General features: G+C 43.4%; 3 protein-coding genes, 1 long non-coding RNA gene and 61 other non-coding genes across 70 annotated transcripts in view; 62 read left to right on the top strand and 3 right to left on the bottom strand.

The window, feature by feature from the left end:
• The first annotated feature begins 8,246 nt into the window (after nucleotides 1–8,246).
• trnae-uuc (transfer RNA glutamic acid (anticodon UUC)) lies at nucleotides 8,247–8,318 on the top strand. The gene has a single exon. It is a non-coding gene; the product is annotated as a tRNA-Glu (tRNA).
• A 14,176-nt stretch (nucleotides 8,319–22,494) lies between these two features.
• On the top strand, nucleotides 22,495–22,565 carry trnae-uuc (transfer RNA glutamic acid (anticodon UUC)). The gene has a single exon. It is a non-coding gene; the product is annotated as a tRNA-Glu (tRNA).
• Nucleotides 22,566–25,439: 2,874 nt separating this feature from the next.
• Nucleotides 25,440–25,510, top strand: trnae-uuc (transfer RNA glutamic acid (anticodon UUC)). Its single transcript has one exon. It is a non-coding gene; the product is annotated as a tRNA-Glu (tRNA).
• A 1,818-nt stretch (nucleotides 25,511–27,328) lies between these two features.
• On the top strand, nucleotides 27,329–27,401 carry trnar-acg (transfer RNA arginine (anticodon ACG)). Its single transcript has one exon. It is a non-coding gene; the product is annotated as a tRNA-Arg (tRNA).
• A 347-nt stretch (nucleotides 27,402–27,748) lies between these two features.
• trnae-uuc (transfer RNA glutamic acid (anticodon UUC)) lies at nucleotides 27,749–27,820 on the top strand. Its single transcript has one exon. It is a non-coding gene; the product is annotated as a tRNA-Glu (tRNA).
• Nucleotides 27,821–30,621: 2,801 nt separating this feature from the next.
• On the top strand, nucleotides 30,622–30,694 carry trnar-acg (transfer RNA arginine (anticodon ACG)). Its single transcript has one exon. It is a non-coding gene; the product is annotated as a tRNA-Arg (tRNA).
• Nucleotides 30,695–31,041: 347 nt separating this feature from the next.
• On the top strand, nucleotides 31,042–31,113 carry trnae-uuc (transfer RNA glutamic acid (anticodon UUC)). The gene has a single exon. It is a non-coding gene; the product is annotated as a tRNA-Glu (tRNA).
• Nucleotides 31,114–33,238: 2,125 nt separating this feature from the next.
• trnar-acg (transfer RNA arginine (anticodon ACG)) lies at nucleotides 33,239–33,311 on the top strand. The gene has a single exon. It is a non-coding gene; the product is annotated as a tRNA-Arg (tRNA).
• A 347-nt stretch (nucleotides 33,312–33,658) lies between these two features.
• On the top strand, nucleotides 33,659–33,729 carry trnae-uuc (transfer RNA glutamic acid (anticodon UUC)). The gene has a single exon. It is a non-coding gene; the product is annotated as a tRNA-Glu (tRNA).
• A 13,764-nt stretch (nucleotides 33,730–47,493) lies between these two features.
• trnae-uuc (transfer RNA glutamic acid (anticodon UUC)) lies at nucleotides 47,494–47,564 on the top strand. Its single transcript has one exon. It is a non-coding gene; the product is annotated as a tRNA-Glu (tRNA).
• Nucleotides 47,565–49,486: 1,922 nt separating this feature from the next.
• On the top strand, nucleotides 49,487–49,558 carry trnae-uuc (transfer RNA glutamic acid (anticodon UUC)). Its single transcript has one exon. It is a non-coding gene; the product is annotated as a tRNA-Glu (tRNA).
• A 2,714-nt stretch (nucleotides 49,559–52,272) lies between these two features.
• Nucleotides 52,273–52,345, top strand: trnar-acg (transfer RNA arginine (anticodon ACG)). Its single transcript has one exon. It is a non-coding gene; the product is annotated as a tRNA-Arg (tRNA).
• Nucleotides 52,346–57,159: 4,814 nt separating this feature from the next.
• Nucleotides 57,160–57,232, top strand: trnar-acg (transfer RNA arginine (anticodon ACG)). The gene has a single exon. It is a non-coding gene; the product is annotated as a tRNA-Arg (tRNA).
• A 347-nt stretch (nucleotides 57,233–57,579) lies between these two features.
• On the top strand, nucleotides 57,580–57,651 carry trnae-uuc (transfer RNA glutamic acid (anticodon UUC)). The gene has a single exon. It is a non-coding gene; the product is annotated as a tRNA-Glu (tRNA).
• A 1,022-nt stretch (nucleotides 57,652–58,673) lies between these two features.
• Nucleotides 58,674–58,745, top strand: trnah-gug (transfer RNA histidin (anticodon GUG)). Its single transcript has one exon. It is a non-coding gene; the product is annotated as a tRNA-His (tRNA).
• Nucleotides 58,746–59,252: 507 nt separating this feature from the next.
• On the top strand, nucleotides 59,253–59,323 carry trnae-uuc (transfer RNA glutamic acid (anticodon UUC)). The gene has a single exon. It is a non-coding gene; the product is annotated as a tRNA-Glu (tRNA).
• Nucleotides 59,324–84,093: 24,770 nt separating this feature from the next.
• On the top strand, nucleotides 84,094–84,165 carry trnae-uuc (transfer RNA glutamic acid (anticodon UUC)). Its single transcript has one exon. It is a non-coding gene; the product is annotated as a tRNA-Glu (tRNA).
• A 1,266-nt stretch (nucleotides 84,166–85,431) lies between these two features.
• trnae-uuc (transfer RNA glutamic acid (anticodon UUC)) lies at nucleotides 85,432–85,502 on the top strand. The gene has a single exon. It is a non-coding gene; the product is annotated as a tRNA-Glu (tRNA).
• Nucleotides 85,503–102,146: 16,644 nt separating this feature from the next.
• trnae-uuc (transfer RNA glutamic acid (anticodon UUC)) lies at nucleotides 102,147–102,218 on the top strand. The gene has a single exon. It is a non-coding gene; the product is annotated as a tRNA-Glu (tRNA).
• Nucleotides 102,219–103,484: 1,266 nt separating this feature from the next.
• Nucleotides 103,485–103,555, top strand: trnae-uuc (transfer RNA glutamic acid (anticodon UUC)). The gene has a single exon. It is a non-coding gene; the product is annotated as a tRNA-Glu (tRNA).
• Nucleotides 103,556–105,476: 1,921 nt separating this feature from the next.
• Nucleotides 105,477–105,548, top strand: trnae-uuc (transfer RNA glutamic acid (anticodon UUC)). The gene has a single exon. It is a non-coding gene; the product is annotated as a tRNA-Glu (tRNA).
• A 2,714-nt stretch (nucleotides 105,549–108,262) lies between these two features.
• trnar-acg (transfer RNA arginine (anticodon ACG)) lies at nucleotides 108,263–108,335 on the top strand. Its single transcript has one exon. It is a non-coding gene; the product is annotated as a tRNA-Arg (tRNA).
• A 347-nt stretch (nucleotides 108,336–108,682) lies between these two features.
• trnae-uuc (transfer RNA glutamic acid (anticodon UUC)) lies at nucleotides 108,683–108,754 on the top strand. The gene has a single exon. It is a non-coding gene; the product is annotated as a tRNA-Glu (tRNA).
• A 4,394-nt stretch (nucleotides 108,755–113,148) lies between these two features.
• On the top strand, nucleotides 113,149–113,221 carry trnar-acg (transfer RNA arginine (anticodon ACG)). Its single transcript has one exon. It is a non-coding gene; the product is annotated as a tRNA-Arg (tRNA).
• Nucleotides 113,222–113,568: 347 nt separating this feature from the next.
• On the top strand, nucleotides 113,569–113,640 carry trnae-uuc (transfer RNA glutamic acid (anticodon UUC)). The gene has a single exon. It is a non-coding gene; the product is annotated as a tRNA-Glu (tRNA).
• A 1,022-nt stretch (nucleotides 113,641–114,662) lies between these two features.
• Nucleotides 114,663–114,734, top strand: trnah-gug (transfer RNA histidin (anticodon GUG)). The gene has a single exon. It is a non-coding gene; the product is annotated as a tRNA-His (tRNA).
• Nucleotides 114,735–115,241: 507 nt separating this feature from the next.
• Nucleotides 115,242–115,312, top strand: trnae-uuc (transfer RNA glutamic acid (anticodon UUC)). The gene has a single exon. It is a non-coding gene; the product is annotated as a tRNA-Glu (tRNA).
• Nucleotides 115,313–141,250: 25,938 nt separating this feature from the next.
• Nucleotides 141,251–141,323, top strand: trnar-acg (transfer RNA arginine (anticodon ACG)). Its single transcript has one exon. It is a non-coding gene; the product is annotated as a tRNA-Arg (tRNA).
• Nucleotides 141,324–141,670: 347 nt separating this feature from the next.
• On the top strand, nucleotides 141,671–141,742 carry trnae-uuc (transfer RNA glutamic acid (anticodon UUC)). The gene has a single exon. It is a non-coding gene; the product is annotated as a tRNA-Glu (tRNA).
• A 1,022-nt stretch (nucleotides 141,743–142,764) lies between these two features.
• trnah-gug (transfer RNA histidin (anticodon GUG)) lies at nucleotides 142,765–142,836 on the top strand. Its single transcript has one exon. It is a non-coding gene; the product is annotated as a tRNA-His (tRNA).
• A 507-nt stretch (nucleotides 142,837–143,343) lies between these two features.
• Nucleotides 143,344–143,414, top strand: trnae-uuc (transfer RNA glutamic acid (anticodon UUC)). The gene has a single exon. It is a non-coding gene; the product is annotated as a tRNA-Glu (tRNA).
• Nucleotides 143,415–144,743: 1,329 nt separating this feature from the next.
• Nucleotides 144,744–144,815, top strand: trnah-gug (transfer RNA histidin (anticodon GUG)). Its single transcript has one exon. It is a non-coding gene; the product is annotated as a tRNA-His (tRNA).
• A 507-nt stretch (nucleotides 144,816–145,322) lies between these two features.
• On the top strand, nucleotides 145,323–145,394 carry trnae-uuc (transfer RNA glutamic acid (anticodon UUC)). Its single transcript has one exon. It is a non-coding gene; the product is annotated as a tRNA-Glu (tRNA).
• Nucleotides 145,395–146,416: 1,022 nt separating this feature from the next.
• trnah-gug (transfer RNA histidin (anticodon GUG)) lies at nucleotides 146,417–146,488 on the top strand. The gene has a single exon. It is a non-coding gene; the product is annotated as a tRNA-His (tRNA).
• A 507-nt stretch (nucleotides 146,489–146,995) lies between these two features.
• Nucleotides 146,996–147,066, top strand: trnae-uuc (transfer RNA glutamic acid (anticodon UUC)). Its single transcript has one exon. It is a non-coding gene; the product is annotated as a tRNA-Glu (tRNA).
• Nucleotides 147,067–148,395: 1,329 nt separating this feature from the next.
• trnah-gug (transfer RNA histidin (anticodon GUG)) lies at nucleotides 148,396–148,467 on the top strand. The gene has a single exon. It is a non-coding gene; the product is annotated as a tRNA-His (tRNA).
• Nucleotides 148,468–148,974: 507 nt separating this feature from the next.
• On the top strand, nucleotides 148,975–149,045 carry trnae-uuc (transfer RNA glutamic acid (anticodon UUC)). Its single transcript has one exon. It is a non-coding gene; the product is annotated as a tRNA-Glu (tRNA).
• Nucleotides 149,046–163,777: 14,732 nt separating this feature from the next.
• trnae-uuc (transfer RNA glutamic acid (anticodon UUC)) lies at nucleotides 163,778–163,849 on the top strand. The gene has a single exon. It is a non-coding gene; the product is annotated as a tRNA-Glu (tRNA).
• A 2,309-nt stretch (nucleotides 163,850–166,158) lies between these two features.
• Nucleotides 166,159–166,230, top strand: trnah-gug (transfer RNA histidin (anticodon GUG)). Its single transcript has one exon. It is a non-coding gene; the product is annotated as a tRNA-His (tRNA).
• An 87-nt stretch (nucleotides 166,231–166,317) lies between these two features.
• On the top strand, nucleotides 166,318–166,390 carry trnar-acg (transfer RNA arginine (anticodon ACG)). The gene has a single exon. It is a non-coding gene; the product is annotated as a tRNA-Arg (tRNA).
• Nucleotides 166,391–166,737: 347 nt separating this feature from the next.
• trnae-uuc (transfer RNA glutamic acid (anticodon UUC)) lies at nucleotides 166,738–166,808 on the top strand. The gene has a single exon. It is a non-coding gene; the product is annotated as a tRNA-Glu (tRNA).
• A 1,500-nt stretch (nucleotides 166,809–168,308) lies between these two features.
• trnar-gcg (transfer RNA arginine (anticodon GCG)) lies at nucleotides 168,309–168,381 on the top strand. The gene has a single exon. It is a non-coding gene; the product is annotated as a tRNA-Arg (tRNA).
• A 347-nt stretch (nucleotides 168,382–168,728) lies between these two features.
• trnae-uuc (transfer RNA glutamic acid (anticodon UUC)) lies at nucleotides 168,729–168,800 on the top strand. The gene has a single exon. It is a non-coding gene; the product is annotated as a tRNA-Glu (tRNA).
• Nucleotides 168,801–170,133: 1,333 nt separating this feature from the next.
• On the top strand, nucleotides 170,134–170,205 carry trnah-gug (transfer RNA histidin (anticodon GUG)). The gene has a single exon. It is a non-coding gene; the product is annotated as a tRNA-His (tRNA).
• An 87-nt stretch (nucleotides 170,206–170,292) lies between these two features.
• Nucleotides 170,293–170,365, top strand: trnar-acg (transfer RNA arginine (anticodon ACG)). The gene has a single exon. It is a non-coding gene; the product is annotated as a tRNA-Arg (tRNA).
• Nucleotides 170,366–171,664: 1,299 nt separating this feature from the next.
• trnah-gug (transfer RNA histidin (anticodon GUG)) lies at nucleotides 171,665–171,736 on the top strand. The gene has a single exon. It is a non-coding gene; the product is annotated as a tRNA-His (tRNA).
• An 87-nt stretch (nucleotides 171,737–171,823) lies between these two features.
• On the top strand, nucleotides 171,824–171,896 carry trnar-acg (transfer RNA arginine (anticodon ACG)). The gene has a single exon. It is a non-coding gene; the product is annotated as a tRNA-Arg (tRNA).
• Nucleotides 171,897–174,322: 2,426 nt separating this feature from the next.
• On the top strand, nucleotides 174,323–174,394 carry trnah-gug (transfer RNA histidin (anticodon GUG)). The gene has a single exon. It is a non-coding gene; the product is annotated as a tRNA-His (tRNA).
• An 87-nt stretch (nucleotides 174,395–174,481) lies between these two features.
• Nucleotides 174,482–174,554, top strand: trnar-acg (transfer RNA arginine (anticodon ACG)). Its single transcript has one exon. It is a non-coding gene; the product is annotated as a tRNA-Arg (tRNA).
• Nucleotides 174,555–175,994: 1,440 nt separating this feature from the next.
• Nucleotides 175,995–176,067, top strand: trnar-acg (transfer RNA arginine (anticodon ACG)). Its single transcript has one exon. It is a non-coding gene; the product is annotated as a tRNA-Arg (tRNA).
• Nucleotides 176,068–178,473: 2,406 nt separating this feature from the next.
• On the top strand, nucleotides 178,474–178,545 carry trnah-gug (transfer RNA histidin (anticodon GUG)). The gene has a single exon. It is a non-coding gene; the product is annotated as a tRNA-His (tRNA).
• An 87-nt stretch (nucleotides 178,546–178,632) lies between these two features.
• trnar-acg (transfer RNA arginine (anticodon ACG)) lies at nucleotides 178,633–178,705 on the top strand. Its single transcript has one exon. It is a non-coding gene; the product is annotated as a tRNA-Arg (tRNA).
• Nucleotides 178,706–179,052: 347 nt separating this feature from the next.
• trnae-uuc (transfer RNA glutamic acid (anticodon UUC)) lies at nucleotides 179,053–179,123 on the top strand. The gene has a single exon. It is a non-coding gene; the product is annotated as a tRNA-Glu (tRNA).
• A 1,500-nt stretch (nucleotides 179,124–180,623) lies between these two features.
• Nucleotides 180,624–180,696, top strand: trnar-acg (transfer RNA arginine (anticodon ACG)). Its single transcript has one exon. It is a non-coding gene; the product is annotated as a tRNA-Arg (tRNA).
• Nucleotides 180,697–181,043: 347 nt separating this feature from the next.
• trnae-uuc (transfer RNA glutamic acid (anticodon UUC)) lies at nucleotides 181,044–181,115 on the top strand. Its single transcript has one exon. It is a non-coding gene; the product is annotated as a tRNA-Glu (tRNA).
• Nucleotides 181,116–195,175: 14,060 nt separating this feature from the next.
• trnar-acg (transfer RNA arginine (anticodon ACG)) lies at nucleotides 195,176–195,248 on the top strand. Its single transcript has one exon. It is a non-coding gene; the product is annotated as a tRNA-Arg (tRNA).
• A 347-nt stretch (nucleotides 195,249–195,595) lies between these two features.
• On the top strand, nucleotides 195,596–195,666 carry trnae-uuc (transfer RNA glutamic acid (anticodon UUC)). Its single transcript has one exon. It is a non-coding gene; the product is annotated as a tRNA-Glu (tRNA).
• A 1,971-nt stretch (nucleotides 195,667–197,637) lies between these two features.
• trnah-gug (transfer RNA histidin (anticodon GUG)) lies at nucleotides 197,638–197,709 on the top strand. The gene has a single exon. It is a non-coding gene; the product is annotated as a tRNA-His (tRNA).
• Nucleotides 197,710–199,300: 1,591 nt separating this feature from the next.
• Nucleotides 199,301–199,373, top strand: trnar-acg (transfer RNA arginine (anticodon ACG)). Its single transcript has one exon. It is a non-coding gene; the product is annotated as a tRNA-Arg (tRNA).
• A 1,271-nt stretch (nucleotides 199,374–200,644) lies between these two features.
• Nucleotides 200,645–200,716, top strand: trnah-gug (transfer RNA histidin (anticodon GUG)). Its single transcript has one exon. It is a non-coding gene; the product is annotated as a tRNA-His (tRNA).
• Nucleotides 200,717–207,754: 7,038 nt separating this feature from the next.
• Nucleotides 207,755–207,827, top strand: trnah-aug (transfer RNA histidin (anticodon AUG)). The gene has a single exon. It is a non-coding gene; the product is annotated as a tRNA-His (tRNA).
• A 15,210-nt stretch (nucleotides 207,828–223,037) lies between these two features.
• Nucleotides 223,038–236,315, top strand: ndnfl (neuron-derived neurotrophic factor, like). Its single transcript, XM_017476596.3, has 4 exons — nucleotides 223,038–223,290; nucleotides 230,220–230,396; nucleotides 232,711–232,835; nucleotides 234,000–236,315. Exons 2-4 carry the CDS (start codon nucleotides 230,242–230,244, stop codon nucleotides 235,673–235,675), a joined length of 1,956 nt encoding a protein of 651 aa, XP_017332085.1. The 5' UTR covers nucleotides 223,038–223,290; nucleotides 230,220–230,241; the 3' UTR covers nucleotides 235,676–236,315.
• On the bottom strand, nucleotides 224,770–234,197 carry LOC108270186 (uncharacterized). 3 transcript variants are annotated; one of them, XR_006983038.2, is made up of 7 exons: nucleotides 234,071–234,197; nucleotides 233,141–233,226; nucleotides 232,999–233,058; nucleotides 231,654–231,762; nucleotides 230,309–230,373; nucleotides 227,996–228,123; nucleotides 224,770–227,585 (listed from the first exon to the last, which is right to left on the bottom strand). It is a non-coding gene; the product is annotated as an uncharacterized LOC108270186 (long non-coding RNA). The 3 variants fall into 3 exon arrangements; XR_006983037.2 differs by having other exon boundaries at nucleotides 224,770–228,123; XR_008396994.1 differs by lacking the exon at nucleotides 234,071–234,197 and adding an exon at nucleotides 233,803–233,985 and having other exon boundaries at nucleotides 224,770–228,123.
• A 375-nt stretch (nucleotides 236,316–236,690) lies between the features above and the next one.
• fam149b1 (family with sequence similarity 149 member B1) lies at nucleotides 236,691–248,514 on the bottom strand. Of its 4 annotated transcripts, none has more exons than XM_053682652.1 (16): nucleotides 248,000–248,514; nucleotides 247,481–247,591; nucleotides 247,201–247,318; nucleotides 246,903–247,033; nucleotides 244,621–244,728; nucleotides 242,922–243,071; nucleotides 242,414–242,583; nucleotides 240,983–241,122; nucleotides 239,983–240,045; nucleotides 238,824–238,942; nucleotides 238,555–238,740; nucleotides 238,236–238,359; nucleotides 238,038–238,136; nucleotides 237,739–237,820; nucleotides 237,504–237,641; nucleotides 236,691–237,384 (listed from the first exon to the last, which is right to left on the bottom strand). In XM_053682652.1, the coding sequence occupies exons 1-16, from the start codon at nucleotides 248,044–248,046 to the stop codon at nucleotides 237,308–237,310; spliced, it is 1,863 nt and encodes a 620-aa protein (XP_053538627.1). In that variant the 5' UTR covers nucleotides 248,047–248,514; the 3' UTR covers nucleotides 236,691–237,307. The 4 variants fall into 4 exon arrangements, with proteins under 4 accessions (XP_053538627.1, XP_017332086.2, XP_053538628.1 ...); XM_017476597.3 differs by having other exon boundaries at nucleotides 242,414–242,556; XM_053682653.1 differs by having other exon boundaries at nucleotides 247,481–247,588.
• A 3,076-nt stretch (nucleotides 248,515–251,590) lies between these two features.
• The window catches only part of efcab2 (EF-hand calcium binding domain 2), a 2,122-nt gene continuing 739 nt past the window's right edge, over nucleotides 251,591–252,973 (bottom strand). The window contains 6 exon segments of the mRNA NM_001200761.1: nucleotides 251,591–251,800; nucleotides 251,936–252,002; nucleotides 252,208–252,250; nucleotides 252,517–252,596; nucleotides 252,701–252,773; nucleotides 252,901–252,973. The exon segment at nucleotides 252,901–252,973 is cut by the window's right edge and continues 12 nt beyond it. Coding sequence (NP_001187690.1) covers nucleotides 251,682–251,800; nucleotides 251,936–252,002; nucleotides 252,208–252,250; nucleotides 252,517–252,596; nucleotides 252,701–252,773; nucleotides 252,901–252,973 — 455 coding nt within the window. The 3' untranslated portion in view covers nucleotides 251,591–251,681.

Here is a 252,973-nt window from a genome sequence, read left to right as displayed (position 1 = left end):
TTCCTATACGGGTATGTGTCTATACAATATCTTAAGCAGTGTAAGTGCGAATTCTTCTGGCGTGTGGTATTCATGTTGTATAATGCGGAATAATTTCTGCATGTTTTCTCTTTAAATGCTGTGTATATGTCCAATGATAAGTAATTAGTAAGATCAGATGGCAGTAGTAGTCTGCACATCTTAAATTATTTGTAATGTGTTGTACGCCTGTTACAGATGTGATATCTAAGTCCGTAACATTAGAATAAGGTGATGATTACTTAATGTGGAATTCGGGTTTTGCAGGGAGTACGAGTATCTGGATTAGACAGCCTTGCATAATGGTTCCTTTTGCCGACATGTTGTGCTGATATGAGTTTGGGAGGTAGTTTAATTACGGTCCCTTTACAACAGTGTAATTTGAAGTGATTTGTTTTTTCCTGAACCGTAGACTGGTGAATAGAATAGAGTAGTTATGCAAATATATGGGTGTGTGTATATATATATACATATACGGTGTGCTATGGATATGTCATACAAAATATACGAGTTACAATATTTAAATAATACAAAGCAGTGGTCACAAACTCGAGAAAGGGAGGATATACTGCACAACCTCTGAAGTGAATTGAATTGATAATACGTTATACAGCAGCTGAGAACTGATAAAAACTGAGAGCTAAGAACTAGATGCAGGTGTGTGTGATCTGGGAATTGCAGTTCATGGCAGCCAGCCATGTTTGTGGACCGCAGTGAAGGATGGGAAATGTGGTTTGTGATATGAGTAGATTTAACACTACCTTAATATGGTCAAATACAGTTTAAATGAAATGGATAAAATTATAGGGCGAATCTTATGCTTCTTACAATTGTGCGTTCAGCCAAGGTAACAACTTGGTGGTAAATTGAAACAAAGCTCACAGATGATAAATTTTATTTTAGACTAAGTTAAATACATATTCACATTCCTCCAAAGTGAGCAACATTTAAATGTCATGTATGAAGGATCTGAGTGATATTTTGAGTACAGTATTTTGGTACAGTTATAAGTTAATAAGAAACAAAATGCATGTACATGCATGTATACCATTTAGACTAAAGACTAGTGCTGTACACATAGAACCAAATTCACTAGGTTGTTTTGAATGAAAATTAGTGGGATAAAAGTGGCTAGAGGACTGTAAATGCATATCTAGATCTCAACCTCATTTACTCTATTTTAGTTCTATCTTATTGGGATTATCACTCGTTAGCACAGATGGAATGTTAATATGTTCGGGTAGTGTGCACCACAAATTTCCAGACTAAAGGAATTTTGGTTTCCTTTCTCAATATCTTTCTGGTAAATGAAAAACAGGAAGGGATAAGAATGTATCTTTGTCAATTGGGTTTGTACTTTTAAAAGTAAACGGACTAGAACTATTTTACAGGGATAACTATACATGAGAGTGGAAAACCCCTTTAAGAGAGGTGTTATTCGATTGATTAGAGCAGTGGAGATTACTTTAGTAATTTTTTTTTTAAATGATTTGATAGACCAACATTATTTAATCTCTGCAGCAATATTTCCTGATTCACTGTGTTGAGAGCCTCTTCTAAATCAACAGACAAGGAAGTGCAGAGGGTACCGTGACATTGTTTTAAGACTTTCAAAACAACAGTTGTGCTGATATGTTTATATGACCTTAGACTTCTTGCAGACTGATAACATGTGAACGGTTCACTGAAAAAGCTGTCTACAAGGGACAGGAGGCTTTAGGATTGGACTGTAATGATCTAATATAGTTGGATGTCCCTGATTTAATTTAATAAAATAAAATAAATAAAAAAGAAAGCTGATTTCCAAATTTCTGGTATAACCCCGTTGTCAATGAAAGATTAAAATGATAAGTTAAAAGAGATAAAATAATATCAACTGCTAAGTTTAGAAATACAGACTCCACACAATCAGGGCCTTGTGATGTGTTTATATCGAACTTGAGTGATCTGTAAACATTAGAAGTCTTAACACGTTAAAAACTGAACTCCTCGTGTCGAATTGTTTTTAATAGCTTACTGCTTTATTAAAATCAGGGTATAGTAAATCACGATGAATATTCACCGTTTTAAGACCGAGATCTGATGCATAAATTGAACATTTAATGATGGGTTTTGCAGTTGTGTGTTCCCAGTTGTCTGTCTCCAGTTTCCAGTACTATTGTCCTGTAAACAATATCTTCGATCCTCAGAAAAAGGATGAAAGGACATGCCCACTTAGTCTAGCATTATTACAGCAAGCTGTGATAACAAAAGCGATAAGTTTTGCGATACAACCAACCCACCCAGTAACCATTATTTATAGTATGATGGATATAGAATACATATATATATATATATATATATATATATATATATATATATATATATATATATATATATATATATATATATATATATATATATATATAAGATGTCCCAACTGTAACCTATAACTGTAATTCCATTCCACATGATATTATTATTGATCAGCGCTTTTTTCCAAGTGACTGCATGTGAGAGCTCAAGGCCGTGACTCCCCTTAACATGCCTAGATTAGTAGGACACCTGGAAGCGTCTCCTTCGGGGGCTGTGGGCTCCCCTGCGGTGTACTCCTCTGTGGTCATAGACTCCCTTGCACGCTCCCAAGGCCGTCAGGACATGATTGGGGTCATCCTCCGCCCCATAAAAGCACAACAAATGTTCCTGGACGTTATCAAGTATGGTCTGCAGTAGATCACTGATTGCTCACTAAAGGACAACATCCTGAGATCCGGGTGTTCTTTGGACAAGCCTGACATTGAATGGACCTATGCTTTGCACCTGAACTATGGCTGGCAAACTACAACAAAGACTGTGTCTTACGTGTGACTGAAAGGGGGGGTGCTGCTTGGGGGGGTCCCGGCTCAGGAGAATGGGGCGCTTACAGGGCTGAAGTTTATGTATTGAAAACATTGGATTTGGTGGCACAAGGATTGCCAGGCTGGAGAGGCTCTCTTAGTGTGGATCATTGGGAAAATTGCTCTCTCACACATCGATCTTACGTTCATCACACCAGGTCATTTCTATTTTGAAAGAACAGGATATAGGGATATGGGGTTAATCTATGTACCACCCGAACTAAAATTCTTAAACCTGTTAGTGTGCCTAACTCACCAACTGTGGTGTTGTAATGGTGTAATTAATTCTGTGGAGCCAGTCACTGAGAACACTCACGATTGCCCAGCCGAAATTCGTATTTCGTTGAGCTTAAAAGTTTTGGGTCCGAAATTTCACAAACATTATGAACACCCTGTTCTGCCCAATTGGCTGAATTGAAGTCTATCACTAAAGAATGCAACCTGGTTAAGGGTAGAATTGTTAAAAAAAAATAAAAAATAAATAAAAAATAATATAAATACTGACGTTTAGGCCCATGGATTGTGTCGTCTGTTTGGAGTTGTTTGAATGCAATGAGGTTCTATGAAAAAATTGGAACGCCACTTATCGAACAGATAGTTTAATTGAATTCTGACTGCACTTCTTGCTGTATGTATTACAGCTGCCCATGATCTTAGTTAGTGTGCGAGGGGGAAGGTAGAGGAATGATCTCTGTACTTGCAGGCAACGGTGGAGGATCACCTGAAGTGTGCTCAAAATTATTTATTTTTTCCTTGACCTTGGATAGGTCTGGCATACCCTGATTTGTGTTTGATGTAATTTGTGCTGATACTAAACGTATTTTGGTAGATGCTCTACCTCTTGCACTAATGACCTATCACATGCAGACTAACAGCAATATGTATCTAACACCGCATGAAATGCTTACGGGTCGACCCATGTCTGTGTCTGTTCCTTATGATGGACGGCCGCTGGAGTAATTGCAGATGAATCAAAAACATATATAAGACCACTAACTATTATGTATGGAGCTATATATTCACAGGAACACAGCTGAGTGCAGTGTTATGTGTGAGGCGTCACCGCCTCAACGGGGGGAGGAGGTGTTCACCGGAGGTGTTCACCCGGAGGTGTTCACCCGGAGCCGCGAGAGAATGCTGACTATGAGAATGCCTCAATCCTCCAATGACGAGATGGTGGGGAACACGTGAAGGTCCGGTACGAAGCTTCAACGGGGGGTCTGCTCAGTCAGTGGCAGACAGGATGAGAAGATGTGCAGATCCATGCCCTGGGTGTACGTGCTAGCCTAACCTCTCCCCAAAGGGTGGCTCTCTACAGTACGTAAAGTGCTTGAGCTGAAGACAACCAGCATACAGAGAGATATTGCATACAACAGACTGTCAAGTATTGTTATAAAATGCTATAAAATGTTTGTGATATGACGCACTCAGGCATGAGAAAAGTATAATGGTGCTGCCGAGCACATAGTGCTGGCAGGGTGGGAATTTTTCCTCGTAGGAGGTTTTTTCACCCACCCCTGACTGCAAAAGACTGGGGTTTGGTTTTTGAGGGGAAGCAAAAATCTGCAGGTCCCGACAAATGCAAAACTGTGGGCTGACAGGCCTAGTTGAGAAAGATAGGGACGTGTAGATCCAATCAAGTAGTTAGTTATTGTAGTGGCCACTCATACGTACGGCAGTAGTAGTAGTAATGAATGATTAGGGGAACTCAGTTAATCACACTTATAATCGATGTAGGCAAACAAAGTATAATCAAGGTAGTTAGATTCGAAATGAGATATATATATACATAGTTAAAAGGAGAAGTTAAGGGTTAAGAGTTATGGCTAGGTACATCTACACATGTCTCCCACCAGGTCTAAAAAACCTCCTCAGCTCTATTCGGATCAGTGTTGCGTAGAAGTGGTTATTGTAAGGGACCCATTGGATTACGGGGACGGGCGCAGGAATTAGCGTGGGACGGCCAGGGGGTGCGGCAGAACCAGTTTTTCCACAGATACCCGCTTAATTAAGGTATTGTATGAGGCTTCATAGCCTCAGAGGGGGGAAATGTTGTGGATAAAAATGACATGAAATAAACACGAGGGAGACTGAGTATGAGTAAATATGTAATTTTATTGGTAATTCACAGGACGGGTGGGTGCGTAGTCTGGAGGAGAGTAAGAGGGGGAAGAAAATGGGGTGCGTCCTGGGGACATGGGGAAATCAGGGTGGGTGAAGTGAACGGACCACTGAGAGTCGGGCGGACTGGTGGGTGAGAAGAGGGACGAATGGTCGGGGCCCGGATCAGAGAAGACAACATCATCCTCGGATTGGAAGCTAGAGGGGGGTTCTGGTTCTGACTGTGTAGAGGCGTCAACACGCACGTTCGTGGGGCAGATTCTGTACCGAAGAAGAGGGGGGAACCCCGGGTCTCTATTCTTAGGGGGGGTGCTGCGAAGATAGTTAAGTAGCATCATGATATCAGCTGTGAGATGCACAAGCTGGTAATGAGTGTCCAGATCCAGATCCAGGTCCAGTAACGGAGAGAGAGGGGACTGACGACGGGCACTGGCACCTAGACATACAGAAGCGGTTTTAGTCAGAGGTGGATAAATTGGTAAAACACTTTAAAGATCTTTATGGGTTATTAGTCGAAATAGTCGAAAGAAGTGTACGAGCTGAGGAGTGCTAAAACACACACACACACACGCTCGTACAGTCAAGGGCGGGCAAGTAGACACAACATACACACACACACTCTCTCTTTCTCATACACACACACGAATAACTTTAATAATATCTTATAGTAATAGAGAAACTCTATAAAAAACAGAATAGTAGGATATGCAGGACAGTAGAACTGCAATGATATTAAGAAGTTGGAAGTACAGTAAACCGCTTTTCAAGTAGTATAAATATATATAAAATAAGAAATATAGTGCAAATATGAAAATAAATTATAAACGAGAAATACAGGAAAAATAGAAAAATATGACTTACTCATGATTCAGATGGTGAAGATTCTCGTCTCGCAAGGAAAGCCTTAATTTTTAGAGAACCATGAAGAGAGCCAGTTATAAGGGTGGCTGGGTCAAACTGCCCCCCTCTCGATAACGATAAGACCAAGGTCCCTCCCGGTTGTTTAGTCGTCTTGTCTACGTCATTTTATTTCCCTAGGTAATTGAGAATCCTGGTTTCTGACCACCTAGGTAATTGAGAATCCTGGTTTCTGACCACCTAGGTAAATGAGAATCCTGGTTTCTGATTCTCTATGTAATTCAAAATGCTGGGTTTTTATTTTCTGGGTTATTAGAAATGCCTGGGTTCTGATTCTATGTGTAAGTGAAATAGGCCTTTTCTGGAAACAAATGGGTTATCTAGTGTGTAAATACAGTATAAATACTGGAGCTTAAGCTCAGGGTATTGGGATCACTTCTGAGAATTCTCATCGGTGTGGATCTCGTGTGGTGGAATGGAACAATAAAGCTGGACCCTTGCTTCTTCTCACTCACGGCTGGTGTATTTTTTCTATCTCCAACTGGGCTCAGAGGTAGATGTGAGTATTGGCTTCTAAGTTGAGTTTTAAATGTTTTTGGGTAATAGGCTAAATTTGAGCCAACACTTGCTTTGAGTATAGCACACGCAATCAACATTTCTCACTGTACCACGCTTTACAGGGGTGAGGTTGGTCTCAATGTCCCTGGACCAAACCTGTGCAAAGTGAAATGAGGCTGGTTTTCACTACAGCAGGCAAAAGGTGTGCCTCTTCATCCAGCATATGGTTTTCTGTCACAAAAAAAAAAAAAAAAAAAAAAACTGATCAGGCTACGGGAGGTTGATGTGCCTGAGGTTCATTTTCTCACACAACACAACGGCCTGCATGTTTCCAATAAAGGTCAAAATCAGATTGCAAGATTTTGTTAGAAGTTAGGTGGGAATTTGCAGTTACCTAGGACAGGTTGCCTTGCTATGAGTATAGCACACGCAATCAACATTTAGCCCACGCAATCAACATTTCTCACTGTACCACGCTTTTCAGGGGTGAGGTTGGTCTCAAAGTCCCTGGATCAAACCTGTGAAATGAGGCTGGTTTTCACTACAGCAGGTAAAAGGTGTGCCTCTTCATCCAGCATATGGTTTTCTGTCACAAAAAAAAAAAAAAAAAAAAAACTCATCAGGCTACGGGAGGTTGATGTGCCTGAGGTTCATTTTCTCACACAACACAACGGCCTGCATGTTTCCAATAAAGGTCAAAATCAGATTGCAAGATTTTGTTAGAAGTTAGGTGGGAATTTGCATTTACCTAGTACAAGTTGCCTTGCTATGAATAAAGCATACGCAATCAACATTTCTCACTGTACCACGCTTTTCAGAGGTGAGGTTGGTCTCAACGTCCCTGGATAAAACCTGTGCAAAGTGAAATGAGGCTGGTTTTCACTACATCCAGCATATGGTTTTCTGTCAAAAATAAATAAATAAATAAATAAAAAACTTATCAGGCTACGGGAGGTTGATTTGCCTGAGGTTCATTTTCTCACACAACACCACGGCCTGCATGTTTCCAATAAAGGTCAAAATCAGATTGCAAGATTTTGTTAGAAGTAAGGTGGGAATTTGCATTTACTTAGTACAGGTTGCCTTGCTATGAGTATAGCACACGCAATCAACATTTCTCACTGTACCAGGCCAAAGAAGTGCCAGAATGTCCCACGCCGCATCTAGCAGTTGATTTTCTGGCCGAGTGGCAGCCTTCCTCATTCCAGAAGTGTGGAGTGCCGTGATCGTATAGTGGTTAGTACTCTGCGTTGTGGTCGCAGCAACCCCGGTTCGAATCCGGGTCACGGTTTGTAGTCTTCTACCTCACCCCTGAATCCTAAGGTTGAGTATGTCTTTGTGACCTCTATCCCTTTTCCTCTGGAAAAGCACAAGTAGATCGAACAATGGGTCCATGGGCCAGTGGCGCAATGGATAACGCGTCTGAATACGGATCAGAAGATTCTAGGTTCAACTCCTGGTTGGCTCAGTTCCCTTTTACCTCACTCCAAAGGTGTGCCTTTGCAACCCACTCTGGCAGCTGAGTTTCCGGCAGACCACTCATAATCTCTGGAATGCTGCGAGTCATGATCCTACTCAAGTCAGCACGCTGGCTTACTATAGCTGGCTTCCAAGTTTGCCATGTGGAAAGCAAAACGAGGCAGGCCGAAAGTGTGCCGGCGGCTCCCGCTCGTGGTCCAGCAGCTGATTTTCTGGCAGTGTAACAGGTCTGTGACGGTCATAACGTAGTGGTTAGTACTACGTGGCCCCGGAAACCCCGGTTGGGACGCGATTAACAGCGCTGCATTTTCTCATTTTCCCGAGCAGTCGCGGATGTCCCATATGGTCTAGCGGTCAGGATTCTTGGTTTTCACCCAGGCGGCCCGGGTTCGACTCCCGGTATGGGAACGGTGCTTTAGTGTATGGCCCAAGTTGAACTTAGTTTAGCTTCTCCAGCTGAACGCTTGACTTAGTAGAAATGACAGCATAAGTAGTTAGGTTCTCATTTCCACAAGCTTTCTGTGGGCCAGTGGTGCAATGGATGAATCAGAAGATTCCAGAATCAACACCTGGAGGATTTGCTTTAGCTCTCTCTTACCCCGTCCAACATCCTGGCCCCGTCTGATCGCTAACTCTAATAGACTAGTAAAGCTGCCGCTCTGAATCTGGCTATAGTAGCCCCTTTTCAGGGGTGAGGTTGGTCTCAATGTCCCTGGATCAAACCTGTGCAAAGTGAAATGAGGCTGGTTTTCACTACATCCAGCATATGGTTTTCTGTCAAAAATAAATAAATAACTTATCAGGCTACGGGAGGTTGATGTGCCTGAGGTTCATTTTCTCACACAACACAACGGCCTGCATGTTTCTAATAAAGGTCAAAATCAGATTGCAAGATTTTGTTAGAAGTTAGGTGGGAATTTGCATTTACCTAGGACAGGTTGCCTTGCTATGAATATAGCACACGCAATCAACATTTCTCACTGTACTACGCTTTTCAGGGATGAGGTTGGTCTCAACGTCCCTGGATCAAACCTGTGCAAAGTGAAATGAGGCTGGTTTTCACTACAGCAGGCAAAAGGTGTGCCTCTTCATCCAGCATATGGTTTTCTGTCACAAAAAAAAAAAAAAAAAAAACTGATCAGGCTACGGGAGGTTGATGTGCCTGAGGTTCATTTTCTCACACAACACAACGGCCTGCATGTTTCCAATAAAGGTCAAAATCAGATTGCAAGATTTTGTTAGACGTTATGTGGGAATTTGCATTTACCTAGTATAGGTTGCCTTGCTATGAGTATAGCACACGCAATCAACATTTCTCACTGTACCACGCTTTTCAGGGGTGAGGTTGGTCTCAACGTCCCTGGATCAAACCTGTGCAAAGTGAAATGAGGCTGGTTTTCACTACATCCAGCATATGGCTTTCTGTCAAAAAGAAATAAATAAAAAAAAAACTCATCAGGCTACGGGAGGTTGATGTGCCTGAGGTTCATTTTCTCACACAACACCATGGCCTGCATGTTTCCAATAAAGGTCAAAATCAGATTGCAAGATTTTGTTAGAAGTTAGGTGAGAATTTGCATTTACCTAGGACAGGTTGCCTTGTGTTGTGCATAAAAATGACATGAAATAAACACGAGGGAGACTGAGTATGAGTAAATATGTAATTTTATTGGTAATTCACAGGACGGGTGGGTGCGTAGTCTGGAGGAGAGTAAGAGGGGGAAGAAAATGGGGTGCGTCCTGGGGACATGGGGAAATCAGGGTGGGTGAAGTGAACGGACCACTGAGAGTCGGGCGGACTGGTGGGTGAGAAGAGGGACGAATGGTCGGGGCCCGGATCAGAGAAGACAACATCATCCTCGGATTGGAAGCTAGAGGGGGGTTCTGGTTCTGACTGTGTAGAGGCGTCAACACGCACGTTCGTGGGGCAGATTCTGTACCGAAGAAGAGCGGGGAACCCCGGGTCTCTATTCTTAGGGGGGGTGCTGCGAAGATAGTTAAGTAGCATCATGATATCAGCCGTGAGATGCACAAGCTGGTAATGAGTGTCCAGATCCAGGTCCAGTAACGGAGAGAGAGGGGACTGACGACGGGCACCGGCACCTAGACATACAGAAGCGGTTTTAGTCAGAGGTGGATAAATTGGTAAAACACTTTAAAGATCTTTATGGGTTATTAGTCGAAATAGTCGAAAGAAGTGTACGAGCTGAGGAGTGCTAAAATACACACACACACACGCTCGTACAGTCAAGGGCGGGCAAGTAGACACAACATACACACACACACTCTCTCTTTCTCATACACACACACGAATAACTTTAATAATATCTTATAGTAATAGAGAAACTCTATAAAAAACAGAATAGTAGGATATGCAGGACAGTAGAACTGTAATGATATTAAGAAGTTGGAAGTACAGTAAACCGCTTTTCAAGTAGTATAAATATATATAAAATAAGAAATATAGTGCAAATATGAAAATAAATTATAAACGAGAAATACAGGAAAAATAGAAAAATATAACTTACTCATGATTCAGATGGTGAAGATTCTCGTCTCGCAAGGAAAGCCTTAATTTTTAGAGAACCATGAAGAGAGCCAGTTATAAGGGTGGCTGGGTCAAACTGCCCCCCCCCCCCCCCTCGAGATAACGATAAGACCAAGGTCCCTCCCGGTTGTTTAGTCGTCTTGTCTACGTCATTTTATTTCCCTAGGTAATTGAGAATCCTGGTTTCTGACCACCTAGGTAATTGAGAATCCTGGTTTCTGACCACCTAGGTAAATGAGAATCCTGGTTTCTGATTCTCTATGTAATTCAAAACGCTGGGTTTTTATTTTCTGGGTTATTAGAAATGCCTGGGTTCTGATTCTATGTGTAAGTGAAATAGGCCTTTTCTGGAAACATATGGGTTATCTAGTGTGTAAATACAGTATAAATACTGGAGCTTAAGCTCAGGGTATTGGGATCACTTCTGAGAATTCTCATCGGTGTGGATCTCGTGTGGTGGAATGGAACAATAAAGCTGGACCCTTGCTTCTTCTCACTCACGGCTGGTGTATTTTTTCTATCTCCAACTGGGCTCAGAGGTAGATGTGAGTATTGGCTTCTAAGTTGAGTTTTAAATGTTTTTGGGTAATAGGCTAAATTTGAGCCAACATTTGGCACCCCAGATGGGACTGGGCTAAGATCTATATGTCTGGAATCTCTCCTGTGGTACTTCGCTCTCTAAGCAACAGACAGGCCGTATAGGAAAAGGCATTGCAGACGCCTGTTATTTCAAAGCTCTGTTTTAGTGGTCTGTTGCTACGACTGAGAAGCCCCGGGGTGGGAAGAAAGACTAAGTGGGTCTCCAAAAGAACCTGGAGTGAGTGAGAAGAGGTAAGAGAAGTGTGGATTGTAGAAGATTGTACTTATTGTAATTGTATAAGGTTCATAAGACTGTGTAAGGATATGGCATATGTGTTGTGTGAGTGAAAGTCCTGCAATACCGCTGGAGGAAGGGAAAAAAGGTAGAAAAAAGAGAAGAGAAATAGAGAAATACTCCAGGGCGGGGATAGAAAGCAGGTGGAAAATGAGGCCTCAGACCCCAGATACCGGCTACTAGACTAGACTAGCAGACTAGTGGCGGCTGCATTGGTGGGGACCCCTAATACCGCTGGAAAAAGATTAGATAAAAGATAGATAGCTTAGATTCCAGGGCTGGATAGAGAGGGGAATAAATCCTGGGCCCAGGTCCGGGTCGTGCAATACAGCATGCCCAGTGTATGAATGGAATATGTACTAACAAATGTGTGTGCTTAAAATATATGTGCTTATAATATGTATAATATGAGTGTGGTGTGAGAGCGTGTAAGTTTTTGAGACAGGGAAAATGTATTTATTAGTGCTCTGAACATGAGCTCCATACCTAAAGTATTGGATAAGTGGGATAAGATTCAGAGAAAAGAATTCTTTTGGAGAAAGTTGGATTTAATTTGTATGACTGTAAGCTTCATGCATACGGAGCTGGTATGTAGGTGCTTTATACTTTGAAAACTTCATGTAGTAACATAAATAAGCGTAATAATGTGGAATACAATGTGTGTATGGGAGCTTGCCTGCGTTGTTGATAGAACGGAGGGGTGTATGTGTGTGTTCTTGTCTGTCCTTATCTGTGCGTCTGTGTGGAAATAGGGAGGAAGGACAAGGGGAAAAAAAACAAAAAAAAAAGGAAAAAAAAACAAAACAAAAAAAAAAAAAGGGAAAAAGATTGTGTGATCCGGGAACAGGAAAACTGAAGGTGGGAGAAAAGTATATTGTCGGGGCCATTATTGAGAAATGACTGCCACAAGGCCCACACGGGTGAGGTTTCCAACTCAGGACGGGGAAAGTAGGCGGCTGCAGCATCCACAGGGACACAATGGAGCCCGCGTGAAAGAAATACAAAACGATGCAGGAGTAAGTGAAATTTTGTCCTGGTTAAAACGGGGGGCTCAAAAAGACGGTGCGGGAATATGGCGCAGTGTAGAAGGGTTGTGTATAGCCCCAGTCAGCCGCCTCCCACGCTTGATCAAAGACACCCATGGCGTGGATCATGTCAATAAGACTGAAATGATCCGGAAAATCCGTCAGGAATGGTGGTCCCCTCAGCTGGCCTCACAGGTGGACCAAATGGTGAACGCATGTGCTGTGTGCATCAACCACAACGTGCGAAAGAACCTCACCACCCCCTTAGGACATATTCCCCCGCCGACGGGACCGTTTCGGCATCTAATGATGAATCATATAGACATGGGAGCGGAGTTCCAGGTAGATGGGAAACGCTTCCTTCTGGTCATAGTGGACCGCTTTAGCCAGTGGGTGGAGGCGACTGCTACTTCTGAGGAAGATGTGGAGTCCGCCGCTAAATTTTTATGTTGTGAGGTCATACCTCGATTCGGGATCCCTGATTTTTTGAGTTCAGACAATGGCATCCACTTCGTAAATAACGTCCTTAAGTATGTTGCATCGGCCTTGAAGGTTGATCATAAGCTAGGATGTGTATATCTTCCTGAGTCCCAAAGCACGATGGACCCAGGGTACCGCACCCTAACTAATAAATTGGCAAAAATATGCGATGACTCACACCTAAACTCAAATCCACCGACAGTTATATTCACAGGTTAGAGAAGCAATCCATGGTGGGGACGGGGTACGGGAGGATGTACGTTTAGTGGCCCCCGGGGATAGAGTACACATTCGTATGTTTCAGAGAAATAGCCCCCTCGGGGCACGTCGGGAAGGACCCTTCACTGTGGTCGCTGCAACCGCCTCGGCTGTGAGAGTTGAAGAGAGAGATCATTGGTACCACTTAAACCAGTGCGTCCGTGCCGGAGCAGATACGGGACGGCGAGGACCAACAACCCCAGGCCCTGCCACTACAGGGCAGCCCATGGGGACGGAGGTGTTAACCGACAGCGACTCGGATACCTCACTTATGGGTCCGGCCTACGGCACTCGAGCCCAGGCTAAACGACGGGCTGTGGAAAGGCTAGATAGACCGGCCCAGTCGGATGCCGGTAGCTCAACAGGCTCTTCGTTCCTCTCCTCTCCATACGATGATATTGACCCTGTTACCTCCCCCCGAGCTGAAGCGGGAGACGTAGCTGCCGTCCCGCTAGTAACCCCACCAGAGGCAGAATTGTTATCAACACTCGCCACTCTCTGGCAATCTGATAACCTTGATGACCCCATGCCTATGAGCACTATTGATTTGGATATGCTGCAGGCCCTTGAGGTACAGTTAAGCACACCTCCCCCCGTGCCCCCTGAGCTCCAGTCTCCGCAGGGATCTTTACACACTCCCCTACCATTGAGTCGAGAGAACACTGGTTCAGCAGAGTAGCTGGGGTGGGGGCGCCTTATACCACAGGGCTAAGAGTTCCTGTTCAGACCAGAGGGTGATGTTCGGAAGAACACACCTTCATTGTATAATTTACTGATCATGATCTAGACTGCGTACAGTCCTATATATAGATTGTGACAGGTCAATAGCTTGCGTGCCTTTAACTGTAATTGGAAGTCGGTATGATTCCCTGTTTGTAAACTGAATGAGGACGGTTATCTAAACCACCGAGCGCGCGAGAGAGGGAGAGAGCGCGTGCGAGAGATTTCTGTTTTTTCCCCTTTTTCCAATCCTTTAGTTATCTCACGCTCTACATTAAAGTCAAAGTGATTCAATGTATATATATATATATATATATATATATATATATATATATATATATATATATATATATATATATATATATATATATATATATATATATATACGTGGATATATTCCTGTAAAAATTAAAATCAATCAGCATGTCTTGATGTTATCAGTCCGGAGAGAACTTTAATAATAGTTTATGTGGTGTGCATTGTGCCACTTAGTTTCCTCTGCACAGACATCTTTGCCTGACTAATGATAAAATTAACATGTGAACCTGTTCGTTTTGAGTGATATTAATAAAAAACCCTGAAAAGTAAAACCGACCCGAGGTAACAGCCTCTGGCTGATCGCAATGTGGTCTGTATCAGGCTAGGTCACATCCTCCCTGTTGAGATAATGTTGAGCCTAAACATTTGGTTTTAGAGAGCAGTCTACCTTCATGAACTGACTCGCTAACAAGAGCTGGAGTAACCATAACTAATTTGTGTAGGTGATTCCTATACGGGTATGTGTCTATACAATATCTTAAGCAGTGTAAGTGCGAATTCTTCTGGCGTGTGGTATTCATGTTGTATAATGCGGAATAATTTCTGCATGTTTTCTCTTTAAATGCTGTGTATATGTCCAATGATAAGTAATTAGTAAGATCAGATGGCAGTAGTAGTCTGCACATCTTAAATTATTTGTAATGTGTTGTACGCCTGTTACAGATGTGATATCTAAGTCCGTAACATTAGAATAAGGTGATGATTACTTAATGTGGAATTCGGGTTTTGCAGGGAGTACGAGTATCTGGATTAGACAGCCTTGCATAATGGTTCCTTTTGCCGACATGTTGTGCTGATATGAGTTTGGGAGGTAGTTTAATTACGGTCCCTTTACAACAGTGTAATTTGAAGTGATTTGTTTTTTCCTGAACCGTAGACTGGTGAATAGAATAGAGTAGTTATGCAAATATATGGGTGTGTGTATATATATATACATATACGGTGTGCTATGGATATGTCATACAAAATATACGAGTTACAATATTTAAATAATACAAAGCAGTGGTCACAAACTCGAGAAAGGGAGGATATACTGCACAACCTCTGAAGTGAATTGAATTGATAATACGTTATACAGCAGCTGAGAACTGATAAAAACTGAGAGCTAAGAACTAGATGCAGGTGTGTGTGATCTGGGAATTGCAGTTCATGGCAGCCAGCCATGTTTGTGGACCGCAGTGAAGGATGGGAAATGTGGTTTGTGATATGAGTAGATTTAACACTACCTTAATATGGTCAAATACAGTTTAAATGAAATGGATAAAATTATAGGGCGAATCTTATGCTTCTTACAATTGTGCGTTCAGCCAAGGTAACAACTTGGTGGTAAATTGAAACAAAGCTCACAGATGATAAATTTTATTTTAGACTAAGTTAAATACATATTCACATTCCTCCAAAGTGAGCAACATTTAAATGTCATGTATGAAGGATCTGAGTGATATTTTGAGTACAGTATTTTGGTACAGTTATAAGTTAATAAGAAACAAAATGCATGTACATGCATGTATACCATTTAGACTAAAGACTAGTGCTGTACACATAGAACCAAATTCACTAGGTTGTTTTGAATGAAAATTAGTGGGATAAAAGTGGCTAGAGGACTGTAAATGCATATCTAGATCTCAACCTCATTTACTCTATTTTAGTTCTATCTTATTGGGATTATCACTCGTTAGCACAGATGGAATGTTAATATGTTCGGGTAGTGTGCACCACAAATTTCCAGACTAAAGGAATTTTGGTTTCCTTTCTCAATATCTTTCTGGTAAATGAAAAACAGGAAGGGATAAGAATGTATCTTTGTCAATTGGGTTTGTACTTTTAAAAGTAAACGGACTAGAACTATTTTACAGGGATAACTATACATGAGAGTGGAAAACCCCTTTAAGAGAGGTGTTATTCGATTGATTAGAGCAGTGGAGATTACTTTAGTAATTTTTTTTTTAAATGATTTGATAGACCAACATTATTTAATCTCTGCAGCAATATTTCCTGATTCACTGTGTTGAGAGCCTCTTCTAAATCAACAGACAAGGAAGTGCAGAGGGTACCGTGACATTGTTTTAAGACTTTCAAAACAACAGTTGTGCTGATATGTTTATATGACCTTAGACTTCTTGCAGACTGATAACATGTGAACGGTTCACTGAAAAAGCTGTCTACAAGGGACAGGAGGCTTTAGGATTGGACTGTAATGATCTAATATAGTTGGATGTCCCTGATTTAATTTAATAAAATAAAATAAATAAAAAAGAAAGCTGATTTCCAAATTTCTGGTATAACCCCGTTGTCAATGAAGGATTAAAATGATAAGTTAAAAGAGATAAAATAATATCAACTGCTAAGTTTAGAAATACAGACTCCACACAATCAGGGCCTTGTGATGTGTTTATATCGAACTTGAGTGATCTGTAAACATTAGAAGTCTTAACACGTTAAAAACTGAACTCCTCGTGTCGAATTGTTTTTAATAGCTTACTGCTTTATTAAAATCAGGGTATAGTAAATCACGATGAATATTCACCGTTTTAAGACCGAGATCTGATGCATAAATTGAACATTTAATGATGGGTTTTGCAGTTGTGTGTTCCCAGTTGTCTGTCTCCAGTTTCCAGTACTATTGTCCTGTAAACAATATCTTCGATCCTCAGAAAAAGGATGAAAGGACATGCCCACTTAGTCTAGCATTATTACAGCAAGCTGTGATAACAAAAGCGATAAGTTTTGCGATACAACCAACCCACCCAGTAACCATTATTTATAGTATGATGGATATAGAATACATATATAGATATATATATATATATATATATATATATATATATATATATATATATATATATATAAGATGTCCCAACTGTAACCTATAACTGTAATTCCATTCCACATGATATTATTATTGATCAGCGCTTTTTTCCAAGTGACTGCATGTGAGAGCTCAAGGCCGTGACTCCCCTTAACATGCCTAGATTAGTAGGACACCTGGAAGCGTCTCCTTCGGGGGCTGTGGGCTCCCCTGCGGTGTACTCCTCTGTGGTCATAGACTCCCTTGCACGCTCCCAAGGCCGTCAGGACATGATTGGGGTCATCCTCCGCCCCATAAAAGCACAACAAATGTTCCTGGACGTTATCAAGTATGGTCTGCAGTAGATCACTGATTGCTCACTAAAGGACAACATCCTGAGATCCGGGTGTTCTTTGGACAAGCCTGACATTGAATGGACCTATGCTTTGCACCTGAACTATGGCTGGCAAACTACAACAAAGACTGTGTCTTACGTGTGACTGAAAGGGGGGGTGCTGCTTGGGGGGGTCCCGGCTCAGGAGAATGGGGCGCTTACAGGGCTGAAGTTTATGTATTGAAAACATTGGATTTGGTGGCACAAGGATTGCCAGGCTGGAGAGGCTCTCTTAGTGTGGATCATTGGGAAAATTGCTCTCTCACACATCGATCTTACGTTCATCACACCAGGTCATTTCTATTTTGAAAGAACAGGATATAGGGATATGGGGTTAATCTATGTACCACCCGAACTAAAATTCTTAAACCTGTTAGTGTGCCTAACTCACCAACTGTGGTGTTGTAATGGTGTAATTAATTCTGTGGAGCCAGTCACTGAGAACACTCACGATTGCCCAGCCGAAATTCGTATTTCGTTGAGCTTAAAAGTTTTGGGTCCGAAATTTCACAAACATTATGAACACCCTGTTCTGCCCAATTGGCTGAATTGAAGTCTATCACTAAAGAATGCAACCTGGTTAAGGGTAGAATTGTTAAAAAAAAATAAAAAATAAATAAAAAATAATATAAATACTGACGTTTAGGCCCATGGATTGTGTCGTCTGTTTGGAGTTGTTTGAATGCAATGAGGTTCTATGAAAAAATTGGAACGCCACTTATCGAACAGATAGTTTAATTGAATTCTGACTGCACTTCTTGCTGTATGTATTACAGCTGCCCATGATCTTAGTTAGTGTGCGAGGGGGAAGGTAGAGGAATGATCTCTGTACTTGCAGGCAACGGTGGAGGATCACCTGAAGTGTGCTCAAAATTATTTATTTTTTCCTTGACCTTGGATAGGTCTGGCATACCCTGATTTGTGTTTGATGTAATTTGTGCTGATACTAAACGTATTTTGGTAGATGCTCTACCTCTTGCACTAATGACCTATCACATGCAGACTAACAGCAATATGTATCTAACACCGCATGAAATGCTTACGGGTCGACCCATGTCTGTGTCTGTTCCTTATGATGGACGGCCGCTGGAGTAATTGCAGATGAATCAAAAACATATATAAGACCACTAACTATTATGTATGGAGCTATATATTCACAGGAACACAGCTGAGTGCAGTGTTATGTGTGAGGCGTCACCGCCTCAACGGGGGGAGGAGGTGTTCACCGGAGGTGTTCACCCGGAGGTGTTCACCCGGAGCCGCGAGAGAATGCTGACTATGAGAATGCCTCAATCCTCCAATGACGAGATGGTGGGGAACACGTGAAGGTCCGGTACGAAGCTTCAACGGGGGGTCTGCTCAGTCAGTGGCAGACAGGATGAGAAGATGTGCAGATCCATGCCCTGGGTGTACGTGCTAGCCTAACCTCTCCCCAAAGGGTGGCTCTCTACAGTACGTAAAGTGCTTGAGCTGAAGACAACCAGCATACAGAGAGATATTGCATACAACAGACTGTCAAGTATTGTTATAAAATGTTATAAAATGTTTGTGATATGACGCACTCAGGCATGAGAAAAGTATAATGGTGCTGCCGAGCACATAGTGCTGGCAGGGTGGGAATTTTTCCTCGTAGGAGGTTTTTTCACCCACCCCTGACTGCAAAAGACTGGGGTTTGGTTTTTGAGGGGAAGCAAAAATCTGCAGGTCCCGACAAATGCAAAACTGTGGGCTGACAGGCCTAGTTGAGAAAGATAGGGACGTGTAGATCCAATCAAGTAGTTAGTTATTGTAGTGGCCACTCATACGTACGGCAGTAGTAGTAGTAATGAATGATTAGGGGAACTCAGTTAATCACACTTATAATCGATGTAGGCAAACAAAGTATAATCAAGGTAGTTAGATTCGAAATGAGATATATATATACATAGTTAAAAGGAGAAGTTAAGGGTTAAGAGTTATGGCTAGGTACATCTACACATGTCTCCCACCAGGTCTAAAAAACCTCCTCAGCTCTATTCGGATCAGTGTTGCGTAGAAGTGGTTATTGTAAGGGACCCATTGGATTACGGGGACGGGCGCAGGAATTAGCGTGGGACGGCCAGGGGGTGCGGCAGAACCAGTTTTTCCACAGATACCCGCTTAATTAAGGTATTGTATGAGGCTTCATAGCCTCAGAGGGGGGAAATGTTGTGGATAAAAATGACATGAAATAAACACGAGGGAGACTGAGTATGAGTAAATATGTAATTTTATTGGTAATTCACAGGACGGGTGGGTGCGTAGTCTGGAGGAGAGTAAGAGGGGGAAGAAAATGGGGTGCGTCCTGGGGACATGGGGAAATCAGGGTGGGTGAAGTGAACGGACCACTGAGAGTCGGGCGGACTGGTGGGTGAGAAGAGGGACGAATGGTCGGGGCCCGGATCAGAGAAGACAACATCATCCTCGGATTGGAAGCTAGAGGGGGGTTCTGGTTCTGACTGTGTAGAGGCGTCAACACGCACGTTCGTGGGGCAGATTCTGTACCGAAGAAGAGGGGGGAACCCCGGGTCTCTATTCTTAGGGGGGGTGCTGCGAAGATAGTTAAGTAGCATCATGATATCAGCCATGAGATGCACAAGCTGGTAATGAGTGTCCAGATCCAGATCCAGGTCCAGTAACGGAGAGAGAGGGGACTGACGACGGGCACCGGCACCTAGACATACAGAAGCGGTTTTAGTCAGAGGTGGATAAATTGGTAAAACACTTTAAAGATCTTTATGGGTTATTAGTCGAAATAGTCGAAAGAAGTGTACGAGCTGAGGAGTGCTAAAACACACACACACACACGCTCGTACAGTCAAGGGCGGGCAAGTAGACACAACATACACACACACACTCTCTCTTTCTCATACACACACACGAATAACTTTAATAATATCTTATAGTAATAGAGAAACTCTATAAAAAACAGAATAGTAGGATATGCAGGACAGTAGAACTGCAATGATATTAAGAAGTTGGAAGTACAGTAAACCGCTTTTCAAGTAGTATAAATATATATAAAATAAGAAATATAGTGCAAATATGAAAATAAATTATAAACGAGAAATACAGGAAAAATAGAAAAATATGACTTACTCATGATTCAGATGGTGAAGATTCTCGTCTCGCAAGGAAAGCCTTAATTTTTAGAGAACCATGAAGAGAGCCAGTTATAAGGGTGGCTGGGTCAAACTGCCCCCCCCCCCCCCCCCCCCCCCCCGAGATAACGATAAGACCAAGGTCCCTCCCGGTTGTTTAGTCGTCTTGTCTACGTCATTTTATTTCCCTAGGTAATTGAGAATCCTGGTTTCTGACCACCTAGGTAATTGAGAATCCTGGTTTCTGACCACCTAGGTAAATGAGAATCCTGGTTTCTGATTCTCTATGTAATTCAAAACGCTGGGTTTTTATTTTCTGGGTTATTAGAAATGCCTGGGTTCTGATTCTATGTGTAAGTGAAATAGGCCTTTTCTGGAAACAAATGGGTTATCTAGTGTGTAAATACAGTATAAATACTGGAGCTTAAGCTCAGGGTATTGGGATCACTTCTGAGAATTCTCATCGGTGTGGATCTCGTGTGGTGGAATGGAACAATAAAGCTGGACCCTTGCTTCTTCTCACTCACGGCTGGTGTATTTTTTCTATCTCCAACTGGGCTCAGAGGTAGATGTGAGTATTGGCTTCTAAGTTGAGTTTTAAATGTTTTTGGGTAATAGGCTAAATTTGAGCCAACACTTGCTTTGAGTATAGCACACGCAATCAACATTTCTCACTGTACCACGCTTTACAGGGGTGAGGTTGGTCTCAATGTCCCTGGACCAAACCTGTGCAAAGTGAAATGAGGCTGGTTTTCACTACAGCAGGCAAAAGGTGTGCCTCTTCATCCAGCATATGGTTTTCTGTCACAAAAAAAAAAAAAAAAAAACTGATCAGGCTACGGGAGGTTGATGTGCCGGAGGTTCATTTTCTCACACAACACAACGGCCTGCATGTTTCCAATAAAGGTCAAAATCAGATTGCAAGATTTTGTTAGAAGTTAGGTGGGAATTTGCATTTACCTAGGACAGGTTGCCTTGCTATGAGTATAGCACACGCAATCAACATTTAGCACACGCAATCAACATTTCTCACTGTACCACGCATTTCAGGGGTGAGGTTGGTCTCAAAGTCCCTGGATCAAACCTGTGAAATGAGGCTGATTTTCACTACAGCAGGTAAAAGGTGTGCCTCTTCATCCAGCATATGGTTTTCTATCACAAAAAAAACAAACAAAAAAAAAACTGATCAGGCTACGGGAGGTTGATGTGCCTGAGGTTCATTTTCTCACACAACACAACGGCCTGCATGTTTCCAATAAAGGTCAAAATCAGATTGCAAGATTTTGTTAGATGTAAGGTGGGAATTTGCATTTACTTAGTACAGGTTGCCTTGCTATGAGTATAGCACACGCAATCAACATTTCTCACTGTACCAGGCCAAAGAAGTGCCAGAATGTCCCACGCCGCATCTAGCAGTTGATTTTCTGGCCGAGTGGCAACCCTCCTCAGTCCTGAAGTGCGGAGTGCAGTGACCGTATAGTGGTTAGTACTCTGCGTTGTGGTCGCAGTAACCCCGGTTGGAATCCGGGTCACGGCATGGAGTTTTCTACCTCACCCCTGAATCCTAAGGTTGGGCATGTCTTTGTGACCTCTAGCCCTTTTCCGCTGGAAAAGCACAAATAGATCGGGCATTGGCTCCATGGGCAGTGGCGCAATGGATAACGCGTCTGACTACGGATCAGAAGATTCTAGGTTCAACTCCTGGTTGGCTCAGTTCCCTTTTACCTCACTCCAAAGGTGTGCCTTTGCAACCCACTCTGGCAGCTGAGTTTCCGGCAGACCACTCATAATCTCTGGAATGCTGCGAGTCATGATCCTACTCAAGTCAGCACGCTGGCTTACTATAGCTGGCTTCCAAGTTTGCCATGTGGAAAGCAAAACGAGGCAGGCCGACAGTGTGCCGGTGCCTCCCGCTCGTGGTCCAGCAGCTGATTTTCTGGCAGTATAACAGGTCTGTGACGATCATAACGTAGTGGTTAGTACTACGTGGCCCCGGAAACCCCGGTTGGGACGCGATTGACAGCGCTGCATTTTCTCATTTTCCTGAGCAGGCGCGGATGTCCCATATGGTCTAGCGGTCAGGATTCTTGGTTTTCACCCAGGCGCCCGGGTTCCACTCCCGGTATGGGAACGGTGCTTTAGTGTATGGCCCAAGTTGAAGTTAGTTTAGCTTCTCCAGCTGAACGCTTGACTTAGTAGAAATGACAGCATAAGTAGTTAGGTTCTCATTTCCACAAGCTTTCTGTGGGCCAGTGGTGCAATGGATGAATCAGAAGATTCCAGAATCAACACCTGGAGGATTTGCTTTAGCTCTCTCTTACCCCGTCCAACATCCTGGCCCCGTCTGATCGCTAACTCTAATAGACTAGTAAAGCTGCCGCTCTGAATCTGGCAGTAGTAGCCCCTTTTCAGGGGTGAGGTTGGTCTCAATGTCCCTGGATCAAACCTGTGCAAAGTGAAATGAGGCTGGTTTTCACTACAGCAGGCAAAAGGTGTGCCTCTTCATCCAGCATATGGTTTTCTGTCACAAAAAAAAAAAAAAAAAAAAAAAAACTGATCAGGCTACGGGAGGTTGATGTGCCTGAGGTTCATTTTCTCACACAACACAACGGCCTGCATGTTTCCAATAAAGGTCAAAATCAGATTGCAAGATTTTGTTAGAAGTTAGGTGGGAATTTGCATTTACCTAGTACAGGTTGCCTTGCTATGAGTATAGCATACGCAATCAACATTTCTCACTGTACCACGCTTTTCAGGGGTGAGGTTGGTCTCAACGTCCCTGTGCAAAGTGAAATGAGGCTGGTTTTCACTACATCCAGCATATGGTTTTCTGTCAAAAATAAATAAACTTATCAGGCTACGGGAGGTTGATGTGTCTGAGGTTCATTTTCTCACACAACACCACTGCCTGCATGTTTCCAATAAAGGTCAAAATCAGATTGCAAGATTTTGTTAGAAGTTAGGTGGGAATTTGCATTTACCTAGCAACAAAGCAACATCCTGGCGCGGTCTGATCGCTAACTCTAATAAACTAGTAAAGCTGCTGCTCTGAATCTGGCTGTAGTAGCCCCTTTTCAGGGGTGAGGTTGGTCTCAACGTCCCTGGATCAAACCTGTGCAAAGTGAAATGAGGCTGGTTTTCACTACAGCAGGCATATGGTTTTCAGTCAAAAAAAAAATAAAAATTTATCAGGCTACAGGAGGTTGATGTGCCTGAGGTTCATTTTCTCACACAACACAACGGCCTGCATGTTTCCAATAAAGGTCAAAATCAGATTGCAAGATTTTGTTAGAAGTTAGGTGGGAATTTGCATTTACCTAGTACAGGTTGCCTTGCTATGAGTATAGCATACGCAATGAACATTTCTCACTGTACCACGCTTTTCAGGGGTGAGGTTGGTCTCAACGTCCCTGTGCAAAGTGAAATGAGGCTGGTTTTCACTACATCCAGCATATGGTTTTCTGTCAAAAATAAATAAATAAATAAATAAACTTATCAGGCTACGGGAGGTTGATGTGCCTGAGGTTCATTTTCTCACACAACACCACGGCCTGCATGTTTCCAATAAAGGTCAAAATCAGATTGCAAGATTTTGTTAGAAGTTAGGTGGGAATTTGCATTTACCTAGCAACAAAGCAACATCCTGGCCCCGTCTGATCGCTAACTCTAATAAACTAGTAAAGCTGCCGCTCTGAGTCTGGCTGTAGTAGCCCCTTCTCAGGGGTGAGGTTGGTCTCAACGTCCCTGGATAAAACCTGTGCAAAGTGAAATGAGGCTAGTTTTCACTACAGCAGGCATATGGTTTTCAGTCAAAAAAAAAAATAAAATTATCAGGCTACTGGAGGTTGATGTGCCTGAGGTTCATTTTCTCACACAACACAACGGCCTGCATGTTTCCAATAAAGGTCAAAATCAGATTGCAAGATTTTGTTAGAAGTTAGGTGGGAATTTGCATTTACCTAGTACAGGTTGCCTAGCTATGAGTATAGCACTCGCAATCAACATTTCTCACTGTACCACGCTTTTCAGGGGTGAGGTTGGTCTCAACGTCCCTGGATAAAACCTGTGCAAAGTGAAATGAGGCTGGTTTTCACTACATCCAGCATATGGTTTTCTGTCAAAAATAAATAAATAAATAAATAACTTATCAGGCTACGGGAGGTTGATGTGCCTGAGGTTCATTTTCTCACACAACACCATGGCCTGCATGTTTCCAATAAAGGTCAAAATCAGATTGCAAGATTTTGTTAGAAGTTAGGTGGGAATTTGCATTTACCTAGTACAGGTTGCCTTGCTATGAGTATAGCACACGCAATCAACATTTCTCACTGTACCAGGCCAAAGAAGTGCCAGAATGTCCCACGCCGCATCTAGCAGTTGATTTTCTGGCCGAGTGGCACCCCTCCTCATTCCAGAAGTGTGGAGTGCTGTGATCGTATAGTGGTTAGTATTCTGCGTTGTGGTCGCAGCAACCCCGGTTCGAATCTGGGTCACGGCATGGAGTTTTCTACCTCACCCCTGAATCCTAAGGTTGAGCATGTCTTTTCCGCTGGAAAAGCACAAGTAGATCGGACAACTGCTCCATGGGCCAGTGGCGCAATGGATAACGCGTCTGACTACGGATCAGAAGATTCTATGTTCAACTCCTGGTTGGCTCAGTTCCCTTTTACCTCACTCCAAAGGTGTGCCTTTGCAACCCACTCTGGCAGCTGAGTTTCCGGCAGACCACTCATAATCTCTGGAATGCTGCGAGTCATGATCCTACTCAAGTCAGCACGCTGGCTTACTATAGCTGGCTTCCAAGTTTGCCATGTGGAAAGCAAAACGAGGCAGGCCGACAGTGTGCCGGTGCCTCCCGCTCGTGGTCCAGCAGCTGATTTTCTGGCAGTATAACAGGTCTGTGACGATCATAACGTAGTGGTTAGTACTACGTGGCCCCGGAAACCCCGGTTGGGACGCGATTGACAGCGCTGCATTTTCTCATTTTCCTGAGCAGGCGCGGATGTCCCATATGGTCTAGCGGTCAGGATTCTTGGTTTTCACCCAGGCGCCCGGGTTCCACTCCCGGTATGGGAACGGTGCTTTAGTGTATGGCCCAAGTTGAACTTAGTTTAGCTTCTCCAGCTGAACGCTTGACTTAGTAGAAATGACAGCATAAGTAGTTAGGTTCTCATTTCCACAAGCTTTCTGTGGGCCAGTGGTGCAATGGATGAATCATAAGATTCCAGAATCAACACCTGGAGGATTTGCTTTAGCTCTCTCTTACCCCGTCCAACATCCTGGCCCCGTCTGATGGCTAACTCTAATAGACTAGTAAAGCTGCCGCTCTGAATCTGGCTGTAGTAGCCCCTTTTCAGGGGTGAGGTTGGTCTCAATGTTCCTGGATCAAACCTGTGCAAAGTGAAATGAGGCTGGTTTTCACTACATCCAGCATATGGTTTTCTGTCAAAAATAAATAAATAACTTATCAGGCTACGGGAGGTTGATGTGCCTGAGGTTCATTTTCTCACACAACACAACGGCCTGCATGTTTCTAATAAAGGTCAAAATCAGATTGCAAGATTTTGTTAGAAGTTAGGTGGGAATTTGCATTTACCTAGGAGAGGTTGCCTTGCTATGAATATAGCACACGCAATCAACATTTCTCACTGTACTACGCTTTTCAGGGATGAGGTTGGTCTCAACGTCCCTGGATCAAACCTGTGCAAAGTGAAATGAGGCTGGTTTTCACTACAGCAGGCAAAAGGTGTGCCTCTTCATCCAGCATATGGTTTTCTGTCACAAAAAAACAAAACAAAAACTGATCAGGCTACGGGAGGTTGATGTGCCTGAGGTTCATTTTCTCACACAACACCACGGCCTGCATGTTTCCAATAAAGGTCAAAATCAGATTGCAAGATTTTGTTAGAAGTTAGGTGGGAATTTGCATTTACCTAGTACAGGTTGCCTTGCTATGAGTATAGCACACGCAATCAACATTTCTCACTGTACCACGCTTTTCAGGGGTGAGGTTGGTCTCAACGTCCCTGGATAAAACCTGTGCAAAGTGAAATGAGGCTGGTTTTCACTACATCCAGCATATGGTTTTCAGTCAAAAATAAACAAATAAATAAATAACTTATCAGGCTACGGGAGGTTGATGTGCCTGAGGTTCATTTTCTCACACAACACAACGGGCTGCATGTTTCCAATAAAGGTCCAAATCAGATTGCAAGATTTTGTTAGAAGGTAGGTGGGAATTTGCATTTACGTAGTACAGGTTGCCTTGCTATGAGTATAGCACACGCAATCAACATTTTTCGCTGTACCACGCTTTTCAGGGGTGAGGTTGGTCTCAACGTCCCTGGATCAAACCTGTGCAAAGTGAAATGAGGCTGGTTTTCACTACATCCAGCATATGGCTTTCTGTCAAAAAGAAATAGATAAAAAAAAAAACTCATCAGGCTACGGGAGGTTGATGTGCCTGAGGTTCATTTTCTCACACAACACCATGGCCTGCATGTTTCCAATAAAGGTCAAAATCAGATTGCAAGATTTTGTTAGAAGTTAGGTGGGAATTTGCATTTACCTAGTACAGGTTGCCTTGCTATGAGTATAGCACACGCAATCAACATTTCTCACTGTACCAGGCCAAAGAAGTGCCAGAATGTCCCACGCCACATCTAGCAGTTGATTTTCTGGCCGAGTGGCACCCCTCCTCTATCCAGAAGTGCGGAGTGCCATGATCGTGTAGTGGTTAGTACTCTGCGTTGTGGTCGCAGTAACCCCGGTTGGAATCCGGGTCACGGCATGGAGTTTTCTGCCTCACCCCTGAATCCTAAGGTTGGGCATGTCTTTGTGACCTCTAGCCCTTTTCCGCTGGAAAAGCACAAGTAGATCGAACAATGGCTCCATGGGCCAGTGGCGCAATGGACAACGCGTCTGACTACGGATCAGAAGATTCAAGGTTCAACTCCTGGTTGGCTCAGTTCCCTTTTACCTCACTCCAAAGGTGTGCCTTTGCAACCCACTCTGGCAGCTGAGTTTCCGGCAGACCACTCATAATCTCTGGAATGCTGCGAGTCATGATCCTACTCAAGTCAGCACGCTGGCTTACTATAGCTGGCTTCCAAGTTTGCCATGTGGAAAGCAAAACGAGGCAGGCCGAAAGTGTGCCGGCGCCTCCCGCTCGTGGTCCAGCAGCTGATTTTCTGGCAGTGTAACAGGTCTGTGACGATCATAACGTAGTGGTTAGTATTACGTGGCCCCGGAAATCCCGGTTGGGACGCGATTGACAGCGCTGCATTTTCTCATTTTCCTGAGCAGGCACGGATGTCCCATATGGTCTAGCGGTCAGGATTCTTGGTTTTCACCCAGGCGGCCCGGGTTCGACTCCCGGTATGGGAACAGTGCTTTAGTGTATGGCCCAAGTTGAAGTTAGTTTAGCTTCTCCAGCTGAACGCTTGACTTAGTAGAAATGAAAGCAAGAGTAGTTAGGTTCTCATTTCCACAAGCTTTCTGTGGGCCAGTGGTGCAAAGGATGAATCAGAAGATTCCAGAATCAACACATGGAGGATTTGCTTTAGCTCTCTCTTACCCCGTCCAACATCCTGGCCCCGTCTGATGGCTAACTCTAATAAACTAGTAAAGCTGCCTCTCTGAATCTGGCTGTAATAGCCCATATTCAGGGGTGAGGTTGGTCTCAACATCGCTGGATTAAACCTGTGCAAAGTGAAATGAGGCTAGTTTTCACTACAGCAGGCATATGGTTTTCTGTCAAAAATAAATAAATAACTTATCAGGTTAATGGAGGTTGATGTGCCTGAGGTTCATTTTCTCACACAACACAACGGCCTGCATGTTTCTAATAAAGGTCAAAATCAGATTGCAAGATTTTGTTAGAAGTTAGGTGGGAATTTGCATTTACCTAGGACAGGTTGCCTTGCTATGAATATAGCACACGCAATCAACATTTCTCACTGTACTACGCTTTTCAGGGATGAGGTTGGTCTCAACGTCCCTGGATCAAACCTGTGCAAAGTGAAATGAGGCTGGTTTTCACTACAGCAGGCAAAAGGTGTGCCTCTTCATCCAGCATATGGTTTTCTGTCACAAAAAAAAAAAAAAAAAAACTGATCAGGCTACGGGAGGTTGATGTGCCTGAGGTTCATTTTCTCACACAACACAACGGCCTGCATGTTTCCAATAAAGGTCAAAATCAGATTGCAAGATTTTGTTAGGTAGTTAGGTGGGAATTTGCATTTACCTAGTACAGGTTGCCTTGCTATGAGTATAGCATACGCAATCAACATTTCTCACTGTACCACGCTTTTCAGGGGTGAGGTTGGTCTCAACGTCCCTGGATAAAACCTGTGCAAAGTGAAATGAGGCTGGTTTTCACTACATCCAGCATATGGTTTTCTGTCAAAAATAAATAAATAAATAAAAAAACTTATCAGGCTACGGGAGGTTGATGTGCCTGAGGTTCATTTTCTCACACAACACAACGGCCTGCATGTTTCCAATAAAGGTCAAAATCAGATTGCAAGATTTTGTTAGAAGTTAGGTGGGAATTTGCATTTACCTAGCAACAAAGCAACATCCTGGCCCCGTCTGATCGCTAACTCTAATAAACTAGTAAAGCTGCCGCTCTGAGTCTGGCTGTAGTAGCCCCTTCTCAGGGGTGAGGTTGGTCTCAACGTCCCTGGATAAAACCTGTGCAAAGTGAAATGAGGCTAGTTTTCACTACAGCAGGCATATGGTTTTCAGTCAAAAAAAAAAAAAAAATTTATCAGGCTACAGGAGGTTGATGTGCCTGAGGTTCATTTTCTCACACAACACAACGGCCTGCATGTTTCCAATAAAGGTCAAAATCAGATTGCAAGATTTTGTTAGGTAGTTAGGTGGGAATTTGCATTTACCTAGTACAGGTTGCCTTGCTATGAGTATAGCATACGCAATCAACATTTCTCACTGTACCACGCTTTTCAGGGGTGAGGTTGGTCTCAACGTCCCTGGATAAAACCTGTGCAAAGTGAAATGAGGCTGGTTTTCACTACATCCAGCATATGGTTTTCTGTCAAAAATAAATAAATAAATAAAAAAACTTATCAGGCTACGGGAGGTTGATGTGCCTGAGGTTCATTTTCTCACACAACACCACGGCCTGCATGTTTCCAATAAAGGTCAAAATCAGATTGCAAGATTTTGTTAGAAGTTAGGTGGGAATTTGTATTTACCTAGCAACAAAGCAACATCCTGGCCCCGTCTGATCGCTAACTCTAATAAACTAGTAAAGCTGCCGCTCTGAGTCTGGCTGTAGTAGCCCCTTCTCAGGGGTGAGGTTGGTCTCAACGTCCCTGGATAAAACCTGTGCAAAGTGAAATGAGGCTAGTTTTCACTACAGCAGGCATATGGTTTTCAGTCAAAAAAAAAAAAAAAATTTATCAGGCTACAGGAGGTTGATGTGCCTGAGGTTCATTTTCTCACACAACACAACGGCCTGCATGTTTCCAATAATGCTCAAAATCAGATTGCAAGATTTTGTTAGAAGTTAGGTTGGAATTTGCATTTACCTAGTACAGGTTGCCTAGCTATGAGTATAGCACACGCAATCAACATTTCTCACTGTACCACGATTTTCAGGGGTGAGGTTGGTCTCAACGTCCCTGTGCAAAGTGAAATGAGGCTGGTTTTCGCTACATCCAGCATATGGTTTTCTGTCAAAAATAAATAAATAAATAAATAAACTTATCAGGCTACGGGAGGTTGATGTGCCTGAGGTTCATTTTCTCACACAACACAACGGCCTGCATGTTTCCAATAAAGGTCAAAATCAGATTGCAAGATTTTGTTAGAAGTTAGGTGGGAATTTGCATTTACCTAGTACAGGTTGCCTTGCTATGAGTATAGCACACGCAATCTACATTTCTCACTGTACCAGGCCAAAGAAGTGCCAGAATGTCCCACGCCGCATCTAGCAGTTGATTTTCTGGCCGAGTGGCACCCCTCCTCTGTTCAGAAGTGCGGAGTGCCGTGATCGTGTAGTGGTTAGTACTCTGAGTTGTGATTGCAGTAACCCCGGTTCGAATCCGGGTCGCGGCATGGAGTTTTCTACCTCACCCCTGAATCCTAAGGTTGAGCATGTCTTTGTGACCTCTAGCCCTTTTCCGCTGGAAAAGCACAAGTAGATCGAACAATGGCTCCATGGGCCAGTGGCGCAATGGATAATGCGTCTGACTACGGATCAGAAGATTCTAGGTTCAACTCCTGGTTGGCTCAGTTCCCTTTTACCTCACTCCAAAGGTGTGCCTTTGCAACCCACTCTGGCAGCTGAGTTTCCAGCAGACCACTCATAATCTCTGGAATGCTGCGAGTCATGATCCTACTCAAGTCAGCACGCTGGCTTACTATAGCTGGCTTCCAAGTTTGCCATGTGGAAAGCAAAACGAGGCAGGCCGAAAGTGTGCCGGCGCCTCCCGCTCGTGGTCCAGCAGCTGATTTTCTGGCAGTGTAACAGGTCTGTGACGATCATAACGTAGTGGTTAGTATTACGTGGCCCCGGAAATCCCGGTTGGGACGCGATTGACAGCGCTGCATTTTCTCATTTTCCTGAGCAGGCGCGGATGTCCCATATGGTCTAGCGGTCAGGATTCTTGGTTTTCACCCAGGCGGCCCGGGTTCGACTCCCGGTATGGGAACAGTGCTTTAGTGTATGGCCCAAGTTGAAGTTAGTTTAGCTTCTCCAGCTGAACGCTTGACTTAGTAGAAATGAAAGCAAGAGTAGTTAGGTTCTCATTTCCACAAGCTTTCTGTGGGCCAGTGGTGCAATGGATGAATCAGAAGATTCCAGAATCAACACATGGAGGATTTGCTTTAGCTCTCTCTTACCCCGTCCAACATCCTGGCCCCGTCTGATGGCTAACTCTAATAAACTAGTAAAGCTGCCTCTCTGAATCTGGCTGTAATAGCCCATATTCAGGGGTGAGGTTGGTCTCAACATCACTGGATCAAACCTGTGCAAAGTGAAATGAGGCTAGTTTTCACTACAGCAGGCATATGGTTTTCTGTCAAAAAAAAAAAACTAATCAGGCTACGGGAGGTTGATGTGCCTGAGGTTCATTTTCTCACACAACACAACGGCCTGCATGTTTCTAATAAAGGTCCAAATCAGATTGCAAGATTTTGTTAGAAGTTAGGTGGGAATTTGCATTTACCTAGTACAGGTTGCCTTGCTATGAGTATAGCACACGCAATCTACATTTCTCATTGTACCATGCTTTTAAGGGGTGAGGTTGGTCTCAACGTCCCTGGATCAAACGTGTGCAAAGTGAAATGAGGCTGGTTTTCACTACATCCAGCATATGGTTTTCTGTCAAAAATGAATAAATAACTTATCAGGCTATGGGAGGTTGATGTCCCTGAGGTTCATTTTCTCACACAACACAACGGCCTGCATGTTTCCAATAAAGGTCAAAATCAGATTGCAAGATTTTGTTAGAAGTTAGGTGGGAATTTGCATTTACCTAGGACAGGTTGCCTTGCTATGAGTATAGCACACGCAATCAACATTTCTCACTGTACTACGCTTTTCAGGGATGAGGTTGGTCTCAACGTCCCTGGATCAAACCTGTGCAAAGTGAAATGAGGCTGGTTTTCACTACAGCAGGCAAAAGGTGTGCCTCTTCATCCAGCATATGGTTTTCTGTCACAAAAAAAAAAAAAAAAAAACTTATCAGGCTACGGGAGGTTGATGTGCCTGAGGTTCATTTTCTCACACAACACAACGGCCTGCATGTTTCCAATAAAGGTCAAAATCAGATTGCAAGATTTTGTTAGAAGTTAGGTGGGAATTTGCATTTACCTAGTACAGGTTGCCTTGCTATGAGTATAGCACACGCAATCAACATTTCTCACTGTACCACGCTTTTCAGGGGTGAGGTTGGTCTCAACGTCCCTGGATAAAACCTGTGCAAAGTGAAATGAGGCTGGTTTTCACTACATCCAGCATATGGTTTTCAGTCAAAAATAAACAAATAAATAAATAACTTATCAGGCTACGGGAGGTTGATGTGCCTGAGGTTCATTTTCTCACACAACACAACGGGCTGCATGTTTCCAATAAAGGTCAAAATCAGATTGCAAGATTTTGTTAGAAGTTAGGTGGGAATTTGCATTTACCGTAGTACAGGTTGCCTTGCTATGAGTATAGCACACGCAATCAACATTTTTCGCTGTACCACGCTTTTCAGGGGTGAGGTTGGTCTCAACGTCCCTGGATCAAACCTGTGCAAAGTGAAATGAGGCTGGTTTTCACTACATCCAGCATATGGCTTTCTGTCAAAAAGAAATAAATAAATAAAAAAACTCATCAGGCTACGGGAGGTTGATGTGCCTGAGGTTCATTTTCTCACACAACACCATGGCCTGCATGTTTCCAATAAAGGTCAAAATCAGATTGCAAGATTTTGTTAGAAGTTAGGTGGGAATTTGCATTTACCTAGTACAGGTTGCCTTGCTATGAGTATAGCACACGCAATCAACATTTCTCACTGTACCAGGCCAAAGAAGTGCCAGAATGTCCCACGCCACATCTAGCAGTTGATTTTCTGGCCGAGTGGCACCCCTCCTCTATCCAGAAGTGCGGAGTGCCATGATCGTATAGTGGTTAGTACTCTGCGTTGTGGTCGCAGTAACCCCGGTTGGAATCCGGGTCACGGCATGGAGTTTTCTGCCTCACCCCTGAATCCTAAGGTTGGGCATGTCTTTGTGACCTCTAGCCCTTTTCCGCTGGAAAAGCACAAGTAGATCGAACAATGGCTCCATGGGCCAGTGGCGCAATGGACAACGCGTCTGACTACGGATCAGAAGATTCTAGGTTCAACTCCTGGTTGGCTCAGTTCCCTTTTACCTCACTCCAAAGGTGTGCCTTTGCAACCCACTCTGGCAGCTGAGTTTCCAGCAGACCACTCATAATCTCTGGAATGCTGCGAGTCATGATCCTACTCAAGTCAGCACGCTGGCTTACTATAGCTGGCTTCCAAGTTTGCCATGTGGAAAGCAAAACGAGGCAGGCCGAAAGTGTGCCGGCGCCTCCCGCTCGTGGTCCAGCAGCTGATTTTCTGGCAGTATAACAGGTCTGTGACGATCATAACGTAGTGGTTAGTACTACGTGGCCCCGGAAACCCCGGTTGGGACGCGATTGACCGCGCTGCATTTTCTCATTTTCCTGAGCAGGCGCGGATGTCCCATATGGTCTAGCGGTCAGGATTCTTGGTTTTCACCCAGGCGCCCGGGTTCCACTCCCGGTATGGGAACGGTGCTTTAGTGTATGGCCCAAGTTGAACTTAGTTTAGCTTCTCCAGCTGAACGCTTGACTTAGTAGAAATGACAGCATAAGTAGTTAGGTTCTCATTTCCACAAGCTTTCTGTGGGCCAGTGGTGCAATGGATGAATCATAAGATTCCAGAATCAACACCTGGAGGATTTGCTTTAGCTCTCTCTTACCCCGTCCAACATCCTGGCCCCGTCTGATCGCTAACTCTAATAGACTAGTAAAGCTGCCGCTCTGAATCTGGCTGTAGTAGCCCCTTTTCAGGGGTGAGGTTGGTCTCAATGTTCCTGGATCAAACCTGTGCAAAGTGAAATGAGGCTGGTTTTCACTACATCCAGCATATGGTTTTCTGTCAAAAAGAAATAAATAAAAAAAAAACTCATCAGGCTACGGGAGGTTGATGTGCCTGAGGTTCATTTTCTCACACAACACCATGGCCTGCATGTTTCCAATAAAGGTCAAAATCAGATTGCAAGATTTTGTTAGAAGTTAGGTGGGAATTTGCATTTACCTAGGACAGGTTGCCTTGTGTTGTGCATAAAAATGACATGAAATAAACACGAGGGAGACTGAGTATGAGTAAATATGTAATTTTATTGGTAATTCACAGGACGGGTGGGTGCGTAGTCTGGAGGAGAGTAAGAGGGGGAAGAAAATGGGGTGCGTCCTGGGGACATGGGGAAATCAGGGTGGGTGAAGTGAACGGACCACTGAGAGTCGGGCGGACTGGTGGGTGAGAAGAGGGACGAATGGTCGGGGCCCGGATCAGAGAAGACAACATCATCCTCGGATTGGAAGCTAGAGGGGGGTTCTGGTTCTGACTGTGTAGAGGCGTCAACACGCACGTTCGTGGGGCAGATTCTGTACCGAAGAAGAGCGGGGAACCCCGGGTCTCTATTCTTAGGGGGGGTGCTGCGAAGATAGTTAAGTAGCATCATGATATCAGCCGTGAGATGCACAAGCTGGTAATGAGTGTCCAGATCCAGATCCAGGTCCAGTAACGGAGAGAGAGGGGACTGACGACGGGCACCGGCACCTAGACATACAGAAGCGGTTTTAGTCAGAGGTGGATAAATTGGTAAAACACTTTAAAGATCTTTATGGGTTATTAGTCGAAATAGTCGAAAGAAGTGTACGAGCTGAGGAGTGCTAAAATACACACACACACACGCTCGTACAGTCAAGGGCGGGCAAGTAGACACAACATACACACACACACTCTCTCTTTCTCATACACACACACGAATAACTTTAATAATATCTTATAGTAATAGAGAAACTCTATAAAAAACAGAATAGTAGGATATGCAGGACAGTAGAACTGTAATGATATTAAGAAGTTGGAAGTACAGTAAACCGCTTTTCAAGTAGTATAAATATATATAAAATAAGAAATATAGTGCAAATATGAAAATAAATTATAAACGAGAAATACAGGAAAAATAGAAAAATATAACTTACTCATGATTCAGATGGTGAAGATTCTCGTCTCGCAAGGAAAGCCTTAATTTTTAGAGAACCATGAAGAGAGCCAGTTATAAGGGTGGCTAGGTCAAACTGCCCCCCCCCTCGAGATAACGATAAGACCAAGGTCCCTCCCGGTTGTTTAGTCGTCTTGTCTACGTCATTTTATTTCCCTAGGTAATTGAGAATCCTGGTTTCTGACCACCTAGGTAATTGAGAATCCTGGTTTCTGACCACCTAGGTAAATGAGAATCCTGGTTTCTGATTCTCTATGTAATTCAAAACGCTGGGTTTTTATTTTCTGGGTTATTAGAAATGCCTGGGTTCTGATTCTATGTGTAAGTGAAATAGGCCTTTTCTGGAAACATATGGGTTATCTAGTGTGTAAATACAGTATAAATACTGGAGCTTAAGCTCAGGGAATTGGGATCACTTCTGAGAATTCTCATCGGTGTGGATCTCGTGTGGTGGAATGGAACAATAAAGCTGGACCCTTGCTTCTTCTCACTCACGGCTGGTGTATTTTTTCTATCTCCAACTGGGCTCAGAGGTAGATGTGAGTATTGGCTTCTAAGTTGAGTTTTAAATGTTTTTGGGTAATAGGCTAAATTTGAGCCAACATTTGGCACCCCAGATGGGACTGGGCTAAGATCTATATGTCTGGAATCTCTCCTGTGGTACTTCGCTCTCTAAGCAACAGACAGGCCGTATAGGAAAAGGCATTGCAGACGCCTGTTATTTCAAAGCTCTGTTTTAGTGGTCTGTTGCTACGACTGAGAAGCCCCGGGGTGGGAAGAAAGACTAAGTGGGTCTCCAAAAGAACCTGGAGTGAGTGAGAAGAGGTAAGAGAAGTGTGGATTGTAGAAGATTGTACTTATTGTAATTGTATAAGGTTCATAAGACTGTGTAAGGATATGGCATATGTGTTGTGTGAGTGAAAGTCCTGCAATACCGCTGGAGGAAGGGAAAAAAGGTAGAAAAAAGAGAAGAGAAATAGAGAAATACTCCAGGGTGGGGATAGAAAGCAGGTGGAAAATGAGGCCTCAGACCCCAGATACCGGCTACTAGACTAGACTAGCAGACTAGTGGCGGCTGCATTGGTGGGGACCCCTAATACCGCTGGAAAAAGATTAGATAAAAGATAGATAGATTAGATTCCAGGGCTGGATAGAGAGGGGAATAAATCCTGGGCCCAGGTCCGGGTCGTGCAATACAGCATGCCCAGTGTATGAATGGAATATGTACTAACAAATGTGTGTGCTTAAAATATATGTGCTTATAATATGTATAATATGAGTGTGGTGTGAGAGCGTGTAAGTTTTGGAGACAGGGAAAATGTATTTATTAGTGCTCTGAACATGAGCTCCATACCTAAAGTATTGGATAAGTGGGATAAGATTCAGAGAAAAGAATTCTTTTGGAGAAAGTTGGATTTAATTTGTATGACTGTAAGCTTCATGCATACGGAGCTGGTATGTAGGTGCTTTATACTTTGAAAACTTCATGTAGTAACATAAATAAGCGTAATAATGTGGAATACAATGTGTGTATGGGAGCTTGCCTGCGTTGTTGATAGAACGGAGGGGTGTATGTGTGTGTTCTTGTCTGTCCTTATCTGTGCGTCTGTGTGGAAATAGGGAGGAAGGACAAGGGGAAAAAAAACAAAAAAAAAAAGGAAAAAAAAACAAAACAAAAAAAAAAAAAGGGAAAAAGATTGTGTGATCCGGGAACAGGAAAACTGAAGGTGGGAGAAAAGTATATTGTCGGGGCCATTATTGAGAAATGACTGCCACAAGGCCCACACGGGTGAGGTTTCCAACTCAGGACGGGGAAAGTAGGCGGCTGCAGCATCCACAGGGACACAATGGAGCCCGCGTGAAAGAAATACAAAACGATGCAGGAGTAAGTGAAATTTTGTCCTGGTTAAAACGGGGGGCTCAAAAAGACGGTGCGGGAATATGGCGCAGTGTAGAAGGGTTGTGTATAGCCCCAGTCAGCCGCCTCCCACGCTTGATCAAAGACACCCATGGCGTGGATCATGTCAATAAGACTGAAATGATCCGGAAAATCCGTCAGGAATGGTGGTCCCCTCAGCTGGCCTCACAGGTGGACCAAATGGTGAACGCATGTGCTGTGTGCATCAACCACAACGTGCGAAAGAACCTCACCACCCCCTTAGGACATATTCCCCCGCCGACGGGACCGTTTCGGCATCTTATGATGAATCATATAGACATGGGAGCGGAGTTCCAGGTAGATGGGAAACGCTTCCTTCTGGTCATAGTGGACCGCTTTAGCCAGTGGGTGGAGGCGACTGCTACTTCTGAGGAAGATGTGGAGTCCGCCGCTAAATTTTTATGTTGTGAGGTCATACCTCGATTCGGGATCCCTGATTTTTTGAGTTCAGACAATGGCATCCACTTCGTAAATAACGTCCTTAAGTATGTTGCATCGGCCTTGAAGGTTGATCATAAGCTAGGATGTGTATATCTTCCTGAGTCCCAAAGCACGATGGACCCAGGGTACCGCACCCTAACTAATAAATTGGCAAAAATATGCGATGACTCACACCTAAACTCAAATCCACCGACAGTTATATTCACAGGTTAGAGAAGCAATCCATGGTGGGGACGGGGTACGGGAGGATGTACGTTTAGTGGCCCCCGGGGATAGAGTACACATTCGTATGTTTCAGAGAAATAGCCCCCTCGGGGCACGTCGGGAAGGACCCTTCACTGTGGTCGCTGCAACCGCCTCGGCTGTGAGAGTTGAAGAGAGAGATCATTGGTACCACTTAAACCAGTGCGTCCGTGCCGGAGCAGATACGGGACGGCGAGGACCAACAACCCCAGGCCCTGCCACTACAGGGCAGCCCATGGGGACGGAGGTGTTAACCGACAGCGACTCGGATACCTCACTTATGGGTCCGGCCTACGGCACTCGAGCCCAGGCTAAACGACGGGCTGTGGAAAGGCTAGATAGACCGGCCCAGTCGGATGCCGGTAGCTCAACAGGCTCTTCGTTCCTCTCCTCTCCATACGATGATATTGACCCTGTTACCTCCCCCCGAGCTGAAGCGGGAGACGTAGCTGCCGTCCCGCTAGTAACCCCACCAGAGGCAGAATTGTTATCAACACTCGCCACTCTCTGGCAATCTGATAACCTTGATGACCCCATGCCTATGAGCACTATTGATTTGGATATGCTGCAGGCCCTTGAGGTACAGTTAAGCACACCTCCCCCCGTGCCCCCTGAGCTCCAGTCTCCGCAGGGATCTTTACACACTCCCCTACCATTGAGTCGAGAGAACACTGGTTCAGCAGAGTAGCTGGGGTGGGGGCGCCTTATACCACAGGGCTAAGAGTTCCTGTTCAGACCAGAGGGTGATGTTCGGAAGAACACACCTTCATTGTATAATTTACTGATCATGATCTAGACTGCGTACAGTCCTATATATAGATTGTGACAGGTCAATAGCTTGCGTGCCTTTAACTGTAATTGGAAGTCGGTATGATTCCCTGTTTGTAAACTGAATGAGGACGGTTATCTAAACCACCGAGCGGGCGAGAGAGGGAGAGAGCGCGTGCGAGAGATTTCTGTTTTTTCCCCTTTTTCCAATCCTTTAGTTATCTCACGCTCTACATTAAAGTCAAAGTGATTCAATGTATATATATATATATATATATATATATATATATATATACGTGGATATATTCCTGTAAAAATTAAAATCAATCAGCATGTCTTGATGTTATCAGTCCGGAGAGAACTTTAATAATAGTTTATGTGGTGTGCATTGTGCCACTTAGTTTCCTCTGCACAGACATCTTTGCCTGACTAATGATAAAATTAACATGTGAACCTGTTCGTTTTGAGTGATATTAATAAAAAACCCTGAAAAGTAAAACCGACCCGAGGTAACAGCCTCTGGCTGATCGCAATGTGGTCTGTATCAGGCTAGGTCACATCCTCCCTGTTGAGATAATGTTGAGCCTAAACATTTGGTTTTAGAGAGCAGTCTACCTTCATGAACTGACTCGCTAACAAGAGCTGGAGTAACCATAACTAATTTGTGTAGGTGATTCCTATACGGGTATGTGTCTATACAATATCTTAAGCAGTGTAAGTGCGAATTCTTCTGGCGTGTGGTATTCATGTTGTATAATGCGGAATAATTTCTGCATGTTTTCTCTTTAAATGCTGTGTATATGTCCAATGATAAGTAATTAGTAAGATCAGATGGCAGTAGTAGTCTGCACATCTTAAATTATTTGTAATGTGTTGTACGCCTGTTACAGATGTGATATCTAAGTCCGTAACATTAGAATAAGGTGATGATTACTTAATGTGGAATTCGGGTTTTGCAGGGAGTACGAGTATCTGGATTAGACAGCCTTGCATAATGGTTCCTTTTGCCGACATGTTGTGCTGATATGAGTTTGGGAGGTAGTTTAATTACGGTCCCTTTACAACAGTGTAATTTGAAGTGATTTGTTTTTTCCTGAACCGTAGACTGGTGAATAGAATAGAGTAGTTATGCAAATATATGGGTGTGTGTATATATATATACATATACGGTGTGCTATGGATATGTCATACAAAATATACGAGTTACAATATTTAAATAATACAAAGCAGTGGTCACAAACTCGAGAAAGGGAGGATATACTGCACAACCTCTGAAGTGAATTGAATTGATAATACGTTATACAGCAGCTGAGAACTGATAAAAACTGAGAGCTAAGAACTAGATGCAGGTGTGTGTGATCTGGGAATTGCAGTTCATGGCAGCCAGCCATGTTTGTGGACCGCAGTGAAGGATGGGAAATGTGGTTTGTGATATGAGTAGATTTAACACTACCTTAATATGGTCAAATACAGTTTAAATGAAATGGATAAAATTATAGGGCGAATCTTATGCTTCTTACAATTGTGCGTTCAGCCAAGGTAACAACTTGGTGGTAAATTGAAACAAAGCTCACAGATGATAAATTTTATTTTAGACTAAGTTAAATACATATTCACATTCCTCCAAAGTGAGCAACATTTAAATGTCATGTATGAAGGATCTGAGTGATATTTTGAGTACAGTATTTTGGTACAGTTATAAGTTAATAAGAAACAAAATGCATGTACATGCATGTATACCATTTAGACTAAAGACTAGTGCTGTACACATAGAACCAAATTCACTAGGTTGTTTTGAATGAAAATTAGTGGGATAAAAGTGGCTAGAGGACTGTAAATGCATATCTAGATCTCAACCTCATTTACTCTATTTTAGTTCTATCTTATTGGGATTATCACTCGTTAGCACAGATGGAATGTTAATATGTTCGGGTAGTGTGCACCACAAATTTCCAGACTAAAGGAATTTTGGTTTCCTTTCTCAATATCTTTCTGGTAAATGAAAAACAGGAAGGGATAAGAATGTATCTTTGTCAATTGGGTTTGTACTTTTAAAAGTAAACGGACTAGAACTATTTTACAGGGATAACTATACATGAGAGTGGAAAACCCCTTTAAGAGAGGTGTTATTCGATTGATTAGAGCAGTGGAGATTACTTTAGTAATTTTTTTTTTAAATGATTTGATAGACCAACATTATTTAATCTCTGCAGCAATATTTCCTGATTCACTGTGTTGAGAGCCTCTTCTAAATCAACAGACAAGGAAGTGCAGAGGGTACCGTGACATTGTTTTAAGACTTTCAAAACAACAGTTGTGCTGATATGTTTATATGACCTTAGACTTCTTGCAGACTGATAACATGTGAACGGTTCACTGAAAAAGCTGTCTACAAGGGACAGGAGGCTTTAGGATTGGACTGTAATGATCTAATATAGTTGGATGTCCCTGATTTAATTTAATAAAATAAAATAAATAAAAAAGAAAGCTGATTTCCAAATTTCTGGTATAACCCCGTTGTCAATGAAGGATTAAAATGATAAGTTAAAAGAGATAAAATAATATCAACTGCTAAGTTTAGAAATACAGACTCCACACAATCAGGGCCTTGTGATGTGTTTATATCGAACTTGAGTGATCTGTAAACATTAGAAGTCTTAACACGTTAAAAACTGAACTCCTCGTGTCGAATTGTTTTTAATAGCTTACTGCTTTATTAAAATCAGGGTATAGTAAATCACGATGAATATTCACCGTTTTAAGACCGAGATCTGATGCATAAATTGAACATTTAATGATGGGTTTTGCAGTTGTGTGTTCCCAGTTGTCTGTCTCCAGTTTCCAGTACTATTGTCCTGTAAACAATATCTTCGATCCTCAGAAAAAGGATGAAAGGACATGCCCACTTAGTCTAGCATTATTACAGCAAGCTGTGATAACAAAAGCGATAAGTTTTGCGATACAACCAACCCACCCAGTAACCATTATTTATAGTATGATGGATATAGAATACATATATAGATATATATATATATATATATATATATATATATATATATATATATATATATATATATAAGATGTCCCAACTGTAACCTATAACTGTAATTCCATTCCACATGATATTATTATTGATCAGCGCTTTTTTCCAAGTGACTGCATGTGAGAGCTCAAGGCCGTGACTCCCCTTAACATGCCTAGATTAGTAGGACACCTGGAAGCGTCTCCTTCGGGGGCTGTGGGCTCCCCTGCGGTGTACTCCTCTGTGGTCATAGACTCCCTTGCACGCTCCCAAGGCCGTCAGGACATGATTGGGGTCATCCTCCGCCCCATAAAAGCACAACAAATGTTCCTGGACGTTATCAAGTATGGTCTGCAGTAGATCACTGATTGCTCACTAAAGGACAACATCCTGAGATCCGGGTGTTCTTTGGACAAGCCTGACATTGAATGGACCTATGCTTTGCACCTGAACTATGGCTGGCAAACTACAACAAAGACTGTGTCTTACGTGTGACTGAAAGGGGGGGTGCTGCTTGGGGGGGTCCCGGCTCAGGAGAATGGGGCGCTTACAGGGCTGAAGTTTATGTATTGAAAACATTGGATTTGGTGGCACAAGGATTGCCAGGCTGGAGAGGCTCTCTTAGTGTGGATCATTGGGAAAATTGCTCTCTCACACATCGATCTTACGTTCATCACACCAGGTCATTTCTATTTTGAAAGAACAGGATATAGGGATATGGGGTTAATCTATGTACCACCCGAACTAAAATTCTTAAACCTGTTAGTGTGCCTAACTCACCAACTGTGGTGTTGTAATGGTGTAATTAATTCTGTGGAGCCAGTCACTGAGAACACTCACGATTGCCCAGCCGAAATTCGTATTTCGTTGAGCTTAAAAGTTTTGGGTCCGAAATTTCACAAACATTATGAACACCCTGTTCTGCCCAATTGGCTGAATTGAAGTCTATCACTAAAGAATGCAACCTGGTTAAGGGTAGAATTGTTAAAAAAAAATAAAAAATAAATAAAAAATAATATAAATACTGACGTTTAGGCCCATGGATTGTGTCGTCTGTTTGGAGTTGTTTGAATGCAATGAGGTTCTATGAAAAAATTGGAACGCCACTTATCGAACAGATAGTTTAATTGAATTCTGACTGCACTTCTTGCTGTATGTATTACAGCTGCCCATGATCTTAGTTAGTGTGCGAGGGGGAAGGTAGAGGAATGATCTCTGTACTTGCAGGCAACGGTGGAGGATCACCTGAAGTGTGCTCAAAATTATTTATTTTTTCCTTGACCTTGGATAGGTCTGGCATACCCTGATTTGTGTTTGATGTAATTTGTGCTGATACTAAACGTATTTTGGTAGATGCTCTACCTCTTGCACTAATGACCTATCACATGCAGACTAACAGCAATATGTATCTAACACCGCATGAAATGCTTACGGGTCGACCCATGTCTGTGTCTGTTCCTTATGATGGACGGCCGCTGGAGTAATTGCAGATGAATCAAAAACATATATAAGACCACTAACTATTATGTATGGAGCTATATATTCACAGGAACACAGCTGAGTGCAGTGTTATGTGTGAGGCGTCACCGCCTCAACGGGGGGAGGAGGTGTTCACCGGAGGTGTTCACCCGGAGCCGCGAGAGAATGCTGACTATGAGAATGCCTCAATCCTCCAATGACGAGATGGTGGGGAACACGTGAAGGTCCGGTACGAAGCTTCAACGGGGGGTCTGCTCAGTCAGTGGCAGACAGGATGAGAAGATGTGCAGATCCATGCCCTGGGTGTACGTGCTAGCCTAACCTCTCCCCAAAGGGTGGCTCTCTACAGTACGTAAAGTGCTTGAGCTGAAGACAACCAGCATACAGAGAGATATTGCATACAACAGACTGTCAAGTATTGTTATAAAATGTTATAAAATGTTTGTGATATGACGCACTCAGGCATGAGAAAAGTATAATGGTGCTGCCGAGCACATAGTGCTGGCAGGGTGGGAATTTTTCCTCGTAGGAGGTTTTTTCACCCACCCCTGACTGCAAAAGACTGGGGTTTGGTTTTTGAGGGGAAGCAAAAATCTGCAGGTCCCGACAAATGCAAAACTGTGGGCTGACAGGCCTAGTTGAGAAAGATAGGGACGTGTAGATCCAATCAAGTAGTTAGTTATTGTAGTGGCCACTCATACGTACGGCAGTAGTAGTAGTAATGAATGATTAGGGGAACTCAGTTAATCACACTTATAATCGATGTAGGCAAACAAAGTATAATCAAGGTAGTTAGATTCGAAATGAGATATATATATATACATAGTTAAAAGGAGAAGTTAAGGGTTAAGAGTTATGGCTAGGTACATCTACACATGTCTCCCACCAGGTCTAAAAAACCTCCTCAGCTCTATTCGGATCAGTGTTGCGTAGAAGTGGTTATTGTAAGGGACCCATTGGATTACGGGGACGGGCGCAGGAATTAGCGTGGGACGGCCAGGGGGTGCGGCAGAACCAGTTTTTCCACAGATACCCGCTTAATTAAGGTATTGTATGAGGCTTCATAGCCTCAGAGGGGGGAAATGTTGTGGATAAAAATGACATGAAATAAACACGAGGGAGACTGAGTATGAGTAAATATGTAATTTTATTGGTAATTCACAGGACGGGTGGGTGCGTAGTCTGGAGGAGAGTAAGAGGGGGAAGAAAATGGGGTGCGTCCTGGGGACATGGGGAAATCAGGGTGGGTGAAGTGAACGGACCACTGAGAGTCGGGCGGACTGGTGGGTGAGAAGAGGGACGAATGGTCGGGGCCCGGATCAGAGAAGACAACATCATCCTCGGATTGGAAGCTAGAGGGGGGTTCTGGTTCTGACTGTGTAGAGGCGTCAACACGCACGTTCGTGGGGCAGATTCTGTACCGAAGAAGAGGGGGGAACCCCGGGTCTCTATTCTTAGGGGGGGTGCTGCGAAGATAGTTAAGTAGCATCATGATATCAGCCGTGAGATGCACAAGCTGGTAATGAGTGTCCAGATCCAGATCCAGGTCCAGTAACGGAGAGAGAGGGGACTGACGACGGGCACCGGCACCTAGACATACAGAAGCGGTTTTAGTCAGAGGTGGATAAATTGGTAAAACACTTTAAAGATCTTTATGGGTTATTAGTCGAAATAGTCGAAAGAAGTGTACGAGCTGAGGAGTGCTAAAACACACACACACACACGCTCGTACAGTCAAGGGCGGGCAAGTAGACACAACATACACACACACACTCTCTCTTTCTCATACACACACACGAATAACTTTAATAATATCTTATAGTAATAGAGAAACTCTATAAAAAACAGAATAGTAGGATATGCAGGACAGTAGAACTGCAATGATATTAAGAAGTTGGAAGTACAGTAAACCGCTTTTCAAGTAGTATAAATATATATAAAATAAGAAATATAGTGCAAATATGAAAATAAATTATAAACGAGAAATACAGGAAAAATAGAAAAATATGACTTACTCATGATTCAGATGGTGAAGATTCTCGTCTCGCAAGGAAAGCCTTAATTTTTAGAGAACCATGAAGAGAGCCAGTTATAAGGGTGGCTGGGTCAAACTGCCCCCCCCCCGAGATAACGATAAGACCAAGGTCCCTCCCGGTTGTTTAGTCGTCTTGTCTACGTCATTTTATTTCCCTAGGTAATTGAGAATCCTGGTTTCTGACCACCTAGGTAATTGAGAATCCTGGTTTCTGACCACCTAGGTAAATGAGAATCCTGGTTTCTGATTCTCTATGTAATTCAAAACGCTGGGTTTTTATTTTCTGGGTTATTAGAAATGCCTGGGTTCTGATTCTATGTGTAAGTGAAATAGGCCTTTTCTGGAAACAAATGGGTTATCTAGTGTGTAAATACAGTATAAATACTGGAGCTTAAGCTCAGGGTATTGGGATCACTTCTGAGAATTCTCATCGGTGTGGATCTCGTGTGGTGGAATGGAACAATAAAGCTGGACCCTTGCTTCTTCTCACTCACGGCTGGTGTATTTTTTCTATCTCCAACTGGGCTCAGAGGTAGATGTGAGTATTGGCTTCTAAGTTGAGTTTTAAATGTTTTTGGGTAATAGGCTAAATTTGAGCCAACACTTGCTTTGAGTATAGCACACGCAATCAACATTTCTCACTGTACCACGCTTTACAGGGGTGAGGTTGGTCTCAATGTCCCTGGACCAAACCTGTGCAAAGTGAAATGAGGGTGGTTTTCACTACAGCAGGCAAAAGGTGTGCCTCTTCATCCAGCATATGGTTTTCTGTCACAAAAAAAAAAAAAAAAAAAAAACTGATCAGGCTACGGGAGGTTGATGTGCCTGAGGTTCATTTTCTCACACAACACAACGGCCTGCATGTTTCCAATAAAGGTCAAAATCAGATTGCAAGATTTTGTTAGAAGTTAGGTGGGAATTTGCAGTTACCTAGGACAGGTTGCCTTGCTATGAGTATAGCACACGCAATCAACATTTAGCCCACGCAATCAACATTTCTCACTGTACCACGCTTTTCAGGGGTGAGGTTGGTCTCAAAGTCCCTGGATCAAACCTGTGAAATGAGGCTGGTTTTCACTACAGCAGGTAAAAGGTGTGCCTCTTCATCCAGCATATGGTTTTCTGTCACAAAAAAAACAAAAAAAAAAAAACTCATCAGGCTACGGGAGGTTGATCTGCCTGAGGTTCATTTTCTCACACAACACAACGGCCTGCATGTTTCCAATAAAGGTCAAAATCAGATTGCAAGATTTTGTTAGAAGTTAGGTGGGAATTTGCATTTACCTAGTACAAGTTGCCTTGCTATGAATAAAGCATACGCAATCAACATTTCTCACTGTACCATGCTTTTCAGAGGTGAGGTTGGTCTCAACGTCCCTGGATAAAACCTGTGCAAAGTGAAATGAGGCTGGTTTTCACTACATCCAGCATATGGTTTTCTGTCAAAAATAAATAAATAACTTATCAGGCTACGGGAGGTTGATGTGCCTGAGGTTCATTTTCTCACACAACACAACGGCCTGCATGTTTCCAATAAAGGTCAAAATCAGATTGCAAGATTTTGTTAGAAGTAAGGTGGGAATTTGCATTTACTTAGTACAGGTTGCCTTGCTATGAGTATAGCACACGCAATCAACATTTCTCACTGTACCAGGCCAAAGAAGTGCCAGAATGTCCCACGCCGCATCTAGCAGTTGATTTTCTGGCCAAGTGGCACCCCTCCTCATTCCAGAAGTGCGGAGTGCCGTGATCGTATAGTGGTTAGTACTCTGCGTTGTGGTCGCAGCAACCCCGGTTCGAATCCGGGCCGCGGCATGGAGTTTTCTACCTCACCCCTGAATCCTAAGGTTGAGCATGTCTTTGTGACCTCTAGCCCTTTTCCTCTGGAAAAGCACAAGTAGATCGAACAATGGGTCCATGGGCCAGTGGCGCAATGGATAACGTGTCTGAATACGGATCAGAAGATTCTAGGTTCAACTCCTGGTTGGCTCAGTTCCCTTTTACCTCACTCCAAAGGTGTGCCTTTGCAACCCACTCTGGCAGCTGAGTTTCCAGCAGACCACTCATAATCTCTGGAATGCTGCGAGTCATGATCCTACTCAAGTCAGCACGCTGGCTTACTATAGCTGGCTTCCAAGTTTGCCATGTGGAAAGCAAAACGAGGCAGGCCGACAGTGTGCCGGTGCCTCCCGCTCGTGGTCCAGCAGCTGATTTTCTGGCAGTATAACAGGTCTGTGACGATCATAACGTAGTGGTTAGTACTACGTGGCCCCGGAAACCCCGGTTGGGACGCGATTGACAGCGCTGCATTTTCTCATTTTCCTGAGCAGGCGCGGATGTCCCATATGGTCTAGTGGTCAGGATTCTTGGTTTTCACCCAGGCGCCCGGGTTCCACTCCCGGTATGGGAACGGTGCTTTAGTGTATGGCCCAAGTTGAACTTAGTTTAGCTTCTCCAGCTGAACGCTTGACTTAGTAGAAATGACAGCATAAGTAGTTAGGTTCTCATTTCCACAAGCTTTCTGTGGGCCAGTGGTGCAATGGATGAATCATAAGATTCCAGAATCAACACCTGGAGGATTTGCTTTAGCTCTCTCTTACCCCGTCCAACATCCTGGCCCCGTCTGATCGCTAACTCTAATAGACTAGTAAAGCTGCCGCTCTGAATCTGGCTGTAGTAGCCCCTTTTCAGGGGTGAGGTTGGTCTCAATGTTCCTGGATCAAACCTGTGCAAAGTGAAATGAGGCTGGTTTTCACTACATCCAGCATATGGTTTTCTGTCAAAAATAAATAAATAACTTATCAGGCTACGGGAGGTTGATGTGCCTGAGGTTCATTTTCTCACACAACACAACGGCCTGCATGTTTCTAATAAAGGTCAAAATCAGATTGCAAGATTTTGTTAGAAGTTAGGTGGGAATTTGCATTTACCTAGGACAGGTTGCCTTGCTATGAATATAGCACACGCAATCAACATTTCTCACTGTACTACGCTTTTCAGGGATGAGGTTGGTCTCAACGTCCCTGGATCAAACCTGTGCAAAGTGAAATGAAGCTGGTTTTCACTACAGCAGGCAAAAGGTGTGCCTCTTCATCCAGCATATGGTTTTCTGTCACAAAAAAAAAAAAAAAAAAAACTGATCAGGCTACGGGAGGTTGATGTGCCTGAGGTTCATTTTCTCACACAACACAACGGCCTGCATGTTTCCAATAAAAGTCAAAATCAGATTGCAAGATTTTGTTAGAAGTTAGGTGGGAATTTGCATTTACCTAGTACAGGTTGCCTTGCTATGAGTATAGCACACGCAATAAACATTTCTCACTGTACCACGCTTTTCAGGGGTGAGGTTGGTCTCAACGTCCCTGGATAAAACCTGTGCAAAGTGAAATGAGGCTGGTTTTCACTACATCCAGCATATGGATTTCAGTCAAAAATAAACAAATGAATAAATAACTTATCAGGCTACGGGAGGTTGATGTGCCTGAGGTTCATTTTCTCACACAACACAACGGGCTGCATGTTTCCAATAAAGGTCAAAATCAGATTGCAAGATTTTGTTAGAAGTTAGGTGGGAATTTGCATTTACCTAGTACAGGTTGCCTTGCTATGAGTATAGCACACGCAATCAACATTTCTCACTGTACCAGGCCAAAGAAGTGCCAGAATGTCCCACGCCACATCTAGCAGTTGATTATCTGGCCGAGTGGCACCCCTCCTCTATCCAGAAGTGCGGAGTGCCATGATCGTATAGTGGTTAGTACTCTGCGTTGTGGTCGCAGTAACCCCGGTTGGAATCCGGGTCACGGCATGGAGTTTTCTACCTCACCCCTGAATCCTAAGGTTGGGCATGTCTTTGTGACCTCTAGCCCTTTTCCGCTGGAAAAGCACAAGTAGATCGAACAATGGCTCCATGGGCAAGTGGCGCAATGGACAACGCGTCTGACTACGGATCAGAAGATTCAAGGTTCAACTCCTGGTTGGCTCAGTTCCCTTTTACCTCACTCCAAAGGTGTGCCTTTGCAACCCACTCTGGCAGCTGAGTTTCCGGCAGACCACTCATAATCTCTGGAATGCTGCGAGTCATGATCCTACTCAAGTCAGCACGCTGGCTTACTATAGCTGGCTTCCAAGTTTGCCATGTGGAAAGCAAAACGAGGCAATCCGAAAGTGTGCCGGCGCCTCCCGCTCGTGGTCCAGCAGCTGATTTTCTGGCAGTGTAAAAGGTCTGTGACGATCATAACGTAGTGGTTAGTACTACGTGGCCCCGGAAACCCCGGTTGGGACGCGATTGACAGCGCTGCATTTTCTCATTTTCCCGAGCAGTCGCGGATGTCCCATATGGTCTAGCGGTCAGGATTCTTGGTTTTCACCCAGGCGGCCCGGGTTAGACTCCCGGTATGGGAACGGTGCTTTAGTGTATGGCCCAAGTTGAAGTTAGTTTAGCTTCTCCAGCTGAACGCTTGACTTAGTAGAAATGACAGCATAAGTAGTTAGGTTCTCATTTCCACAAGCTTTCTGTGGGCCAGTGGTGCAATGGATGAATCATAAGATTCCAGAATCAACACCTGGAGGATTTGCTTTAGCTCTCTCTTACCCCGTCCAACATCCTGGCCCAGTCTGATCGCTAACTCTAATAGACTAGTAAAGCTGCCGCTCTGAATCTGGCTGTAGTAGCCCCTTTTCAGGGGTGAGGTTGGTCTCAATGTCCCTGGATCAAACCTGTGCAAAGTGAAATGAGGCTGGTTTTCACTACATCCAGCATATGGTTTTCTGTCAAAAATAAATAAATAACTTATCAGGCTACGGGAGGTTGATGTGCCTGAGGTTCATTTTCTCACACAACACAACGGCCTGCATGTTTCCAATAAAGGTCAAAATCAGATTGCAAGATGTTGTTAGAAGTAAGGTGGGAATTTGCATTTACTTAGTACAGGTTGCCTTGCTATGAGTATAGCACACGCAATCAACATTTCTCACTGTACCAGGCCAAAGAAGTGCCAGAATGTCCCACGCCGCATCTAGCAGTTGATTTTCTGGCCAAGTGGCACCCCGCTCATTCCAGAAGTGCGGAGTGCCATGATCGTATAGCGGTTAGTACGCTGCGTTGTGGTCGCAGCAACCCTGGTTCGAATCCGGGCCGCGGCATGGAGTTTTCTACCTCACCCCTGAATCCTAAGGTTGAGCATGTCTTTGTGACCTCTAGCCCTTTTCCTCTGGAAAAGCACAAGTAGATCGAGCAATGGGTCCATGGGCCAGTGGCGCAATGGATAACGCGTCTGAATACGGATCAGAAGATTCTAGGTTCAACTCCTGGTTGGCTCAGTTCCCTTTTACCTCACTCCAAAGGTGTGCCTTTGCAACCCACTCTGGCAGCTGAGTTTCCGGCAGACCACTCATAATCTCTGGAATGCTGCGAGTCATGATCCTACTCAAGTCAGCACGCTGGCTTACTATAGCTGGCTTCCAAGTTTGCCATGTGGAAAGCAAAACGAGGCAGGCCGACAGTGTGCCGGTGCCTCCCGCTCGTGGTCCAGCAGCTGATTTTCTGGCAGTGGAACAGGTCTGTGACGATGCTTTAGTGTATGGCCCAAGTTGAAGTTAGTTTAGCTTCTCCAGCTGAACGCTTGACTTAGTAGAAATGACAGCATAAGTAGTTAGGTTCTCATTTCCACAAGCTTTCTGTGGGCCAGTGGTGCAATGGATGAATCAGAAGATTCCAGAATCAACACCTGGAGGATTTGCTTTAGCTCTCTCTTACCTCGTCCAACATCCTGGCCCCGTCTGATCGCTAACTCTAATAAACTAGTAAAGCTATCTCTCTGAATCTGGCTGTAGTAGCCCCTTTTCAGGGGTGAGGTTGGTCTCAACGTCCCTTGATCAAACCTGTGCAAAGTGAAATGAGGCTGGTTTTCACTACAGCAGGCAAAAGGTGTGCCTCTTCATCCAGCATATGGTTTTCTGTCACAAAAAAAAAAAAAAAAAAAAAAACTGATCAGGCTACGGGAGGTTGATGTGCCTGAGGTTCATTTTCTCACACAACACAACGGCCTGCATGTTTCCAATAAAGGTCAAAATCAGATTGCAAGATTTTGTTAGAAGTTAGGTGGGAATTTGCAGTTACCTAGGACAGGTTGCCTTGCTATGAGTATAGCACACGCAATCAACATTTAGCAGATGCAATCAACATTTCTCACTGTACCATGCTTTTTCAGGGGTGAGGTTGGTCTCAAAGTCCCTGGATCAAACCTGTGAAATGAGGCTGGTTTTCACTACAGCAGGTAAAAGGTGTGCCTCTTCATCCAGCATATGGTTTTCTGTCACCAAAAAAAAAAAAAAAACTCATCAGGCTACGGGAGGTTGATCTGCCTGAGGTTCATTTTCTCACACAACACAACGGCCTGCATGTTTCCAATAAAGGTCAAAATCAGATTGCAAGATTTTGTTAGAAGTTAGGTGGGAATTTGCATTTACCTAGTACAAGTTGCCTTGCTATGAGTAAAGCATACGCAATCAACATTTCTCACTGTACCACGCTTTTCAGAGGTGAGGTTGGTCTCAACGTCCCTGGATAAAACCTGTGCAAAGTGAAATGAGGCTGGTTTTCACTACATCCAGCATATGGTTTTCTGTCAAAAATAAATAAATAAATGAATAAAAAACTTATCAGACTACGGGAGGTTGATTTGCCTGAGGTTCATTTTCTCACACAACACCATGGCCTGCATGTTTCCAATAAAGGTCAAAATCAGATTGCAAGATTTTGTTAGAAGTTAGGTGGGAATTTGCATTTACCTAGTACAGGTTGCCTTGCTATGAGTATAGCACACGCAATCAACATTTCTCACTGTAAAAGGCCAAAGAAGTGCCAGAATGTCCCACGCCACATCTAGCAGTTGATTTTCTGGCCGAGTGGCACCCCTCCTCTATCCAGAAGTGCGGAGTGCCATGATCGTATAGTGGTTAGTACTCTGCGTTGTGGTCGCAGTAACCCCGGTTGGAATCTGGGTCACGGCATGGAGTTTTCTACCTCACCCCTGAATCCTAAGGTTGGGCATGTCTTTGTGACCTCTAGCCCTTTTCCGCTGGAAAAGCACAAGTAGATCGAACAATGGCTCCATGGGCCAGTGGCGCAATGGACAACGCGTCTGACTACGGATCAGAAGATTCTAGGTTCAACTCCTGGTTGGCTCAGTTCCCTTTTACCTCACTCCAAAGGTGTGCCTTTGCAACCCACTCTGGCAGCTGAGTTTCCGGCAGACCACTCATAATCTCTGGAATGCTGCGAGTCATGATCCTACTCAAGTCAGCACGCTGGCTTACTATAGCTGGCTTCCAAGTTTGCCATGTGGAAAGCAAAACGAGGCAATCCGAAAGTGTGCCGGCGCCTCCCGCTCGTGGTCCAGCAGCTGATTTTCTGGCAGTGTAAAAGGTCTGTGACGATCATAACGTAGTGGTTAGTACTACGTGGCCCCGGAAACCCCGGTTGGGACGCGATTGACAGCGCTGCATTTTCTCATTTTCCCGAGCAGTCGCGGATGTTCCATATGGTCTAGCGGTCAGGATTCTTGGTTTTCACCCAGGCGGCCCGGGTTTGACTCCTGGTATGGGAACGGTGCTTTAGTGTATGGCCCAAGTTGAACTTAGTTTAGCTTCTCCAGCTGAACGCTTGACTTAGTAGAAATGACAGCATAAGTAGTTAGGTTCTCATTTCCACAAGCTTTCTGTGGGCCAGTGGTGCAATGGATGAATCATAAGATTCCAGAATCAACACCTGGAGGATTTGCTTTAGCTCTCTCTTACCCCGTCCAACATCCTGGCGCGGTCTGATCGCTAACTCTAATAAACTAGTAAAGCTGCCGCTCTGAATCTGGCTGTAGTAGCCCCTTTTCAGGGGTGAGGTTGGTCTCAACGTCCCTGGATCAAACCTGTGCAAAGTGAAATGAGGCTGGTTTTCACTACAGCAGGCATATGGTTTTCAGTCAAAAAAAAAAAAAAATTTTATCAGGCTACAGGAGGTTGATGTGCCTGAGGTTCATTTTCTCACACAACACAACGGCCTGCATGTTTCCAATAAAGGTCAAAATCAGATTGCAAGATTTTGTTAGAAGTTAGGTGTGAATTTGCATTTACCTAGTACAGGTTGCCTTGCTATGAGTATAGCATACGCAATGAACATTTCTCACTGTACGACGCTTTTCAGGGGTGAGGTTGGTCTCAACGTCCCTGTGCAAAGTGAAATGAGGCTGGTTTTCACTACATCCAGCATATGGTTTTCTGTCAAAAATAAATAAATAAACTTATCAGGCTACGGGAGGTTGATGTGCCTGAGGTTCATTTTCTCACACAACACCACGGCCTGCATGTTTCCAATAAAGGTCAAAATCAGATTGCAAGATTTTGTTAGAAGTTAGGTGGGAATTTGCATTTACCTAGCAACAAAGCAACATCCTGGCTCCGTCTGATCGCTAACTCTAATAAACTAGTAAAGCTGCCGCTCTGAGTCTGGCTGTAGTAGCCCCTTCTCAGGGGTGAGGTTGGTCTCAACGTCCCTGGATAAAACCTGTGCAAAGTGAAATGAGGCTAGTTTTCACTACAGCAGGCATATGGTTTTCAGTCAAAAAAAAAAAAAAAATTATCAGGCTACAGGAGGTTGATGTGCCTGAGGTTCATTTTCTCACACAACACAACGGCCTGCATGTTTCCAATAAAGGTCAAAATCAGATTGCAAGATTTTGTTAGAAGTTAGGTGGGAATTTGCATTTACCTAGTACAGGTTGCCTAGCTATGAGTATAGCACTCGCAATCAACATTTCTCACTGTACCACGCTTTTCAGGGGTGAGGTTGGTCTCAACGTCCCTGGATAAAACCTGTGCAAAGTGAAATGAGGCTGGTTTTCACTACATCCAGCATATGGTTTTCTGTCAAAAATAAATAAATAAATAAATAACTTATCAGGCTACGGGAGGTTGATGTGCCTGAGGTTCATTTTCTCACACAACACCATGGCCTGCATGTTTCCAATAAAGGTCAAAATCAGATTGCAAGATTTTGTTAGAAGTTAGGTGGGAATTTGCATTTACCTAGTAGAGGTTGCCTTGCTATGAGTATAGCACACGCAATCAACATTTCTCACTGTACTACGCTTTTCAGGGATGAGGTTGGTCTCAACGTCCCTGGATCAAACCTGTGAAATGAGGCTGGTTTTCACTACAGCAGGCAAAAGGTGTGCCTCTTCATCCAGCATATGGTTTTCTGTCACAAAAAAAAACAAAAAAAAAACTGATCAGGCTACGGGAGGTTGATGTGCCTGAGGTTCATTTTCTCACACAACACAACGGCCTGCATGTTTCCAATAAAGGTCAAAATCAGATTGCAAGATTTTGTTAGGTAGTTAGGTGGGAATTTGCATTTACCTAGTACAGGTTGCCTTGCTATGAGTATAGCATACGCAATCAACATTTCTCACTGTACCACGCTTTTCAGGGGTGAGGTTGGTCTCAACGTCCCTGGATAAAACCTGTGCAAAGTGAAATGAGGCTGGTTTTCACTACATCCAGCATATGGTTTTCTGTCAAAAATAAATAAATAAATAAAAAAACTTATCAGGCTACGGGAGGTTGATGTGCCTGAGGTTCATTTTCTCACACAACACCACGGCCTGCATGTTTCCAATAAAGGTCAAAATCAGATTGCAAGATTTTGTTAGAAGTTAGGTGGGAATTTGCATTTACCTAGCAACAAAGCAACATCCTGGCCCCGTCTGATCGCTAACTCTAATAAACTAGTAAAGCTGCCGCTCTGAGTCTGGCTGTAGTAGCCCCTTCTCAGGGGTGAGGTTGGTCTCAACGTCCCTGGATAAAACCTGTGCAAAGTGAAATGAGGCTAGTTTTCACTACAGCAGGCATATGGTTTTCAGTCAAAAAAAAAAAAAAAATTATCAGGCTACAGGAGGTTGATGTGCCTGAGGTTCATTTTCTCACACAACACAACGGCCTGCATGTTTCCAATAAAGGTCAAAATCAGATTGCAAGATTTTGTTAGAAGTTAGGTGGGAATTTGGATTTACCTAGTACAGGTTGCCTAGCTATGAGTATAGCACTCGCAATCAACATTTCTCACTGTACCACGCTTTTCAGGGGTGAGGTTGGTCTCAACGTCCCTGGATAAAACCTGTGCAAAGTGAAATGAGGCTGGTTTTCACTACATCCAGCATATGGTTTTCTGTCAAAAATAAATAAATAAATAAATAACTTATCAGGCTACGGGAGGTTGATGTGCCTGAGGTTCATTTTCTCACACAACACCATGGCCTGCATGTTTCCAATAAAGGTCAAAATCAGATTGCAAGATTTTGTTAGAAGTTAGGTGGGAATTTGCATTTACCTAGTACAGGTTGCCTTGCTATGAGTATAGCACACGCAATCAACATTTCTCACTGTACTACGCTTTTCAGGGATGAGGTTGGTCTCAACGTCCCTGGATCAAACCTGTGAAATGAGGCTGGTTTTCACTACAGCAGGCAAAAGGTGTGCCTCTTCATCCAGCATATGGTTTTCTGTCACAAAAAAAAAAAAAAAAAAAAACTGATCAGGCTACGGGAGGTTGATGTGCCTGAGGTTCATTTTCTCACACAACACAACGGCCTGCATGTTTCCAATAAAGGTCAAAATCAGATTGCAAGATTTTGTTAGGTAGTTAGGTGGGAATTTGCATTTACCTAGTACAGGTTGCCTTGCTATGAGTATAGCATACGCAATCAACATTTCTCACTGTACCACGCTTTTCAGGGGTGAGGTTGGTCTCAACGTCCCTGGATAAAACCTGTGCAAAGTGAAATGAGGCTGGTTTTCACTACATCCAGCATATGGTTTTCTGTCAAAAATAAATAAATAAATAAAAAAACTTATCAGGCTACGGGAGGTTGATGTGCCTGAGGTTCATTTTCTCACACAACACCACGGCCTGCATGTTTCCAATAAAGGTCAAAATCAGATTGCAAGATTTTGTTAGAAGTTAGGTGGGAATTTGCATTTACCTAGCAACAAAGCAACATCCTGGCCCCGTCTGATCGCTAACTCTAATAAACTAGTAAAGCTGCCGCTCTGAGTCTGGCTGTAGTAGCCCCTTCTCAGGGGTGAGGTTGGTCTCAACGTCCCTGGATAAAACCTGTGCAAAGTGAAATGAGGCTAGTTTTCACTACAGCAGGCATATGGTTTTCAGTCAAAAAAAAAATAAAAATTTATCAGGCTACGGGAGGTTGATGTGCCTGAGGTTCATTTTCTCACACAACACAACGGCCTGCATGTTTCCAATAATGGTCAAAATCAGATTGCAAGATTTTGTTAGAAGTTAGGTGGGAATTTGCATTTACCTAGTACAGGTTGCCTAGCTATGAGTATAGCACACGCAATGAACATTTCTCACTGTACCACGATTTTCAGGGGTGAGGTTGGTCTCAACGTCCCTGTGCAAAGTGAAATGAGGCTGGTTTTCGCTACATCCAGCATATGGTTTTCTGTCAAAAATAAATAAATAAATAAATAAACTTATCAGGCTACGGGAGGTTGATGTGCCTGAGGTTCATTTTCTCACACAACACAACGGCCTGCATGTTTCCAATAAAGGTCAAAATCAGATTGCAAGATTTTGTTAGAAGTTAGGTGGGAATTTGCATTTACCTAGTACAGGTTGCCTTGCTATGAGTATAGCACACGCAATCTACATTTCTCACTGTACCAGGCCAAAGAAGTGCCAGAATGTCCCACGCCGCATCTAGCAGTTGATTTTCTGGCCGAGTGGCACCCCTCCTCTGTTCAGAAGTGCGGAGTGCCGTGATCGTGTAGTGATTAGTACTCTGAGTTGTGATTGCAGTAACCCCGGTTCGAATCCGGGTCGCGGCATGGAGTTTTCTACCTCACCCCTGAATCCTAAGGTTGAGCATGTCTTTGTGACCTCTAGCCCTTTTCCGCTGGAAAAGCACAAGTAGATCGAACAATGGCTCCATGGGCCAGTGGCGCAATGGATAACGCGTCTGACTACGGATCAGAAGATTCTAGGTTCAACTCCTGGTTGGCTCAGTTCCCTTTTACCTCACTCCAAAGGTGTGCCTTTGCAACCCACTTTGGCAGCTGAGTTTCCGGCAGACCACTCATAATCTCTGGAATGCTGCGAGTCATGATCCTACTCAAGTCAGCACGCTGGCTTACTATAGCTGGCTTCCAAGTTTGCCATGTGGAAAGCAAAACGAGGCAGGCCGAAAGTGTGCCGGCGCCTCCCGCTCGTGGTCCAGCAGCTGATTTTCTGGCAGTGTAACAGGTCTGTGACGATCATAACGTAGTGGTTAGTATTACGTGGCCCCGGAAATCCCGGTTGGGACGCAATTGACAGCGCTGCATTTTCTCATTTTCCTGAGCAGGCGCGGATGTCCCATATGGTCTAGCGGTCAGGATTCTTGGTTTTCACCCAGGCGGCCCGGGTTCGACTCCCGGTATGGGAACAGTGCTTTAGTGTATGGCCCAAGTTGAAGTTAGTTTAGCTTCTCCAGCTGAACGCTTGACTTAGTAGAAATGAAAGCAAGAGTAGTTAGGTTCTCATTTCCACAAGCTTTCTGTGGGCCAGTGGTGCAATGGATGAATCAGAAGATTCCAGAATCAACACACGGAGGATTTGCTTTAGCTCTCTCTTACCCAGTCCATCATAATGGTCCCGTCTGATGGCTAACTCTAATAAACTAGTAAAGCTGCCTCTCTGAATCTGGCTGTAATAGCCCATATTCAGGGGTGAGGTTGGTCTCAACATCCCTGGATCAAACCTGTGCAAAGTGAAATGAGGCTAGTTTTCACTACAGCAGGCACATGGTTTTCTGTCAAAAAAAAAAAACTAATCAGGCTAATGGAGGTTGATGTCCCTGAGGTTCATTTTCTCACACTACACAACGGCCTGCATGTTTCCAATAAAGGTCCAAATCAGATTGCAAGATTTTGTTAGAAGTAAGGTGGGAATTTGCATTTACTTAGTACAGGTTGCCTTGCTATGAGTATAGCACACGCAATCAACATTTAGCACACGCAATCAACATTTCTCACTGTACCACGCTTTTCAGGGGTGAGGTTGGTCTCAAAGTCCCTGGATCAAACCTGTGAAATGAGGCTGGTTTTCACTACAGCAGGTAAAAGGTGTGCCTCTTCATCCAGCATATGGTTTTCTGTCACAAAAAAAACAAAAAAACAAAAAAACTGATCAGGCTACGGGAGGTTGATGTGCCTGAGGTTCATTTTCTCACACAACACAACGGCCTGCATGTTTCCAATAAAGGTCAAAATCAGATTGCAAGATTTTGTTAGAAGTAAGGTGGGAATTTGCATTTACTTAGTACAGGTTGCCTTGCTATGAGTATAGCACACGCAATCAACATTTCTCACTGTACCAGGCCAAAGAAGTGCCAGAATGTCCCACGCCGCATCTAGCAGTTGATTTTCTGGCCGAGTGGCACCCCTCCTCATTCCAGAAGTGTGGAGTGCCGTGATCGTATAGTGGTTAGTACTCTGCGTTGTGGTCGCAGCAACCCTGGTTCGAATCCGGGTCACGGCATGGAGTTTTCTACCTCACCCCTGAATCCTAAGGTTGAGCATGTCTTTTCCACTCGAAAAGCACAAGTAGATCGGACGACAGCTCCATGGGCCAGTGGCGCAATGGATAACGCGTCTGAATACGGATCAGAAGATTCTAGGTTCAACTCCTGGTTGGCTCAGTTCCCTTTTACCTCACTCCAAAGGTGTGCCTTTGCAACCCACTCTGGCAGCTGAGTTTCCGGCAGACCACTCATAATCTCTGGAATGCTGCGAGTCATGATCCTACTCAAGTCAGCACGCTGGCTTACTATAGCTGGCTTCCAAGTTTGCCATGTGGAAAGCAAAACGAGGCAGGCCGACAGTGTGCCGGTGCCTCCCGCTCGTGGTCCAGCAGCTGATTTTCTGGCAGTATAACAGGTCTGTGACGATCAGAACGTAGTGGTTAGTACTACGTGGCCCCGGAAACCCCGGTTGGGACGCGATTGACCGCGCTGCATTTTCTCATTTTCCTGAGCAGGCGCGGATGTCCCATATGGTCTAGCGGTCAGGATTCTTGGTTTTCACCCAGGCGCCCGGGTTCCACTCCCGGTATGGGAACGGTGCTTTAGTGTATGGCCCAAGTTGAACTTAGTTTAGCTTCTCCAGCTGAACGCTTGACTTAGTAGAAATGACAGCATAAGTAGTTAGGTTCTCATTTCCACAAGCTTTCTGTGGGCCAGTGGTGCAATGGATGAATCATAAGATTCCAGAATCAACACCTGGAGGATTTGCTTTAGCTCTCTCTTACCCCGTCCAACATCCTGGCCCCGTCTGATCGCTAACTCTAATAGAGTAGTAAAGCTGCCGCTCTGAATCTGGCTGTAGTAGCCCCTTTTCAGGGGTGAGGTTGGTCTCAATGTCCCTGGATCAAACCTGTGCAAAGTGAAATGAGGCTGGTTTTCACTACATCCAGCATATGGTTTTCTGTCAAAAATAAATAAATAACTTATCAGGCTACGGGAGGTTGATGTGCCTGAGGTTCATTTTCTCACACAACACAACGGCCTGCATGTTTCTAATAAAGGTCAAAATCAGATTGCAAGATTTTGTTAGAAGTTAGGTGGGAATTTGCATTTACCTAGGACAGGTTGCCTTGCTATGAATATAGCACACGCAATCAACATTTCTCACTGTACTACGCTTTTCAGGGATGAGGTTGGTCTCAACGTCCCTGGATCAAACCTGTGCAAAGTGAAATGAGGCTGGTTTTCACTACAGCAGGCAAAAGGTGTGCCTCTTCATCCAGCATATGGTTTTCTGTCACAAAAAAAAAAAAAAAAAAAACTGATCAGGCTACGGGAGGTTGATGTGCCTGAGGTTCATTTTCTCACACAACACAACGGCCTGCATGTTTCCAATAAAGGTCAAAATCAGATTGCAAGATTTTGTTAGAAGTTAGGTGGGAATTTGCATTTACCTAGTACAGGTTGCCTTGCTATGAGTAAAGCATACGCAATCAACATTTCTCACTGTACCACGCTTTTCAGGGGTGAGGTTGGTCTCAACGTCCCTGGATAAAACCTGTGCAAAGTGAAATGAGGCTGGTTTTCACTACATCCAGCATATGGTTTTCTGTCACAAAAAAAAAAAAAAAAAAAAAAAAAACTTATCAGGCTACAGGAGGTTGATGTGCCTGAGGTTCATTTTCTCACACAACACAACGGCCTGCATGTTTCCAATAAAGGTCAAAATCAGATTGCAAGATTTTGTTAGAAGTTATGTGGGAATTTGCATTTACCTAGTATAGGTTGCCTTGCTATGAGTATAGCACACGCAATCAACATTTCTCACTGTACCACGCTTTTCAAGGGTGAGGTTGGTCTCAACGTCCCTGGATCAAACCTGTGCAAAGTGAAATGAGGCTGGTTTTCACTACATCCAGCATATGGCTTTCTGTCAAAAAGAAAGAAATAAAAAAAAAACTCATCAGGCTACGGGAGGTTGATGTGCCTGAGGTTCATTTTCTCACACAACACCATGGCCTGCATGTTTCCAATAAAGGTCAAAATCAGATTGCAAGATTTTGTTAGAAGTTAGGTGGGAATTTGCATTTACCTAGGACAGGTTGCCTTGTGTTGTGCATAAAAATGACATGAAATAAACACGAGGGAGACTGAGTATGAGTAAATATGTAATTTTATTGGTAATTCACAGGACGGGTGGGTGCGTAGTCTGGAGGAGAGTAAGAGGGGGAAGAAAATGGGGTGCGTCCTGGGGACATGGGGAAATCAGGGTGGGTGAAGTGAACGGACCACTGAGAGTCGGGCGGACTGGTGGGTGAGAAGAGGGACGAATGGTCGGGGCCCGGATCAGAGAAGACAACATCATCCTCGGATTGGAAGCTAGAGGGGGGTTCTGGTTCTGACTGTGTAGAGGCGTCAACACGCACGTTCGTGGGGCAGATTCTGTACCGAAGAAGAGGGGGGAACCCCGGGTCTCTATTCTTAGGGGGGGTGCTGCGAAGATAGTTAAGTAGCATCATGATATCAGCCGTGAGATGCACAAGCTGGTAATGAGTGTCCAGATCCAGATCCAGGTCCAGTAACGGAGAGAGAGGGGACTGACGACGGGCACCGGCACCTAGACATACAGAAGCGGTTTTAGTCAGAGGTGGATAAATTGGTAAAACACTTTAAAGATCTTTATGGGTTATTAGTCGAAATAGTCAAAAGAAGTGTACGAGCTGAGGAGTGCTAAAATACACACACACACACGCTCGTACAGTCAAGGGCGGGCAAGTAGACACAACATACACACACACACTCTCTCTTTCTCATACACACACACGAATAACTTTAATAATATCTTATAGTAATAGAGAAACTCTATAAAAAACAGAATAGTAGGATATGCAGGACAGTAGAACTGTAATGATATTAAGAAGTTGGAAGTACAGTAAACCGCTTTTCAAGTAGTATAAATATATATAAAATAAGAAATATAGTGCAAATATGAAAATAAATTATAAACGAGAAATACAGGAAAAATAGAAAAATATAACTTACTCATGATTCAGATGGTGAAGATTCTCGTCTCGCAAGGAAAGCCTTAATTTTTAGAGAACCATGAAGAGAGCCAGTTATAAGGGTGGCTGGGTCAAACTGCCCCCCCCCCTCGAGATAACGATAAGACCAAGGTCCCTCCCGGTTGTTTAGTCATCTTGTCTACGTCATTTTATTTCCCTAGGTAATTGAGAATCCTGGTTTCTGACCACCTAGGTAATTGAGAATCCTGGTTTCTGACCACCTAGGTAAATGAGAATCCTGGTTTCTGATTCTCTATGTAATTCAAAACGCTGGGTTTTTATTTTCTGGGTTATTAGAAATGCCTGGGTTCTGATTCTATGTGTAAGTGAAATAGGCCTTTTCTGGAAACATATGGGTTATCTAGTGTGTAAATACAGTATAAATACTGGAGCTTAAGCTCAGGGTATTGGGATCACTTCTGAGAATTCTCATCGGTGTGGATCTCGTGTGGTGGAATGGAACAATAAAGCTGGACCCTTGCTTCTTCTCACTCACGGCTGGTGTATTTTTTCTATCTCCAACTGGGCTCAGAGGTAGATGTGAGTATTGGCTTCTAAGTTGAGTTTTAAATGTTTTTGGGTAATAGGCTAAATTTGAGCCAACATTTGGCACCCCAGATGGGACTGGGCTAAGATCTATATGTCTGGAATCTCTCCTGTGGTACTTCGCTCTCTAAGCAACAGACAGGCCGTATAGGAAAAGGCATTGCAGACGCCTGTTATTTCAAAGCTCTGTTTTAGTGGTCTGTTGCTACGACTGAGAAGCCCCGGGGTGGGAAGAAAGACTAAGTGGGTCTCCAAAAGAACCTGGAGTGAGTGAGAAGAGGTAAGAGAAGTGTGGATTGTAGAAGATTGTACTTATTGTAATTGTATAAGGTTCATAAGACTGTGTAAGGATATGGCATATGTGTTGTGTGAGTGAAAGTCCTGCAATACCGCTGGAGGAAGGGAAAAAAGGTAGAAAAAAGAGAAGAGAAATAGAGAAATACTCCAGGGCGGGGATAGAAAGCAGGTGGAAAATGAGGCCTCAGACCCCAGATACCGGCTACTAGACTAGACTAGCAGACTAGTGGCGGCTGCATTGGTGGGGACCCCTAATACCGCTGGAAAAAGATTAGATAAAAGATAGATAGATTAGATTCCAGGGCTGGATAGAGAGGGGAATAAATCCTGGGCCCAGGTCCGGGTCGTGCAATACAGCATGCCCAGTGTATGAATGGAATATGTACTAACAAATGTGTGTGCTTAAAATATATGTGCTTATAATATGTATAATATGAGTGTGGTGTGAGAGCGTGTAAGTTTTGGAGACAGGGAAAATGTATTTATTAGTGCTCTGAACATGAGCTCCATACCTAAAGTATTGGATAAGTGGGATAAGATTCAGAGAAAAGAATTCTTTTGGAGAAAGTTGGATTTAATTTGTATGACTGTAAGCTTCATGCATACGGAGCTGGTATGTAGGTGCTTTATACTTTGAAAACTTCATGTAGTAACATAAATAAGCGTAATAATGTGGAATACAATGTGTGTATGGGAGCTTGCCTGCGTTGTTGATAGAACGGAGGGGTGTATGTGTGTGTTCTTGTCTGTCCTTATCTGTGCGTCTGTGTGGAAATAGGGAGGAAGGACAAGGGGAAAAAAAACAAAAAAAAAAGGAAAAAAAAACAAAACAAAAAAAAAAAAAGGGAAAAAGATTGTGTGATCCGGGAACAGGAAAACTGAAGGTGGGAGAAAAGTATATTGTCGGGGCCATTATTGAGAAATGACTGCCACAAGGCCCACACGGGTGAGGTTTCCAACTCAGGACGGGGAAAGTAGGCGGCTGCAGCATCCACAGGGACACAATGGAGCCCGCGTGAAAGAAATACAAAACGATGCAGGAGTAAGTGAAATTTTGTCCTGGTTAAAACGGGGGGCTCAAAAAGACGGTGCGGGAATATGGCGCAGTGTAGAAGGGTTGTGTATAGCCCCAGTCAGCCGCCTCCCACGCTTGATCAAAGACACCCATGGCGTGGATCATGTCAATAAGACTGAAATGATCCGGAAAATCCGTCAGGAATGGTGGTCCCCTCAGCTGGCCTCACAGGTGGACCAAATGGTGAACGCATGTGCTGTGTGCATCAACCACAACGTGCGAAAGAACCTCACCACCCCCTTAGGACATATTCCCCCGCCGACGGGACCGTTTCGGCATCTAATGATGAATCATATAGACATGGGAGCGGAGTTCCAGGTAGATGGGAAACGCTTCCTTCTGGTCATAGTGGACCGCTTTAGCCAGTGGGTGGAGGCGACTGCTACTTCTGAGGAAGATGTGGAGTCCGCCGCTAAATTTTTATGTTGTGAGGTCATACCTCGATTCGGGATCCCTGATTTTTTGAGTTCAGACAATGGCATCCACTTCGTAAATAACGTCCTTAAGTATGTTGCATCGGCCTTGAAGGTTGATCATAAGCTAGGATGTGTATATCTTCCTGAGTCCCAAAGCACGATGGACCCAGGGTACCGCACCCTAACTAATAAATTGGCAAAAATATGCGATGACTCACACCTAAACTCAAATCCACCGACAGTTATATTCACAGGTTAGAGAAGCAATCCATGGTGGGGACGGGGTACGGGAGGATGTACGTTTAGTGGCCCCCGGGGATAGAGTACACATTCGTATGTTTCAGAGAAATAGCCCCCTCGGGGCACGTCGGGAAGGACCCTTCACTGTGGTCGCTGCAACCGCCTCGGCTGTGAGAGTTGAAGAGAGAGATCACTGGTACCACTTAAACCAGTGCGTCCGTGCCGGAGCAGATACGGGACGGCGAGGACCAACAACCCCAGGCCCTGCCACTACAGGGCAGCCCATGGGGACGGAGGTGTTAACCGACAGCGACTCGGATACCTCACTTATGGGTCCGGCCTACGGCACTCGAGCCCAGGCTAAACGACGGGCTGTGGAAAGGCTAGATAGACCGGCCCAGTCGGATGCTGGTAGCTCAACAGGCTCTTCGTTCCTCTCCTCTCCATACGATGATATTGACCCTGTTACCTCCCCCCGAGCTGAAGCGGGAGACGTAGCTGCCGTCCCGCTAGTAACCCCACCAGAGGCAGAATTGTTATCAACACTCGCCACTCTCTGGCAATCTGATAACCTTGATGACCCCATGCCTATGAGCACTATTGATTTGGATATGCTGCAGGCCCTTGAGGTACAGTTAAGCACACCTCCCCCCGTGCCCCCTGAGCTCCAGTCTCCGCAGGGATCTTTACACACTCCCCTACCATTGAGTCGAGAGAACACTGGTTCAGCAGAGTAGCTGGGGTGGGGGCGCCTTATACCACAGGGCTAAGAGTTCCTGTTCAGACCAGAGGGTGATGTTCGGAAGAACACACCTTCATTGTATAATTTACTGATCATGATCTAGACTGCGTACAGTCCTATATATAGATTGTGACAGGTCAATAGCTTGCGTGCCTTTAACTGTAATTGGAAGTCGGTATGATTCCCTGTTTGTAAACTGAATGAGGACGGTTATCTAAACCACCGAGCGCGCGAGAGAGGGAGAGAGCGCGTGCGAGAGATTTCTGTTTTTTCCCCTTTTTCCAATCCTTTAGTTATCTCACGCTCTACATTAAAGTCAAAGTGATTCAATGTATATATATATATATATATATATACGTGGATATATTCCTGTAAAAATTAAAATCAATCAGCATGTCTTGATGTTATCAGTCCGGAGAGAACTTTAATAATAGTTTATGTGGTGTGCATTGTGCCACTTAGTTTCCTCTGCACAGACATCTTTGCCTGACTAATGATAAAATTAACATGTGAACCTGTTCGTTTTGAGTGATATTAATAAAAAACCCTGAAAAGTAAAACCGACCCGAGGTAACAGCCTCTGGCTGATCGCAATGTGGTCTGTATCAGGCTAGGTCACATCCTCCCTGTTGAGATAATGTTGAGCCTAAACATTTGGTTTTAGAGAGCAGTCTACCTTCATGAACTGACTCGCTAACAAGAGCTGGAGTAACCATAACTAATTTGTGTAGGTGATTCCTATACGGGTATGTGTCTATACAATATCTTAAGCAGTGTAAGTGCGAATTCTTCTGGCGTGTGGTATTCATGTTGTATAATGCGGAATAATTTCTGCATGTTTTCTCTTTAAATGCTGTGTATATGTCCAATGATAAGTAATTAGTAAGATCAGATGGCAGTAGTAGTCTGCACATCTTAAATTATTTGTAATGTGTTGTACGCCTGTTACAGATGTGATATCTAAGTCCGTAACATTAGAATAAGGTGATGATTACTTAATGTGGAATTCGGGTTTTGCAGGGAGTACGAGTATCTGGATTAGACAGCCTTGCATAATGGTTCCTTTTGCCGACATGTTGTGCTGATATGAGTTTGGGAGGTAGTTTAATTACGGTCCCTTTACAACAGTGTAATTTGAAGTGATTTGTTTTTTCCTGAACCGTAGACTGGTGAATAGAATAGAGTAGTTATGCAAATATATGGGTGTGTGTATATATATATACATATACGGTGTGCTATGGATATGTCATACAAAATATACGAGTTACAATATTTAAATAATACAAAGCAGTGGTCACAAACTCGAGAAAGGGAGGATATACTGCACAACCTCTGAAGTGAATTGAATTGATAATACGTTATACAGCAGCTGAGAACTGATAAAAACTGAGAGCTAAGAACTAGATGCAGGTGTGTGTGATCTGGGAATTGCAGTTCATGGCAGCCAGCCATGTTTGTGGACCGCAGTGAAGGATGGGAAATGTGGTTTGTGATATGAGTAGATTTAACACTACCTTAATATGGTCAAATACAGTTTAAATGAAATGGATAAAATTATAGGGCGAATCTTATGCTTCTTACAATTGTGCGTTCAGCCAAGGTAACAACTTGGTGGTAAATTGAAACAAAGCTCACAGATGATAAATTTTATTTTAGACTAAGTTAAATACATATTCACATTCCTCCAAAGTGAGCAACATTTAAATGTCATGTATGAAGGATCTGAGTGATATTTTGAGTACAGTATTTTGGTACAGTTATAAGTTAATAAGAAACAAAATGCATGTACATGCATGTATACCATTTAGACTAAAGACTAGTGCTGTACACATAGAACCAAATTCACTAGGTTGTTTTGAATGAAAATTAGTGGGATAAAAGTGGCTAGAGGACTGTAAATGCATATCTAGATCTCAACCTCATTTACTCTATTTTAGTTCTATCTTATTGGGATTATCACTCGTTAGCACAGATGGAATGTTAATATGTTCGGGTAGTGTGCACCACAAATTTCCAGACTAAAGGAATTTTGGTTTCCTTTCTCAATATCTTTCTGGTAAATGAAAAACAGGAAGGGATAAGAATGTATCTTTGTCAATTGGGTTTGTACTTTTAAAAGTAAACGGACTAGAACTATTTTACAGGGATAACTATACATGAGAGTGGAAAACCCCTTTAAGAGAGGTGTTATTCGATTGATTAGAGCAGTGGAGATTACTTTAGTAATTTTTTTTTTAAATGATTTGATAGACCAACATTATTTAATCTCTGCAGCAATATTTCCTGATTCACTGTGTTGAGAGCCTCTTCTAAATCAACAGACAAGGAAGTGCAGAGGGTACCGTGACATTGTTTTAAGACTTTCAAAACAACAGTTGTGCTGATATGTTTATATGACCTTAGACTTCTTGCAGACTGATAACATGTGAACGGTTCACTGAAAAAGCTGTCTACAAGGGACAGGAGGCTTTAGGATTGGACTGTAATGATCTAATATAGTTGGATGTCCCTGATTTAATTTAATAAAATAAAATAAATAAAAAAGAAAGCTGATTTCCAAATTTCTGGTATAACCCCGTTGTCAATGAAGGATTAAAATGATAAGTTAAAAGAGATAAAATAATATCAACTGCTAAGTTTAGAAATACAGACTCCACACAATCAGGGCCTTGTGATGTGTTTATATCGAACTTGAGTGATCTGTAAACATTAGAAGTCTTAACACGTTAAAAACTGAACTCCTCGTGTCGAATTGTTTTTAATAGCTTACTGCTTTATTAAAATCAGGGTATAGTAAATCACGATGAATATTCACCGTTTTAAGACCGAGATCTGATGCATAAATTGAACATTTAATGATGGGTTTTGCAGTTGTGTGTTCCCAGTTGTCTGTCTCCAGTTTCCAGTACTATTGTCCTGTAAACAATATCTTCGATCCTCAGAAAAAGGATGAAAGGACATGCCCACTTAGTCTAGCATTATTACAGCAAGCTGTGATAACAAAAGCGATAAGTTTTGCGATACAACCAACCCACCCAGTAACCATTATTTATAGTATGATGGATATAGAATACATATATATATATATATATATATATATATATATATATATATATATATATATATATATATATATATATATATATATATAAGATGTCCCAACTGTAACCTATAACTGTAATTCCATTCCACATGATATTATTATTGATCAGCGCTTTTTTCCAAGTGACTGCATGTGAGAGCTCAAGGCCGTGACTCCCCTTAACATGCCTAGATTAGTAGGACACCTGGAAGCGTCTCCTTCGGGGGCTGTGGGCTCCCCTGCGGTGTACTCCTCTGTGGTCATAGACTCCCTTGCACGCTCCCAAGGCCGTCAGGACATGATTGGGGTCATCCTCCGCCCCATAAAAGCACAACAAATGTTCCTGGACGTTATCAAGTATGGTCTGCAGTAGATCACTGATTGCTCACTAAAGGACAACATCCTGAGATCCGGGTGTTCTTTGGACAAGCCTGACATTGAATGGACCTATGCTTTGCACCTGAACTATGGCTGGCAAACTACAACAAAGACTGTGTCTTACGTGTGACTGAAAGGGGGGGTGCTGCTTGGGGGGGTCCCGGCTCAGGAGAATGGGGCGCTTACAGGGCTGAAGTTTATGTATTGAAAACATTGGATTTGGTGGCACAAGGATTGCCAGGCTGGAGAGGCTCTCTTAGTGTGGATCATTGGGAAAATTGCTCTCTCACACATCGATCTTACGTTCATCACACCAGGTCATTTCTATTTTGAAAGAACAGGATATAGGGATATGGGGTTAATCTATGTACCACCCGAACTAAAATTCTTAAACCTGTTAGTGTGCCTAACTCACCAACTGTGGTGTTGTAATGGTGTAATTAATTCTGTGGAGCCAGTCACTGAGAACACTCACGATTGCCCAGCCGAAATTCGTATTTCGTTGAGCTTAAAAGTTTTGGGTCCGAAATTTCACAAACATTATGAACACCCTGTTCTGCCCAATTGGCTGAATTGAAGTCTATCACTAAAGAATGCAACCTGGTTAAGGGTAGAATTGTTAAAAAAAAATAAAAAATAAATAAAAAATAATATAAATACTGACGTTTAGGCCCATGGATTGTGTCGTCTGTTTGGAGTTGTTTGAATGCAATGAGGTTCTATGAAAAAATTGGAACGCCACTTATCGAACAGATAGTTTAATTGAATTCTGACTGCACTTCTTGCTGTATGTATTACAGCTGCCCATGATCTTAGTTAGTGTGCGAGGGGGAAGGTAGAGGAATGATCTCTGTACTTGCAGGCAACGGTGGAGGATCACCTGAAGTGTGCTCAAAATTATTTATTTTTTCCTTGACCTTGGATAGGTCTGGCATACCCTGATTTGTGTTTGATGTAATTTGTGCTGATACTAAACGTATTTTGGTAGATGCTCTACCTCTTGCACTAATGACCTATCACATGCAGACTAACAGCAATATGTATCTAACACCGCATGAAATGCTTACGGGTCGACCCATGTCTGTGTCTGTTCCTTATGATGGACGGCCGCTGGAGTAATTGCAGATGAATCAAAAACATATATAAGACCACTAACTATTATGTATGGAGCTATATATTCACAGGAACACAGCTGAGTGCAGTGTTATGTGTGAGGCGTCACCGCCTCAACGGGGGGAGGAGGTGTTCACCGGAGGTGTTCACCCGGAGGTGTTCACCCGGAGCCGCGAGAGAATGCTGACTATGAGAATGCCTCAATCCTCCAATGACGAGATGGTGGGGAACACGTGAAGGTCCGGTACGAAGCTTCAACGGGGGGTCTGCTCAGTCAGTGGCAGACAGGATGAGAAGATGTGCAGATCCATGCCCTGGGTGTACGTGCTAGCCTAACCTCTCCCCAAAGGGTGGCTCTCTACAGTACGTAAAGTGCTTGAGCTGAAGACAACCAGCATACAGAGAGATATTGCATACAACAGACTGTCAAGTATTGTTATAAAATGTTATAAAATGTTTGTGATATGACGCACTCAGGCATGAGAAAAGTATAATGGTGCTGCCGAGCACATAGTGCTGGCAGGGTGGGAATTTTTCCTCGTAGGAGGTTTTTTCACCCACCCCTGACTGCAAAAGACTGGGGTTTGGTTTTTGAGGGGAAGCAAAAATCTGCAGGTCCCGACAAATGCAAAACTGTGGGCTGACAGGCCTAGTTGAGAAAGATAGGGACGTGTAGATCCAATCAAGTAGTTAGTTATTGTAGTGGCCACTCATACGTACGGCAGTAGTAGTAGTAATGAATGATTAGGGGAACTCAGTTAATCACACTTATAATCGATGTAGGCAAACAAAGTATAATCAAGGTAGTTAGATTCGAAATGAGATATATATATACATAGTTAAAAGGAGAAGTTAAGGGTTAAGAGTTATGGCTAGGTACATCTACACATGTCTCCCACCAGGTCTAAAAAACCTCCTCAGCTCTATTCGGATCAGTGTTGCGTAGAAGTGGTTATTGTAAGGGACCCATTGGATTACGGGGACGGGCGCAGGAATTAGCGTGGGACGGCCAGGGGGTGCGGCAGAACCAGTTTTTCCACAGATACCCGCTTAATTAAGGTATTGTATGAGGCTTCATAGCCTCAGAGGGGGGAAATGTTGTGGATAAAAATGACATGAAATAAACACGAGGGAGACTGAGTATGAGTAAATATGTAATTTTATTGGTAATTCACAGGACGGGTGGGTGCGTAGTCTGGAGGAGAGTAAGAGGGGGAAGAAAATGGGGTGCGTCCTGGGGACATGGGGAAATCAGGGTGGGTGAAGTGAACGGACCACTGAGAGTCGGGCGGACTGGTGGGTGAGAAGAGGGACGAATGGTCGGGGCCCGGATCAGAGAAGACAACATCATCCTCGGATTGGAAGCTAGAGGGGGGTTCTGGTTCTGACTGTGTAGAGGCGTCAACACGCACGTTCGTGGGGCAGATTCTGTACCGAAGAAGAGCGGGGAACCCCGGGTCTCTATTCTTAGGGGGGGTGCTGCGAAGATAGTTAAGTAGCATCATGATATCAGCCGTGAGATGCACAAGCTGGTAATGAGTGTCCAGATCCAGGTCCAGTAACGGAGAGAGAGGGGACTGACGACGGGCACCGGCACCTAGACATACAGAAGCGGTTTTAGTCAGAGGTGGATAAATTGGTAAAACACTTTAAAGATCTTTATGGGTTATTAGTCGAAATAGTCGAAAGAAGTGTACGAGCTGAGGAGTGCTAAAATACACACACACACACGCTCGTACAGTCAAGGGCGGGCAAGTAGACACAACATACACACACACACTCTCTCTTTCTCATACACACACACGAATAACTTTAATAATATCTTATAGTAATAGAGAAACTCTATAAAAAACAGAATAGTAGGATATGCAGGACAGTAGAACTGTAATGATATTAAGAAGTTGGAAGTACAGTAAACCGCTTTTCAAGTAGTATAAATATATATAAAATAAGAAATATAGTGCAAATATGAAAATAAATTATAAACGAGAAATACAGGAAAAATAGAAAAATATAACTTACTCATGATTCAGATGGTGAAGATTCTCGTCTCGCAAGGAAAGCCTTAATTTTTAGAGAACCATGAAGAGAGCCAGTTATAAGGGTGGCTGGGTCAAACTGCCCCCCCCCCCCTCGAGATAACGATAAGACCAAGGTCCCTCCCGGTTGTTTAGTCGTCTTGTCTACGTCATTTTATTTCCCTAGGTAATTGAGAATCCTGGTTTCTGACCACCTAGGTAATTGAGAATCCTGGTTTCTGACCACCTAGGTAAATGAGAATCCTGGTTTCTGATTCTCTATGTAATTCAAAACGCTGGGTTTTTATTTTCTGGGTTATTAGAAATGCCTGGGTTCTGATTCTATGTGTAAGTGAAATAGGCCTTTTCTGGAAACATATGGGTTATCTAGTGTGTAAATACAGTATAAATACTGGAGCTTAAGCTCAGGGTATTGGGATCACTTCTGAGAATTCTCATCGGTGTGGATCTCGTGTGGTGGAATGGAACAATAAAGCTGGACCCTTGCTTCTTCTCACTCACGGCTGGTGTATTTTTTCTATCTCCAACTGGGCTCAGAGGTAGATGTGAGTATTGGCTTCTAAGTTGAGTTTTAAATGTTTTTGGGTAATAGGCTAAATTTGAGCCAACATTTGGCACCCCAGATGGGACTGGGCTAAGATCTATATGTCTGGAATCTCTCCTGTGGTACTTCGCTCTCTAAGCAACAGACAGGCCGTATAGGAAAAGGCATTGCAGACGCCTGTTATTTCAAAGCTCTGTTTTAGTGGTCTGTTGCTACGACTGAGAAGCCCCGGGGTGGGAAGAAAGACTAAGTGGGTCTCCAAAAGAACCTGGAGTGAGTGAGAAGAGGTAAGAGAAGTGTGGATTGTAGAAGATTGTACTTATTGTAATTGTATAAGGTTCATAAGACTGTGTAAGGATATGGCATATGTGTTGTGTGAGTGAAAGTCCTGCAATACCGCTGGAGGAAGGGAAAAAAGGTAGAAAAAAGAGAAGAGAAATAGAGAAATACTCCAGGGCGGGGATAGAAAGCAGGTGGAAAATGAGGCCTCAGACCCCAGATACCGGCTACTAGACTAGACTAGCAGACTAGTGGCGGCTGCATTGGTGGGGACCCCTAATACCGCTGGAAAAAGATTAGATAAAAGATAGATAGATTAGATTCCAGGGCTGGATAGAGAGGGGAATAAATCCTGGGCCCAGGTCCGGGTCGTGCAATACAGCATGCCCAGTGTATGAATGGAATATGTACTAACAAATGTGTGTGCTTAAAATATATGTGCTTATAATATGTATAATATGAGTGTGGTGTGAGAGCGTGTAAGTTTTGGAGACAGGGAAAATGTATTTATTAGTGCTCTGAACATGAGCTCCATACCTAAAGTATTGGATAAGTGGGATAAGATTCAGAGAAAAGAATTCTTTTGGAGAAAGTTGGATTTAATTTGTATGACTGTAAGCTTCATGCATACGGAGCTGGTATGTAGGTGCTTTATACTTTGAAAACTTCATGTAGTAACATAAATAAGCGTAATAATGTGGAATACAATGTGTGTATGGGAGCTTGCCTGCGTTGTTGATAGAACGGAGGGGTGTATGTGTGTGTTCTTGTCTGTCCTTATCTGTGCGTCTGTGTGGAAATAGGGAGGAAGGACAAGGGGAAAAAAAACAAAAAAAAAAGGAAAAAAAAACAAAACAAAAAAAAAAAAAGGGAAAAAGATTGTGTGATCCGGGAACAGGAAAACTGAAGGTGGGAGAAAAGTATATTGTCGGGGCCATTATTGAGAAATGACTGCCACAAGGCCCACACGGGTGAGGTTTCCAACTCAGGACGGGGAAAGTAGGCGGCTGCAGCATCCACAGGGACACAATGGAGCCCGCGTGAAAGAAATACAAAACGATGCAGGAGTAAGTGAAATTTTGTCCTGGTTAAAACGGGGGGCTCAAAAAGACGGTGCGGGAATATGGCGCAGTGTAGAAGGGTTGTGTATAGCCCCAGTCAGCCGCCTCCCACGCTTGATCAAAGACACCCATGGCGTGGATCATGTCAATAAGACTGAAATGATCCGGAAAATCCGTCAGGAATGGTGGTCCCCTCAGCTGGCCTCACAGGTGGACCAAATGGTGAACGCATGTGCTGTGTGCATCAACCACAACGTGCGAAAGAACCTCACCACCCCCTTAGGACATATTCCCCCGCCGACGGGACCGTTTCGGCATCTAATGATGAATCATATAGACATGGGAGCGGAGTTCCAGGTAGATGGGAAACGCTTCCTTCTGGTCATAGTGGACCGCTTTAGCCAGTGGGTGGAGGCGACTGCTACTTCTGAGGAAGATGTGGAGTCCGCCGCTAAATTTTTATGTTGTGAGGTCATACCTCGATTCGGGATCCCTGATTTTTTGAGTTCAGACAATGGCATCCACTTCGTAAATAACGTCCTTAAGTATGTTGCATCGGCCTTGAAGGTTGATCATAAGCTAGGATGTGTATATCTTCCTGAGTCCCAAAGCACGATGGACCCAGGGTACCGCACCCTAACTAATAAATTGGCAAAAATATGCGATGACTCACACCTAAACTCAAATCCACCGACAGTTATATTCACAGGTTAGAGAAGCAATCCATGGTGGGGACGGGGTACGGGAGGATGTACGTTTAGTGGCCCCCGGGGATAGAGTACACATTCGTATGTTTCAGAGAAATAGCCCCCTCGGGGCACGTCGGGAAGGACCCTTCACTGTGGTCGCTGCAACCGCCTCGGCTGTGAGAGTTGAAGAGAGAGATCACTGGTACCACTTAAACCAGTGCGTCCGTGCCGGAGCAGATACGGGACGGCGAGGACCAACAACCCCAGGCCCTGCCACTACAGGGCAGCCCATGGGGACGGAGGTGTTAACCGACAGCGACTCGGATACCTCACTTATGGGTCCGGCCTACGGCACTCGAGCCCAGGCTAAACGACGGGCTGTGGAAAGGCTAGATAGACCGGCCCAGTCGGATGCCGGTAGCTCAACAGGCTCTTCGTTCCTCTCCTCTCCATACGATGATATTGACCCTGTTACCTCCCCCCGAGCTGAAGCGGGAGACGTAGCTGCCGTCCCGCTAGTAACCCCACCAGAGGCAGAATTGTTATCAACACTCGCCACTCTCTGGCAATCTGATAACCTTGATGACCCCATGCCTATGAGCACTATTGATTTGGATATGCTGCAGGCCCTTGAGGTACAGTTAAGCACACCTCCCCCCGTGCCCCCTGAGCTCCAGTCTCCGCAGGGATCTTTACACACTCCCCTACCATTGAGTCGAGAGAACACTGGTTCAGCAGAGTAGCTGGGGTGGGGGCGCCTTATACCACAGGGCTAAGAGTTCCTGTTCAGACCAGAGGGTGATGTTCGGAAGAACACACCTTCATTGTATAATTTACTGATCATGATCTAGACTGCGTACAGTCCTATATATAGATTGTGACAGGTCAATAGCTTGCGTGCCTTTAACTGTAATTGGAAGTCGGTATGATTCCCTGTTTGTAAACTGAATGAGGACGGTTATCTAAACCACCGAGCGGGCGAGAGAGGGAGAGAGCGCGTGCGAGAGATTTCTGTTTTTTCCCCTTTTTCCAATCCTTTAGTTATCTCACGCTCTACATTAAAGTCAAAGTGATTCAATGTATATATATATATATATATATATATATATATATATATATATATATATATATATATATATATATATATATATATATATATATATATATATATATATATATACGTGGATATATTCCTGTAAAAATTAAAATCAATCAGCATGTCTTGATGTTATCAGTCCGGAGAGAACTTTAATAATAGTTTATGTGGTGTGCATTGTGCCACTTAGTTTCCTCTGCACAGACATCTTTGCCTGACTAATGATAAAATTAACATGTGAACCTGTTCGTTTTGAGTGATATTAATAAAAAACCCTGAAAAGTAAAACCGACCCGAGGTAACAGCCTCTGGCTGATCGCAATGTGGTCTGTATCAGGCTAGGTCACATCCTCCCTGTTGAGATAATGTTGAGCCTAAACATTTGGTTTTAGAGAGCAGTCTACCTTCATGAACTGACTCGCTAACAAGAGCTGGAGTAACCATAACTAATTTGTGTAGGTGATTCCTATACGGGTATGTGTCTATACAATATCTTAAGCAGTGTAAGTGCGAATTCTTCTGGCGTGTGGTATTCATGTTGTATAATGCGGAATAATTTCTGCATGTTTTCTCTTTAAATGCTGTGTATATGTCCAATGATAAGTAATTAGTAAGATCAGATGGCAGTAGTAGTCTGCACATCTTAAATTATTTGTAATGTGTTGTACGCCTGTTACAGATGTGATATCTAAGTCCGTAACATTAGAATAAGGTGATGATTACTTAATGTGGAATTCGGGTTTTGCAGGGAGTACGAGTATCTGGATTAGACAGCCTTGCATAATGGTTCCTTTTGCCGACATGTTGTGCTGATATGAGTTTGGGAGGTAGTTTAATTACGGTCCCTTTACAACAGTGTAATTTGAAGTGATTTGTTTTTTCCTGAACCGTAGACTGGTGAATAGAATAGAGTAGTTATGCAAATATATGGGTGTGTGTATATATATATACATATACGGTGTGCTATGGATATGTCATACAAAATATACGAGTTACAATATTTAAATAATACAAAGCAGTGGTCACAAACTCGAGAAAGGGAGGATATACTGCACAACCTCTGAAGTGAATTGAATTGATAATACGTTATACAGCAGCTGAGAACTGATAAAAACTGAGAGCTAAGAACTAGATGCAGGTGTGTGTGATCTGGGAATTGCAGTTCATGGCAGCCAGCCATGTTTGTGGACCGCAGTGAAGGATGGGAAATGTGGTTTGTGATATGAGTAGATTTAACACTACCTTAATATGGTCAAATACAGTTTAAATGAAATGGATAAAATTATAGGGCGAATCTTATGCTTCTTACAATTGTGCGTTCAGCCAAGGTAACAACTTGGTGGTAAATTGAAACAAAGCTCACAGATGATAAATTTTATTTTAGACTAAGTTAAATACATATTCACATTCCTCCAAAGTGAGCAACATTTAAATGTCATGTATGAAGGATCTGAGTGATATTTTGAGTACAGTATTTTGGTACAGTTATAAGTTAATAAGAAACAAAATGCATGTACATGCATGTATACCATTTAGACTAAAGACTAGTGCTGTACACATAGAACCAAATTCACTAGGTTGTTTTGAATGAAAATTAGTGGGATAAAAGTGGCTAGAGGACTGTAAATGCATATCTAGATCTCAACCTCATTTACTCTATTTTAGTTCTATCTTATTGGGATTATCACTCGTTAGCACAGATGGAATGTTAATATGTTCGGGTAGTGTGCACCACAAATTTCCAGACTAAAGGAATTTTGGTTTCCTTTCTCAATATCTTTCTGGTAAATGAAAAACAGGAAGGGATAAGAATGTATCTTTGTCAATTGGGTTTGTACTTTTAAAAGTAAACGGACTAGAACTATTTTACAGGGATAACTATACATGAGAGTGGAAAACCCCTTTAAGAGAGGTGTTATTCGATTGATTAGAGCAGTGGAGATTACTTTAGTAATTTTTTTTTTAAATGATTTGATAGACCAACATTATTTAATCTCTGCAGCAATATTTCCTGATTCACTGTGTTGAGAGCCTCTTCTAAATCAACAGACAAGGAAGTGCAGAGGGTACCGTGACATTGTTTTAAGACTTTCAAAACAACAGTTGTGCTGATATGTTTATATGACCTTAGACTTCTTGCAGACTGATAACATGTGAACGGTTCACTGAAAAAGCTGTCTACAAGGGACAGGAGGCTTTAGGATTGGACTGTAATGATCTAATATAGTTGGATGTCCCTGATTTAATTTAATAAAATAAAATAAATAAAAAAGAAAGCTGATTTCCAAATTTCTGGTATAACCCCGTTGTCAATGAAAGATTAAAATGATAAGTTAAAAGAGATAAAATAATATCAACTGCTAAGTTTAGAAATACAGACTCCACACAATCAGGGCCTTGTGATGTGTTTATATCGAACTTGAGTGATCTGTAAACATTAGAAGTCTTAACACGTTAAAAACTGAACTCCTCGTGTCGAATTGTTTTTAATAGCTTACTGCTTTATTAAAATCAGGGTATAGTAAATCACGATGAATATTCACCGTTTTAAGACCGAGATCTGATGCATAAATTGAACATTTAATGATGGGTTTTGCAGTTGTGTGTTCCCAGTTGTCTGTCTCCAGTTTCCAGTACTATTGTCCTGTAAACAATATCTTCGATCCTCAGAAAAAGGATGAAAGGACATGCCCACTTAGTCTAGCATTATTACAGCAAGCTGTGATAACAAAAGCGATAAGTTTTGCGATACAACCAACCCACCCAGTAACCATTATTTATAGTATGATGGATATAGAATACATATATAGATATATATATATATATATATATATATATATATATATATATATATATATATATATATATATATATATATATATATATATAAGATGTCCCAACTGTAACCTATAACTGTAATTCCATTCCACATGATATTATTATTGATCAGCGCTTTTTTCCAAGTGACTGCATGTGAGAGCTCAAGGCCGTGACTCCCCTTAACATGCCTAGATTAGTAGGACACCTGGAAGCGTCTCCTTCGGGGGCTGTGGGCTCCCCTGCGGTGTACTCCTCTGTGGTCATAGACTCCCTTGCACGCTCCCAAGGCCGTCAGGACATGATTGGGGTCATCCTCCGCCCCATAAAAGCACAACAAATGTTCCTGGACGTTATCAAGTATGGTCTGCAGTAGATCACTGATTGCTCACTAAAGGACAACATCCTGAGATCCGGGTGTTCTTTGGACAAGCCTGACATTGAATGGACCTATGCTTTGCACCTGAACTATGGCTGGCAAACTACAACAAAGACTGTGTCTTACGTGTGACTGAAAGGGGGGGTGCTGCTTGGGGGGGTCCCGGCTCAGGAGAATGGGGCGCTTACAGGGCTGAAGTTTATGTATTGAAAACATTGGATTTGGTGGCACAAGGATTGCCAGGCTGGAGAGGCTCTCTTAGTGTGGATCATTGGGAAAATTGCTCTCTCACACATCGATCTTACGTTCATCACACCAGGTCATTTCTATTTTGAAAGAACAGGATATAGGGATATGGGGTTAATCTATGTACCACCCGAACTAAAATTCTTAAACCTGTTAGTGTGCCTAACTCACCAACTGTGGTGTTGTAATGGTGTAATTAATTCTGTGGAGCCAGTCACTGAGAACACTCACGATTGCCCAGCCGAAATTCGTATTTCGTTGAGCTTAAAAGTTTTGGGTCCGAAATTTCACAAACATTATGAACACCCTGTTCTGCCCAATTGGCTGAATTGAAGTCTATCACTAAAGAATGCAACCTGGTTAAGGGTAGAATTGTTAAAAAAAAATAAAAAATAAATAAAAAATAATATAAATACTGACGTTTAGGCCCATGGATTGTGTCGTCTGTTTGGAGTTGTTTGAATGCAATGAGGTTCTATGAAAAAATTGGAACGCCACTTATCGAACAGATAGTTTAATTGAATTCTGACTGCACTTCTTGCTGTATGTATTACAGCTGCCCATGATCTTAGTTAGTGTGCGAGGGGGAAGGTAGAGGAATGATCTCTGTACTTGCAGGCAACGGTGGAGGATCACCTGAAGTGTGCTCAAAATTATTTATTTTTTCCTTGACCTTGGATAGGTCTGGCATACCCTGATTTGTGTTTGATGTAATTTGTGCTGATACTAAACGTATTTTGGTAGATGCTCTACCTCTTGCACTAATGACCTATCACATGCAGACTAACAGCAATATGTATCTAACACCGCATGAAATGCTTACGGGTCGACCCATGTCTGTGTCTGTTCCTTATGATGGACGGCCGCTGGAGTAATTGCAGATGAATCAAAAACATATATAAGACCACTAACTATTATGTATGGAGCTATATATTCACAGGAACACAGCTGAGTGCAGTGTTATGTGTGAGGCGTCACCGCCTCAACGGGGGGAGGAGGTGTTCACCGGAGGTGTTCACCCGGAGGTGTTCACCCGGAGCCGCGAGAGAATGCTGACTATGAGAATGCCTCAATCCTCCAATGACGAGATGGTGGGGAACACGTGAAGGTCCGGTACGAAGCTTCAACGGGGGGTCTGCTCAGTCAGTGGCAGACAGGATGAGAAGATGTGCAGATCCATGCCCTGGGTGTACGTGCTAGCCTAACCTCTCCCCAAAGGGTGGCTCTCTACAGTACGTAAAGTGCTTGAGCTGAAGACAACCAGCATACAGAGAGATATTGCATACAACAGACTGTCAAGTATTGTTATAAAATGTTATAAAATGTTTGTGATATGACGCACTCAGGCATGAGAAAAGTATAATGGTGCTGCCGAGCACATAGTGCTGGCAGGGTGGGAATTTTTCCTCGTAGGAGGTTTTTTCACCCACCCCTGACTGCAAAAGACTGGGGTTTGGTTTTTGAGGGGAAGCAAAAATCTGCAGGTCCCGACAAATGCAAAACTGTGGGCTGACAGGCCTAGTTGAGAAAGATAGGGACGTGTAGATCCAATCAAGTAGTTAGTTATTGTAGTGGCCACTCATACGTACGGCAGTAGTAGTAGTAATGAATGATTAGGGGAACTCAGTTAATCACACTTATAATCGATGTAGGCAAACAAAGTATAATCAAGGTAGTTAGATTCGAAATGAGATATATATATACATAGTTAAAAGGAGAAGTTAAGGGTTAAGAGTTATGGCTAGGTACATCTACACATGTCTCCCACCAGGTCTAAAAAACCTCCTCAGCTCTATTCGGATCAGTGTTGCGTAGAAGTGGTTATTGTAAGGGACCCATTGGATTACGGGGACGGGCGCAGGAATTAGCGTGGGACGGCCAGGGGGTGCGGCAGAACCAGTTTTTCCACAGATACCCGCTTAATTAAGGTATTGTATGAGGCTTCATAGCCTCAGAGGGGGGAAATGTTGTGGATAAAAATGACATGAAATAAACACGAGGGAGACTGAGTATGAGTAAATATGTAATTTTATTGGTAATTCACAGGACGGGTGGGTGCGTAGTCTGGAGGAGAGTAAGAGGGGGAAGAAAATGGGGTGCGTCCTGGGGACATGGGGAAATCAGGGTGGGTGAAGTGAACGGACCACTGAGAGTCGGGCGGACTGGTGGGTGAGAAGAGGGACGAATGGTCGGGGCCCGGATCAGAGAAGACAACATCATCCTCGGATTGGAAGCTAGAGGGGGGTTCTGGTTCTGACTGTGTAGAGGCGTCAACACGCACGTTCGTGGGGCAGATTCTGTACCGAAGAAGAGGGGGGAACCCCGGGTCTCTATTCTTAGGGGGGGTGCTGCGAAGATAGTTAAGTAGCATCATGATATCAGCCGTGAGATGCACAAGCTGGTAATGAGTGTCCAGATCCAGATCCAGGTCCAGTAACGGAGAGAGAGGGGACTGACGACGGGCACCGGCACCTAGACATACAGAAGCGGTTTTAGTCAGAGGTGGATAAATTGGTAAAACACTTTAAAGATCTTTATGGGTTATTAGTCGAAATAGTCGAAAGAAGTGTACGAGCTGAGGAGTGCTAAAACACACACACACACACGCTCGTACAGTCAAGGGCGGGCAAGTAGACACAACATACACACACACACTCTCTCTTTCTCATACACACACACGAATAACTTTAATAATATCTTATAGTAATAGAGAAACTCTATAAAAAACAGAATAGTAGGATATGCAGGACAGTAGAACTGCAATGATATTAAGAAGTTGGAAGTACAGTAAACCGCTTTTCAAGTAGTATAAATATATATAAAATAAGAAATATAGTGCAAATATGAAAATAAATTATAAACGAGAAATACAGGAAAAATAGAAAAATATGACTTACTCATGATTCAGATGGTGAAGATTCTCGTCTCGCAAGGAAAGCCTTAATTTTTAGAGAACCATGAAGAGAGCCAGTTATAAGGGTGGCTGGGTCAAACTGCCCCCCCCCCCGAGATAACGATAAGACCAAGGTCCCTCCCGGTTGTTTAGTCGTCTTGTCTACGTCATTTTATTTCCCTAGGTAATTGAGAATCCTGGTTTCTGACCACCTAGGTAATTGAGAATCCTGGTTTCTGACCACCTAGGTAAATGAGAATCCTGGTTTCTGATTCTCTATGTAATTCAAAACGCTGGGTTTTTATTTTCTGGGTTATTAGAAATGCCTGGGTTCTGATTCTATGTGTAAGTGAAATAGGCCTTTTCTGGAAACAAATGGGTTATCTAGTGTGTAAATACAGTATAAATACTGGAGCTTAAGCTCAGGGTATTGGGATCACTTCTGAGAATTCTCATCGGTGTGGATCTCGTGTGGTGGAATGGAACAATAAAGCTGGACCCTTGCTTCTTCTCACTCACGGCTGGTGTATTTTTTCTATCTCCAACTGGGCTCAGAGGTAGATGTGAGTATTGGCTTCTAAGTTGAGTTTTAAATGTTTTTGGGTAATAGGCTAAATTTGAGCCAACACTTGCTTTGAGTATAGCACACGCAATCAACATTTCTCACTGTACCACGCTTTACAGGGGTGAGGTTGGTCTCAATGTCCCTGGACCAAACCTGTGCAAAGTGAAATGAGGCTGGTTTTCACTACAGCAGGCAAAAGGTGTGCCTCTTCATCCAGCATATGGTTTTCTGTCACAAAAAAAAAAAAAAAAAAAAACTGATCAGGCTACGGGAGGTTGATGTGCCTGAGGTTCATTTTCTCACACAACACAACGGCCTGCATGTTTCCAATAAAGGTCAAAATCAGATTGCAAGATTTTGTTAGAAGTTAGGTGGGAATTTGCAGTTACCTAGGACAGGTTGCCTTGCTATGAGTATAGCACACGCAATCAACATTTAGCCCACGCAATCAACATTTCTCACTGTACCACGCTTTTCAGGGGTGAGGTTGGTCTCAAAGTCCCTGGATCAAACCTGTGAAATGAGGCTGGTTTTCACTACAGCAGGTAAAAGGTGTGCCTCTTCATCCAGCATATGGTTTTCTGTCACAAAAAAAACAAAAAAAAAAAAACTCATCAGGCTACGGGAGGTTGATCTGCCTGAGGTTCATTTTCTCACACAACACAACGGCCTGCATGTTTACAATAAAGGTCAAAATCAGATTGCAAGATTTTGTTAGAAGTTAGGTGGGAATTTGCATTTACCTAGTACAAGTTGCCTTGCTATGAATAAAGCATACGCAATCAACATTTCTCACTGTACCACGCTTTTCAGAGGTGAGGTTGGTCTCAACGTCCCTGGATAAAACCTGTGCAAAGTGAAATGAGGCTGGTTTTCACTACATCCAGCATATGGTTTTCTGTCAAAAATAAATAAATAAATAAATAACTTATCAGGCTACGGGAGGTTGATTTGCCTGAGGTTCATTTTCTCACACAACACCACGGCCTGCATGTTTCCAATAAAGGTCAAAATCAGATTGCAAGATTTTGTTAGAAGTTAGGTGGGAATTTGCATTTACCTAGTACAGGTTGCCTTGCTATGAGTATAGCACACGCAATCAACATTTCTCACTGTACCAGGCCAAAGACGTGCCAGAATGTCCCACGCCGAATCTAGCAGTTGATTTTCTGGCCGAGTGGCACCCCTCCTCAGTCCAGAAGTGTGGAGTGCCGTGATCGTATAGTGGTTAGTACTCTGCATTGTGGTCGCAGCAACCCCGGTTCGAAGACGGGTCGCGGCATGTAGTGTTCTACCTCACCCCTGAATCCTAAGGTTGAGCATGTCTTTGTGACCTCTATCCCTTTTCCTCTGGAAAAGCACAAGTAGATCGAACAATGGGTCCATGGGCCAGTTGCGCAATGGATAACGCGTCTGAATACGGATCAGAAGATTCTAGGTTCAACTCCTGGTTGGCTCAGTTCCCTTTTACCTCACTCCAAAGGTGTGCCTTTGCAACCCACTCTGGCAGCTGAGTTTCCGGCAGACCACTCATAATCTCTGGAATGCTGCGAGTCATGATCCTACTCAAGTCAGCACGCTGGCTTACTATAGCTGGCTTCCAAGTTTGCCATGTGGAAAGCAAAACGAGGCAGGCCGAAAGTGTGCCGGCGGCTCCCGCTCGTGGTCCAGCAGCTGATTTTCTGGCAGTGTAACAGGTCTGTGACGGTCATAACGTAGTGGTTAGTACTACGTGGCCCCGGAAACCCCGGTTGGGACGCGATTGACAGCGCTGCATTTTCTCATTTTCCCGAGCAGTCGCGGATGTCCCATATGGTCTAGCGGTCAGGATTCTTGGTTTTCACCCAGGCGGCCCGAGTTCGACTCCCGGTATGGGAACGGTGCTTTAGTGTATGGCCCAAGTTGAAGTTAGTTTAGCTTCTCCAGCTGAACGCTTGACTTAGTAGAAATGACAGCATAAGTAGTTAGGTTCTCATTTCCACAAGCTTTCTGTGGGCCAGTGGTGCAATGGATGAATCAGAAGATTCCAGAATCAACACCTGGAGGATTTGCTTTAGCTCTCTCTTACCCCGTCCAACATCCTGGCCCCGTCTGATCGCTAACTCTAATAGACTAGTAAAGCTGCCGCTCTGAATCTGGCTGTAGTAGCCCCTTTTCAGGGGTGAGGTTGGTCTCAATGTCCCTGGATCAAACCTGTGCAAAGTGAAATGAGGCTGGTTTTCACTACATCCAGCATATGGTTTTCTGTCAAAAATAAATAAATAACTTATCAGGCTACGGGAGGTTGATGTGCCTGAGGTTCATTTTCTCACACAACACAACGGCCTGCATGTTTCCAATAAAGGTCAAAATCAGATTGCAAGATTTTGTTAGAAGTAAGGTGGGAATTTGCATTTACTTAGTACAGGTTGCCTTGCTATGAGTATAGCACACGCAATCAACATTTCTCACTGTACCAGGCCAAAGAAGTGCCAGAATGTCCCACGCCGCATCTAGCAGTTGATTTTCTGGCCAAGTGGCACCCCTCCTCATTCCAGAAGTGCGGAGTGCCGTGATCGTATAGTGGTTAGTACTCTGCGTTGTGGTCGCAGCAACCCCGGATCGAATCCGGGCCGCGGCATGGAGTTTTCTACCTCACCCCTGAATCCTAAGGTTGAGCATGTCTTTGTGACCTCTAGCCCTTTTCCTCTGGAAAAGCACAAGTAGATCGAACAATGGGTCCATGGGCCAGTGGCGCAATGGATAACGCGTCTGAATACGGATCAGAAGATTCTAGGTTCAACTCCTGGTTGGCTCAGTTCCCTTTTACCTCACTCCAAAGGTGTGCCTTTGCAACCCACTCTGGCAGCTGAGTTTCCGGCAGACCACTCATAATCTCTGGAATGCTGCGAGTCATGATCCTACTCAAGTCAGCACGCTGGCTTACTATAGCTGGCTTCCAAGTTTGCCATGTGGAAAGCAAAACGAGGCAGGCCGACAGTGTGCCGGTGCCTCCCGCTCGTGGTCCAGCAGCTGATTTTCTGGCAGTATAACAGGTCTGTGACGATCATAACGTAGTGGTTAGTACTACGTGGCCCCGGAAACCCCGGTTGGGACGCGATTGACAGCGCTGCATTTTCTCATTTTCCTGAGCAGGCGCGGATGTCCCATATGGTCTAGTGGTCAGGATTCTTGGTTTTCACCCAGGCGCCCGGGTTCCACTCCCGGTATGGGAACGGTGCTTTAGTGTATGGCCCAAGTTGAACTTAGTTTAGCTTCTCCAGCTGAACGCTTGACTTAGTAGAAATGACAGCATAAGTAGTTAGGTTCTCATTTCCACAAGCTTTCTGTGGGCCAGTGGTGCAATGGATGAATCAGAAGATTCCAGAATCAACACCTGGAGGATTTGCTTTAGCTCTCTCTTACCCCGTCCAACATCCTGGCCCCGTCTGATCGCTAACTCTAATAGACTAGTAAAGCTGCCGCTCTGAATCTGGCTGTAGTAGCCCCTTTTCAGGGGTGAGGTTGGTCTCAATGTTCCTGGATCAAACCTGTGCAAAGTGAAATGAGGCTGGTTTTCACTACATCCAGCATATGGTTTTCTGTCAAAAATAAATAAATAACTTATCAGGCTACGGGAGGTTGATGTGCCTGAGGTTCATTTTCTCACACAACACAACGGCCTGCATGTTTCTAATAAAGGTCAAAATCAGATTGCAAGATTTTGTTAGAAGTTAGGTGGGAATTTGCATTTACCTAGGACAGGTTGCCTTGCTATGAATATAGCACACGCAATCAACATTTCTCACTGTACTACGCTTTTCAGGGATGAGGTTGGTCTCAACGTCCCTGGATCAAACCTGTGCAAAGTGAAATGAAGCTGGTTTTCACTACAGCAGGCAAAAGGTGTGCCTCTTCATCCAGCATATGGTTTTCTGTCACAAAAAAAAAAAAAAAAAAACTGATCAGGCTACGGGAGGTTGATGTGCCTGAGGTTCATTTTCTCACACAACACAACGGCCTGCATGTTTCCAATAAAAGTCAAAATCAGATTGCAAGATTTTGTTAGAAGTTAGGTGGGAATTTGCATTTACCTAGTACAGGTTGCCTTGCTATGAGTATAGCACACGCAATAAACATTTCTCACTGTACCACGCTTTTCAGGGGTGAGGTTGGTCTCAACGTCCCTGGATAAAACCTGTGCAAAGTGAAATGAGGCTGGTTTTCACTACATCCAGCATATGGTTTTCAGTCAAAAATAAACAAATGAATAAATAACTTATCAGGCTACGGGAGGTTGATGTGCCTGAGGTTCATTTTCTCACACAACACAACGGGCTGCATGTTTCCAATAAAGGTCAAAATCAGATTGCAAGATTTTGTTAGAAGTTAGGTGGGAATTTGCATTTACGTAGTACAGGTTGCCTTGCTATGAGTATAGCACACGCAATCAACATTTTTCGCTGTACCACGCATTTCAGGGGTGAGGTTGGTCTCAACGTCCCTGGATCAAACCTGTGCAAAGTGAAATGAGGCTGGTTTTCACTACATCCAGCATATGGTTTTCAGTCAAAAATAAACAAATGAATAAATAACTTATCAGGCTACGGGAGGTTGATGTGCCTGAGGTTCATTTTCTCACACAACACCATGGCCTGAATGTTTCCAATAAAGGTCAAAATCAGATTGCAAGATTTTGTTAGAAGTTAGGTGGGAATTTGCATTTACCTAGTACAGGTTGCCTTGCTATGAGTATAGCACACGCAATCAACATTTCTCACTGTACCAGGCCAAAGAAGTGCCAGAATGTCCCACGCCACATCTAGCAGTTGATTATCTGGCCGAGTGGCACCCCTCCTCTATCCAGAAGTGCGGAGTGCCATGATCGTATAGTGGTTAGTACTCTGCGTTGTGGTCGCAGTAACCCCGGTTGGAATCCGGGTCACGGCATGGAGTTTTCTACCTCACCCCTGAATCCTAAGGTTGGGCATGTCTTTGTGACCTCTAGCCCTTTTCCGCTGGAAAAGCACAAGTAGATCGAACAATGGCTCCATGGGCAAGTGGCGCAATGGACAACGTGTCTGACTACGGATCAGAAGATTCAAGGTTCAACTCCTGGTTGGCTCAGTTCCCTTTTACCTCACTCCAAAGGTGTGCCTTTGCAACCCACTCTGGCAGCTGAGTTTCCGGCAGACCACTCATAATCTCTGGAATGCTGCGAGTCATGATCCTACTCAAGTCAGCACGCTGGCTTACTATAGCTGGCTTCCAAGTTTGCCATGTCGAAAGCAAAACGAGGCAATCCGAAAGTGTGCCGGCGCCTCCCGCTCGTGGTCCAGCAGCTGATTTTCTGGCAGTGTAAAAGGTCTGTGACGATGCTTTAGTGTATGGCCCAAGTTGAAGTTAGTTTAGCTTCTCCAGCTGAACGCTTGACTTAGTAGAAATGACAGCATAAGTAGTTAGGTTCTCATTTCCACAAGCTTTCTGTGGGCCAGTGGTGCAATGGATGAATCAGAAGATTCCAGAATCAACACCTGGAGGATTTGCTTTAGCTCTCTCTTACCTCGTCCAACATCCTGGCCCCGTCTGATCGCTAACTCTAATAAACTAGTAAAGCTGCCTCTCTGAATCTGGCTGTAGTAGCCCCTTTTCAGGGGTGAGGTTGGTCTCAACGTCCCTTGATCAAACCTGTGCAAAGTGAAATGAGGCTGGTTTTCAGTACAGCAGGCAAAAGGTGTGCCTCTTCATCCAGCATATGGTTTTCTGTCACAAAAAAAAAAAAAAAAAAAAAAAACTGATCAGGCTACGGGAGGTTGATGTGCCTGAGGTTCATTTTCTCACACAACACAACGGCCTGCATGTTTCCAATAAAGGTCAAAATCAGATTGCAAGATTTTGTTAGAAGTTAGGTGGGAATTTGCAGTTACCTAGGACAGGTTGCCTTGCTATGAGTATAGCACACGCAATCAACATTTAGCACATGCAATCAACATTTCTCACTGTACCATGCTTTTTCAGGGGTGAGGTTGGTCTCAAAGTCCCTGGATCAAACCTGTGAAATGAGGCTGGTTTTCACTACAGCAGGTAAAAGGTGTGCCTCTTCATCCAGCATATGGTTTTCTGTCACCAAAAAAAAAAAAAAAACTCATCAAGCTACGGGAGGTTGATCTGCCTGAGGTTCATTTTCTCACACAACACAACGGCCTGCATGTTTCCAATAAAGGTCAAAATCAGATTGCAAGATTTTGTTAGAAGTTAGGTGGGAATTTGCATTTACCTAGTATAGGTTGCCTTGCTATGAGTATAGCACACGCAATCAACATTTCTCACTGTACCACGCTTTTCAGGGGTGAGGTTGGTCTCAACGTCCCTGGATCAAACCTGTGCAAAGTGAAATGAGGCTGGTTTTCACTACATCCAGCATATGGCTTTCTGTCAAAAAGAAATAAATAAAAAAAAAACTCATCAGGCTATGGGAGGTTGATGTGCCTGAGGTTCATTTTCTCACACAACACCATGGCCTGCATGTTTCCAATAAAGGTCAAAATCAGATTGCAAGATTTTGTTAGAAGTTAGGTGGGAATTTGCATTTACCTAGGACAGGTTGCCTTGTGTTGTGCATAAAAATGACATGAAATAAACACGAGGGAGACTGAGTATGAGTAAATATGTAATTTTATTGGTAATTCACAGGACGGGTGGGTGCGTAGTCTGGAGGAGAGTAAGAGGGGGAAGAAAATGGGGTGCGTCCTGGGGACATGGGGAAATCAGGGTGGGTGAAGTGAACGGACCACTGAGAGTCGGGCGGACTGGTGGGTGAGAAGAGGGACGAATGGTCGGGGCCCGGATCAGAGAAGACAACATCATCCTCGGATTGGAAGCTAGAGGGGGGTTCTGGTTCTGACTGTGTAGAGGCGTCAACACGCACGTTCGTGGGGCAGATTCTGTACCGAAGAAGAGCGGGGAACCCCGGGTCTCTATTCTTAGGGGGGGTGCTGCGAAGATAGTTAAGTAGCATCATGATATCAGCCGTGAGATGCACAAGCTGGTAATGAGTGTCCAGATCCAGATCCAGGTCCAGTAACGGAGAGAGAGGGGACTGACGACGGGCACCGGCACCTAGACATACAGAAGCGGTTTTAGTCAGAGGTGGATAAATTGGTAAAACACTTTAAAGATCTTTATGGGTTATTAGTCGAAATAGTCGAAAGAAGTGTACGAGCTGAGGAGTGCTAAAATACACACACACACACGCTCGTACAGTCAAGGGCAGGCAAGTAGACACAACATACACACACACACTCTCTCTTTCTCATACACACACACGAATAACTTTAATAATATCTTATAGTAATAGAGAAACTCTATAAAAAACAGAATAGTAGGATATGCAGGACAGTAGAACTGCAATGATATTAAGAAGTTGGAAGTACAGTAAACCGCTTTTCAAGTAGTATAAATATATATAAAATAAGAAATATAGTGCAAATATGAAAATAAATTATAAACGAGAAATACAGGAAAAATAGAAAAATATGACTTACTCATGATTCAGATGGTGAAGATTCTCGTCTCGCAAGGAAAGCCTTAATTTTTAGAGAACCATGAAGAGAGCCAGTTATAAGGGTGGCTGGGTCAAACTGCCCCCCCCCCGAGATAACGATAAGACCAAGGTCCCTCCCGGTTGTTTAGTCGTCTTGTCTACGTCATTTTATTTCCCTAGGTAATTGAGAATCCTGGTTTCTGACCACCTAGGTAATTGAGAATCCTGGTTTCTGACCACCTAGGTAAATGAGAATCCTGGTTTCTGATTCTCTATGTAATTCAAAACGCTGGGTTTTTATTTTCTGGGTTATTAGAAATGCCTGGGTTCTGATTCTATGTGTAAGTGAAATAGGCCTTTTCTGGAAACAAATGGGTTATCTAGTGTGTAAATACAGTATAAATACTGGAGCTTAAGCTCAGGGTATTGGGATCACTTCTGAGAATTCTCATCGGTGTGGATCTCGTGTGGTGGAATGGAACAATAAAGCTGGACCCTTGCTTCTTCTCACTCACGGCTGGTGTATTTTTTCTATCTCCAACTGGGCTCAGAGGTAGATGTGAGTATTGGCTTCTAAGTTGAGTTTTAAATGTTTTTGGGTAATAGGCTAAATTTGAGCCAACATTTGGCACCCCAGATGGGACTGGGCTAAGATCTATATGTCTGGAATCTCTCCTGTGGTACTTCGCTCTCTAAGCAACAGACAGGCCGTATAGGAAAAGGCATTGCAGACGCCTGTTATTTCAAAGCTCTGTTTTAGTGGTCTGTTGCTACGACTGAGAAGCCCCGGGGTGGGAAGAAAGACTAAGTGGGTCTCCAAAAGAACCTGGAGTGAGTGAGAAGAGGTAAGAGAAGTGTGGATTGTAGAAGATTGTACTTATTGTAATTGTATAAGGTTCATAAGACTGTGTAAGGATATGGCATATGTGTTGTGTGAGTGAAAGTCCTGCAATACCGCTGGAGGAAGGGAAAAAAGGTAGAAAAAAGAGAAGAGAAATAGAGAAATACTCCAGGGCGGGGATAGAAAGCAGGTGGAAAATGAGGCCTCAGACCCCAGATACCGGCTACTAGACTAGACTAGCAGACTAGTGGCGGCTGCATTGGTGGGGACCCCTAATACCGCTGGAAAAAGATTAGATAAAAGATAGATAGCTTAGATTCCAGGGCTGGATAGAGAGGGGAATAAATCCTGGGCCCAGGTCCGGGTCGTGCAATACAGCATGCCCAGTGTATGAATGGAATATGTACTAACAAATGTGTGTGCTTAAAATATATGTGCTTATAATATGTATAATATGAGTGTGGTGTGAGAGCGTGTAAGTTTTTGAGACAGGGAAAATGTATTTATTAGTGCTCTGAACATGAGCTCCATACCTAAAGTATTGGATAAGTGGGATAAGATTCAGAGAAAAGAATTCTTTTGGAGAAAGTTGGATTTAATTTGTATGACTGTAAGCTTCATGCATACGGAGCTGGTATGTAGGTGCTTTATACTTTGAAAACTTCATGTAGTAACATAAATAAGCGTAATAATGTGGAATACAATGTGTGTATGGGAGCTTGCCTGCGTTGTTGATAGAACGGAGGGGTGTATGTGTGTGTTCTTGTCTGTCCTTATCTGTGCGTCTGTGTGGAAATAGGGAGGAAGGACAAGGGGAAAAAAAACAAAAAAAAAAGGAAAAAAAAACAAAACAAAAAAAAAAAAAGGGAAAAAGATTGTGTGATCCGGGAACAGGAAAACTGAAGGTGGGAGAAAAGTATATTGTCGGGGCCATTATTGAGAAATGACTGCCACAAGGCCCACACGGGTGAGGTTTCCAACTCAGGACGGGGAAAGTAGGCGGCTGCAGCATCCACAGGGACACAATGGAGCCCGCGTGAAAGAAATACAAAACGATGCAGGAGTAAGTGAAATTTTGTCCTGGTTAAAACGGGGGGCTCAAAAAGACGGTGCGGGAATATGGCGCAGTGTAGAAGGGTTGTGTATAGCCCCAGTCAGCCGCCTCCCACGCTTGATCAAAGACACCCATGGCGTGGATCATGTCAATAAGACTGAAATGATCCGGAAAATCCGTCAGGAATGGTGGTCCCCTCAGCTGGCCTCACAGGTGGACCAAATGGTGAACGCATGTGCTGTGTGCATCAACCACAACGTGCGAAAGAACCTCACCACCCCCTTAGGACATATTCCCCCGCCGACGGGACCGTTTCGGCATCTAATGATGAATCATATAGACATGGGAGCGGAGTTCCAGGTAGATGGGAAACGCTTCCTTCTGGTCATAGTGGACCGCTTTAGCCAGTGGGTGGAGGCGACTGCTACTTCTGAGGAAGATGTGGAGTCCGCCGCTAAATTTTTATGTTGTGAGGTCATACCTCGATTCGGGATCCCTGATTTTTTGAGTTCAGACAATGGCATCCACTTCGTAAATAACGTCCTTAAGTATGTTGCATCGGCCTTGAAGGTTGATCATAAGCTAGGATGTGTATATCTTCCTGAGTCCCAAAGCACGATGGACCCAGGGTACCGCACCCTAACTAATAAATTGGCAAAAATATGCGATGACTCACACCTAAACTCAAATCCACCGACAGTTATATTCACAGGTTAGAGAAGCAATCCATGGTGGGGACGGGGTACGGGAGGATGTACGTTTAGTGGCCCCCGGGGATAGAGTACACATTCGTATGTTTCAGAGAAATAGCCCCCTCGGGGCACGTCGGGAAGGACCCTTCACTGTGGTCGCTGCAACCGCCTCGGCTGTGAGAGTTGAAGAGAGAGATCATTGGTACCACTTAAACCAGTGCGTCCGTGCCGGAGCAGATACGGGACGGCGAGGACCAACAACCCCAGGCCCTGCCACTACAGGGCAGCCCATGGGGACGGAGGTGTTAACCGACAGCGACTCGGATACCTCACTTATGGGTCCGGCCTACGGCACTCGAGCCCAGGCTAAACGACGGGCTGTGGAAAGGCTAGATAGACCGGCCCAGTCGGATGCCGGTAGCTCAACAGGCTCTTCGTTCCTCTCCTCTCCATACGATGATATTGACCCTGTTACCTCCCCCCGAGCTGAAGCGGGAGACGTAGCTGCCGTCCCGCTAGTAACCCCACCAGAGGCAGAATTGTTATCAACACTCGCCACTCTCTGGCAATCTGATAACCTTGATGACCCCATGCCTATGAGCACTATTGATTTGGATATGCTGCAGGCCCTTGAGGTACAGTTAAGCACACCTCCCCCCGTGCCCCCTGAGCTCCAGTCTCCGCAGGGATCTTTACACACTCCCCTACCATTGAGTCGAGAGAACACTGGTTCAGCAGAGTAGCTGGGGTGGGGGCGCCTTATACCACAGGGCTAAGAGTTCCTGTTCAGACCAGAGGGTGATGTTCGGAAGAACACACCTTCATTGTATAATTTACTGATCATGATCTAGACTGCGTACAGTCCTATATATAGATTGTGACAGGTCAATAGCTTGCGTGCCTTTAACTGTAATTGGAAGTCGGTATGATTCCCTGTTTGTAAACTGAATGAGGACGGTTATCTAAACCACCGAGCGCGCGAGAGAGGGAGAGAGCGCGTGCGAGAGATTTCTGTTTTTTCCCCTTTTTCCAATCCTTTAGTTATCTCACGCTCTACATTAAAGTCAAAGTGATTCAATGTATATATATATATATATATATATATATATATATATATATATATATATATATATATATATATATACGTGGATATATTCCTGTAAAAATTAAAATCAATCAGCATGTCTTGATGTTATCAGTCCGGAGAGAACTTTAATAATAGTTTATGTGGTGTGCATTGTGCCACTTAGTTTCCTCTGCACAGACATCTTTGCCTGACTAATGATAAAATTAACATGTGAACCTGTTCGTTTTGAGTGATATTAATAAAAAACCCTGAAAAGTAAAACCGACCCGAGGTAACAGCCTCTGGCTGATCGCAATGTGGTCTGTATCAGGCTAGGTCACATCCTCCCTGTTGAGATAATGTTGAGCCTAAACATTTGGTTTTAGAGAGCAGTCTACCTTCATGAACTGACTCGCTAACAAGAGCTGGAGTAACCATAACTAATTTGTGTAGGTGATTCCTATACGGGTATGTGTCTATACAATATCTTAAGCAGTGTAAGTGCGAATTCTTCTGGCGTGTGGTATTCATGTTGTATAATGCGGAATAATTTCTGCATGTTTTCTCTTTAAATGCTGTGTATATGTCCAATGATAAGTAATTAGTAAGATCAGATGGCAGTAGTAGTCTGCACATCTTAAATTATTTGTAATGTGTTGTACGCCTGTTACAGATGTGATATCTAAGTCCGTAACATTAGAATAAGGTGATGATTACTTAATGTGGAATTCGGGTTTTGCAGGGAGTACGAGTATCTGGATTAGACAGCCTTGCATAATGGTTCCTTTTGCCGACATGTTGTGCTGATATGAGTTTGGGAGGTAGTTTAATTACGGTCCCTTTACAACAGTGTAATTTGAAGTGATTTGTTTTTTCCTGAACCGTAGACTGGTGAATAGAATAGAGTAGTTATGCAAATATATGGGTGTGTGTATATATATATATACATATACGGTGTGCTATGGATATGTCATACAAAATATACGAGTTACAATATTTAAATAATACAAAGCAGTGGTCACAAACTCGAGAAAGGGAGGATATACTGCACAACCTCTGAAGTGAATTGAATTGATAATACGTTATACAGCAGCTGAGAACTGATAAAAACTGAGAGCTAAGAACTAGATGCAGGTGTGTGTGATCTGGGAATTGCAGTTCATGGCAGCCAGCCATGTTTGTGGACCGCAGTGAAGGATGGGAAATGTGGTTTGTGATATGAGTAGATTTAACACTACCTTAATATGGTCAAATACAGTTTAAATGAAATGGATAAAATTATAGGGCGAATCTTATGCTTCTTACAATTGTGCGTTCAGCCAAGGTAACAACTTGGTGGTAAATTGAAACAAAGCTCACAGATGATAAATTTTATTTTAGACTAAGTTAAATACATATTCACATTCCTCCAAAGTGAGCAACATTTAAATGTCATGTATGAAGGATCTGAGTGATATTTTGAGTACAGTATTTTGGTACAGTTATAAGTTAATAAGAAACAAAATGCATGTACATGCATGTATACCATTTAGACTAAAGACTAGTGCTGTACACATAGAACCAAATTCACTAGGTTGTTTTGAATGAAAATTAGTGGGATAAAAGTGGCTAGAGGACTGTAAATGCATATCTAGATCTCAACCTCATTTACTCTATTTTAGTTCTATCTTATTGGGATTATCACTCGTTAGCACAGATGGAATGTTAATATGTTCGGGTAGTGTGCACCACAAATTTCCAGACTAAAGGAATTTTGGTTTCCTTTCTCAATATCTTTCTGGTAAATGAAAAACAGGAAGGGATAAGAATGTATCTTTGTCAATTGGGTTTGTACTTTTAAAAGTAAACGGACTAGAACTATTTTACAGGGATAACTATACATGAGAGTGGAAAACCCCTTTAAGAGAGGTGTTATTCGATTGATTAGAGCAGTGGAGATTACTTTAGTAATTTTTTTTTTAAATGATTTGATAGACCAACATTATTTAATCTCTGCAGCAATATTTCCTGATTCACTGTGTTGAGAGCCTCTTCTAAATCAACAGACAAGGAAGTGCAGAGGGTACCGTGACATTGTTTTAAGACTTTCAAAACAACAGTTGTGCTGATATGTTTATATGACCTTAGACTTCTTGCAGACTGATAACATGTGAACGGTTCACTGAAAAAGCTGTCTACAAGGGACAGGAGGCTTTAGGATTGGACTGTAATGATCTAATATAGTTGGATGTCCCTGATTTAATTTAATAAAATAAAATAAATAAAAAAGAAAGCTGATTTCCAAATTTCTGGTATAACCCCGTTGTCAATGAAGGATTAAAATGATAAGTTAAAAGAGATAAAATAATATCAACTGCTAAGTTTAGAAATACAGACTCCACACAATCAGGGCCTTGTGATGTGTTTATATCGAACTTGAGTGATCTGTAAACATTAGAAGTCTTAACACGTTAAAAACTGAACTCCTCGTGTCGAATTGTTTTTAATAGCTTACTGCTTTATTAAAATCAGGGTATAGTAAATCACGATGAATATTCACCGTTTTAAGACCGAGATCTGATGCATAAATTGAACATTTAATGATGGGTTTTGCAGTTGTGTGTTCCCAGTTGTCTGTCTCCAGTTTCCAGTACTATTGTCCTGTAAACAATATCTTCGATCCTCAGAAAAAGGATGAAAGGACATGCCCACTTAGTCTAGCATTATTACAGCAAGCTGTGATAACAAAAGCGATAAGTTTTGCGATACAACCAACCCACCCAGTAACCATTATTTATAGTATGATGGATATAGAATACATATATAGATATATATATATATATATATATATATATATATATATATATATATATATATATATATATATATAAGATGTCCCAACTGTAACCTATAACTGTAATTCCATTCCACATGATATTATTATTGATCAGCGCTTTTTTCCAAGTGACTGCATGTGAGAGCTCAAGGCCGTGACTCCCCTTAACATGCCTAGATTAGTAGGACACCTGGAAGCGTCTCCTTCGGGGGCTGTGGGCTCCCCTGCGGTGTACTCCTCTGTGGTCATAGACTCCCTTGCACGCTCCCAAGGCCGTCAGGACATGATTGGGGTCATCCTCCGCCCCATAAAAGCACAACAAATGTTCCTGGACGTTATCAAGTATGGTCTGCAGTAGATCACTGATTGCTCACTAAAGGACAACATCCTGAGATCCGGGTGTTCTTTGGACAAGCCTGACATTGAATGGACCTATGCTTTGCACCTGAACTATGGCTGGCAAACTACAACAAAGACTGTGTCTTACGTGTGACTGAAAGGGGGGGTGCTGCTTGGGGGGGTCCCGGCTCAGGAGAATGGGGCGCTTACAGGGCTGAAGTTTATGTATTGAAAACATTGGATTTGGTGGCACAAGGATTGCCAGGCTGGAGAGGCTCTCTTAGTGTGGATCATTGGGAAAATTGCTCTCTCACACATCGATCTTACGTTCATCACACCAGGTCATTTCTATTTTGAAAGAACAGGATATAGGGATATGGGGTTAATCTATGTACCACCCGAACTAAAATTCTTAAACCTGTTAGTGTGCCTAACTCACCAACTGTGGTGTTGTAATGGTGTAATTAATTCTGTGGAGCCAGTCACTGAGAACACTCACGATTGCCCAGCCGAAATTCGTATTTCGTTGAGCTTAAAAGTTTTGGGTCCGAAATTTCACAAACATTATGAACACCCTGTTCTGCCCAATTGGCTGAATTGAAGTCTATCACTAAAGAATGCAACCTGGTTAAGGGTAGAATTGTTAAAAAAAAATAAAAAATAAATAAAAAATAATATAAATACTGACGTTTAGGCCCATGGATTGTGTCGTCTGTTTGGAGTTGTTTGAATGCAATGAGGTTCTATGAAAAAATTGGAACGCCACTTATCGAACAGATAGTTTAATTGAATTCTGACTGCACTTCTTGCTGTATGTATTACAGCTGCCCATGATCTTAGTTAGTGTGCGAGGGGGAAGGTAGAGGAATGATCTCTGTACTTGCAGGCAACGGTGGAGGATCACCTGAAGTGTGCTCAAAATTATTTATTTTTTCCTTGACCTTGGATAGGTCTGGCATACCCTGATTTGTGTTTGATGTAATTTGTGCTGATACTAAACGTATTTTGGTAGATGCTCTACCTCTTGCACTAATGACCTATCACATGCAGACTAACAGCAATATGTATCTAACACCGCATGAAATGCTTACGGGTCGACCCATGTCTGTGTCTGTTCCTTATGATGGACGGCCGCTGGAGTAATTGCAGATGAATCAAAAACATATATAAGACCACTAACTATTATGTATGGAGCTATATATTCACAGGAACACAGCTGAGTGCAGTGTTATGTGTGAGGCGTCACCGCCTCAACGGGGGGAGGAGGTGTTCACCGGAGGTGTTCACCCGGAGGTGTTCACCCGGAGCCGCGAGAGAATGCTGACTATGAGAATGCCTCAATCCTCCAATGACGAGATGGTGGGGAACACGTGAAGGTCCGGTACGAAGCTTCAACGGGGGGTCTGCTCAGTCAGTGGCAGACAGGATGAGAAGATGTGCAGATCCATGCCCTGGGTGTACGTGCTAGCCTAACCTCTCCCCAAAGGGTGGCTCTCTACAGTACGTAAAGTGCTTGAGCTGAAGACAACCAGCATACAGAGAGATATTGCATACAACAGACTGTCAAGTATTGTTATAAAATGTTATAAAATGTTTGTGATATGACGCACTCAGGCATGAGAAAAGTATAATGGTGCTGCCGAGCACATAGTGCTGGCAGGGTGGGAATTTTTCCTCGTAGGAGGTTTTTTCACCCACCCCTGACTGCAAAAGACTGGGGTTTGGTTTTTGAGGGGAAGCAAAAATCTGCAGGTCCCGACAAATGCAAAACTGTGGGCTGACAGGCCTAGTTGAGAAAGATAGGGACGTGTAGATCCAATCAAGTAGTTAGTTATTGTAGTGGCCACTCATACGTACGGCAGTAGTAGTAGTAATGAATGATTAGGGGAACTCAGTTAATCACACTTATAATCGATGTAGGCAAACAAAGTATAATCAAGGTAGTTAGATTCGAAATGAGATATATATATACATAGTTAAAAGGAGAAGTTAAGGGTTAAGAGTTATGGCTAGGTACATCTACACATGTCTCCCACCAGGTCTAAAAAACCTCCTCAGCTCTATTCGGATCAGTGTTGCGTAGAAGTGGTTATTGTAAGGGACCCATTGGATTACGGGGACGGGCGCAGGAATTAGCGTGGGACGGCCAGGGGGTGCGGCAGAACCAGTTTTTCCACAGATACCCGCTTAATTAAGGTATTGTATGAGGCTTCATAGCCTCAGAGGGGGGAAATGTTGTGGATAAAAATGACATGAAATAAACACGAGGGAGACTGAGTATGAGTAAATATGTAATTTTATTGGTAATTCACAGGACGGGTGGGTGCGTAGTCTGGAGGAGAGTAAGAGGGGGAAGAAAATGGGGTGCGTCCTGGGGACATGGGGAAATCAGGGTGGGTGAAGTGAACGGACCACTGAGAGTCGGGCGGACTGGTGGGTGAGAAGAGGGACGAATGGTCGGGGCCCGGATCAGAGAAGACAACATCATCCTCGGATTGGAAGCTAGAGGGGGGTTCTGGTTCTGACTGTGTAGAGGCGTCAACACGCACGTTCGTGGGGCAGATTCTGTACCGAAGAAGAGGGGGGAACCCCGGGTCTCTATTCTTAGGGGGGGTGCTGCGAAGATAGTTAAGTAGCATCATGATATCAGCCGTGAGATGCACAAGCTGGTAATGAGTGTCCAGATCCAGATCCAGGTCCAGTAACGGAGAGAGAGGGGACTGATGACGGGCACCGGCACCTAGACATACAGAAGCGGTTTTAGTCAGAGGTGGATAAATTGGTAAAACACTTTAAAGATCTTTATGGGTTATTAGTCGAAATAGTCGAAAGAAGTGTACGAGCTGAGGAGTGCTAAAACACACACACACACACGCTCGTACAGTCAAGGGCGGGCAAGTAGACACAACATACACACACACACTCTCTCTTTCTCATACACACACACGAATAACTTTAATAATATCTTATAGTAATAGAGAAACTCTATAAAAAACAGAATAGTAGGATATGCAGGACAGTAGAACTGCAATGATATTAAGAAGTTGGAAGTACAGTAAACCGCTTTTCAAGTAGTATAAATATATATAAAATAAGAAATATAATGCAAATATGAAAATAAATTATAAACGAGAAATACAGGAAAAATAGAAAAATATGACTTACTCATGATTCAGATGGTGAAGATTCTCGTCTCGCAAGGAAAGCCTTAATTTTTAGAGAACCATGAAGAGAGCCAGTTATAAGGGTGGCTGGGTCAAACTGCCCCCCCCCGAGATAACGATAAGACCAAGGTCCCTCCCGGTTGTTTAGTCGTCTTGTCTACGTCATTTTATTTCCCTAGGTAATTGAGAATCCTGGTTTCTGACCACCTAGGTAATTGAGAATCCTGGTTTCTGACCACCTAGGTAAATGAGAATCCTGGTTTCTGATTCTCTATGTAATTCAAAACGCTGGGTTTTTATTTTCTGGGTTATTAGAAATGCCTGGGTTCTGATTCTATGTGTAAGTGAAATAGGCCTTTTCTGGAAACAAATGGGTTATCTAGTGTGTAAATACAGTATAAATACTGGAGCTTAAGCTCAGGGTATTGGGATCACTTCTGAGAATTCTCATCGGTGTGGATCTCGTGTGGTGGAATGGAACAATAAAGCTGGACCCTTGCTTCTTCTCACTCACGGCTGGTGTATTTTTTCTATCTCCAACTGGGCTCAGAGGTAGATGTGAGTATTGGCTTCTAAGTTGAGTTTTAAATGTTTTTGGGTAATAGGCTAAATTTGAGCCAACACTTGCTTTGAGTATAGCACACGCAATCAACATTTCTCACTGTACCACGCTTTACAGGGGTGAGGTTGGTCTCAATGTCCCTGGACCAAACCTGTGCAAAGTGAAATGAGGCTGGTTTTCACTACAGCAGGCAAAAGGTGTGCCTCTTCATCCAGCATATGGTTTTCTGTCACAAAAAAAAAAAAAAAAAAAAACTGATCAGGCTACGGGAGGTTGATGTGCCTGAGGTTCATTTTCTCACACAACACAACGGCCTGCATGTTTCCAATAAAGGTCAAAATCAGATTGCAAGATTTTGTTAGAAGTTAGGTGGGAATTTGCAGTTACCTAGGACAGGTTGCCTTGCTATGAGTATAGCACACGCAATCAACATTTAGCCCACGCAATCAACATTTCTCACTGTACCACGCTTTTCAGGGGTGAGGTTGGTCTCAAAGTCCCTGGATCAAACCTGTGAAATGAGGCTGGTTTTCACTACAGCAGGTAAAAGGTGTGCCTCTTCATCCAGCATATGGTTTTCTGTCACAAAAAAAACAAAACAAAAAAAACTCATCAGGCTACGGGAGGTTGATCTGCCTGAGGTTCATTTTCTCACACAACACAACGGCCTGCATGTTTACAATAAAGGTCAAAATCAGATTGCAAGATTTTGTTAGAAGTTAGGTGGGAATTTGCATTTACCTAGTACAAGTTGCCTTGCTATGAATAAAGCATACGCAATCAACATTTCTCACTGTACCACGCTTTTCAGAGGTGAGGTTGGTCTCAACGTCCCTGGATAAAACCTGTGCAAAATGAAATGAGGCTGGTTTTCACTACATCCAGCATATGGTTTTCTGTCAAAAATAAATAAATAAATAAATAACTTATCAGGCTACGGGAGGTTGATTTGCCTGAGGTTCATTTTCTCACACAACACCACGGCCTGCATGTTTCCAATAAAGGTCAAAATCAGATTGCAAGATTTTGTTAGAAGTTAGGTGGGAATTTGCATTTACCTAGTACAGGTTGCCTTGCTATGAGTATAGCACACGCAATCAACATTTCTCACTGTACCAGGCCAAAGACGTGCCAGAATGTCCCACGCCGAATCTAGCAGTTGATTTTCTGGCCGAGTGGCACCCCTCCTCAGTCCAGAAGTGTGGAGTGCCGTGATCGTATAGTGGTTAGTACTCTGCGTTGTGGTCGCAGCAACCCCGGTTCGAAGACGGGTCGCGGCATGTAGTGTTCTACCTCACCCCTGAATCCTAAGGTTGAGCATGTCTTTGTGACCTCCATCCCTTTTCCTCTGGAAAAGCACAAGTAGATCGAACAATGGGTCCATGGGCCAGTTGCGCAATGGATAACGCGTCTGAATACGGATCAGAAGATTCTAGGTTCAACTCCTGGTTGGCTCAGTTCCCTTTTACCTCACTCCAAAGGTGTGCCTTTGCAACCCACTCTGGCAGCTGAGTTTCCGGCAGACCACTCATAATCTCTGGAATGCTGCGAGTCATGATCCTACTCAAGTCAGCACGCTGGCTTACTATAGCTGGCTTCCAAGTTTGCCATGTGGAAAGCAAAACGAAGCAGGCCGAAAGTGTGCCGGCGGCTCCCGCTCGTGGTCCAGCAGCTGATTTTCTGGCAGTGTAACAGGTCTGTGACGGTCATAACGTAGTGGTTAGTACTACGTGGCCCCGGAAACCCCGGTTGGGACGCGATTGACAGCGCTGCATTTTCTCATTTTCCCGAGCAGTCGCGGATGTCCCATATGGTCTAGCGGTCAGGATTCTTGGTTTTCACCCAGGCGGCCCGGGTTCGACTCCCGGTATGGGAACGGTGCTTTAGTGTATGGCCCAAGTTGAAGTTAGTTTAGCTTCTCCAGCTGAACGCTTGACTTAGTAGAAATGACAGCATAAGTAGTTAGGTTCTCATTTCCACAAGCTTTCTGTGGGCCAGTGGTGCAATGGATGAATCAGAAGATTCCAGAATCAACACCTGGAGGATTTGCTTTAGCTCTCTCTTACCCCGTCCAACATCCTGGCCCCGTCTGATCGCTAACTCTAATAGACTAGTAAAGCTGCCGCTCTGAATCTGGCTGTAGTAGCCCCTTTTCAGGGGTGAGGTTGGTCTCAATGTCCCTGGATCAAACCTGTGCAAAGTGAAATGAGGCTGGTTTTCACTACATCCAGCATATGGTTTTCTGTCAAAAATAAATAAATAACTTATCAGGCTACGGGAGGTTGATGTGCCTGAGGTTCATTTTCTCACACAACACAACGGCCTGCATGTTTCCAATAAAGGTCAAAATCAGATTGCAAGATTTTGTTAGAAGTAAGGTGGGAATTTGCATTTACTTAGTACAGGTTGCCTTGCTATGAGTATAGCACACGCAATCAACATTTCTCACTGTACCAGGCCAAAGAAGTGCCAGAATGTCCCACGCCGCATCTAGCAGTTGATTTTCTGGCCAAGTGGCACCCCTCCTCATTCCAGAAGTGCGGAGTGCCGTGATCGTATAGTGGTTAGTACTCTGCGTTGTGGTCGCAGCAACCCCGGTTCGAATCCGGGCCGCGGCATGGAGTTTTCTACCTCACCCCTGAATCCTAAGGTTGAGCATGTCTTTGTGACCTCTAGCCCTTTTCCTCTGGAAAAGCACAAGTAGATCGAACAATGGGTCCATGGGCCAGTGGCGCAATGGATAACGTGTCTGAATACGGATCAGAAGATTCTAGGTTCAACTCCTGGTTGGCTCAGTTCCCTTTTACCTCACTCCAAAGGTGTGCCTTTGCAACCCACTCTGGCAGCTGAGTTTCCAGCAGACCACTCATAATCTCTGGAATGCTGCGAGTCATGATCCTACTCAAGTCAGCACGCTGGCTTACTATAGCTGGCTTCCAAGTTTGCCATGTGGAAAGCAAAACGAGGCAGGCCGACAGTGTGCCGGTGCCTCCCGCTCGTGGTCCAGCAGCTGATTTTCTGGCAGTATAACAGGTCTGTGACGATCATAACGTAGTGGTTAGTACTACGTGGCCCCGGAAACCCCGGTTGGGACGCGATTGACAGCGCTGCATTTTCTCATTTTCCTGAGCAGGCGCGGATGTCCCATATGGTCTAGTGGTCAGGATTCTTGGTTTTCACCCAGGCGCCCGGGTTCCACTCCCGGTATGGGAACGGTGCTTTAGTGTATGGCCCAAGTTGAACTTAGTTTAGCTTCTCCAGCTGAACGCTTGACTTAGTAGAAATGACAGCATAAGTAGTTAGGTTCTCATTTCCACAAGCTTTCTGTGGGCCAGTGGTGCAATGGATGAATCATAAGATTCCAGAATCAACACCTGGAGGATTTGCTTTAGCTCTCTCTTACCCCGTCCAACATCCTGGCCCCGTCTGATCGCTAACTCTAATAGACTAGTAAAGCTGCCGCTCTGAATCTGGCTGTAGTAGCCCCTTTTCAGGGGTGAGGTTGGTCTCAATGTTCCTGGATCAAACCTGTGCAAAGTGAAATGAGGCTGGTTTTCACTACATCCAGCATATGGTTTTCTGTCAAAAATAAATAAATAACTTATCAGGCTACGGGAGGTTGATGTGCCTGAGGTTCATTTTCTCACACAACACAACGGCCTGCATGTTTCTAATAAAGGTCAAAATCAGATTGCAAGATTTTGTTAGAAGTTAGGTGGGAATTTGCATTTACCTAGGACAGGTTGCCTTGCTATGAATATAGCACACGCAATCAACATTTCTCACTGTACTACGCTTTTCAGGGATGAGGTTGGTCTCAACGTCCCTGGATCAAACCTGTGCAAAGTGAAATGAAGCTGGTTTTCACTACAGCAGGCAAAAGGTGTGCCTCTTCATCCAGCATATGGTTTTCTGTCACAAAAAAAAAAAAAAAAAAACTGATCAGGCTACGGGAGGTTGATGTGCCTGAGGTTCATTTTCTCACACAACACAACGGCCTGCATGTTTCCAATAAAAGTCAAAATCAGATTGCAAGATTTTGTTAGAAGTTAGGTGGGAATTTGCATTTACCTAGTACAGGTTGCCTTGCTATGAGTATAGCACACGCAATAAACATTTCTCACTGTACCACGCTTTTCAGGGGTGAGGTTGGTCTCAACGTCCCTGGATAAAACCTGTGCAAAGTGAAATGAGGCTGGTTTTCACTACATCCAGCATATGGATTTCAGTCAAAAATAAACAAATGAATAAATAACTTATCAGGCTACGGGAGGTTGATGTGCCTGAGGTTCATTTTCTCACACAACACAACGGGCTGCATGTTTCCAATAAAGGTCAAAATCAGATTGCAAGATTTTGTTAGAAGTTAGGTGGGAATTTGCATTTACCTAGTACAGGTTGCCTTGCTATGAGTATAGCACACGCAATCAACATTTCTCACTGTACCAGGCCAAAGAAGTGCCAGAATGTCCCACGCCACATCTAGCAGTTGATTATCTGGCCGAGTGGCACCCCTCCTCTATCCAGAAGTGCGGAGTGCCATGATCGTATAGTGGTTAGTACTCTGCGTTGTGGTCGCAGTAACCCCGGTTGGAATCCGGGTCACGGCATGGAGTTTTCTACCTCACCCCTGAATCCTAAGGTTGGGCATGTCTTTGTGACCTCTAGCCCTTTTCCGCTGGAAAAGCACAAGTAGATCGAACAATGGCTCCATGGGCAAGTGGCGCAATGGACAACGCGTCTGACTACGGATCAGAAGATTCAAGGTTCAACTCCTGGTTGGCTCAGTTCCCTTTTACCTCACTCCAAAGGTGTGCCTTTGCAACCCACTCTGGCAGCTGAGTTTCCGGCAGACCACTCATAATCTCTGGAATGCTGCGAGTCATGATCCTACTCAAGTCAGCACGCTGGCTTACTATAGCTGGCTTCCAAGTTTGCCATGTGGAAAGCAAAACGAGGCAATCCGAAAGTGTGCCGGCGCCTCCCGCTCGTGGTCCAGCAGCTGATTTTCTGGCAGTGTAAAAGGTCTGTGACGATCATAACGTAGTGGTTAGTACTACGTGGCCCCGGAAACCCCGGTTGGGACGCGATTGACAGCGCTGCATTTTCTCATTTTCCCGAGCAGTCGCGGATGTCCCATATGGTCTAGCGGTCAGGATTCTTGGTTTTCACCCAGGCGGCCCGGGTTAGACTCCCGGTATGGGAACGGTGCTTTAGTGTATGGCCCAAGTTGAAGTTAGTTTAGCTTCTCCAGCTGAACGCTTGACTTAGTAGAAATGACAGCATAAGTAGTTAGGTTCTCATTTCCACAAGCTTTCTGTGGGCCAGTGGTGCAATGGATGAATCATAAGATTCCAGAATCAACACCTGGAGGATTTGCTTTAGCTCTCTCTTACCCCGTCCAACATCCTGGCCCAGTCTGATCGCTAACTCTAATAGACTAGTAAAGCTGCCGCTCTGAATCTGGCTGTAGTAGCCCCTTTTCAGGGGTGAGGTTGGTCTCAATGTCCCTGGATCAAACCTGTGCAAAGTGAAATGAGGCTGGTTTTCACTACATCCAGCATATGGTTTTCTGTCAAAAATAAATAAATAACTTATCAGGCTACGGGAGGTTGATGTGCCTGAGGTTCATTTTCTCACACAACACAACGGCCTGCATGTTTCCAATAAAGGTCAAAATCAGATTGCAAGATGTTGTTAGAAGTAAGGTGGGAATTTGCATTTACTTAGTACAGGTTGCCTTGCTATGAGTATAGCACACGCAATCAACATTTCTCACTGTACCAGGCCAAAGAAGTGCCAGAATGTCCCACGCCGCATCTAGCAGTTGATTTTCTGGCCAAGTGGCACCCCGCTCATTCCAGAAGTGCGGAGTGCCATGATCGTATAGCGGTTAGTACGCTGCGTTGTGGTCGCAGCAACCCTGGTTCGAATCCGGGCCGCGGCATGGAGTTTTCTACCTCACCCCTGAATCCTAAGGTTGAGCATGTCTTTGTGACCTCTAGCCCTTTTCCTCTGGAAAAGCACAAGTAGATCGAGCAATGGGTCCATGGGCCAGTGGCGCAATGGATAACGCGTCTGAATACGGATCAGAAGATTCTAGGTTCAACTCCTGGTTGGCTCAGTTCCCTTTTACCTCACTCCAAAGGTGTGCCTTTGCAACCCACTCTGGCAGCTGAGTTTCCGGCAGACCACTCATAATCTCTGGAATGCTGCGAGTCATGATCCTACTCAAGTCAGCACGCTGGCTTACTATAGCTGGCTTCCAAGTTTGCCATGTGGAAAGCAAAACGAGGCAGGCCGACAGTGTGCCGGTGCCTCCCGCTCGTGGTCCAGCAGCTGATTTTCTGGCAGTGGAACAGGTCTGTGACGATGCTTTAGTGTATGGCCCAAGTTGAAGTTAGTTTAGCTTCTCCAGCTGAACGCTTGACTTAGTAGAAATGACAGCATAAGTAGTTAGGTTCTCATTTCCACAAGCTTTCTGTGGGCCAGTGGTGCAATGGATGAATCAGAAGATTCCAGAATCAACACCTGGAGGATTTGCTTTAGCTCTCTCTTACCTCGTCCAACATCCTGGCCCCGTCTGATCGCTAACTCTAATAAACTAGTAAAGCTATCTCTCTGAATCTGGCTGTAGTAGCCCCTTTTCAGGGGTGAGGTTGGTCTCAACGTCCCTTGATCAAACCTGTGCAAAGTGAAATGAGGCTGGTTTTCACTACAGCAGGCAAAAGGTGTGCCTCTTCATCCAGCATATGGTTTTCTGTCACAAAAAAAAAAAAAAAAAAAAAAACTGATCAGGCTACGGGAGGTTGATGTGCCTGAGGTTCATTTTCTCACACAACACAACGGCCTGCATGTTTCCAATAAAGGTCAAAATCAGATTGCAAGATTTTGTTAGAAGTTAGGTGGGAATTTGCAGTTACCTAGGACAGGTTGCCTTGCTATGAGTATAGCACACGCAATCAACATTTAGCAGATGCAATCAACATTTCTCACTGTACCATGCTTTTTCAGGGGTGAGGTTGGTCTCAAAGTCCCTGGATCAAACCTGTGAAATGAGGCTGGTTTTCACTACAGCAGGTAAAAGGTGTGCCTCTTCATCCAGCATATGGTTTTCTGTCACCAAAAAAAAAAAAAAAACTCATCAGGCTACGGGAGGTTGATCTGCCTGAGGTTCATTTTCTCACACAACACAACGGCCTGCATGTTTCCAATAAAGGTCAAAATCAGATTGCAAGATTTTGTTAGAAGTTAGGTGGGAATTTGCATTTACCTAGTACAAGTTGCCTTGCTATGAGTAAAGCATACGCAATCAACATTTCTCACTGTACCACGCTTTTCAGAGGTGAGGTTGGTCTCAACGTCCCTGGATAAAACCTGTGCAAAGTGAAATGAGGCTGGTTTTCACTACATCCAGCATATGGTTTTCTGTCAAAAATAAATAAATAAATGAATAAAAAACTTATCAGACTACGGGAGGTTGATTTGCCTGAGGTTCATTTTCTCACACAACACCATGGCCTGCATGTTTCCAATAAAGGTCAAAATCAGATTGCAAGATTTTGTTAGAAGTTAGGTGGGAATTTGCATTTACCTAGTACAGGTTGCCTTGCTATGAGTATAGCACACGCAATCAACATTTCTCACTGTAAAAGGCCAAAGAAGTGCCAGAATGTCCCACGCCACATCTAGCAGTTGATTTTCTGGCCGAGTGGCACCCCTCCTCTATCCAGAAGTGCGGAGTGCCATGATCGTATAGTGGTTAGTACTCTGCGTTGTGGTCGCAGTAACCCCGGTTGGAATCTGGGTCACGGCATGGAGTTTTCTACCTCACCCCTGAATCCTAAGGTTGGGCATGTCTTTGTGACCTCTAGCCCTTTTCCGCTGGAAAAGCACAAGTAGATCGAACAATGGCTCCATGGGCCAGTGGCGCAATGGACAACGCGTCTGACTACGGATCAGAAGATTCTAGGTTCAACTCCTGGTTGGCTCAGTTCCCTTTTACCTCACTCCAAAGGTGTGCCTTTGCAACCCACTCTGGCAGCTGAGTTTCCGGCAGACCACTCATAATCTCTGGAATGCTGCGAGTCATGATCCTACTCAAGTCAGCACGCTGGCTTACTATAGCTGGCTTCCAAGTTTGCCATGTGGAAAGCAAAACGAGGCAATCCGAAAGTGTGCCGGCGCCTCCCGCTCGTGGTCCAGCAGCTGATTTTCTGGCAGTGTAAAAGGTCTGTGACGATCATAACGTAGTGGTTAGTACTACGTGGCCCCGGAAACCCCGGTTGGGACGCGATTGACAGCGCTGCATTTTCTCATTTTCCCGAGCAGTCGCGGATGTTCCATATGGTCTAGCGGTCAGGATTCTTGGTTTTCACCCAGGCGGCCCGGGTTCGACTCCCGGTATGGGAACGGTGCTTTAGTGTATGGCCCAAGTTGAACTTAGTTTAGCTTCTCCAGCTGAACGCTTGACTTAGTAGAAATGACAGCATAAGTAGTTAGGTTCTCATTTCCACAAGCTTTCTGTGGGCCAGTGGTGCAATGGATGAATCATAAGATTCCAGAATCAACACCTGGAGGATTTGCTTTAGCTCTCTCTTACCCCGTCCAACATCCTGGCGCGGTCTGATCGCTAACTCTAATAAACTAGTAAAGCTGCCGCTCTGAATCTGGCTGTAGTAGCCCCTTTTCAGGGGTGAGGTTGGTCTCAACGTCCCTGGATCAAACCTGTGCAAAGTGAAATGAGGCTGGTTTTCACTACAGCAGGCATATGGTTTTCAGTCAAAAAAAAAAAAAAATTTTATCAGGCTACAGGAGGTTGATGTGCCTGAGGTTCATTTTCTCACACAACACAACGGCCTGCATGTTTCCAATAAAGGTCAAAATCAGATTGCAAGATTTTGTTAGAAGTTAGGTGTGAATTTGCATTTACCTAGTACAGGTTGCCTTGCTATGAGTATAGCATACGCAATGAACATTTCTCACTGTACGACGCTTTTCAGGGGTGAGGTTGGTCTCAACGTCCCTGTGCAAAGTGAAATGAGGCTGGTTTTCACTACATCCAGCATATGGTTTTCTGTCAAAAATAAATAAATAAACTTATCAGGCTACGGGAGGTTGATGTGCCTGAGGTTCATTTTCTCACACAACACCACGGCCTGCATGTTTCCAATAAAGGTCAAAATCAGATTGCAAGATTTTGTTAGAAGTTAGGTGGGAATTTGCATTTACCTAGCAACAAAGCAACATCCTGGCTCCGTCTGATCGCTAACTCTAATAAACTAGTAAAGCTGCCGCTCTGAGTCTGGCTGTAGTAGCCCCTTCTCAGGGGTGAGGTTGGTCTCAACGTCCCTGGATAAAACCTGTGCAAAGTGAAATGAGGCTAGTTTTCACTACAGCAGGCATATGGTTTTCAGTCAAAAAAAAAAAAAAAATTATCAGGCTACAGGAGGTTGATGTGCCTGAGGTTCATTTTCTCACACAACACAACGGCCTGCATGTTTCCAATAAAGGTCAAAATCAGATTGCAAGATTTTGTTAGAAGTTAGGTGGGAATTTGCATTTACCTAGTATAGGTTGCCTAGCTATGAGTATAGCACTCGCAATCAACATTTCTCACTGTACCACGCTTTTCAGGGGTGAGGTTGGTCTCAACGTCCCTGGATAAAACCTGTGCAAAGTGAAATGAGGCTGGTTTTCACTACATCCAGCATATGGTTTTCTGTCAAAAATAAATAAATAAATAAATAACTTATCAGGCTACGGGAGGTTGATGTGCCTGAGGTTCATTTTCTCACACAACACCATGGCCTGCATGTTTCCAATAAAGGTCAAAATCAGATTGCAAGATTTTGTTAGAAGTTAGGTGGGAATTTGCATTTACCTAGTACAGGTTGCCTTGCTATGAGTATAGCACACGCAATCAACATTTCTCACTGTACTACGCTTTTCAGGGATGAGGTTGGTCTCAACGTCCCTGGATCAAACCTGTGAAATGAGGCTGGTTTTCACTACAGCAGGCAAAAGGTGTGCCTCTTCATCCAGCATATGGTTTTCTGTCACAAAAAAAAAAAAAAAAAAAACTGATCAGGCTACGGGAGGTTGATGTGCCTGAGGTTCATTTTCTCACACAACACAACGGCCTGCATGTTTCCAATAAAGGTCAAAATCAGATTGCAAGATTTTGTTAGGTAGTTAGGTGGGAATTTGCATTTACCTAGTACAGGTTGCCTTGCTATGAGTATAGCATACGCAATCAACATTTCTCACTGTACCACGCTTTTCAGGGGTGAGGTTGGTCTCAACGTCCCTGGATAAAACCTGTGCAAAGTGAAATGAGGCTGGTTTTCACTACATCCAGCATATGGTTTTCTGTCAAAAATAAATAAATAAATAAAAAAACTTATCAGGCTACGGGAGGTTGATGTGCCTGAGGTTCATTTTCTCACACAACACCACGGCCTGCATGTTTCCAATAAAGGTCAAAATCAGATTGCAAGATTTTGTTAGAAGTTAGGTGGGAATTTGCATTTACCTAGCAACAAAGCAACATCCTGGCCCCGTCTGATCGCTAACTCTAATAAACTAGTAAAGCTGCCGCTCTGAGTCTGGCTGTAGTAGCCCCTTCTCAGGGGTGAGGTTGGTCTCAACGTCCCTGGATAAAACCTGTGCAAAGTGAAATGAGGCTAGTTTTCACTACAGCAGGCATATGGTTTTCAGTCAAAAAAAAAAAAAAAATTATCAGGCTACAGGAGGTTGATGTGCCTGAGGTTCATTTTCTCACACAACACAACGGCCTGCATGTTTCCAATAAAGGTCAAAATCAGATTGCAAGATTTTGTTAGAAGTTAGGTGGGAATTTGGATTTACCTAGTACAGGTTGCCTAGCTATGAGTATAGCACTCGCAATCAACATTTCTCACTGTACCACGCTTTTCAGGGGTGAGGTTGGTCTCAACGTCCCTGGATAAAACCTGTGCAAAGTGAAATGAGGCTGGTTTTCACTACATCCAGCATATGGTTTTCTGTCAAAAATAAATAAATAAATAAATAACTTATCAGGCTACGGGAGGTTGATGTGCCTGAGGTTCATTTTCTCACACAACACCATGGCCTGCATGTTTCCAATAAAGGTCAAAATCAGATTGCAAGATTTTGTTAGAAGTTAGGTGGGAATTTGCATTTACCTAGTACAGGTTGCCTTGCTATGAGTATAGCACACGCAATCAACATTTCTCACTGTACTACGCTTTTCAGGGATGAGGTTGGTCTCAACGTCCCTGGATCAAACCTGTGAAATGAGGCTGGTTTTCACTACAGCAGGCAAAAGGTGTGCCTCTTCATCCAGCATATGGTTTTCTGTCACAAAAAAAAAAAAAAAAAAAACTGATCAGGCTACGGGAGGTTGATGTGCCTGAGGTTCATTTTCTCACACAACACAACGGCCTGCATGTTTCCAATAAAGGTCAAAATCAGATTGCAAGATTTTGTTAGGTAGTTAGGTGGGAATTTGCATTTACCTAGTACAGGTTGCCTTGCTATGAGTATAGCATACGCAATCAACATTTCTCACTGTACCACGCTTTTCAGGGGTGAGGTTGGTCTCAACGTCCCTGGATAAAACCTGTGCAAAGTGAAATGAGGCTGGTTTTCACTACATCCAGCATATGGTTTTCTGTCAAAAATAAATAAATAAATAAAAAAACTTATCAGGCTACGGGAGGTTGATGTGCCTGAGGTTCATTTTCTCACACAACACCACGGCCTGCATGTTTCCAATAAAGGTCAAAATCAGATTGCAAGATTTTGTTAGAAGTTAGGTGGGAATTTGCATTTACCTAGCAACAAAGCAACATCCTGGCCCCGTCTGATCGCTAACTCTAATAAACTAGTAAAGCTGCCGCTCTGAGTCTGGCTGTAGTAGCCCCTTCTCAGGGGTGAGGTTGGTCTCAACGTCCCTGGATAAAACCTGTGCAAAGTGAAATGAGGCTAGTTTTCACTACAGCAGGCATATGGTTTTCAGTCAAAAAAAAAAAAAAAATTTATCAGGCTACGGGAGGTTGATGTGCCTGAGGTTCATTTTCTCACACAACACAACGGCCTGCATGTTTCCAATAAAGGTCAAAATCAGATTGCAAGATTTTGTTAGAAGTTAGGTGGGAATTTGCATTTACCTAGTACAGGTTGCCTAGCTATGAGTATAGCACACGCAATGAACATTTCTCACTGTACCACGATTTTCAGGGGTGAGGTTGGTCTCAACGTCCCTGTGCAAAGTGAAATGAGGCTGGTTTTCGCTACATCCAGCATATGGTTTTCTGTCAAAAATAAATAAATAAATAAATAAACTTATCAGGCTACGGGAGGTTGATGTGCCTGAGGTTCATTTTCTCACACAACACAACGGCCTGCATGTTTCCAATAAAGGTCAAAATCAGATTGCAAGATTTTGTTAGAAGTTAGGTGGGAATTTGCATTTACCTAGTACAGGTTGCCTTGCTATGAGTATAGCACACGCAATCTACATTTCTCACTGTACCAGGCCAAAGAAGTGCCAGAATGTCCCACGCCGCATCTAGCAGTTGATTTTCTGGCCGAGTGGCACCCCTCCTCTGTTCAGAAGTGCGGAGTGCCGTGATCGTGTAGTGATTAGTACTCTGAGTTGTGATTGCAGTAACCCCGGTTCGAATCCGGGTCCCGGCATGGAGTTTTCTACCTCACCCCTGAATCCTAAGGTTGAGCATGTCTTTGTGACCTCTAGCCCTTTTCCGCTGGAAAAGCACAAGTAGATCGAACAATGGCTCCATGGGCCAGTGGCGCAATGGATAACGCGTCTGACTACGGATCAGAAGATTCTAGGTTCAACTCCTGGTTGGCTCAGTTCCCTTTTACCTCACTCCAAAGGTGTGCCTTTGCAACCCACTTTGGCAGCTGAGTTTCCGGCAGACCACTCATAATCTCTGGAATGCTGCGAGTCATGATCCTACTCAAGTCAGCACGCTGGCTTACTATAGCTGGCTTCCAAGTTTGCCATGTGGAAAGCAAAACGAGGCAGGCCGAAAGTGTGCCGGCGCCTCCCGCTCGTGGTCCAGCAGCTGATTTTCTGGCAGTGTAACAGGTCTGTGACGATCATAACGTAGTGGTTAGTATTACGTGGCCCCGGAAATCCCGGTTGGGACGCAATTGACAGCGCTGCATTTTCTCATTTTCCTGAGCAGGCGCGGATGTCCCATATGGTCTAGCGGTCAGGATTCTTGGTTTTCACCCAGGCGGCCCGGGTTCGACTCCCGGTATGGGAACAGTGCTTTAGTGTATGGCCCAAGTTGAAGTTAGTTTAGCTTCTCCAGCTGAACGCTTGACTTAGTAGAAATGACAGCATAAGTAGTTAGGTTCTCATTTCCACAAGCTTTCTGTGGGCCAGTGGTGCAATGGATGAATCAGAAGATTCCAGAATCAACACACGGAGGATTTGCTTTAGCTCTCTCTTACCCAGTCCATCATAATGGTCCCGTCTGATGGCTAACTCTAATAAACTAGTAAAGCTGCCTCTCTGAATCTGGCTGTAATAGCCCATATTCAGGGGTGAGGTTGGTCTCAACATCCCTGGATCAAACCTGTGCAAAGTGAAATGAGGCTAGTTTTCACTACAGCAGGCACATGGTTTTCTGTCAAAAAAAAAAAACTAATCAGGCTAATGGAGGTTGATGTCCCTGAGGTTCATTTTCTCACACTACACAACGGCCTGCATGTTTCCAATAAAGGTCCAAATCAGATTGCAAGATTTTGTTAGAAGTAAGGTGGGAATTTGCATTTACTTAGTACAGGTTGCCTTGCTATGAGTATAGCACACGCAATCAACATTTAGCACACGCAATCAACATTTCTCACTGTACCACGCTTTTCAGGGGTGAGGTTGGTCTCAAAGTCCCTGGATCAAACCTGTGAAATGAGGCTGGTTTTCACTACAGCAGGTAAAAGGTGTGCCTCTTCATCCAGCATATGGTTTTCTGTCACAAAAAAAACAAAAAAACAAAAAAACTGATCAGGCTACGGGAGGTTGATGTGCCTGAGGTTCATTTTCTCACACAACACAACGGCCTGCATGTTTCCAATAAAGGTCAAAATCAGATTGCAAGATTTTGTTAGAAGTAAGGTGGGAATTTGCATTTACTTAGTACAGGTTGCCTTGCTATGAGTATAGCACACGCAATCAACATTTCTCACTGTACCAGGCCAAAGAAGTGCCAGAATGTCCCACGCCGCATCTAGCAGTTGATTTTCTGGCCGAGTGGCACCCCTCCTCATTCCAGAAGTGTGGAGTGCCGTGATCGTATAGTGGTTAGTACTCTGCGTTGTGGTCGCAGCAACCCTGGTTCGAATCCGGGTCACGGCATGGAGTTTTCTACCTCACCCCTGAATCCTAAGGTTGAGCATGTCTTTTCCACTCGAAAAGCACAAGTAGATCGGACGACGGCTCCATGGGCCAGTGGCGCAATGGATAACGCGTCTGAATACGGATCAGAAGATTCTAGGTTCAACTCCTGGTTGGCTCAGTTCCCTTTTACCTCACTCCAAAGGTGTGCCTTTGCAACCCACTCTGGCAGCTGAGTTTCCGGCAGACCACTCATAATCTCTGGAATGCTGCGAGTCATGATCCTACTCAAGTCAGCACGCTGGCTTACTATAGCTGGCTTCCAAGTTTGCCATGTGGAAAGCAAAACGAGGCAGGCCGACAGTGTGCCGGTGCCTCCCGCTCGTGGTCCAGCAGCTGATTTTCTGGCAGTATAACAGGTCTGTGACGATCAGAACGTAGTGGTTAGTACTACGTGGCCCCGGAAACCCCGGTTGGGACGCGATTGACCGCGCTGCATTTTCTCATTTTCCTGAGCAGGCGCGGATGTCCCATATGGTCTAGCGGTCAGGATTCTTGGTTTTCACCCAGGCGCCCGGGTTCCACTCCCGGTATGGGAACGGTGCTTTAGTGTATGGCCCAAGTTGAACTTAGTTTAGCTTCTCCAGCTGAACGCTTGACTTAGTAGAAATGACAGCATAAGTAGTTAGGTTCTCATTTCCACAAGCTTTCTGTGGGCCAGTGGTGCAATGGATGAATCATAAGATTCCAGAATCAACACCTGGAGGATTTGCTTTAGCTCTCTCTTACCCCGTCCAACATCCTGGCCCCGTCTGATCGCTAACTCTAATAGACTAGTAAAGCTGCCGCTCTGAATCTGGCTGTAGTAGCCCCTTTTCAGGGGTGAGGTTGGTCTCAATGTTCCTGGATCAAACCTGTGCAAAGTGAAATGAGGCTGGTTTTCACTACATCCAGCATATGGTTTTCTGTCAAAAATAAATAAATAACTTATCAGGCTACGGGAGGTTGATGTGCCTGAGGTTCATTTTCTCACACAACACAACGGCCTGCATGTTTCTAATAAAGGTCAAAATCAGATTGCAAGATTTTGTTAGAAGTTAGGTGGGAATTTGCATTTACCTAGGACAGGTTGCCTTGCTATGAATATAGCACACGCAATCAACATTTCTCACTGTACTACGCTTTTCAGGGATGAGGTTGGTCTCAACGTCCCTGGATCAAACCTGTGCAAAGTGAAATGAGGCTGGTTTTCACTACAGCAGGCAAAAGGTGTGCCTCTTCATCCAGCATATGGTTTTCTGTCACAAAAAAAAAAAAAAAAAAACTGATCAGGCTACGGGAGGTTGATGTGCCTGAGGTTCATTTTCTCACACAACACAACGGCCTGCATGTTTCCAATAAAGGTCAAAATCAGATTGCAAGATTTTGTTAGAAGTTAGGTGGGAATTTGCATTTACCTAGTACAGGTTGCCTTGCTATGAGTAAAGCATACGCAATCAACATTTCTCACTGTACCACGCTTTTCAGGGGTGAGGTTGGTCTCAACGTCCCTGGATAAAACCTGTGCAAAGTGAAATGAGGCTGGTTTTCACTACATCCAGCATATGGTTTTCTGTCACAAAAAAAAAAAAAAAAAAAAAAAAAACTTATCAGGCTACAGGAGGTTGATGTGCCTGAGGTTCATTTTCTCACACAACACAACGGCCTGCATGTTTCCAATAAAGGTCAAAATCAGATTGCAAGATTTTGTTAGAAGTTATGTGGGAATTTGCATTTACCTAGTATAGGTTGCCTTGCTATGAGTATAGCACACGCAATCAACATTTCTCACTGTACCACGCTTTTCAGGGGTGAGGTTGGTCTCAACGTCCCTGGATCAAACCTGTGCAAAGTGAAATGAGGCTGGTTTTCACTACATCCAGCATATGGCTTTCTGTCAAAAAGAAATAAATAAAAAAAAAACTCATCAGGCTACGGGAGGTTGATGTGCCTGAGGTTCATTTTCTCACACAACACCATGGCCTGCATGTTTCCAATAAAGGTCAAAATCAGATTGCAAGATTTTGTTAGAAGTTAGGTGGGAATTTGCATTTACCTAGGACAGGTTGCCTTGTGTTGTGCATAAAAATGACATGAAATAAACACGAGGGAGACTGAGTATGAGTAAATATGTAATTTTATTGGTAATTCACAGGACGGGTGGGTGCGTAGTCTGGAGGAGAGTAAGAGGGGGAAGAAAATGGGGTGCGTCCTGGGGACATGGGGAAATCAGGGTGGGTGAAGTGAACGGACCACTGAGAGTCGGGCGGACTGGTGGGTGAGAAGAGGGACGAATGGTCGGGGCCCGGATCAGAGAAGACAACATCATCCTCGGATTGGAAGCTAGAGGGGGGTTCTGGTTCTGACTGTGTAGAGGCGTCAACACGCACGTTCGTGGGGCAGATTCTGTACCGAAGAAGAGGGGGGAACCCCGGGTCTCTATTCTTAGGGGGGGTGCTGCGAAGATAGTTAAGTAGCATCATGATATCAGCCGTGAGATGCACAAGCTGGTAATGAGTGTCCAGATCCAGATCCAGGTCCAGTAACGGAGAGAGAGGGGACTGACGACGGGCACCGGCACCTAGACATACAGAAGCGGTTTTAGTCAGAGGTGGATAAATTGGTAAAACACTTTAAAGATCTTTATGGGTTATTAGTCGAAATAGTCAAAAGAAGTGTACGAGCTGAGGAGTGCTAAAATACACACACACACACGCTCGTACAGTCAAGGGCGGGCAAGTAGACACAACATACACACACACACTCTCTCTTTCTCATACACACACACGAATAACTTTAATAATATCTTATAGTAATAGAGAAACTCTATAAAAAACAGAATAGTAGGATATGCAGGACAGTAGAACTGTAATGATATTAAGAAGTTGGAAGTACAGTAAACCGCTTTTCAAGTAGTATAAATATATATAAAATAAGAAATATAGTGCAAATATGAAAATAAATTATAAACGAGAAATACAGGAAAAATAGAAAAATATAACTTACTCATGATTCAGATGGTGAAGATTCTCGTCTCGCAAGGAAAGCCTTAATTTTTAGAGAACCATGAAGAGAGCCAGTTATAAGGGTGGCTGGGTCAAACTGCCCCCCCCCCTCGAGATAACGATAAGACCAAGGTCCCTCCCGGTTGTTTAGTCATCTTGTCTACGTCATTTTATTTCCCTAGGTAATTGAGAATCCTGGTTTCTGACCACCTAGGTAATTGAGAATCCTGGTTTCTGACCACCTAGGTAAATGAGAATCCTGGTTTCTGATTCTCTATGTAATTCAAAACGCTGGGTTTTTATTTTCTGGGTTATTAGAAATGCCTGGGTTCTGATTCTATGTGTAAGTGAAATAGGCCTTTTCTGGAAACATATGGGTTATCTAGTGTGTAAATACAGTATAAATACTGGAGCTTAAGCTCAGGGTATTGGGATCACTTCTGAGAATTCTCATCGGTGTGGATCTCGTGTGGTGGAATGGAACAATAAAGCTGGACCCTTGCTTCTTCTCACTCACGGCTGGTGTATTTTTTCTATCTCCAACTGGGCTCAGAGGTAGATGTGAGTATTGGCTTCTAAGTTGAGTTTTAAATGTTTTTGGGTAATAGGCTAAATTTGAGCCAACATTTGGCACCCCAGATGGGACTGGGCTAAGATCTATATGTCTGGAATCTCTCCTGTGGTACTTCGCTCTCTAAGCAACAGACAGGCCGTATAGGAAAAGGCATTGCAGACGCCTGTTATTTCAAAGCTCTGTTTTAGTGGTCTGTTGCTACGACTGAGAAGCCCCGGGGTGGGAAGAAAGACTAAGTGGGTCTCCAAAAGAACCTGGAGTGAGTGAGAAGAGGTAAGAGAAGTGTGGATTGTAGAAGATTGTACTTATTGTAATTGTATAAGGTTCATAAGACTGTGTAAGGATATGGCATATGTGTTGTGTGAGTGAAAGTCCTGCAATACCGCTGGAGGAAGGGAAAAAAGGTAGAAAAAAGAGAAGAGAAATAGAGAAATACTCCAGGGCGGGGATAGAAAGCAGGTGGAAAATGAGGCCTCAGACCCCAGATACCGGCTACTAGACTAGACTAGCAGACTAGTGGCGGCTGCATTGGTGGGGACCCCTAATACCGCTGGAAAAAGATTAGATAAAAGATAGATAGATTAGATTCCAGGGCTGGATAGAGAGGGGAATAAATCCTGGGCCCAGGTCCGGGTCGTGCAATACAGCATGCCCAGTGTATGAATGGAATATGTACTAACAAATGTGTGTGCTTAAAATATATGTGCTTATAATATGTATAATATGAGTGTGGTGTGAGAGCGTGTAAGTTTTGGAGACAGGGAAAATGTATTTATTAGTGCTCTGAACATGAGCTCCATACCTAAAGTATTGGATAAGTGGGATAAGATTCAGAGAAAAGAATTCTTTTGGAGAAAGTTGGATTTAATTTGTATGACTGTAAGCTTCATGCATACGGAGCTGGTATGTAGGTGCTTTATACTTTGAAAACTTCATGTAGTAACATAAATAAGCGTAATAATGTGGAATACAATGTGTGTATGGGAGCTTGCCTGCGTTGTTGATAGAACGGAGGGGTGTATGTGTGTGTTCTTGTCTGTCCTTATCTGTGCGTCTGTGTGGAAATAGGGAGGAAGGACAAGGGGAAAAAAAACAAAAAAAAAAGGAAAAAAAAACAAAACAAAAAAAAAAAAAGGGAAAAAGATTGTGTGATCCGGGAACAGGAAAACTGAAGGTGGGAGAAAAGTATATTGTCGGGGCCATTATTGAGAAATGACTGCCACAAGGCCCACACGGGTGAGGTTTCCAACTCAGGACGGGGAAAGTAGGCGGCTGCAGCATCCACAGGGACACAATGGAGCCCGCGTGAAAGAAATACAAAACGATGCAGGAGTAAGTGAAATTTTGTCCTGGTTAAAACGGGGGGCTCAAAAAGACGGTGCGGGAATATGGCGCAGTGTAGAAGGGTTGTGTATAGCCCCAGTCAGCCGCCTCCCACGCTTGATCAAAGACACCCATGGCGTGGATCATGTCAATAAGACTGAAATGATCCGGAAAATCCGTCAGGAATGGTGGTCCCCTCAGCTGGCCTCACAGGTGGACCAAATGGTGAACGCATGTGCTGTGTGCATCAACCACAACGTGCGAAAGAACCTCACCACCCCCTTAGGACATATTCCCCCGCCGACGGGACCGTTTCGGCATCTAATGATGAATCATATAGACATGGGAGCGGAGTTCCAGGTAGATGGGAAACGCTTCCTTCTGGTCATAGTGGACCGCTTTAGCCAGTGGGTGGAGGCGACTGCTACTTCTGAGGAAGATGTGGAGTCCGCCGCTAAATTTTTATGTTGTGAGGTCATACCTCGATTCGGGATCCCTGATTTTTTGAGTTCAGACAATGGCATCCACTTCGTAAATAACGTCCTTAAGTATGTTGCATCGGCCTTGAAGGTTGATCATAAGCTAGGATGTGTATATCTTCCTGAGTCCCAAAGCACGATGGACCCAGGGTACCGCACCCTAACTAATAAATTGGCAAAAATATGCGATGACTCACACCTAAACTCAAATCCACCGACAGTTATATTCACAGGTTAGAGAAGCAATCCATGGTGGGGACGGGGTACGGGAGGATGTACGTTTAGTGGCCCCCGGGGATAGAGTACACATTCGTATGTTTCAGAGAAATAGCCCCCTCGGGGCACGTCGGGAAGGACCCTTCACTGTGGTCGCTGCAACCGCCTCGGCTGTGAGAGTTGAAGAGAGAGATCACTGGTACCACTTAAACCAGTGCGTCCGTGCCGGAGCAGATACGGGACGGCGAGGACCAACAACCCCAGGCCCTGCCACTACAGGGCAGCCCATGGGGACGGAGGTGTTAACCGACAGCGACTCGGATACCTCACTTATGGGTCCGGCCTACGGCACTCGAGCCCAGGCTAAACGACGGGCTGTGGAAAGGCTAGATAGACCGGCCCAGTCGGATGCTGGTAGCTCAACAGGCTCTTCGTTCCTCTCCTCTCCATACGATGATATTGACCCTGTTACCTCCCCCCGAGCTGAAGCGGGAGACGTAGCTGCCGTCCCGCTAGTAACCCCACCAGAGGCAGAATTGTTATCAACACTCGCCACTCTCTGGCAATCTGATAACCTTGATGACCCCATGCCTATGAGCACTATTGATTTGGATATGCTGCAGGCCCTTGAGGTACAGTTAAGCACACCTCCCCCCGTGCCCCCTGAGCTCCAGTCTCCGCAGGGATCTTTACACACTCCCCTACCATTGAGTCGAGAGAACACTGGTTCAGCAGAGTAGCTGGGGTGGGGGCGCCTTATACCACAGGGCTAAGAGTTCCTGTTCAGACCAGAGGGTGATGTTCGGAAGAACACACCTTCATTGTATAATTTACTGATCATGATCTAGACTGCGTACAGTCCTATATATAGATTGTGACAGGTCAATAGCTTGCGTGCCTTTAACTGTAATTGGAAGTCGGTATGATTCCCTGTTTGTAAACTGAATGAGGACGGTTATCTAAACCACCGAGCGCGCGAGAGAGGGAGAGAGCGCGTGCGAGAGATTTCTGTTTTTTCCCCTTTTTCCAATCCTTTAGTTATCTCACGCTCTACATTAAAGTCAAAGTGATTCAATGTATATATATATATATATATATATACGTGGATATATTCCTGTAAAAATTAAAATCAATCAGCATGTCTTGATGTTATCAGTCCGGAGAGAACTTTAATAATAGTTTATGTGGTGTGCATTGTGCCACTTAGTTTCCTCTGCACAGACATCTTTGCCTGACTAATGATAAAATTAACATGTGAACCTGTTCGTTTTGAGTGATATTAATAAAAAACCCTGAAAAGTAAAACCGACCCGAGGTAACAGCCTCTGGCTGATCGCAATGTGGTCTGTATCAGGCTAGGTCACATCCTCCCTGTTGAGATAATGTTGAGCCTAAACATTTGGTTTTAGAGAGCAGTCTACCTTCATGAACTGACTCGCTAACAAGAGCTGGAGTAACCATAACTAATTTGTGTAGGTGATTCCTATACGGGTATGTGTCTATACAATATCTTAAGCAGTGTAAGTGCGAATTCTTCTGGCGTGTGGTATTCATGTTGTATAATGCGGAATAATTTCTGCATGTTTTCTCTTTAAATGCTGTGTATATGTCCAATGATAAGTAATTAGTAAGATCAGATGGCAGTAGTAGTCTGCACATCTTAAATTATTTGTAATGTGTTGTACGCCTGTTACAGATGTGATATCTAAGTCCGTAACATTAGAATAAGGTGATGATTACTTAATGTGGAATTCGGGTTTTGCAGGGAGTACGAGTATCTGGATTAGACAGCCTTGCATAATGGTTCCTTTTGCCGACATGTTGTGCTGATATGAGTTTGGGAGGTAGTTTAATTACGGTCCCTTTACAACAGTGTAATTTGAAGTGATTTGTTTTTTCCTGAACCGTAGACTGGTGAATAGAATAGAGTAGTTATGCAAATATATGGGTGTGTGTATATATATATACATATACGGTGTGCTATGGATATGTCATACAAAATATACGAGTTACAATATTTAAATAATACAAAGCAGTGGTCACAAACTCGAGAAAGGGAGGATATACTGCACAACCTCTGAAGTGAATTGAATTGATAATACGTTATACAGCAGCTGAGAACTGATAAAAACTGAGAGCTAAGAACTAGATGCAGGTGTGTGTGATCTGGGAATTGCAGTTCATGGCAGCCAGCCATGTTTGTGGACCGCAGTGAAGGATGGGAAATGTGGTTTGTGATATGAGTAGATTTAACACTACCTTAATATGGTCAAATACAGTTTAAATGAAATGGATAAAATTATAGGGCGAATCTTATGCTTCTTACAATTGTGCGTTCAGCCAAGGTAACAACTTGGTGGTAAATTGAAACAAAGCTCACAGATGATAAATTTTATTTTAGACTAAGTTAAATACATATTCACATTCCTCCAAAGTGAGCAACATTTAAATGTCATGTATGAAGGATCTGAGTGATATTTTGAGTACAGTATTTTGGTACAGTTATAAGTTAATAAGAAACAAAATGCATGTACATGCATGTATACCATTTAGACTAAAGACTAGTGCTGTACACATAGAACCAAATTCACTAGGTTGTTTTGAATGAAAATTAGTGGGATAAAAGTGGCTAGAGGACTGTAAATGCATATCTAGATCTCAACCTCATTTACTCTATTTTAGTTCTATCTTATTGGGATTATCACTCGTTAGCACAGATGGAATGTTAATATGTTCGGGTAGTGTGCACCACAAATTTCCAGACTAAAGGAATTTTGGTTTCCTTTCTCAATATCTTTCTGGTAAATGAAAAACAGGAAGGGATAAGAATGTATCTTTGTCAATTGGGTTTGTACTTTTAAAAGTAAACGGACTAGAACTATTTTACAGGGATAACTATACATGAGAGTGGAAAACCCCTTTAAGAGAGGTGTTATTCGATTGATTAGAGCAGTGGAGATTACTTTAGTAATTTTTTTTTTAAATGATTTGATAGACCAACATTATTTAATCTCTGCAGCAATATTTCCTGATTCACTGTGTTGAGAGCCTCTTCTAAATCAACAGACAAGGAAGTGCAGAGGGTACCGTGACATTGTTTTAAGACTTTCAAAACAACAGTTGTGCTGATATGTTTATATGACCTTAGACTTCTTGCAGACTGATAACATGTGAACGGTTCACTGAAAAAGCTGTCTACAAGGGACAGGAGGCTTTAGGATTGGACTGTAATGATCTAATATAGTTGGATGTCCCTGATTTAATTTAATAAAATAAAATAAATAAAAAAGAAAGCTGATTTCCAAATTTCTGGTATAACCCCGTTGTCAATGAAGGATTAAAATGATAAGTTAAAAGAGATAAAATAATATCAACTGCTAAGTTTAGAAATACAGACTCCACACAATCAGGGCCTTGTGATGTGTTTATATCGAACTTGAGTGATCTGTAAACATTAGAAGTCTTAACACGTTAAAAACTGAACTCCTCGTGTCGAATTGTTTTTAATAGCTTACTGCTTTATTAAAATCAGGGTATAGTAAATCACGATGAATATTCACCGTTTTAAGACCGAGATCTGATGCATAAATTGAACATTTAATGATGGGTTTTGCAGTTGTGTGTTCCCAGTTGTCTGTCTCCAGTTTCCAGTACTATTGTCCTGTAAACAATATCTTCGATCCTCAGAAAAAGGATGAAAGGACATGCCCACTTAGTCTAGCATTATTACAGCAAGCTGTGATAACAAAAGCGATAAGTTTTGCGATACAACCAACCCACCCAGTAACCATTATTTATAGTATGATGGATATAGAATACATATATATATATATATATATATATATATATATATATATATATATATATATATATATATATATATATATATAAGATGTCCCAACTGTAACCTATAACTGTAATTCCATTCCACATGATATTATTATTGATCAGCGCTTTTTTCCAAGTGACTGCATGTGAGAGCTCAAGGCCGTGACTCCCCTTAACATGCCTAGATTAGTAGGACACCTGGAAGCGTCTCCTTCGGGGGCTGTGGGCTCCCCTGCGGTGTACTCCTCTGTGGTCATAGACTCCCTTGCACGCTCCCAAGGCCGTCAGGACATGATTGGGGTCATCCTCCGCCCCATAAAAGCACAACAAATGTTCCTGGACGTTATCAAGTATGGTCTGCAGTAGATCACTGATTGCTCACTAAAGGACAACATCCTGAGATCCGGGTGTTCTTTGGACAAGCCTGACATTGAATGGACCTATGCTTTGCACCTGAACTATGGCTGGCAAACTACAACAAAGACTGTGTCTTACGTGTGACTGAAAGGGGGGGTGCTGCTTGGGGGGGTCCCGGCTCAGGAGAATGGGGCGCTTACAGGGCTGAAGTTTATGTATTGAAAACATTGGATTTGGTGGCACAAGGATTGCCAGGCTGGAGAGGCTCTCTTAGTGTGGATCATTGGGAAAATTGCTCTCTCACACATCGATCTTACGTTCATCACACCAGGTCATTTCTATTTTGAAAGAACAGGATATAGGGATATGGGGTTAATCTATGTACCACCCGAACTAAAATTCTTAAACCTGTTAGTGTGCCTAACTCACCAACTGTGGTGTTGTAATGGTGTAATTAATTCTGTGGAGCCAGTCACTGAGAACACTCACGATTGCCCAGCCGAAATTCGTATTTCGTTGAGCTTAAAAGTTTTGGGTCCGAAATTTCACAAACATTATGAACACCCTGTTCTGCCCAATTGGCTGAATTGAAGTCTATCACTAAAGAATGCAACCTGGTTAAGGGTAGAATTGTTAAAAAAAATTAAAAAATAAATAAAAAATAATATAAATACTGACGTTTAGGCCCATGGATTGTGTCGTCTGTTTGGAGTTGTTTGAATGCAATGAGGTTCTATGAAAAAATTGGAACGCCACTTATCGAACAGATAGTTTAATTGAATTCTGACTGCACTTCTTGCTGTATGTATTACAGCTGCCCATGATCTTAGTTAGTGTGCGAGGGGGAAGGTAGAGGAATGATCTCTGTACTTGCAGGCAACGGTGGAGGATCACCTGAAGTGTGCTCAAAATTATTTATTTTTTCCTTGACCTTGGATAGGTCTGGCATACCCTGATTTGTGTTTGATGTAATTTGTGCTGATACTAAACGTATTTTGGTAGATGCTCTACCTCTTGCACTAATGACCTATCACATGCAGACTAACAGCAATATGTATCTAACACCGCATGAAATGCTTACGGGTCGACCCATGTCTGTGTCTGTTCCTTATGATGGACGGCCGCTGGAGTAATTGCAGATGAATCAAAAACATATATAAGACCACTAACTATTATGTATGGAGCTATATATTCACAGGAACACAGCTGAGTGCAGTGTTATGTGTGAGGCGTCACCGACTCAACGGGGGGAGGAGGTGTTCACCGGAGGTGTTCACCCGGAGGTGTTCACCCGGAGCCGCGAGAGAATGCTGACTATGAGAATGCCTCAATCCTCCAATGACGAGATGGTGGGGAACACGTGAAGGTCCGGTACGAAGCTTCAACGGGGGGTCTGCTCAGTCAGTGGCAGACAGGATGAGAAGATGTGCAGATCCATGCCCTGGGTGTACGTGCTAGCCTAACCTCTCCCCAAAGGGTGGCTCTCTACAGTACGTAAAGTGCTTGAGCTGAAGACAACCAGCATACAGAGAGATATTGCATACAACAGACTGTCAAGTATTGTTATAAAATGTTATAAAATGTTTGTGATATGACGCACTCAGGCATGAGAAAAGTATAATGGTGCTGCCGAGCACATAGTGCTGGCAGGGTGGGAATTTTTCCTCGTAGGAGGTTTTTTCACCCACCCCTGACTGCAAAAGACTGGGGTTTGGTTTTTGAGGGGAAGCAAAAATCTGCAGGTCCCGACAAATGCAAAACTGTGGGCTGACAGGCCTAGTTGAGAAAGATAGGGACGTGTAGATCCAATCAAGTAGTTAGTTATTGTAGTGGCCACTCATACGTACGGCAGTAGTAGTAGTAATGAATGATTAGGGGAACTCAGTTAATCACACTTATAATCGATGTAGGCAAACAAAGTATAATCAAGGTAGTTAGATTCGAAATGAGATATATATATACATAGTTAAAAGGAGAAGTTAAGGGTTAAGAGTTATGGCTAGGTACATCTACACATGTCTCCCACCAGGTCTAAAAAACCTCCTCAGCTCTATTCGGATCAGTGTTGCGTAGAAGTGGTTATTGTAAGGGACCCATTGGATTACGGGGACGGGCGCAGGAATTAGCGTGGGACGGCCAGGGGGTGCGGCAGAACCAGTTTTTCCACAGATACCCGCTTAATTAAGGTATTGTATGAGGCTTCATAGCCTCAGAGGGGGGAAATGTTGTGGATAAAAATGACATGAAATAAACACGAGGGAGACTGAGTATGAGTAAATATGTAATTTTATTGGTAATTCACAGGACGGGTGGGTGCGTAGTCTGGAGGAGAGTAAGAGGGGGAAGAAAATGGGGTGCGTCCTGGGGACATGGGGAAATCAGGGTGGGTGAAGTGAACGGACCACTGAGAGTCGGGCGGACTGGTGGGTGAGAAGAGGGACGAATGGTCGGGGCCCGGATCAGAGAAGACAACATCATCCTCGGATTGGAAGCTAGAGGGGGGTTCTGGTTCTGACTGTGTAGAGGCGTCAACACGCACGTTCGTGGGGCAGATTCTGTACCGAAGAAGAGCGGGGAACCCCGGGTCTCTATTCTTAGGGGGGGTGCTGCGAAGATAGTTAAGTAGCATCATGATATCAGCCGTGAGATGCACAAGCTGGTAATGAGTGTCCAGATCCAGGTCCAGTAACGGAGAGAGAGGGGACTGACGACGGGCACCGGCACCTAGACATACAGAAGCGGTTTTAGTCAGAGGTGGATAAATTGGTAAAACACTTTAAAGATCTTTATGGGTTATTAGTCGAAATAGTCGAAAGAAGTGTACGAGCTGAGGAGTGCTAAAATACACACACACACACGCTCGTACAGTCAAGGGCGGGCAAGTAGACACAACATACACACACACACTCTCTCTTTCTCATACACACACACGAATAACTTTAATAATATCTTATAGTAATAGAGAAACTCTATAAAAAACAGAATAGTAGGATATGCAGGACAGTAGAACTGTAATGATATTAAGAAGTTGGAAGTACAGTAAACCGCTTTTCAAGTAGTATAAATATATATAAAATAAGAAATATAGTGCAAATATGAAAATAAATTATAAACGAGAAATACAGGAAAAATAGAAAAATATAACTTACTCATGATTCAGATGGTGAAGATTCTCGTCTCGCAAGGAAAGCCTTAATTTTTAGAGAACCATGAAGAGAGCCAGTTATAAGGGTGGCTGGGTCAAACTGCCCCCCCCCCCTCGAGATAACGATAAGACCAAGGTCCCTCCCGGTTGTTTAGTCGTCTTGTCTACGTCATTTTATTTCCCTAGGTAATTGAGAATCCTGGTTTCTGACCACCTAGGTAATTGAGAATCCTGGTTTCTGACCACCTAGGTAAATGAGAATCCTGGTTTCTGATTCTCTATGTAATTCAAAACGCTGGGTTTTTATTTTCTGGGTTATTAGAAATGCCTGGGTTCTGATTCTATGTGTAAGTGAAATAGGCCTTTTCTGGAAACATATGGGTTATCTAGTGTGTAAATACAGTATAAATACTGGAGCTTAAGCTCAGGGTATTGGGATCACTTCTGAGAATTCTCATCGGTGTGGATCTCGTGTGGTGGAATGGAACAATAAAGCTGGACCCTTGCTTCTTCTCACTCACGGCTGGTGTATTTTTTCTATCTCCAACTGGGCTCAGAGGTAGATGTGAGTATTGGCTTCTAAGTTGAGTTTTAAATGTTTTTGGGTAATAGGCTAAATTTGAGCCAACATTTGGCACCCCAGATGGGACTGGGCTAAGATCTATATGTCTGGAATCTCTCCTGTGGTACTTCGCTCTCTAAGCAACAGACAGGCCGTATAGGAAAAGGCATTGCAGACGCCTGTTATTTCAAAGCTCTGTTTTAGTGGTCTGTTGCTACGACTGAGAAGCCCCGGGGTGGGAAGAAAGACTAAGTGGGTCTCCAAAAGAACCTGGAGTGAGTGAGAAGAGGTAAGAGAAGTGTGGATTGTAGAAGATTGTACTTATTGTAATTGTATAAGGTTCATAAGACTGTGTAAGGATATGGCATATGTGTTGTGTGAGTGAAAGTCCTGCAATACCGCTGGAGGAAGGGAAAAAAGGTAGAAAAAAGAGAAGAGAAATAGAGAAATACTCCAGGGCGGGGATAGAAAGCAGGTGGAAAATGAGGCCTCAGACCCCAGATACCGGCTACTAGACTAGACTAGCAGACTAGTGGCGGCTGCATTGGTGGGGACCCCTAATACCGCTGGAAAAAGATTAGATAAAAGATAGATAGATTAGATTCCAGGGCTGGATAGAGAGGGGAATAAATCCTGGGCCCAGGTCCGGGTCGTGCAATACAGCATGCCCAGTGTATGAATGGAATATGTACTAACAAATGTGTGTGCTTAAAATATATGTGCTTATAATATGTATAATATGAGTGTGGTGTGAGAGCGTGTAAGTTTTGGAGACAGGGAAAATGTATTTATTAGTGCTCTGAACATGAGCTCCATACCTAAAGTATTGGATAAGTGGGATAAGATTCAGAGAAAAGAATTCTTTTGGAGAAAGTTGGATTTAATTTGTATGACTGTAAGCTTCATGCATACGGAGCTGGTATGTAGGTGCTTTATACTTTGAAAACTTCATGTAGTAACATAAATAAGCGTAATAATGTGGAATACAATGTGTGTATGGGAGCTTGCCTGCGTTGTTGATAGAACGGAGGGGTGTATGTGTGTGTTCTTGTCTGTCCTTATCTGTGCGTCTGTGTGGAAATAGGGAGGAAGGACAAGGGGAAAAAAAACAAAAAAAAAAGGAAAAAAAAACAAAACAAAAAAAAAAAAAGGGAAAAAGATTGTGTGATCCGGGAACAGGAAAACTGAAGGTGGGAGAAAAGTATATTGTCGGGGCCATTATTGAGAAATGACTGCCACAAGGCCCACACGGGTGAGGTTTCCAACTCAGGACGGGGAAAGTAGGCGGCTGCAGCATCCACAGGGACACAATGGAGCCCGCGTGAAAGAAATACAAAACGATGCAGGAGTAAGTGAAATTTTGTCCTGGTTAAAACGGGGGGCTCAAAAAGACGGTGCGGGAATATGGCGCAGTGTAGAAGGGTTGTGTATAGCCCCAGTCAGCCGCCTCCCACGCTTGATCAAAGACACCCATGGCGTGGATCATGTCAATAAGACTGAAATGATCCGGAAAATCCGTCAGGAATGGTGGTCCCCTCAGCTGGCCTCACAGGTGGACCAAATGGTGAACGCATGTGCTGTGTGCATCAACCACAACGTGCGAAAGAACCTCACCACCCCCTTAGGACATATTCCCCCGCCGACGGGACCGTTTCGGCATCTAATGATGAATCATATAGACATGGGAGCGGAGTTCCAGGTAGATGGGAAACGCTTCCTTCTGGTCATAGTGGACCGCTTTAGCCAGTGGGTGGAGGCGACTGCTACTTCTGAGGAAGATGTGGAGTCCGCCGCTAAATTTTTATGTTGTGAGGTCATACCTCGATTCGGGATCCCTGATTTTTTGAGTTCAGACAATGGCATCCACTTCGTAAATAACGTCCTTAAGTATGTTGCATCGGCCTTGAAGGTTGATCATAAGCTAGGATGTGTATATCTTCCTGAGTCCCAAAGCACGATGGACCCAGGGTACCGCACCCTAACTAATAAATTGGCAAAAATATGCGATGACTCACACCTAAACTCAAATCCACCGACAGTTATATTCACAGGTTAGAGAAGCAATCCATGGTGGGGACGGGGTACGGGAGGATGTACGTTTAGTGGCCCCCGGGGATAGAGTACACATTCGTATGTTTCAGAGAAATAGCCCCCTCGGGGCACGTCGGGAAGGACCCTTCACTGTGGTCGCTGCAACCGCCTCGGCTGTGAGAGTTGAAGAGAGAGATCACTGGTACCACTTAAACCAGTGCGTCCGTGCCGGAGCAGATACGGGACGGCGAGGACCAACAACCCCAGGCCCTGCCACTACAGGGCAGCCCATGGGGACGGAGGTGTTAACCGACAGCGACTCGGATACCTCACTTATGGGTCCGGCCTACGGCACTCGAGCCCAGGCTAAACGACGGGCTGTGGAAAGGCTAGATAGACCGGCCCAGTCGGATGCCGGTAGCTCAACAGGCTCTTCGTTCCTCTCCTCTCCATACGATGATATTGACCCTGTTACCTCCCCCCGAGCTGAAGCGGGAGACGTAGCTGCCGTCCCGCTAGTAACCCCACCAGAGGCAGAATTGTTATCAACACTCGCCACTCTCTGGCAATCTGATAACCTTGATGATCCCATGCCTATGAGCACTATTGATTTGGATATGCTGCAGGCCCTTGAGGTACAGTTAAGCACACCTCCCCCCGTGCCCCCTGAGCTCCAGTCTCCGCAGGGATCTTTACACACTCCCCTACCATTGAGTCGAGAGAACACTGGTTCAGCAGAGTAGCTGGGGTGGGGGCGCCTTATACCACAGGGCTAAGAGTTCCTGTTCAGACCAGAGGGTGATGTTCGGAAGAACACACCTTCATTGTATAATTTACTGATCATGATCTAGACTGCGTACAGTCCTATATATAGATTGTGACAGGTCAATAGCTTGCGTGCCTTTAACTGTAATTGGAAGTCGGTATGATTCCCTGTTTGTAAACTGAATGAGGACGGTTATCTAAACCACCGAGCGGGCGAGAGAGGGAGAGAGCGCGTGCGAGAGATTTCTGTTTTTTCCCCTTTTTCCAATCCTTTAGTTATCTCACGCTCTACATTAAAGTCAAAGTGATTCAATGTATATATATATATATATATATATATATATATATATATATATATATATATATATATATATATATATATATATATATATATATATATATATATATATATATATATATATACGTGGATATATTCCTGTAAAAATTAAAATCAATCAGCATGTCTTGATGTTATCAGTCCGGAGAGAACTTTAATAATAGTTTATGTGGTGTGCATTGTGCCACTTAGTTTCCTCTGCACAGACATCTTTGCCTGACTAATGATAAAATTAACATGTGAACCTGTTCGTTTTGAGTGATATTAATAAAAAACCCTGAAAAGTAAAACCGACCCGAGGTAACAGCCTCTGGCTGATCGCAATGTGGTCTGTATCAGGCTAGGTCACATCCTCCCTGTTGAGATAATGTTGAGCCTAAACATTTGGTTTTAGAGAGCAGTCTACCTTCATGAACTGACTCGCTAACAAGAGCTGGAGTAACCATAACTAATTTGTGTAGGTGATTCCTATACGGGTATGTGTCTATACAATATCTTAAGCAGTGTAAGTGCGAATTCTTCTGGCGTGTGGTATTCATGTTGTATAATGCGGAATAATTTCTGCATGTTTTCTCTTTAAATGCTGTGTATATGTCCAATGATAAGTAATTAGTAAGATCAGATGGCAGTAGTAGTCTGCACATCTTAAATTATTTGTAATGTGTTGTACGCCTGTTACAGATGTGATATCTAAGTCCGTAACATTAGAATAAGGTGATGATTACTTAATGTGGAATTCGGGTTTTGCAGGGAGTACGAGTATCTGGATTAGACAGCCTTGCATAATGGTTCCTTTTGCCGACATGTTGTGCTGATATGAGTTTGGGAGGTAGTTTAATTACGGTCCCTTTACAACAGTGTAATTTGAAGTGATTTGTTTTTTCCTGAACCGTAGACTGGTGAATAGAATAGAGTAGTTATGCAAATATATGGGTGTGTGTATATATATATACATATACGGTGTGCTATGGATATGTCATACAAAATATACGAGTTACAATATTTAAATAATACAAAGCAGTGGTCACAAACTCGAGAAAGGGAGGATATACTGCACAACCTCTGAAGTGAATTGAATTGATAATACGTTATACAGCAGCTGAGAACTGATAAAAACTGAGAGCTAAGAACTAGATGCAGGTGTGTGTGATCTGGGAATTGCAGTTCATGGCAGCCAGCCATGTTTGTGGACCGCAGTGAAGGATGGGAAATGTGGTTTGTGATATGAGTAGATTTAACACTACCTTAATATGGTCAAATACAGTTTAAATGAAATGGATAAAATTATAGGGCGAATCTTATGCTTCTTACAATTGTGCGTTCAGCCAAGGTAACAACTTGGTGGTAAATTGAAACAAAGCTCACAGATGATAAATTTTATTTTAGACTAAGTTAAATACATATTCACATTCCTCCAAAGTGAGCAACATTTAAATGTCATGTATGAAGGATCTGAGTGATATTTTGAGTACAGTATTTTGGTACAGTTATAAGTTAATAAGAAACAAAATGCATGTACATGCATGTATACCATTTAGACTAAAGACTAGTGCTGTACACATAGAACCAAATTCACTAGGTTGTTTTGAATGAAAATTAGTGGGATAAAAGTGGCTAGAGGACTGTAAATGCATATCTAGATCTCAACCTCATTTACTCTATTTTAGTTCTATCTTATTGGGATTATCACTCGTTAGCACAGATGGAATGTTAATATGTTCGGGTAGTGTGCACCACAAATTTCCAGACTAAAGGAATTTTGGTTTCCTTTCTCAATATCTTTCTGGTAAATGAAAAACAGGAAGGGATAAGAATGTATCTTTGTCAATTGGGTTTGTACTTTTAAAAGTAAACGGACTAGAACTATTTTACAGGGATAACTATACATGAGAGTGGAAAACCCCTTTAAGAGAGGTGTTATTCGATTGATTAGAGCAGTGGAGATTACTTTAGTAATTTTTTTTTTAAATGATTTGATAGACCAACATTATTTAATCTCTGCAGCAATATTTCCTGATTCACTGTGTTGAGAGCCTCTTCTAAATCAACAGACAAGGAAGTGCAGAGGGTACCGTGACATTGTTTTAAGACTTTCAAAACAACAGTTGTGCTGATATGTTTATATGACCTTAGACTTCTTGCAGACTGATAACATGTGAACGGTTCACTGAAAAAGCTGTCTACAAGGGACAGGAGGCTTTAGGATTGGACTGTAATGATCTAATATAGTTGGATGTCCCTGATTTAATTTAATAAAATAAAATAAATAAAAAAGAAAGCTGATTTCCAAATTTCTGGTATAACCCCGTTGTCAATGAAAGATTAAAATGATAAGTTAAAAGAGATAAAATAATATCAACTGCTAAGTTTAGAAATACAGACTCCACACAATCAGGGCCTTGTGATGTGTTTATATCGAACTTGAGTGATCTGTAAACATTAGAAGTCTTAACACGTTAAAAACTGAACTCCTCGTGTCGAATTGTTTTTAATAGCTTACTGCTTTATTAAAATCAGGGTATAGTAAATCACGATGAATATTCACCGTTTTAAGACCGAGATCTGATGCATAAATTGAACATTTAATGATGGGTTTTGCAGTTGTGTGTTCCCAGTTGTCTGTCTCCAGTTTCCAGTACTATTGTCCTGTAAACAATATCTTCGATCCTCAGAAAAAGGATGAAAGGACATGCCCACTTAGTCTAGCATTATTACAGCAAGCTGTGATAACAAAAGCGATAAGTTTTGCGATACAACCAACCCACCCAGTAACCATTATTTATAGTATGATGGATATAGAATACATATATATATATATATATATATATATATATATATATATATATATATATATATATATATATATATATATATATATATATATATATAAGATGTCCCAACTGTAACCTATAACTGTAATTCCATTCCACATGATATTATTATTGATCAGCGCTTTTTTCCAAGTGACTGCATGTGAGAGCTCAAGGCCGTGACTCCCCTTAACATGCCTAGATTAGTAGGACACCTGGAAGCGTCTCCTTCGGGGGCTGTGGGCTCCCCTGCGGTGTACTCCTCTGTGGTCATAGACTCCCTTGCACGCTCCCAAGGCCGTCAGGACATGATTGGGGTCATCCTCCGCCCCATAAAAGCACAACAAATGTTCCTGGACGTTATCAAGTATGGTCTGCAGTAGATCACTGATTGCTCACTAAAGGACAACATCCTGAGATCCGGGTGTTCTTTGGACAAGCCTGACATTGAATGGACCTATGCTTTGCACCTGAACTATGGCTGGCAAACTACAACAAAGACTGTGTCTTACGTGTGACTGAAAGGGGGGGTGCTGCTTGGGGGGGTCCCGGCTCAGGAGAATGGGGCGCTTACAGGGCTGAAGTTTATGTATTGAAAACATTGGATTTGGTGGCACAAGGATTGCCAGGCTGGAGAGGCTCTCTTAGTGTGGATCATTGGGAAAATTGCTCTCTCACACATCGATCTTACGTTCATCACACCAGGTCATTTCTATTTTGAAAGAACAGGATATAGGGATATGGGGTTAATCTATGTACCACCCGAACTAAAATTCTTAAACCTGTTAGTGTGCCTAACTCACCAACTGTGGTGTTGTAATGGTGTAATTAATTCTGTGGAGCCAGTCACTGAGAACACTCACGATTGCCCAGCCGAAATTCGTATTTCGTTGAGCTTAAAAGTTTTGGGTCCGAAATTTCACAAACATTATGAACACCCTGTTCTGCCCAATTGGCTGAATTGAAGTCTATCACTAAAGAATGCAACCTGGTTAAGGGTAGAATTGTTAAAAAAAAATAAAAAATAAATAAAAAATAATATAAATACTGACGTTTAGGCCCATGGATTGTGTCGTCTGTTTGGAGTTGTTTGAATGCAATGAGGTTCTATGAAAAAATTGGAACGCCACTTATCGAACAGATAGTTTAATTGAATTCTGACTGCACTTCTTGCTGTATGTATTACAGCTGCCCATGATCTTAGTTAGTGTGCGAGGGGGAAGGTAGAGGAATGATCTCTGTACTTGCAGGCAACGGTGGAGGATCACCTGAAGTGTGCTCAAAATTATTTATTTTTTCCTTGACCTTGGATAGGTCTGGCATACCCTGATTTGTGTTTGATGTAATTTGTGCTGATACTAAACGTATTTTGGTAGATGCTCTACCTCTTGCACTAATGACCTATCACATGCAGACTAACAGCAATATGTATCTAACACCGCATGAAATGCTTACGGGTCGACCCATGTCTGTGTCTGTTCCTTATGATGGACGGCCGCTGGAGTAATTGCAGATGAATCAAAAACATATATAAGACCACTAACTATTATGTATGGAGCTATATATTCACAGGAACACAGCTGAGTGCAGTGTTATGTGTGAGGCGTCACCGCCTCAACGGGGGGAGGAGGTGTTCACCGGAGGTGTTCACCCGGAGGTGTTCACCCGGAGCCGCGAGAGAATGCTGACTATGAGAATGCCTCAATCCTCCAATGACGAGATGGTGGGGAACACGTGAAGGTCCGGTACGAAGCTTCAACGGGGGGTCTGCTCAGTCAGTGGCAGACAGGATGAGAAGATGTGCAGATCCATGCCCTGGGTGTACGTGCTAGCCTAACCTCTCCCCAAAGGGTGGCTCTCTACAGTACGTAAAGTGCTTGAGCTGAAGACAACCAGCATACAGAGAGATATTGCATACAACAGACTGTCAAGTATTGTTATAAAATGTTATAAAATGTTTGTGATATGACGCACTCAGGCATGAGAAAAGTATAATGGTGCTGCCGAGCACATAGTGCTGGCAGGGTGGGAATTTTTCCTCGTAGGAGGTTTTTTCACCCACCCCTGACTGCAAAAGACTGGGGTTTGGTTTTTGAGGGGAAGCAAAAATCTGCAGGTCCCGACAAATGCAAAACTGTGGGCTGACAGGCCTAGTTGAGAAAGATAGGGACGTGTAGATCCAATCAAGTAGTTAGTTATTGTAGTGGCCACTCATACGTACGGCAGTAGTAGTAGTAATGAATGATTAGGGGAACTCAGTTAATCACACTTATAATCGATGTAGGCAAACAAAGTATAATCAAGGTAGTTAGATTCGAAATGAGATATATATATACATAGTTAAAAGGAGAAGTTAAGGGTTAAGAGTTATGGCTAGGTACATCTACACATGTCTCCCACCAGGTCTAAAAAACCTCCTCAGCTCTATTCGGATCAGTGTTGCGTAGAAGTGGTTATTGTAAGGGACCCATTGGATTACGGGGACGGGCGCAGGAATTAGCGTGGGACGGCCAGGGGGTGCGGCAGAACCAGTTTTTCCACAGATACCCGCTTAATTAAGGTATTGTATGAGGCTTCATAGCCTCAGAGGGGGGAAATGTTGTGGATAAAAATGACATGAAATAAACACGAGGGAGACTGAGTATGAGTAAATATGTAATTTTATTGGTAATTCACAGGACGGGTGGGTGCGTAGTCTGGAGGAGAGTAAGAGGGGGAAGAAAATGGGGTGCGTCCTGGGGACATGGGGAAATCAGGGTGGGTGAAGTGAACGGACCACTGAGAGTCGGGCGGACTGGTGGGTGAGAAGAGGGACGAATGGTCGGGGCCCGGATCAGAGAAGACAACATCATCCTCGGATTGGAAGCTAGAGGGGGGTTCTGGTTCTGACTGTGTAGAGGCGTCAACACGCACGTTCGTGGGGCAGATTCTGTACCGAAGAAGAGGGGGGAACCCCGGGTCTCTATTCTTAGGGGGGGTGCTGCGAAGATAGTTAAGTAGCATCATGATATCAGCCGTGAGATGCACAAGCTGGTAATGAGTGTCCAGATCCAGATCCAGGTCCAGTAACGGAGAGAGAGGGGACTGACGACGGGCACCGGCACCTAGACATACAGAAGCGGTTTTAGTCAGAGGTGGATAAATTGGTAAAACACTTTAAAGATCTTTATGGGTTATTAGTCGAAATAGTCGAAAGAAGTGTACGAGCTGAGGAGTGCTAAAACACACACACACACACGCTCGTACAGTCAAGGGCGGGCAAGTAGACACAACATACACACACACACTCTCTCTTTCTCATACACACACACGAATAACTTTAATAATATCTTATAGTAATAGAGAAACTCTATAAAAAACAGAATAGTAGGATATGCAGGACAGTAGAACTGCAATGATATTAAGAAGTTGGAAGTACAGTAAACCGCTTTTCAAGTAGTATAAATATATATAAAATAAGAAATATAATGCAAATATGAAAATAAATTATAAACGAGAAATACAGGAAAAATAGAAAAATATGACTTACTCATGATTCAGATGGTGAAGATTCTCGTCTCGCAAGGAAAGCCTTAATTTTTAGAGAACCATGAAGAGAGCCAGTTATAAGGGTGGCTGGGTCAAACTGCCCCCCCCCGAGATAACGATAAGACCAAGGTCCCTCCCGGTTGTTTAGTCGTCTTGTCTACGTCATTTTATTTCCCTAGGTAATTGAGAATCCTGGTTTCTGACCACCTAGGTAATTGAGAATCCTGGTTTCTGACCACCTAGGTAAATGAGAATCCTGGTTTCTGATTCTCTATGTAATTCAAAACGCTGGGTTTTTATTTTCTGGGTTATTAGAAATGCCTGGGTTCTGATTCTATGTGTAAGTGAAATAGGCCTTTTCTGGAAACAAATGGGTTATCTAGTGTGTAAATACAGTATAAATACTGGAGCTTAAGCTCAGGGTATTGGGATCACTTCTGAGAATTCTCATCGGTGTGGATCTCGTGTGGTGGAATGGAACAATAAAGCTGGACCCTTGCTTCTTCTCACTCACGGCTGGTGTATTTTTTCTATCTCCAACTGGGCTCAGAGGTAGATGTGAGTATTGGCTTCTAAGTTGAGTTTTAAATGTTTTTGGGTAATAGGCTAAATTTGAGCCAACACTTGCTTTGAGTATAGCACACGCAATCAACATTTCTCACTGTACCACGCTTTACAGGGGTGAGGTTGGTCTCAATGTCCCTGGACCAAACCTGTGCAAAGTGAAATGAGGCTGGTTTTCACTACAGCAGGCAAAAGGTGTGCCTCTTCATCCAGCATATGGTTTTCTGTCACAAAAAAAAAAAAAAAAAAAAATGATCAGGCTACGGGAGGTTGATGTGCCTGAGGTTCATTTTCTCACACAACACAACGGCCTGCATGTTTCCAATAAAGGTCAAAATCAGATTGCAAGATTTTGTTAGAAGTAAGGTGGGAATTTGCATTTACTTAGTACAGGTTGCCTTGCTATGAGTATAGCACACGCAATCAACATTTCTCACTGTACCACGCTTTTCAGGGGTGAGGTTGGTCTCAACGTCCCTGGATAAAACCTGTGCAAAGTGAAATGAGGCTGGTTTTCACTACATCCAGCATATGGTTTTCTGTCAAAAATAAATAAATAAATAAAAAAACTTATCAGGCTACGGGAGGTTGATGTGCCTGAGGTTCATTTTCTCACACAACACCACGGCCTGCATGTTTCCAATAAAGGTCAAAATCAGATTGCAAGATTTTGTTAGAAGTTAGGTGGGAATTTGCATTTACCTAGCAACAAAGCAACATCCTGGCCCCGTCTGATCGCTAACTCTAATAAACTAGTAAAGCTGCCGCTCTGAGTCTGGCTGTAGTAGCCCCTTCTCAGGGGTGAGGTTGGTCTCAACGTCCCTGGATAAAACCTGTGCAAAGTGAAATGAGGCTAGTTTTCACTACAGCAGGCATATGGTTTTCAGTCAAAAAAAAAAAAAAAATTATCAGGCTACAGGAGGTTGATGTGCCTGAGGTTCATTTTCTCACACAACACAACGGCCTGCATGTTTCCAATAAAGGTCAAAATCAGATTGCAAGATTTTGTTAGAAGTTAGGTGGGAATTTGCATTTACCTAGTACAGGTTGCCTAGCTATGAGTATAGCACTCGCAATCAACATTTCTCACTGTACCACGCTTTTCAGGGGTGAGGTTGGTCTCAACGTCCCTGGATAAAACCTGTGCAAAGTGAAATGAGGCTGGTTTTCACTACATCCAGCATATGGTTTTCTGTCAAAAATAAATAAATAAATAAATAACTTATCAGGCTACGGGAGGTTGATGTGCCTGAGGTTCATTTTCTCACACAACACCATGGCCTGCATGTTTCCAATAAAGGTCAAAATCAGATTGCAAGATTTTGTTAGAAGTTAGGTGGGAATTTGCATTTACCTAGTACAGGTTGCCTTGCTATGAGTATAGCACACGCAATCAACATTTCTCACTGTACTACGCTTTTCAGGGATGAGGTTGGTCTCAACGTCCCTGGATCAAACCTGTGAAATGAGGCTGGTTTTCACTACAGCAGGCAAAAGGTGTGCCTCTTCATCCAGCATATGGTTTTCTGTCACAAAAAAAAAAAAAAAAAAACTGATCAGGCTACGGGAGGTTGATGTGCCTGAGGTTCATTTTCTCACACAACACAACGGCCTGCATGTTTCCAATAAAGGTCAAAATCAGATTGCAAGATTTTGTTAGGTAGTTAGGTGGGAATTTGCATTTACCTAGTACAGGTTGCCTTGCTATGAGTATAGCATACGCAATCAACATTTCTCACTGTACCACGCTTTTCAGGGGTGAGGTTGGTCTCAACGTCCCTGGATAAAACCTGTGCAAAGTGAAATGAGGCTGGTTTTCACTACATCCAGCATATGGTTTTCTGTCAAAAATAAATAAATAAATAAAAAAACTTATCAGGCTACGGGAGGTTGATGTGCCTGAGGTTCATTTTCTCACACAACACCACGGCCTGCATGTTTCCAATAAAGGTCAAAATCAGATTGCAAGATTTTGTTAGAAGTTAGGTGGGAATTTGCATTTACCTAGCAACAAAGCAACATCCTGGCCCCGTCTGATCGCTAACTCTAATAAACTAGTAAAGCTGCCGCTCTGAGTCTGGCTGTAGTAGCCCCTTCTCAGGGGTGAGGTTGGTCTCAACGTCCCTGGATAAAACCTGTGCAAAGTGAAATGAGGCTAGTTTTCACTACAGCAGGCATATGGTTTTCAGTCAAAAAAAAAAAAAAAAATTTATCAGGCTACGGGAGGTTGATGTGCCTGAGGTTCATTTTCTCACACAACACAACGGCCTGCATGTTTCCAATAATGGTCAAAATCAGATTGCAAGATTTTGTTAGAAGTTAGGTGGGAATTTGCATTTACCTAGTACAGGTTGCCTAGCTATGAGTATAGCACACGCAATCAACATTTCTCACTGTACCACGATTTTCAGGGGTGAGGTTGGTCTCAACGTCCCTGTGCAAAGTGAAATGAGGCTGGTTTTCGCTACATCCAGCATATGGTTTTCTGTCAAAAATAAATAAATAAATAAATAAACTTATCAGGCTACGGGAGGTTGATGTGCCTGAGGTTCATTTTCTCACACAACACAACAGCCTGCATGTTTCCAATAAAGGTCAAAATCAGATTGCAAGATTTTGTTAGAAGTTAGGTGGGAATTTGCATTTACCTAGTACAGGTTGCCTTGCTATGAGTATAGCACACGCAATCTACATTTCTCACTGTACCAGGCCAAAGAAGTGCCAGAATGTCCCACGCCGCATCTAGCAGTTGATTTTCTGGCCGAGTGGCACCCCTCCTCTGTTCAGAAGTGCGGAGTGCCGTGATCGTGTAGTGATTAGTACTCTGAGTTGTGATTGCAGTAACCCCGGTTCGAATCCGGGTCGCGGCATGGAGTTTTCTACCTCACCCCTGAATCCTAAGGTTGAGCATGTCTTTGTGACCTCTAGCCCTTTTCCGCTGGAAAAGCACAAGTAGATCGAACAATGGCTCCATGGGCCAGTGGCGCAATGGATAACGCATCTGACTACGGATCAGAAGATTCTAGGTTCAACTCCTGGTTGGCTCAGTTCCCTTTTACCTCACTCCAAAGGTGTGCCTTTGCAACCCACTTTGGCAGCTGAGTTTCCGGCAGACCACTCATAATCTCTGGAATGCTGCGAGTCATGATCCTACTCAAGTCAGCACGCTGGCTTACTATAGCTGGCTTCCAAGTTTGCCATGTGGAAAGCAAAACGAGGCAGGCCGAAAGTGTGCCGGCGCCTCCCGCTCGTGGTCCAGCAGCTGATTTTCTGGCAGTGTAACAGGTCTGTGACGATCATAACGTAGTGGTTAGTATTACGTGGCCCCGGAAATCCCGGTTGGGACGCAATTGACAGCGCTGCATTTTCTCATTTTCCTGAGCAGGCGCGGGTGTCCCATATGGTCTAGCGGTCAGGATTCTTGGTTTTCACCCAGGCGGCCCGGGTTCGACTCCCGGTATGGGAACAGTGCTTTAGTGTATGGCCCAAGTTGAAGTTAGTTTAGCTTCTCCAGCTGAACGCTTGACTTAGTAGAAATGAAAGCAAGAGTAGTTAGGTTCTCATTTCCACAAGCTTTCTGTGGGCCAGTGGTGCAATGGATGAATCAGAAGATTCCAGAATCAACACACGGAGGATTTGCTTTAGCTCTCTCTTACCCAGTCCATCATAATGGTCCTTTCTGATGGCTAACTCTAATAAACTAGTAAAGCTGCCTCTCTGAATCTGGCTGTAATAGCCCATATTCAGGGGTGAGGTTGGTCTCAACATCCCTGGATCAAACCTGTGCAAAGTGAAATGAGGCTAGTTTTCACTACAGCAGGCACATGGTTTTCTGTCAAAAAAAACAAACTAATCAGGCTAATGGAGGTTGATGTCCCTGAGGTTCATTTTCTCACACTACACAACGGCCTGCATGTTTCCAATAAAGGTCCAAATCAGATTGCAAGATTTTGTTAGAAGTAAGGTGGGAATTTGCATTTACTTAGTACAGGTTGCCTTGCTATGAGTATAGCACACGCAATCAACATTTAGCACACGCAATCAACATTTCTCACTGTACCACGCTTTTCAGGGGTGAGGTTGGTCTCAAAGTCCCTGGATCAAACCTGTGAAATGAGACTGGTTTTCACTACAGCAGGTAAAAGGTGTGCCTCTTCATCCAGCATATGGTTTTCTGTCACAAAAAAAACAAAAAAACAAAAAAACTGATCAGGCTACGGGAGGTTGATGTGCCTGAGGTTCATTTTCTCACACAACACAACGGCCTGCATGTTTCCAATAAAGGTCAAAATCAGATTGCAAGATTTTGTTAGAAGTAAGGTGGGAATTTGCATTTACTTAGTACAGGTTGCCTTGCTATGAGTATAGCACACGCAATCAACATTTCTCACTGTACCAGGCCAAAGAAGTGCCAGAATGTCCCACGCCGCATCTAGCAGTTGATTTTCTGGCCGAGTGGCACCCCTCCTCATTCCAGAAGTGTGGAGTGCCGTGATCGTATAGTGGTTAGTACTCTGCGTTGTGGTCGCAGCAACCCTGGTTCGAATCCGGGTCACGGCATGGAGTTTTCTACCTCACCCCTGAATCCTAAGGTTGAGCATGTCTTTTCCACTCGAAAAGCACAAGTAGATCGGACGACGGCTCCATGGGCCAGTGGCGCAATGGATAACGCGTCTGAATACGGATCAGAAGATTCTAGGTTCAACTCCTGGTTGGCTCAGTTCCCTTTTACCTCACTCCAAAGGTGTGCCTTTGCAACCCACTCTGGCAGCTGAGTTTCCGGCAGACCACTCATAATCTCTGGAATGCTGCGAGTCATGATCCTACTCAAGTCAGCACGCTGGCTTACTATAGCTGGCTTCCAAGTTTGCCATGTGGAAAGCAAAACGAGGCAGGCCGACAGTGTGCCGGTGCCTCCCGCTCGTGGTCCAGCAGCTGATTTTCTGGCAGTATAACAGGTCTGTGACGATCAGAACGTAGTGGTTAGTACTACGTGGCCCCGGAAACCCCGGTTGGGACGCGATTGACCGCGCTGCATTTTCTCATTTTCCTGAGCAGGCGCGGATGTCCCATATGGTCTAGCGGTCAGGATTCTTGGTTTTCACCCAGGCGCCCGGGTTCCACTCCCGGTATGGGAACGGTGCTTTAGTGTATGGCCCAAGTTGAACTTAGTTTAGCTTCTCCAGCTGAACGCTTGACTTAGTAGAAATGACAGCATAAGTAGTTAGGTTCTCATTTCCACAAGCTTTCTGTGGGCCAGTGGTGCAATGGATGAATCATAAGATTCCAGAATCAACACCTGGAGGATTTGCTTTAGCTCTCTCTTACCCCGTCCAACATCCTGGCCCCGTCTGATCGCTAACTCTAATAGACTAGTAAAGCTGCCGCTCTGAATCTGGCTGTAGTAGCCCCTTTTCAGGGGTGAGGTTGGTCTCAATGTTCCTGGATCAAACCTGTGCAAAGTGAAATGAGGCTGGTTTTCACTACATCCAGCATATGGTTTTCTGTCAAAAATAAATAAATAACTTATCAGGCTACGGGAGGTTGATGTGCCTGAGGTTCATTTTCTCACACAACACAACGGCCTGCATGTTTCTAATAAAGGTCAAAATCAGATTGCAAGATTTTGTTAGAAGTTAGGTGGGAATTTGCATTTACCTAGGACAGGTTGCCTTGCTATGAATATAGCACACGCAATCAACATTTCTCACTGTACTACGCTTTTCAGGGATGAGGTTGGTCTCAACGTCCCTGGATCAAACCTGTGCAAAGTGAAATGAGGCTGGTTTTCACTACAGCAGGCAAAAGGTGTGCCTCTTCATCCAGCATATGGTTTTCTGTCACAAAAAAAAAAAAAAAAAAACTGATCAGGCTACGGGAGGTTGATGTGCCTGAGGTTCATTTTCTCACACAACACAACGGCCTGCATGTTTCCAATAAAGGTCAAAATCAGATTGCAAGATTTTGTTAGAAGTTAGGTGGGAATTTGCATTTACCTAGTACAGGTTGCCTTGCTATGAGTAAAGCATACGCAATCAACATTTCTCACTGTACCACGCTTTTCAGGGGTGAGGTTGGTCTCAACGTCCCTGGATAAAACCTGTGCAAAGTGAAATGAGGCTGGTTTTCACTACATCCAGCATATGGTTTTCTGTCACAAAAAAAAAAAAAAAAAAAAAAAAAACTTATCAGGCTACAGGAGGTTGATGTGCCTGAGGTTCATTTTCTCACACAACACCATGGCCTGCATGTTTCCAATAAAGGTCAAAATCAGATTGCAAGATTTTGTTAGAAGTTAGGTGGGAATTTGCATTTACCTAGTACAGGTTGCCTTGCTATGAGTATAGCACACGCAATCAACATTTCTCACTGTACCAGGCCAAAGAAGTGCCAGAATGTCCCACGCCGCATCTAGCAGTTGATTTTCTGGCCGAGTGGCACCCCTCCTCATTCCAGAAGTGTGGAGTGCCGTGATCGTATAGTGGTTAGTACTCTGCGTTGTGGTCGCAGCAACCCTGGTTCGAATCCGGGTCACGGCATGGAGTTTTCTACCTCACCCCTGAATCCTAAGGTTGAGCATGTCTTTTCCACTCGAAAAGCACAAGTAGATCGGACGACGGCTCCATGGGCCAGTGGCGCAATGGATAACGCGTCTGAATACGGATCAGAAGATTCTAGGTTCAACTCCTGGTTGGCTCAGTTCCCTTTTACCTCACTCCAAAGGTGTGCCTTTGCAACCCACTCTGGCAGCTGAGTTTCCGGCAGACCACTCATAATCTCTGGAATGCTGCGAGTCATGATCCTACTCAAGTCAGCACGCTGGCTTACTATAGCTGGCTTCCAAGTTTGCCATGTGGAAAGCAAAACGAGGCAGGCCGACAGTGTGCCGGTGCCTCCCGCTCGTGGTCCAGCAGCTGATTTTCTGGCAGTATAACAGGTCTGTGACGATCATAACGTAGTGGTTAGTACTACGTGGCCCCGGAAACCCCGGTTGGGACGCGATTGACAGCGCTGCATTTTCTCATTTTCCTGAGCAGGCGCGGATGTCCCATATGGTCTAGCGGTCAGGATTCTTGGTTTTCACCCAGGCGGCCCGGGTTCGACTCCCGGTATGGGAACAGTGCTTTAGTGTATGGCCCAAGTTGAAGTTAGTTTAGCTTCTCCAGCTGAACGCTTGACTTAGTAGAAATGAAAGCAAGAGTAGTTAGGTTCTCATTTCCACAAGCTTTCTGTGGGCCAGTGGTGCAATGGATGAATCAGAAGATTCCAGAATCAACACACGGAGGATTTGCTTTAGCTCTCTCTTACCCAGTCCATCATAATGGTCCTTTCTGATGGCTAACTCTAATAAACTAGTAAAGCTGCCTCTCTGAATCTGGCTGTAATAGCCCATATTCAGGGGTGAGGTTGGTCTCAACATCCCTGGATCAAACCTGTGCAAAGTGAAATGAGGCTAGTTTTCACTACAGCAGGCACATGGTTTTCTGTCAAAAAAAACAAACTAATCAGGCTAATGGAGGTTGATGTCCCTGAGGTTCATTTTCTCACACTACACAACGGCCTGCATGTTTCCAATAAAGGTCCAAATCAGATTGCAAGATTTTGTTAGAAGTAAGGTGGGAATTTGCATTTACTTAGTACAGGTTGCCTTGCTATGAGTATAGCACACGCAATCAACATTTAGCACACGCAATCAACATTTCTCACTGTACCACGCTTTTCAGGGGTGAGGTTGGTCTCAAAGTCCCTGGATCAAACCTGTGAAATGAGACTGGTTTTCACTACAGCAGGTAAAAGGTGTGCCTCTTCATCCAGCATATGGTTTTCTGTCACAAAAAAAACAAAAAAACAAAAAAACTGATCAGGCTACGGGAGGTTGATGTGCCTGAGGTTCATTTTCTCACACAACACAACGGCCTGCATGTTTCCAATAAAGGTCAAAATCAGATTGCAAGATTTTGTTAGAAGTAAGGTGGGAATTTGCATTTACTTAGTACAGGTTGCCTTGCTATGAGTATAGCACACGCAATCAACATTTCTCACTGTACCAGGCCAAAGAAGTGCCAGAATGTCCCACGCCGCATCTAGCAGTTGATTTTCTGGCCGAGTGGCACCCCTCCTCATTCCAGAAGTGTGGAGTGCCGTGATCGTATAGTGGTTAGTACTCTGCGTTGTGGTCGCAGCAACCCTGGTTCGAATCCGGGTCACGGCATGGAGTTTTCTACCTCACCCCTGAATCCTAAGGTTGAGCATGTCTTTTCCACTCGAAAAGCACAAGTAGATCGGACGACGGCTCCATGGGCCAGTGGCGCAATGGATAACGCGTCTGAATACGGATCAGAAGATTCTAGGTTCAACTCCTGGTTGGCTCAGTTCCCTTTTACCTCACTCCAAAGGTGTGCCTTTGCAACCCACTCTGGCAGCTGAGTTTCCGGCAGACCACTCATAATCTCTGGAATGCTGCGAGTCATGATCCTACTCAAGTCAGCACGCTGGCTTACTATAGCTGGCTTCCAAGTTTGCCATGTGGAAAGCAAAACGAGGCAGGCCGACAGTGTGCCGGTGCCTCCCGCTCGTGGTCCAGCAGCTGATTTTCTGGCAGTATAACAGGTCTGTGACGATCAGAACGTAGTGGTTAGTACTACGTGGCCCCGGAAACCCCGGTTGGGACGCGATTGACCGCGCTGCATTTTCTCATTTTCCTGAGCAGGCGCGGATGTCCCATATGGTCTAGCGGTCAGGATTCTTGGTTTTCACCCAGGCGCCCGGGTTCCACTCCCGGTATGGGAACGGTGCTTTAGTGTATGGCCCAAGTTGAACTTAGTTTAGCTTCTCCAGCTGAACGCTTGACTTAGTAGAAATGACAGCATAAGTAGTTAGGTTCTCATTTCCACAAGCTTTCTGTGGGCCAGTGGTGCAATGGATGAATCATAAGATTCCAGAATCAACACCTGGAGGATTTGCTTTAGCTCTCTCTTACCCCGTCCAACATCCTGGCCCCGTCTGATCGCTAACTCTAATAGACTAGTAAAGCTGCCGCTCTGAATCTGGCTGTAGTAGCCCCTTTTCAGGGGTGAGGTTGGTCTCAATGTTCCTGGATCAAACCTGTGCAAAGTGAAATGAGGCTGGTTTTCACTACATCCAGCATATGGTTTTCTGTCAAAAATAAATAAATAACTTATCAGGCTACGGGAGGTTGATGTGCCTGAGGTTCATTTTCTCACACAACACAACGGCCTGCATGTTTCTAATAAAGGTCAAAATCAGATTGCAAGATTTTGTTAGAAGTTAGGTGGGAATTTGCATTTACCTAGGACAGGTTGCCTTGCTATGAATATAGCACACGCAATCAACATTTCTCACTGTACTACGCTTTTCAGGGATGAGGTTGGTCTCAACGTCCCTGGATCAAACCTGTGCAAAGTGAAATGAGGCTGGTTTTCACTACAGCAGGCAAAAGGTGTGCCTCTTCATCCAGCATATGGTTTTCTGTCACAAAAAAAAAAAAAAAAAAACTGATCAGGCTACGGGAGGTTGATGTGCCTGAGGTTCATTTTCTCACACAACACAACGGCCTGCATGTTTCCAATAAAGGTCAAAATCAGATTGCAAGATTTTGTTAGAAGTTAGGTGGGAATTTGCATTTACCTAGTACAGGTTGCCTTGCTATGAGTAAAGCATACGCAATCAACATTTCTCACTGTACCACGCTTTTCAGGGGTGAGGTTGGTCTCAACGTCCCTGGATAAAACCTGTGCAAAGTGAAATGAGGCTGGTTTTCACTACATCCAGCATATGGTTTTCTGTCACAAAAAAAAAAAAAAAAAAAAAAAAAACTTATCAGGCTACAGGAGGTTGATGTGCCTGAGGTTCATTTTCTCACACAACACCATGGCCTGCATGTTTCCAATAAAGGTCAAAATCAGATTGCAAGATTTTGTTAGAAGTTAGGTGGGAATTTGCATTTACCTAGTACAGGTTGCCTTGCTATGAGTATAGCACACGCAATCAACATTTCTCACTGTACCAGGCCAAAGAAGTGCCAGAATGTCCCACGCCGCATCTAGCAGTTGATTTTCTGGCCGAGTGGCACCCCTCCTCATTCCAGAAGTGTGGAGTGCCGTGATCGTATAGTGGTTAGTACTCTGCGTTGTGGTCGCAGCAACCCTGGTTCGAATCCGGGTCACGGCATGGAGTTTTCTACCTCACCCCTGAATCCTAAGGTTGAGCATGTCTTTTCCACTCGAAAAGCACAAGTAGATCGGACGACGGCTCCATGGGCCAGTGGCGCAATGGATAACGCGTCTGAATACGGATCAGAAGATTCTAGGTTCAACTCCTGGTTGGCTCAGTTCCCTTTTACCTCACTCCAAAGGTGTGCCTTTGCAACCCACTCTGGCAGCTGAGTTTCCGGCAGACCACTCATAATCTCTGGAATGCTGCGAGTCATGATCCTACTCAAGTCAGCACGCTGGCTTACTATAGCTGGCTTCCAAGTTTGCCATGTGGAAAGCAAAACGAGGCAGGCCGACAGTGTGCCGGTGCCTCCCGCTCGTGGTCCAGCAGCTGATTTTCTGGCAGTATAACAGGTCTGTGACGATCAGAACGTAGTGGTTAGTACTACGTGGCCCCGGAAACCCCGGTTGGGACGCGATTGACCGCGCTGCATTTTCTCATTTTCCTGAGCAGGCGCGGATGTCCCATATGGTCTAGCGGTCAGGATTCTTGGTTTTCACCCAGGCGCCCGGGTTCCACTCCCGGTATGGGAACGGTGCTTTAGTGTATGGCCCAAGTTGAACTTAGTTTAGCTTCTCCAGCTGAACGCTTGACTTAGTAGAAATGACAGCATAAGTAGTTAGGTTCTCATTTCCACAAGCTTTCTGTGGGCCAGTGGTGCAATGGATGAATCATAAGATTCCAGAATCAACACCTGGAGGATTTGCTTTAGCTCTCTCTTACCCCGTCCAACATCCTGGCCCCGTCTGATCGCTAACTCTAATAGACTAGTAAAGCTGCCGCTCTGAATCTGGCTGTAGTAGCCCCTTTTCAGGGGTGAGGTTGGTCTCAATGTTCCTGGATCAAACCTGTGCAAAGTGAAATGAGGCTGGTTTTCACTACATCCAGCATATGGTTTTCTGTCAAAAATAAATAAATAACTTATCAGGCTACGGGAGGTTGATGTGCCTGAGGTTCATTTTCTCACACAACACAACGGCCTGCATGTTTCTAATAAAGGTCAAAATCAGATTGCAAGATTTTGTTAGAAGTTAGGTGGGAATTTGCATTTACCTAGGACAGGTTGCCTTGCTATGAATATAGCACACGCAATCAACATTTCTCACTGTACTACGCTTTTCAGGGATGAGGTTGGTCTCAACGTCCCTGGATCAAACCTGTGCAAAGTGAAATGAGGCTGGTTTTCACTACAGCAGGCAAAAGGTGTGCCTCTTCATCCAGCATATGGTTTTCTGTCACAAAAAAAAAAAAAAAAAAACTGATCAGGCTACGGGAGGTTGATGTGCCTGAGGTTCATTTTCTCACACAACACAACGGCCTGCATGTTTCCAATAAAGGTCAAAATCAGATTGCAAGATTTTGTTAGAAGTTAGGTGGGAATTTGCATTTACCTAGTACAGGTTGCCTTGCTATGAGTAAAGCATACGCAATCAACATTTCTCACTGTACCACGCTTTTCAGGGGTGAGGTTGGTCTCAACGTCCCTGGATAAAACCTGTGCAAAGTGAAATGAGGCTGGTTTTCACTACATCCAGCATATGGTTTTCTGTCACAAAAAAAAAAAAAAAAAAAAAAAAAACTTATCAGGCTACAGGAGGTTGATGTGCCTGAGGTTCATTTTCTCACACAACACAACGGCCTGCATGTTTCCAATAAAGGTCAAAATCAGATTGCAAGATTTTGTTAGAAGTTATGTGGGAATTTGCATTTACCTAGTATAGGTTGCCTTGCTATGAGTATAGCACACGCAATCAACATTTCTCACTGTACCACGCTTTTCAGGGGTGAGGTTGGTCTCAACGTCCCTGGATCAAACCTGTGCAAAGTGAAATGAGGCTGGTTTTCACTACATCCAGCATATGGCTTTCTGTCAAAAAGAAATAAATAAAAAAAAAACTCATCAGGCTACGGGAGGTTGATGTGCCTGAGGTTCATTTTCTCACACAACACCATGGCCTGCATGTTTCCAATAAAGGTCAAAATCAGATTGCAAGATTTTGTTAGAAGTTAGGTGGGAATTTGCATTTACCTAGGACAGGTTGCCTTGTGTTGTGCATAAAAATGACATGAAATAAACACGAGGGAGACTGAGTATGAGTAAATATGTAATTTTATTGGTAATTCACAGGACGGGTGGGTGCGTAGTCTGGAGGAGAGTAAGAGGGGGAAGAAAATGGGGTGCGTCCTGGGGACATGGGGAAATCAGGGTGGGTGAAGTGAACGGACCACTGAGAGTCGGGCGGACTGGTGGGTGAGAAGAGGGACGAATGGTCGGGGCACGGATCAGAGAAGACAACATCATCCTCGGATTGGAAGCTAGAGGGGGGTTCTGGTTCTGACTGTGTAGAGGCGTCAACACGCACGTTCGTGGGGCAGATTCTGTACCGAAGAAGAGGGGGGAACCCCGGGTCTCTATTCTTAGGGGGGGTGCTGCGAAGATAGTTAAGTAGCATCATGATATCAGCCGTGAGATGCACAAGCTGGTAATGAGTGTCCAGATCCAGATCCAGGTCCAGTAACGGAGAGAGAGGGGACTGACGACGGGCACCGGCACCTAGACATACAGAAGCGGTTTTAGTCAGAGGTGGATAAATTGGTAAAACACTTTAAAGATCTTTATGGGTTATTAGTCGAAATAGTCAAAAGAAGTGTACGAGCTGAGGAGTGCTAAAATACACACACACACACGCTCGTACAGTCAAGGGCGGGCAAGTAGACACAACATACACACACACACTCTCTCTTTCTCATACACACACACGAATAACTTTAATAATATCTTATAGTAATAGAGAAACTCTATAAAAAACAGAATAGTAGGATATGCAGGACAGTAGAACTGTAATGATATTAAGAAGTTGGAAGTACAGTAAACCGCTTTTCAAGTAGTATAAATATATATAAAATAAGAAATATAGTGCAAATATGAAAATAAATTATAAACGAGAAATACAGGAAAAATAGAAAAATATAACTTACTCATGATTCAGATGGTGAAGATTCTCGTCTCGCAAGGAAAGCCTTAATTTTTAGAGAACCATGAAGAGAGCCAGTTATAAGGGTGGCTGGGTCAAACTGCCCCCCCCCCTCGAGATAACGATAAGACCAAGGTCCCTCCCGGTTGTTTAGTCATCTTGTCTACGTCATTTTATTTCCCTAGGTAATTGAGAATCCTGGTTTCTGACCACCTAGGTAATTGAGAATCCTGGTTTCTGACCACCTAGGTAAATGAGAATCCTGGTTTCTGATTCTCTATGTAATTCAAAACGCTGGGTTTTTATTTTCTGGGTTATTAGAAATGCCTGGGTTCTGATTCTATGTGTAAGTGAAATAGGCCTTTTCGGGAAACATATGGGTTATCTAGTGTGTAAATACAGTATAAATACTGGAGCTTAAGCTCAGGGTATTGGGATCACTTCTGAGAATTCTCATCGGTGTGGATCTCGTGTGGTGGAATGGAACAATAAAGCTGGACCCTTGCTTCTTCTCACTCACGGCTGGTGTATTTTTTCTATCTCCAACTGGGCTCAGAGGTAGATGTGAGTATTGGCTTCTAAGTTGAGTTTTAAATGTTTTTGGGTAATAGGCTAAATTTGAGCCAACATTTGGCACCCCAGATGGGACTGGGCTAAGATCTATATGTCTGGAATCTCTCCTGTGGTACTTCGCTCTCTAAGCAACAGACAGGCCGTATAGGAAAAGGCATTGCAGACGCCTGTTATTTCAAAGCTCTGTTTTAGTGGTCTGTTGCTACGACTGAGAAGCCCCGGGGTGGGAAGAAAGACTAAGTGGGTCTCCAAAAGAACCTGGAGTGAGTGAGAAGAGGTAAGAGAAGTGTGGATTGTAGAAGATTGTACTTATTGTAATTGTATAAGGTTCATAAGACTGTGTAAGGATATGGCATATGTGTTGTGTGAGTGAAAGTCCTGCAATACCGCTGGAGGAAGGGAAAAAAGGTAGAAAAAAGAGAAGAGAAATAGAGAAATACTCCAGGGCGGGGATAGAAAGCAGGTGGAAAATGAGGCCTCAGACCCCAGATACCGGCTACTAGACTAGACTAGCAGACTAGTGGCGGCTGCATTGGTGGGGACCCCTAATACCGCTGGAAAAAGATTAGATAAAAGATAGATAGATTAGATTCCAGGGCTGGATAGAGAGGGGAATAAATCCTGGGCCCAGGTCCGGGTCGTGCAATACAGCATGCCCAGTGTATGAATGGAATATGTACTAACAAATGTGTGTGCTTAAAATATATGTGCTTATAATATGTATAATATGAGTGTGGTGTGAGAGCGTGTAAGTTTTGGAGACAGGGAAAATGTATTTATTAGTGCTCTGAACATGAGCTCCATACCTAAAGTATTGGATAAGTGGGATAAGATTCAGAGAAAAGAATTCTTTTGGAGAAAGTTGGATTTAATTTGTATGACTGTAAGCTTCATGCATACGGAGCTGGTATGTAGGTGCTTTATACTTTGAAAACTTCATGTAGTAACATAAATAAGCGTAATAATGTGGAATACAATGTGTGTATGGGAGCTTGCCTGCGTTGTTGATAGAACGGAGGGGTGTATGTGTGTGTTCTTGTCTGTCCTTATCTGTGCGTCTGTGTGGAAATAGGGAGGAAGGACAAGGGGAAAAAAAACAAAAAAAAAAGGAAAAAAAAACAAAACAAAAAAAAAAAAAGGGAAAAAGATTGTGTGATCCGGGAACAGGAAAACTGAAGGTGGGAGAAAAGTATATTGTCGGGGCCATTATTGAGAAATGACTGCCACAAGGCCCACACGGGTGAGGTTTCCAACTCAGGACGGGGAAAGTAGGCGGCTGCAGCATCCACAGGGACACAATGGAGCCCGCGTGAAAGAAATACAAAACGATGCAGGAGTAAGTGAAATTTTGTCCTGGTTAAAACGGGGGGCTCAAAAAGACGGTGCGGGAATATGGCGCAGTGTAGAAGGGTTGTGTATAGCCCCAGTCAGCCGCCTCCCACGCTTGATCAAAGACACCCATGGCGTGGATCATGTCAATAAGACTGAAATGATCCGGAAAATCCGTCAGGAATGGTGGTCCCCTCAGCTGGCCTCACAGGTGGACCAAATGGTGAACGCATGTGCTGTGTGCATCAACCACAACGTGCGAAAGAACCTCACCACCCCCTTAGGACATATTCCCCCGCCGACGGGACCGTTTCGGCATCTAATGATGAATCATATAGACATGGGAGCGGAGTTCCAGGTAGATGGGAAACGCTTCCTTCTGGTCATAGTGGACCGCTTTAGCCAGTGGGTGGAGGCGACTGCTACTTCTGAGGAAGATGTGGAGTCCGCCGCTAAATTTTTATGTTGTGAGGTCATACCTCGATTCGGGATCCCTGATTTTTTGAGTTCAGACAATGGCATCCACTTCGTAAATAACGTCCTTAAGTATGTTGCATCGGCCTTGAAGGTTGATCATAAGCTAGGATGTGTATATCTTCCTGAGTCCCAAAGCACGATGGACCCAGGGTACCGCACCCTAACTAATAAATTGGCAAAAATATGCGATGACTCACACCTAAACTCAAATCCACCGACAGTTATATTCACAGGTTAGAGAAGCAATCCATGGTGGGGACGGGGTATGGGAGGATGTACGTTTAGTGGCCCCCGGGGATAGAGTACACATTCGTATGTTTCAGAGAAATAGCCCCCTCGGGGCACGTCGGGAAGGACCCTTCACTGTGGTCGCTGCAACCGCCTCGGCTGTGAGAGTTGAAGAGAGAGATCATTGGTACCACTTAAACCAGTGCGTCCGTGCCGGAGCAGATACGGGACGGCGAGGACCAACAACCCCAGGCCCTGCCACTACAGGGCAGCCCATGGGGACGGAGGTGTTAACCGACAGCGACTCGGATACCTCACTTATGGGTCCGGCCTACGGCACTCGAGCCCAGGCTAAACGACGGGCTGTGGAAAGGCTAGATAGACCGGCCCAGTCGGATGCCGGTAGCTCAACAGGCTCTTCGTTCCTCTCCTCTCCATACGATGATATTGACCCTGTTACCTCCCCCCGAGCTGAAGCGGGAGACGTAGCTGCCGTCCCGCTAGTAACCCCACCAGAGGCAGAATTGTTATCAACACTCGCCACTCTCTGGCAATCTGATAACCTTGATGACCCCATGCCTATGAGCACTATTGATTTGGATATGCTGCAGGCCCTTGAGGTACAGTTAAGCACACCTCCCCCCGTGCCCCCTGAGCTCCAGTCTCCGCAGGGATCTTTACACACTCCCCTACCATTGAGTCGAGAGAACACTGGTTCAGCAGAGTAGCTGGGGTGGGGGCGCCTTATACCACAGGGCTAAGAGTTCCTGTTCAGACCAGAGGGTGATGTTCGGAAGAACACACCTTCATTGTATAATTTACTGATCATGATCTAGACTGCGTACAGTCCTATATATAGATTGTGACAGGTCAATAGCTTGCGTGCCTTTAACTGTAATTGGAAGTCGGTATGATTCCCTGTTTGTAAACTGAATGAGGACGGTTATCTAAACCACCGAGCGCGCGAGAGAGGGAGAGAGCGCGTGCGAGAGATTTCTGTTTTTTCCCCTTTTTCCAATCCTTTAGTTATCTCACGCTCTACATTAAAGTCAAAGTGATTCAATGTATATATATATATATATATATATACGTGGATATATTCCTGTAAAAATTAAAATCAATCAGCATGTCTTGATGTTATCAGTCCGGAGAGAACTTTAATAATAGTTTATGTGGTGTGCATTGTGCCACTTAGTTTCCTCTGCACAGACATCTTTGCCTGACTAATGATAAAATTAACATGTGAACCTGTTCGTTTTGAGTGATATTAATAAAAAACCCTGAAAAGTAAAACCGACCCGAGGTAACAGCCTCTGGCTGATCGCAATGTGGTCTGTATCAGGCTAGGTCACATCCTCCCTGTTGAGATAATGTTGAGCCTAAACATTTGGTTTTAGAGAGCAGTCTACCTTCATGAACTGACTCGCTAACAAGAGCTGGAGTAACCATAACTAATTTGTGTAGGTGATTCCTATACGGGTATGTGTCTATACAATATCTTAAGCAGTGTAAGTGCGAATTCTTCTGGCGTGTGGTATTCATGTTGTATAATGCGGAATAATTTCTGCATGTTTTCTCTTTAAATGCTGTGTATATGTCCAATGATAAGTAATTAGTAAGATCAGATGGCAGTAGTAGTCTGCACATCTTAAATTATTTGTAATGTGTTGTACGCCTGTTACAGATGTGATATCTAAGTCCGTAACATTAGAATAAGGTGATGATTACTTAATGTGGAATTCGGGTTTTGCAGGGAGTACGAGTATCTGGATTAGACAGCCTTGCATAATGGTTCCTTTTGCCGACATGTTGTGCTGATATGAGTTTGGGAGGTAGTTTAATTACGGTCCCTTTACAACAGTGTAATTTGAAGTGATTTGTTTTTTCCTGAACCGTAGACTGGTGAATAGAATAGAGTAGTTATGCAAATATATGGGTGTGTGTATATATATATACATATACGGTGTGCTATGGATATGTCATACAAAATATACGAGTTACAATATTTAAATAATACAAAGCAGTGGTCACAAACTCGAGAAAGGGAGGATATACTGCACAACCTCTGAAGTGAATTGAATTGATAATACGTTATACAGCAGCTGAGAACTGATAAAAACTGAGAGCTAAGAACTAGATGCAGGTGTGTGTGATCTGGGAATTGCAGTTCATGGCAGCCAGCCATGTTTGTGGACCGCAGTGAAGGATGGGAAATGTGGTTTGTGATATGAGTAGATTTAACACTACCTTAATATGGTCAAATACAGTTTAAATGAAATGGATAAAATTATAGGGCGAATCTTATGCTTCTTACAATTGTGCGTTCAGCCAAGGTAACAACTTGGTGGTAAATTGAAACAAAGCTCACAGATGATAAATTTTATTTTAGACTAAGTTAAATACATATTCACATTCCTCCAAAGTGAGCAACATTTAAATGTCATGTATGAAGGATCTGAGTGATATTTTGAGTACAGTATTTTGGTACAGTTATAAGTTAATAAGAAACAAAATGCATGTACATGCATGTATACCATTTAGACTAAAGACTAGTGCTGTACACATAGAACCAAATTCACTAGGTTGTTTTGAATGAAAATTAGTGGGATAAAAGTGGCTAGAGGACTGTAAATGCATATCTAGATCTCAACCTCATTTACTCTATTTTAGTTCTATCTTATTGGGATTATCACTCGTTAGCACAGATGGAATGTTAATATGTTCGGGTAGTGTGCACCACAAATTTCCAGACTAAAGGAATTTTGGTTTCCTTTCTCAATATCTTTCTGGTAAATGAAAAACAGGAAGGGATAAGAATGTATCTTTGTCAATTGGGTTTGTACTTTTAAAAGTAAACGGACTAGAACTATTTTACAGGGATAACTATACATGAGAGTGGAAAACCCCTTTAAGAGAGGTGTTATTCGATTGATTAGAGCAGTGGAGATTACTTTAGTAATTTTTTTTTTAAATGATTTGATAGACCAACATTATTTAATCTCTGCAGCAATATTTCCTGATTCACTGTGTTGAGAGCCTCTTCTAAATCAACAGACAAGGAAGTGCAGAGGGTACCGTGACATTGTTTTAAGACTTTCAAAACAACAGTTGTGCTGATATGTTTATATGACCTTAGACTTCTTGCAGACTGATAACATGTGAACGGTTCACTGAAAAAGCTGTCTACAAGGGACAGGAGGCTTTAGGATTGGACTGTAATGATCTAATATAGTTGGATGTCCCTGATTTAATTTAATAAAATAAAATAAATAAAAAAGAAAGCTGATTTCCAAATTTCTGGTATAACCCCGTTGTCAATGAAGGATTAAAATGATAAGTTAAAAGAGATAAAATAATATCAACTGCTAAGTTTAGAAATACAGACTCCACACAATCAGGGCCTTGTGATGTGTTTATATCGAACTTGAGTGATCTGTAAACATTAGAAGTCTTAACACGTTAAAAACTGAACTCTCGTGTCGAATTGTTTTTAATAGCTTACTGCTTTATTAAAATCAGGGTATAGTAAATCACGATGAATATTCACCGTTTTAAGACCGAGATCTGATGCATAAATTGAACATTTAATGATGGGTTTTGCAGTTGTGTGTTCCCAGTTGTCTGTCTCCAGTTTCCAGTACTATTGTCCTGTAAACAATATCTTCGATCCTCAGAAAAAGGATGAAAGGACATGCCCACTTAGTCTAGCATTATTACAGCAAGCTGTGATAACAAAAGCGATAAGTTTTGCGATACAACCAACCCACCCAGTAACCATTATTTATAGTATGATGGATATAGAATACATATATAGATATATATATATATATATATATATATAGATATATATATATATATATATATATATATATATATAAGATGTCCCAACTGTAACCTATAACTGTAATTCCATTCCACATGATATTATTATTGATCAGCGCTTTTTTCCAAGTGACTGCATGTGAGAGCTCAAGGCCGTGACTCCCCTTAACATGCCTAGATTAGTAGGACACCTGGAAGCGTCTCCTTCGGGGGCTGTGGGCTCCCCTGCGGTGTACTCCTCTGTGGTCATAGACTCCCTTGCACGCTCCCAAGGCCGTCAGGACATGATTGGGGTCATCCTCCGCCCCATAAAAGCACAACAAATGTTCCTGGACGTTATCAAGTATGGTCTGCAGTAGATCACTGATTGCTCACTAAAGGACAACATCCTGAGATCCGGGTGTTCTTTGGACAAGCCTGACATTGAATGGACCTATGCTTTGCACCTGAACTATGGCTGGCAAACTACAACAAAGACTGTGTCTTACGTGTGACTGAAAGGGGGGGTGCTGCTTGGGGGGGTCCCGGCTCAGGAGAATGCGGCGCTTACAGGGCTGAAGTTTATGTATTGAAAACATTGGATTTGGTGGCACAAGGATTGCCAGGCTGGAGAGGCTCTCTTAGTGTGGATCATTGGGAAAATTGCTCTCTCACACATCGATCTTACGTTCATCACACCAGGTCATTTCTATTTTGAAAGAACAGGATATAGGGATATGGGGTTAATCTATGTACCACCCGAACTAAAATTCTTAAACCTGTTAGTGTGCCTAACTCACCAACTGTGGTGTTGTAATGGTGTAATTAATTCTGTGGAGCCAGTCACTGAGAACACTCACGATTGCCCAGCCGAAATTCGTATTTCGTTGAGCTTAAAAGTTTTGGGTCCGAAATTTCACAAACATTATGAACACCCTGTTCTGCCCAATTGGCTGAATTGAAGTCTATCACTAAAGAATGCAACCTGGTTAAGGGTAGAATTGTTAAAAAAAAATAAAAAATAAATAAAAAATAATATAAATACTGACGTTTAGGCCCATGGATTGTGTCGTCTGTTTGGAGTTGTTTGAATGCAATGAGGTTCTATGAAAAAATTGGAACGCCACTTATCGAACAGATAGTTTAATTGAATTCTGACTGCACTTCTTGCTGTATGTATTACAGCTGCCCATGATCTTAGTTAGTGTGCGAGGGGGAAGGTAGAGGAATGATCTCTGTACTTGCAGGCAACGGTGGAGGATCACCTGAAGTGTGCTCAAAATTATTTATTTTTTCCTTGACCTTGGATAGGTCTGGCATACCCTGATTTGTGTTTGATGTAATTTGTGCTGATACTAAACGTATTTTGGTAGATGCTCTACCTCTTGCACTAATGACCTATCACATGCAGACTAACAGCAATATGTATCTAACACCGCATGAAATGCTTACGGGTCGACCCATGTCTGTGTCTGTTCCTTATGATGGACGGCCGCTGGAGTAATTGCAGATGAATCAAAAACATATATAAGACCACTAACTATTATGTATGGAGCTATATATTCACAGGAACACAGCTGAGTGCAGTGTTATGTGTGAGGCGTCACCGCCTCAACGGGGGGAGGAGGTGTTCACCGGAGGTGTTCACCCGGAGGTGTTCACCCGGAGCCGCGAGAGAATGCTGACTATGAGAATGCCTCAATCCTCCAATGACGAGATGGTGGGGAACACGTGAAGGTCCGGTACGAAGCTTCAACGGGGGGTCTGCTCAGTCAGTGGCAGACAGGATGAGAAGATGTGCAGATCCATGCCCTGGTTGTACGTGCTAGCCTAACCTCTCCCCAAAGGGTGGCTCTCTACAGTACGTAAAGTGCTTGAGCTGAAGACAACCAGCATACAGAGAGATATTGCATACAACAGACTGTCAAGTATTGTTATAAAATGTTATAAAATGTTTGTGATATGACGCACTCAGGCATGAGAAAAGTATAATGGTGCTGCCGAGCACATAGTGCTGGCAGGGTGGGAATTTTTCCTCGTAGGAGGTTTTTTCACCCACCCCTGACTGCAAAAGACTGGGGTTTGGTTTTTGAGGGGAAGCAAAAATCTGCAGGTCCCGACAAATGCAAAACTGTGGGCTGACAGGCCTAGTTGAGAAAGATAGGGACGTGTAGATCCAATCAAGTAGTTAGTTATTGTAGTGGCCACTCATACGTACGGCAGTAGTAGTAGTAATGAATGATTAGGGGAACTCAGTTAATCACACTTATAATCGATGTAGGCAAACAAAGTATAATCAAGGTAGTTAGATTCGAAATGAGATATATATATACATAGTTAAAAGGAGAAGTTAAGGGTTAAGAGTTATGGCTAGGTACATCTACACATGTCTCCCACCAGGTCTAAAAAACCTCCTCAGCTCTATTCGGATCAGTGTTGCGTAGAAGTGGTTATTGTAAGGGACCCATTGGATTACGGGGACGGGCGCAGGAATTAGCGTGGGACGGCCAGGGGGTGCGGCAGAACCAGTTTTTCCACAGATACCCGCTTAATTAAGGTATTGTATGAGGCTTCATAGCCTCAGAGGGGGGAAATGTTGTGGATAAAAATGACATGAAATAAACACGAGGGAGACTGAGTATGAGTAAATATGTAATTTTATTGGTAATTCACAGGACGGGTGGGTGCGTAGTCTGGAGGAGAGTAAGAGGGGGAAGAAAATGGGGTGCGTCCTGGGGACATGGGGAAATCAGGGTGGGTGAAGTGAACGGACCACTGAGAGTCGGGCGGACTGGTGGGTGAGAAGAGGGACGAATGGTCGGGGCCCGGATCAGAGAAGACAACATCATCCTCGGATTGGAAGCTAGAGGGGGGTTCTGGTTCTGACTGTGTAGAGGCGTCAACACGCACGTTCGTGGGGCAGATTCTGTACCGAAGAAGAGGGGGGAACCCCGGGTCTCTATTCTTAGGGGGGGTGCTGCGAAGATAGTTAAGTAGCATCATGATATCAGCCGTGAGATGCACAAGCTGGTAATGAGTGTCCAGATCCAGATCCAGGTCCAGTAACGGAGAGAGAGGGGACTGACGACGGGCACCGGCACCTAGACATACAGAAGCGGTTTTAGTCAGAGGTGGATAAATTGGTAAAACACTTTAAAGATCTTTATGGGTTATTAGTCGAAATAGTCGAAAGAAGTGTACGAGCTGAGGAGTGCTAAAACACACACACACACACGCTCGTACAGTCAAGGGCGGGCAAGTAGACACAACATACACACACACACTCTCTCTTTCTCATACACACACACGAATAACTTTAATAATATCTTATAGTAATAGAGAAACTCTATAAAAAACAGAATAGTAGGATATGCAGGACAGTAGAACTGCAATGATATTAAGAAGTTGGAAGTACAGTAAACCGCTTTTCAAGTAGTATAAATATATATAAAATAAGAAATATAGTGCAAATATGAAAATAAATTATAAACGAGAAATACAGGAAAAATAGAAAAATATGACTTACTCATGATTCAGATGGTGAAGATTCTCGTCTCGCAAGGAAAGCCTTAATTTTTAGAGAACCATGAAGAGAGCCAGTTATAAGGGTGGCTGGGTCAAACTGCCCCCCCCCCCCGAGATAACGATAAGACCAAGGTCCCTCCCGGTTGTTTAGTCGTCTTGTCTACGTCATTTTATTTCCCTAGGTAATTGAGAATCCTGGTTTCTGACCACCTAGGTAATTGAGAATCCTGGTTTCTGACCACCTAGGTAAATGAGAATCCTGGTTTCTGATTCTCTATGTAATTCAAAACGCTGGGTTTTTATTTTCTGGGTTATTAGAAATGCCTGGGTTCTGATTCTATGTGTAAGTGAAATAGGCCTTTTCTGGAAACAAATGGGTTATCTAGTGTGTAAATACAGTATAAATACTGGAGCTTAAGCTCAGGGTATTGGGATCACTTCTGAGAATTCTCATCAGTGTGGATCTCGTGTGGTGGAATGGAACAATAAAGCTGGACCCTTGCTTCTTCTCACTCACGGCTGGTGTATTTTTTCTATCTCCAACTGGGCTCAGAGGTAGATGTGAGTATTGGCTTCTAAGTTGAGTTTTAAATGTTTTTGGGTAATAGGCTAAATTTGAGCCAACACTTGCTTTGAGTATAGCACACGCAATCAACATTTCTCACTGTACCACGCTTTACAGGGGTGAGGTTGGTCTCAATGTCCCTGGACCAAACCTGTGCAAAGTGAAATGAGGCTGGTTTTCACTACAGCAGGCAAAAGGTGTGCCTCTTCATCCAGCATATGGTTTTCTGTCACAAAAAAAAAAAAAAAAAACAACTGATCAGGCTACGGGAGGTTGATGTGCCTGAGGTTCATTTTCTCACACAACACAACGGCCTGCATGTTTCCAATAAAGGTCAAAATCAGATTGCAAGATTTTGTTAGAAGTTAGGTGGGAATTTGCAGTTACCTAGGACAGGTTGCCTTGCTATGAGTATAGCACACGCAATCAACATTTAGCCCACGCAATCAACATTTCTCACTGTACCACGCTTTTCAGGGGTGAGGTTGGTCTCAAAGTCCCTGGATCAAACCTGTGAAATGAGGCTGGTTTTCACTACAGCAGGTAAAAGGTGTGCCTCTTCATCCAGCATATGGTTTTCTGTCACAAAAAAAACAAAAAAAAAAAAACTCATCAGGCTACGGGAGGTTGATCTGCCTGAGGTTCATTTTCTCACACAACACAACGGCCTGCATGTTTCCAATAAAGGTCAAAATCAGATTGCAAGATTTTGTTAGAAGTTAGGTGGGAATTTGCATTTACCTAGTACAAGTTGCCTTGCTATGAATAAAGCATACGCAATCAACATTTCTCACTGTACCACGCTTTTCAGAGGTGAGGTTGGTCTCAACGTCCCTGGATAAAACCTGTGCAAAGTGAAATGAGGCTGGTTTTCACTACATCCAGCATATGGTTTTCTGTCAAAAATAAATAAATAAATAAATAACTTATCAGGCTACGGGAGGTTGATTTGCCTGAGGTTCATTTTCTCACACAACACCACGGCCTGCATGTTTCCAATAAAGGTCAAAATCAGATTGCAAGATTTTGTTAAAAGTTAGGTGGGAATTTGCATTTACCTAGTACAGGTTGCCTTGCTATGAGTATAGCACACGCAATCAACATTTCTCACTGTACCAGGCCAAAGACGTGCCAGAATGTCCCACGCCGAATCTAGCAGTTGATTTTCTGGCCGAGTGGCACCCCTCCTCAGTCCAGAAGTGTGGAGTGCCGTGATCGTATAGTGGTTAGTACTCTGCGTTGTGGTCGCAGCAACCCCGGTTCGAAGACGGGTCGCGGCATGTAGTGTTCTACCTCACCCCTGAATCCTAAGGTTGAGCATGTCTTTGTGACCTCTATCCCGTTTCCTCTGGAAAAGCACAAGTAGATCGAACAATGGGTCCATGGGCCAGTTGCGCAATGGATAACGCGTCTGAATACGGATCAGAAGATTCTAGGTTCAACTCCTGGTTGGCTCAGTTCCCTTTTACCTCACTCCAAAGGTGTGCCTTTGCAACCCACTCTGGCAGCTGAGTTTCCGGCAGACCACTCATAATCTCTGGAATGCTGCGAGTCATGATCCTACTCAAGTCAGCACGCTGGCTTACTATAGCTGGCTTCCAAGTTTGCCATGTGGAAAGCAAAACGAGGCAGGCCGAAAGTGTGCCGGCGGCTCCCGCTCGTGGTCCAGCAGCTGATTTTCTGGCAGTGTAACAGGTCTGTGACGGTCATAACGTAGTGGTTAGTACTACGTGGCCCCGGAAACCCCGGTTGGGACGCGATTGACAGCGCTGCATTTTCTCATTCGCGGATGTCCCATATGGTCTAGCGGTCAGGATTCTTGGTTTTCACCCAGGCGGCCCGGGTTCGACTCCCGGTATGGGAACGGTGCTTTAGTGTATGGCCCAAGTTGAAGTTAGTTTAGCTTCTCCAGCTGAACGCTTGACTTAGTAGAAATGACAGCATAAGTAGTTAGGTTCTCATTTCCACAAGCTTTCTGTGGGCCAGTGGTGCAATGGATGAATCAGAAGATTCCAGAATCAACACCTGGAGGATTTGCTTTAGCTCTCTCTTACCCCGTCCAACATCCTGGCCCCGTCTGATCGCTAACTCTAATAGACTAGTAAAGCTGCCGCTCTGAATCTGGCAGTAGTAGCCCCTTTTCAGGGGTGAGGTTGGTCTCAATGTCCCTGGATAAAACCTGTGCAAAGTGAAATGAGGCTAGTTTTCACTACAGCAGGCATATGGTTTTCAGTCAAAAAAAAAAAACTTATCAGGCTACCGGAGGTTGATGTGCCTGAGGTTCATTTTCTCACACAACACAACGGCCTGCATGTTTCTAATAAAGGTCAAAATCAGATTGCAAGATTTTGTTAGAAGTTAGGTGGGAATTTGCATTTACCTAGGACAGGTTGCCTTGCTATGAGTATAGCACACGCAATCAACATTTCTCACTATACCAGGCCAAAGAAATGCCAGAATGTCCCACGCCAATCAACATTTCTCACTGTACCACGCTTTTCAGGGGTGAGGTTGGTCTCAACGTCCCTGTGCAAAGTGAAATGAGGCTGGTTTTCACTACATCCAGCATATGGTTTTCTGTCAAAAATAAATAAACTTATCAGGCTACGGGAGGTTGATGTGTCTGAGGTTCATTTTCTCACACAACACCACTGCCTGCATGTTTCCAATAAAGGTCAAAATCAGATTGCAAGATTTTGTTAGAAGTTAGGTGGGAATTTGCATTTACCTAGCAACAAAGCAACATCCTGGCGCGGTCTGATCGCTAACTCTAATAAACTAGTAAAGCTGCCGCTCTGAATCTGGCTGTAGTAGCCCCTTTTCAGGCGTGAGGTTGGTCTCAACGTCCCTGGATCAAACCTGTGCAAAGTGAAATGAGGCTGGTTTTCACTACAGCAGGCATATGGTTTTCAGTCAAAATAAAAATAAAAATTTATCAGGCTACAGGAGGTTGATGTGCCTGAGGTTCATTTTCTCACACAACACAACGGCCTGCATGTTTCCAATAAAGGTCAAAATCAGATTGCAAGATTTTGTTAGAAGTTAGGTGGGAATTTGCATTTACCTAGTACAGGTTGCCTTGCTATGAGTATAGCATACGCAATGAACATTTCTCACTGTACCACGCTTTTCAGGGGTGAGGTTGGTCTCAACGTCCCTGTGCAAAGTGAAATGAGGCTGGTTTTCACTACATCCAGCATATGGTTTTCTGTCAAAAATAAATAAATAAATAAATAAACTTATCAGGCTACGGGAGGTTGATGTGCCTGAGGTTCATTTTCTCACACAACACCACGGCCTGCATGTTTCCAATAAAGGTCAAAATCAGATTGCAAGATTTTGTTAGAAGTTAGGTGGGAATTTGCATTTACCTAGCAACAAAGCAACATCCTGGCCCCGTCTGATCGCTAACTCTAATAAACTAGTAAAGCTGCCGCTCTGAGTCTGGCTGTAGTAGCCCCTTCTCAGGGGTGAGGTTGGTCTCAACGTCCCTGGATAAAACCTGTGCAAAGTGAAATGAGGCTAGTTTTCACTACAGCAGGCATATGGTTTTCAGTCAAAAAAAAAAAAAAAATTATCAGGCTACAGGAGGTTGATGTGCCTGAGGTTCATTTTCTCACACAACACAACGGCCTGCATGTTTCCAATAAAGGTCAAAATCAGATTGCAAGATTTTGTTAGAAGTTAGGTGGGAATTTGCATTTACCTAGTACAGGTTGCCTAGCTATGAGTATAGCACTCGCAATCAACATTTCTCACTGTACCACGCTTTTCAGGGGTGAGGTTGGTCTCAACGTCCCTGGATAAAACCTGTGCAAAGTGAAATGAGGCTGGTTTTCACTACATCCAGCATATGGTTTTCTGTCAAAAATAAATAAATAAATAAATAACTTATCAGGCTACGGGAGGTTGATGTGCCTGAGGTTCATTTTCTCACACAACACCATGGCCTGCATGTTTCCAATAAAGGTCAAAATCAGATTGCAAGATTTTGTTAGAAGTTAGGTGGGAATTTGCATTTACCTAGTACAGGTTGCCTTGCTATGAGTATAGCACACGCAATCAACATTTCTCACTGTACCAGGCCAAAGAAGTGCCAGAATGTCCCACGCCGCATCTAGCAGTTGATTTTCTGGCCGAGTGGCACCCCTCCTCATTCCAGAAGTGTGGAGTGCCGTGATCGTATAGTGGTTAGTACTCTGCGTTGTGGTCGCAGCAACCCCGGTTCGAATCCGGGTCACGGCATGGAGTTTTCTACCTCACCCCTGAATCCTAAGGTTGAGCATGTCTTTTCCGCTGGAAAAGCACAAGTAGATCGGACGACGGCTCCATGGGCCAGTGGCGCAATGGATAACGCGTCTGACTACGGATCAGAAGATTCTAGGTTCAACTCCTGGTTGGCTCAGTTCCCTTTTACCTCACTCCAAAGGTGTGCCTTTGCAACCCACTCTGGCAGCTGAGTTTCCGGCAGACCACTCATAATCTCTGGAATGCTGCGAGTCATGATCCTACTCAAGTCAGCACGCTGGCTTACTATAGCTGGCTTCCAAGTTTGCCATGTGGAAAGCAAAACGAGGCAGGCCGACAGTGTGCCGGTGCCTCCCGCTCGTGGTCCAGCAGCTGATTTTCTGGCAGTATAACAGGTCTGTGACTATCATAACGTAGTGGTTAGTACTACGTGGCCCCGGAAACCCCGGTTGGGACGCGATTGACAGCGCTGCATTTTCTCATTTTCCTGAGCAGGCGCGGATGTCCCATATGGTCTAGCGGTCAGGATTCTTGGTTTTCACCCAGGCGCCCGGGTTCCACTCCCGGTATGGGAACGGTGCTTTAGTGTATGGCCCAAGTTGAACTTAGTTTAGCTTCTCCAGCTGAACGCTTGACTTAGTAGAAATGACAGCATAAGTAGTTAGGTTCTCATTTCCACAAGCTTTCTGTGGGCCAGTGGTGCAATGGATGAATCAGAAGATTCCAGAATCAACACCTGGAGGATTTGCTTTAGCTCTCTCTTACCCCGTCCAACATCCTGGCCCCGTCTGATCGCTAACTCTAATAGACTAGTAAAGCTGCCGCTCTGAATCTGGCTGTAGTAGCCCCTTTTCAGGGGTGAGGTTGGTCTCAATGTTCCTGGATCAAACCTGTGCAAAGTGAAATGAGGCTGGTTTTCACTACATCCAGCATATGGTTTTCTGTCAAAAATAAATAAATAACTTATCAGGCTACGGGAGGTTGATGTGCCTGAGGTTCATTTTCTCACACAACACAACGGCCTGCATGTTTCTAATAAAGGTCAAAATCAGATTGCAAGATTTTGTTAGAAGTTAGGTGGGAATTTGCATTTACCTAGGACAGGTTGCCTTGCTATGAATATAGCACACGCAATCAACATTTCTCACTGTACTACGCTTTTCAGGGATGAGGTTGGTCTCAATGTCCCTGAATCAAACCTGTGCAAAGTGAAATGAGGCTGGTTTTCACTACAGCAGGCAAAAGGTGTGCCTCTTCATCCAGCATATGGTTTTCTGTCACAAAAAAAAAAAAAAAAAACTGATCAGGCTACGGGAGGTTGATGTGCCTGAGGTTCATTTTCTCACACAACACAACGGCCTGCATGTTTCCAATAAAGGTCAAAATCAGATTGCAAGATTTTGTTAGAAGTTAGGTGGGAATTTGCATTTACCTAGTACAGGTTGCCTTGCTATGAGTATAGCACACGCAATCAACATTTCTCACTGTACCACGCTTTTCAGGGGTGAGGTTGGTCTCAACGTCCCTGGATCAAACCTGTGCAAAGTGAAATGAGGCTGGTTTTCACTACATCCAGCATATGGCTTTCTGTCAAAAAGAAATAAATAAAAAAAAAACTCATCAGGCTACGGGAGGTTGATGTGCCTGAGGTTCATTTTCTCACACAACACCATGGCCTGCATGTTTCCAATAAAGGTCAAAATCAGATTGCAAGATTTTGTTAGAAGTTAGGTGGGAATTTGCATTTACCTAGTACAGGTTGCCTTGCTATGAGTATAGCACACGCAATCAACATTTCTCACTGTACCAGGCCAAAGAAGTGCCAGAATGTCCCACGCCACATCTAGCAGTTGATTTTCTGGCCGAGTGGCACCCCTCCTCTATCCAGAAGTGCGGAGTGCCATGATCGTATAGTGGTTAGTACTCTGCGTTGTGGTCACAGTAACCCCGGTTGGAATCCGGGTCACGGCATGGAGTTTTCTACCTCACCCCTGAATCCTAAGGTTGGGCATGTCTTTGTGACCTCTAGCCCTTTTCCGCTGGAAAAGCACAAGTAGATCGAACAATGGCTCCATGGGCCAGTGGCGCAATGGACAACGCGTCTGACTGCGGATCAGAAGATTCAAGGTTCAACTCCTGGTTGGCTCAGTTCCCTTTTACCTCACTCCAAAGGTGTGCCTTTGCAACCCACTCTGGCAGCTGAGTTTCCGGCAGACCACTCATAATCTCTGGAATGCTGCGAGTCATGATCCTACTCAAGTCAGCACGCTGGCTTACTATAGCTGGCTTCCAAGTTTGCCATGTGGAAAGCAAAATGAGGCAGGCCGAAAGTGTGCCGGCGCCTCCCGCTCGTGGTCCAGCAGCTGATTTTCTGGCAGTGTAACAGGTCTGTGACGATCATAACGTAGTGGTTAGTACTACGTGGCCCCGGAAACCCCGGTTGGGACGCGATTGACAGCGCTGCATTTTCTCATTTTCCCGAGCAGTCTTGGATGTCCCATATGGTCTAGCGGTCAGGATTCTTGGTTTTCACCCACGCGGCCCGGGTTCGACTCCTGGTATGGGAACGGTGCTTTAGTGTATGGCCCAAGTTGAAGTTAGTTTAGCTTCTCCAGCTGAACGCTTGACTTAGTAGAAATGACAGCATAAGTAGTTAGGTTCTCATTTCCACAAGGTTTCTGTGGGCCAGTGGTGCAATGGATGAATCAGAAAATTCCAGAGTCAACACCTGGAGGATTTGCTTTAGCTCTCTCTTACCCCGTCCAACATCCTGGCCCCGTCTGATCGCTAACTCTAATAGACTAGTAAAGCTGCCGCTCTGAATCTGGCTGTAGTAGCCCCTTTTCAGGGGTGAGGTTGGTCTCAATGTCCCTGGATCAAACCTGTGCAAAGTGAAATGAGGCTGGTTTTCACTACATCCAGCATATGGTTTTCTGTCAAAAATAAATAAATAACTTATCAGGCTACGGGAGGTTGATGTGCCTGAGGTTCATTTTCTCACACAACACAACGGCCTGCATGTTTCCAATAAAGGTCAAAATCAGATTGCAAGATTTTGTTAGAAGTTATGTGGAAATTTGCATTTACCTAGTACAGGTTGCCTTGCTATGAGTAAAGCATACGCAATCAACATTTCTCACTGTACCACGCTTTTCAGGGGTGAGGTTGGTGTCAACGTCCCTGGATGAAACCTGTGCAAAGTGAAATGAGGCTGGTTTTCACTACATCCAGCAAAAGGTGTGCCTCTTAATCCAGCATATGGTTTTCTGTCACAAAAAAAAAAAAAAAAAAAAAAACTTATCAGGCTATGGGAGGTTGATGTGCCTGAGGTTCATTTTCTCACACAACACAACGGCCTGCATGTTTCCAATAAAGGTCAAAATCAGATTGCAAGATTTTGTTAGAAGTTATGTGGAAATTTGCATTTACCTAGTACAGGTTGCCTTGCTATGAGTAAAGCATACGCAATCAACATTTCTCACTGTACCACGCTTTTCAGGGGTGAGGTTGATCTCAACGTCCCTGGATAAAACCTGTGCAAAGTGAAATGAGGCTGGTTTTCACTACATCCAGCATATGGTTTTCTGTCAAAAATAAATAAATAAATAAATAAAAAACTTATCAGGCTACGGGAGGTTGATGTGCCTGAGGTTCATTTTCTCACACAACACCACGGCCTGCATGTTTCCAATAAAGGTCAAAATCAGATTGCAAGATTTTGTTAGAAGTTAGGTGGGAATTTGCATTTACCTAGTACAGGTTGCCTTGCTATGAGTATAGCACACGCAATCAACATTTCTCACTGTACCAGGCCAAAGAAGTGCCAGAATGTCCCACGTCGAATCTAGCAGTTGATTTTCTGACCGAGTGGCACCCCTCCTCATTCGAGATGTGCAGAGTGCCGTGATAGTATAGTGGTTAGTACTCTGCGTTGTGGTCGCAGCAACCCCGGTTGGAATCCGGGTCACGGCATGGAGTTTTCTACCTCACCCCTGAATCCTAAGGTTGAGCATGTCTTTTCCACTGGAAAAGCACAAGTAGATCGGACTACGGCGCCGTGGGCCAGTGGCGCAATGGATAACGCGTCTGACTACGGATCAGAAGATTCTAGGTTCAACTCCTGGTTGGCTCAGTTCCCTTTTACCTCACTCCAAAGGTGTGCCTTTGCAACCCACTCTGGCAGCTGAGTTTCCGGCAGACCACTCATAATCTCTGGAATGCTGCGAGTCATGATCCTACTCAAGTCAGCACGCTGGCTTACTATAGCTGGCTTCCAAGTTTGCCATGTGGGAAGCAAAACGAGGCACGCCGACAGTGTGCCGGTGCCTCCCGCTCGTGGTCCAGCAGCTGATTTTCTGGCAGTGGAACAGGTCTGTGACGATGCTTTAGTGTATGGCCCAAGTTGAAGTTAGTTTAGCTTCTCCAGCTGAACGCTTGACTTAGTAGAAATGACAGCATAAGTAGTTAGGTTCTCATTTCCACAAGCTTTCTGAGGGCCAGTGGTGCAATGGATGAATCAGAAGATTCCAGAATCAACACCTGGAGGATTTGCTTTAGCTCTCTCTTACCCCGTCCAACATCCTGGCCCCGTCTGATCGCTAACGCTAATAAACTAGTAAAGCTGCCTCTCTGAATCTGGCTGTAGTAGCCCCTTTTCAGGGGTGAGATTGGTCTTAACGTCCCTGGATCAAACCTGTGCAAAGTGAAATGAGGCTGGTTTTCACTACAGCAGGAAAAAGGTGTGCCTCTTCTTCCAGCATATGGTTTTCTGTCACAAAAAAAAAAAAAAAAACTGATCAGGCTACGGGAGGTTGATGTGCCTGAGGTTCATTTTCTCACACAACACAACGGCCTGCATGTTTCCAATAAAGGTCAAAATCAGATTGCAAGATTTTGTTAGAAGTTAGGTGGGAATTTGCAGTTACCTAGGACAGGTTGCCTTGCTATGAGTATAGCACATGCAATCAACATTTAGCACATGCAATCAACATTTCTCACTGTACCACGCTTTTCAGGGGTGAGGTTGGTCTCAAAGTCCCTGGATCAAACCTGTGAAATGAGGCTGGTTTTCACTACAGCAGGCAAAAGGTGTGCTTCTTCATCCAGCATATGGTTTTCTGTCACAAAAAAAAAAAAAAAAAAAAAAAACTTATCAGGCTACGGGAGGTTGATGTGCCTGAGGTTCATTTTCTCACACAACACAACGGCCTGCATGTTTCCAATAAAGGTCAAAATCAGATTGCAAGATTTTGTTAGAAGTTAGGTGGGAATTTGCATTTACCTAGTACAGGTTGCCTTGCTATGAGTATAGCACACGCAATCAACATTTCTCACTGTACCAGGCCAAAGAAGTGCCAGAATGTCCCACGCCGAATCTAGCAGTTGATTTTCTGGCCGAGTGGCACCCCTCCTCATTCGAGATGTGCATAGTGCCGTGATAGTATAGTGGTTAGTACTCTGCGTTGTGGTCGCAGCAACCCCGGTTGGAATCCGGGTCACGGCGTGGAGTTTTCTACCTCTCCCCTGAATCCTAAGGTTGAGCATGTCTTTTCCACTGGAAAAGCACAAGTAGATCGGACGACAGTTCCATGGGCCAGTGGCGCAATGGATAACGCGTCTGACTACGGATCAGAAGATTCTAGGTTCAACTCCTGGTTGGCTCAGTTCCCTTTTACCTCACTCCAAAGGTGTGCCTTTGCAACCCACTCTGGCAGCTGAGTTTCCGGCAGACCACTCATAATCTCTGGAATGCTGCGAGTCATGATCCTACTCAAGTCAGCACGCTGGCTTACTATAGCTGGCTTCCAAGTTTGCCATGTGGAAAGCAAAACGAGGCAGGCCGACAGTGTGCCGGTGCCTCCCGCTCGTGGTCCAGCAGCTGATTTTCTGGCAGTATAACAGGTCTGTGACGATCATAACGTAGTGGTTAGTACTACGTGGCCCCGGAAACCCCGGTTGGGACGCGATTGACAGCGCTGCATTTTCTCATTTTCCTGAGCAGGCGCGGATGTCCCATATGGTCTAGCGGTCAGGATTCTTGGTTTTCACCCAGGCGGCCGGGTTCCACTCCCGGTATGGGAACGGTGCTTTAGTGTATGGCCCAAGTTGAACTTAGTTTAGCTTCTCCAGCTGAACGCTTGACTTAGTAGAAATGACAGCATAAGTAGTTAGGTTCTCATTTCCACAAGCTTTCTGTGGGCCAGTGGTGCAATGGATGAATCATAAGATTCCAGAATCAACACCTGGAGGATTTGCTTTAGCTCTCTCTTACCCCGTCCAACATCCTGGCCCCGTCTGATCGCTAACTGTAATAGACTAGTAAAGCTGCCGCTCTGAATCTGGCTGTAGTAGCCCCTTTTCAGGGGTGAGGTTGGTCTCAATGTTCCTGGATCAAACCTGTGCAAAGTGAAATGAGGCTGGTTTTCACTACATCCAGCATATGGTTTTCTGTCAAAAATAAATAAATAACTTATCAGGCTACGGGAGGTTGATGTGCCTGAGGTTCATTTTCTCACACAACACAACGGCCTGCATGTTTCTAATAAAGGTCAAAATCAGATTGCAAGATTTTGTTAGAAGTTAGGTGGGAATTTGCATTTACCTAGGACAGGTTGCCTTGCTATGAGTATAGCACATGCAATCAACATTTAGCACACGCAATCAACATTTCTCACTGTATTACGCTTTTCAGGGATGAGGTTGGTCTCAACGTCCCTGGATCAAACCTGTGCAAAGTGAAATGAGGCTGGTTTTCACTACAGCAGGCAAAAGGTGTGCCTCTTCATCCAGCATATGGTTTTCTGTCACAAAAAAAAAAAAAAAAAAACTGATCAGGCTACGGGAGGTTGATGTGCCTGAGGTTCATTTTCTCACACAACACAACGGCCTGCATGTTTCCAATAAAGGTCAAAATCAGATTGCAAGATTTTTTTAGAAGTTAGGTGGGAATTTGCATTTACCTAGTACAGGTTGCCCTGCTATGAGTATAGCACACGCAATCAACATTTATCACTGTACCACGCTTTTCAGGGGTGAGGTTGGTCTCAACGTCCCTGGATAAAACCTGTGCAAAGTGAAATGAGGCTGGTTTTCACTACATCCAGCATATGGTTTTCAGTCAAAAATAAACAAATAAATAAATAACTTATCAGGCTACGGGAGGTTGATGTGCCTGAGGTTCATTTTCTCACACAACACAACGGCCTGCATGTTTCCAATAAAGGTCAAAATCAGATTGCAAGATTTTGTTAGAAGTTATGTGGAAATTTGCATTTACCTAGTACAGGTTGCCTTGCTATGAGTAAAGCATACGCAATCAACATTTCTCACTGTACCACGCTTTTCAGGGGTGAGGTTGGTCTCAACGTCCCTGGATGAAACCTGTGCAAAGTGAAATGAGGCTGGTTTTCACTACAGCAGGCAAAAGGTGTGCCTCTTAATCCAGCATATGGTTTTCTGTCACAAAAAAAAAAAAAAAAAAAAAAACTTATCAGGCTATGGGAGGTTGATGTGCCTGAGGTTCATTTTCTCACACAACACAACGGCCTGCATGTTTCCAATAAAGGTCAAAATCAGATTGCAAGATTTTGTTAGAAGTTATGTGGAAATTTGCATTTACCTAGTACAGGTTGCCTTGCTATGAGTAAAGCATACGCAATCAACATTTCTCACTGTACCACGCTTTTCAGGGGTGAGGTTGATCTCAACGTCCCTGGATAAAACCTGTGCAAAGTGAAATGAGGCTGGTTTTCACTACATCCAGCATATGGTTTTCTGTCAAAAATAAATAAATAAATAAATAAAAAACTTATCAGGCTACGGGAGGTTGATGTGCCTGAGGTTCATTTTCTCACACAACACCACGGCCTGCATGTTTCCAATAAAGGTCAAAATCAGATTGCAAGATTTTGTTAGAAGTTAGGTGGGAATTTGCATTTACCTAGTACAGGTTGCCTTGCTATGAGTATAGCACACGCAATCAACATTTCTCACTGTACCAGGCCAAAGAAGTGCCAGAATGTCCCACGCCGAATCTAGCAGTTGATTTTCTGGCCGAGTGGCACCCCTCCTCATTCGAGATGTGCATAGTGCCGTGATAGTATAGTGGTTAGTACTCTGCGTTGTGGTCGCAGCAACCCCGGTTGGAATCCGGGTCACGGCATGGAGTTTTCTACCTCACCCCTGAATCCTAAGGTTGAGCATGTCTTTTCCACTGGAAAAGCACAAGTAGATCGGACGACGGCGCCGTGGGCCAGTGGCGCAATGGATAACGCGTCTGACTACGGATCAGAAGATTCTAGGTTCAACTCCTGGTTGGCTCAGTTCCCTTTTACCTCACTCCAAAGGTGTGCCTTTGCAACCCACTCTGGCAGCTGAGTTTCCGGCAGACCACTCATAATCTCTGGAATGCTGCGAGTCATGATCCTACTCAAGTCAGCACGCTGGCTTACTATAGCTGGCTTCCAAGTTTGCCATGTGGGAAGCAAAACGAGGCACGCCGACAGTGTGCCGGTGCCTCCCGCTCGTGGTCCAGCAGCTGATTTTCTGGCAGTGTAACAGGTCTGTGACGATGCTTTAGTGTATGGCCCAAGTTGAAGTTAGTTTAGCTTCTCCAGCTGAACGCTTGACTTAGTAGAAATGACAGCATAAGTAGTTAGGTTCTCATTTCCACAAGCTTTCTGAGGGCCAGTGGTGCAATGGATGAATCAGAAGATTCCAGAATCAACACCTGGAGGATTTGCTTTAGCTCTCTCTTACCCCGTCCAACATCCTGGCCCCGTCTGATCGCTAACTCTAATAAACTAGTAAAGCTGCCTCTCTGAATCTGGCTGTAGTAGCCCCTTTTCAGGGGTGAGGTTGGTCTTAACGTCCCTGGATCAAACCTGTGCAAAGTGAAATGAGGCTGGTTTTCACTACAGCAGGCAAAAGGTGTGCCTCTTCTTCCAGCATATGGTTTTCTGTCACAAAAAAAAAAAAAAAAACTGATCAGGCTACGGGAGGTTGATGTGCCTGAGGTTCATTTTCTCACACAACACAACGGCCTGCATGTTTCCAATAAAGGTCAAAATCAGATTGCAAGATTTTGTTAGAAGTTAGGTGGGAATTTGCATTTACCTAGTACAGGTTGCCTTGCTATGAGTAAAGCATACGCAATCGACATTTCTCACTGTACCACGCTTTTCAGGGGTGAGGTTGGTCTCAACGTCCCTGGATAAAACCTGTGCAAAGTGAAATGAGGCTAGTTTTCACTACATCCAGCATATGGTTTTCTGTCAAAAATAAATAAATAAATAAATAAAAAACTTATCAGGCTACGGGAGGTTGATGTGCCTGAGGTTCATTTTCTCACACAACACAACGGCCTGCATGTTTCCAATAAAGGTCAAAATCAGATTGCAAGATTTTGTTAGAAGTTAGGTGGGAATTTGCATTTACCTAGTACAGGTTGCCTTGCTATGAGTATAGCACACGCAATCAACATTTCTCACTGTACCAGGCCAAAGAAGTGCCAGAATGTCCCACGCCACATCTAGCAGTTGATTTTCTGGCCGAGTGGCACCCCTCCTCAGTCCAGAAGTGCGGAGTGCCGTGATCGTATAGTGGTTAGTACTCTGCATTGTGGTCGCAGTAACCCCTGTTCGAATCCGGGTCACGGCATGAAGTTTTCTACCTCACCCCTGAATCCTAAGGTTGAGCATGTCTTTGTGACCTCTAGCCCTTTTCCGCTGGAAAAGCACAAGTAGATCGGACGACGGCTCCTTGGGCCAGTGGCGCAATGGATAACGCGTCTGACTACGGATCAGAAGATTCTAGGTTCAACTCCTGGTTGGCTCAGTTCCCTTTTACCTCACTCCAAAGGTGTGCCTTTGCAACCCACTCTGGCAGCTGAGTTTCCGGCAGACCACTCATAATCTCTGGAATGCTGCGAGTCATGATCCTACTCAAGTCAGCACGCTGGCTTACTATAGCTGGCTTCCAAGTTTGCCATGTGGAAAGCAAAACGAGGCAGGCCGACAGTGTGCCGGTGCCTCCCGCTCGTGGTCCAGCAGCTGATTTTCTGGCAGTATAACAGGTCTGTGACGATCATAACGTAGTGGTTAGTACTACGTGGCCCCGGAAACCCCGGTTGGGACGCGATTGACAGCGCTGCATTTTCTCATTTTCCTGAGCAGGCGCGGATGTCCCATATGGTCTAGCGGTCAGGATTCTTGGTTTTCACCCAGGCGGCCGGGTTCCACTCCCGGTATGGGAACGGTGCTTTAGTGTATGGCCCAAGTTGAACTTAGTTTAGCTTCTCCAGCTGAACGCTTGACTTAGTAGAAATGACAGCATAAGTAGTTAGGTTCTCATTTCCACAAGCTTTCTGTGGGCCAGTGGTGCAATGGATGAATCATAAGATTCCAGAATCAACACCTGGAGGATTTGCTTTAGCTCTCTCTTACCCCGTCCAACATCCTGGCCCCGTCTGATCGCTAACTGTAATAGACTAGTAAAGCTGCCGCTCTGAATCTGGCTGTAGTAGTCCCTTTTCAGGGGTGAGGTTGGTCTCAATGTTCCTGGATCAAACCTGTGCAAAGTGAAATGAGGCTGGTTTTCACTACATCCAGCATATGGTTTTCTGTCAAAAATAAATAAATAACTTATCAGGCTACGGGAGGTTGATGTGCCTGAGGTTCATTTTCTCACACAACACAACGGCCTGCATGTTTCTAATAAAGGTCAAAATCAGATTGCAAGATTTTGTTAGAAGTTAGGTGGGAATTTGCATTTACCTAGGACAGGTTGCCTTGCTATGAATATAGCACACGCAATCAACATTTCTCACTGTATTACGCTTTTCAGGGATGAGGTTGGTCTCAACGTCCCTGGATCAAACCTGTGCAAAGTGAAATGAGGCTGGTTTTCACTACAGCAGGCAAAAGGTGTGCCTCTTCATCCAGCATATGGTTTTCTGTCACAAAAAAAAAAAAAAAAAAACTGATCAGGCTACGGGAGGTTGATGTGCCTGAGGTTCATTTTCTCACACAACACAACGGCCTGCATGTTTCCAATAAAGGTCAAAATCAGATTGCAAGATTTTTTTAGAAGTTAGGTGGGAATTTGCATTTACCTAGTACAGGTTGCCCTGCTATGAGTATAGCACACGCAATCAACATTTATCACTGTACCACGCTTTTCAGGGGTGAGGTTGGTCTCAACGTCCCTGGATAAAACCTGTGCAAAGTGAAATGAGGCTGGTTTTCACTACATCCAGCATATGGTTTTCAGTCAAAAATAAACAAATAAATAAATAACTTATCAGGCTACGGGAGGTTGATGTGCCTGAGGTTCATTTTCTAACACAACACAACGGCCTGCATGTTTCCAATAAAGGTCAAAATCAGATTGCAAGATTTTGTTAGAAGTTATGTGGAAATTTGCATTTACCTAGTACAGGTTGCCTTGCTATGAGTAAAGCATACGCAATCAACATTTCTCACTGTACCACGCTTTTCAGGGGTGAGGTTGGTCTCAACGTCCCTGGATGAAACCTGTGCAAAGTGAAATGAGGCTGGTTTTCACTACAGCAGGCAAAAGGTGTGCCTCTTAATCCAGCATATGGTTTTCTGTCACAAAAAAAAAAAAAAAAAAAAAAACTTATCAGGCTATGGGAGGTTGATGTGCCTGAGGTTCATTTTCTCACACAACACAACGGCCTGCATGTTTCCAATAAAGGTCAAAATCAGATTGCAAGATTTTGTTAGAAGTTATGTGGAAATTTGCATTTACCTAGTACAGGTTGCCTTGCTATGAGTAAAGCATACGCAATCAACATTTCTCACTGTACCACGCTTTTCAGGGGTGAGGTTGATCTCAACGTCCCTGGATAAAACCTGTGCAAAGTGAAATGAGGCTGGTTTTCACTACATCCAGCATATGGTTTTCTGTCAAAAATAAATAAATAAATAAATAAAAAACTTATCAGGCTACGGGAGGTTGATGTGCCTGAGGTTCATTTTCTCACACAACACCACGGCCTGCATGTTTCCAATAAAGGTCAAAATCAGATTGCAAGATTTTGTTAGAAGTTAGGTGGGAATTTGCATTTACCTAGTACAGGTTGCCTTGCTATGAGTATAGCACACGCAATCAACATTTCTCACTGTACCAGGCCAAAGAAGTGCCAGAATGTCCCACGCCGAATCTAGCAGTTGATTTTCTGGCCGAGTGGCACCCCTCCTCATTCGAGATGTGCATAGTGCCGTGATAGTATAGTGGTTAGTACTCTGCGTTGTGGTCGCAGCACCCCCGGTTGGAATCCGGGTCACGGCGTGGAGTTTTCTACCTCTCCCCTGAATCCTAAGGTTGAGCATGTCTTTTCCACTGGAAAAGCACAAGTAGATCGGACGACAGTTCCATGGGCCAGTGGCGCAATGGATAACGCGTCTGACTACGGATCAGAAGATTCTAGGTTCAACTCCTGGTTGGCTCAGTTCCCTTTTACCTCACTCCAAAGGTGTGCCTTTGCAACCCACTCTGGCAGCTGAGTTTCCGGCAGACCACTCATAATCTCTGGAATGCTGCGAGTCATGATCCTACTCAAGTCAGCACGCTGGCTTACTATAGCTGGCTTCCAAGTTTGCCATGTGGAAAGCAAAACGAGGCAGGCCGACAGTGTGCCGGTGCCTCCCGCTCGTGGTCCAGCAGCTGATTTTCTGGCAGTATAACAGGTCTGTGACGATCATAACGTAGTGGTTAGTACTACGTGGCCCCGGAAACCCCGGTTGGGACGCGATTGACAGCGCTGCATTTTCTCATTTTCCTGAGCAGGCGCGGATGTCCCATATGGTCTAGCGGTCAGGATTCTTGGTTTTCACCCAGGCGCCCGGGTTCCACTCCCGGTATGGGAACGGTGCTTTAGTGTATGGCCCAAGTTGAACTTAGTTTAGCTTCTCCAGCTGAACGCTTGACTTAGTAGAAATGACAGCATAAGTAGTTAGGTTCTCATTTCCACAAGCTTTCTGTGGGCCAGTGGTGCAATGGATGAATCATAAGATTCCAGAATCAACACCTGGAGGATTTGCTTTAGCTCTCTCTTACCCCGTCCAACATCCTGGCCCCGTCTGATCGCTAACTCTAATAGACTAGTAAAGCTGCCGCTCTGAATCTGGCTGTAGTAGCCCCTTTTCAGGGGTGAGGTTGGTCTCAATGTTCCTGGATCAAACCTGTGCAAAGTGAAATGAGGCTGGTTTTCACTACATCCAGCATATGGTTTTCTGTCAAAAATAAATAAATAACTTATCAGGCTACGGGAGGTTGATGTGCCTGAGGTTCATTTTCTCACACAACACAACGGCCTGCATGTTTCTAATAAAGGTCAAAATCAGATTGCAAGATTTTGTTAGAAGTTAGGTGGGAATTTGCATTTACCTAGGACAGGTTGCCTTGCTATGAATATAGCACACGCAATCAACATTTCTCACTGTACTACGCTTTTCAGGGATGAGGTTGGTCTCAATGTCCCTGAATCAAACCTGTGCAAAGTGAAATGAGGCTGGTTTTCACTACAGCAGGCAAAAGGTGTGCCTCTTCATCCAGCATATGGTTTTCTGTCACAAAAAAAAAAAAAAAAAACTGATCAGGCTACGGGAGGTTGATGTGCCTGAGGTTCATTTTCTCACACAACACAACGGCCTGCATGTTTCCAATAAAGGTCAAAATCAGATTGCAAGATTTTGTTAGAAGTTAGGTGGGAATTTGCATTTACCTAGTACAGGTTGCCTTGCTATGAGTATAGCACACGCAATCAACATTTCTCACTGTACCACGCTTTTCAGGGGTGAGGTTGGTCTCAACGTCCCTGGATCAAACCTGTGCAAAGTGAAATGAGGCTGGTTTTCACTACATCCAGCATATGGCTTTCTGTCAAAAAGAAATAAATAAAAAAAAAACTCATCAGGCTACGGGAGGTTGATGTGCCTGAGGTTCATTTTCTCACACAACACCATGGCCTGCATGTTTCCAATAAAGGTCAAAATCAGATTGCAAGATTTTGTTAGAAGTTAGGTGGGAATTTGCATTTACCTAGTACAGGTTGCCTTGCTATGAGTATAGCACACGCAATCAACATTTCTCACTGTACCAGGCCAAAGAAGTGCCAGAATGTCCCACGCCACATCTAGCAGTTGATTTTCTGGCCGAGTGGCACCCCTCCTCTATCCAGAAGTGCGGAGTGCCATGATCGTATAGTGGTTAGTACTCTGCGTTGTGGTCGCAGTAACCCCGGTTGGAATCCGGGTCACGGCATGGAGTTTTCTACCTCACCCCTGAATCCTAAGGTTGGGCATGTCTTTGTGACCTCTAGCCCTTTTCCGCTGGACAAGCACAAGTAGATCGAACAATGGCTCCATGGGCCAGTGGCGCAATGGACAACGCGTCTGACTGCGGATCAGAAGATTCAAGGTTCAACTCCTGGTTGGCTCAGTTCCCTTTTACCTCACTCCAAAGGTGTGCCTTTGCAACCCACTCTGGCAGCTGAGTTTCCAGCAGACCACTCATAATCTCTGGAATGCTGCGAGTCATGATCCTACTCAAGTCAGCACGCTGGCTTACTATAGCTGGCTTCCAAGTTTGCCATGTGGAAAGCAAAATGAGGCAGGCCGAAAGTGTGCCGGCGCCTCCCGCTCGTGGTCCAGCAGCTGATTTTCTGGCAGTGTAACAGGTCTGTGACGATCATAACGTAGTGGTTAGTACTACGTGGCCCCGGAAACCCCGGTTGGGACGCGATTGACAGCGCTGCATTTTCTCATTTTCCCGAGCAGTCATGGATGTCCCATATGGTCTAGCGGTCAGGATTCTTGGTTTTCACCCACGCGGCCCGGGTTCGACTCCTGGTATGGGAACGGTGCTTTAGTGTATGGCCCAAGTTGAAGTTAGTTTAGCTTCTCCAGCTGAACGCTTGACTTAGTAGAAATGACAGCATAAGTAGTTAGGTTCTCATTTCCACAAGGTTTCTGTGGGCCAGTGGTGCAATGGATGAATCAGAAGATTCCAGAGTCAACACCTGGAGGATTTGCTTTAGCTCTCTCTTACCCCGTCCAACATCCTGGCCCCGTCTGATCGCTAACTCTAATAGACTAGTAAAGCTGCCGCTCTGAATCTGGCTGTAGTAGCCCCTTTTCAGGGGTGAGGTTGGTCTCAATGTCCCTGGATCAAACCTGTGCAAAGTGAAATGAGGCTGGTTTTCACTACATCCAGCATATGGTTTTCTGTCAAAAATAAATAAATAACTTATCAGGCTACGGGAGGTTGATGTCCCTGAGGTTCATTTTCTCACACAACACAACGGCCTGCATGTTTCTAATAAAGGTCAAAATCAGATTGCAAGATTTTTTTAGAAGTTAGGTGGGAATTTGCATTTACCTAGGACAGGTTGCCTTGCTATGAGTATAGCACACGCAATCAACATTTCTCACTGTACTACGCTTTTCAGGGATGAGGTTGGTCTCAACGTCCCTGGATCAAACCTGTGCAAAGTGAAATGAGGCTGGTTTTCACTACAGCAGGCAAAAGGTGTGCCTCTTCTTCCAGCATATGGTTTTCTGTCACACAAAAAAAAAAAAAAACTGATCAGGCTACGGGAGGTTGATGTGCCTGAGGTTCATTTTCTCACACAACACAACGGCCTGCATGTTTCCAATAAAGGTCAAAATCAGATTGCAAGATTTTGTTAGAAGTTAGGTGGGAATTTGCAGTTACCTAGGACAGGTTGCCTTGCTATGAGTATAGCACACGCAATCAACATTTAGCACATGCAATCAACATTTCTCACTGTACCACGCTTTTCAGGGGTGAGGTTGGTCTCAAAGTCCCTGGATCAAACCTGTGAAATGAGGCTGGTTTTCACTACAGCAGGCAAAAGGTGTGCTTCTTCATCCAGCATATGGTTTTCTGTCACAAAAAAAAAAAATAAATAAAAAACTTATCAGGCTACGGGAGGTTGATGTGCCTGAGGTTCATTTTCTCACACAACACAACGGCCTGCATGTTTCCAATAAAGGTCAAAATCAGATTGCAAGATTTTGTTAGAAGTTAGGTGGGAATTTGCATTTACCTAGGACAGGTTGCCTTGTGTTGTGCATAAAAATGACATGAAATAAACACGAGGGAGACTGAGTATGAGTAAATATGTAATTTTATTGGTAATTCACAGGACGGGTGGGTGCGTAGTCTGGAGGAGAGTAAGAGGGGGAAGAAAATGGGGTGCGTCCTGGGGACATGGGGAAATCAGGGTGGGTGAAGTGAACGGACCACTGAGAGTCGGGCGGACTGGTGGGTGAGAAGAGGGACGAATGGTCGAGGCCCGGATCAGAGAAGACAACATCATCCTCGGATTGGAAGCTAGAGGGGGGTTCTGGTTCTGACTGTGTAGAGGCGTCAACACGCACGTTCGTGGGGCAGATTCTGTACCGAAGAAGAGGGGGGAACCCCGGGTCTCTATTCTTAGGGGGGGTGCTGCGAAGATAGTTAAGTAGCATCATGATATCAGCCGTGAGATGCACAAGCTGGTAATGAGTGTCCAGATCCAGGTCCAGTAACGGAGAGAGAGGGGACTGACGACGGGCACCGGCACCTAGACATACAGAAGCGGTTTTAGTCAGAGGTGGATAAATTGGTAAAACACTTTAAAGATCTTTATGGGTTATTAGTCGAAATAGTCGAAAGAAGTGTACGAGCTGAGGAGTGCTAAAATACACACACACACACGCTCGTACAGTCAAGGGCGTGCAAGTAGACACAACATACACACACACACTCTCTCTTTCTCATACACACACATGAATAACTTTAATAATATCTTATAGTAATAGAGAAACTCTATAAAAAACAGAATAGTAGGATATGCAGGACAGTAGAACTGTAATGATATTAAGAAGTTGGAAGTACAGTAAACCGCTTTTCAAGTAGTATAAATATATATAAAATAAGAAATATAGTGCAAATATGAAAATAAATTATAAACGAGAAATACAGGAAAAATAGAAAAATATAACTTACTCATGATTCAGATGGTGAAGATTCTCGTCTCGCAAGGAAAGCCTTAATTTTTAGAGAACCATGATGAGAGCCAGTTATAAGGGTGGCTGGGTCAAACTGCCCCCCCCCCTCGAGATAACGATAAGACCAAGGTCCCTCCCGGTTGTTTAGTCGTCTTGTCTACGTCATTTTATTTCCCTAGGTAATTGAGAATCCTGGTTTCTGACCACCTAGGTAATTGAGAATCCTGGTTTCTGACCACCTAGGTAAATGAGAATCCTGGTTTCTGATTCTCTATGTAATTCAAAACGCTGGGTTTTTATTTTCTGGGTTATTAGAAATGCCTGGGTTCTGATTCTATGTGTAAGTGAAATAGGCCTTTTCTGGAAACATATGGGTTATCTAGTGTGTAAATACAGTATAAATACTGGAGCTTAAGCTCAGGGTATTGGGATCACTTCTGAGAATTCTCATCGGTGTGGATCTCGTGTGGTGGAATGGAACAATAAAGCTGGACCCTTGCTTCTTCTCACTCACGGCTGGTGTATTTTTTCTATCTCCAACTGGGCTCAGAGGTAGATGTGAGTATTGGCTTCTAAGTTGAGTTTTAAATGTTTTTGGGTAATAGGCTAAATTTGAGCCAACATTTGGCACCCCAGATGGGACTGGGCTAAGATCTATATGTCTGGAATCTCTCCTGTGGTACTTCGCTCTCTAAGCAACAGACAGGCCGTATAGGAAAAGGCATTGCAGACGCCTGTTATTTCAAAGCTCTGTTTTAGTGGTCTGTTGCTACGACTGAGAAGCCCCGGGGTGGGAAGAAAGACTAAGTGGGTCTCCAAAAGAACCTGGAGTGAGTGAGAAGAGGTAAGAGAAGTGTGGATTGTAGAAGATTGTACTTATTGTAATTGTATAAGGTTCATAAGACTGTGTAAGGATATGGCATATGTGTTGTGTGAGTGAAAGTCCTGCAATACCGCTGGAGGAAGGGAAAAAAGGTAGAAAAAAGAGAAGAGAAATAGAGAAATACTCCAGGGCGGGGATAGAAAGCAGGTGGAAAATGAGGCCTCAGACCCCAGATACCGGCTACTAGACTAGACTAGCAGACTAGTGGCGGCTGCATTGGTGGGGACCCCTAATACCGCTGGAAAAAGATTAGATAAAAGATAGATAGATTAGATTCCAGGGCTGGATAGAGAGGGGAATAAATCCTGGGCCCAGGTCCGGATCGTGCAATACAGCATGCCCAGTGTATGAATGGAATATGTACTAACAAATGTGTGTGCTTAAAATATATGTGCTTATAATATGTATAATATGAGTGTGGTGTGAGAGCGTGTAAGTTTTGGAGACAGGGAAAATGTATTTATTAGTGCTCTGAACATGAGCTCCATACCTAAAGTATTGGATAAGTGGGATAAGATTCAGAGAAAAGAATTCTTTTGGAGAAAGTTGGATTTAATTTGTATGACTGTAAGCTTCATGCATACGGAGCTGGTATGTAGGTGCTTTATACTTTGAAAACTTCATGTAGTAACATAAATAAGCGTAATAATGTGGAATACAATGTGTGTATGGGAGCTTGCCTGCGTTGTTGATAGAACGGAGGGGTGTATGTGTGTGTTCTTGTCTGTCCTTATCTGTGCGTCTGTGTGGAAATAGGGAGGAAGGACAAGGGGAAAAAAAACAAAAAAAAAAGGAAAAAAAAACAAAACAAAAAAAAAAAAAGGGAAAAAGATTGTGTGATCCGGGAACAGGAAAACTGAAGGTGGGAGAAAAGTATATTGTCGGGGCCATTATTGAGAAATGACTGCCACAAGGCCCACACGGGTGAGGTTTCCAACTCAGGACGGGGAAAGTAGGCGGCTGCAGCATCCACAGGGACACAATGGAGCCCGCGTGAAAGAAATACAAAACGATGCAGGAGTAAGTGAAATTTTGTCCTGGTTAAAACGGGGGGCTCAAAAAGACGGTGCGGGAATATGGCGCAGTGTAGAAGGGTTGTGTATAGCCCCAGTCAGCCGCCTCCCACGCTTGATCAAAGACACCCATGGCGTGGATCATGTCAATAAGACTGAAATGATCCGGAAAATCCGTCAGGAATGGTGGTCCCCTCAGCTGGCCTCACAGGTGGACCAAATGGTGAACGCATGTGCTGTGTGCATCAACCACAACGTGCGAAAGAACCTCACCACCCCCTTAGGACATATTCCCCCGCCGACGGGACCGTTTCGGCATCTAATGATGAATCATATAGACATGGGAGCGGAGTTCCAGGTAGATGGGAAACGCTTCCTTCTGGTCATAGTGGACCGCTTTAGCCAGTGGGTGGAGGCGACTGCTACTTCTGAGGAAGATGTGGAGTCCGCCGCTAAATTTTTATGTTGTGAGGTCATACCTCGATTCGGGATCCCTGATTTTTTGAGTTCAGACAATGGCATCCACTTCGTAAATAACGTCCTTAAGTATGTTGCATCGGCCTTGAAGGTTGATCATAAGCTAGGATGTGTATATCTTCCTGAGTCCCAAAGCACGATGGACCCAGGGTACCGCACCCTAACTAATAAATTGGCAAAAATATGCGATGACTCACACCTAAACTCAAATCCACCGACAGTTATATTCACAGGTTAGAGAAGCAATCCATGGTGGGGACGGGGTACGGGAGGATGTACGTTTAGTGGCCCCCGGGGATAGAGTACACATTCGTATGTTTCAGAGAAATAGCCCCCTCGGGGCACGTCGGGAAGGACCCTTCACTGTGGTCGCTGCAACCGCCTCGGCTGTGAGAGTTGAAGAGAGAGATCATTGGTACCACTTAAACCAGTGCGTCCGTGCCGGAGCAGATACGGGACGGCGAGGACCAACAACCCCAGGCCCTGCCACTACAGGGCAGCCCATGGGGACGGAGGTGTTAACCGACAGCGACTCGGATACCTCACTTATGGGTCCGGCCTACGGCACTCGAGCCCAGGCTAAACGACGGGCTGTGGAAAGGCTAGATAGACCGGCCCAGTCGGATGCCGGTAGCTCAACAGGCTCTTCGTTCCTCTCCTCTCCATACGATGATATTGACCCTGTTACCTCCCCCCGAGCTGAAGCGGGAGACGTAGCTGCCGTCCCGCTAGTAACCCCACCAGAGGCAGAATTGTTATCAACACTCGCCACTCTCTGGCAATCTGATAACCTTGATGACCCCATGCCTATGAGCACTATTGATTTGGATATGCTGCAGGCCCTGGAGGTACAGTTAAGCACACCTCCCCCCGTGCCCCCTGAGCTCCAGTCTCCGCAGGGATCTTTACACACTCCCCTACCATTGAGTCGAGAGAACACTGGTTCAGCAGAGTAGCTGGGGTGGGGGCGCCTTATACCACAGGGCTAAGAGTTCCTGTTCAGACCAGAGGGTGATGTTCGGAAGAACACACCTTCATTGTATAATTTACTGATCATGATCTAGACTGCGTACAGTCCTATATATAGATTGTGACAGGTCAATAGCTTGCGTGCCTTTAACTGTAATTGGAAGTCGGTATGATTCCCTGTTTGTAAACTGAATGAGGACGGTTATCTAAACCACCGAGCGCGCGAGAGAGGGAGAGAGCGCGTGCGAGAGATTTCTGTTTTTTCCTCTTTTTCCAATCCTTTAGTTATCTCACGCTCTACATTAAAGTCAAAGTGATTCAATGTATATATATATATATATATACGTGGATATATTCCTGTAAAAATTAAAATCAATCAGCATGTCTTGATGTTATCAGTCCGGAGAGAACTTTAATAATAGTTTATGTGGTGTGCATTGTGCCACTTAGTTTCCTCTGCACAGACATCTTTGCCTGACTAATGATAAAATTAACATGTGAACCTGTTCGTTTTGAGTGATATTAATAAAAAACCCTGAAAAGTAAAACCGACCCGAGGTAACAGCCTCTGGCTGATCGCAATGTGGTCTGTATCAGGCTAGGTCACATCCTCCCTGTTGAGATAATGTTGAGCCTAAACATTTGGTTTTAGAGAGCAGTCTACCTTCATGAACTGACTCGCTAACAAGAGCTGGAGTAACCATAACTAATTTGTGTAGGTGATTCCTATACGGGTATGTGTCTATACAATATCTTAAGCAGTGTAAGTGCGAATTCTTCTGGCGTGTGGTATTCATGTTGTATAATGCGGAATAATTTCTGCATGTTTTCTCTTTAAATGCTGTGTATATGTCCAATGATAAGTAATTAGTAAGATCAGATGGCAGTAGTAGTCTGCACATCTTAAATTATTTGTAATGTGTTGTACGCCTGTTACAGATGTGATATCTAAGTCCGTAACATTAGAATAAGGTGATGATTACTTAATGTGGAATTCGGGTTTTGCAGGGAGTACGAGTATCTGGATTAGACAGCCTTGCATAATGGTTCCTTTTGCCGACATGTTGTGCTGATATGAGTTTGGGAGGTAGTTTAATTACGGTCCCTTTACAACAGTGTAATTTGAAGTGATTTGTTTTTTCCTGAACCGTAGACTGGTGAATAGAATAGAGTAGTTATGCAAATATATGGGTGTGTGTATATATATATACATATACGGTGTGCTATGGATATGTCATACAAAATATACGAGTTACAATATTTAAATAATACAAAGCAGTGGTCACAAACTCGAGAAAGGGAGGATATACTGCACAACCTCTGAAGTGAATTGAATTGATAATACGTTATACAGCAGCTGAGAACTGATAAAAACTGAGAGCTAAGAACTAGATGCAGGTGTGTGTGATCTGGGAATTGCAGTTCATGGCAGCCAGCCATGTTTGTGGACCGCAGTGAAGGATGGGAAATGTGGTTTGTGATATGAGTAGATTTAACACTACCTTAATATGGTCAAATACAGTTTAAATGAAATGGATAAAATTATAGGGCGAATCTTATGCTTCTTACAATTGTGCGTTCAGCCAAGGTAACAACTTGGTGGTAAATTGAAACAAAGCTCACAGATGATAAATTTTATTTTAGACTAAGTTAAATACATATTCACATTCCTCCAAAGTGAGCAACATTTAAATGTCATGTATGAAGGATCTGAGTGATATTTTGAGTACAGTATTTTGGTACAGTTATAAGTTAATAAGAAACAAAATGCATGTACATGCATGTATACCATTTAGACTAAAGACTAGTGCTGTACACATAGAACCAAATTCACTAGGTTGTTTTGAATGAAAATTAGTGGGATAAAAGTGGCTAGAGGACTGTAAATGCATATCTAGATCTCAACCTCATTTACTCTATTTTAGTTCTATCTTATTGGGATTATCACTCGTTAGCACAGATGGAATGTTAATATGTTCGGGTAGTGTGCACCACAAATTTCCAGACTAAAGGAATTTTGGTTTCCTTTCTCAATATCTTTCTGGTAAATGAAAAACAGGAAGGGATAAGAATGTATCTTTGTCAATTGGGTTTGTACTTTTAAAAGTAAACGGACTAGAACTATTTTACAGGGATAACTATACATGAGAGTGGAAAACCCCTTTAAGAGAGGTGTTATTCGATTGATTAGAGCAGTGGAGATTACTTTAGTAATTTTTTTTTTAAATGATTTGATAGACCAACATTATTTAATCTCTGCAGCAATATTTCCTGATTCACTGTGTTGAGAGCCTCTTCTAAATCAACAGACAAGGAAGTGCAGAGGGTACCGTGACATTGTTTTAAGACTTTCAAAACAACAGTTGTGCTGATATGTTTATATGACCTTAGACTTCTTGCAGACTGATAACATGTGAACGGTTCACTGAAAAAGCTGTCTACAAGGGACAGGAGGCTTTAGGATTGGACTGTAATGATCTAATATAGTTGGATGTCCCTGATTTAATTTAATAAAATAAAATAAATAAAAAAGAAAGCTGATTTCCAAATTTCTGGTATAACCCCGTTGTCAATGAAGGATTAAAATGATAAGTTAAAAGAGATAAAATAATATCAACTGCTAAGTTTAGAAATACAGACTCCACACAATCAGGGCCTTGTGATGTGTTTATATCGAACTTGAGTGATCTGTAAACATTAGAAGTCTTAACACGTTAAAAACTGAACTCCTCGTGTCGAATTGTTTTTAATAGCTTACTGCTTTATTAAAATCAGGGTATAGTAAATCACGATGAATATTCACCGTTTTAAGACCGAGATCTGATGCATAAATTGAACATTTAATGATGGGTTTTGCAGTTGTGTGTTCCCAGTTGTCTGTCTCCAGTTTCCAGTACTATTGTCCTGTAAACAATATCTTCGATCCTCAGAAAAAGGATGAAAGGACATGCCCACTTAGTCTAGCATTATTACAGCAAGCTGTGATAACAAAAGCGATAAGTTTTGCGATACAACCAACCCACCCAGTAACCATTATTTATAGTATGATGGATATAGAATACATATATATATATATATATATATATATATATATATATATATATATATATATATATATATATATATATATATATATATATATATATATATATATATATATATATAAGATGTCCCAACTGTAACCTATAACTGTAATTCCATTCCACATGATATTATTATTGATCAGCGCTTTTTTCCAAGTGACTGCATGTGAGAGCTCAAGGCCGTGACTCCCCTTAACATGCCTAGATTAGTAGGACACCTGGAAGCGTCTCCTTCGGGGGCTGTGGGCTCCCCTGCGGTGTACTCCTCTGTGGTCATAGACTCCCTTGCACGCTCCCAAGGCCGTCAGGACATGATTGGGGTCATCCTCCGCCCCATAAAAGCACAACAAATGTTCCTGGACGTTATCAAGTATGGTCTGCAGTAGATCACTGATTGCTCACTAAAGGACAACATCCTGAGATCCGGGTGTTCTTTGGACAAGCCTGACATTGAATGGACCTATGCTTTGCACCTGAACTATGGCTGGCAAACTACAACAAAGACTGTGTCTTACGTGTGACTGAAAGGGGGGGTGCTGCTTGGGGGGGTCCCGGCTCAGGAGAATGGGGCGCTTACAGGGCTGAAGTTTATGTATTGAAAACATTGGATTTGGTGGCACAAGGATTGCCAGGCTGGAGAGGCTCTCTTAGTGTGGATCATTGGGAAAATTGCTCTCTCACACATCGATCTTACGTTCATCACACCAGGTCATTTCTATTTTGAAAGAACAGGATATAGGGATATGGGGTTAATCTATGTACCACCCGAACTAAAATTCTTAAACCTGTTAGTGTGCCTAACTCACCAACTGTGGTGTTGTAATGGTGTAATTAATTCTGTGGAGCCAGTCACTGAGAACACTCACGATTGCCCAGCCGAAATTCGTATTTCGTTGAGCTTAAAAGTTTTGGGTCCGAAATTTCACAAACATTATGAACACCCTGTTCTGCCCAATTGGCTGAATTGAAGTCTATCACTAAAGAATGCAACCTGGTTAAGGGTAGAATTGTTAAAAAAAATTAAAAAATAAATAAAAAATAATATAAATACTGACGTTTAGGCCCATGGATTGTGTCGTCTGTTTGGAGTTGTTTGAATGCAATGAGGTTCTATGAAAAAATTGGAACGCCACTTATCGAACAGATAGTTTAATTGAATTCTGACTGCACTTCTTGCTGTATGTATTACAGCTGCCCATGATCTTAGTTAGTGTGCGAGGGGGAAGGTAGAGGAATGATCTCTGTACTTGCAGGCAACGGTGGAGGATCACCTGAAGTGTGCTCAAAATTATTTATTTTTTCCTTGACCTTGGATAGGTCTGGCATACCCTGATTTGTGTTTGATGTAATTTGTGCTGATACTAAACGTATTTTGGTAGATGCTCTACCTCTTGCACTAATGACCTATCACATGCAGACTAACAGCAATATGTATCTAACACCGCATGAAATGCTTACGGGTCGACCCATGTCTGTGTCTGTTCCTTATGATGGACGGCCGCTGGAGTAATTGCAGATGAATCAAAAACATATATAAGACCACTAACTATTATGTATGGAGCTATATATTCACAGGAACACAGCTGAGTGCAGTGTTATGTGTGAGGCGTCACCGCCTCAACGGGGGGAGGAGGTGTTCACCGGAGGTGTTCACCCGGAGGTGTTCACCCGGAGCCGCGAGAGAATGCTGACTATGAGAATGCCTCAATCCTCCAATGACGAGATGGTGGGGAACACGTGAAGGTCCGGTACGAAGCTTCAACGGGGGGTCTGCTCAGTCAGTGGCAGACAGGATGAGAAGATGTGCAGATCCATGCCCTGGGTGTACGTGCTAGCCTAACCTCTCCCCAAAGGGTGGCTCTCTACAGTACGTAAAGTGCTTGAGCTGAAGACAACCAGCATACAGAGAGATATTGCATACAACAGACTGTCAAGTATTGTTATAAAATGTTATAAAATGTTTGTGATATGACGCACTCAGGCATGAGAAAAGTATAATGGTGCTGCCGAGCACATAGTGCTGGCAGGGTGGGAATTTTTCCTCGTAGGAGGTTTTTTCACCCACCCCTGACTGCAAAAGACTGGGGTTTGGTTTTTGAGGGGAAGCAAAAATCTGCAGGTCCCGACAAATGCAAAACTGTGGGCTGACAGGCCTAGTTGAGAAAGATAGGGACGTGTAGATCCAATCAAGTAGTTAGTTATTGTAGTGGCCACTCATACGTACGGCAGTAGTAGTAGTAATGAATGATTAGGGGAACTCAGTTAATCACACTTATAATCGATGTAGGCAAACAAAGTATAATCAAGGTAGTTAGATTCGAAATGAGATATATATATACATAGTTAAAAGGAGAAGTTAAGGGTTAAGAGTTATGGCTAGGTACATCTACACATGTCTCCCACCAGGTCTAAAAAACCTCCTCAGCTCTATTCGGATCAGTGTTGCGTAGAAGTGGTTATTGTAAGGGACCCATTGGATTACGGGGACGGGCGCAGGAATTAGCGTGGGACGGCCAGGGGGTGCGGCAGAACCAGTTTTTCCACAGATACCCGCTTAATTAAGGTATTGTATGAGGCTTCATAGCCTCAGAGGGGGGAAATGTTGTGGATAAAAATGACATGAAATAAACACGAGGGAGACTGAGTATGAGTAAATATGTAATTTTATTGGTAATTCACAGGACGGGTGGGTGCGTAGTCTGGAGGAGAGTAAGAGGGGGAAGAAAATGGGGTGCGTCCTGGGGACATGGGGAAATCAGGGTGGGTGAAGTGAACGGACCACTGAGAGTCGGGCGGACTGGTGGGTGAGAAGAGGGACGAATGGTCGGGGCCCGGATCAGAGAAGACAACATCATCCTCGGATTGGAAGCTAGAGGGGGGTTCTGGTTCTGACTGTGTAGAGGCGTCAACACGCACGTTCGTGGGGCAGATTCTGTACCGAAGAAGAGGGGGGAACCCCGGGTCTCTATTCTTAGGGGGGGTGCTGCGAAGATAGTTAAGTAGCATCATGATATCAGCCGTGAGATGCACAAGCTGGTAATGAGTGTCCAGATCCAGATCCAGGTCCAGTAACGGAGAGAGAGGGGACTGACGACGGGCACCGGCACCTAGACATACAGAAGCGGTTTTAGTCAGAGGTGGATAAATTGGTAAAACACTTTAAAGATCTTTATGGGTTATTAGTCGAAATAGTCGAAAGAAGTGTACGAGCTGAGGAGTGCTAAAACACACACACACACACGCTCGTACAGTCAAGGGCGGGCAAGTAGACACAACATACACACACACACTCTCTCTTTCTCATACACACACACGAATAACTTTAATAATATCTTATAGTAATAGAGAAACTCTATAAAAAACAGAATAGTAGGATATGCAGGACAGTAGAACTGCAATGATATTAAGAAGTTGGAAGTACAGTAAACCGCTTTTCAAGTAGTATAAATATATATAAAATAAGAAATATAGTGCAAATATGAAAATAAATTATAAACGAGAAATACAGGAAAAATAGAAAAATATGACTTACTCATGATTCAGATGGTGAAGATTCTCGTCTCGCAAGGAAAGCCTTAATTTTTAGAGAACCATGAAGAGAGCCAGTTATAAGGGTGGCTGGGTCAAACTGCCCCCCCCCCCGAGATAACGATAAGACCAAGGTCCCTCCCGGTTGTTTAGTCGTCTTGTCTACGTCATTTTATTTCCCTAGGTAATTGAGAATCCTGGTTTCTGACCACCTAGGTAATTGAGAATCCTGGTTTCTGACCACCTAGGTAAATGAGAATCCTGGTTTCTGATTCTCTATGTAATTCAAAACGCTGGGTTTTTATTTTCTGGGTTATTAGAAATGCCTGGGTTCTGATTCTATGTGTAAGTGAAATAGGCCTTTTCTGGAAACAAATGGGTTATCTAGTGTGTAAATACAGTATAAATACTGGAGCTTAAGCTCAGGGTATTGGGATCACTTCTGAGAATTCTCATCGGTGTGGATCTCGTGTGGTGGAATGGAACAATAAAGCTGGACCCTTGCTTCTTCTCACTCACGGCTGGTGTATTTTTTCTATCTCCAACTGGGCTCAGAGGTAGATGTGAGTATTGGCTTCTAAGTTGAGTTTTAAATGTTTTTGGGTAATAGGCTAAATTTGAGCCAACACTTGCTTTGAGTATAGCACACGCAATCAACATTTCTCACTGTACCACGCTTTACAGGGGTGAGGTTGGTCTCAATGTCCCTGGACCAAACCTGTGCAAAGTGAAATGAGGCTGGTTTTCACTACAGCAGGCAAAAGGTGTGCCTCTTCATCCAGCATATGGTTTTCTGTCACAAAAAAAAAAAAAAAAAAAACTGATCAGGCTACGGGAGGTTGATGTGCCTGAGGTTCATTTTCTCACACAACACAACGGCCTGCATGTTTCCAATAAAGGTCAAAATCAGATTGCAAGATTTTGTTAGAAGTTAGGTGGGAATTTGCAGTTACCTAGGACAGGTTGCCTTGCTATGAGTATAGCACACGCAATCAACATTTAGCCCACGCAATCAACATTTCTCACTGTACCACGCTTTTCAGGGGTGAGGTTGGTCTCAAAGTCCCTGGATCAAACCTGTGAAATGAGGCTGGTTTTCACTACAGCAGGTAAAAGGTGTGCCTCTTCATCCAGCATATGGTTTTCTGTCACAAAAAAAACAAAACAAAAAAAACTCATCAGGCTACGGGAGGTTGATCTGCCTGAGGTTCATTTTCTCACACAACACAACGGCCTGCATGTTTACAATAAAGGTCAAAATCAGATTGCAAGATTTTGTTAGAAGTTAGGTGGGAATTTGCATTTACCTAGTACAAGTTGCCTTGCTATGAATAAAGCATACGCAATCAACATTTCTCACTGTACCACGCTTTTCAGAGGTGAGGTTGGTCTCAACGTCCCTGGATAAAACCTGTGCAAAGTGAAATGAGGCTGGTTTTCACTACATCCAGCATATGGTTTTCTGTCAAAAATAAATAAATAAATAAATAACTTATCAGGCTACGGGAGGTTGATTTGCCTGAGGTTCATTTTCTCACACAACACCACGGCCTGCATGTTTCCAATAAAGGTCAAAATCAGATTGCAAGATTTTGTTAGAAGTTAGGTGGGAATTTGCATTTACCTAGTACAGGTTGCCTTGCTATGAGTATAGCACACGCAATCAACATTTCTCACTGTACCAGGCCAAAGACGTGCCAGAATGTCCCACGCCGAATCTAGCAGTTGATTTTCTGGCCGAGTGGCACCCCTCCTCAGTCCAGAAGTGTGGAGTGCCGTGATCGTATAGTGGTTAGTACTCTGCGTTGTGGTCGCAGCAACCCCGGTTCGAAGACGGGTCGCGGCATGTAGTGTTCTACCTCACCCCTGAATCCTAAGGTTGAGCATGTCTTTGTGACCTCCATCCCTTTTCCTCTGGAAAAGCACAAGTAGATCGAACAATGGGTCCATGGGCCAGTGGCGCAATGGATAACGCGTCTGACTACGGATCAGAAGATTCTAGGTTCAACTCCTGGTTGGCTCAGTTCCCTTTTACCTCACTCCAAAGGTGTGCCTTTGCAACCCACTCTGGCAGCTGAGTTTCCGGCAGACCACTCATAATCTCTGGAATGCTGCGAGTCATGATCCTACTCAAGTCAGCACGCTGGCTTACTATAGCTGGCTTCCAAGTTTGCCATGTGGAAAGCAAAACGAGGCAGGCCGAAAGTGTGCCGGCGCCTCCCGCTCGTGGTCCAGCAGCTGATTTTCTGGCAGTGTAACAGGTCTGTGACGATCATAACGTAGTGGTTAGTATTACGTGGCCCCGGAAATCCCGGTTGGGACGCGATTGACAGCGCTGCATTTTCTCATTTTCCTGAGCAGGCGCGGATGTCCCATATGGTCTAGCGGTCAGGATTCTTGGTTTTCACCCAGGCGCCCGGGTTCCACTCCCGGTATGGGAACGGTGCTTTAGTGTATGGCCCAAGTTGAACTTAGTTTAGCTTCTCCAGCTGAACGCTTGACTTAGTAGAAATGACAGCATAAGTAGTTAGGTTCTCATTTCCACAAGCTTTCTGTGGGCCAGTGGTGCAATGGATGAATCATAAGATTCCAGAATCAACACCTGGAGGATTTGCTTTAGCTCTCTCTTACCCCGTCCAACATCCTGGCCCCGTCTGATGGCTAACTCTAATAAACTAGTAAAGCTGCCTCTCTGAATCTGGCTGTAATAGCCCATATTCAGGGGTGAGGTTGGTCTCAACATCGCTGGATCAAACCTGTGCAAAGTGAAATGAGGCTAGTTTTCACTACAGCAGGCATATGGTTTTCTGGCAAAAATAAATAAATAACTTATCAGGCTACGGGAGGTTGATGTGCCTGAGGTTCATTTTCTCACACAACACAACGGCCTGCATGTTTCTAATAAAGGTCAAAATCAGATTGCAAGATTTTGTTAGAAGTTAGGTGGGAATTTGCATTTACCTAGGACAGGTTGACTTGCTATGAATATAGCACACGCAATCAACATTTCTCACTGTACTACGCTTTTCAGGGATGAGGTTGGTCTCAACGTCCCTGGATCAAACCTGTGCAAAGTGAAATGAGGCTGGTTTTCACTACAGCAGGCAAAAGGTGTGCCTCTTCATCCAGCATATGGTTTTCTGTCACAAAAAAAAAAAAAAAAAAAACTGATCAGGCTACGGGAGGTTGATGTGCCTGAGGTTCATTTTCTCACACAACACAACGGCCTGCATGTTTCCAATAAAGGTCAAAATCAGATTGCAAGATTTTGTTAGGTAGTTAGGTGGGAATTTGCATTTACCTAGTACAGGTTGCCTTGCTATGAGTATAGCATACGCAATCAACATTTCTCACTGTACCACGCTTTTCAGGGGTGAGGTTGGTCTCAACGTCCCTGGATAAAACCTGTGCAAAGTGAAATGAGGCTGGTTTTCACTACATCCAGCATATGGTTTTCTGTCAAAAATAAATAAATAAATAAAAAAACTTATCAGGCTACGGGAGGTTGATGTGCCTGAGGTTCATTTTCTCACACAACACCACGGCCTGCATGTTTCCAATAAAGGTCAAAATCAGATTGCAAGATTTTGTTAGAAGATAGGTGGGAATTTGCATTTACCTAGCAACAAAGCAACATCCTGGCCCCGTCTGATCGCTAACTCTAATAAACTAGTAAAGCTGCCGCTCTGAGTCTGGCTGTAGTAGCCCCTTCTCAGGGGTGAGGTTGGTCTCAACGTCCCTGGATAAAACCTGTGCAAAGTGAAATGAGGCTAGTTTTCACTACAGCAGGCATATGGTTTTCAGTCAAAAAAAAAAAAAAAATTTATCAGGCTACAGGAGGTTGATGTGCCTGAGGTTCATTTTCTCACACAACACAACGGCCTGCATGTTTCCAATAATGGTCAAAATCAGATTGCAAGATTTTGTTAGAAGTTAGGTGGGAATTTGCATTTACCTAGTACAGGTTGCCTAGCTATGAGTATAGCACACGCAATCAACATTTCTCACTGTACCACGATTTTCAGGGGTGAGGTTGGTCTCAACGTCCCTGTGCAAAGTGAAATGAGGCTGGTTTTCGCTACATCCAGCATATGGTTTTCTGTCAAAAATAAATAAATAAATAAATAAACTTATCAGGCTACGGGAGGTTGATGTGCCTGAGGTTCATTTTCTCACACAACACAACGGCCTGCATGTTTCCAATAAAGGTCAAAATCAGATTGCAAGATTTTGTTAGAAGTTAGGTGGGAATTTGCATTTACCTAGTACAGGTTGCCTTGCTATGAGTATAGCACACGCAATCAACATTTCTCACTGTACCAGGCCAATGAAGTGCCAGAATGTCCCACGCCGAATCTAGCAGTTGATTTTCTGGCCGAGTGGCACCCCTCCGCATTCGAGCTGTGCGGAGTGCCGTGATCGTATAGTGGTTAGTACTCTGCGTTGTGGTCGCAGCAACCCCGGTTCGAATCCGGGTCACGGCATGGAGTTTTCTACCTCACCCCTGAATCCTAAGGTTGAGCATGTCTTTTCCGCTGGAAAAGCACAAGTAGATCGGACGACGGCTCCATGGGCCAGTGGCGCAATGGATAACGCGTCTGACTACGGATCAGAAGATTCTAGTTTCAACTCCTGGTTGGCTCAGTTCCCTTTTACCTCACTCCAAAGGTGTGCCTTTGCAACCCACTCTGGCAGCTGAGTTTCCGTCAGACCACTCATAATCTCTGGAATGCTGCGAGTCATGATCCTACTCAAGTCAGCACGCTGGCTTACTATAGCTGGCTTCCAAGTTTGCCATGTGGAAAGCAAAACGAGGCAGGCCGACAGTGTGCCGGTGCCTCCCGCTCGTGGTCCAGCAGCTGATTTTCTGGCAGTGTAACAGGTCTGTGACGATGCTTTAGTGTATGGCCCAAGTTGAAGTTAGTTTAGCTTCTCCAGCTGAACGCTTGACTTAGTAGAAATGACAGCATAAGTAGTTAGGTTCTCATTTCCACAAGCTTTCTGTGGGCCAGTGGTGCAATGGATGAATCATAAGATTCCAGAATCAACACCTGGAGGATTTGCTTTAGCTCTCTCTTACCCCGTCCAACATCCTGGCCCCGTCTGATCGCTAACTCTAATAGACTAGTAAAGCTGCCGCTCTGAATCTGGCTGTAGTAGCCCCTTTTCAGGGGTGAGGTTGGTCTCAATGTTCCTGGATCAAACCTGTGCAAAGTGAAATGAGGCTGGTTTTCACTACATCCAGCATATGGTTTTCTGTCAAAAATAAATAAATAACTTATCAGGCTACGGGAGGTTGATGTGCCTGAGGTTCATTTTCTCACACAACACAACGGCCTGCATGTTTCTAATAAAGGTCAAAATCAGATTGCAAGATTTTGTTAGAAGTTAGGTGGGAATTTGCATTTACCTAGGACAGGTTGCCTTGCTATGAATATAGCACACGCAATCAACATTTCTCACTGTACCACGCTTTTCAGGGGTGAGGTTGGTCTCAACGTCCCTGGATAAAACCTGTGCAAAGTGAAATGAGGCTGGTTTTCACTACAGCAGGCAAAAGGTGTGCCTCTTCATCCAGCATATGGTTTTCTGTCACAAAAAAAAAAAAAAAAACAACTGATCAGGCTACGGGACGTTGATGTGCCTGAGGTTCATTTTCTCACACAACACAACGGCCTGCATGTTTTCAATAAAGGTCCAAATCAGATTGCAAGATTTTGTTAGAAGTTAGGTGGGAATTTGCATTTACCTAGTACAGGTTGCCTTGCTATGAGTATAGCACACGCAATCAACATTTCTCACTGTACCAGGCCAAAGAAGTGCCAGAATGTCCCACGCCGCATCTAGCAGTTGATTTTCTGGCCGAGTGGCACCCCTCCTCTGTTCAGAAGTGCGGAGTGCCGTGATCGTGTAGTGGTTAGTACTCTGAGTTGTGATTGCAGTAACCCTGGTTCGAATCCGGGTCGCGGCATGGAGTTTTCTACCTCACCCCTGAATCCTAAGGTTGAGCATGTCTTTGTGACCTCTAGCCCTTTTCCGCTGGAAAAGCACAAGTAGATCGAACAAAGGCTCCATGGGCCAGTGGCGCAATGGATAACGCGTCTGACTACGGATCAGAAGATTCTAGGTTCAACTCCTGGTTGGCTCAGTTCCCTTTTACCTCACTCCAAAGGTGTGCCTTTGCAACCCACTCTGGCAGCTGAGTTTCCGGCAGACCACTCATAATCTCTGGAATGCTGCGAGTCATGATCCTACTCAAGTCAGCACTCTGGCTTACTATAGCTGGCTTCCAAGTTTGCCATGTGGAAAGCAAAACGAGGCAGGCCGAAAGTGTGCCGGCGCCTCCCGCTCGTGGTCCAGCAGCTGATTTTCTGGCAGTGTAACAGGTCTGTGACGATGCTTTAGTGTATGGCCCAAGTTGAAGTTAGTTTAGCTTCTCCAGCTGAACGCTTGACTTAGTAGAAATGACAGCATAAGTAGTTAGGTTCTCATTTCCACAAGCTTTCTGTGGGCCAGTGGTGCAATGGATGAATCAGAAGATTCCAGAATCAACACCTGGAGGATTTGCTTTAGCTCTCTCTTACCCCGTCCAACATCCTGGCCCCGTCTGATCGCTAACTCTAATAGACTAGTAAAGCTGCCGCTCTGAATCTGGCTGTAGTAGCCCCTTTTCAGGGGTGAGGTTGGTCTCAATGTCCCTGGATCAAACCTGTGCAAAGTGAAATGAGGCTGGTTTTCACTACATCCAGCATATGGTTTTCTGTCAAAAATATATAAATAACTTATCAGGCTACGGGAGGTTGATGTGCCTGAGGTTCATTTTCTCACACAACACAACGGCCTGCATGTTTCTAATAAAGGTCAAAATCAGATTGCAAGATTTTGTTAGAAGTTAGGTGGGAATTTGCATTTACCTAGGACAGGTTGCCTTGCTATGAGTATAGCACACGCAATCAACATTTAGCACACGCAATCAACATTTCTCACTGTACCACGCTTTTCAGCGGTGAGGTTGGTCTCAAAGTCCCTGGATCAAACCTGTGAAATGAGGCTGGTTTTCACTACAGCAGGTAAAAGGTGTGCCTCTTCATCCAACATATGGTTTTCTGTCACAAAAAAAAAAAAAAAAAAAAAAACTGATCAGGCTACGGGAGGTTGATGTGCCTGAGGTTCATTTTCTCACACAACACAACGGCCTGCATGTTTCCAATAAAGGTCAAAATCAGATTGCAAGATTTTGTTAGAAGTAAGGTGGGAATTTGCATTTACCTAGTACAGGTTGCCTTGCTATGAGTATAGCACACGCAATCAACATTTCTCACGGTACCAGGCCAAAGAAGTGCCAGAATGTCCCACGCCGCATCTAGCAGTTGATTTTCTGGCCGAGCGGCACCCTTCCTCAGTCCAGAAGTGCAGAGTGCTGTGATCGTATAGTGGTTAGTACTCTGCGTTGTGGTCGCAGTAACCCCGGTTCAAATCCGGGTCACGGCATGGAGTTTTCTACCTCACCCCTGAATCCTAAGGTTGAGCATGTCTTTGTGACCTCTATCCCTTTTCCTCTGGAAAAGCACAAGTAGATTGAACAATGGGTCCATGGGCCAGTGGCCCAATGGATAACGCGTCTGAATACGGCTCAGAAGATTCTAGGTTCAACTCCTGGTTGGCTCAGTTCCCTTTTACCTCACTCCAAAGGTGTGCCTTTGCAACCCACTCTGGCAGCTGAGTTTCCGGCAGACCACTCATAATCTCTGGAATGCTGCGAGTCATGATCCTACTCAAGTCAGCACGCTGGCTTACTATAGCTGGCTTCCAAGTTTGCCATGTGGAAAGCAAAACGAGGCAGGCCAAAAGTGTGCCGGCGGCTCCCGCTCGTGGTCCAGCAGCTGATTTTCTGGCAGTGTAACAGGTCTGTGACGATGCTTTAGTGTATGGCCCAAGTTGAAGTTAGTTTAGCTTCTCCAGCTGAACGCTTGACTTAGTAGAAATGACAGCATAAGTAGTTAGGTTCTCATTTCCACAAGCTTTCTGTGGGCCAGTGGTGCAATGGATGAATCAGAAGATTCCAGAATCAACACCTGGAGGATTTGCTTTAGCTCTCTCTTACCCCGTTCAACATCCTGGCCCCGTCTGATCGCTAACTCTAGTAGACTAGTAAAGCTGCCGCTCTGAATCTGGCTGTAGTAGCCCCTTTTCAGGGGTGAGGTTGTTCTCAATGTCCCTGGATCAAACCTGTGCAAAGTGAAATGAGGCTGGTTTTCACTACATCCAGCATATGGTTTTCTGTCAAAAATAAATAAATAACTTATCAGGCTACGGGAGGTTGATGTGCCTGAGGTTCATTTTCTCACACAACACAACGGCCTGCATGTTTCTAATAAAGGTCAAAATCAGATTGCAAGATTTTGTTAGAAGTTAGGTGGGAATTTGCATTTACCTAGGACAGGTTGCCTTGCTATGAGTATAGCACACGCAATCAACATTTCTCACTGTACTATGCTTTTCAGGGATGAGGTTGGTCTCAACGTCCCTGGATCAGACCTGTGCAAAGTGAAATGAGGCTGGTTTTCACTACAGCAGGCAAAAGGTGTGCCTCTTCATCCAGCATATGGTTTTCTGTCACAAAAAAAACAAAAAAAAAAAACTGATCAGGCTACGGGAGGTTGATTTGCCTGAGGTTCATTTTCTCACACAACACAACGGCCTGCATGTTTCTAATAAAGGTCAAAATCAGATTGCAAGATTTTGTTAGAAGTTAGGTGGGAATTTGCATTTACCTAGGACAGGTTGCCTTGCTATGAGTATAGCACACGCAATCAACATTTAGCACACGCAATCAACATTTCTCACTGTACCACGCTTTTCAGGGGTGAGGTTGGTCTCAAAGTCTCTGGATCAAACCTGTGAAATGAGGCTGGTTTTCACTACAGCAGGTAAAAGGTGTGCCTCTTAATCCAGCATATGGTTTTCTGTCACAAAAAAACCAAAAAAACAAAAACTGATCAGGCTACGGGAGGTTGATGTGCCTGAGGTTCATTTTCTCACACAACACAACGGCCTGCATGTTTCCAATAAAGGTCAAAATCAGATTGCAAGATTTTGTTAGAAGTAAGGTGGGAATTTGCATTTACTTAGTACAGGTTGCCTTGCTATGAGTATAGCACACGCAATCAACATTTCTCACTGTACCAGGCCAAAGAAGTGCCAGAATGTCCCACGCCGCATCTAGCATAATCTCTGGAATGCTGCGAGTCATGATCCTACTCAAGTCAGCACGCTGGCTTACTATAGCTGGCTTCCAAGTTTGCCATGTGGAAAGCAAAACGAGGCAGGCCGAAAGTGTGCCGGCGCCTCCCGCTCGTGGTCCAGCAGCTGATTTTCTGGCAGTGTAACAGGTCTGTGACGATGCTTTAGTGTATGGCCCAAGTTGAAGTTAGTTTAGCTTCTCCAGCTGAACGCTTGACTTAGTAGAAATGACAGCATAAGTAGTTAGGTTCTCATTTCCACAAGCTTTCTGTGGGCCAGTGGTGCAATGGATGAATCAGAAGATTCCAGAATCAACACCTGGAGGATTTGCTTTAGCTCTCTCTTACCCCGTCCAACATCCTGGCCCCGTCTGATCGCTAACTCTAATAGACTAGTAAAGCTGCCGCTCTGAATCTGGCTGTAGTAGCCCCTTTTCAGGGGTGAGGTTGGTCTCAATGTCCCTGGATCAAACCTGTGCAAAGTGAAATGAGGCTGGTTTTCACTACATCCAGCATATGGTTTTCTGTCAAAAATATATAAATAACTTATCAGGCTACGGGAGGTTGATGTGCCTGAGGTTCATTTTCTCGCACAACACAACGGCCTGCATGTTTCTAATAAAGGTCAAAATCAGATTGCAAGATTTTGTTAGAAGTTAGGTGGGAATTTGCATTTACCTAGGACAGGTTGCCTTGCTATGAGTATAGCACACGCAATCAACATTTAGCACACGCAATCAACATTTCTCACTGTACCACGCTTTTCAGGGGTGAGGTTGGTCTCAAAGTCCCTGGATCAAACCTGTGAAATGAGGCTGGTTTTCACTACAGCAGGTAAAAGGTGTGCCTCTTCATCCAACATATGGTTTTCTGTCACAAAAAAAAAAAAAAAAAAAAAAAAACTGATCAGGCTACGGGAGGTTGATGTGCCTGAGGTTCATTTTCTCACACAACACAACGGCCTGCATGTTTCCAATAAAGGTCAAAATCAGATTGCACGATTTTGTTAGAAGTTAGGTGGGAATTTACATTTACCTAGTACAGGTTGCCTTGCTATGAGTATAGCACACGCAATCAACATTTCTCACGGTACCAGGCCAAAGAAGTGCCAGAATGTCCCACGCCGCATCTAGCAGTTGATTTTCTGGCCGAGTGGCACCCCTCCTCTGTCCAGAAGTGCGGAATGCCATGATCCTATAGTGGTTAGTACTCTGCGTTGTGGTCGCAGTAACCCTGGTTCGAATCCCGGGCACGGCATGGAGTTTTCTACCTCACCCCTGAATCCTAAGGTTGAGCATGTGTTGTGGATAAAAAATGTCATAAAATAAACATAAGGGAGAAGAAGGAAAAACGGACACCTAGACACATAGAAGCGGGATTAGGCGGACATTGATAAATTGGAATTACGAGCAATTTAAGAGCAGTAATAGTCAAAAAAAAGTCAAAAAGAAGTGTACGAGCTGAGGAGTGCTAAAAACACACACACTCGTGCAGTCAAGGGCGGGCAAGTAGACACAACATACATAAACACACATGAATAACTTTAATAATATCTCATAGTAATAGAGAAACTCTATAAAAAACAGAATAGTAGGATATGCAGGACAGTAGAACTGTAATGATATTAAGAAGTTGGAAGTACAGTAAACCGCTTTTCAAGTAGTATAAATATATATAAACTAAGAAATATAGTGCAAATATGAAAATAAATTATAAACGAGAAATACAGGAAAAAAAGGAAAATATAACTTACTCATGATTCAGATGGTGAAGATTCTCGTCTCGCAAGAAAAGCCTTAATTTTTAGAGAACCATGAAGAAAGCCAGTTATAAGGGTGGCTGCCCCCCCCCCCCCCCCCTCGAGATAACGATAAGAGAGGAACCCGACTCAGAAGGGAACCCATCCTCATCTGGGTAACAACAGATATTGTGAAAAAGTTCATTATGGATTTATATGAAGTCTGTATGGTGTTAAGAGCAGCCGTAGTCCCAGCAGTCTGGAATTAAAGAAGATTTGAGCTCCATCCAGAGGCAGAAAGGATCTGGATCTCTAGTATCTCCATAAATTCGTGTGGGGCTCGGCGAAAGGAGAGAGGGAGAAAAAAGATAATTATGACTGCGAAGTAGTAGAACAGAATCTAGTCAGGGTAGGCTTGAGTAAACAAATATGTTTTAAGCTTAGACTTAAACACTGAGACTGTGTCTGAGTCCCGAACACTAATAGGAAGACTGTTCCATAACTGTGGGGCTCTATAAGAGAAAGCTCTTCCCCCTGCTGTAGCCTTCACTATTCGAGGTACCGTCAGATAGCCTGCATCTTTTGATCTAAGTAGGCGTGGCGGATCATATAAAACCAAAAGGTCGCTTAGATATTGTGGCGCGAGACCATTTAGTGCTTTATAGGTTAATAAAAGTATTTTATAATTAATGCGAGATTTTACTGGGAGCCAATGCAGTATTGATAATATCGGTGTGATATGGTCGTATCTTCTAGTTCTAGTTAGGACTCTAGCAGCTGCATTCTGGACTAATTGGAGCTTATTTATATTCCTACTGGAACATCCAGACAGTATGGCATTACAGTAATCTAATCTAGAGGTGACGAATGCATGAACTAGTATTTCCGCATCATGTAGTGACAATATGTTTCTTATTTTAGAAATATTTCTGAGATGAAAGAAGGCTATCCTAGTAATATTATCTACATGAGCATCAAATGATAGGCTGGAGTCAATAATCACTCCAAGGTCTTTAACTGCTGCACATGATGAAACAGAAAGACCATCCAGAGTAACCATGTGATCAGAAAGAATACTTCTAGCTACACGTGGGCCTAATAAAAGTATTTCTGTTTTATCAGAATTAAGTAGAAGGTAGTTAATTAACATCCAATGTCTAATGTCCTTTACACAATCCTCAACTTTACTAAGCTTCTGTCTGTCCTCTGGCTTCGCTGAAACATACAACTGTGTATCATCAGCATAACAGTGGAAGCTAATTCCATGTTTACGAATAATTTGACCTAGGGGTAGCATATATAAAGTAAAGAGCAGTGGGCCTAAAACAGAACCCTGTGGAACTCCAAAAGTAACCTCAGTACGCATGGAGAATTCACCATTTACATCTACGAACTGATAACGATCGCTCAGATAAGACCTGAGCCAGGAGAGGACTGTTCCCTTAATACCAACAACATTTTCTAATCTATCAAGTAGAATAGTGTGATCTATAGTATCAAAAGCTGCACTAAGGTCGAGTAACACAAGCAGCGAGACACAACCCTGATCGTAAGTCAGTAGAAGGTCATTTACTACTTTAACTAACGCTGTCTCTGTGCTATGATGAGGTCTAAATCCTGACTGATACATTTCATGAATGTTATTCCTATCTAAGTACGAGCATAACTGCTTTGCTACAACCTTTTCTAAAATCTTAGAGATGAAGGGGAGATTTGATATTGGTCTATAGTTGGACAATTGAGACGGGTCAAGATCAGGTTTTTTAATCAAGGGTTTAATAACTGCTAATTTAAGTGATTTAGGTACATAGCCAGTGCTTAGGGAAGAATTGATTATATTTAGAAGTGGTTCAATTACTCCTGGACCAATCTGTTTAAACAAACATGTAGGTACGGGATCTAGTATGCAAGTTGATGAATTGGCTGAAGAGATTAATGTAGCTAGTTCGGTCTCTCTAAGCGGAGCAAAACACTCTAAACATTGATCTGACATTGCTACATTGTCATGTAATGGGTTTGTTACAGTACTGTCCAGTTTTAATTTAATGGCCTGTATTTCACGTTTAATATTTTCAACCTTATCATTGAAAAATTTCATGAAATCTTCACTGCTATGTAATGATTGAGTGTTTGTCTCTGTAGTGGTTTTATTCCTAGTTAATTTTGCTACTGTGTTGAAAAGGAATCTAGAATTATTTTTGTTGTCTCCTATTAAGGTGGAGAAATAGATTTTTCTAGCATCGCCAAGAGATTTCCTATATTTCAGTACCCTCTCCTTCCATGCTGTTTGAAATATCACCAGTTTGGTTTGACGCCATTTACGTTCTAATTGTCGAGTTGTCTGTTTTAAGGTTCGCGTTTGATCGTTATACCAGGGTGCTAATTTTTTTTCTCTAATTATTTTCCTTTTGAGTGGAGCCACTCTATCTAGCGTGTAGCGGAGTGTTGACTCCAAGCTTTCAGTCGCCTGATCGAGTTCTGTGTGATCTGACGGGTGATCCAAATCTAATTGATGTTTCTGCGAGGTTATTTATGAAGCTCGGTGCAGTAGCTGATGTGTAGGTACGTTTTACGCGGTAGCGAGACGAGGTGGAAATATTATGATCAATACGTATTATGAACGAGATAAGATAATGGTCTGAGACAACTTCTGACTGCGGAAAAATGATAATATTTTCTATACTTAGTCCGTATGTTAGTATGAGGTCAAGAGTGTGACCACTATTATGAGTAGGCCCGATTACGTTCTGATTAATCCCTACTGAATCTAAGATGGACACAACCGCTATTCTTAGAGGGTCTTCCAGGTTATCAAAATGAATATTAAAGTCTCCAACGATTAATGCTTTATCTACAGACACAACCAGGTTTGAGACAAAGTCTGCAAATTCACTAAGAAATTCAGTATATGGCCCTGGGGGTCTGTAAATAATAATTAGAGGAATTGACTTATTGGATCAAACCTGTGCAATGTGAAATGAGGCTGGTTTTCGCTACAGCAGGCAAAAGGTGTGCCTCTTCATCCAGCATATGGTTTTCTGTCACAAAAAATAAAAAATAAAAAAATAAAATAAAAAAAAATAAAAAAAACTGATCAGGCTACGGGAGGTTGATGTGCCTGAGGTTCATTTTCTCACACAACACAACGGCCTGCATGTTTCCAATAAAGGTCAAAATCAGATTGCAAGATTTTGTTAGAAGTTAGGTGGGAATTTGCATTTACCTAGTACAGGTTGCCTTGCTATGAGTATAGCACACGCAATCTACATTTCTCACTGTACCAGGCCAAAGAAGTGCCAGAATGTCCCACGCCACATCTAGCAGTTGATTTTCTGGCCGAGTGGCACCCCTCCCCAGTCCAGAAGTGCGGAGTGCCGTGATCGTATAGTGGTTAATACTCTGCGTTGTGGTCGCAGCAACCCCGGTCCGAATCCGCGTCACGGCGTGGAGTTTTCTACCTCACCCCTGAATCCTAAGGTTGAGCATGTCTTTGTGACCTCTAGCCCTTTTCCCCTGGAAAAGCACAAGTAGATGGGACAACGGCTCCATGGGCCAGTGGCGCAATGGATAACGTGTCTGACTATGGATCAGAAGATTCTAGGTTCAACTCCTGGTTGGCTCAGTTCCCTTTTACCTCACTCCAAAGGTGTGCCTTTGCAACCCACTCTGGCAGCTGAGTTTCCGGCAGACCACTCATAATCTCTGGAATGCTGCGAGTCATGATCCTACTCAAGTCAGCACGCTGGCTTACTATAGCTGGCTTCCAAGTTTGCCATGTGGAAAGCAAAACGAGGCAGGCCGAAAGTGTGCCGGTGCCTCCCGCTCGTGGTCCAGCAGCTGATTTTTTTCATTTTCCGCAATACTCTTGTCCTCGGAGTTTGAGCACTGTTCATGAGCAGTTTATTTACTGGCCGAGAGACCCTTCCCAAACACAGAAGTATGGAGTGCTTTGATTGTATAGTGGTTAGTACTCTTTGTATGGCTGCAGCAACCCTGATGCGAATCAGGGTCATGGAATTGGGTTTTCCACTTCATGCTAAGGTGGACACACCATTTGTAACCACTAGCAGCCTTTGTCAGAGTGGCTATCTGGCTCAAGGTTGCAACCCCCCCAGAGTGCTACAAGTTTATTCAGAAAAATGCCCTTTCCTTGGACTCACCAAAACCAGATGGCTTACCCAACCGATAAATCCCAAGGTCCTTCACCCATAAAGTGATAACTTCAGTAAGAAAAGGTGGGGGGCTTCCTTTGTTGAATCAGCACATTCCACAATCAGAGCCCTCCACAGAAACAATGACGCAATCTCCTATTTTCTGCCATGTTTTTTTCTGGACCTATTGTGCTTATAACCACTAAGTCGCCAAAAATTGTTTCATTTATTTAGCATGCATTAATATAGTAGTGCTAGTATGATTATTGTGTTTTACTATTAACAATGTACTTAACATCAGTTGAGTTATATCCTGAAAGATAAGATTTTAAAAATCCAGGGATAATGTCAATACATGTACATGTTAATATTTCGGGCAAAGTTAAATCCACGCGTCATGAAAAGGCGTGCAACCACCCATCTGCAGAGACAATGGGCTGATTGTCATATCAAAGCAAAACAGCAAATCCATTTCCCAGAATGCACCACAAACTACAACCATGGCCGACAAAGACTACAACTGCCAAACTCACACAAAAACATGGTCACCATCGCATGAATTCTAATTAAAGACACCTGCTTCCAATTGCACCTTTATCCACACCACAGGTTTTTAGAGACTGTTCACACACAATGTCTTTGCGAAGTATACTTTCAGTTGATTAGGTTTCTGTCTATACCAAGCCTTGATATCGTGTGTATTTTTCTGGGTTTGAATCTGATTTTATTTTTGACCTTGTTTTAACTGTTTGCCTGATCGCCTGACCTCTGCCTGTTTAAGTTTGTGGATTTTGCATTACACTTTGGACTTGCTGTTTTTGGTATTAAACTACGCAACCTGCACTTGTTTCTGTCTTCGCCTAGATTTTGTGACACTGATTAACATCATGGGTGCCCTAACACAATCTCTGGTTATGTGGAACCCTTCGAGGGCAGGATTAGCTGAAAAGAGTTAAAATCCAACTCTCTGCTTCTCTTCTGCTCTTCGCCCTTCCGCTTAACTCAGAACTCCTTTCATCAGAAACAGTGACTGAAGTCTTCAGTCAACTACTGCTTGGAGACCCAGGCTAGATCTCCCCAGCTTTTCAAAACTCCTGCTGCTAGCTTTCCAAATATCCCTCATACTAGACTCTGTTCCATTCAGCATTCCACTTGATCTTCCGAGACGCCACTCAACACTGTCCAGACGAACGAATAACCATTGGGGGAATCCCCTCAACATCATGACATAATGAGGAAAACCCCTCCACAGTCAAGCAGTTCCCCAGAATCTAGCTAAAACTGGTGCATATAATATTAAGTTTAAAACCCTTCTACAGAAGTAAAATTAGATTGAAAAAAATTCATGTTTTGTACAGGTCATGGTCTGTAAAATAAAATCCTTTGTTATAAACTCAGACCTTCATTCACTCTCTTAAACCATTTTCACCTCTGCTTGCTTGGCATGTGTGTGTGTGTCTGTGTGTGTGTGTGTGTGCGTGTGCGTGTGTGTGTGTGTGTGTGTGTGTGTGTTAGATTAGTTTCTGTGTCGTAGAATAGTCCAATAAATTTGTGTCTATTTTTAAACACACATGTCTTATTGTTTACAATTTCCATTGCCTTGAACTGTCAATCTTGCTATATGCTCTTAAGATAATGATTCCATGTATTTAGGATATTATGGCCACAGAGGTAATATATAATGCATTATTAATGAATACACTAAGTTCAACTTATCGCTGGACGAATAGCTGATCAGAAATACTAAATTAGCCAAATTTCCACTTTCGAGTTGATCTGCTAGTCTTCCCCACATATTTGGGGAATAATACAGGGAGCTCAATCTAAACAACTAATTTTCGTTACATATAATGGTTTAGAATGAAATAATTTAACCCTTAATAATTTAAGTTCATTTAGGTTCTCTACTGCATCCGGTTCTCCCATTTGAGGTTCTGGAGCTTTGGGGTTGTAGGTTAATACGCACTAAAAAATTACTGAATTGAGAGAACAAATTCTGATCTAAATAATAATAATAAGGAAAAATATAGTTCCAATACACTCATTCAGTCTGTGCTTGGCCCCCTAATAATAACACTTTAGAGCCTCCAGAGAAAGTAGCCAGTGTAAAGGGAATTACTGATCTGACCACATGGCCTCCACAATTCTCCATATTTTTGAATATTTTATATTCAAATATAATTTTATTTGTCTTTACCTCTGTGTCTTCATGATTTCCTTTATGGATTTAGTGATCTCTGTGTGCTATTTAAATGATTAAGTACTGAGAATAAAAACACAGGATGACATAGAAGAAATAGTTGGGCCTGGTGTCCAATCAGGGTTTACCTCATTAGCATAATAGCAAAGACATCTGGGAACTGGGAAGCTACCATTGACTCCTTAAGCGGGAGGTTTTACACAGTTTGTAGTCCACACCCTCACTTGCTGCTCCATTCATTTCTCTCTCTGGGTGATGCAGGACACATACCACCGGCTCCATCACACCTTCATACTGCTACAGCACTACATTTTATTCTTAAACCTGTCAAAATACAGATTAGATCCAGAAGGTAACCACAACACTGACACTAACCCACATCTAATGTTCCGCGTATCAGAGTCAGGTCCAGGTCTCTTCTTATTAGCATAATGCACACATGCTTGTTCCTTCTCTGGTCTAGTGGATAGAAAGGGCTGCAACTACTGCAACTACTACTAGTTCCGGTTCTAATCTGCATTTTGGCTGGTTTAAGAATAAACTGTGCTGTTTTATTGGGAAGTGTTTCATGAAGTCCAAATAACACACACACACTCAAACATGTGTTCCTTCTGTAGCTTTGTGATGTAGTGGTTCGTGTTAGTGTTTGTGCCAGTGGTGGGGTTCCAAAAGGTGTGGGTGCTCTTCTGCCTTTTGGCTGGTTTAAGACAAAAAAAATTGCAGCACCCTCATGAAGTGATTTATTACGACAAAAGTCCAACACACACTTTTTGTGTCTGTTTCTCTGTGGTGTAGTGGTTTGCATTAGTGTCAATATTGGCATTAGTGAAGGTGTGGGCTTTATTCTACCTTTTTGCTGGTTTAAGACTGAAAATTTCAGGTTCTAACCCTTCTTTTGGCAGGGTTAAGAATTAAAAGTGATGCTGTTGCAGTAAGGTGTGATGGAGGCAGAGTTGTTTGTGAGACTCTGTGGCTCAGTTGGCACCGCAGTGGATCAGAAGGTGTTTGGATCAAAACCCAACCAGAGATCTCAGCTAATGGAGTTTGAGGGGTTGTGTGTGGAGGTGTAGATTGTAGGTGTGTTCCTGCGGTAGGTGCAGGTGATTTGGGAGTGTAGGCTGGGGAATAGGAAGAGGATAGTGCAATTGTAAGGAGGGTTGTGTGAGTGGGCAGGTGAACTCAAGATGTAGTAGAGGATTGTCAGGGTAGTTGTGGTGTAGGTGGGTCTAAGAGGGTAGCTGTGTAAATACAGTGCAGGTGAATTGAACAAGAGAGGATGAGGTAGTTTCAGAGAGAAAAAGTAGAGTAGATGTCTCAATCCTCTTGCTTCTACTAGACCCGTCCTTTTGCTGCACATCCCTCACCTGCCACCTCTTCTACACACACACCTGGTCTGCACTCCAGAATGTGCACCCACCCTCACCTCCTCCTGAGACTTCACCTGCTACCCCTCTTCCTCCTGAGACTTCACCTGCTAATCCCCTTGTTCTATATCCTTCTTCTAACTATCCCCCAGCCTACACAGGAACACAACTAACCATGGTCTACACTTCCAAACCTCTAAACACACACCACCTAATTTTCTGTTAGCCAAGAGCTCTGGTTGGATTTTGATAAAAAGCCGTTTCTGATCCACAGAAGCAACAACTCAGCTGACTGAGCCACAGAGCCTCTTGCACAGCTCTTCCCCATCACACTTTCATATTGCTTCAGCAAGACTTTTTATTCTTAAAGCTGCCAAAAGGAGGGTTAAAACCTGCATAAATAACAACTGCGACACATACACAAACTCTAACCATTACACCACAGATAGACAAAAGCAACCACTGTGTGTTGGCATTATAAATCACTTCATGAGGACGCAGCAATTATTAGTCTTAAACCCCACCACTGGGACGAATGCTAACCAGATAGGGACAAAAGAATCAATTGGGTGTGAATGTGTGTTTTTTGCACTTCATGAAACACTTCACAATACAACAGCACAGTTTGTTCTTAAGCCTGGCAAAAGAAGGGTTAGAGCCTACATAAACCACAACACAAACACTAACCACTACACCATAGAGGAATAGAGGAATAGAAGCAGAACAGTGTGTTGGACTTTTGTCGTTATATACTACTGCATGAGGATGTAGCAGTTTTCAGTCTCATACCAGCCAAAATGCAGAAGAGAACCCACACTTCCTGAAGCCCTAAGATTGATACTGACACTAACCACTACACCACATGTGCAGGACTGTGTATTTTTTGGATTTCATGAAACACTTCACAATACAAGCACACAGTTTATTCTTAAACCTGCCAAACAAAGGGTTCGAACCTGCACAAACCAAACCACAAACTCTAACCACTACACCACCAAGCGACAGAAGCTACAGGTGTGTGTTGGACTTTTGTCATCATAAATCTCAGATCTCAGCTTTGGCATCTGATCGGAAAAAACTAAGCGCACTTCCATCTTAGTCCTGACCTCCCTAACACATGGTGTGAATTTGTGGAAAATCTGAGAACATCAAAAATCTCACCCAAAAAATAAAAAAAGTAATAAGCCTTTGTGGTATTTATTTATTTATTTTTGGGGTGGGGGTTTGACTTTCCCTGTATTTGGATAGTGCATTAAGGAGGTCAAGACTAAGACAAGAGTGCCGGTTTGGTATTCCTATCACACTGCGCTAACACACTCTTCAAGTGGGGGACACACACACGAACACAGGCGGACACATGGACACACACACACACCCACACCCCTCTGACCTTTTATAGTGTGAGATATAATTGTGTGAACCCTATTTAATATTTGCATAATTATATCCCTCTCAGTCTATCCCCCTATGTGTGTGCATATGTATGTGTGTGTGTGCTCGTGTGTGTGTTCTTACTTTAGGCAGCATTTTTATGTTATGTACAGTTGCAATCAAAATTATTCAACCCCCATTGCAAATCAGGTTTATTGTCAAAATGTACAGACTTTCATCTGTTTGCGATGAACAAATCAAACAAAAGCAATTGAAATAGTTCAACACAACGAATGCTTCAAGTGTTTTCCCCAAATTCAACTGAAAATGCAACTTATAATGACTTCTCCAGTTTCAAAATTATTCAACCCGTAAATGGCAAGTATCTTTAGTACTTAGTAGAGCACCCTTTTGCAGTTATGACCTGCTGCAAACGAGATGCATTGCTTCTGGCAGCGTTCCTGAGGAATCTTATCCCATTCCTCATGGCTTCCAGTTCAGTAATATTCTTGGGTTTGCATGTTGCAACCACTTTCTTCAAATCCCACCAGAGATTTTCTGTGGCGTTCAAGTCAGGTGACTGTGATGGCCCTGTAGAATCTTCCAGGACTTAGCGGAATTTAATTTTGAGCTGGCTTTTCTTGAGCTTTTGGGTCAGTAGTGTTGTACGTCTTGGAGTTCTGGCATGGAAGCCTTCTGCTTTTAGCACACGCCTCACTGTGCTCATTGAAACCTCAGTGCTTGCTACCACCAAGTCTTGCTGCAGATCTTTTGCAGACACTCGAGGGCTTTTCCCAACCTGCCTTCTCAGAAACCTGCTTTCAGCCGTTGATAGCTTCCTTTTTCTACCCCGTCCAGGTATTTCATATATTTTCTGCCCCTAGTTAGTTCAGGTATGTTCCAGCTCAAGCACACCTGGTGCAACTAATGAAGCCCTTGATTAGTTGTATTAGGTGTGATTGAGACAACACCTGTTTAGCATATTTGTGCTGTTGTGAGGGATTCTATTCAAGAGGTTGAATAATTTTAATTCAATAATTGGAGAAGTCATTATAAGTTACATTTTCAGTTGAATTTGGAAAACCACTTGAAGCATCCGTTGTGTTGAATTATTTCAATTGCTTTTGTTTGATTTGTTCATTGCAAACAGCTGAAATTCTGTAAATTTTTAAACTAAACGTGATTTGCAATAGGGGTTGAATAATTTTGATTGCAACTGTAGTGTGTGTGTGTGCCTCCAGTGTTTGGGCAGGGCGTATCTCTCTTTTTTCCTCCATAACATTACTGTTAACTTTCAAAATCTCAGACTTGCTGACCACTTTAATGGCTTGTGGTCAGTTGTGTTGCATTCATAGACAAGGCACTAACATTTATATGTAACTGGGAAATTAGGGGTAAAATCGTGTAGTGTGTGCTAGGCAAAACTGGTCCTTCTTTTCTCTGAGTTTCTCTCATGGTGCTGTTTATCTGCTTCTCTTCTCTCTCATCACGCACTCATTAATCTTGCCATCTCTTTCTCCATCTGTTTTATTTAAGGTTATTGCTATCTCCTTGCCTCCCATCCCTCCATCCTGTTATGACTGATGTGGTAATTGTGTGTTTGATTAATGATGCATTTATTCTGCATTTCAATTTAACAGACGCAGGAACTGAAAGGTCACTACAGAGTTTATTGCATCTGACTGTAAACATACAAGGACTTCAGAGTTAATATAGTCTGAGCTGAGAGAAAGAATAAAAGAAGAATAAGAGAGAAAGAAATGAAGAAATAGAAAGAAAGGATCGAAAATTAAAGATGATTACAATTGATTACAATTAAAAAGTAAGAACGAGAAGGAGCATTTGTATCATTTTATTATTTGGACTAAACAGGATTTTTCAGGATGGTTACAATGGAATAAATGAATATTACAGAAATAATAAATTCATCTCTATTCAGATCTATTCTGTGTGTCGATGGTGCTGTGCACCATCCAGTTTCCTCGAGCCCATTTTCACTGCTGTGTTAAAAAATAATTTTAATATCTCACTTTAGTGACAAAAGACCGACAAACACAAACATAAATGCAATAAACACCGTCAACAAACACAATGCATATAAACACAACAAACTGTAATCATCACTTACATGTATTCATTAAACCATCGCTCAGAATGATCCACCGAACAGGAAGTTCACTCGCTCAAAGTTACTTTATTATTATTCACATGGCCTGCGCACACATGCACACACACACACACAGCCTTAAACACTTCAAGCTTCAGGTTAAATACAGTAAACACATAATTACAGTGATGAACTTTATTTGCCTGTGTGTATCTTATGTTTGTCTTGTGGCCCTGAGCTGAGCACCACTAGTTCCCCCAGTTCTCCTTGTTCAACTAATTGTGTAGTTCCTAATTAGTTTTATAGGCATTTTACACTGCACCTATTTTCAATTGTTAAAAGGCTATACAGTCCCGCCAGAATTTTGCGATTGTGTGATCGTAGAAATTAACGCAAACTCTGCAATATGCGGAGGAGCTGCAATTTTTCAAAATTACTGCAGATTTTCAGCAGATTTGGGCCAAGACGAATCACGTGACATAATCAAAATGCACATTCAGCCAAAGCCCTCTTCAATTCACGTGAATTGAAAGAGTACAGCTAAAAACTCACATTTAACAACAAACTTCACTATGAAAGACTGTGCAAAACTATTTTGTGTAATTACTATTTCGCCAATTCAAGTAGTTTTCCGCAAAAAAGCACACAAAAAGCCACAAATTGCATTGAAAAAAGTTACAGCAACAATCGTGCAACAATCAGAAAAAAACTGTGTAAAATCTTGTATGGACTGACTATACTAAAATTTAATTTAGGAAGAACCAACCCAGTAATTAATATAACTAATATTCTTTAAATCAGAAATGTACATTCAATAGGCAATAATGAATAAAACAACAGAGCACTGATGAAGCCATTGAACCACAGGACACCAAACTGATTTAACCAGTTAGGGAATAAAACACTCTTATGCACAGATTGATATTGAGAAAGGACACACACACATACAGAGATCATTTGAAGGTACATATTAAAAGCAAAACGGGCCTCTACATCCTGCTCTCATTCTGTCATCCCTCATTCTTCTGTTTTTCCTTCTTGCTTCATAATTTAAATCATACAAAAAACTCAACATGATGAAAAGAAATAACCAGGAGAGAGAGAGAGAGAGAGAGAGAGAGAGAGAGAGAGAGAGAGTTTTAAACCCCCTTTCATTTTAAACTACTACGTTTAGGAAAGATTTTATATACATACATTATGTGTGTGTGTGTGTGTATATATATATATATATATATACATACACACACACACACACACACACACACACATATATATACATACATATGTCATATATATATATATCCAGTGTCACCCAGATGGGGATATGTTCCCTTTTCAGTCTGTTCCTCTCAAGGTTTCTTCCTCATGTCTTAGGGAGTTTTTCCTTGCCACTGTTGCCACCAGCTTGCTCATTAGGGTTAATTCACACATTTAAAATCTGTAGCCTGTGTTTATATGTTTCTGCAAAGCTGCTTTGAGATAATGTCCATTGTAAAAATTGCTATACAAATAAAATAAAATTGAATTGAATTGAGGGTTTCCCACAGTGGGCAGAACTTGCCATAAAGTTAGTGATAACGATCCCTGCCCATTTAGACGGAAAGGTTGATTGCTCAATTTTACCGTCATTTGAAATTAGCCTCTCGTTGAATTACAATTGATTGGCCGGCTGTCATTTTATAGCAGGATCACCAATCACAGAGCCGAAAGTGTACCATTTTAACCCAGCAACTGGCAAAGGTGGAAAAACATTAATAGGGAAGAAAAATAGCTTCTTTCATCTAACCCTTCACATTCCATCACAAAATGAATAGGCAGATTTGAAGGATTTATTTCCTCAGAAACATTTTATTTAGAGGTTGATTGTCAAATTATGAATTGCTAAAAAATTCTGAACTAATGACTTTTTAAATATTATTTCCTAAAATAGTTTATACAATAGTTCATAGTGCTGATGACTTTTTAAATATTATTTCCCAAAACTATTTATAAAATAGTTCTGAGGGCCTAGAGTGGCTGTGGCTCGGCTGGTAGAGCGGGTTGGCCACTAATTGTAGGGTTGGTGGTTTGATTCCAGCTCCACATACCAAAGTGTCCTTGGGCAAGACACTGACCCCCAAGTTCCTCTGATGGCAAGTTAGCACTTTGTATGGCAGCTCTACTACCATTGGTGTGTGTGTGTGTGTGAGAGAGAGAGAATGTGTCAATGAGACAGTGTAAAGCACTTTGAATAAAAGTGCTATATAAGTGCAGACTGTTTAGAGGGCCCTGGCAGTTCCCCTCTGAGCAATTCCCTGCAAATATCAACATTACCTTTAAAAAATAAAGTTCTTAACAAAGAACAAAACCCTTTTTAAGTTGTCATTTTGGGTCTGTATTTTCCTAAATTAATGTGCTATAATAAAAATTTTAAGTAATTGCCATGTTTATCCACCACATGAGGTGTGCACCAATACTAAACTGACAATAATCAAACAACCAATAAATTAAATTCAAACCCAAAATAATAAAGTATTTCCACTTACATTGTAATTTGTTTGACTGAATTAAATACCCAAAGTAATGAACCAACAAAACACTACAGCACAAATAAACAAAACATAAATGAATGAAGCATGAAAGGTGGATCAATCAGGTTAGAATGAAACAGCAGTAATGGATACATAGTTCATTGTGCAAAAGGTCTTATTGAGTGTTGTCTATGTATAAAAAGTCTTGGAAATATCCCAATGGTCAATGAAGCTATGAATTCCTAAATCCTGGAAACACAACGAAATCTCACTGCCGTAATTCCAACCATTGTAATAGGTATTGGCACAAACACTCCTTCTTTTCCATTTAGAGGCCCTAACAGAGTCCTCTGTGAACTTCTAAACAATATAAACTAATGATCATCAAAGATAAATCAAATGTGCATTTGAATTTCAGTTAAGCATTTGAAATAAAATTCACTTAATTTCCCAAACAAAAAGTGCTGTCCAGCCTTCTTTCACCTCACCAAACAAACTCCATCACCATGCTCTCTTTTCTTCCTTATCACAGGAACTGTCTTAAACCATTTCCTCTCTCTCTATCACCCCCTAATGGCCAGGATGATAAATTTCACCCCTGTTACAGGATACAGTAACTGTTACAATCTGACAGTTACAAACTCCACCAGTGATGAGCACTAACTAGAAACTAGCAACAATTCCATGTGGATGTAAACATACAAGCCACCCCATGAGTCTTACCACACAGAGTTGCATTTCTGTCAGCATGAAACGAGGCAAGCCCATGAATGGCGGCGTCCAGAACTCTGCCGCTGAGCCACGTCTCTGTGAAACCAAAGATGCAACAGTCTCTAAAGTCACACCGCGTAATCAGTTGCAGTCAGATGTTGCCCAATTTATTGTCCAGGGAGCATACATTGGAGAGCAGGATGGACAGGAGGGCCAGCCAGCTAGCGTTTGCTTTTAGCCTAGCACGGACCCACACCCTTTTGCTGCATTTCTGCTTCCTCACACATTGCTTACAATTTCTCCTCCCCCACCACTAAAAAGCAACATTTTATAATGTATCTCCGAATAGCAGCATAACACAGAATTTAAAATAAATTAAAAAAACATTAATTTGTAAAATTATATGAACACAGTACACTTGTCAGGGATTTATAGAGGCAGCGGATACAAGTGCAGATTTTATTGAAAAAGTGTAACACAAACACCCAAAACTGTGAAACAAGAACCATAAACGTAAACACTGGATATAAAGCAAAAACAGGCAGATTATGAGCAAGGCTGTGGCACATACAATGACACATGTGCACAACAGTGACAAAAGCTTGACAACGAAACATACAGAAACCAGGAGTTAAGTAGAGGTGCTTATTAGGGGTACTACAGAACAGGTGTGAGTGCTCAGTGAAACATGTGGAAAGGTCATGTGATGTGCGATGGCTGATGGGTAATTTAGTCAAGCGCCGATTTTGGCATAACCATGACAACACCTAGTAAAAAATCATTGCATATTCAGTAGTAGGCCTAAGTATAATTCTATAATTTCCAGTAAATTTTGATGGCGGCTCAGGGTTTCTTATTCTCCTCTTTTCCACTTTTCAGTGTGCTGCTCCTAAACTTAAAGACAAATCCAAAATGATCAAGCACAGCACTACTTGTCTAATGTTTAAGTTAAAAGTTCCAGTTAGTTAGAGAGAGAGAGAGAGAGAGAGAGAGAGAGAGAGAGAGAGAGAGAGAGTGTGTGTGTGTGTGTGCGTGTGTGTGTGCGTGTGTGTGTGTGCGTGTGTGTGTGTGCGTGTGTGTGTGCGTGTGTGTGTGCGTGCGTGTGTGCGTGCGTGTGTGTGTGCGTGTGAGAGAGAGAGAGAGAACTTTGGTGATAGAACTCACTGAGCCTGGATTGGCGTGTTGCACTAAATCAAGTGGTAATATTTTTTTTTAAAGGACCACTTTTATTAACTAACTTCCTAAAAACCCACCTGGTTGCAAGTTTCTAGTACTGTTAGTCTAGTACTGTTACTGTTAGTCATGTAGTTGTTTGTTGACTTTACCTACTGGTCACCCACACATGAACATGTCATTGTGAACTCCTATGAACTCCAAGTGAAAATCTTTTTTTGTTCTTTGTTACTGTGTTTTCTGGTTTCAACATTTGCCTTCCTGTTGCTGGATAATCACTGTGGATATTACCTGTGTCAAACATGACTATTTCTAACAGTCCTAATTAAAAATACTACATGTGTACACCCTCTGGACTCGGACACAGGAATAAGACCATACAGAAAAAATAGCATTATTAAGATAAATACATTACTGTCAAATATACAGTGTGTTATTTGTTTACAAACCAAACAGGTTAGTGTGCACTGCGCTGAAGTGATAAAGAGCAGCTGATGGAGTGGAGTTATAGTGCAGTGCTAACAAACTGCACATAAAACACACACACACACACACACACACACACACACACACCGTGCAGATGGCCTCTCTCTGAACAGCAGGATGGAGAGGGTGTGAGGAAAGATGGAGTGATAACTGCACTCAGAGGAGATGGGAGGAGTCTGCTTTACACACATTCAATATTACAGAGAAAACTACTTGACCTATAGAGCACACACACACACACTCTCTCTCTCTCTCTCTAGGGGAGTGTCATATGACAGGTGGCACTGTTGATGTAAGCATGTACATTATTGGTAGAAACAAAAGGACAATGTTTTGCTGCTGTTTCGTATAAAGATTAGATTTTTACTGAAAAATCTAGAAGGAAACTTTGTGATCACACAGTAACTTTGGATGTCCTTTCTATTCCGTCATGTGCAACAGTAAAAGACCTTGGTGTGATTATTGACTCCAGTCTTTCATTTGATGCTCATGTAGATAATATTACTAGGATAGCCTTCTTTCATCTCAGAAATATTGCTAAGATAAGAAACATATTGTCACTACACAAAGCAAATTAGTTCATGTTTTTGTCACCTCTAGGTTGGATTATTGATTACAATAATCCAACCTAGTGTTGAATCCCTTAAGATTACTGTCTGGATGCTCCAGTTTTCATCATAAACAAACTCCAGTTAGTCCAGAATGCAGCTGCAAGAGCTCTTACTAGAATCAGAAGATATGACCACATCACCCCTATCTTATCCACACATTGACCTCTAAAGCACGGAATGGTCTCATGCCAAGGTACCTGAGTAAACTTTTGGTCTTTTATGATCTGCCATGCCTACTTCAATCAAAAAGTGCAGGCTATTTGTTGGTGCCTGGAATATTCAAGGCAACAGCAGGGGCAAGAGCTTTCTCATACAAAGCCCCACAGTTATGGAACAGCCTTCCAATTAGTGTTCAGGACTCAGACACAGTCTCAGTGTTTAAGTCTAGAGGCTCACAGGTATAGAGTTTTGTGTTGAACTGGGATGTTGGATGCTGTCCCCCCCCCCCCAAGCTACACATGATACTCCTGAGATGCCAGTGATCCTGACCCCTTCTGCTCTACAGACCTGCCTGATCCATCCTGATGCCCTACTTGGAGTTCTCATTAATTGGAAGTCACATGCTGCTGCTGAGGATGGCCCCACATGGTGCAGCCTAAAGATCATTGAGATTACTGAGGATGGTACCACTTAAAAACCATAAAGATGGCTTTGGACCTCAATTCATATGAACAGTTATGCTATTATAGCCTTAGCACTGCAATTACCATAAACAGTTTTGTTTGTAAGTTCAACAAAACAGAAATCATGTAAAAACTGTTATGAATTTTCCTGGTTACACAACTGCACTATTTGAGCATGTAGTATTAGCACAGTTATAGAAGGCATTTATTTATTTATAATCGCACTATCCAGTGTCACCCAGATAAAGATGGGTTCCCTTTTGAGTCTGGTTCCTCTCAAGGTTTCTTCCTCATATCACCTCAGGGAGTTTCTCCTCACCACCGTCACCTCTGGCTGCTCATTAGGGATAAATTTATACATGTAAAATCTATATTCTGAATTTAAATATTTCTGTAAAGCTGCTTTGGGACAATGTCCATTGTTAATAAATAAAACATATAAAACTGAATTGAATTGAATTGATGTTAAACAAACTCAACACATTGTGTTGTGATAAAACTGTGATATCTTGCAGTGTTAAACACTCCTCTGTAAAATACAATGGCCTATAAACATCTCTACAATGTTGCCCTCACTAAAATTCTTGAATATTGATGAATATTTGAACACCTCCATGACCCCTGCCATCCCTAATGACATTAATTAGCTACCTTTTTTTAGCCAGTTAGCTAACAACTTGTAAACTGGCTCACATTCACCACAGGAGTAGGATTTCAGTTTTACAGTCTTGATTTACATCGAATTACACGAACTGAGAGAATGCATGCTCCACCCCTCCTTTCTGGGATGCCTTTAAAGCCACACCCCCAAAATCTGACCTTGAAGGCTTTCTGACTGTTCAGTATGACTGACAGGTGAGTAGAGCCATTTCCTTGTCCTGATTGACTGGAGGTTGGTGGTCCACATCCTGTCATATTTCTCCTGTGTACAATGTGAAGATCTACTACTGATTAAACTCTTACATGATAAAATGATAAATGCTGCTAAAAATTACCAAATTAGTTTTTAATCCACTTTTTTGTTTTGTTGGGTTTTTTCATTGTGTTTTTCCATGGTCATTGGAGTTTTGTGGAAATACATGTTAATACAATTTTATTCCATTAAATCATTAAAAATTCCAATTTTTTTTTTTTTGATTTAGTGAAATTTTTTACATTTTACCAAATCCATTGTGTTTCTCAGAGAAGTATAATGCTGTGGTCTATATTCATCTATTAATTTAAGCTTTAGGGATGTTGAATACATCCATTTAATTAACACACACACACACACACACACACACACACACACACACACTACTATCTACAAACCCAACCACCCCCTCTTTCTTTCCTCTCACACACAATCTGCCACAACTCCCCCCACTCAGAGACCTCCTGTCCCCTTATGTACACACACACACACACAAACACTCTCACACTTACTCAGTCACTCCCCCTGCTCCTGACACATCTCCTCTCTCTCTCTCTCTCTCTCTCTCTCTCTCTCTCTCTCTCTCTCTCTCTCTCTCTCTCTCTCTCTCTCTCTCTCTCTCACACACACAGTGATCAGATCACAGACACACATGTGTTCATGCTGAGCTCTGATCTGGACTGGGAGAAAAAAGACAGAAAAATACAGGATGACAGACAGGATAGGAGAGAGACAGATGTGCCTCTATATAAGTGAGAGTGAGACAGTTCACATATGAAGCTGACGGAGAGACGCAGTGCCCACGTTTATTCACTTTTCTTGTGATCCTGGTTTTCCACTAAAACGACCTAAAGTACCGTCTGAGGTAAGTGTGTGTGTGTGTGTGATGTAACTGCATACTTATAAATCACAACTGTGTTTGATTCTGAGAGTCAGACAGAAACAGAGGCAGACAGAAATAAAGACAGGCAAAGAAAGACAGAGAGATATAGTTTCCATCTAGTATCATTCATATCTTTCCCTTTCATTCTTTCCTGACTTTTAGTTTTATTTTTCTTCCTTTCTTTCTCTCAGGATCAGTGAGACCCTTCTGTTACCCAACACCAGAGAGAGAGAGACAGTGAGAGAGAGAAAGAGAGAGAGAGAGTGTGATTAGAGAAGTAGAGGAAGCGTGAACAGAGTAAACAAGATGATGGAGAAAATCAGAGGGAGGAATGAGGGAGAGATTTAAACAGATGCAGAGAAAAAAGAGCAGAGAGTAAATTACAGATTATACAAGAGGAGGAAGAAACAGAGAAAAAGAGAGAGAGAAAGAAAGAGAGAGAGAAAGAGAGGGAGACTGGGTTATTTATGGAGTGAAAACACACAGAGCAGAGAAATGCATGATTTATCCACCCCTTTATCTCACACTAACCTGTCTCTCTCTCTATGTTCAATTTAACAAGCTTTATAGGCATGACTGTATACAAGTACATTATTTCCAAAGCATTACAGGAAAGAGAACAACTGTTTATTAATAAACATATTAGTTATAACATCGAGTGCCTTTATAGAAACATGGAGATGAGAAAACAGAAATGAAGCATTAACATAAATATTGGCAATCATGAAGAAGTTAAATAAATACATAAATAAAAACAGAAGACAAACAGGGCGCTCTGTGTGTGTGTGTTTGGGTGGGTTACTCACTGTCCCTCAGACTGTGGAAGGCAGTTTTGTAGTGTCCTGATAAAACACAGGACACTGTCTCTAAACGTCTCTCTCTCTCTTCATTTCTCTCTCTCTTTCTTTTTCTCTCTCTCACTTTCTCTCTTTCTTTCTCTCTCTTGCTCTGTCTTTCTCTCTCTCTCTAACTTTCTCTCTCTCTTTCTCTCTCTTTGTTTCTCTCTCTCTCTCTCTCTCAAAATTAAAAGTAAACGGTTGCTTTATTGGCATGAAAATATTAACATTTGTGTTGCCAAAGCTTGTGTACAGACTTTGGGGGAAAAAATGAAAATAACTACAGAAATGAACAGAAACAAATGTATATACTGTAGTATATGTGGGTATTCTAGGGGATGTCATGTGATCGGGGGCATGTCTTGACCTGCTGAATGTGTATGTGAATGTGTGCTTATCGTAAGTAAAGTTCCATTATGTTGTAGTTCGACACAGCCTTCTTGCTTTATTATTTTCACCACACAAACCCAAAGGACAACATATACATTCAACATAAAGCCAAAAAGAACCATGAAGAAAATATATGCGAAAATTTTATTTTATATATATATATATATATATATATATATATATATATATATATATATATATATATATATATATATATATATATATACAGCTAGCGAAGACTGACATGGTTTAAAGATATTTACAACAGTAGCACGTAGTACAACACTTACAACGGTAGCTACAATCAACGTCTCTGTCCGACCACCAACATACAAACAAACATAAAACAAAGCAACTCACACTTGAAGCCTCATAGTAGTCCACTGATCCATAGCATCCCGATATGTTATGGCTCAGTTACACTGGCAAAGGTCCAAACAATCCAATTATGTAAAAATATTTAGTCTAAAACACTAATTTTACATCAGTAAATCCCCACAGACTTGCTGCATCGTTCCAAATGATCTCAGAAGATCAAGTTTTCTTGCTTATCTCTTCAGCACGCGATTGACTATCCCTTATTGGTAGAATTCGAAATGGCCTCTGGGCTGCGACCTTTTAATTGACACCTCATTTAATTTCTTTATTTAACCAGGTTAAAAACTCATTGAGATTAAAAATCCCTTTTACAAGAGTGACCTGGCCAAGAGGGCAGCAACAAATAACATGAATATACAACTTTAAAACATCAAAACACAAAAGAACACAATCAAGAATCACAACAACAATTTACCAGGGGATAAAATACAGTCTTAAAATGACTGTTAGAAGTACCTTAAACCCATTTAGTGATGGAAGCATGCTCAGCTTTAAATGATTCCAAGTAACAGAAGCACTATATTTAAAGTCTTTTTTCCCCAGCTCTGTTTGGACCCCAGGAACTTTAAGATATAACAGGTCATTTGAACAAAGATTATAGTATACCTTTGTATTAGATAGGCTAAGAGACAAATAAGATGGAGTTAAATCACAAATAGACTTATAGATAAAACAGTACCAGTTAAAACTTCTCCGTATATACAGAGATGGTAACTCAGCCTTATCATATAACATGCAATGATGTGTTTAATAGCTACAACCAGTAATAAAACATAAAGCACTGTGACAAACAATATCAAGTTTTTTTTTGATAGTGTACCAGAGCATTCATATAAAGCAGATCTCCATAAACCAATAGCGGTGAAAAGATTGCAGACACCAAATGTTTCCTTGCACTGAAAGAAAATAACGTTCTGTTTCTGAAATAAAATGCCAATTTAAGCTTCAACTTAGAAATTAATTTATCAATATGAAGTTTAAAAGATAACAAACTATCAAATAAAATACCCAAATACTTATAACTAGCAACACATTCAATTTTTGTTCCCTGGAAGGATGTAATATCAGGAAGATTCGTAAGTAGAGCTTTGGAGTTTGAAAATATCATTAATTTAGTTTTGTCTGTATTTAAAACCAACTTAAGTTGATATAAACAAGACTGTACAGTATTAAAAGCTGACTGCAAGTATTGAAGAGCTAGTGAAGCTGATGAAACACAACAATAAATAGCGATATCATCTGCATAAAAATTAAACCTAGCGTTAGGAATGTTATCAAAGGTGTTGTTTATATACAAGGAAAATAAATAGAACTGACCCCTGAGGGACTCCAATTTGAACCAATAGGAACTTCCTCGTCCTGTCCATAGCCTTCAACATCCTATGAGAGTCTGTGCTGAAGAGAAGAGCCTTCCCGCTTTCCTTCATGAAAATGAATAGGTAACAGACCAATCACATCCTCATAATCCACCGACTAATGAATGGATAAACTTTCTAAATGAGACGTGAACAAAGGTCATGATTCAGTCTATGGCAGTGATCAACACTGAATCGTTCACCTTCATGACTCATTCAAAAAAGGCTCATTTATGAACCAGACACATATGTTAGGGAAGTTAGTTAGGGTTTGGGGGATTAAATCATGTCCTGGTTTCCTTCCTTCTTTTTTCTCAAACTATTCTAATATCCACTTTCCACACCATCACTTATGCCGTCTTTCTCTCTCCCCTTCTGTCCTTCTACACAATTAAATGTCTCTCTGTCAGTGGTTGTAACTGGAGCAGCTCTGTCTCTCTGTCTGTCTGTCTGTGTGTGTGTGTGTGTGTGTGTGTGTGTGTGTGTGTGTGTGTGTGTGTGTGTGTGTGTGTGTGTGTGTGTGTGTGTGTGTGTGTGTGTGTGTGTGTGTGTGTGTGTTCTCTGTAAGTCAAACACACAGCGTCCGTCATCCGATCCCTGGCGTTTCTGTGGTGATGGCTCAGTGTGTCGTTACGGGACTTTTTGAAGTTTCATCTTCATCTCTTGGGAAGAAAAACTTGACAAAGCAACACCTGAATAAAGTCTTAGAGTTCTTCTTCACAACAAACCTCTGCTCTCTGAGCTGTAGGATCAAAATCAAACCTCCTCGGATTAGGAGTTCTATTTTTATTTCATTGTGATTTGCATTCCAGGCACTGAGAGCTGCAGACATAGAGATTAATCTATAAAAAAAATAATAGAAAACAGAGAAAATAGAGAGAAATGGGATAAGGAGGAATAAGTGGATTGATACATGATAGAGAGAGAGACAGGTGGGCTGTGACGTGCGTTTATCTCTTTATTACATAGACATCTGTACTTGAGTATATAAAACAGAAAAATTAGCCTTAGAAAATTAGGTTTAAAGCTAGGGCTTAAGGCTTAGGGTTTAGATCTAGGACTTAGGGGTTAGGGTTGATGGAGTTGTGTGTGGAGTGTAAATTAAATTAGATAAGAGACACTTCAGCTTTAATGCTGAGAGCTGAAAGTTGGAAAAGATAAAACAGAAATATTTTATCCTCAAATGAATAATTCTCTCTGAATTAAAACAAATGTTTTTCACATCCTTTAATCATCAGCTGGGAAATGTCTCACCTCCAGTCTCACTCTCTCCCTGTCTCTCTCTCTCTCTGACTCTCTCTGTCGTTCAGAGGTGTAGCTAGGGAAAGAATTTCAGGTTTGAAAGCACCTGAAATATTTTATAATGGTTCCAAATGCTTATTGGCTGTTTAACATGACACACACACACAGTGCAGATGATTATTTAAGAACACATTTTGCTCAGTATTTCATGAACATCAGTAATGAACACGTTCTTTAGTTTGTTTAATCACATATTATTGGCTACCCGCTGCTTTGCTGTCAGAGAACATGCAGGCAACAACAAACATGGATAATTCATATTCAATAAATGAGAGAATAAAGGAGATAGGAAATCAGGGCGTTATTCCATGAGCTAACTTGATAAGCCAGGTTTATTTCAAGCCCAGCTGTCAATTTCAGTTCCAGAAACAAAGTGAATCATAAGCCCCGCTGATTTTCTATGACAACATGTGCTTTTGGACAAACCTGCTCCGTGTTAGGTTAGTTGTGAAGCTTAGTTTAGTCTGACGAATTCTATTGGCCAAGCCTTGTCCTTTTGTAGTCCCGTCGGGTGGAAATAATACTCAGGAACAATTATTCTGCCACAGTGCATACTGAAAAATGAGATTTAAGAGAAACTATTATGTATAGTTTACATGAAAATATTTAGTTACTCATCAAAACATGATTTTATTGCTCATAGTATTTTATTTAAACAAAAAATCTCATCTATAATACAGTTATGACTAATAGTAAATAACGTGACACAATTATGTGTGGGCCAGTAGTGTATGAGTAGCATGATCACCTCAAGCCCCAGGGTCCTGGGTTCTTGTGTGGTGTTTGGTTTGATCCGATCATGTTTGCTGCAGCTCAATTCATTCATGTGGAACCAATGTGCATATTTGAATCAACTACAGTATAAAATCTGGCTGTATTTTCTGACATGCTGCTTCACAAGCTTTGTTAATTGCCAAGGTGTTGCGTTTATTTGCAGTAATGTTTTTGCACACATTGAATTTAATTATAAGTTGTTGTTCAGCTGGAGTGAATAAAATGTCTCTCATTTGCTGCCATATCTCTATATCTTCACTCCACTGATAGGACTGATTATATATCATGTGCACATGCATAAGCCTCGGTTGGCCAATTCAGGCTTGAATTAGCAGAAGTAATTTACTCCTGAACTTCGCTGATGGAACTCACTGAGCATGGATTGACCTGTTATACTAAATCGAGAATATTTCAAACAAGCCCTGCTTTTACTAGCTCGCTTTGTGTAAAATCTGCCAGGAATTTAAAAAGAATAATGAGGTCTGTGTTACATATTAAACTTGAATCAAATTGTTTATTGAAAATTGATTTCACTATTAAAGCACATTGACAAACCTGAAGTGACATGACTCATGTTTTTGTATTGTATTGATCTTTTATGATTGCAAGGCAAAATGCACCATAAAGACCAATTAATGCACAATATTCCTGTTTTTGAAACTTCTCAAATGTTCAGAATTACACACAGGATTCTGTAACGCTATGACAGGATTGGTTGAGGATATATCGGGTCATACATTCTGAATAACAAAATCATTTCTGCTATAGCCTGCACACAAGACACAAGCACAGCACATCTAACCAATATAACCTCTGTCCCTGAAATTAATTCCTGACTACGCCACTGCTGTTTACTTGTATCTCTCTGTTTTTTTCTCTTTCTCTCTCTCTCTCTCTCTCTTTCTCAATCTCTTTCTTTCTCTCTCTGTCTCTCTCTCAGAGCAGATGGGGTGTTAAATTTCTCTGTTTGATATCATAGACACAGTCTTAGTGTTGCAGGTTTAAAAAATTTTCCACAGAGAGAGAGAGAGAGAGAGAGAGAGAGAGAGAGGGAGAGAGAGAGAGAGAGAGAGAGAGATGGAGAAAGCGTGAGAGACAGAGAGAGTGAGAGAGAGACTTTTAAGACCTTTATTGCATCAGTTTAATGCAGATGTTTAAAAACAAAACCCTCTCAGACCCCCACCAAAACCCTCCCAAACCGCCCCTAAGCCCAACACTATTTAATATATAAATTAACGAATTGGCCTCCATTCTAGATCGCTCAGCAACACCCGGTCTCTCTCTACACAACTCAGAGGTCAAATTCCTGCTGTATGCAGATGACCTGCATCCCCCCTGGGTCCTGTAGACCCAATGTTCAGGGTCTACAGCAGAACCTGGACCTGCTGCAGCAGTACTGTCAGACCAGGGCCCTGACACTCAACCTCAACAAGACCAAGGAAACACATCACACTTCACTTTAGGGACACACAAAATAGAAAATAGTAAAGAATATCGTTATTTAGGATTGAAAATTTGTTCCACTGGAAATTTCAATCCCGCAGTGAATGAGCTGACAGAGAAAGCACGCAGGGCATTCTACACAATTACAAAACAAATCCATATCCAAATTCCAATTCGAATCTGGTTCAAATTATATGAATCAGCAATTAAACCAATTCTGCTGTACAGTAGATGAGCAGAATTATCACTTCTATAACCATAATGCAGACAGACAGGTTAGAGTTAAAACCAAAACACACACACAAATCATCCTAAAAGCATGCAGAATACAAAATCAAACATATTTATACACTGATTAATAATGCAACTCTCTCTCTCTCTCTCTCTCTCTCTCTCTCTCAAATACCCCCACCCCCATTTGCCTGTCCCTCAGGTGACTGTCTGATGTAATAATAATGAGTGTGTTGTGGAGTGTGTATCTGGCTGTGACGCTCGTCTCACACACACGCTGCACTCTCTCACCTGAAAACGAGGTACCACTGCACACAACAATCTGGCTGAGTGATGGCAAGATCACACCTGTCCACCTGAGTAAAGGACAAACACACAGGTAACACAACAACAACGACAACAACACACACTCACTCACACACACACACACACACACACACACACACACACAGGCAAAGTGCAAAGCACACACATATACACACAGTACAAGGGTAAAGATTAGTAACAGTGAGTAGAGTTAGGGTTAGTAAGAGTTGGAGTAACTAACAGGTTATGAAGGCTCATAGTGGAGTCTTGCTGTGTGGATTATATTTGTATAAAAACAGCACGATCTGTGTGTTATTCCTTATTTAGAGCAGTGCAGTATTTCTGATGGTTCTCCTGCTCTTGTGTCAGGAGATTTACTTGAAGTTTAACAGAGAGATAACTCTCTCGACACTGATGTTTAATGAGCAGCTTGTGCCTTCACTTCTGCACAGAGTGGAAATCAACTTCTGTAGAATTACTGATCCGTACATCAATCTGGCGGGATTTTAGTGTGGGCTGATCCGCCGCTCTGCTTCCATCTGCCATCTAACTGCACTAAAGACCTGCTGCTGAGCTGCACAAGTCCCTGAGATCATATAAGAATATAAAGTCACTGAGGACGACATTACTGAAGTCCAGCAATCTCTTTATTTCCACTTTTCTCTTTATTCCACTCTTCCCTTTATTACACTCCCTTTAATCCACTCTTCTCTTTATTCCACTCTTCCCTTTATTACACTCCCTTTAATCCACTCTTCTCTTTATTCCACTCTTCTCTTTATTCCACTCTTCCCTTTATTCCACTCTTCTCTTCATGTCACTCTACTTGGCTTTATGTATTATTTGTTATAGAGAATTCAATGAGCTCATACTGACAGATTTCTCTTTCTCTCTCTCTCTCTCTCTCCCCCTCCCTCTCTCTTTAATGTGTTAATGTGCTGATGCGTGTGTTAACATGTTAAGTTTTGATGAATGCGCAATGCTTCCTGAAAGTTAGTATATTTCACTGCAGGAGGGAGATGAGATTTTTGTGATTATTTGACCCACAACATAATTTCTGTGTGACTAGCAGCAACTGTGAATCTCTGCAGAGTTTATCTTTAACACACTGTCGTGTATCTGATCAGTAACGCTCCTTATCTGTGAACATGCAGGCTGTTTCCTCTGACCTTCATTAACACTCTTATCTCTGCATACATACATACACACACACACACACACACACACACAATAGAGCTGAACAATGAGACTGCCTTAGTGGATAATTATTTTCACACTTAAACACACAGAATCTTAATTTGATTGTTCATTTGATTTCATTATTATTTACTTTTGTCCGATTTCCTCATTCTTCTTCTTCGATCACACACAAGGCTGCTCTTCTGTTTCTCTGCTTCTCTTACCGTTATTCTTTCCCGCGTTTCTATTACATCAGACTCCTGAGGAATTAAGACCAACACAGTGAATATATCTGAGGATTGTTTACACAGAATAAGAAACTCAAACACAGTGGAATTTGTACATATTCTCATTCCTGCTCAATTAATCTGTTAGATGGAAGTATATTTTTGTTTGCATAAAATGTTAGATGGTTTTGAAGATTATACATCCATTCAAACAAGACAGAAGTCAAAGGACAGAATCACAAACCTCTCTTGCCCAGGTGTTTTATTTCTGCTGTGGTTAAATATTTTATTTTTATGTCTGATGAACTGATTTCACTCTGCACCTAAATATTCTGTAGGTCTCATCACTCCCACACACTCTCAACAAACAAGCAATCAAAACCATTAAACTCTTTCATCTTCACATTCCTTGGAGAACATTGTGACCTGGCCTTGTAAAAGGACTTTACTTATCAATTGTGACTGCTAAAGACAACGATCGATGGCTAAACTGGCCGAGCTCAACATAAAACAATATTTGTGTAATGTCTAGCCAGCATTGCGTGTTTGAATGTGTGTGTGAATGAGCCGTTACTATAGAAACGATAACATATTAGAACGAGAGCATTAATATAAATCTGCGCTACTGTCAGAGCTGCTGTTATAGAAAACTAATCAAGACCTTCTGACCAATCACAATCCAGAACTCAGCAGCGCCGTTTTGTAAATATCTATAATAAAGTATGTTGTATTCTCCATGTTATTTAAGTCTCTTACAAACATAGCAATTTTATTTATTTATTTATTTATTTATTTATGTTTTCAGCTTAGGCAGCAACTTTCTGACACACAGTGCTGATTTACAAAGAACATAACAGCAATTTACCTAAAACATGACACTACACTGAGTTTCATCCTTCATTATTAATAACCACTTCATTCAGAGTGAAAGTGTGAATCTGATTAAATATAAACACACTTTTATTCATGGTCTTATTTCAGGCTCCATTTTACACTGAGGAAGAGGACGACAGATCTGATGCTCACAGTTTCTCCCTGTTCAGGAAGTGTAGAGTGGAGTCTGACGGCACACACACTGAAGGACAAACCAGCCAAGGATCATTACTGTAAGTGTGTGTGTGTGTGTGTGTGTGTGTGTGTGTGTGTGTGTGTGTGTGTGTGTGTGTGTGTGTGTGAGAGAGAGAGAGAGAGAGAGAGAGAGAGAGAGAGAGAGAGACTTAGAGATATTGGGAAAACAAAGTGCATCATGCAGGACTTCCAGCTCCTCACCCAGCTGTGGTAAGGCTTCCATTAAAGTCACGTCCTGTAATGGAGGAAGGCGCCACCAGCCTGAGAAAGAAAGTTGAAATCAGACACAATAAACAGACTGTACTTTTGCTAATTATCTCATAATGTTCTAAAAAATCTTCACCGGCATGTTTTTTTCTCCAGCAGGTTCTGCTTACAGGCTGCTGCTGTTTGGTCTTTTATCGTCTTGGCACTTTAGCACTTTAAATCCTGCATGAGGAAAGTTTCATGAGAAGCAGGATTATGAAGTCATGAAGTGATGCATTAAACATTTTATCTGCTTTATCTGCATCTGCTGCTTTAAATTATTCACTTTGATTATGAAACGTTTGCTCTCAGAGTACTTTTGCAAAAGATAAAAACAGCATTGTGTCTAAAATGTGAGACTTGCTCATTTATTTACTGCACGTTGATGTTTAAAGAAGGAAAGTGTGTATCAGCAAGTTAACCCCCTAACCCTTAGCTCATTACCAAACTCTACGACTGTGCATGGAATGTGCGAATCTGTAAATTATTATTAATATTTTTAACATTGTGAATAGGTGTGAAATAGTTCTCCCACTAAATTATTCTTGCTGCTCAGGTTGAGTGTGTTCCTAACCCTGACCTATACATTCATCCTTTGAGTTGCAAATGTCCACACATGTAACTACCATGCTAACTAGCTAGCATGCTAATTAGCTGCCATACTAACTAGCAGTCAGAATAAAGTATTTATGATATATTTCATCTTAGATGATGGTGATTATATATTATATTATCTATTATTATTTATAGAACACCTACAATCATTATCATCCTCTTCATCATCATCTCCTTTGTGTGCTGCTTTCTTTTATGAATGAGGATGTGTTAAAAGTGGAACACAGAGCAGATTAGCTTTAGTGCCTGTAAATGTTCTTCACTTTGGTTTCAATGATATGTGTGAGATTAGATTTGTCTGATTAGTTTTATCTTATTTTAAGGGACTGTGTGATTTTCAGGGAGTTTTAAGAAGAGCGAGCCCGAAGTGTGGTGGAGAAAAACAGCAAGTGAGAAGACACTTCATACTTACTCAGGCAGTGCTGTGGACACCTACGGGGGTCCAGCGCTTCACCCAGTCTCCGTCTACACACTGCGGATTAAAGCAAAACAGGAAGACACACATGCACATGTTTATCTCCATGAAGGACCCACACCATGGGGAGTGTTTCCAGAGTTGCCCTTTGACCCCAGAGTGCACGTGCTCGGGGTCGGAATGAGCAGTGTGACACTGACCTGGAGCCCAAGTCCATCTGTCACCAAAGCACTACACACACACATACATACACGGCCGTATGAGTACTGCGTTACCGTAAACCGCAAACACAACTACAGGAGCCTGTGTGCCGCACAAGAGGAGAAAGGGGGGATAAAAGACGAGGGGAAGAAAAAAGTTGTGGTCAAACTGGACAGATTCGACGAGCGTGTGTGTGTTTGTGAAGTGGTGGAAAGTGTGTGTACTGTCTCAGAGCTCCTCCCAAACACACTCTATTACTTCGATGTGTTTGTGATTGACAGAATGAACGGCACCAGCGCAGCATACACGGGAATGGTTGCACACACACACGCAGAATCACACACACATGCAGACCCACACCCATTCACAGACCCACACACACTCACAGACCCACACATACTCACAGACCTACACCCACACAGCGTGACCCCACTGAGAGAGGGGCAGGTGCAGTGGGTCACACTGAAATCTGGGGCCGATGAGAGGCGGAGTTTCCGTTTTCGGCCTCGTGGTGGGCAGAAGAATGGCCTGCTCACACTGCTGAGCTGCAACAACACACAAACACTCACAAACACGCTCTCTGTTTCAGTCATGGCCCGAGGAAATGTGCTGACATCACAGGAAGTGGGAGATCAGCTGGTCCAGATGTGGCTGCAGGGGTTCTCATCCTACCTCATCCAGCTCCGACTCTCTGCTCGAAACACACAAGCAGCAGAGAGAAAGACTTTGTGTCTGAAAATGCAGGCATCGTCTGCATTCCACCGCCGGGGGGCGCCGGCGCTGCCAAACACACTCCACATCAAGAGCTTTAACACACTGCGCACCTGCAGCTCCGTTACACTCGCATGGATGGGAACCGAGGAACGAGCACTGTACTGCCTCTACAGACGCAGAGTGGACGGGCAGAGAGAGACAGGTGGAGAGAGGCGTGAGACAGGTCAAAACAAAGAGATACGGGGTACACAGAGAAGTGAGACAGGTGGAGATGGAGTGATACGGGGTAGACAGAAGTGTGAGACAGGACGAGACAGACTGGTACAGGGTAGACAGACAAGTGAGACAGGTGGAAACGGAGTGATATGGGGTAGAACAAGGAGTGAGACAGGTCAAGACATAGTTATATGTAGTGAACAGAAGCGCGAGGCCGGTCGAAATCGAGTGATACCTCGTGAACATAGGAGTGATACGGACCGTTGTTTAGCACCAGAGTCTCGCCCTCCTGATCAGCGCGTGCTCTGTAAATACTTTCAGGAACTTGATACACGCCGTGCTGTTACTACGGCGACAGTAGGTGGGCTGGAGGCGGAGACACTGTACACGTTTGATATTTATTTGATGAGACGATGGGCACTTCCTGTTAAATACCGCAGCAAGACAGTGCGTACCAGGAGAGACTGCTGAGAACCACACACACACACCTGCAAAAGCCCACTGGCCATTGTTGCTGTTATAATGATGATGTGTTCACACAGGACTGTAGCAAACACACTGCAATATCACACCTGTCCATTGCTGCCGAGAGCGAGAGAGGGAGAGAGAGAGGGAAGACTCAGAGTAAGACAAAATCATAAAGAGAGACACAGGCAGATGGGAAATGGAAATAAAAATGAGGGACAAAGAGACAGAAAGAGAAAAAAACAGGTACAGAGACAAATGTGTTGCCTGCATGATGAAATAATTCGTCTTCACCGTGTTTGTGTTTGTTGTGCTTCACTTTTATGCACCAATAAAAACAAGAGATACAGATCCTCACGGCTCAGCTCATTTCCTGTACATCACATCACAGCTGAGGATCATTCTGCTTTTTCTTAATTCTCTAATTCATTTGCTTCTGTTCACTCACTCCCACTCATTCACTTGTATGACAGGTGCTACACACAATCTAAAGCTAATAATACATTGATTAAAAGTGTGTTTTGATTTGACAAAAAAAAAAAAAAACATATGTAATTGTTAATATGGTGAAATTGTCTGTAAGTCTCCAGTGTCAGCTTTATGAATTTTGATCTTGTATTTACTGTAATAAACATGCTGTAATTCAGTTTTGGCTTCCTTTTTTTAAAAAAAAAAAAAAAAATGAAGTTTGCTTAATAACAGTAAAGACTGTATGGACGCAGAAAGATTTTTGTTAGTGCTTGAATTTTTGGGCATTTGATGCTCTGAGGAAATGAATATAGATGTATAGAAGCTTGTGTGTGTGCGCGCGTGCGTGCTGCCCCCTGTCTGTAGCACTGTGTAATACAACAACCACGGAATGAGGGACTATTTCAGAATGCATCAATACTCAGATAAACACACACACACAAACACAAACACGAACGCACACACAATCTGGGTGAAGTTAATAAAATACACTGGACGAGGAAAAAAGGACAAGGAAAATTAACGAGAACTGAATGATCTAGCCAAAACGAAGTTCTGAAAAATTTTTTATTTCATCATTAAAGTGTAAGGTTATTAATTTCCCCATTTAAACATTGAAAAGTGTGTGTGTGTGTGTGTGTGTGTGTGTGTGTGTGTGTGTGTGTGTGTGTGTGTATGCGTGTATATGTTTGTGTGTGTGGGGGGTATGGCTTACAGCCCTAAGGCTTTAATAATCACAAACATTTTTGTCCTGACAACAATCAATAAAAAAAAGTATAATAAAAAAATCCCCCATCCTGCTTATAAGTCATGTGACCCCTGTCATGTCACCTGTAGTGTTTGTCATAGTATCATTTATATCACACAGGAACCAAAAAGGTCTACAGTAACAACATGGCACTGTGTGTGTGTGTGTGTGTGTGTGTGTGTGTGTGTGTGTGTGTGTGTGTGTGTGTGTGTGTGTGTGTGGCTTATTGTCTTTGGCAGTTATACAAAAATAGGACTCTAAAAAAAAATCAGACAACTACAATAATAATATTAATCATAAGAACAATAATAACAATATTCATAAATGTGGTAGAAAAGGTCTGCTGAGAACTGCTGTGTGTGTGGTGTGTATGTGGTGTGTGTGTATGTGTCTGTGTATGTGTGTGCGCATGTGTGTGTTTGTTAAGGTCCTGGTCTGTTGCTGCGAGTCATCAGGCCTCCTCTACTATGTGACTGGAGAGACACGGGAACCAGTAGAGCTGGCGAGAGTGTGAGAGAGAGAGAGAGAGAGAGAGACAGACAGACAGATATTGATTAAAAAGTCAATAAAGAGATGAATGGTGGTGATGAATTGAGAGGTGAAACGAGTGTCACTGACCTGGGGGCGGGGCTCTACCTTCTGGTTCCTCCCCATCTTCAATGGGGGAGTGGTCAAGAGTATGAGTGGCAAATGAGTCCAAGAAGGAAGAGCTGCTAATACCCAAGCTAATCCCTGTTACACCAATACCCAAAGAATCTACACACACACCACACGAAGGGGGCAGAATACCATGTTATAGGTAGACTGCAAGATTGTTAATCTCATGTGTGTGTGTTTGTGTGTGTGCATATACCTGTGCCCATGGAGGCTCTGCCTGGTCTTGCCGGCCTGCTGCTGTCCAGAACAGTGAAAGAGCGGCGATGAGGTGTATCCGACTGAAATATACACACAAACAATCACACACACGCACACGTGCGCACACACACACGCACACGTGCGCACACACACACGCACACGTGCGCACACACTCTGTTTAAGTTTTTTCTTGACCTGATTAACAGATCAACAAAGAGATGAAACACACCTCTGGTCTAAAGACTGGAATTTACACACCTGGAACTAGAATGTGTGTGTGTGTGTGTTTTTGTTTACCCTGAAGGTGTGTGTGGTGTTGGGTCTGGAGAAGGCCAGCAGGCTGCCAGCTTCATCTGCTACAGCACTATGAGCACGACTGGAAGGAGCTCTGTGACGCTACACACACACAGACACACACACACACATGCATATATATGTGAAAGCAGTGAAAATATTCAGTGACGTGCATGCACCACATCTGTGTGTGTGTGTTACCTGAGAGAGGTGTGTGTGATGTCCAGAGTGTGTGTGTTCTTTGTCTGCAGTGCCAATGGGGGGAAGGAGTGTGTTCCTGCTGAGAGTCATCACAGAAGAGGAGAGGCGTTCACCAGCCGGGGCTCTGAGATGCGCGTGCACACACACACACACACACACACACACACACACACACACACACACACACACAAACACAAACACACAGTGTACTGAGAAAAGAGGTTTAAAAAACAGACAGAGAGACAGAGTGACAGAGAGACAGACAGAGTGAAAGAGAGACAGGCAGATAAACACGTAGACAGACAGACACGTGTCTCACAGTCGTGTCCCTCTGATAATGTCCTCCATGTTTCCAGATGTGCTGGACTGGGTCAGTGGGAGGAGCGTGCGAGGAGGGAGGGGTCGTCTCCGTGATGATGGAGGAGGGCGAGGTAAAGGGGATGGGCTTTGTTCCAGAGAGCAGCGAGGGCGGGGCTTAGAGAGGCTCATCCTCTCCTCGGAGTCACTACAGGGATAGAGAGATGGCATTCAGAATCTGTGTGTTTGTGTGTGTGTGTGTGTGTGTGTGTGTGTATTACTGTGCATTACTGTGCAGTGTGCTCCGGTGCAGTTGTGTGTCGTTGCTGCAGAGGAAGACTGTGAACCACAATCAGCTCATTCAGAGTGTGATGCTGCAATGCTGCTGATCCTGAACACACCCGACTGGGCTGGGAGGGGAAGAGAGAGAGACAGCGAGAGACAGAGAGAGACAGAGAGAAAGACAGAGAGAGAGACACACAGACAGAGAGAGAGAAAGACAGAGAGAGAGACAGATAGAGACATATAGACAGAGAGACAGACAGAGAGAGAGAGACAGACACAGAGAGAAAGAGAGAGAGACAGACAGAGAGAGAGAGAAAGACATTGTCTATAAATGCAGTAAGAAAGCAGGAGGTTAGTCATAAGCGCACACACGTGTGCTGATGTCATAATTCACAATGTTATCATTATATAATGTTTACTCCCACATGCCTGCATACCTACACGCCTGAATACCTACGCTTTTGCACATCTACACGCCCGCATTCCCGCACACCTACACGCCTGCATTCCCGCACACCTACATGCCTGCACACCTACGCTCCCTCACACCAATACGCCCACATTCCTGTACACCTGCACACCTACACGCCCGCACACCTATGCTCCCTCACACCTACACGCCCGCATTCCTGCACACCTACATGCCCGCATTCCCGCACACCTACACGCCCGCATTCCTGCACACCTACACGCCCGCATTCCCACATGCCCGCACACCTACACGTCCGCATTCTTGCACACCTACACGCCCGCATTCCCTACACACACCTATGCTCCAGCAGTTACGCGCCAGCATACCGGCACGCCAGCATTCCAGCACACCTACACGCTCCGGCATTCTGGTACACCTATGATCCCACACCGTTACATTGCCTGCACAGTTACGCTCCCGCATTCCCGCACACCTACGCGCCCGCACACTCTCGCACCCCTCCACTCCCGTACAGGTACACTCTCACACAACTAAGATCACACAGGCATTGTCAAAAGGAACATGAACCAGATGCTTATAAGTCGAAGCATGCTCTCTGTTTTTTTTGTTTTTTTTTTTTTGTTTTTTTTTTTTTTGTGTGTGTGTGTGTGTGTGTGTGTGTGTGTGTGTGTGTGTGTGTGTGTGTGTGTGTGTGTGTGTGTTAGAGCTGTCTGTCTCAGTGCAGTTACATACAGTAGATGGTTTTCTCTGCTTTTTGGATTTCCATCTCGACTTTGAGCCCCTCGACTTTGTGCTCTTCAGCAATAAAACATGGAGGAAGATGGAGAGATAGAGAGAAAGGTACAGTCAGGAGAAGGAGAGAAAGAGAGAGACAGAGAGAGGGAGAGAGAAAGAGACAGAGACAGAGAGAGGGAGAGACAGAGACAGAGAGAGGGAGAGACAGAGACAGAGGGAGAGAGGAAGAGACAGACAGATAGATCGAGAGATAGATAGAGAGCAAGAGAGAGGGAATGAGAAGAAACAAAGAAAAGAAAAACAGCAAAAAGTTAATGAAGAGACTAATATTGGAAGCAGTGTGTGCACGTGTGTAAAAGTGTGTGTGTGAGTGTTTGCACTACCAACACCTGTACTTGTTCCATCAGCTCTCACACAGTAACACAACCTGTCTGTCTCACACAGTAACACAACCTGTCTCTCTCTCTGCGTTAATGTGAACACTACACAACACAATAACACTATGTAACATAACACAACGATCTGGCTGGATGTGTGACGTATTCAGAGCTCACACACCCTGCAGCAAGGGTTTGAGACGAAGTGTGATATTGAGGAGCTCACACACACTCACACAAAACACAACACAAAACGCTCTCCACGCACAGTCTGGTTATCTGTCTGTCTCTCTACAGACCTGTCTATCTGCTTTGTTCTCTATTTAATAAACTGTTGTGATGCTGTAGATTTCATTCAGGCAGAAACACACAACGTTTAACTACTAATTCTGAGTCAAGCATGTGTGTGTGTGTTGTAGTTCTGGTGTGTTTTAGTGCAGACTGACGGAGTGTGTTAGAGTGTAATTACAGTGGATTACTAGTACAAGGTGGGTATTGACAGGGTGTGCACACACACACACACACACACGCACACTCGCGCACACACTCTGCAGTTGACTGTGGGCTGTGTATATCAGAGATGAGGTGGTGTTTCACTAACAGTGCTGTAGTGCACTAACCGGAGTGTGCAAGGCGTTAGGAGTGTGCTGTGGCTGGGGGCCGAGGCGTGGCAGAGTACCGGAAGTGCTGGACTTCATCCCTGAGGGATTATGGGATTGATGATGTGCTGGACTGAGAGATACCGAACTCTTCTCCTCATCTGGAGGAAAAACACATGACAAAATGATTTATCGTCAGTACAGAGTTTTGATTTCCGAGAAATAATTCAAAAGTAACATGGAAAAAGAAGAAAAATAAAGAAGACAGGACATCTCACTAGTGTTTTTACGGTTAGTCACGGTGTATGATCAAATGCTTATCTCACTGTTCACCTTTTCCAACATGATTATAGATTACAATCACAATGTAATAAATAACGAAAAAACAAAAATTCAGACTTTGTTTGCTTTTTTGTTTTACATACAAGGTCATGCAAAGACACTTTTGTATGTGACACACATACAAATAGTGTATCACCGCACTATCACCACACTATCACCACACTATACCATCACCACACTATACCATCATCACACTATTACTACACTATAACCACACTATTACTACACTATCACCACACTATTACTACACTATCACCACACTATCACCACACTATACCATCACCACACTATACCATCATCACACTATTACTACACTATAACCACACTATTACTACACTATCACCACACTACACTATCACCACACTATTACTACACTATCACCACACTACACTATCACCACACTATTACTACACTATCACCACACTACACTATCACCACACTATTACTACACTATCACCACACTACACTATCACCACACTATTACTACACTATCACCACACTATACTATCACCACATTATACTATCACCACATTATTACTACACTATCACCACACTACACTATCAGAGCACGACACTATCACCACACCATCACGACACTACATTATGACCACACTATCACTATACTACACTATCAGGACACTATCACTACACGATCACGACACTACACTATCAATACACTATCACCACACAATTACCACACCATCACGACACTACACTATCAATACACTATCACCACACAATCACCACACAATCACCACACCATCACCACACCATCACCACACCATCACCACACTACACTATCACCACAACACTACACTATCACCACACCATCACGACACCATCACGACACCATCACGACACCATCACGACACTATCACGACACTATCACGACACTATCACGACACTACCACCACACAACACTACACTATCACCACACCATCACGACTCTACACTATGACCACCATCACACTATCACTACAACACTCTTATAAACCAACCAGAGGCAGGAAACACAAGTAGTAAAGAATCCCCTAAGGTTATCCCTGACACTGTAGTGTGTGTGTATGTGTGTGTGCATATGTGTGTGTGCATATGTGTGTGTGCATCTACCTGAGCTACAGCCTTCCCACAGTCTCATCAGAAGTTCCTCCATGCAGCCAATCAGCTCCTGCCACACGTCATCAAACAGGAAGTCAAGCACAGCCTCCCTCCTGCAGCGATACGGAGACACAGGGGGCACCAAGTGTGTTCTCCTGTTCACACACACACACTCCTCATCACTGCACGCACACACACACACACACACACACACACACACACACACACACACACACACAAAATTACTAAGTGTGTCCTCCTGTTCTCTCTCTCTCTCTCTCTCTCACACACACACACACACACACACACACATTACTGTGTCCTCCTGTTCACACACACACACACTCATCATCACTGGACACACACAAACACACATCATTGCACACAGACACACACAACTAAGTGTGTCCTCCTGTTCTCTCTCTCTCTCTCACACACACACACATATTACTGTGTCCTCCTGTTCACACACACACAGACACATATTTCTGTGTCCTCCTGTTCAAACACACACACTCACATGTCTCTCCAGTCGAAGACCAGGTATTCCTCCATCAGTCCTTCTTCTTCTTCTATTCCTTTATTTAACTCATCTTCATGAGAATCACAGGAGTCAGGTTTGTGTGTCACCTCCATACAGAGTGCAGCCCTGTGTCCCTGAACACACAGTCTGGTATACACACACACACACACACACACACACACACACACACACACACACACACACAGGGTTAAGGCTGATTTATACTTGCTGTTAACTACGTGTATAAGTTGGCAGCTGTGTGCATCAAGGCAAGTTTTAAAAGCTGTTCTTTAGTAAACATTTGAAGAAGCTCCCCAGATCAAAATCTTTGATGGGTGCCATTTCTTGACTCTTATTATATAATACTCTATTAGGCAAAACACCATCAAAGGACAAACATTACAGTCATCAAGTATCTAAAAACAATCCAATCAATGCACAAAGCAGCCAAACTGCTCTCGAGCAAATAACTAACAAAATCTTAAACACCACACTAGAGCTAGACGCTACCCCTCAAACAGTACAGCCAGCGATCTATAGTGCTTACATACTGGGGACAAGTTCTGCAATCATTAAAAGAAGCTCAGAAAACTCAGGGTACACTGCTCCAAACAACTTCACATGAACTGCTATCACACTAGTCAGGATCATGGACCCATTAGCGGAATGGCTAATAAATAGCACACTAACTCACTGAATGTATTTAACACTTACCTCATCACACTCCATTACCTCTACAGGCAGTGACAAACAAGTGCACTCGCCTGCAAAAATTCTATCAAAATGGAGGACTGACCCACCAACAACAAACAGCAAGCCACCAAATAAACCCGAATTAGGGACAATTATCCCCCAACATGTTACAACATAAAAGCATCAAGACACCAATTTATAATGAGCAACTGTTTATTTAGAGTAGTTAACCCAGGGAATCAAACCAATGAACACAACTCTGCTCGCTGCAGAGATTGAAAGGGAGAGACAGAGAGAGAGAGAGAGAGAGAGAGAGAGAGAGAGAGAGAGAGAGAGGGAGAGACAGAGAGAGAGAGACAGAGAGAGAGAGACAGAGAGAGAGAGAGAGAGGGAAAGACAGAAAGAGAGAGGGAGAGAGGGAGAGAGAGAGAGGGAAAGACAGAGAGAGAGACAGAGAGAGAGAGGGAGAGACAGAGAGAGGGAGAGACAGAGAGAGAGAGAGAGAGAGGGGGAGAGAGGGAGAGAGAGAGAGAGAGAGAGAGAGAGAGAGAGAGAGAGAGAGAGAGAGAGAGACAGAGAGGGAGAGAGAGAGAGAGAGAGAGAGCGAGAGAGAGCGATAGAGAGAGAGGGGGGGAGAGACAGAGAGAGAGAGAGGTGCCCAAGCAACTGCCAGATCCAGGAAGTGGAAGGAGCCTCACCTGTGGTTACCAAGTCAACTTAAAAGTAAGAAATTAGGAAACACACAGAAAGAAAAAGAGCAGGTATAACAGATGGGAACAATAATGGTTCTCTCAGTTAGTGTTCGAATTTAAACCTATGGAAAGTTATTTTGAGCACTTAGTCTTCTGGATATTCCAGTAAATAATTTTAAATATACAGTGAGGGCTCATCATCATCAACCACCACTCTAGTGCAGAAAGTTTTAAAGAGAAACACAGCTGATCAGTCTCTGTATGAAGTGACTGTGTGTGTGACACACACACACTCACACACAAACACTCACTCGTTGCCTGTGCTCTGTATGTGAGTCCCCGAGCTGCTGTTGTGAGATGACACGGAGAACCACTGGAACCCTTCATCTGTGGTACACACCAACTGCTTTCCAAGAATCCTAACACACACACACACACACAAACACACACACACACACACACACACAGTTAGCGGTGTTCCCTTATACAAACTACTGAACAGCATGTGCTTATCTTGTGTGTGCTTGTCTACAGTCAAATATGTGGAGAATAGTGATGTCTCACACTGTTCATGTTGCACAGTGAACACACAACATGCAGACACCATTAACTTAAGGAGACTTTGATTAGTGTGTGTGTGTGTGTGTGTGTGTGTGTGTGTGTGTGTGGTGATGGATGAGTGTGTGTAGTGATGAGTGCATGTGTAATGAGGGATATGTGTGTGTGTGTAGTGATGTATGTGTGTGTGTGCGTGCGCGTGTGTGTAGTGATTGTGTGTGTGTGCATATGTAGTGATGTATATGTAGTGATGAGTGCGTGCATACAGTATCTCACAAAAGTGAGTACACCCCTCACATTTTTGTAAATATTTGATTATATCTTTTCATGTGACAACACTGAAGAAATGACACTTTGCTACAATGTAAAATGGTGAGTGTACAGCTTGTGTAACAGTGTAAATTTGCTGTCCCCTCAAAATAACTCAACACATAGCCAATAATGTCTAAACCGCTGGCAACAAAAGTGAGTACACCCCTAAGTGAAAATGTCCAAATTGGGCCCAAAGTGTCAATATTTTGTGTGGCCACCATTATTTTCCAGCACTGCCTTAACCCTCTTGGGCATGGAGTTCACCAGAGCTTCACAGGTTGCCACTGGAGTCCTCTTCCACTCCTCCATGACGACATCACAGAGCTGGTGGATGTTAGAGACCTTGTGCTCCTCCACCTTCCGTTTGAGGATGCCCCACAGATGCTCAATAGGGTTTAGGTCTGGAGACATGCTCGGCCAGTCCATCACCTTCACCCTCAGCTTCTTTAGCAAGGCAGTGGTCGTCTTGGAGGTGTGTTTGGGGTCGTTATCATGCTGGAATACTGCCCTGCGGCCCAGTCTCTGCTTCAGTATGTCACAGTACATGTTGGCATTCATGGTTCCCTCAATGAACTGTAGCTCCCCAGTGCCGGCAGCACTCGTGCAGCCCCAGACCATGACACTCCCACCACCATGCTTGACTGTAGGCAAGACACACTTGTCTTTGTACTCCTCACCTGGCTGCCGCCATGCACGCTTGACACCATCTGAACCAAATAAGTTTATCTTGGTCTCATCAGACCACAGGACATGGTTCCAGTTATCCATGTCCTTAGTCTGCTTGTCTTCAGCAAACTGTTTGTGGGCTTTCTTGTGCATCATCTTTAGAAGAGGCTTCCTTCTGGGACAACAGCCATGCAGACCAATTTGATGCGGCGTATGGTCTGAGCACTGACAGGCTGACCCCCCACCCCTTCAACCTCTGCAGCAATGCTGGCTGCACTCATACGTCTATTTCCCAAAGACAACCTCTGGATATGACGCTGAGCACATACACTCAACTTCTTCGGTCGACCATGGCGAGGCCTGTTCCGAGTGGAACCTGTCCTGTTAAACCGCTGTATGGTCTTGGCCACCGTGCTGCAGCTCAGTGTCAGGGTTTTGGCAGTCTTCTTAGAGCCTAAGCCATCTTTATGTAGAGCAACAATTCTTTTATTCAGATCCTCAGAGAGTTCTTTACCATGAGGTGCCACGTTGAACGTCCAGTGACCAGTATGAGGGAGTGTGAGAGAACGATGACAAAAAATTTAACACACCTGCTCCACATTCACACCAGACACCTTGTAACACTAACAAGTCACATGACACCGGGGAGGGAAAATGGCTAATTGGGCCCAATTTGGACATTTTCACTTAGGGGTGTACTCACTTTTGTTGCCAGCGGTTTAGACATTATTGGCTGTGTGTTGAGTTATTTTGAGGGGACAGGAAATATACACTGTTACACAAGCTGTACACTCACTACTTTACATTGTAGCAAAGTGTCATTTCTTCAGTGTTGTCACATGAAAAGATATAATCAAATATTTACAAAAATGTGAGGGGTGTACTCACTTTTGTGAGATACTGTGTGTAGTGATGAGTGTGTGTGTGTGTGTGTGTGTGTGTGTGTGTGTGTGTAGTGATGTGTGTGTGTGTGTGTAGTGATGTGTGTGCAGTGATTGTGTGTATGTGTGTTGTGATGTTTGTAGTGATGTGTGTGTGTGTGTAGTGATGTGTGTACCGTAGATGAGGGAATCGTGATGTCCACAGTTTACACTCGTCCTGCTGCACTCCTCCTCTCCCCTCATACAGCTCCTCATCAATCTCCTCAAACAGCAGCTGGACCTGACGAGACGCTGCTTTATCAAACTCCTACACACACACACACACACACATATATATAACACAAACAAATACATTAATCATCAGCAGTACTTCTGTTCATCCATCTGTATATAAAGTGTGTGTGCATTTATGTATGTATTTTTGTGTGTGTGTGTGTATGCGTGTGTATGTTTGTGTGTGTGTGTGTGTCTCACATCATAAGCCCAGGAGAAGACAGAGCTGCGTTCAGTGCTCACTCCTGTTCCTGTGTAACTGTCAATCTGAGACCAAGCCCTGCTCGTCTCCACGGCAACCGCTGACGGACACACCGACCTCACGGAGACAGAGACAGAATGAGCAGAATGAGCCAGAGACACCGACACAGGGAAGAGAGAGAGAGAGAGAGAGAGAGAGAGAGAGAGAGAGAGAGAGAGAGAGACAGAAAAAAGTGGCAAAGAGCAGACAGACAGTTCAGTCAGACAGCTGAGTGTTTACCTGTTACAGGCGGATGCATCTTGCTGTAGTGCCTTTGACTGGGGTGTGCAGTCTGTCTCTGCCTCCTCAGGTGGGGGATGTTGATGGAGGGCAGTGTGTGAAACCCCACTACTAAAATACACACACACACACACACACACAGCTGTGTTTGTAACAGTGTGAAACTCCCTAATTCTCTGCAAGAGTTGCCTTCAAATTAAAGACACAAAAATATCAGTGGGTGTAAGTTTATAACACTAAGCTACTAGACCTGATAATAAACACACTGAGATGTTAGTCCTGATAATAAACACATTAAGATGTTAGTCCTGATAATAAACACACTGAGATGTTAGTGTTGATAATAAACACACTGAGATGTTAGTGTTGATAATAAACACACTGAGATGTTAGTCCTGATAATAAACACATTGAGATGTTAGTCCTGATAATAAACACATTGAGATGTTAGTGTTGATAATAAACACACTGAGATGTGAGCTGTTAGTCCTGACAATAAATACACTATGTTCTCCTCACATGTGCAGGTTCTGCTTCACGGCTCTGCGGCTGTATCTGGAGATCATCCTCTCCTCCTCCGGCTCCCGGTGTGTGTATCAGCTCTGCCCGCGGCCGCTTCTCCTCCTCCGGCCGCCGCTCCTGCATCCTCTCCAGCTTCACATCACTGAGAACTGAATAATAAACTATGATATCGCGATATTCCGATAATCAGAGCCTTGTCCCGATCAGCAGCTATCGCGCTCCCTGTACTAGCTAACCTCCCTTAGCCTGCAGTGTTAGCCTGATAGATGGCTCGTCGGCTAGTCAGCTAACCTATCGCTAGCTCTGCTGCAGTATCTTTCGCTTCATTTTGCCTTCAAGAAATAAAAACTATTTTATTCAATTTTGTTTAGTAGTCTCGAGGAAGTTACTGGAAGAAAATGAATCACTAAATGCTAGCTACGTTTACATAACACTGAGTGGATTCGCTTAACAACAACAACAACACTGTCATGGATACATAGCACTTCCGGCACAGAGGATAATGGGACATGTAGTATGTGCGCGCGTTAGCGGGAAGGGGGTTGTTCTCGCAATAGGGTTCTCGCGTGCTTGCTTACTGCCCCCTAGTGCGCAGGCGTGGTGAGACATTTCTCTCAGTGGTTTTCAGTTTTATCCATGGTCACAGCACCGGTGTGAGGCTTCATTCCAGCAGCTTCACCTGGTCCTCCACCACTCAGCTTCACCCTGATTCTCCACTCAGCTTCACCTGATTCTCCACCCAGCTTCACCCTGATTCTCCACTCAGCTTCACCCGATCCTCCACTCAACTTCACCTGATCCTCCACTCAACTTCACCTGATCCTCCACCACTCAGCTTCACCTGATCCTCCACTCAGCTTCACCTGATCCTCCACTCAACTTCACCTGATCCTCCACCACTCAGCTTCACCTGATCCTCCACTCAGCTTCACCTGATCCTCCACTCAGCTTCACCTGATCCTCCCCTCAGCTTCACCTGATCCTCCTCCTCTCAGCTTCACCTGATCCTCCACCACTCAGCTTCACCTGATCCTCCACTCAGCTTCATCTGATCCTCCACTTAGCTTCACCTGGTCCTCCACTCAGCTTCATCTAATCCTCCACTCAGCTTCACCTGATCCTCCCCTCAGCTTCACCTGATCCTCCTCCCCTCAGCTTCACCTGATCCTCCACCACTCAGCTTCACCTGATCCTCCACTCAGCTTCATCTGATCCTCCACTTAGCTTCACCTGGTCCTCCACTCAGCTTCACCTGATCCTCCACTCAGCTTCATCTAATCCTCCACTCAGCTTCACCTGATCCTCCCCTCAGCTTCACCTGATCCTCCTCCCCTCAGCTTCACCTGATCCTCCACCACTCAGCTTCACCTGATCCTCCACTCAACTTCACCTGATCCTCCACTCAACTTCACCTGATCCTCCACTCAACTTCACCTGATCCTCCACCACTCAGCTTCACCTGATCCTCCACTCAGCTTCACCTGATCCTCCACTCAACTTCACCTGATCCTCCACCACTCAGCTTCACCTGATCCTCCACTCAGCTTCACCTGATCCTCCACTCAGCTTCACCTGATCCTCCCCTCAGCTTCACCTGATCCTCCTCCTCTCAGCTTCACCTGATCCTCCACCACTCAGCTTCACCTGATCCTCCACTCAGCTTCATCTGATCCTCCACTTAGCTTCACCTGGTCCTCCACTCAGCTTCATCTAATCCTCCACTCAGCTTCACCTGATCCTCCCCTCAGCTTCACCTGATCCTCCTCCCCTCAGCTTCACCTGATCCTCCACCACTCAGCTTCACCTGATCCTCCACTCAGCTTCATCTGATCCTCCACTTAGCTTCACCTGGTCCTCCACTCAGCTTCACCTGATCCTCCACTCAGCTTCATCTAATCCTCCACTCAGCTTCACCTGATCCTCCCCTCAGCTTCACCTGATCCTCCTCCCCTCAGCTTCACCTGATCCTCCACCACTCAGCTTCACCTGATCCTCCACTCAGCTTCATCTGATCCTCCACTTAGCTTCACCTGGTCCTCCACTCAGCTTCATCTAATCCTCCACTCAGCTTCACCTGATCCTCCTTCCCTCAGCTTCACCTGATCCTCCTCCCCTCAGCTTCACCTGATCCTCCACCACTCAGCTTCATCTAATCCTCCACTCAGCTTCACCTGATCCTCCCCTCAGCTTCACCTGATCTTCCACTCAGTTCACCTGATCTTCCACTCAGCTTCACCTGATTCTCCACTCAGCTGCATCTGTACCTGTATTTACTGGAATAAAAGCCTGCAGTTACATGCCCCTATGCTGATGAAACTGAAGATCCCTGATTTATATCATAAATAGTTGAATTTCTAATTCAACATTATCACTTTAATTTTACTCAGAAATGGTTTGTGGTCACAGGTACAGCAGTCAGTGACAGTGGTGATAAAAATAGTAAAGCAGTGTGTGTGGAGATGAGTTTGGATGTGATTACAAATGTAAAGAGTGCAATATCATTTAGATCTTTAATTATGAATAATATTAATGTATACGTGGGGCGCACGGTGGATTAGTGGTTAGCACGTTTGCCTCACGCCACCAGGGTCGGGATTTGATTCCTGTGGCTCTGTGTGTGTGGAGTTTTGCATGTTCTTCCCGTGCTGCGGGGGGGTTTCCTCCAGGTACTCCGGTTTCCTCCCCCAGTCCAAAGACATGCATGGTAGGGTGATTGGCGTGTCTGTAGTGTGTGAATGTGTATGTGATTGTGCCCTACGATGGACTGGCATCCTGTCCAGGGTGTACCCCGCCTTGTGCCCGACGCTCCCTTGGATAGCTCAATGTTTTGGTGTTTTTTTCCCCCCAAACCTGATGAAATATAGAATTAAAATAAGATTTTTGGTACTTTTTGTCAGATATAGTATGGTATCCGTGTCTATAACAGGGACAGGAACAAAAAACTCTGATTTTAATATGAGTCCCAGTTTAAAGTGTATCCTTCTCTCTAATAAACAGTGTGTAATGTTTAGCGCCACCTGCTGGCTGTGAAGTTTAAATATGACACACTGCACCTTTAATAATACTAAAGGTAACATAATACAGTACATTCTAACACTTTGAATTAATAACAGTTTTTCCCTTAAGTGTGTTTCATTTTCATTTTTTAAATATCTTTGTGCTTAGTAATGCATTGAAGATGAAACATGTGGGGATTAATAAACTGCACCGCTCAGTGGAATCTCTGATGAGCTTCTGTTTCTGGTATGAATTGCAGCAGTTGGAGCTCCAACAGGAACATTTTCATTAAATAACATCAGAGCTGGTTTATTAGAGCAGCTCCGACTCGCCCTGGTAATGATACTGACAGATAAAGAGTTACACAGTGTAGTGCCCTGATGTGTAGTGTAGCTCTAATGGGGCTTTTTTAAAATCAGAAATCAGGATAAAATCAGTGATGCTTTTAGTTAAAGTACAATTTTATGAGTTCAGGTGTTTTACAAGGAACAGCAGACAGGAGGATTGATTTTAGTGTGTGTGTGAGTGTATGTTATTAACACTACATTCAGCTTTACATCACTTCTATACAGTGCAGAAATAAAGCTGATCTGACACAACAGACAGGTCATTTACTTTCTTTCTGAAAAACAGCATTATAAACGGGACATTAGGCAAACAATGAAGAGTGGCATCTCCATGGTTACCGCGGGTCATCAAGGGTCATCATGCTAACAAACTCTCTGTAGAAGACAAGCTGTTTATCAGGATCGAGAGCAGCCGAGAGCATTTCATCCATTTCCTCCTGAGAGAACGGCTCTCCTGTGTGTGTGTGTGTGTGTGTGTGTGTGTGTGTGTGTGTGTGAGAGAGAGAGAGAGAGAGAGAGAGAGAGAGAGAGAGATGAGCAGGCCATCAGACAGAGAGAGAAGTGTACTATGTGTGTAGAGAGTGTTTACCTTCCTGTGTGAGATACTTGGTGAGATCTTTTGGTTCCAGATGTCCATTCTTCTGCTCGTCCAACACCTGAACCCACACACACATGCGCAAACAAACACACACACACACACACACACACACACACACACACACACACACACAGAATATATTTATTATCAGTGTTACAGGTGTGTCAATGGCGCACAGATGTACTTGAGATTTACAAATTGATGAGAAAGTGAACATGAGTGTGAGAATGGACGTGGGAGTAGAGTGTAGATGTGAGAGAGACCTCAAACGCCTGTAGGAGTAAATCTTCAGGAATAGGACGAAACCTACACCCAAAGAGAGACAGAGAGAGAGAGACGGACAGAGAGACAGAGAGAGAGACAGATGAAGGAGAGATTATTAGCAGCACAGTGTAGTGATCAGTGGTTTATTGTGGATTCTAAGGGATTTTGTAATAAATAAAGTTTCAATCTGACTGAAACAGCAGCTGAACTCTCTGTAATAAACACTGTATTTAATAAACCTCACACTTGTTTTTGACAATAAACACTGCAGTAGGCTGAACCTGTGTGTGTGTGCGCGCGTGTCTCACTTGTTGTCCATTAATATTTTGGTCATGACAGGAAGGAATTTCTCAAAGCGGATGAATCCACTCGCCTCCTCTTCCTCTATCTGCACATACACGCACACAGTTCATAATCTCGAACACGGTCATAAAGTAATAAAGTAATAAAAAATAGTAATAAACATTACAAATGCAGAAACGTCACTCTGACCTCAGCAATGATGTCATGTAGCTCCGCCTCAGTGGGAAAACAGCCGAGTGAACGGATTATAGTGCCAATCTCTCTACACACACACACACACACACACAGAGATACACATTTTATTTGTGTTCCACTGTATGTGCTTTAACCCAACGATAATCAGAAACAATAATGAATAATGCAAATGCAGATGTGTGTGTGTGATGTACCTGACGTCCACAGTGTGATTAGATTCATGATCAAACACATCGAATGCAGAGCTGATTCTCCTGTGCAGCGTGG

Source organism: Ictalurus punctatus, chromosome 9 (assembly GCF_001660625.3).
Source record: "Ictalurus punctatus breed USDA103 chromosome 9, Coco_2.0, whole genome shotgun sequence".
Lineage (NCBI taxonomy): Eukaryota > Metazoa > Chordata > Actinopteri > Siluriformes > Ictaluridae > Ictalurus > Ictalurus punctatus.
The sequence above is the reverse complement of the archived record's forward strand: the minus strand, read 5'-3'. Positions and strand labels throughout refer to the sequence as shown.

Excerpts from the sequence above, each read along its gene's own strand:
- ndnfl (XM_017476596.3), top strand. The coding sequence starts at position 230,242 with ATGAGTGTGTTGTGGAGTGTGTATCTGGCTGTGACGCTCGTCTCACAC. Across the intron at positions 230,397-232,710 it reads AGTAAAGGACAAACACACAG|GCTCCATTTTACACTGAGGA; the intron begins GTAACACAACAA and ends GTCTTATTTCAG. Across the intron at positions 232,836-233,999 it reads ACCAGCCAAGGATCATTACT|GGAGTTTTAAGAAGAGCGAG; the intron begins GTAAGTGTGTGT and ends TGTGATTTTCAG.
- fam149b1 (XM_053682652.1), bottom strand. The coding sequence starts at position 248,046 with ATGATCTCCAGATACAGCCGCAGAGCCGTGAAGCAGAACCTGCACAT. Across the intron at positions 247,034-247,200 it reads TCTTCTCCTGGGCTTATGAT|GAGTTTGATAAAGCAGCGTC; the intron begins GTGAGACACACA and ends GTGTGTGTGTAG. Across the intron at positions 241,123-242,413 it reads GTGGGAAGGCTGTAGCTCAG|ATGAGGAGAAGAGTTCGGTA; the intron begins GTAGATGCACAC and ends TTTTTCCTCCAG.